The 267,406-nt window shown below is 44.7% G+C and overlaps 19 protein-coding genes and 1 pseudogene across 33 annotated transcripts; 8 read left to right on the top strand and 12 right to left on the bottom strand.

Moving 5' to 3' along the window:
- The first annotated feature begins 19,840 nt into the window (after positions 1 to 19,840).
- Positions 19,841 to 21,421, top strand: LOC133929142 (basic leucine zipper 23-like; annotated as a pseudogene).
- A 3,030-nt stretch (positions 21,422 to 24,451) lies between these two features.
- On the bottom strand, positions 24,452 to 28,493 carry LOC133929141 (protein ABA AND ROS SENSITIVE 1-like). Its single transcript, XM_062375773.1, has 7 exons — positions 28,329 to 28,493; positions 27,842 to 27,941; positions 26,949 to 27,102; positions 25,861 to 26,305; positions 25,218 to 25,293; positions 25,052 to 25,098; positions 24,452 to 24,958 (listed from the first exon to the last, which is right to left on the bottom strand). The coding sequence occupies exons 1-7, from the start codon at positions 28,412 to 28,414 to the stop codon at positions 24,775 to 24,777; spliced, it is 1,092 nt and encodes a 363-aa protein (XP_062231757.1). The 5' UTR covers positions 28,415 to 28,493; the 3' UTR covers positions 24,452 to 24,774.
- An 18,191-nt stretch (positions 28,494 to 46,684) lies between these two features.
- Positions 46,685 to 48,494, top strand: LOC133929850 (probable inactive methyltransferase Os04g0175900). The gene is made up of 4 exons (XM_062376609.1): positions 46,685 to 47,172; positions 47,271 to 47,590; positions 47,710 to 47,774; positions 47,972 to 48,494. The coding sequence occupies exons 1-4, from the start codon at positions 46,757 to 46,759 to the stop codon at positions 48,266 to 48,268; spliced, it is 1,098 nt and encodes a 365-aa protein (XP_062232593.1). The 5' UTR covers positions 46,685 to 46,756; the 3' UTR covers positions 48,269 to 48,494.
- Positions 48,495 to 95,904: 47,410 nt separating this feature from the next.
- On the top strand, positions 95,905 to 97,567 carry LOC133929140 (probable inactive methyltransferase Os04g0175900). Its single transcript, XM_062375771.1, has 4 exons — positions 95,905 to 96,373; positions 96,472 to 96,791; positions 96,911 to 96,975; positions 97,172 to 97,567. The coding sequence occupies exons 1-4, from the start codon at positions 95,958 to 95,960 to the stop codon at positions 97,466 to 97,468; spliced, it is 1,098 nt and encodes a 365-aa protein (XP_062231755.1). The 5' UTR covers positions 95,905 to 95,957; the 3' UTR covers positions 97,469 to 97,567.
- A 7,316-nt stretch (positions 97,568 to 104,883) lies between these two features.
- LOC133929139 (transcription elongation factor SPT6 homolog) lies at positions 104,884 to 113,534 on the bottom strand. 2 transcript variants are annotated; one of them, XM_062375769.1, is made up of 18 exons: positions 113,278 to 113,534; positions 113,059 to 113,112; positions 112,856 to 112,948; positions 112,481 to 112,613; positions 112,320 to 112,404; positions 112,095 to 112,236; positions 111,866 to 112,001; positions 111,489 to 111,750; positions 111,219 to 111,407; positions 111,033 to 111,143; positions 110,559 to 110,945; positions 110,295 to 110,405; positions 109,389 to 110,183; positions 108,320 to 108,461; positions 107,077 to 108,239; positions 106,772 to 106,981; positions 105,762 to 106,218; positions 104,884 to 105,487 (listed from the first exon to the last, which is right to left on the bottom strand). In XM_062375769.1, exons 2-18 carry the CDS (start codon positions 113,090 to 113,092, stop codon positions 105,045 to 105,047), a joined length of 4,893 nt encoding a protein of 1,630 aa, XP_062231753.1. In that variant the 5' UTR covers positions 113,093 to 113,112; positions 113,278 to 113,534; the 3' UTR covers positions 104,884 to 105,044. The 2 variants fall into 2 exon arrangements, with proteins under 2 accessions (XP_062231753.1, XP_062231754.1); XM_062375770.1 differs by having other exon boundaries at positions 112,856 to 112,945.
- Positions 113,535 to 122,306: 8,772 nt separating this feature from the next.
- On the bottom strand, positions 122,307 to 123,701 carry LOC133929849 (uncharacterized). The gene has a single exon (XM_062376608.1). It carries the CDS (start codon positions 123,062 to 123,064, stop codon positions 122,543 to 122,545), a length of 522 nt encoding a protein of 173 aa, XP_062232592.1. The 5' UTR covers positions 123,065 to 123,701; the 3' UTR covers positions 122,307 to 122,542.
- A 3,896-nt stretch (positions 123,702 to 127,597) lies between these two features.
- LOC133929137 (EID1-like F-box protein 3) lies at positions 127,598 to 129,646 on the top strand. Its single transcript, XM_062375768.1, has one exon. The coding sequence runs from the start codon at positions 128,480 to 128,482 to the stop codon at positions 129,359 to 129,361; it is 882 nt and encodes a 293-aa protein (XP_062231752.1). The 5' UTR covers positions 127,598 to 128,479; the 3' UTR covers positions 129,362 to 129,646.
- A 1,824-nt stretch (positions 129,647 to 131,470) lies between these two features.
- On the bottom strand, positions 131,471 to 133,427 carry LOC133929136 (probable sugar phosphate/phosphate translocator At5g25400). Its single transcript, XM_062375767.1, has 2 exons — positions 132,174 to 133,427; positions 131,471 to 131,802 (listed from the first exon to the last, which is right to left on the bottom strand). The coding sequence occupies exon 1, from the start codon at positions 133,264 to 133,266 to the stop codon at positions 132,208 to 132,210; it is 1,059 nt and encodes a 352-aa protein (XP_062231751.1). The 5' UTR covers positions 133,267 to 133,427; the 3' UTR covers positions 131,471 to 131,802; positions 132,174 to 132,207.
- Positions 133,428 to 144,328: 10,901 nt separating this feature from the next.
- On the top strand, positions 144,329 to 219,362 carry LOC133929134 (cysteine proteinase inhibitor-like). Of its 7 annotated transcripts, none has more exons than XM_062375766.1 (3): positions 144,329 to 144,618; positions 144,708 to 144,906; positions 219,352 to 219,362. In XM_062375766.1, the coding sequence occupies exons 1-2, from the start codon at positions 144,346 to 144,348 to the stop codon at positions 144,903 to 144,905; spliced, it is 471 nt and encodes a 156-aa protein (XP_062231750.1). In that variant the 5' UTR covers positions 144,329 to 144,345; the 3' UTR covers position 144,906; positions 219,352 to 219,362. The 7 variants fall into 7 exon arrangements, with proteins under 7 accessions (XP_062231750.1, XP_062231748.1, XP_062231749.1 ...); XM_062375764.1 differs by lacking the exon at positions 219,352 to 219,362 and adding an exon at positions 145,476 to 145,662; XM_062375765.1 differs by lacking the exon at positions 219,352 to 219,362 and adding an exon at positions 153,375 to 153,514 and having other exon boundaries at positions 144,330 to 144,618.
- On the bottom strand, positions 145,841 to 150,984 carry LOC133929133 (uncharacterized). 3 transcript variants are annotated; one of them, XM_062375759.1, is made up of 6 exons: positions 150,576 to 150,984; positions 149,211 to 149,283; positions 147,780 to 147,873; positions 146,956 to 147,069; positions 146,816 to 146,864; positions 145,841 to 146,599 (listed from the first exon to the last, which is right to left on the bottom strand). In XM_062375759.1, exons 2-6 carry the CDS (start codon positions 149,263 to 149,265, stop codon positions 146,108 to 146,110), a joined length of 804 nt encoding a protein of 267 aa, XP_062231743.1. In that variant the 5' UTR covers positions 149,266 to 149,283; positions 150,576 to 150,984; the 3' UTR covers positions 145,841 to 146,107. The 3 variants fall into 3 exon arrangements, with proteins under 3 accessions (XP_062231743.1, XP_062231741.1, XP_062231742.1); XM_062375757.1 differs by having other exon boundaries at positions 150,587 to 150,981; XM_062375758.1 differs by having other exon boundaries at positions 146,959 to 147,069; positions 150,587 to 150,976.
- LOC133929132 (cytochrome P450 98A1) lies at positions 153,274 to 158,178 on the bottom strand. The gene is made up of 3 exons (XM_062375756.1): positions 157,537 to 158,178; positions 154,659 to 155,053; positions 153,274 to 154,087 (listed from the first exon to the last, which is right to left on the bottom strand). The coding sequence occupies exons 1-3, from the start codon at positions 158,030 to 158,032 to the stop codon at positions 153,443 to 153,445; spliced, it is 1,536 nt and encodes a 511-aa protein (XP_062231740.1). The 5' UTR covers positions 158,033 to 158,178; the 3' UTR covers positions 153,274 to 153,442.
- On the bottom strand, positions 167,579 to 169,598 carry LOC133929848 (WAT1-related protein At5g07050-like). Its single transcript, XM_062376607.1, has 5 exons — positions 169,306 to 169,598; positions 169,148 to 169,210; positions 168,894 to 169,010; positions 168,380 to 168,800; positions 167,579 to 168,287 (listed from the first exon to the last, which is right to left on the bottom strand). Exons 1-5 carry the CDS (start codon positions 169,497 to 169,499, stop codon positions 167,883 to 167,885), a joined length of 1,200 nt encoding a protein of 399 aa, XP_062232591.1. The 5' UTR covers positions 169,500 to 169,598; the 3' UTR covers positions 167,579 to 167,882.
- Positions 181,800 to 184,799, bottom strand: LOC133929130 (cyclin-B1-5-like). The gene is made up of 9 exons (XM_062375755.1): positions 184,530 to 184,799; positions 183,780 to 183,888; positions 183,589 to 183,691; positions 183,261 to 183,485; positions 183,044 to 183,169; positions 182,708 to 182,956; positions 182,470 to 182,631; positions 182,191 to 182,369; positions 181,800 to 182,061 (listed from the first exon to the last, which is right to left on the bottom strand). Exons 1-9 carry the CDS (start codon positions 184,579 to 184,581, stop codon positions 181,935 to 181,937), a joined length of 1,332 nt encoding a protein of 443 aa, XP_062231739.1. The 5' UTR covers positions 184,582 to 184,799; the 3' UTR covers positions 181,800 to 181,934.
- Positions 191,546 to 194,281, bottom strand: LOC133929129 (uncharacterized). 4 transcript variants are annotated; one of them, XR_009911561.1, is made up of 3 exons: positions 193,708 to 194,275; positions 192,114 to 192,357; positions 191,546 to 192,017 (listed from the first exon to the last, which is right to left on the bottom strand). XR_009911561.1 is itself a non-coding variant. In XM_062375754.1 (2 exons), the coding sequence occupies exon 1, from the start codon at positions 194,139 to 194,141 to the stop codon at positions 193,704 to 193,706; it is 438 nt and encodes a 145-aa protein (XP_062231738.1). In that variant the 5' UTR covers positions 194,142 to 194,281; the 3' UTR covers positions 192,025 to 192,357; positions 193,682 to 193,703. The 4 variants fall into 4 exon arrangements, 2 of the variants coding, with proteins under 2 accessions (XP_062231738.1, XP_062231737.1); XR_009911562.1 differs by having other exon boundaries at positions 192,136 to 192,357; XM_062375754.1 differs by lacking the exon at positions 191,546 to 192,017 and having other exon boundaries at positions 192,025 to 192,357; positions 193,682 to 194,281.
- Positions 197,309 to 202,067, bottom strand: LOC133929847 (cysteine-rich receptor-like protein kinase 44). Its single transcript, XM_062376606.1, has 7 exons — positions 201,088 to 202,067; positions 198,965 to 199,105; positions 198,752 to 198,873; positions 198,427 to 198,637; positions 198,073 to 198,310; positions 197,851 to 198,001; positions 197,309 to 197,750 (listed from the first exon to the last, which is right to left on the bottom strand). The coding sequence occupies exons 1-7, from the start codon at positions 201,896 to 201,898 to the stop codon at positions 197,409 to 197,411; spliced, it is 2,016 nt and encodes a 671-aa protein (XP_062232590.1). The 5' UTR covers positions 201,899 to 202,067; the 3' UTR covers positions 197,309 to 197,408.
- Positions 207,512 to 213,700, bottom strand: LOC133929128 (cysteine-rich receptor-like protein kinase 44). Its single transcript, XM_062375752.1, has 7 exons — positions 212,614 to 213,700; positions 212,139 to 212,279; positions 211,926 to 212,047; positions 211,601 to 211,811; positions 208,492 to 208,729; positions 208,270 to 208,420; positions 207,512 to 208,169 (listed from the first exon to the last, which is right to left on the bottom strand). Exons 1-7 carry the CDS (start codon positions 213,422 to 213,424, stop codon positions 207,828 to 207,830), a joined length of 2,016 nt encoding a protein of 671 aa, XP_062231736.1. The 5' UTR covers positions 213,425 to 213,700; the 3' UTR covers positions 207,512 to 207,827.
- A 14,807-nt stretch (positions 219,363 to 234,169) lies between the features above and the next one.
- Positions 234,170 to 237,521, top strand: LOC133929127 (cysteine-rich receptor-like protein kinase 44). 2 transcript variants are annotated; one of them, XM_062375750.1, is made up of 7 exons: positions 234,170 to 235,049; positions 235,731 to 235,871; positions 235,963 to 236,084; positions 236,199 to 236,409; positions 236,491 to 236,728; positions 236,800 to 236,950; positions 237,051 to 237,521. In XM_062375750.1, exons 1-7 carry the CDS (start codon positions 234,242 to 234,244, stop codon positions 237,390 to 237,392), a joined length of 2,013 nt encoding a protein of 670 aa, XP_062231734.1. In that variant the 5' UTR covers positions 234,170 to 234,241; the 3' UTR covers positions 237,393 to 237,521. The 2 variants fall into 2 exon arrangements, with proteins under 2 accessions (XP_062231734.1, XP_062231735.1); XM_062375751.1 differs by lacking the exon at positions 235,731 to 235,871.
- Positions 237,522 to 243,466: 5,945 nt separating this feature from the next.
- On the top strand, positions 243,467 to 246,235 carry LOC133929125 (glutamate-1-semialdehyde 2,1-aminomutase, chloroplastic). Its single transcript, XM_062375747.1, has 3 exons — positions 243,467 to 243,731; positions 244,409 to 244,582; positions 244,957 to 246,235. The coding sequence occupies exons 1-3, from the start codon at positions 243,546 to 243,548 to the stop codon at positions 246,022 to 246,024; spliced, it is 1,428 nt and encodes a 475-aa protein (XP_062231731.1). The 5' UTR covers positions 243,467 to 243,545; the 3' UTR covers positions 246,025 to 246,235.
- Positions 246,236 to 247,530: 1,295 nt separating this feature from the next.
- LOC133929126 (transcription factor TGAL1-like) lies at positions 247,531 to 249,467 on the bottom strand. 2 transcript variants are annotated; one of them, XM_062375749.1, is made up of 8 exons: positions 249,372 to 249,467; positions 248,997 to 249,071; positions 248,853 to 248,912; positions 248,661 to 248,738; positions 248,518 to 248,569; positions 248,153 to 248,424; positions 247,803 to 248,051; positions 247,531 to 247,677 (listed from the first exon to the last, which is right to left on the bottom strand). In XM_062375749.1, exons 1-8 carry the CDS (start codon positions 249,435 to 249,437, stop codon positions 247,531 to 247,533), a joined length of 999 nt encoding a protein of 332 aa, XP_062231733.1. In that variant the 5' UTR covers positions 249,438 to 249,467. The 2 variants fall into 2 exon arrangements, with proteins under 2 accessions (XP_062231733.1, XP_062231732.1); XM_062375748.1 differs by having other exon boundaries at positions 248,997 to 249,078; positions 249,382 to 249,437.
- A 14,471-nt stretch (positions 249,468 to 263,938) lies between these two features.
- Positions 263,939 to 266,185, top strand: LOC133929846 (calcium-dependent protein kinase 14). Its single transcript, XM_062376605.1, has 8 exons — positions 263,939 to 264,593; positions 264,696 to 264,839; positions 264,929 to 265,081; positions 265,199 to 265,314; positions 265,389 to 265,556; positions 265,639 to 265,766; positions 265,890 to 265,989; positions 266,090 to 266,185. The coding sequence occupies exons 1-8, from the start codon at positions 263,939 to 263,941 to the stop codon at positions 266,183 to 266,185; spliced, it is 1,560 nt and encodes a 519-aa protein (XP_062232589.1).
- The last annotated feature ends 1,221 nt before the right edge of the window (positions 266,186 to 267,406 follow it).

The following is a 267,406-nucleotide window of genomic DNA, read 5'->3' as shown; positions in this document are numbered from 1 at the left end:
TAGCGAATATTCGACACACCGTGTGCCGAATTCTATAACAAATATTCAGCACACTGTAGCGAATATTAGGCACCGAATATGAACAGTGTCGCATATGAACAGTAATAACAGTGGGTTGAATTTCGTTTTCCCTCTTCTTCAAAACGGCAGTATTGTGTTACTCCAAAAATTTTAAAAATTGTTTTTACGTGTTTCATAATTCACATGCAACCTATAACTTGTAACAATCGTTAGTATCTTAAATAAATTTTCAAAAATCTAAATTTTTTTTTTAATATTCTTCTTATACGATGGATTAATTTCTAAAATTATTCCTAGCCCTAGGTTATATGTTTAAAATATACAAAGGATAGATATATCACCAGCTGATCTTTTCTTTAACTTTAGCACGTCAAATGCCACCAATAAATTGAATAACGGTACCAAAAGAGAACCCACTACGCTCCTTGTAGGTCTGATAGAGATATCAGGCTGCTATCTGCAGCTGGTCAACGGAGATTAGTCTTTAATTCATCCAAATGGGAGGCGGGGGGGGGGGGGGGTGCAGCACCCTCTTGAATAATTGGACCATCCTGCCCAAGGCCAATAATGTCTTTCCATACCGTTCTTCCTACCATACACAAATCATAATTGACACAACCGTGTTCGTTCGATATCTTCTTACAGGAAGTGCGTGGTTAAATATCTAACCTTAACGGTAACAAAGTTATCGCAGCCAACGCCATACAGATAACCTTGATATGCGTTGATCTCTTCATGAGGTCCTGCTGCCAGCGCGCATCATGTCCATCTAGTGGGAGCTCCACCATATGTTGCTTGCCACTAACAAAACCTGCATCATCATACAGCAGCAACAAAATGGATATTATTTAGCTGGTTAAGAGGCTAAGAGCCTACCCAGGAGCAGAATAATGAATTTTGTTAGAAGTGAAAGGGATTCATCAAACACAACGCTAACACTGCAAAAAGATAAGACAAGAACAGGATCAGCTTCAAATTTGTACTTGCCTGTAAGACTGGAAGGACATCCAAAGGAAGTGTAGAAAAACATGCATCGGAACAAAAATTGAGGTAACCAACAACTGTCCCCTCATCAATTTGAAGGGACCAATGATTCGCCTTCGCCATTCTGAAGTTTCCTTCTTCACCGACATCTTCTCCATCACGTTCAGTAGACAGCTCGATCCATCAGGTAAGTTGATGATGAACTTCCAGCCACCACTGGCCCCGTGCTTTCCCTGCAGGCCTCTCAACCGTAAAAGTCCCGCCCTTGTCAGGTTGCTGTCTACTGTATTTGTGGCACTAAACCTCTCCCGGCACCTGGACTCGAATAAAGACTAATCTCAGTTGAGCTGTTGATTTAATGTTCTCGGGACCAAGCTAGATATTCGCAAGACAAAGGAATTCCTTTTTTTTTCTATGTTGAACAGAATTTCAGGACGAGTATGAAAATTAGTGCACTACGGAGCTTTGCTGTTTTTTAGTGTCTTAAACACAACACTCATTCTTCAATGCGAAAAAGTAGAACAACAAGGTTGTGTCATCTAAGAGACTAAGATCAGCATAAGCATAGTTAGGACTTCTAATTTCAACTACAAATATATTAAGTGAAGACGATAAAATAGTCGAATCCAGTTGCTTAATATTATCATTTCCAACCTGATAGTCAGCCAAGTTTCACTCAATAAGGGGCACATACTTTGGCAGACCATCTTCAGTGGATAGACGCAAATCATGTGGCTTTTCCAACTTCCAATAGCCAAAACACGGGATAAGTGGGTCTTATGCTATGCCACATTTCTATAAATGCAACAGAAACTGACTTTCTGAAACTAGAAATGCTATTGGAATAGCCATACATGTCAGATAACACCTAATAATAGCCTGGCAGAGATATTAATCAGGGACGCTTGCCGATATAATACTTGCACTATCTTCATATTGTTTTCTGCTGAATTAGAAGGCCTATCAAGTATCGACATTCAGCCGCACAAGCATACGAATTTTGTGCTCTTTCATCCACCCTCTACTGTCTTACACAAAACTCCTGTCCCACAACAAGAGCTCAAAGTTGCAAAATTGAAGTAAGCTCTGGAGTCAGGAAAAGTTGTTGGAAATGTTGGCTCAATTGATTTCCTTGTATACATGAGACACCAACGAATTGGCGGCGGCAGCAGAAAACTGCACATTATATTTGAAGAACCACAATTCATTTATCTAATATCTCTATAAAAAGTAGCAGACCACAATTTCTTGACTGAATCGTATACAGCGAATACAAATCGCACCATAAGCTGAAATGCCACACTACACCAAGAGCTAAACGCCTGTTAATATTTTCCCTTACCTTATACCCAACTACACAAGAGACAATGCCTCCGTTGTCATGTACTTTTGAAGTGCGCCATACATGTGAGTCAATCCAGCAAGTAGAAACGCAGTAATATCCGAATCCCACCAAAATTCAGCGATCAATGATTTACCTATCTCCGTCTTTTCTAGTAGCACATATATGCCTCCTCCTCCTTTTCCTCGCGGTTGTCGCTCTCGACGGTGCGCAGGACCTCATCCTCCTAGTCCACGGCCCGCACGGCCTACAGGTCCCTGGAGGCGGGCGGCGCGGAAGGGAGGCCGACGGCTGGCGCGGAGCCGTCGATGTAACAGTCCTGGCGAAGACCGTGGACCATGACGAAACCCATTCGTTCCCACCGCGCCCGCGCCGGAGGCGGATAAGAGGGGAGAGCCGGGAGGTGGCGCCGCGGAGGACGGGAGTGCGCGGCGGAGGGTGAGTTGGTTCTTGGGAATTTTTTCGAGCTGGCAGGTCGAGGGATTAATTAAAAAAAAATTGCCACTCTCCCACGTATGACCCCTAGGGATATTAACAGCCCTGATCCTTGTTTCCCACCCCTATTCAGAGATAGAGATTGGCCAATTTTCTTGTGGAGGTTTAATATGAGTAAAGTTCTCTTTTCGTTGGGTACGTCGAGGGTGGGGATCCGTCCCTATTTCCCCACGGGCCATCAAATATATAGACTTTATATGTATTAACTCAATTAGTCCACTTTCAATTTAGAACCTAACCTATATGATAAGTGTCCAGCCCAACTATCCTTACTCATTAACCCTAAGTGCTGATCTTGACTTGAGTCCCTGCCTCCCTGGTCGCACCCACCCCTGACCCTAGTTGCTCGCTACACCTCCCTGGTCGTCGTCGCCGCCGCCACACCGACTACCCCAGCCATCGCACTTCCTTGGTCGTCATCGCAGCCACAAGAAGCTTCACCTCCCTCGGCCTCCCCTTGTTGGCCAAGCCATCGCCTTGGCTCTCCTCGTCGTCGGCAGATCGCAGATGGGGTCATCTCGACTGGAGGTGTAGGGAGGTTAGGAATTGTTGTTTTGATTTGACAGGGAGGACGGGGAATTGGAGATGAAGAACTCCTTCTGGTGTCCCTTGATGTTGGCTCCCTCCATCCCTACTCTATCCCTCATGCACAGCGGCACAGGATGATGCGTCGATCGATCAACGTGTGGTGACGCATCGAGCCGCCCACACACGGTGACATGCCGAGATGCCGACATGCGGTGATCCGCAGGTCCAATGAGCATGGTAAAGACGATGTGCATGGCGAACGACGATAACATGGTCTCGTCTTTCGAGCCTGCGCCCACAATACGCCCTCCGACATCCGTTTGCTTAATTGTTAGCAAGGGCGGGTTCCCCATCGGGTCCCTATTCCCCACACAGGGACTGTGATGGAGAGAAAATAGTCCTTGCGAGCGAGGACAGGAATGGAGAGGGATAATTTTTCTTCGTTTGGGACGGGGAGCACATCCAGTAGTTCCGGGTTCTATTCCTTTCTCCACACGATGCAATAGCTTTGGTTTGGAGAACCATTCCCCGATTGGTGAAATTGTTACACGATCACGCGTCGGTGAAGTGGCGAAGAGGCTCACCGACGCTAGGGAAGAACGCGGGTGCGGAGCTCGATTCAACCAGAAGACAATGGGATTTGCGTGGGAATCGATCGGAGAAGACCTTAGTGACCTTCCTCCGTAATTCTCTTGGATCGGGCCTAGTGAATCTGTGCTCGATGGCATGGTGCTCGACTGAGAGAAGATGTGAGGGAGAAATGAGCGGTAGAGTGGATATTTTTCGTGAGATTCCACATCGGTAAGGATAAAAAATAAAGATATTAGGTGGCGGTTGGAAATAGCTCAAAGTGACAAACAAGAGTGTTTTTTTTTAGCTTAGGTAGTATTTTGGTACATCGTAGATGTGCTTTGGGAAGTTGTTATCGTAAAAAAATTAATTAACCCTAGTCAAGTGGTTGCTGCTGCTCGGCGGCTTGGCCCATGCAAAGGTGGCAGAGCTGGGCTTGAGTGAGGAACGGGACGGGTTGGCTCGTCCTAGGTCAGAAACATAGGCTGGGCTCGAAAATGTGGTAGAAGTCAGGCCAGGATGCTAGCTTTGAGAACTACGTGGGCCTCTTCATGTTCATAAGTACCTACGCGGGCCTTCTACTGACCCAATCGACGGAAGAAAATTTTATGCTTTTCGTAGAAGGAAATTTTATGTTTCTTTGGCTTTTTTTTTTACTGCAATTGGTTCATTAGTAATACTCGCTCAATCTCTTTTCTTAAAGCACTATCATGTATTTTAAGATTCAAATTTCTTGGTTTTTATCAATATTACCCTATCAGTACGTGGATGTAGCAAAAAAAAAAAACGTACCATTGATTGATATTTGAAAACGTTTTCTTATGGTTACGATTTTGTTGTAACGAACAGCGTATTATGTGAGAAATTAATTACCAAAGTTTAGTTCTAAAAATTGTACTGAATCAAATGGCACCTTATGTTTTGAAATGAAGGGACTATAGTGCTTTCTTCAACACTGTCATGAAATCACTATGGAGATTATGAGAATTGAGACATAATTTTGTCATGAGAACCAGTACAACCGATTACGGTGTCCCTAGCAGTCTAAAGATGAGATAAACTCTCCTGTCGTAATTGACTGCTCCGTTTATTTTCGTTAGCGGATTGACACGTCTACTTCACGCATATTTTTTTATAAGTATGATAAGAGAAGACTAAAAAAAATTCATTAATTTTAAACATATAAATATTTATTAATTAATTAATTAATATTTAATATATTCATTTATGAATTTATCAATATTTAACATATTTATTTTATTATGAAAAAATAATAATACTTTCATGTATGTATATAATTTAATATATAGACGATAGTAATACAACCTAACTAAATTTGTTTCATTTTTTTAGTTTTAGATATTTTCTTATGCATTTTAGAGTATTTCAACCGATTTATTAATATAACTATTATTACTTTCACTATTTTTTTTTTAAATTTTGCAAAAAATTAAGTGCACGTACACATACATGTATATATATACATATACATATACATACATATCGTTATATACATACATTCACATACGGAAGATCCACGTGAACAATCGCTACACTTTAATAGATTCTGTGCCGGTTGACTCTGAACTGGAGTCCAAATACAACCGGCACCATTGCTTCAGCATGGAATATATTCCAATGAGATCTAGTCTAATGTAGTTGTGGCTTTGACTCTATTTATTTATAGCATGGTAGTAGTAATTTATTTCTTTTTTATTTTACCATATATAATTTTATTTAGTTTATCATAAATTTATAATGATAAATTATTACGTGTCATACCATAAATTAACTTACATTGCACAGATTATTTCCCCTGCAGTGGTTCCGCACCCGAGATTAGGCCAACGGTCGGCAATGAAGCCCCGCACGTGGGATGTGGCCCGCGAGGCTCCCGAGCAGCCTAGAAATTTCCCGGTCCGCACGCGAATACCTCGGCGTTACCGACCTGCCAGCCACGAACCACCCCAGACCGACCGACCGAGTCCACATCCAACCCGAGTACCAATTCCACCTCCCTCTTTTGCTCTGCCCAGCGGCCAGCCGGCCAACGTCCCCGCGCACGCCAGCGCAGAGCCGTGCCCGGCAAGGATTCCGCTTCGGTTGGCGCCAGCCTGGTCCCTCCACCGCCTCTCCCCGCCTATAAATCACGCCCAAGGGACGGTCTCTTCCCCTTGCGCTCTGGCTTTCTTCCCTTGGTTTGGTGTTCGGCGACTTTTCGTCTCCAGTCGCGAGTCGCGACGCCACGTCGCGTCGCGCTTGCGTTTTTTCTTACTTCTCTCGTTTCGATTTCGAGCTGAGTCGAGTCGGTTTCTTCTCCGCTTGATTTGTGTGGCCGATCTTGCCTTTCCTTGCTCGCAGATGTCTCAGCTCACGGGAGTGATTCGGGATTGATCGAGTTGTTCGGTTTGCGGTCTATTTTTTCTTCGATCTGATTCGTCTCTAGTCTTTGTTTCGATCCTTGTGTTTCGTGTGCGCCTTCTCAGCGTGTGGGTGCAGGGTTGGATCCGTTTGGGAGATGAAGCTCTGGGTGGCAACGTGTGGCGAGGGGATCAGGCCCTGGAGGTCCAGGCAGGTCAGTGTGTCTCGGATCCGTTCGTTTCATTGGTTTCGTCATCTGGATTCGGTGGTTTCAGGCTCAACTGGTTCGCTGTGCGGTGATCTTAACGTCTGACCTCATATATTGTCGAGCGGTCGCCTCCGATGGTTAAATCATGGGTGATTGCCCGGACACCAGGTGGATACGAGGCCCTGGGTAGATTCTTATTGTAACCGCTGATGTCGGTTGTGGTATATGTTTGTCCTCCTGTAGATGAAGACGAATTGAAGGACGGGTGATTTCTGGTTAGGGAGAGATGTGTTGAAGGGTGGAGGTTTGCCTATGATCCATTGGTTGCTTTTTATCTGTTTCACGGTTGTTTGTGATGTGAAGATTGTGATGCGAGTGATCAGGAAGCTTGACAGCCCTTGATGGAAGTTTTGACGATGATTTGACTGGACGGGAGTTCATAGTCACGGAAGAACAGCATCGTTTGGATATTCTCTACCTCTCATTCTGATTTATTGGTCTGCGTGGTTCAATTTCTGTCCACTAAATTCTGATATTTGGATTGTTGGTTTCTCTCCAGCAATGGGATCGTATGGGTTACCGACAAGTTCCTTTCTTGTACAGCAATCGGATCTGTCAGGGTGCCGCGAGTTTTTTAGTCAACAACAATCCTGTTAATCTCCTTTACGTAACTATTTTTCCTCATAGGCTATCATTGGTGCTTTGCTATTAATTCTTAGATCTCGCAGATATCACAGCGGATAGAGCCGCGGCCGGTATTGCTGTCATCGTCTGATCAGGCTTTATCCCTGCCCTTCTTATTTGATGAATGTTTCTGCTGTTTAAGGGCTTCCACTGTCTAAGTCGATACCATAGAATGGTCTGTCATTGCAGGTCCCTAGCTGATACTACCAAGAGCAGTTTGGTACCGGGTGGAATCTCTCTGCAGTTCTTTTTAACTAACACCTTTTCTAATTCATTTGAGACTTATGTCCAAAAATAGATAGTGATTATAGAACGGCCTCTTGCTCATCGCAGGTTACTAGTCGATATTCTTGCAAGGGCAATCCAATGCCGAGTGAAATCTGTTGGCAGTACTTCTAACCTCTCCTAGTTCATCATTACTTCGACAGCATGTTAATATGAAATTATAAAATTGTTAATGAGAATTTTGGATATTCGGATTAATCTGCAGTGGCAGAAGATACCAAGCATGTTTTGGACCTTCAAGCTAAATGGAATCCTAGAAATGCAAAAACTATGCTCTCCCTTCTACGCCTTGACACTCACTTCTATTCTACATGTGTCTCGCGCACAGCTTTAATTTTGGTTCTTGCTTGCCTTTCTGTGTTCGCAGATCTTTTAGCTCATCTGACTGGTATTGTGTTCAATTCGGTTGTGATGTACGGTTTGTGATCCCTAGTTTTAATCTAGTTTGATTTGATTCATCTATTTCCGATATCTATGTTTTGTGCTTGCCTTCTCCCACGTTGTTTGCAGGATTTGATTGTTATTGGAGCTCCTAGTGGCAAAACCAGTCATTGGAAATTGGGGCAGGTTAGAGCTAGCGCACTGTCCTTTAGGTTAATTTGTCTGTCACTTGGATTGGGTGCTTTCAGATCTGAATGGTTCGCTGTGTGATACCTTCATGCTCTTAAGCTTGCTCGTACGATGGATCAGTGAAGTTACATTATCCAGTAATAATGCGAGGTTTGAGACCCTGGACTGATTTTCAGTATTTGTATAAGCTGATCTCGCTTGTGGCTCGTTTATGTCCAAAGATGCAGGAGGACGTTGTGGAGATTGAATTGGGGGGGTAGAGGTTTGGTTATGGTTAAATAGTTTGTGAATTATGGTGATATTACCATCATGAAGTTCCTTGTATTGTTATCAGTAACAAACTTGATTGGAATCATCAGTCCAATGTGCATAGGACAATTTGGAGGTGGATTCAGCTTTGACCGAGGTGGACATCATAGATGGGGAAACACTTTGTTGGATATGCTCTAGCCTCTCACTTCTCATTTATTGATCTGCACAGTTTAATTTCTGTCTCCGTCCTTTCTGATCTGTAGTTCCCTTTTTTCACCAGCAACTGAAAATATATGGTTTCGGGGGTGTTCTTTCGCGCTGCAGAGTTTAAGTTATAAGGGATGCTGCTAGTTCCTTCGTCCGATTAACATCTTCTGGTTATTTTCTTCGATCAGTGACTCGATGCATGCAGACATCTGCATGGAGAGTAAAGTGTATGGCACTCAGAGATGCTGAAATAGAATTTCCAATCAATGCTGGTGTAGTTTGTGTGCATGACCTCTCTTATCCCTCCCCCGCATCATTTGATGCACCTCGATTTCTATGCAGATTCCCCCAAAATGGACGGGAACTATAGAACGGTCTCTTGCTCATTGCAGGTTTATCATTGTCGATTTTGTGCGAGTAATCTGGTGCTGAGAATACACTGTCTACTTATCATTGAAAATCCTTCTCCAATGCGCTAACGAATACCCAATATTAATACATAGTTTTAATATTCGGACTGATCTGCAGGGGTAGGCTATCTTAAGGCTCTGTGCTAGGTTGAAGTTTCTACTTCTGCAACAAACTGTGTGCCTATAGTTTGAACTAATTGCTTTGATTCCTAACCACTTGATTGGCATATTCTTTTCAGTCCGCTTGTCCGATTTTAATCAATTGTATTTTGGTTGGTTTCCGGTAATTGGGTTCAAGTTTGGATGCTGAGACTCTGTCTGGTCATCTTATGGATTGTTCCTTCTGCCCAGAGTTTACACTAACCCTTGCGCCTGCTGCCTTTACTTCTCTCCTTTAATTTTTGATCCGCTTCTGTGAGTTCAGTTAACTGCTTTTTGGTTGGTATCCAGCAATTGGTGGGCTAAGCATGGATGGATTTTGACAATCCGAGTTCTGGACGTTGTTCATCTATGGCTTTCTTCTTCCCTCCGGTCAATAATTTCACATGCTCCTTGATCTATGGTTTAGTAACAGCCCTTACTCCTCAGCCTAGTGTTAATAGTTGCAATTTTGCATGATCCTGCTCTCAGGCTTCATCCATTTGTGCAGGTTTTCACTATTTGTTTTCCAGAAAAAAGAGAGGAATAATTTCTCACTCACTATTGGTACCTAGTTGATTTTGCAAGATCAATCTGAAGCTGAGAAGAATATGTTTGCAGATGCTTTTTATTCTTCTCCTTTTTCAACTTCTGTTAGTTTATTTCGCAAAATGATTTGCATTGGTCCTCCTTATGGTCATAAGAATTGATTTCTTCCATTTCTATTTAATTAATCTATAAGTACTCTTTCAGTAATGTTTAATCCACAAGGAGATTTTCACTAAGCTAAGTAGCTAACAGGAACAGAATAACATCTGGTTGTTGATGTGGATTAATTCATTTGGTCTCTTTTTAGATGTACTGATACGTAGCCTGTCCTTGCGAGTTCTATTTATTTCCCTGGTTCAAGTCCTGATTCAGATGTTTATGCTTCATCTCTTTGGTTGATGCCCTTAGCTTGTTTACTACCACTTCTTTGTAGAAAACCTAACAATTGACTCTTTAAGTAATAGTGAAATTTGAAAAAAAAATGGATTGGCAAATCGATTGTTACCTTGAACTATTTGATAAATTATGATGGAAACTTTTTTTTACTGTTCAAAACCAAGAAAGGATCATTCCTTAATTTGTTTTCTTCAAAAAGGAAAATCTTTTGACTGAAATATTTTCAGTTTTTCTCCTCTCTCTTCATTTCTTCTATTAATCTTGTTATTTAGTTGAAAATTGTCGCCTTCTGCTTGGACAGTCCGTATGTCATCTTAGTATTGTAGTTCCTAGTTCGCACAGCTGGTTGAGAAGAAGGGATATTGTGGCAAGTGACAAGTTTCTCTACGCTTCGGTTGGAACTGGAGTCTTTTTGTTTGCCTTCCTGGTTCCTGCTAGATCATTGTGAAGCTTGATTTGTTCATTTCTATGACAGAACGAGATATTAACTCGAAGTGGAATGTTGGACCTCAGATCTGAAAACACATATTGGATTCTTATTCTGGTTTCTGTGTTTATACACTTGAAAATTTGTGTAGAAGTCATCATGGTGCGGATTATAATTTGCATTGATTTGTAGTGTTTGGGGACATGGAATGGAAGATCTAGGAACAAAAAGTATCTTACTGCGGAGCTTTGGTGCAAGCTTGCAGTGATTAGAACCGAGTATGATGGCTGACTTTTCTGATCAGTGAACTTTCGAAGCATATGCTTTGGTTTCCTTTGTGACAATTCTACAGATTGTTGGTATTTCCTTGACTTGCATGCCTAAGGCAGTCACTGTTTTTTGGTGCAGCTTTGAGCCGTTAACCGTTTTGGTCACTTAATAATTTTGATAGATCATGAAGCATAATGGTTCCACGGCTGATTTGGATGCTTCAACTTGCAATTTTATGTGGTTGCGTTGATTAGTGGTCTTTGAAGCATGCTACTTGGTTAACTCTTGATGGCCGGCTCTCCATCTTCCTTGCACAAGTAGTCCAAGCAATAATCTAGTAGACACCAAAAGTTATGAGGTTGTGACTTGGCGTTTGGCAACTGAAAGAGGATTATGATAATCTAGTAGATCTTCCCAATGGTTTGGGTTGTGCATTCGTCTGCACTGATTATAGCATGAAATGAGGATCCTAGAACGGGAGAGATCATCACTTGAATTGAGCTATTTCTGATTTGGATTAATTAATTTCAGGAAGTTGGGAAGATCTGTGGAATTAGTTTGCTGTATGCTTGTCCTGTCGTCTGCAATTTATCTGCTCATTCAGTTGTGGATTAGATTATTGTTCTGTAGCACATCATTTTTGTTAGATCATCATATCTTGGATTTCTCAACTGTACAAAATTAGATATTGTACCAGTGTCAGCGTCCTTGTGACCTTACTTACTCTGCTAAACTTTAAACCAAGTTGGTGAAATTAATACATTCATTCATTGCATCCTGACATGGAAACAGTTGTATGGTTTTTGGAGATGGAAACAGTTGTATGGTTTTTGGAGTACTACATGCAGTCGAAGACTGGTATTTTAATTGGATGCTCTTGTTGGACACATGCACACTAATTTGTCACTTTGCATAATCTTGGTGGCATAGGATTGCATATTTTATTTGTTTGACAAATTTCATGAGAAGGGCACCACTCTGTGGTTCGTTTGTGTGACCAATCAATTCTTGATACTATATTGTGAGCATAAGTGGCGAAGATGGTTTTGTGGGTTAATTCTTGGTATTTGTTGTTTCTGAGCATAGGTGCCAAAGATGACTATAGATTTGGGGTCTGACCTTGGTTTACTGGTCCCATGCACGATCAGGTTGTAGCTTCTAAATAACAATCAGATAGTATCAACAGTGGTGATGTGACTAAAATGTTGGCAATATGGACATGCTGAGCTTTAGAATTTCTGACTATTTGACTGTACATTCACTGAAGGGAACATCCCAAAATTGGAAGCTTAAACAAATGGTTCGCTTTTGGGTCTTGCCCATTCTGAAACTTCTTTCATGTCCTCTTTTCTGTGTTAAGTTCCGATTTTGATTGTTGGTCGATTTTTCTGAAGCTGGGTTCTTGTGGCGATGGAGCTTCTTTGTTACGGGTTTGGATTGTGGTATCTTCCATTATGTTGGCTGAATTATCTGGGGAACCTATGTTTTTAAGTTCATGAAATAATTGACGATGATCGCATATTTTCCAATCCTCTGGTTGAATAGATTGTTGGACGTTGCTTACTAACATTCTGATCACCGCTTACCTGCCAAAAAGGAGAAAAAAACCCTGAAAGAACAGTGTTAAACATATATCCTTTCAGTCGGAGCCTAGTTTATGCCATACGTTCTTACATGTTATTTGTTTGTGTTTCCAGATCTGTTCTCGTTCATAACCCAGTGTGCAATTGTTCTGTTCTTGTGTGAATGGTGCCGTCGGTTTTATACCTGATCATGTGACTTTTGTGTGGTTCATTGTTTGGTTGTTTGTGTGTTTTTTTTCTTCTGATCTGTGTCGTGTATGTTTGCTGTTTAACACTGCCATTGCCGGTCCCAAGCCCGGATGAGAAAATGTGGAGGGAACTGCAATTAGCTCTTAAGTGCTTTATTCTGAAGCTGAAACTCAAAAGAGAAGACTATATCGCGTGTTATAAGATCGTACACCCAGTATTGTCCTTTCTGGAAGCTATTTTGTGTTCCTTCTAGGCTTCACAGGGTTCCATTTTCAGGAGTTAGCGTTGAAGAGACTCCAGGACTTCTGTTTTATGAGCTGCCCGTTACTTTCCTTTTCGCGTTCTTGAAAGCCATCTAGTCATATGGTGATTCAATTTATTTCAAGGCGTTCCAGACTTCCAGTTGACGGAACACATGACGCAGGCAACAGGGAACCTGCTAGCTGGGCAGCTGTTGTAGCCTCCAGGGAGCTGGTAACAATTGCTTTCGGAATTCTACGCACTGACAAGTTTGGAATACATACATCATATCAGCCGAAGGAATGTATCAGTGCATCCAGAAGAAACTTGTTAAACCGAGCATTTTTAGTCGATCCTATTTCTTCAAGGATTTTGTTTTCGATATATTTTTTCTCCAACAACAGGTATCCCAGCTTAATACATAAATATAAGCCTTACGAGCATAGAAAGGGGAGAAAGGAAGTTAACTGCTGGGTTCTCCAGCTTACAAAAGAACCCAAACAAAAAAGCAACCCCACGCAGGCACGAGAAAATTGGATATTTGCCACTTCAAATAGTGGACTTCGCTACATCCTCAACTGAAAGACACATGCCGATAATTCCTTCCTCCAGCTTGGTACACCATGTCAAAGAATGAAAGATGTGTGCAAGTTCTTGCATGATGTGAAAACTCGTCCGGTACTCATTTCACATAAAAAACTAGTTTCGATGAAATGTTTGAAGGTAAATGACATGAAATCGACATAAATCATTCTCAGAAGCTCATTGCCAGAGAAGTTTGATCGGCAATCATAAGGTTGTGTCAGTTCTTTAATGCAATTGCGCATAAGGTGTTGGATTCCAAAGAACTAATTGCATTGCAAAAGTTCGTATTCGAGACTATCTCAATTTGAGATGGTTTCCGTTGTCTTTTTATATATCATGGTCCATTTCATTGTATGTCTTATGAGATTAAATTTCTAGGCCCCGAGTTCCTATATTACGAAACTGTTATCACAAGAGGGAAGCATTCTAGGGGTTATAGAAGCAAAAAGATCGTTGAGTAGTTTATTGATTACTTGAAGGGAGTCTAAGCTGTTGGGTTACTTGCTATGCAACACCAATAAAGATACGAGTATCAGTATCAGCTCGATACGGATACATGGATATATCATTTTTCCAAAAAATCGATACACGAATATATTTACATTTAAAAATAAATAAATAAGTTACTCATACATTCTACTTAAATTCTATTGCATAATATACTTAAAAGTCTCAATTTAGAAACTGGATCATATTAAAGGACAACACATTAACAACCATGTGGCAGATAACATATTAAAGGATGCAGCTGACGAAATTATCATGCCAGGATGCATGTCGACGCTGACATCGCACTTCACAAACTTAATCTGACGGAAACAAGAAAACCACATAGCATATGAGTAGCCAATGAATTATGATACAGGTTAGGATTACTTCTTGATCCACTCTCTAGGTAACTATCGTCTAGAAACACGGTCTCTAAGTTTATAAGCACTAATCACTCTAATTGTTGTATTTAAATGCTTTGGATGATCACTTTAAGCACTTTGGTGTCTTGGATATCTTCTCAAGTGTGTATGAGCTTCATCTAGACTCCAACAGCATGTCACACCTTTAAAAAACTGAGTGGATGTGTATTTATAGTCTCAAACTCACGCACTAGTCGTTAACCCAACGGCTCAAAAAAGACCGAATAATCCGGTGTTAACAGTAGTATTAACACCGGATCATCCGGTGAGTACATCTTCAGAAACTAACCGTTGGACTTCCACTCAAAGCCTCCGTGAACATCAGACACTCTGGTGTATACATCATCTATCACTAGACCATCCGATGAGGTATTCTTTTATCTTCAACTCTTGAAAACGATTATGTGGGAAATACTCTGGTGTGAAGCATCCGGTGTATACAACACAGGCACTGGACCTTCCGATGAGTTGATCTTTGTTCTTTTGTGCTTGGATTCTTCTCTGCAAGAATTAGTCCGATGTGATTCTCTGCTGATCATCGGACCATCCGTGGTTCGGTGAAGCCATCTGCATTATCCTCTTTGTCAACATTGCTCCACTACTTATGCCTATCTGACACTAGACCATCCGGTGAGGTATAACTGCTTCTGAACACAAAGCTTTAGTGCGTATCCGGTGAGTACATTTTTCTAGGACTTTTCCAATTCAACAAAACTTTATCCCAACTATGGTAGCTTGTTTATGTATTTCATCTATGAGACCTACTAAATTATATACTTGATAAATATATTAGTCCCACTAACTATGTTGTCATTAATTACCAAAATCATAATTATAGCCTAACAGGGTCATTTTCGCTGCAGAGGTCATGTAGTGAAACAACTTACCTGAGAGGTCCCGCTTCAGTGCTTCTACCTTCACCTGGTGGGCGGCCTATGTTATGAGTAGGACTTCTTGGAGCTTAGCCCTATCTGGCTTGACCTAGGCCTTGAACACCTTTAGCTTGCCATTCTCCATCTTGAGATCTTCAATCTGGGTCTCTACCTTTGTTGGAATAGTCGCATATTGGTTGTGAAAGGGCAATGTACCCAACTTAAAAGTGAGGAGTCCCCTCACCTTATTGGCTAGCTTTTGGGTGTAGAAAAACCATTTTGATCCTACAATTGGTATAAGAGCATAGTCTATAATATATGGGTCATAATCTTTGGCTCGATGGACATGAATGTGTGAAGGCCTACTATATAGTGTGTGACGAAATGCCCTTTTGGTCCTACAAAATTTGTTCGAATAGTTGTGTCCATAGTCGTGGACATGCAAAGTTATAACCACACAACGAATATATTTGGGTGTGTGTGTGTATCCCTTGATGTGTGAGTGTGTTGTGTGAGCCTGTGTTTTTGATAATGTCAGCATGGAACCATTGAATTGGTTGGGATTCTATGTTTTCCATCTTAAAAGATGGGAATTGCAGGGGTGGATATGTCTCCCCTAGGGCCAACAACTTTAATCATGACTTAAAACTGGTTTGGTTTGACAACTACTTGAACTACGAGTTACTCCTAATCCATTTTGCATATAAACCTAGCTTTGTGCTCAAACTATAGCACTATGACTTGAATCCTTGTTCACACCCCTTATGAGTCTATCAAAATCCCTTGATGTAGTGTTAGGATTTGTTGAGTACATTTTGTACTCATTCTTTTCGCTTTCAAATGAAGAGTTGGAGTATGACTTCAATCAGGATAGAGATGACAAATAGAAGACTAAGGCTGCACTAGCATCCAAGTTTCCTGTAGGCAACGAGCTATATCGTTGCTTCTGCTATTTTGTTTTCTCTTGTGACCTGTCGACCATAGATGTATTGTATCTCAGGTATAAGACATTTGTGACTTTTATTCTCTACGGAGATATTGCAATCAATGTATGACTTTGATGTTATTATGTTGTATTATATATGTATCAACTACTGATCCAGGGACTGATATAAGAGAGGCATAAGATAACCTAAAAATTAGGGTCTGACACCAAGGAGGCAAAACAGCTCTATGACAAGCATAATATACACATACTAAGAAAAATGGAAGAACCTTACCGCATATTGTGGGTGAATGGTTGATACAATGGTAATGCCAAAGTGTGACTTTAGTTCGCTAAGTCATAGGGTATGTATCTTTGGTGAGAGAGAAGAAAAAGAAAGAAAGAAAAGAGGATGGCTAAAGAAGTTAAGCCCTTCTAGGGCTAACTCTATTTGGAAGATTACAGAAGTGGTGAACATATCGCATGGGTGGTGGGTGGCCCTCATGCAACAGTTATGCAGGCTAATCCTAGTGCATGTCGTGCTAACATCGATCCCAATGTACACACTGATGGCACTAGACCTGCCATATTGGACTATTCGAACCATTGACAAGGTGTATATGGAGTTCCTGTGGAAGGGCAGAGTCAATGTCAATGGGGTCAACTATTCGTTCTCTTGGCCTAGGGTGTGTCAACCACTCGAGCTTGGTGGCCTCATCATAAACGACATAAAGATGCTTGGATAGTCCCTTCAGACACGATGGCTTTGGCTGCAGGAGACATAGCTAGACAAGCCATGGGTAACGTTCCTTCTGCCGGTTTACCAGAACATGCAAGCTCTCTTCTTCATCTCTCTCTGCTCGACGGTGGGGGATGGATGGTCCACCCTCTTCTGGACCGACCACCCAGCGATCAGTGGCTCAGTGGTCAGGAGGTATGTGACCCTGCCTCGTACCTCTTTGGGCTAGTGCAATAGGGGGTGGCCACTAGGTGCACGTTGCAAGAGGTGCTTGAGAATAGGCAATGGATTCAAGACATAAAGGGTGCACCCCTAGTTGTGGCCATGGTGGAATACCTCCAGTTTGGGACTTGGTCGACAACTTCCCCTTGCAGCCAGGCACCAGTGATGAGCATCTCTAGGTCTATGCCGCGTCGGGTGAATACTCAGCGAAGTCAGCTTACTCATTGTTCTTCAACGATAACATCCACTTCAAACCTTTGTGTCGAGTTCGGAAGTCGTGGGCACCGCTGAAGTGCAAGATCTTCATATGGCTGGCTCTCCTCAACCATTGCTAGACAACATACAAACTCACACGACGGGGCATGCAACATCCAGAGTCCTACCCGTTGTGTGATCAAACGATGCCTCACCTGCTACTCTAATGTGTCTTCGCCTAACATATTTGGTTTGCCATCCTTACAGGCTTGGGACTTGCTTCGTTGGCGCCACAAAGTCAAGACACTTTCATGGAGTGGTGGCGCACAACATTCACAAGCCTGAACGATTTAGAGACACCGCAATGACTGTGTGTTCTAAGGTACAAGGTCATCCGTCCTGGCAGTTGTGCACGCGGTCAAGGAGGAGGCCAACGTATGGTGTGATGTGGGGTCCAAAGGACTCATTCGGTTGCTCACTGATTTGGGTCGCCTATTTGATTTATGTGGTGCGATGTAATTGTTCAGGGTGGCTTGTGCGCGCATTGTGTGTTCCAATGCGCAGTGTGTGTTATACCATATCAAAACTTTCTTTTTGCTTAATATGATGACACACAATTCTCTTGCGTATTCTAGAAAGAAAAAGGTCTCACTTGTAGACCCATGATAGTTTTTTGTCAGGTGAAAACCTAGATGAGTGGGCTTAATGGTGATTTTAATTGGTCTTGCCGTATGAGGTGAGTTGGTTATCTAGTATTATACTCCCTCCGGTCTTGGAATTCATGTCGTCGGAGTGATTTAGGAAGTGGATGCAAGTTCATGTCATTTGAGCAATTAATAGAGGTTTTGGGCTCTTTTACCCCTGGTTGCAGTTAATGCCATCATATATTCCAATGCTGCCTCTTCATGTGCGCCGCTTGATGTTGCTTGTGTATTGGTTTTTGACTGCTAACTAGCACTCCAAACCTGTCTCTTCATATACTCCGGCAATATTAATCTCAAATCAACAAAGAAAACAAGAAGCATACCGTATTCTTCAGTGATTCCATGTTCATATCTATCCCATCAAAAGAATCATCCAGTGGCTCCATGTTCAAATTCATCTTAGCCTTGCTTTGATGTGTGACGTACTTAATATGAAGTGTACTGGTATATATATACCTACGGTAGCAGCGAATTGTTTAGCGGCAAAACTCACGCGATAGCGTAACTAAAAAGAAGACAAACGATTAGCATGGCGGGAGTGCAAAAAATCCACGCATGAGTTGCATGGTGACGGTCTACCATGTCCTTCCAAATTTTGACGACAACCACACTGGAGAAAAAAAAAAGAAACCACCCACAAGTAACAGTGGCTCGAACATGGATCTCATAGCTTTTAGTAGTATAGTTATAACCACTTGAACTCTAATAATTTATTGACAAGAGGTCCGAGTTATTTAGCATAGACATAATAGAAAATAAGCACCTAAAGTATCCTAATTAATATATGAGATTATATCTAAAACGCTATATATATACACACACACATATATTCCTTCCTTTTTTTTTTCCATGCTTCTTTTGTGCTATGCAGCTCGTATATGTACTACATATTGTCAACTAGATAACAATATCTTACGGGGCGAAAAAGTCCAATTGAAAGACGATATAACCAGCTCGAAGCAACAAGGGCAAAGATCCAATCATGATGAGCGAGCAAAAGCCTCCCAACAGTTGCAAGAACTAGGATCCTCTTCTCCGCACCCATCCCATCGCGTCGACGTCCATCTTCTCCGCCACACGCCTTTCCAGGATTCTCCTCCCCTCCAATCGCCGATAAAAGGGAAATATACAAAACCCTAAAAGTGAATTTTGACTTTTCCTCTCAAAAATTATTTTGTTGTAAACCCCCCCCCCCCCCCAAAAGTTTGATTTTGTAAAAAAATCCCTAAAAATTCAAAAAAATAAAAAAATTACAAAAAAATTCTAAAACAAACTAGAGATAATTCTAAGAACTTTTGTGAAATTTGTTTTCAAAAATAATATCTTTTACATCATATTTGATGGAGAGGAAGTTTAGAAAAAAAAGAAAAATATATAGCTTATTTATTAACTCATATTATTTTAACTTTTTCATGTCTACCATTATTTTTTCTACAAAAATAATTATTTAATTAAACTAATAAAAATAGTTTCACTAATTTTAGTGTTATGGATTAGTTATGAATTAATCTATCTGCAACATATTTACTCAATTCTGCACGTTACAATAACTATTTCAAGATTTCATGTATTTTTACAAGATAGAGGATCATGTAAGAAGACAAAAAAAAAATTGTTTTATGATTTTTATTAGTAAATAATTAACTATATAGTTAACTTGAATTAATAAATAAGCTGTACGTTTTTCTTTTTTTTTAACTTACTCTCCATAAAATATGATGCAAAAGATATTATTTTTAAAACAAATTTCACAAAAGATCTTAGAATTGTCTCTAGTTTTTTTAAAATTTTTATGATTTTTTTATTTTTTTTAATTTTTAGGGGTGTTTTTGCAACAAAACTAAATATTTGAAGATTTTTTTAAAAAAACGACTTTTAGGAGAAAGTTAAATTTCAAATGATTTTTGAGGGGTTTTTCATTTTTCCCCTATAAAACGGAAAGAAGTGATCAAACATCACCAAAAAGATCGGTGGGGAGTGGAGAAACCGAGAAAGGCGAAAGGGGAAGGCAGAAACTTTCTCCCCGCTAGAGGCAGCTCGGCGGCGAGCGAGCGAGCGAGGCCTATCCGTCGACTCCACATCGTTCCCGCAGCTCAAGATGAGAATTTGATGCCGGAATCCAGCTTTTGAGGCTATTTTACCGCCTGGGTATTTCATCGATTCGGCGTGGTTTCCGGTCTCCACTTGAATTCTGCGGCGACAGCTTGTAATCAAGGCCTCCTGCCATCTTGCTGACTACTTTCTCCCAATTTGGGCGCACGCCTTTTTTTTTTTTTTTGCAGGAGACTGCTGTCCTTTCTCGAATGCTGCCGAGTTTTACTGTCCAGTGGTGAGGCCTACTGCCCCTGCAAGGCTGCAAATTAGTTTAATGTGTGATCCATCAATTTCCTCCTCAATCTATGATAAGTAATCTAGTTGTTACAGCCGCAAACAACATCCTTTGCAGAACCAAGTTCTTGATTCCTTCCTCCTCCTCCTCTTCTTCTTCTTTTTTTTCATCTTTCTTGTGCAACTTGCGCATTGACCACAGAACGAGAAGCTTGTTCTTGGCACATTCTCTGTCACAATGGATGATGGAGTTGACCTCCCCTGCCAATTGCTCTTCTCCCACCGGGAGATGCCCGATAGCTTCGACGAGTTCTTGGACAGCACCACAACGACATGCACCCACACGCACAGCTGCAACCCTCCCGGCTCGTCGGTCGCCATGCACACCCACACGTGCCTGCACACGCACACCCAGGTCTTCACCGGCGGCGGCGAGGATGAAGACGCCCGGGAGGACCGAACGAAGCCACAGAAACCGTTGGGGAACCGGGAGGCTGTGCGCAAGTACCGGGAGAAGAAGAAGGCGCACGCGGCCTTCTTGGAGGAGGAGGTCAAGAAGCTCCGTGCCGCCAACCAGCAGCTCCTGAGGCGGCTGCAGGACCATGCCGCTCTGGAGGCAGAGGTGGTGAGGTTGAGGAGCCTCCTGCTCGATGTCCGGGGCAAGATCGAGGCCTAGGTCGGCGCGTTCCCTTTCCAGAACCAGTGCAGTGTTGGCTCTGTGGTGTGTGCTGATCCAGCTCTGTGCTTCAATGGCAACTTTGAGGTAGGAGGAGCATGGGGGGAGAGCTCTGGACCGGCAGCTGCGGATTGCAGGATCGATGAAGACGGGGGCATGTCGCGAGAGATTGCTGTTCCAGAACTGGTGCATTCCATGGATGTTGCAGGGTTTGTGACTTCTGATTTTCTAGCCGAATGGGTGTGTTGCCAGGTTGGCAATTTTGGGACCTATACCAGCTTCTTGGGCCTTAAGGGATCAAATTTTTTTGCTGATTACAGTACAATATTCATGGAATAAATGGGTGATGAACTGACAAGGACTAGAACCGTCTTGCTGTTTTTCGTTTTGTGTCTTTTGGCGAGTGTTCAGTGTGTACAGAATACTTGTATAGTATCACTGGAAAGATCGAAAATGCAAATACTATATTGTGTTCTGCAAAATTGTACTGCAAGTATGTCAATGAAGTAGTGACTTCTGATTTGGAATTTGTTTGTACTCAGCTAAAACTCTATTTGACTATTATCACTGATAAAATGCACTGCATACAGAAGTGTAGATCATGTTTACTGTATGTTACGCTGCAGAAACAGTTACATCTAAAAGCCCATTTCTGTTACTGCGACTACAACTACAACTACAAAGATGTCAATTTCGTTGTTCATTCTGCATAACATAGTGGGCATTGCCGCCCATTTTTTTTTTCTGAAACGCTGCAGGCCTAATGGTAGTTTGCTAATGCTGTGGGAACAGTACAATTTGCATACAAAGTATTCAATACTTTTTTAGTCAACTTGAATTTAGCAGCTGGAAATATTCTGGTGCCAGAGCAAGATATGATCAAATCCTCAAGTCAAAAAGTTCATTTTTATTCTGCCCTCATTTGCTTTGAAAGAACAACTGTTTCTAATCATGGAACCAAGGAATAAATTGGGTTTTCACGAATAGTATCACACTTCACTGACATTACTGTCACATGCCTGTTTTCAGACAGTCATTTGATTAGTCTGAGATGCATAGTTATCTTCGACCTTGTACCTCTGGATTCACCATGCTCAGTGATATATCATGTATGCAGTCCTGGTTTGAAAAATCTCAGTGGAGCCGTGGAGGTTTCAACAGTCTGAGGAAACAAATTCAGAGACCGAAGATCATGTGATATTCAGTATAAATGAACTCTGAAACTCATGGATGGTAGATTTATTTCACACTACAAGTGTTTGGTTCAGATAACTTTTGCAGGGAGCTAATAAAGTTAAAAATATTTGTAAGAAGAAATTGGTTAAATTTAATCTGAAAGGAACAGGAGAGCTAGCACCTGTACCTTTTTAGCTTGACATGCTATTATGAATTTCTGATGGTGATGCAATGTATTATCTGGGAGAGGCACTATTCTGATTTACTTCAAACAAGTTGGCCATCACAGATTCCTAGTTCCTCCTCTACACCAAACAGAGTAAATATATTTTTATTGGACGTGGTTCCTCAGCGAAAGCCTACTCCCTTACAAAAGCAAGGACAAAGTATGATTTTGCTTGACAACTGGTACTGTTGTAAACCTGAAATGATAGAAACTGGAAAGTCATATCAACTGTTGCTGCAAGATAATCATGGGACCATATCATCAACTTGACACAATATCTGCTCAGGTATTATTGGTCTTTTTGATATGTATCATGCCTGAGAAGCTTTTGTTGTCAGTTGCATATCAAATCCTTTTGTGTTCCTTAGAAGAAAAAAAAGGCCCTTTTGTGTAACAAAAACTTAAATACGCATTGCTGGTATAAAAAAAGAGAAATTAAATATACATTGCTGGAGTCACTGCACGGGATGCACTTTTCAGCAGTATAATTTCTGCAATCGAAATTTTTAGAGGACCATCGAAACATGGTCCATGACTATGTAGTTAAATATAAACACTAACGAGATTAAAACCCCCATCAATAGTCCGGAAATAACAAAACAAAGGCCCTACAAATTAACTCAGTAGTCGTGAGAAAAATAAATTAAAAACTACACTGTTTATTTGCTATGAGACCTGATTATAATGGTGCATATTGATCAAATATCCACAAAAGGTGTTACAGGTTGTGACGAATTTAGATAGAATTATAAAATAAATACAACTCCATCTCTAGATATAAATGCATGTATTGCGGCACCTAACTGCGTGACTAGCTAGATGTAAGTTTAACAATTCCCTGAAAAAAAAAGTCCGAAATGATCGTTGTTCTGTATATCTTGGATTCGTGTGTGCCACAAACATTATTATCGTCGTCTCCATCATTGACAGTTCAAGAAAGTTTAGTTTGATCATTATTGGCTAACCACTCCCCTTTGACTGCAAAAGCACACACTAAAAATAATCAAACATGTCCTGATCTATTACTCTCTATCTTTCAGACCTTTCATTTTCACTTGCAATTGCATGATAAAAGAAAAGGCAGATGCTGTTTCCAGCTCCATTTATAAATTATTTATTTTGCTTTATAACAAGTTCTATGGATTGTTTAGACAGTTTGCACCTTCTGATGTAATTTTACACGAGTGCACGTATCAAATAAATTGACCATTAGGATGTTTATTTACTCCATATGTGGCAGCTAATTGTAGATTGAGTAATGGAACGTGTATATGTGTCCGTCAAACACTGCATACATGATTATACAGCCAACAGCTGTTGGAATACGATAAGCAGATGACAAATCTGACAAGAAACATGAACCGTTTCAACCGAGTTTACCTACGTCATTGAGTTGAAAGTTCCAACGAATATCATTTCGGCAAATGAGCTTTGGAATCTTATCTGTTATCATTTGCCATTTTTCAAATGCCTGAAGGTGAGCGTGAGACGTCAAGAACATCTCCGTGAACAAAGCAAAGCCCAATAACCCATTGTGCCTCTACTGTTTTACATGGCTTACCTGTGGTGCGTCTGTGTGGTAAAACGCAACTCTGCGAGAAAATGTACAGAAGTGGCGGTTCTCCTTGATAAGCTTTTCTTCAGGACAATTTTGAAATGAATCATGAGATTTACTCAAAAAATGAGCTCAACATGAGGATTTTTGGCAGCCCAATGTTTCATATCGAGCCATGATGCATCGATTTTCATATATATCATCTGATGGACCTTCATGTAAGTCGAAGCACATATTTTAAATGCATAACATGGTAGAGCTGACAAAGTTGGCTTCTTGACACTAGGCAGGGCATGTATGCAATGCAATCAACTTGACGCAATTTTTGCAAAGGCAATCAGGCGTCAGCACCCTATCAGACCTTGCTTTGTTGTAAAGAAAAAACACCCGGCGTGAGTGGCACCCCATCAGACCTTAGACCATCAGGCGTTGAAGCATGCACAAGGCAGTCAATCTGCACAGGGAGAGGCGTCCCTTCCAACTTCCAAACTCCAGCCAGCCATGAACCAACAAGGAAGTTCTCGTGTCCACAAGCAACGATATACATGCACAGCCAACCTCTCTGACATGATCGTGGTATAGAGGCAGTTTGCTTAATATGGTGTAAAATTCAGAAGAAAAAAAAACATTTGAAGTTCCAGTCCATTTCGGAACAGGCTTAACCATTGCTCGATATGTGCAATAACCAAAGAGGTTCAATCAGTCATCATAGGCGACTCACAGTAGTCAGGATTCCGGTCTAATATAGAGTCGCCGATGGTGCCTCACACATTGGTTGGAACTGGCTACTACTGAGAGGTAGAGAAGAAGGGAAGATGTAAACCTACAAAAAATCTCTTCAGGCAAATAAAACTGAAGAACTGGTCTACAATTCTCGATTAGGTGCATAATGGTGGATGCTAAAAGTTCTGTGTTTCCACGGTAGGTCGGTACCAATCACAAATCTCTCCATCATTTCAAATGCTGTGCTCTCCAGTCAACAGCAAAATCTGTATTGTCATCCTCTTCATCGCTTGATGAGTCGCTGCTGGACTCCGTGTCCATACCAATAGGTTTGCTATTTGCTTTAGCAGTACGGGCAGCTTTTGACTCTATGAGCTGTTTCTTCAACATATCTACTCGCTGCCTGTACTCCCTGTGTAGAAGGATGACAAAAAATAAAAATCTTCACTTTGCTAAGCATGGATTTTTTTTAAAAAAAATACCAAGACGTGGAAAAGTATCATACTGTTGCTCTAAGGTCAAGTACTCCTGCCTCTCAGCAGCAGCATCAATCTACAGTGTAGATACAAAGTTTGCTCATATTAGCAGTGTAGAACTAATAATTGCACTGGATAGGTAAACATATTCTTTTTTACTGTAAGCAAATAATGTAGAGTGCAAGTTAGCCTAACCTCCTCTTCTTCAAGTCGGTCATCAACTTCCTGCAGGTCCTCCTGAATTTCCTTCTCAAATTCTTTGTACGAGTCGCTGTGGAAGATTTTTCATGTATTCATATGAAAGTTTCAGTGTACCGAACAAGAATCACAAATAAAATAAGCAAAAGAATATGCCAATCTTAGTTAACTACAGTGTAGCAATTTACTAACTTTTTTTTCTCGAACGTGCAGGAGAGTTACGTGTCATTTCATTAAAGAAGAAGAGTAACGAAGTACAACACTTAAACACAATTTACTTTTATCCCTGCAGGTTTTGAACTCAACAGATGCAAATACAAAATGAGCATGGAAGCAACAATAACATGACTCAGCTTACAAGTCATCCTCATTTCTGTTGTTAAATTATGCTGACCAACTTCTGCAAGAGTAGATGGTCTATTTGAAAGAAGAGAGCAAAAATCATGATAATAAAATAACCTCCTACCATTCAAAAAGTGTCACCTGTAATTCCTGATTATGAATGGAATACAAAATTGCTAAAGGAACAGGACATGACCTCAATAACAGTAGGTGTGGTGAAAATAATGTAACTGCAACGCCTATGCATAGATTCTCAGTAGATGCAATGCAATTGCAAGAGGTAGCCATAAAAACGTACTTCATGTCAACCTTTTGAGGTTGGATACCACGTGCACGGAGATCCGCATCTTTGTTATCGAAAAAACCTTCTGGTAATGATCCTTTTACTTGAGCAGTTCCTGCACTCTTTGCTTCTTTGGACAATGAACTGGGCTCACTGGGATGCATGTCATTGCCATTTTTGTTGTTATCAAAGAAGCCATCAGGTACGCCTTTCACCTGCATGTGATTTGAACTAGAAGTGTTTCCAGATGTACTAGTCAGCTCTTTTGGAGCCGGAGCATCATCTTCTTCATGGTCAAAAAAATTCCCTGGAAGAATTCCTTTGACATTGGTATTGGTTTGACTCCCCTTCTTTGCCATTTGGCCCAGCCTAACAGGTGGTCTATTCGTGCTTGCTTCTTTGGTCTTTGGTTGCATAACAAGCACTTCAAGCTGCACAGATCTTCCTTCAGGACCAGCATCTAGTTATCAAAGTCATTATATTAGGCAATGATGTGCAGAAAACCTTGAAGTTTATTAAGAGTGCTAATGAATGGACTTCATCAGTTATTGTAGCATAATACTGCCAATGCGAAGCTCTACAGTACATGGACCTGCGTACATGTCCTCTATGTATGGAAGGGCTTGTGGTATACAGAAAATATTTCCCATAAAAAAAATATACAGAAAAAATTATTCCAGTACATTAACATGCTTCTATTTAATTTCACCGTACATTAAATCCCACACCATGTTTCATATAAATGAGGGCAGAATATGAAATGTTATTCCCCTTTTTTTTAATGAGAAAAAAAAAACTCCTAATGCCTAACACTGTGGAACCATGGTATCTGAGCAAGAGTGCATAGATGGATTTGTACAAACGGCAGAGAAACATCGCAGCAGTGGCAGACGAAAAGGAGATATCAGATGTAAGCTTAAAGACAAGAAGAGACAATTTATTTGCAAAGACAATGATAATCCACCTATAGACATACAAACCACAGAAAGATTACAAGTAACATGATAGAAGCAAATGCATATAGAGTATATAGACCTTTTTTTTTAACATTATGTGTATTCTAATTTTGAGCAAGGGATGACAGGGCCGTTCATTATTCTCACCATCACTTTGCCTTTTAGTTCCCTGATTATCAAAAAAACTGGTAGGTAATGTGGAAGATTTTTCTTTCTGAGGCTCCACTGGTTGTTCCTGCTTAGCATTACTGCCCCGAGATCCTGCACCTGCAGCAGCCTTAGCAGCTGCTGCGGCTTTTGCCTGTACCAGGAATTATCAAAATACAACTTCAGTTTAGAAGCAACGAATACAGGCACATTCAATAGCAAATACACTTCAAATTCAAAAGGCAGCCATAGTACAGAATATATGAACCATCATCTTCTTCTTGGATCAACTAAACTATGACCAATAATCTATCTCAACATAGAAATTATACGCAGGCAGATTACATGGAAATCAGTAAGAAATGAATATTATAAAAAACGAAATAGTAATAAGCAGTAACTGAACTTTAAATTGAAAAGGAGCTGGAAATATAATTGTTATTCATAAACCACAGAAAATATGCTATTGCTAATATAGGCAACACATTTACTACCCAAAAAATGTGAGAAACCAATAACCAGATATTTCCTGTAAGAACGAAAACCACTTCAAAGTAAACCTTAGTATATGCCAGCACACAAAGGGTAAGCCATTGGACTACCATAAACACACAAAAAGAAAAGAATTTTTTTTGTCCATAAACACCGAAACAAAAGGCATAAAACTTTGTCCAGTAATTCTGCTTCTGTCAATATACCACTTTCTCTGTTCTTCTTCTAACTAAAATAATGAACAAAACTTAGTTTCACATAGGATAAGATGGAACAGTAATATATTGTGGGTAACTGCCTTCAAACATCCGTTCAAGTAATCATTTGGACATAACCAGCCAAAAACACACACATGATAGGCCACAGGCGCAAATCAGTCAACATGGACAGGTTTTTTTTACCTCGTGATGTTTCCGTGACACTTGGTGTGCAGGCCAAAGTGCTTCAGACTTCAGCGTAGTATTGCAGACTCTGCAGATGGGCTGATCGTATTCATTATACCTGCACAAATTCATAGAGTCAAAATTCAACTTTGAAGACCGAGACTTAAAAAATACGCCTACTATTACGGAATGGAGGGAGTAATTCATAGAGTCGTACTGTAGTTTGAAACAATTGTCTACTGGTTTAGAGCAAATCACCAGGAAACGGTCCCCAAGCATCTCCCCAATAACAAAAATCCTACTACACTCATCAGTACCCAAATCCTTACGAGTCGCGGTGGCTACTCATCCAACTTCCCTAGGGTTACACCAAACAACGGCGCCAGCCAACCCAAGCATCCCAACCACGGGGCGAACCTAGCGCCACGATCCAAAGGCTAATAATCCAGTACCGAATCGCGAGAATGGACGCCGGACGACAGAGAGAAACGGCCGAGGGGGGCACCTGACGAGCGAGGGGTCGATGCGCTTCTGCTGCTTCTCCTTGGTCTCGCGGAGCTTCGCGCGGAAGATGGCCTTCCTCTGATCCATGAGGGAGTAATTCTAGGGAAAGGAAGCCGTCGTGGCGGGAGGAGGGCAGGGGCAACCGGGCAACGGGGCAAGTCCACAGAAGGGGACTGCCAGAGACGGAGACAGAGACGACTTTTTTTAATTTATATTTCGAAAATAAAAAATTTGTAAAAAGAGTCTCACAGACTCTGTACAATAATTTTTTTTGTCATTGTACGGATTATAATTTTAGTTGATTTTTTAAATCTAAATTATAACATCTTTTGCACTATATATTTTTTCAGAATTTTTTATGACTATTTTGATAGTGTTTAAATTTTGTGTGTATTAGAATGTTTTTTATTTATTTTTAATTTATCGTCCATAGAAAAGGTGACATTTTTTAAAACATGTTATCTATTAGAAGGGCATAATATTTTTAAACAGGCGTCTATTTTACCAATATTTTAAAAAAATTAGATAGAGAGGTGCCTTTTCATTTTCTATTTTAAAATTCAAATTTAACAAAAGTAGGCGCCATTTTTTTATTAATAGCCTTCTATCGTCTGTTGGAAGGGCGACACTTACTTATCATCCATCGAACAGGCGACAGGTGGTGAGGCCCACAGATAATGGCCAAATATTTAATAGGAGCGTTGACGCGGCTGCCACGACGACCTATCGCCCTTCCAACGGATGACAGGAGCGTTTACGCATGTTTGGACCCACTGGAAAAGGTATCACCCTTAGAACGAGTGACACATTTTCCTATATATAGCGCGCCTCGGCCATCCCCAGCGCGTTGTGCTCATTTGCTGTTCCTGCTAGTGCAAACCGAGAGAGAAAGAAGGGAATGAGATGAGAGGAGAGGAGGTGGGAGGGGAGGAGAGGGAGAAGGAAGCGGCAAAGCCCTGCCGAAATTCATCTTCGGTGAAGATAATTTTCTTTTCCTTTGTTTTTTTACAAACCACTTAGGGTAGCCATCGGATCTAGGTTTAGACATAGTTTAGCAATCAAACTTAGGGTAGCCATCGGATCTAGATTTAGACATAGTTTAGCAATCAAATCTAGGCTTAGATATATGTTAGAAAATAAATCTAGTATTTAGATATATGTTCGAATTAGATATAAGATTTAGATATAGTTTAACAATGAGATATAGGTTTAGATATAACTTAGCATTCATATGTAGGATTTAATGATATTAAAAGTAGTGTTGTTAAATCTAATTTCTTTAGCAATATAAGTAAATGTTAGACCTAATTTTTTAAGGATTATTGTATTGTTAAATGTAGGTTTGCAGAACAGCAATGCTTATGTGTTTTTTTTTATGTTATGTTGTTGTAAATGCAGTAAATATAGTTGTTGGTATCCAAAATAGTACTAGAGTTTTTTTTGTCGATAGTGGGTATGTTAGATAAGTGGTAGTTCAATATTTTTTATGGTGAAAGTAATATTTTTTATGAGGATCATTAATAATTCAAAATAGGAAACAATACATCACTGTAGGTTTCACCCACAAATTCTAATATTAACTCGCTAAACGCACAACATCCATAAAGTGACAAATTAACAAATTAGACATCACAAGATCCAATATAAAATGTGAAATATACTTAGATGCTTGTCTTGATATTTTGGTGCTTCGCTCACGTATAGATCCAGTTCGGTGTCAACCTCCTCATTGGAAGAGACATCGATGACCTCCACCACTGAGCTAAATTCTATGGGAGATAATGGAGGAGTGAGGGGTGTGTACTCGAGGGAAGGATGTGAGTTGTCAGGAGAAGAGGCTGTGTATTCAGGAGAAGGAAGGGAATCCATGATCGAACTCAAGTTTGGTGTGACTAAGATCTGGCGCTCAAAGGTTTATATAGACCAATAGGACAGGAGGTGAGACGCCTCACCTGCCGAGCTTTATTTATGGATGCTATTACATTATGAGTCACGGGCTTCCAAGCAACACTTGGTCATCAAAGCTATGCCTTTTTAGTTGACCAACACGGACAAAGAGGTAGGCTTTGGCGCAGTTGTTTACTTGTTAGGTTTTTGATAGTATGGGAGCAGTCGAAAGGATGGAGCAATGGTCCCTTCGCATTCATTGAAAATAATTTATTTTCACCACTATGCAAAATTTCCCTTGCCACGGTCCAACTTTCGAGCCTAGCCAGTGACGAGTCTTATCTCTCTTGTACTTGGAAAGGATGGGATAATTTTTTGGACCAACTAGAAAACCTACCCGGATGGAATACCTTCTTAGTACTCTCTTGAGAACACGGAGGCATTTGAAATCTTGAGAGGTGATCTAAGAACCCAGGAAACCCGGTTAGACATTTCACCCTAATCGGAAGTCCAGGTCTACTCGATGACACGGTCAAGCAAAAAGCTTATCTTTGCTGGATATGTATTTGAACTATTGAAGCCTCATTTCACGTACTGATAGGGAGCTTAATGATGAATAATGGATGGTTACCATATCCGGATACCCTAGGATATCCCATAATTCTCAGAGCATATCTTTATCTCTGGAAAGAGGATCCATAGAGAAAGGAAACTACCGTAGGTGCTCGAGGCAGCCCGTAATCAGGAAGGTTTATCTCTAAGAATAGGAAGAAGGAGTACAGAGGACGTACGACACCCCCATACATATACAGAGCCAAGGGACCCTGTGGAGGAGGGCGAAACAACTCGAACCAGAGCACCCCAAGCCAACAGAAGCAAAGGAAGAAGTTACCGACTAGGTTTAGATCTATCTAAGCTTGCCACATCCCCCTTTTATAACAGGCTCAGATCTATACAAAACAAATTGGGCGTAGAGTTATTATCCTTAGGGAGGCTCGAATCTATCTAAAAAACCTTGCGTGTTCCCCTTGTGATTCGTCTACTCAAAGTATCCCCCTATTCTTCAACAAGTTCGTTAGATCGGCGGTTTACCAATCGTTGACATGGTCCTTCAGGTTCAGCTGCAGATGGGAGACGTTCTCGTGCTCGTCGAACGTCTACTTTGTCCACTCATTGAGTTTGCTTAATGTTGTAATTCGTGGTGTGGTGATTATTTGTGCATCGAACATTGTTATTTTTAATTCTTTTCATGGGACTATTATTATCACTTATGTTGTACTGTGATACGTTGTACGAGACTTTGTTAAGTTGTGTTTGTATTTTTTTTCGAGTATGTTATGTGATGTGGTATGTCTGTATGGGACTATGTTAAGATATGTTCGCATTTCTTCAAACACTTTTACGTAATGACATATGTTGAACTCTAATTTCTTACTTTATATTTGTTTTATTTAACAAAGTCTAATTAAGTTATGTATTTGCAATATGGCTCTAGCACACACGGAGCTTCTTGACCCTCAAGTGGATGTCAGGCACCACTCGTACTTAACCGTCGTGCAGGCTCACGAGCTCTCGGTACTACGATCACATGTTCCGAATGAGCTCATGAGGCTTGACGAGTGTTGAATCCCCAAGTTTGCAATACTTTCCACTGTCATCCTCTAGTTCTTCCTTGGGAAAGACTTCGCTCATTATATTTCTTTTGCATGTTGCATGGTGCTAGGCTTGTCCCGCTGTGCAGGCTGGTGGAGGTGGACGTGGTGCTGGGGGGCGCAGAGTCTGCAAGGTGCTTCAACTTCGACAGGACCATGCTAGTAGCCCTTATCAATAGGTGGCAGCCTGAGACGCACATGTTTCACCTTCCGTGTAGTGTGATGGCGCCCATATTTGATGACGTCTCGCTCCTGCTAGTCCTGCCATGCTCGGGCACTGCTGTTGGCTCGAGAGATGTAGGCACGACCTGGCGCGAGGAGTTCCTAGGACAGTTCGGAGCCATTACCCAAAGGGACAGCCTGACCCCATTGAGGACATTACCCGAGTCAGAGAAGCACGACCCTACGAATGTTTTAGCTTTAGTTTGTGGCACATCATTCGTCTAATACTCCTTCATGTGCTTAATGTTCCTCATCGATGAGCTTATTGTTTGTTGTTTCGTAATTCACAGGCGGAGAACATCTACCCAAAGGCGGGTGACAATGACGTCTCTAGTCACTTAGAGTTGTACCTTTTGTGGTTGTTCGAGTGGATCATGTTTACCGAGACGCATGGCAACTCGGTGTTTCGGAGCATGATCTCATATGCCATGGAGATTGTGGATGTGGGACCATGGGAGGCCCTCAGTACAGTTGAGCTTTAGTTGTTCTTGCCTCCACCTATAGGGGTCTATGTGACGGCTGCATGAAGTCTGATTCTAATGCTATATTCACCGGTTGTCTGCTACTTCTCCAATTGTGGTCGTACAAGCAGTTCGCCATCGCCAGGCTGGTAGTGGACCACACCCATACCCCTTTCCACCAGACAGCATTGACGGACCCACCATGGGGTTTTGTGATACCGACAAAGGGTAAGATCTATTAAGTTGTCACATATTCCACACATCATATTATTACCTTCTATGTCTAACAAATATTTTGTACACAACCTACTTGGTCCAGTTCCAGGCACACCGCACATACCCAAACTTCATAGCACAGTTTGATGAGCTCAGAGCCCATGATGTGAGGTGGATGATGTACATCGACGACGAGGCACACACACGAGCCCGCTTTGGACTGTCTATCATGTACACTCGAGACAGGGAGTACTGGCTGACGAAGAAGGCTCTCATCTTCGACATCTTCATCGAGGACTACTCATCGCATCATGTGATGTGACAGTTTGGTTGGTTCCAGCAGTTCCTGCTTCCACCCATCGGGATTGTGCCTACCAATGTGCACAAGTAACTTTGTAAATATTTCTTAAACTTCTTCATTGTCACACCATATCCCATGTGCTAACTCATATGCAGGATGACGCGTAAGGATTCATCATCGACTAGCACTTGGGCGTCACATGTGCAGCAGTGAGTGGTAAGATGAGACCAGGCGGTGGATGACGTCGTTGATGAGGATCGGCCGCACTCTAACAAGGCTTACAACGAGTACCTAGCTTGGTTTGTGTCTGAAACATGTATCTAGGTCATTACGTGTGCAACGCCTACCTGGTGCACATAGATCATGCATGTTCATTACAAGTATGTTGCTTACAACACAACTTTACTTTTACTCTCGATTTATCTTACAAACAAATTGTCTCATAAAAATATAACATTTGTCTGTTGAAGGACATACTGCTCAATACAAGGGATAAACGCGAGCAGTCAGATAGTGGGATAGACATCCCTAGGAGTGAGTTGAGTGAGGGTTCGATAGGATGTATCTGAAGTCCAAAAGATCCTGAGGATTGCTAGCTGCAGGTCCTCGATGGAAATTTCTACGACACTTCACGTGCCTACGGCTCGGCCACCTCACCCCTCAGCGACATTCACTGCTCCACCTCACCGACCGGTACATCCGATGTACGCTGCTGAGTGCATTTTTCACCAGCGTCGGTGACCTTACTACGGTGGCAACTCCGCAAGATCGTCTTTCACTGGTGCGGGTGACCAGTACTATGGTGGTAGCATATTAAGGCCATCTTTCACTCGCTTAGGTGTGATCTCGGCGACCAACAAGATCATCAGCGGCGCGCGACGCGGGACCTAGGCAACAATCTCACCGATGCGGCGTGGGACGTGGGATCTAAGCGGCGCAAACGCGGGATCCAGGCAGTGCGGGACGCGGTGGGCTTGGGGCGTTCGGCTTCATGCATGCGCGACTAAACTAGCGATCTCAGCAGCGGACGCTCGGCTCACATGCATGCATGAACGCTCGGCTTTGAACACCTACTTTGAGATCAGTTTGCGACGACGTAGCCAGCATCCGGGGCGTGCTACACGAGGAGGGCTGTGCAGCACACCCCCATAATTTTTCCCGAGGACATTTACAGTACACCTAAATGAGTGCATGCCGTCCATTTTCTTCATCCGGTGGTTTAGATTAGCCTAATGATACTCTATCGTCCATCAGTATCATGAGTATCATGGGTATCATAAGGGTAGGATTGAAAAAAAAAAACAATGATAAACTTGTAAATTATATGTTTAATTAGGGAAGATCAAAATGTTAGTTTATTCTTCGGATAAGCTTTCACTTATTCTGTTCATTTCATTTATTAGGGTTTTCACCCTCCGTCGATCGGTCGATGATGGATAGCGAAGGTCCGAAGTTCGGTCAGTCAATGACGTAATTACCCCTAAGGGTATCAAGATAATTACAATAATACCTACTAAAATGGACGGTTAGATCATAACAATGATACTCTCCATCATCTAGTATCATGGTGTACTGTAAATGTTCTCTTGTTAAATACTACTACCAGCTCAACGCTTTGGTAGAGATCAATTTATTCCCCCTCGTGAGCCTGTTCTGGGGTGGGATCACGTGACCTGCCCTGCCCAGGGCTGGCCGGATTCAAGAATCCATTCTCAAGAATCAAGCCTCTCTTTCATGCACATATCGCCTCTCATTTGTGGTAGTAGTATAGGTAACTATCATCATGCAGACATGCAAGAATCAAGATCATTGTGCAAGTAAAACGTGGTTAAGGGTGTGGCGAGACGAGGTGATGTGAGGCTATATGGACCGAGAATCAAGATCATTGTGCAAGTAAAACATGGTTAAGGGTGTGGCGAGAGGAGGTGATGTGAAGCTATATGGATGGTAACACGCACAATACTCATAGATAAAGCTATATAAACTCATACCTACGAGCTAGTTTTTGAATCCACACCTATTACTGGCCACGGGTAAAAACGAATACCCATATCCGCCACCCACAAACATACCCATATACTTATTAATATAATAAATATGCATTGAACGTAAGATCAAATATATAATAATAATATCATCAATTTAAATATACATCTTCTCTAAGATAATAAACCAGCATCTCACATATACATAATATACGTATCATATTAATGTATTATCACATAATTTACACATAATATATTGTTCCACAATTCAACAGTGTTTGTTTGTGCAATACAAGCTAACATTGTTCAACACGACAACCAACCTAATAATAACAACATAGTCTGCAGCTTATATATATATATATATATATATATATATATATATATTAAAAATCCTAACGGGGTATATATATTAAAAATCCTAACGGGGCGTGGCGCCAATTTTTACCCGTGGCCCGTGGCGTGCGACGGGGCGTCGCGCGCGCGCGGTCCGGCTGATCCGCCGGCGAAATGGGCGCCGCGCCAAGCGTCATTGATGGCGTGGCAGGGGAGTGGCTGCGAATTGCGATGCGCGGCACGGAGATTTTTAAGTGTTCATCAGAGATACTGCCTCCGGTAGTGGCAAATCTGCATGGAAGAAGGTCACGTGATAGTGTCGGCGAGAAGAGCATTCAAATTTCAATGCGCTGGCTCATGCAAGTGTCCTCGTGGAGCGAGGATGAACGTCTTGGCTTCATCTCTCCGGGATTCTAGGTAATACTCTGATTTTGTTCCATGGCAATAGAATACTGCCTCTGGTAGCACAAATCTGCATTGAAGAACAACCGTGTGATAGCCTTGGCATGCACGTTTTGACATGTGAGTATGTGATAGTAGTGCCAGCGAGCAGAGTATTCGATGCGCTGGCCCATGCAAGTGTCCTCATCGAGCGGGGATGCACGTTGGGGCTTTGTAAATTATGGGTCATCGTGCAACACGTACTTGATTAAATATGCACCAACGTAGTGGTGCTCGTCCTGTCGTCCAGCACCTGCCCATGCACGTCGAACTTAGTGACCCACAAGTTTTCTTGTTATATTTCTATTTTTTATTTTTACTATTAATTGCTCTCTCCAGTCAAAAGTTACGTTTTTATTTTTTACAATCTTCAATGTGTAATTTTGATCACTGTTTTATATCAAAATATAGTTATAATATATAATAAAATTTAATATTATTACAATAATTTTTAGGACAAATCTACATATATGATTTTTATATTTCCAATCTAAATATTTTGTAAGCAGTTAACGGTCAAAGTTTTAAAAATTTAATAGGATCTTAATCAATGCGTCAAGTATTTATAACAAAAGGAGTAATATAGGAGTTTCTAGCCTTTTATCTCGTGGAACTAACTTGTGATGAAACCTCCTCTACCTTCCTCCAATTCTTCTATCTGTTAGGTCACCATGTTAGGACATTGAATGGATCCCAAGTATAACAAAAAAATTAAGGGTAGATTAAGGATAATTTGGGATCTTGAGTTCCTACTTACTCCACAACAAAAGTACACATAATTGATAGCGTAGCGACATCAAACGTAAACAACTATTAGATAAAAGTAAATCAGTTGAACTTATAAGTTGAATTGGATCAAGAAAGTGTTCATAAATGACGAACCTACGGATGAATTACTGGCTACCTATTATTTGTAAGGTACAAGAAAAGAACATTAGTAATTGAAACCCAATGTATAATTCCACTTAAAGGTGGGAGGTTTCGCTGCTTGGACCACCTGTCAAATTAAATTATGCTGTCAATTCACATAGTGCTTCGTCACATTGTTAGCAACTATGCACTCTATCACTATGCTGTCATCGGTGGAGCAGAGAGGAAACCCTAGCTCCTAACCGGCCTCTTTGTTGCCACCGTCGTCGAGGCCCTACCACTATGCCCTGCTCCCGCTCCCGCGCCGCAAATCCTCGTGTGGCCCACCCCCGCCTCTAGCCCCCCCACCTCACCCATGGGCTGGGACGCTGTTTGGGTGCTCGAGGACCAGCGCCGCCTGCACTAGATTTGAGAGAGGGGTGTAGTGTGGAAGCCTTCCCTGACGGACGACATTGAGGCGGCTCTGGCGGTCTTCCGCCTTGACCACGACATGAAGGTCGACGCCGATGGCAACTACCTCTTCACCGTCACCCGGACGACCACCGTGTCACACCCCTAAAATCCTAATCTAGATTAAACATGCATAATCATCATAGCATCATGTTTTGCATGGTTAATACTAATTTGAGTATTTAAAACACGTTTGAAAATTATATGTCTGGATCGGTGCGTGTTTCCATCACACACACACACACACACATTATATTTATGAGTAGAAATGGCTTAGAGCTCTTAAGGAAAGCCCCAATGACTTTGGAGAAGAAGAAGAAAAGAAAAGGAAAGGCAAAGGGAAAAGAACGAACCTTACAGCACAAGGTCCGTGACCGGGAGTCCCCGTGGTCTGACCGCCAGGGCATAGAGGGTTTTCTACTTAAGACATCGACCAACGTTCACTTTCTCTCTCTCTCACTCTCTCGTTCTTTTCTCTCTCACTCTCTTCCTCACTCAACCCAAGAGAGAGAAGGATAGATCCACCTCGACATCCCCAACGAGCGGAGATCGATGAAGGAAACTTCCTTGACCTCCCCCCCCTCTTCCCCATCACCAGAGATGTTTCCATGCGGGTTCTTCCACCTCGAGCTCAATCACCTCCCCAGAGCCCATTCGCAATTCGGAGCCTTCCTGAAGCGAGCCAATCCAATAAAAAGCTTCCCTACACCGAGTTGAGCGTTCCCCTACCATTTTTTCATTGATTCCAAGCTCTAGCCGATCGCCGTTTCGATTTGAACTGAGAAACCTAAGTTAAACCCAAGTTCTAGATCTCATACATGGAGCTTTTTGAGTTCAGCCCATTGCATATCGTCCAAACCACCCTAGAAACACCCCCTTAGTCTCATAGAGTGTTTTGGTACCCTTCGAGATCGAAGGAAACACCAAAGCCTTCGTTGGCGACCTCGTTGAGGTGGCACCGGTGGGGCCCAATGGTCTGACCGTTGTTAGGGTTGGTTTGACCACTAGTTTAGGCTAAGTCACTTTAAAATATTAGTCAAACTCCACAGTCAGGAGTCAGATCGCCATTAGGGTTGGTCTGACCGCCAGCCGTGGTCTGACTGCCAGACATTCGGTCTAACCGCCAGACTCACTCAGTACTATTTTTCTTCTCTGTAGCCTGATGGTCTAACCACTACCTAGCCCGGTCTGACCGCTAGCTGCTCAACACCCCTTTAAGCTTAGGTCGTCTTATCTGAGGTTAGGACCTTTTCTAACCCAAATTGTTTAGCATTCTTTTGCAAATGTTTTTGAAACCCGGCGCTTGTAACGTTGTTCACGAGCATGCATCATAAGCATACTTTTCTATCGTCTGTTTGTTTATGCGATGCATTCTTGAATTGTTTAGAGAGTGACGCACTGACGATTCAAGTAGTCGAGGTCAACTCCGAACCGAATTCGTTCATGATCGAAGTGCTAGAACAAACTTTTGGTAAACTACTGCATGATATCAGATTGAGGGCACTAGAAGAAAAGAAGAAGCTTCAAAGTTTTAGCCAGGCTGCATCTGAGATCTATGGTAGTGATTCTTCTACTAACTTAAGACCAGACTATTCTTTGTCGGCTCGGTCTGGGCATGATCATAGAGCTTCCAGTGGAAAAACAGAAGATGAGGCGGGTAGGGAGGACATCGTTAATTCCACGACCACAATATGTTCCCCGTGAGATGGAGAGGCAAGGAGCGGGCAATAGACATGACACAAATTTAGCTCCATTGAATATCATGTCTGCTCTGAGCCAGCATGGTCAGAACAAGAAATTGGTGGTTCCTCACAAAAGGAAGGCTAAAGGCCAGGGTAAGTGCAGTGCACCAGACCTCAACATTCTAATGGTAGGAGATCATGCTTTAGTTCCTGCCAGTGTGGTGAGTTCTGTTGTCCAGTAGCTAGGTGAATAGGGTGATGTATGTGATGGTAGTCATATTGACCTACCAAAGAAACAAGAAATTGCAAGATTGACGGTAGCTGCAAGGAGCAGCTCCCGCCGGGCACAATGAAAATCCTAAGCTTGAACTGCCGGGACTTGGGACAGTCCGAGGCAGTTCAAGAGTTGTGCAGCTTGGTGAAGCTACATCGTCCTATGTTAGTCTTCTTCTTGGAAACTCATTTGTATGATGACCGAGTGGACGGCTTGAAGAGAGTGTTGGGTTATCCTAATGGCATTGGTGAGGGTAGTTATGGTAGAGGGGGTTGATGTTGCCTTGCTTTGATCTAGCGAGGTCAGTGTACATGTTCAGTCCCTCGACAAAATGTATATTGATATGTAAGTACAATTTGCTATAGCTACCAACTGAGAATGGAGATTTACTAGGTTCTATGGTGAATTGAAGAAGGAATTGAGATCAAAAGTTGGGATCTTCTGAAGTTATTAGGAACATGATGAAACCTTCCTTGGGTGTGCGTTGGGGATTTTAACGAGGTGCTAGTTGCTAGCGAACAATTTCATAGTGCTGGTCAATCTAAGAGACAGATGGAAGGTTTTCGGTTGGCAATAGATAAGTGTGGTTTTCATGATCTGGGTTTCATTGGCCTCCTGTACACATGGGACAGTAGATGACAGGGAGTTAGAAATATAAAAGTTTGTCTAGATTATGGTTTTGCTAATCCTGTGTTTCTTGACCTGTTTTGCATGGTGAAGGTCTGGTATGTGCAAACATCTGTGTTTGACCACCGTTGTCTTATTCTGGAATGCAACCGCCATGGAGATAAAAGGGAACATGGATGTCGACCATTTAGGTATGAAAACATGTGGCACAGGGATGATTCATACACTGAATTAATTGAAGGAGCTTGGGAATCTGGGGTTACAACCACTGACCTTTCTCAACTGAATGCTACACTCACCCGAGTGAAGGGCTCATTGCAATCTTGGGATCAAGAGTTGTTCGGCTCGATTGCAAATCTTTGACCACAATGAGGAAGTAGATTGAATGCGAGAGAGCTCATACGATCAGTTCTGGGTCGTCTAGATGGGAACACAATCTTATGGTCTAGATTTCTGAATTACTAGCTCGTGAGGAGATAATAGAGAAACAAAGGTCTCGCATCTCATGGCTCACATATGGTGATAGAAACACAGGCTACTTCCAAGCGAAGGCTAGAGAAAGTACAAAGCGTAATAGTGTGCTTTATATGATGAAAATGGCACAGTCTTTACAAAACAGGAGGATTTGGAATTGATGGCAGCCAATTTCTATGGCTCTTTCTTTTCTGCATAAGTTTTGTACGACCCAGAGGTAATTTTGAAGCATGTACCAAGTAAAATTATGACAGATATGAACAAGTCTTTGTGTCATCCATAAATTAGTGAAGAAGTACACAAAACTTTGTTTATGACGCGTCCAAATAAATCACTAGGTCTGGACGAGTTTACGGCTAGTTTCTATCAGGTTCACTAGGATTTAATTGGTCTAACTCTTACTAGAGCTGTTTTGAACTTCTTAAATGGAGGCTCGATGTCAGATGACTTCAACAAAAGGGTGATCATGTTAATTCCTAAGGTTAGGTCCCTATAACAGTTGAAGCAATTCTGGCCTATTTTTCTATACAATGTCATTTACATGTTGTGCTCAAAGGTAATTGCAAATCGGTTGCGGTGTTTTATTGATGAGATTGTAGCTGAGGAACATAGCGCTTTTGTATCGTGTAGGCTTATCACAGATAATGTAATAACTGCTTATGAGTGCTCACATTACCTGAAAAGGAAAAAAGGAAAAAATGGTGTGTGTGATATCAAGTTGGGTGTGGCAAAGGCATATGATAGGGTGGAGTTAAATTATCTTCATGGCATAATGCTGAAACTGAGGTTTCCTTCGTAATTCATTTCCCTAATAATGAGATGTGTTACTTCAGTCTCCCTCTTAGTGTAGGTGAATGGCCAGTTTTCTGATTCTTTCAAACCGACAAGAGGCATCCGGCAAGGTGATCCCATATCCCCCTACCTCTTTATGTTATGTGCAGAAGGTCTTTATTGCATGCTAAAATCAGTTGGTCTAGTATTCGTGTGCAGGGGTGTTCAAGTTAGTGTTCACTCCCCTTGTATTTCACACCTTCTTTTTGCGGATGATTGCATCATTTTTTTTGAAGCATTGCAAAGAGGGGTTGATTGGTTGTAGCATATTTTAGATTCTTATCATAAAGGATCAAGACAACTTGTGAACAAGGATAAATCGATTGTCCTCTTCAGTAATAATTGCAGTGATACTATGAAACAAGAAATCTCTGAGGGCTTGGATATACATAATGAGGCATTGGCTAAGAAGTACTTGGGATTGCCCACAGCTTTAGGGCGGTCCTTGAAGGAGGCTTTTGAGTACTTGCCGAGCCATCTCAGGGGCCTCTTTTATGGGTGGAGCGAGAAGGACCTGAGTTGTGCGGGCAAGGAAGTGCTTCTAAAATCAGTGGTGCAAGCTTACCAACCTATCCCATGAGCTGCTTCAAACTCCTAGTAGAGATATGCAAGATGATGACAAGGATGATCTCCAACTACTAGTGGGCTAGCTTCGTAGCTAGCCGCAAGATTCATTGGCAAAAATGGAGCATCTTACTAATCCAAAATGCAGTGGTGGTATGGGCTTTCGTGATCTCTAGTTGTTCAACATATCAATGTGGGTTTTGAAAGGAAGATACTATCCAAATTCTGATTTCCTTTCGGCTACAAAGAAAAAACATGCAAGTCATACATGGCATGCAATATTGGTGGGTTGTGATGTTCTCCAACAAGGTTTGATTAAGAGAATTGGAAATGGATACACCACGAAAATTTGGCTGGATCGTTGGATTCCGGATCATTTCAATGGTACATCAATTACCCTTGCTGATGGAGAAGAAGGGGAGTTTGTAGCTGACCTATGCATAACCAGTGGCTAATATAATGAATCTCTCATCAGGCAAGTGTTCTTTCCATTTGATGCTAATGCCATTCTGAGAATACCGATTGGTCATGCTAAGGAAGATTTCTAGGCCTAGTCACATGATAGATATGGAGTTTACTTTGTTAAATCGGCATGCAAGTCATGTGGTTCCATAGGTAAACTGCCTATGGAAAAGCATTTTTATAGGCGGTTTTTTAGGTTAACCACCAGAAGAAACGTACCAGTGCTTATTTTTCCCTAAAAACGGTACTGTTGGAAATATTCTTCTATTACATATTAAGCTTCTTAAATTAAAGCATAAAAATTAAAGCATATACATGCCCTAAATATAAATTAAAACATATTATTACTCCATATATACCCTCAATATAAATTAAAGCATATTCTTACATCATGCATACAAATCCTCGATACAAATTAAAGCTTATCCTAAATTTATAAAATGTGTACCCATTAATGTCATACGCTTACCAAGATGTAACTAAAATTGATGGGCCACAAGCCAACATTTTCACATTTTTTTAATCTACAGATTCACCATCTGGAAGGTTTTGGTTCTTGAATCATGTGGTGAAGCGACACTTGTGCTCTTTCAAGATTCAATCAAATGAGCGGCCTTGATTTTCTGTGTAAAGCTCATTTAGGTGTTGCTCGACGTACGACCCCACTATCTGGAGTTGCTGCAAGATGGTAAAATGTGCTTCTTACACTGCTTTGTAATCATGATCGATGAATCTTTTCTTTCCTTTGGTCCCACTCCCAGAAAACCTCCTCTCATGTCGAGATACAGGTACACCAATCGGTTTAGCATCTTTTATGCAATCGATGCAACACTCAACGACTTCCTTGATATTGTAGCCCTCTATCAAGGAACCCTCTGGGTGAGCACAATTGTGTACATAGTCCTTGAGAATGCCCGTGTATCACTTAAACGCATACATCTGATGTAAGAATATGGGGGCCAAATGCAATTATCTAATTCAAGATGTGAACTAAGAGGTGTACCATAATATCGAAAAAGGATGGAGAGAGGCACATCTCAAGTTGGCACAGAGTCTCTACCAAGTAACTATATAGAGCACCTAGTTTTTCAGCATCGATCACTTTCTGAGCAATTGCGTTGAAGAAGTGACACAACCGTGTGATGACCACCTTTATGTATCATGGCTTGATACCCCTGATTGCAATAGGGAGCATCTGTCATCATCTCATGACAATCGTGAGACTTCATGCCGATGAGCTTCAAATATTTCATCGAGACTAGTTTCTTGATGTTGGATGAGTAACCAGTCGGGACTCTCACCCCACGTAAGCACTTGCACAGTGCCTTTTTCTCCTCAGGTGTCAGAGAGTAGCTAGCCAGGGGAAGATAATGTTTCCCATTTGGTTTGTCTTCAGGGTGTAGCTCTGGCTTGATTTTAAAATGCACCAAGTCCTTACGTGACATGATTCTATCCTTTGTCTTGCCCGATATATCCAGTAAGAGGTCAAGGATGCTATCACACAGATTCTTCTCAACGTGCATGACATTGATGTTGTGGAGAACGTCCAAGTCCTTCTATTAGGGCAAGTACTTAAAGAAAATCAGTATCTTCTTCCACAGCATGCCGGTCGGCGTCTCACTTTTCTTCCTCTTTTTACCCTTCGGTAGCTTCCCAAAGACAATCTTGATGCTCGTGACCATTTCAAACACTAGTACCCCGCTGCAAGGTTTTGGGTCAGTACCTTGCTCAACCGTATTGTCAAAATATTTCTTTATCTTGCGGTATCTGTAAGTTTTGAGTAAGAACCGTCGATGTCACATGTACACTACCTTCTGTGAGTACGGAAGGTACACAGACGCAGTTTCATCCAAGCACACTACACATCCTTGCTTCCCTTTAACCTGTCCCGATAGGGAAACAAGGGCGGGATAATCACTGATGGTAATGAAAATCATGGCTTTCAGCGTGAAATACTTTTGTCGGAACTCATCCCACACCCGAACCCCATCGTTCCATAGTTTCACCATATCTTTCATCAATGGTTCCAGAAATACATCTATATCATTGCTAGATTGTTTCGGTCCTTGGATAAGAATAGACAACATAAGATACTTTCGCTTCATGCATAGCCATGGAGGAAGGTTGTAGATGGCTAGGACCACTGGCCAATTACTATGTGAGGTGCTCATGTCACCGAAAGGATTCATTCCATCGGTATTCAACGCGAACCTTACATTCCTTGGTTCTTCAGTAAAATCTAGATACATGGCACCGAACTTTCTCCATTGGCTAGAATCAGTGAGGTGTCGAAGCATAGTTCCATCCTTCTTACGCTTATCGAAATGCTAACGCATCAGTTCAGAGTCCTCAGGGCTCGAGTACAAATGCTGCAAGCGGGATATCACTAGCAGGTATCACATCACCATGGCAGGACTTCTTCTCTTCTTCTTCGCGTTGGAAGAAGTGTCTTCTTCATTACGACCAGCATTACTCTTCTTCTTCTTCGCATTGGCGGAAGCATCTTTGTCCTCACAATCATCATTCCTCTTGTACCGACTCATATTGCACACTGGGCATCTATCTAAGGCTTCGTACTCTTTACGGTAAAGGATATAGTGATTCAGACACGTGTGTATTTTATGCACATCCAATGACAACGGACAGATAAGCTTCTTCACCTGATAAGTGATGGTGGGCAAGGAGTTAGGCTTCGGAAGAATGTTTGCTAAGAGGCTCAACAGATCCAAGAAACTCTTATCGGACCATCTATTACTGGCCTTCAACCTTAGAAGTTCAAGAACCGAATGCAACACCGTAAACTCTTTATCACAACCCTTTGATTCCTTGTACAAAAGTTCTTTCGAAGCCTTTTGTAATACCTCGAAATTATCTAAACCCCTCGTATCCCTTAAAACATGCGGTCCTGTATGGCACAATATTCCTCGAGATCGAAATTGGTATCATCATCCATCATAACATCATTGTCGCCTTCGACTCCCTCATCATCACCATCCACTTGATCAGCAGCGATGTCATCGTTTGGTTCGCATGTAAGTTGTTCGCCGTGATTGGACCAACATGTGTAATCCTCGACAAAACCTCTCAAGATCAAGTGTGATTTGATTATGCTTGATTTGTCCCACAATTTCTGGTTCTTGCAGTCAGAACATGCACAATATATATTTTTTTGTCTTCTTAGTCAAAGCGTACTTCTCGGCGGCTTCAATAAAAGCAGAGAGTCCTTTGATGTATATTTCTCTATATCTTGGCACATCGTACATCCATGATTTGTCCATCTTAAATTTCAACCATAAAATTAGATAAATTAATTAATTAATTAATAAGGAAATCATAATTATTTTTTTAAAATAATATGGCTCAAAACAATGTAGATTCATTACTCTCTCTCCCACTAGATCTAGATCTAGATAAAAAAATCCTCATTCAGGATAAAACATCCTAGGCTAAGAAACATCAAATTGAAGCTACATTTTTTAAATATAATGCTAGAATCATGTGAATCTACAAAATTGAATCAACACTACCACAAATTTTAGCTAATTTGAGTATCTGAATGGCTAGAACCATGAGCATCTCTAGAACCTATTCAAACCCTAATAGACCATAAATCTAAATCTAGACTTAAAAAGATGCTAACTAGGGATGAGATACTCTTATTTTAGATGTCTCCTCCAAGGAATTCAAAAACAAAACATTCCCCTTTATTTTCAAATTTTGCAGCTGCCTTTTGAGTTGTACTATTTGAACAACAGTGAGCTCGCTCTGAATCGAGCTCCCCTCGGATAGGCAGTATTTATGGAGCTATTGCCACAGACGGTTCATATTACTAACCCCTGGGAAAACTAATTTTCACAGGCAGTTAACATAAGAAACCGCCTGTGGAAACGAACTACATTTTCACATGCGGTTTACATAAGGAACCACCTGCAAAAACGAAGCATTCCACAGACGGTTCCTTATGTGAACTGTCTGTGATAATAGAGTCTATTTTCATAGTCAGTTCCTTATGTTAACCACCTATGAAAATGAAGCATTCCATATGCGGTTTCTTATATGAACCGCATGTGATAATAGAGCTATTTACACATACGATTCATATAAGGAACCGCCTGTGAAAATTAGTTTTCATAAACGGTCCACAACCGCACGTGACCCTACCCTACTACTTAGGTGGATTGTCATATGAAATATCTGTAAAAATAAACAGTAGATGTCTCGAAAAATAGCTTTTATAGTAGTGGGCCCATCTCCATGCTAGCTAACAGCCTATTTGTGGATGTAATTAGTTGTTTGACATCCAAGTAAAACAAAGAAACAAAAAAATAAAAAATAAAAGTGTGAAAACCGTATGTAAACAAGCGCATCAAATAGTTTCATTCATCCCTCCCTTGTTATGTTTCATCATTTCATGGGTAATTCAAATGGCCACGAGTTGATGCTGATTCCATTGATAAATCACCTGTTTTTTTTTTTGGGGGTTGGTATGGAGGTGTGCTTTGTTGGTAGCCTAAGCCATGCAACGTTTAGTCGTTGATGTAGGGCGTGGATTGGAGTTATGGCAAGCTGAGAAGTAGGTACGGCCTCCCGCCTCCCTATATATATGCACACTCGGTTACCATATGATGCACACACAAGCAAGCTAGCATCTAGAACAGCATTATTTTTTTCGAATTAGAACAGGATTGTTAGACATGGAGAAAATTGGATTCGTGAACGGTGCCGGCGAGGACGAGGACGCAACATGCTTGCATGCACAGACACTCGTCTACGCCTACAACGTCACCATGACCATCAAGGCGGCCGTTGAGCTCGGCCTCTTCGACGCACTCAGCGCGGCTGACGGCCGCGCGCTGACCCCCGACGAGCTTGCTGTTCGAGTAACCAAGACCGAGGACAAGACCCAGTCGGCTGCCTTGATCGACCGGATGCTCAGGTTCCTCGCGTCTTTCGATGTGGTGAGGTGCTCGACCGAGACAGGTCCCGACGGTACAGCTTTCCGGCGGTACACGCCCGCGCCGGTATGCCGGTGGCTCACCAATAACAACAGCGAGGGATCGCTGGCCCCCATGTCCGCATTCTCCGTCGACGAGGACAACATCTCGTCCTGGTACGTTCTAATTCCATATCATGTTGACATTTATGAAAACAAAGGTTGACAACCAAACAAAACATGTCTCTCTCCATGTATATTACCTTTGCATGAAGGCATCACATAGCGGAGGCGGTGGCCGACGGCGGCAGGCACACGCCGTTCGAGAAGGCTCACGACGGCGTGCCGGCCTACGAGTACTTCGGTAAGAACCGTCGGCTGAGCATGCTGTTCGACCGGGCCATGGCGCATCAGTCATTGCTGGTGGTCAGAAAGCTGGTGGAGCACCCCGAAGTGTTTGACGGCGTCCGCGTGCTCGTGGACGTCGGCGGGGGCACTGGCGAGACCCTGGCGATGATCAGAGACCGGTACAAGCACATCAGGGGCATCAACTTGGAGCTGTCTCATGTCGTCGCCGAGGCTCCGTCTCTTCCAGGTAATTTTGGGCGTCAGCGTGCTCGTGGATTGCTAGAATTAAAGCTCTGAAATCGTGGGTAAGAATATATGCATTGTACTACTATATATAGTGCTGTGCTGAAGTTTTTCATCTCACAGGCGTGGAGCATGTAGCTGGAGATATGTTTGAGAGCATACCCACTGGAGACGCAGTTTTTCTCAAGGTATGCTTGCTAACTATTACTAGTAGATTTTATTTTCCTCTCTGCATTTTAAATATAACAGTGTCAAATGTCTCGTTGCAGTCCAACTACATGGTTCACAATTAATATAAGTGGCAGAGATCCAATCCCACCATGCACATAAACAAATAAAATAAAATATAACGTTTCCCCTGATTAGTGCTTGCATATATGTGTAGTGGATGCTCCATATGTTCAACGACGAGGAGTGCCACAAGATCCTGAAGAACTGCCACCGAGCACTCCCGGAGAACGGGAAGGTGATCGTCATTCAGAGTGTCCTGCCGGAGACCCCAGAGTCGACTCCGGCCGCGCGGGATTCGCACACGATGGATATAATCATACTTGTCAACTTCAAGGGAGGAAAGGAGAGGACGGAGAAGGAGTACGCCAAGCTTGCAACGGATGCAGGCTTCACGGGCTTCCGGTCGACCTACATTTTCTGCAATTTTTACGCTCTCGAGTTTTCCAAGTAGCCATACCTGTTTACCAGTTTGGCCTTGCATAAGAGTTGCTAGCTCGCGTGCGTACGTATGCTACATGTTAATTCCCGAATAAGCCATATATTTGGCGTCTTGTTTGGTGATACGTTTCTAAGGCAATGGTGGAGATGATTATATCACCTATATGTTGATGTACCGTTGAATAATGTCGTATTATATATGTTTCTTGAAAAATTATCATTTATCTTGATATTGTGAATGTCATTGCTCCAATTGGCACATTGTGATATTATCATAAATAGTCATTGGTGGAATACTTCATTAATAAGAAAAATAAAATATTGACCGGGAAGACTAAGAAGAGGGATTTTTTTTTTTTTTTTTACTTTTTGAACCATTGCTTGGATGGGACAACTGAAGACCACTTATGCATAGGGCTCGTTAAAATAAGTCCGTTCAACTATCCACACATCCCATTTAGACACCGCACAATTTTGTGATAAGTCCAATAAAATCTCCGTTGGATTTTGAGTTAGTTTCCTCTTTGGATTTCATTCAGGTAAGAAAATAGAGACAAGCCAGTTGTACATGCTCGACCCGTCCACGCTCTTGTGCGTTGCCGCCTACTGTCACTACCGCACAGAGGCTAATCTCATACGGCTCGAAAATCCTCGTCTCATGCGCACTACAAGAAATTATGATATCAGCCACTATATCTTGATTACCAACGACTATTTGTTGCCATTAGTTATATTCTTAAGAAAGAGCTGCATTGAATAGAGAAACCAACAACAACACCGCTCTTTTCTTAAGAATATGTGGTCGCTAACCCTGCCATTCATGAGCATGCTATCCGGCTCCACAACCTTGTTGACGTGGCAGCCTCCACTCCAACTCCTAACAGCGCGGCGGCGGTGCTTCCTCCCTCAAGCGGCATGATGGTGACGCTATCTCGCACGAGCAGATCAGCAAGGCACACGTCCAGCGGTGTGACCGCGTTCCAACCAGTGGGCTCCCAAGTGTCGTGAACCTCGGCGCCCAACACTCATACATACACCTAGGTGACCATGGCCGGCCATGTCTTCGGCAAGGCCCCGTCAACTAGGATAGGCAACGATGGCAATGGGGCACTTGGCGGTGGCAATAGCTCGGCCAGTGCGCCGCCCAACGCAACTACCTGAGGCACATCCCTTGGTGGCACAGGGAAGGGCCCCGCTGGTGGATTCGGCCTCCAAGGAACCGCACGAGCAAGGTGTAGGAGGATGGGTAGGCTACGTTAGAATGAAAAAAAAAATCTATCACATTCAACTAGGAAACATGCAAGTTGGGGATCACGAAACATTACAACTTAGATGCGCAGCGCAGCGGAAGAAAAGTCAGAGCAGACTGATCTAATGTTGTACGCATTGATGTAGAGGAAGTAGCCGAACTCCGAAGGGTGATCATCCCTTCCACGCAATCTCCTCCTTGGGTAGATATAGACATTTGACTTCCTAATCATGAATGTTTTGATTTCTGAGTCAGGAACGCTTCGACTTTCTAGTCGAAAATGTAACAACTTCTGAGTCAAAAACAATCAAGAGTTGAATCAGCAATACCTTATAGTTCTTCTCGCAAATCTGATTAGTGCCATAGTTGCAACAATGCATCTATGGTATCCACACCTCCTAGGGTGGAATGCTACGCCGGTGTGCTAACATTGCGCGCGACTAGAGTTTTGGGAGGTTAGGTGGAGGGGCGCAACTAGGGTTTGGAGTGGCTAAACCATACGTGCCCTCACCCCACGCCTCCCCTTATATAGATCCCACTAATAAGCTTTCACGTCGGTAGCCCATTAGGACTCTGTCGAGACCGGTTCAAGAAACAAACCAATCTTATCCATGCGCTGAGCACATGAATCAATTTCAACACATAGTAACTTCATCGATAATAATCATTACAATATCCATACTTGATTACTTGATTGAATTAAACATCTTACAAAAGTGACCTTCAACGGTCGAAGAACCAAATAAACTGCAGCGGAACTAAACGAACTACAAAGACTCGAATTTTTTTACGACTCTTCCACATGCATCATCAATATAGAAAGCATCTTAGAACGATCCACCTTCAGCGTACTCCTCGATATGTTCTCCAACTGAGTGTTTGGTGATAGTAAGAGTGAACACTTACTGTACTCAGTAAGTTGTGAAGAAAATAGTATGTATATAAAGGCTTAACAAGAATAAGGCTAATATAGTTCTCTTGCATAAATCAACATTTAAATAAAAGCATTTAAAAGCAATAGTAATTAGGTAAATAACAAACCACCTCAAGATTCCTTCCATCTTGACTTAACCAGCTAACCAACATCTCAACCCAAAGTTCCATCCACTAAAGTTGAACCCTCAATCATAGTTCCTACCATTATGATTGACCATTCTCAACTATGATTCTCACCATTACAGTTGACGCAACTAACTAAAATATCAAATTATAATCATGGTAGATTTTCAGTGCCGCTCGTGACCGTGAGCACAACTGAATATTCAGTTTTAACTCTACAGAGATTGTACTTTATTCACAAGACGTTTCATCCTTTTTTATCAAGCATCTATTGACCAACAAAGAACTCTTCGCACTACAGAAGTGTGTGCTAGGAATCCACTACAAAACCTTTACAATGCCCCCATCTTAGCACATGTCTACCCGCTAAGGTTTTACTGCCGCGTGATTCCACCTCAACAACGGAAGCCCCCTCTTGCACCTTTCGGATCCCAAGACATCGTCCATTCACCACTCTTCTGCCTGATCTACACTATACTAAGAGTAAGCAAATTACTTAGCTAGATCCGTCTCATACTAGGCTTATAGTTGTACTGTAAACACAGAAAGGTCACCATATGAATCGGTCCTTAGATTTAAGCAAAACTACCACTTTCTCAACCATACATCTCATCATACCACCTACTCAAATCTCTATATCATGTTGCTACAAAAAATTATTCCATCATATTTTAACATTGTTGCATAGGACCATTATCAAGTTCATGAAACAATTATCATGTTCACCATCCCAAAGTAAGGCTAAGCATAATCTACCCATCCATAACACAAAACCATACTACGGTGACAAGAATGATAAGAAAAAACTAAGGTAAAACCTAACTCTTGGGATTCCAAATAAATTATTAGCATGAATGTTTATAAAATAAAATATTTGTAAAACTGGAATAAAAATAATCAAGAACACAACTTGCCTTCATTGAACTCAGTTGGGTCTTCAAAATCCTGATCCTGCAGACTTTTTGCTCATCTCGAACGTTGGCGTGTACTCGCAACATACATGGAAAAAACAACAACACATAAACACCAAGATCCAAAAAGAACCAAACATCACACAACAACCATAATTACTCACAAGATTACACTATTTCAGACAATTCGGCGAAAGATCGGGTTAAAACGGAGCTACTGTTGACAAGTTATGATTTTCTAAAGATTAAAACAATACTACAAATATTATCTACATATGAAATTATGTTGATAGGAATTTTTTAAAAAAATTCTAAAGTCATCTATGATTTTCTGGGATCTTTCTGGATCTTTCTAGCATTTATTTGAATTATAAACTATATAACACTATTAAATAGAATTAAATAAAACTATATAACGTTAAAACGGAGCTACTGTTGACAAGTTATGATTTCTTCTCATTGAGTTGGACAAAAGCTTTGGGATATCTGGGGAGGCTCTAGGGTCGCATATTCATAGGCTGGTGGCTCTCCTAATCTCTAATGTGACTCGAATTTGAAAAGGGTGGCGGCAGCGATCCGAACTTGATTTTGAGGTCTCAAACGCGCTCGGGTCTCTATCTTTTGGGCAAAAGCTCACGCATAGCTCTAGGATTCTTCCTCCTTTTGATCCATTGCTCGTCTCTATCTCTATCCCGTGGATTTGATTTGGATTTCGGGTAGCTAGCGGATGAACTCAAGTGCATATCATGTGGTTGGCTCGGGCTCTAGCAAAATTAGCGCAGGCTTGAGCTTCTAGATGTCCTGGCGAGTTTGTTTGGTAATTAGGTGGTCGACCTCCGATTCGGACACAACGATAGCGACGCATGCGGTGGTGGCCGACTACTTGTTGTTGTGATGCGCTGAGCTAAGCGGAGAGGGAGAGAAGAGAAAGAGCGAACTGGGCTGGCTTGGACTGGATCAAAGAGCAGAAAGGATAGGAGAGGTGATGAACTTCAGCCTTTTTCATTCTAAAAGCTTTTCTATTCCTTCTCATTTTATCTTTTCTACTCTCTCATATACATACACATGTATATTTATAAATACAACGTATATACCACCTATATACTTATATTAGCTCATATACAAAAGCAATCAAATATATACATATATATATATATATATATATATATAGACATTCTTTTATAGGAAAAAGCCCTCATTGCATATATGTATTTATACATATAACACACATACTCACATATATGTATATATGTATAAAGCACACATACGTAGTTAGGGAGTTATTTAATTTTGCAAAGCTCTTTTTAATTTCTTTTGAAAAAGTTTTTATTCTCTTGGTTTTAAGAATTTAGGTTGTTACAGACTCTAATCGCTCATGGATCACAATCCAATTAAACCCACTAGCAGATCCAATGCGTATGTATTGTTTTAACCTATTAAGTATGTGACTTACTAGGTCCATATATAAATGATCGTGACATGGAAACCCTTTTTCCACACCAAAATCAATAGCAATTCCTACCATGACATATTGACTCCATTATATATAAAGATCATATAGAATAAACCTTGATATACTCATCCCTTTGCCTCTAGATACCGGTCAAGCTCAATATGAGACACATGCCATCTTTGTGAAGCTCGACCATTCACTCACTCTTGTAGTAGATTATTAAACTCGTGATTAATAATTTAATAACATTGGTATGTCCATGAACTTTCTAAACCCAACAACATGGAGGGGCCCAAAGATATCTCTCTATTTATCTTGGAGGAGCAAATTCTATTTTGATTTCTCACACCTCATGACATGTTTCATGGCAAACCTAAAAGCTACCTTTTTGACTATCTTGTTACAAAGTAGTGTTTGGCAACCCTTAAATGAGCCATTATACATTCTAGTAATCAATGTCGATCTTATGTCTAAGGGTCTTACAGGTACACCATTTGATATTACAATTGATGTCACATCATGTAACAATCCCAGTAGTATCTCGAGGTGGGTCTATCCAACACCATATTCTCTAACATGTATCCACATTATTGATTTGATATCTCCATACCTATAATCCATGAAACATGAACCTCAATCAATACATGTGTTGGTCTATTAATCATCATTGTCCCATATAATGATATGGAACTAGAGATTATTTAGAATAACATCACTATTCAAATAAAAGAGTTTCATGAATAAGTCAAATACTTGCTAATCAATATAAATGATAGTTATATATAGAACAACACATTATTCAAAATTACATAAATATAGACATGATACAATATCTCTATGATTTCCTTTAGGGTATCACCAACAATCTCCCACTTGCACTGGAGTTAATCAAGTAAGTATCTAGCACCCGTAGCTCTCATGTCCACCTCATGCTTGGGCCGCGAGTGTGGCTTCATCAATGGATCGGCAATATTCAAATTCGTATGCACTTTGCATATCTTCACGCCATCTCTATCTACGATCTCTCGAATGAGGTGATAGCGTTGTAGTACGTGCTTAAACTTCTGGTGCGACCTAGGCTCCTTGGCTTGTGCAATAGCTCCATTATCATCACAATAGAGATCCATTAGAATGGATACACTAGAGATCACACCCAACTCTGAAATAAATTTTCTGATCCAAACAGCCTCCTTTGTAGCTTCGAAGCTCTGATGTACTCGGCCTCTGTTGTGGGTAGCAATCATTCCTTGCTTGTAACTCTTCCAATTCACCACTCCTCTGTTGAGGCAAAATAATAAACCAGACTGCGATAAAAAATCATCATTATCGGTTTGAAAGCTAGCATCGGTGTGACCACTTACAACGAGCTCCTCCTAACCTCCATAGACTAAGAACATATCCTTAGTTCTTCTTAAGTTCTTGAGAATATTTTTAACTATTACCCAATGACCTTCACATGGGTTAGATTGATATATGCTCATAACATTTAAAGCATAGGAGATATCTGGGAATGTACGAAGTATGACATGCATGATAGATCCAATAGCGATAGCATATGTGATTGCACTCATTTTGTTTTGCTCATCAGGTGTCGTTGGACACTGACTCTTGGAATCATGCACATTGAACTCTTCGATACCTTTTCAATGTATGTACTTTGGCTTAATCTAATGAGCCTTTTTAATCCATCTTATAAATCTTTCTGCCCAATATGTAAGTTGCCTCTCCTAGACCTTCCATTGAGAAACCCTTTCGCAACAAAAATTTGATAGCATCAAGTATTGAATCATCATTACCAATAAAAAATATGTCATCTACATATAAGACCTGAAACACAAGTGCTCACTCAATAGCCTTCTTGTAAACACAAGGCTCTTTGTTATTCTTGATGAAGCCAAACATTTTGACCACTTCATCAAAACGAAAGTCCAGCTCCAAGATGCTTGCTTCAGTCTATAGATGGACTTTTGAAGCTTTCATATCTTCCTAGTATTTTTTGGATTGACAAAACCTTCATATTGTGTCATGTACATATCCTCACTCTGATGTCCATTAAGAAAAGCCATTTTGACATTCATTTTTTCATATCTCATAGTCATAATATGGGCCAATTGCTATGATGACCCAGAAAGACATTACACTACTACAGAAACAATTTTTCCATGGGATAGGTTATAGTCGGATTTTTGGACCTGATGGTACTAAAGGTATTGCAGTCGGTTCCTTAGCTAAGTGGACTAAAGCTGGCCACCTGGCAAAGAACTGACTGTACTAATAGCCTATTACAGTCAGTTTATAATAATAACTAATTGCAATACATTATGATCGATTAATGCCACAAGTTGACCGAAATAATTGGACTAATACATACGGGTTATAGTTAGAACCAACTAAATATGTTACAGCCAGTTCATGTCACAAACTGACTATAGTAGTTGGCCTGATATTGTGGGTTCCGAACGAGAACCTATCGAAATATGTTGCCAACACGTGGTTGTTGTTGTCATTTCCTTAATTTATGGTGTAATAAGGGGCCTTTAATTGATCGGTTTAAATCATTTCCATGATTACTTTGCATGTTCATTATATGCCCTCTTCTTCTTTCTATTTAATCCTTCTGGCTCTGTCATTTTCTCTCCACTACATTTGAGAGCAGAGATCTCGAGAAGTATGCAAAGAAATGAAACTTTCTTTTTAAACATCTAATTTGATAACAATGAATGGCGACGGACGACACAAACCCTAATGCAAACTGAAATTGGATGACGCAAACCCTGGAGGGAATCACAGCACAACAAACACTAGCAACCTATCGCCCTTCAAACAGGTGACGGGAAAGATGTCACCCTCTGATTGGGCGACAGCTTCTGTCTGTCGCCCATACAACATGCGACAGGTGCTGCGCCACGACAGGTAGCCACCACGCTGGCATGCCACCTTAACATGTCGTCTATTGTATGGGTGATAGGTATATGTCACTCTTTCAATAGACGGCAGAAGACTATTTCTGCAAAAAAAAAATTAAATGGATGTCTAAAATTACAAAATTTAAATTTTGAAAATAAAACAAATAAAAAATCATGTGTACTCTCATACTTGTGGTTCACTAACTCTCATGGCTGCAATGGGGCCATCAGCTCCTCTTCAATGCGTATGGACAGGCTTATTCTCTTCTCTAGCCACGATGAAAATTGTCAAACGGGACATGCAATTGGGAAATTTCAGTATTTAGGACTCAATTCGTGTGCCTCTCCAGCTTTGACACCAGTACGTGAGCCTTTCATCATTTGACATCGTGGCACATCAATTTTTCTATTTTGTAACATTCTGGCATTTCTCGGGATTTTCCATCTCTTTTTGATATTGTGTAGGGATAATAGGCATATAGAATGACCGAAATGCCCTTTGCCTCAGTACATGAAGCGCCCAGGTCCCCATCTAGATCCAGTCGAGCCATCTCCGCCGCGTCGCCCAGTTTCTCTCTGCTGCGCCGCCCCTTCTCTCTCTGCCGCGCTGCCCCTTCTCTCTCCACCACGCCGTCCCTTCTCTCTCCGCTGCGCCGCCCCTGCTGTCCCCACCGCCCCTGCTATCCCCACTTTACCACGTGACCATGTCTTCGTCGGGGACTGGAGTCCGGTCCAGGGAACTGAGGTTGGCGACGCGGTGCCAAGCAACGACCGATCTGCCACTGATCCAATGCCCGGAGTGCGGTGTGGGGAAGGTAGTTGAGCTAACAGCTTGGACTAATGCCAACTATGGTAGGATTTTTTCAAGTGCAGTCGCCACTGGCGTAGCGTACGTATTTGGCTAGTAAATTGTAATTTTTGGTCGATTTTGAGTTGTTAGATTGTTGATGTCTGGAGGAATTCACTATGCATGGGGGTGGCTGCCCTTTTTGGAAGTGGTACAACGAGTATGAAGAACATCTTATGGATGAAGGAATCGTTGGTATGGACTCGAATTTGGTTGGTGCTGCAATTCCTGAGGTCCAGGAGGCTACAGCAGATTGGAAGCAAGAACTGGAGGCCGTTAAGCAAGAGATTGCGGCGATGAAGAAGGCAACATTGAAGGAGAAGAATGGAGATGATAGCAAGATTGGTCAGCTGCATGCAAGGGTGAAAGCACTGTTGTTTCTGGCTTGCCTGAATGTTGTTCTTGCGCTAATGGCCATCTTTGTCAACCTTTTGAAGTAGCTCAGTAGGGATCTATTTCAGTTTACATTAGTTGTAGCCCTGGCATTCTCTGCTCTCTCATCCTCTGTACTAAGACCAAGAAGAACATACATTTGATCTTCCTCCATGACTGGACCATCTGGAACATTGACAATATCAAGCTTAGACCAGTCAATATTGGGTGTGTCCTCAACTTGGACAGGAGGCCCTTCAACAGAGGGATCAACAGCAGGCATAACAATAACTGACTCACAAACATTGGCAGTACTACCATGATGGTTGCATGATGCTCCTCCTGCAATTACCTTAGCAGCCACAATATCTCTCATTTGTGTAACACTTGATGTACTGCCCTGATATCCAACATTGTCAACCACCAGAACATGCAGAAACATATACATTGCACTCCACCTCTCAGAGAATGAACGCAGCAGATCCATGCTACTACAGTACTTGGTTTAATCACCACTGTACCTCCCTGTCCCATAAACCTCAATCTCTTGGCAACTACCCCACATTATCCTTTGAGATATATCATCATGCAACTTTTCAATACTGCAACTACGATAATCCACATACCAATCCTCATCTTTGTGTGGAACTGTAACAACAGTACCATCATCTAGTCTAGCAATATACTCACCAAACTGAACATATAATCTAAAGGTTGCATCGGGGTCAATCCTACCGGTACGGAAAAGAGAAAAGATAAACAAGAATTCAAGTTAAAGACAAACATCATCAATGTTTCATGGCAAAGAAATTTACTCCTCTGGAATCTCAAGTGGATTAATCAACCACTTAGTTCTTCTCAGATTACCACAAATTCATCCAAAACCTACGTGACATTAGTGGAGCGTCAGGCGTTTCTCCTCTCCCCCCGGACCAATACAAGAGCGGGCAGGGGGAAGCAAATCAAGAGTAGGGGGATCCCGTGGGGGGGGGGGGGGAGGGACACGAGAGGGATCCGGAGTTGCTCGTACCTCTGATCTGAAGCCGTGGTCGTCCGTCCCCGCTCAGCCGTCACCGCCACAAGGAACAGGATGAGGAACCCTAGAACTGGGAGTAACGAATGGGGGCAATGGTCTAGTCATAAGCGAGCAACGCCAGGTTACATGGCAATGATTCGAGGGGCACTTCGGTCACAGCAGATCGATCGAAATCGAAAGGAGATGGAAATGGTGAGAAATGCCAGAATGTTACAAAATAGAAAAATTGATGTCAAAACCGGAGAGGCACACGAATTAACTCCTAAATACTGAAATTTCCCCATGCAATTTGAGCAGGGAAGCTTCCTGGGCACACTTCCATATCCTTGGTATACGTGTACCCATTGAAAAAAATATATATGGGGGCGTGCTGCACAGCCCCTCATGCAGCACGCCCCGGATGCCCGCGACGTGCCTGTCTGTGTGCATCTCAAAGCAACTCCGGGCTAGTCTGAGCACTAGCCGAGCCAGCGCAGCTTTCCGAGCCGGAGCACGCGAACGAGCTGGGGAGCAAGCCAACCTCAAGGACCCTCGCGATCTCGAAGTGATTCCCCATCGTCTCCCTGGTCCCGAACATCGCCGGCGGCCTCCATCCCACCCTGCCGACCCGAAACAGGCTTTTTGCTTGCTCCAACCAACTTCCACCGCCGGTCCTGCCTCCCTCTCCCCTCTGGACCCCCACCTGCCACTCCTCTCTGGATCTAGCTGGGGTTGGTTCATCTGGGGCAATTTTTGTGCTTGGTAAGTAAATCTTTTTTTTGTGGGTTCATAATTTTGATGAAGCCATATGGTTCCTTGTTTTGTTGGTAATTAAGGTTAGGTTTGTTTCAGCTCAAGATTATAATAAACGGTTTATAGATAGTAGACTATAATAAATTGGATTATGATAAGTTGGAGGGAAATAAGTTATGAACTGTTTGACAACCTAGATTATTAGAGTATGAATTATTGGTAAAAGTCTGTAATACCCTTAATAGGTGTGGGGGATTCAGTTATAGGGTGAGAGGAGTGGTATTGACGAGTAATTTCTCCTAAATTTGATAGGTAGTATAGTAAAAGACCAAAATAAACTGAAATAAACTTATTTTCACAGCTTATAAGATTATTATAGTCTAAGTTTTAGCTTATAATAATTTGGACAAATAAACTAACTGTTTTTTTAGCTTAAAACAAATAAACTAACTTATTATAATCCTGAGCTGAAACCAACGGTACCTAAATCCTTGTTTTTTGTATAAGTTCCTTTGTTCTGAATCGGACCCAGATTCTTCCTTCTCGTTATCTGTTGATTGTGGATTTGTGTGATGTTGGTGCCTTACCAATCCAATCCATCCATCCATGGTTGGTTTAGGTGTTTTTTCTTCAGAGCGTAGGATCGGAACCTCTTATTGTTATCTGAGAGAAGGAGGAAGGCCCGATGATTGAGGAGTATGCCTGTAAGTTTCACCTTTTGTAATCTGGCTAACTTGTAGCATATTAAGTTGGATTGGGGTTCGTGTGTCACACATTTTCTTATTATGTGTCAATATTTCCCTGCAGTCTCATTTAGCTACCCCAACACTAGTACTGAGGAGGTTGAGATGAGCATGAGCCGCACACGGAGCAAAAAGAGTAGCACTACATTCAAGTCAAATACTGCATAAGTAACACCTGATCAGATGAGGTGCTTCTTTTCCTTGGATGCCAATTTTGTTACATGAAGTTGCAGTCTTCGTTCAATAGTAGTGTTGCATTCAGAATGTTATGGTTGAAAGAAGTTGGCAGCAAAAACTTAGGACTCATAACAACTAAGTACTCTATTTTTCTTTGTGTAAGAACATGATATATACTGGCTGCCAGTTTTACTACACAAATTGTTGGTTGGGTGCTGAAATTAGCGAAGATGGGCCTTCCGACAAGTGATGAAATGCAGAAGAAAGAAATTGCCTGCGAATGCAAAGATGATGGCCTAATTGCGGAAGCACAAACTGTTCGCAAAGACTAAGTTTGGCTACAATACTTTTAGTTAGAATGAATATGCGGAAGCACAAACTGTTTGCAAAGACTCAGTTTGGCTACAATACTTTTAGTTAGAATGAATATGGCTGTAATGTAAAAATTGTAAGTCTGCATTGTAAGGAACTATGTACAATTTCAAGGCTGCTTCAAATTGAATGTGAGATTGCTTTCTGTACAAATAAGAGCATCATGTGAAGGAATACTATTAAAATCAACAGTGTCCTCTGTCCGATGCCAATAAATTAAGCTGTACTGACATGTTCTTTCCTGATTCATATGCTAAGAAGCTTTACAAGTACTCAGTTTTGACCCAGACAAGTTCTTATCAAAGAGCTTATCAAAACTAGGATGGCAGTCAGATCGGTTCGGGTTCTCACGGTTCTGCATCCGATGGTTGTAGGTTCAGGTTTTAAATTATGTTCATAGGTCTGACAAGTCGGGTACTTAATTTATAGTAGGTATGGGTTCGAATTTAGATATCTCCCGTGGGTGATCTATGGACACCTGAATAACTCTCAGCCTAGCCCAAGTCTCAACTGCTATTCTTCCAATCTTCCTTCCCCATCCGCCATTCCTCTTGGACAGCATGGCCAGCTCATACCGTGGTGCCGCCCATCTTCTGCTTCATGCTGCCCCATGCCTGACTCGCCCCACGCTCGGCCACGCCACGCCATGGCGTGCCCTCGGCCGCCTAGCCTCCCAGCCGTGGCGCCATCCCGCCCGGCCTCCCTGTCACCACTCTGTCGGCCTCCCTGTAGATCCGGCCTTCCCACCGCCCGGTGATCGTAGATCTGGTGTCCTCATTCCCTATCGTGGTGCCTCCCCTCCTGGTTGTCGCAGATCCGGCCTCCCCACCATGGTGCCACCTCGCTTGGCCTCCCAACGCGCCACCTGGCCTCCTCGTCGCCCAACAGTCTCATATACGGCCTCCTCGTCGATCGGCAGCCGCGAATCCGGCCGTGTTTATCAGCGAAACTCTGAAACCCAATGGGCACCTCACGGGTGCTAGTTCGGGTGCTATTTTTCACCCGTTTTTTATTTTGGACTCGGATCGAGTTGAGATTGGCAGGTTTCAGGTCGGACGTGGTTTTGTTTCACCTGACCCCGACCCGACCTATTGCCATGTCTAATCAAAACTGAAGGAATGAAGGAATATTGAAGCATGAATTTTAATTTTGGGCTTTAGAATCATAGTAAAATTACTTAAATGATATTGAAGTTTAAATCCTTCAGTACATGACACAACACATGAGTTCTTGCATCTCCATTAAAGAAAACGCATGCAGAAAAGTTTGACAAACTTTATTTTGTTCACACGCTCTCAAAACGATGTGCTACATATCCAGATTTGGGCAGCATGGGGTTGTTGCCGCCACACGCAGCCTCGGCAATCTCGGCGATGACGGCCTGCTTGGCGGGACGAGCATCATCGCATCAACGGCATCAGCCTCGGCGACCTCAGCAGCGCCGGCATTCTCGACGGGGACGTGTGTCATCACATCAACACCGATGGCCCCGGCAATCTCGACCTTGACGAGCGTCATCTCATCAACAACGGCAGCCTCGGTGATCTCGGCGGCCAGCAAGCTCATCGACGACGCTGGGGCGGGATCCAGGAGGTGCAGGACCTAGGCGATCGCTTGGGGCGTTTGGGACATTCGGCTTCATGCATGCGCGACTATACTAGCGATCTCAGCAGCGGACGCTCGGCTCACATGCATGCGCGGACACTCGGCTTCGTACACCTGCTTTGAGATCGCGGTTTGCGACGACGTGGCCGGCATCCAGGGCATGCTGCACGAGGAGGGCTGTGCAGCACGCCCCATAATTTTTTTCCCATACGCATCGGTCGGGATGTACATATATACTAATAATAAATATTACCGTTCAAGTATGTATTGTACGAGGTATACAGTACTACTACCGTAGCAGTATACCGCATTGCTTAGTCCATACTACCAGTGAAGGAGCAGTAACAAGAGAGTGAATACGTACATACGGTGTCCAGGTAATTTATACCTGATGTGCTCCGCCGTGTCGTTGCGTCAAGAAGCTGGGCAGGCTTGGCGATCCATGAATGTAAATTGCGTTGGCGAGAGCATTGGCTAGAGTATTGGGAGAATCGGGAGACATCGTTAGATGGGTTTGACCGAGATCTGCTTTTGTTTACTGCTGACACTAGCATAATCAGTAGAAAGCAAACTTGGCCAACGTTTCGTTAAATATATTCCCCCTCGTGACTGTGGTTTGGGATGGGATCACGTGATTTGCCCCGCCCAGGGCCGGCCGGATTCAAGAATCCGTTCTCAAGAATCAAGCCTCTCTTTCATGCACATGTCGCCCCTCTCATTTGTGGTAGTAGTATAGGTAATCATCATCATGCAGACATGCAAGAATCAAGATCATTGTGCAAGTAAAACATGGTTAAGGGTGTGGCGAGACGAGGTGATGTAAGACTACAGGATGCCAACCTGTACAATACTAACGGATAGAAACTATATAAATCTATACCCACGAGCTAATTTCTAAACCCGTATCTTAGATTAAAGTTGATACCCGCAAGCGTCATCCATAGGCACGCCCTTATACCCACTAATATACTAAATATATATTAAATATAAGATCAAGTATGTAACGATAATATTATCAATTTAAACATACATATCCACTAAAATAATGAATAAGTATCTCACATATATATAACATATATATCACATTAATACATTATCACATAGTTCACACATACAACATATTATTTTATAATTTAACAATACTTAGTGCAACACAAACGAATATTATTCAATAAGATAACAAGTCTAACCCTATAACAAGATAACATAGACTGCAGCTTATATATTAAAAATGAAGTGGGTACTAAGGTGAAACGGGCACAAGTAAACCTATTTCAGACTCGTCTCTTTGTTGAGTTTAACTTCAAACCCGTACTCATATCAATAGATAAAAATTGCACTCTAAACCCACATATATTACGGTTAACTCTGTTCATGGTCCGGGTTGAGACGGGTTTGTGACCCAACCCACGTGTCTACTACATGGGCCAGGTTGGATTGGTTCCAAACGGGTCCAATCAGTTGATAGGTTGGACCGGTTCGGGTGGTTCCAACGGATTTCACACGGGTTGATTTGCTCGAGGAAAGATGGGGAGTGGCCTGCTCGCCTGCTACACGTTCCATTGAGCCTTGGCCTTGGTTACTGTTGTGGACTGTTAGGTACTGTACATGATAGATCTTGACTCACACTAATGAGAGCATCTCTTCTGGTACTGCTCTTTGTATCACTGCCCTTGTCTAGTCTAACAATTGGCAATTCGTATCTAATGAGTTGGTTAATGATGTCTGCTTGATAAGATCAGGATTACAGATATTGGATGATAATACTAAAGCAAGCAAGTCTTAGATGATTATGTCATCCATGCAAATGATACATTCCAGCATGAAAAGTTTGGATGTGAGGATTATATCTTCTGAGATCAGTAGCATTATCCATGCTTTGGAGCAATGCCAAGATGATTGTATTCATGATATCTGCAATGCAGCTTTTTAGGCAGCTCTGACTGCTAAGCTACTTGGGAGGCAAAAAGAATGTGGAGATTAAAAAAAAATTAGTCTATTGACAAACTGTAGCTTAGCAGCAAAAAGTAAGCAAAAATCACTACATATGCATGATTAATCATCAATTATCCGATGATTCATAGTCTAAATATAAGATAACATCATTCAAATTCAGAAAAAGGGAAAAAATAATTCTCATCTAATCAAGAAACTGATCCACCAAGGATTAACTAAGACTCTTTTGTATCTCACTATCACATAGCACAAACCCAAAATTTCTTATCATTGCAAATTTTGTAAGGATTTTTGTAGCATGACAAATACTATGCTTCCAACTCAGTGAGATCTGCAGTAAAAAAGGGAAAAATGGGATTTAGTAACAATATCTCATACTTGGATTTTTTTAAGATTATATGGTTTCAGTTTGCATGGTTCAGTTCCTAAGCAATAAGAAAATGGAGGTTACAACAAGAAAAAGATAGTTTTGGCAGGCAACAACATTATATTGGTGAACATAACATGTTCCTTATGATTTGCAGGGACTCAACCTTACCACAATCACTACTTACTAGCCAACGCACATTGGCCATACATTCATAACTGACATAACAAAATGCAAACGGAACCATTAAAACTATATTGTTTCAGTTTCCAGAATAAATAAAATTATATGGCTTCAGTTAGAAGTGCTCCCAAACAACAACAACATGGTGGTGAGAAATGATTAGTAGATGGAACATACCAATATGACATTGATGTTGGATGTCCATTCGATCCTTTGACATAATCTCTACATATACATGAATGGAATGTCATTAACAACTTCTACACAAAGGAGGAACTTCTTACAACTATAAAAAAATTATATCTCCTCCAACTTCCTCGTATGTTTGAACATCTTCAGCAACCTCTCTTATGTTCTCTTTGCCTGGAAATGAATGCAACTAGCTTTGCGTGCAAATTAAAGCTTCAACCATGTTACACGATAGGCTGCTTCAAAGTCGATTAATAATTCACCCACCTGTGCTAAAAGCAGCTTCAAAAGGAACTGTAGAAGCGGGCACAACAAGAACACCTTTTGCCAATCTAGATAATACATGATACTTATTCGAGTTCACTTTCCAATAATTTAATATGTCAAACTCCTTAGTTCTCTTCTCACAATTATCAGCTAGTTACCTTGATAATTTCGAATCACTTGCCTCACTCTCAATCTCCTCCAGATGCTAACAAGTTCCAAGAGTTCTCCTCATCCTCTTCTTCTACATTGATAGGAATTGATGCTTGATTGGAACCTTTGTTGCTAGAAGAACATGCAGTGGCAGTTTCAACATGGAAACCAAACAATTCATTTAGAGCTAGTTCAATTTTCTCAGCTGGTTCCTTGCCTTCCTCCAATCCATACAACTTTTTTAAGCAAAATCTCAAATGTTTGACCTTGTGAGGGATCGAGATACGACCTAGAGGGGGGATGAATAGGCCCTTTTTCAAATAATTAAAACAGAACAATACAACAAAAAATAATATCGGATATTCTGATCCAGATGATCGGATGTTCCGACTTACACCGGAACTTCCGATATACAATATCAGAACTTCTGATTTGCTTGAATATAGAACAAAGCTAAATCTATGAGCAAAAATGAGTTAAACTATGAAATGCAAGATGCAACAGGATAATATAACTATTTAATTTGGAGAAGAACTACCAAGCACAAAGTATAACTCAAGATATTAACCGAATTGCTCGCAAACATATGAAAGGAGAGAAATAAGGAAAGAGAGGAGACGCCACGAATTTGTTCCCGAAGTTCGGATCCTTGAGGGGATCCTACATCTCCGTTGAGGGGCTCGGTCGCACTTGAGCCGGGTCTCTTTCAACCCTTTTCCTCATGAGATTACACAAAGTACTCCTTGACTCCACTTGGTATTCCTTTCCTTTCGGAGGTGGAATTCGGCCTTCACAAACTCTCGCGGTGCACCACAAGTGATTCGGTGGCTCATGAGTCACTCCCAGCCATCAAGGAGACCTCAATCTCCAAGAGTAACAAATGTGCACAAAGAACGCTTGGAGATGAATCCTAGTGCTCAAAGATGAAATCAATCCACTTTCACTAGATCTCTCACTCAAAACCCTTTCACAAGATGTAGCACAAAGCCAAGGGAGTGGAGAGATAAACTTTGGGGCTCTAGAGAGGTTCTAACTTGTCAAAGTATCAGCAGCCTGAAGAGGTGAGAGAGGGGGAGTATTTATAGGGTACACCCCAAAAACTAGCCATTATGCACTTTTTTAGCCCACATCAAAACTCCCGATTTTATGATCGAAACTTTCGATCAGTGCAAAGTAACAGCATTCATTATCTCTACTAAAAAACAAGAACTGGGGATATACACATATCAGAACTTCCGATCTGAAACATCAGAACTTCCGGTTCAAACGAGAACTTCCCGAGCTCTAGAGATTTAAACACATCGAACACACCGGCTCACATCAAAACTACCAATTAAAATCATCAGAACTTCCGATCAAGCCGAGAACTTCTCGAGCACTAGAAATTTAACTACATCGAACACTCCGGCACACATCGGAACTTCGGACCAACAACATCTGAACTTTCTTATTAATCGAAACCATCCCGAGCGCTGAGATTTTTAAACCACCGGACACTCTGGTTGATATCAAAACTTCCGATATAACCCATTAGAACTTTTGATATCAACAGAACCTTTTTTTAGAAAAAAAAAACAAGTGACGTGAATGTGAAATGTATCTCTCATCTAGGGGTTAACTTTGAGCACTAAGTTCATAACAAAGTCTTCAACGTTGCATCCCTCTTAATAATATGACATTCCTATACTCAATTCAAAATAAACTGCTATAGCTATAGTAATAACCATGCGCTATCTTCTTTCTTTATTTTTGGGGATTGTTAACGTCGTCTAGCTTTCATCATTGGGACTTTTACCTATTGAAAAGCTCATTAAATATATTAATCCCTTAATTGTTTGTCATCAATCATCAAAAGCCACTTAGAGGATCTAGATGCACTTTCACCTTGTATCTTAGATCTAAGATGACAGCAATGAACAATAAGTAACTCAAGTTGCTTCATGTTTCCAGTACTTCTCAAATTTTACTTTCATGAGAAAAGCCATTGTAGCTAAAATTGGATCTTTTCCTTCACTAAGCTCAACTAATTTTGTGTGCATTAACATTATGTCATGAAAGATGATGCTTGATGTCACATGTAAAGAGGCTTATAGACGTGTTGTGGCCTTATAAAATAGCTTTAAGAAACACAATATGTGCCTTGCAGTTTGCCAATCAAACTCATCCGGAGGAAGTTTCTCACCAAAGTATGCTTTGAATGGCTTGTGTTCCTTAGCCAATCTTGCAAAGGCCTTTTCAAACTTTTCTGCACTCTCTAATATAAGATAAGTTGCATTATATCGTGTCTCCATATCTAAGGACAAAAGACTTCTGCTCGAAATCTTCTTCATTTTTGCACATTTCTTGAATAGCTTCAATCTTGATGGTGAAGATCTCACAAATCCAATTGTTGTTATTAGTGCTCGTTTGGATAAGCTATGGCTTCAGAGCTTCTGGCTAGCTAAAGAAGCGAATGTGGCTATTGAATTTTGGATGTTGGCTTTTATAATAAACTTTTAGCTCTCAGCACACTCAAAAGACAAAAATGCCAGTCAGAACCTATTTCTCAGCTTTTAGTTCATTTCAGCCACAGCCGTTTCCTCAGCCAGCCAAAAGCCACCAAAAGCCAGGGCCAGATGCCAGCTATTTGGATAGCTTCTGGCTTTTTTCATGGAAAAGCTGGGGAAAAAAGCCTATCCAAATGGAGGGTTATTTTGTCGATAGAGTCATCATGTTCTTCGAAACCAGCCTTCATAACCAGGTTGACTATGTGGGCACAACACCTCACATGAAGGAATTTGTTTTCTAACACACAATTCCATCACGGTCATTGCTTACTCTCTTCAAATAGTCAATTAACTTGTTATTAGAGCTGGCACTATCAACAGTGATTGTGAATATACAGTCAATACCGTACTCCAACAAACATTCTTCAACTCTTTTTCCAAGAGTTTCTCCCTTGTAGTTAGGAACCAAGCAGAAATTAAGGATCTATTTCTGCAACTTCCATTCATCATCTATCCAATGGGCAATGAGAGTCATATACTTAAGTTCTGATTTGAGGTCCAAGTGTCTATTGTTAGACAAATTCTGTAATTCTTCATAGTTTTCTTCAACTTGGGCTTTTCTCAGATGTAGAGGTGCATGCAATCCCTTGCTACTGTAATTCTAGAAGGGACATCAAATATCAGTTGTAGTGCTTTGGGATATCTCTTGAACCCCACACCATCAACAATTTCAAAAGGCATCTCATCAATTATGATCATAGCTGCAAGTGTTTCACGACACTCTTCAACGCTAAAAATATGCTTTGATGTCCCATGTTCTTTCCTTTGCAATTCTTGGCCCTTGAGAGGATCTTTGGGGCATAAGAACATTAGATGCTTCCATAGAGTGCAAGTCCCATGGATTGATTTGTCACAAGCATATGTCTGCCAACAATGTATGCATGTTGTGATATGCTCTTGACCTCCTACTCCTGTACCAAAATGCTTACAAACATGTGATTTCTTTGAACTGGTTCTTTTACTTTTCTTCTGAGCCAGAGATATCTAAGTAGGAGAGCTAATTAACTGAATGCCCAGCTGTAATAATAACATATGTAATAAGTAGGAGAGCCACTTAACTTAATTGAGCAATACTAAATATGTCATGGAAAAGATAATTCACATGTACATCATTTGATATATTAGGGGTTGAACATCCACTTCTTGCAGCTGATCTCTTTTGCTTCTTTGTTCCAACAACTTTCAGCCTGGGATTGTGACCTTACTTCTTCTAACACCTTCTCTGATTGTAATGTTACCCTATTTGCTGCCAATAATATTTTTGGCATAGCAATAAACCTACTCAATTTCTCGCTACTATATTCTAATAGCATTGAATCCACTATAACAGGGCATAAATAATTGATTGAAGATATATTATGATATGAAAATTGCAACAAGAAAATTATATAACTCTTGCACAAAACAAAATGAGATGCAACAAAACAAGTTAGTGGTCATGATCTAAACCTGCTATTATCTGAATCATACCCTTTAGGAAATTTTCATTTGGCTCTGAATCCAACTCAAAGAACCAAAGAAATAAGTTAGTATGCATGCTGATTTTATCCTAAAGTTATATGCTACAGAACTCTCCTTTTTGGAGAACCAAGTTTTTTTTTTTTTGCAGAGATTAAGAACTAATAAACTCAAGAATAATCAAAACTTCATATATGAATTGGGGTCTTGATAGTTGATATTAGTCTTTGCAGTGCAAGAGTGCATCATTTTTTGTTGTAAGCAACAATTCTTTGTTCCCCGACTGTACCTAATGAAGCAAAAATTAGTGAGAAGTTTATGCAGCATTTAGACTTCTTTCAATGAGATATTTCACAAAATTGTCCAAAGAACACCGCGATGATCCACCTTCCTGAATTGCGCTATGTGAAGCATCACTATGTGAAAAATAGACAAAGGAGATACGATTTAGTGATGGATCCTTCTACGACCCGTCACTTATGTAGTATCGAGTCGGGACCAGATCTTGACTCACCACTGATAACAGATCATCAGTGTTGGATAATAATGTTACCCGTCACTTATTACATTACTGACAGGTCATAACTACACCTGTCACTTATGACTTGTCACACAATTTTGCAGCTCTTCTTCTCATCTCTTGGTTATCACCATTACCCTAATCCATTAGCTCTGTCACAAAAGCAGAGATTGCAGCCCTGCTGACAATTCTATCATCCCTTCTCTACTCCCTAAAGTTAATGTCGGCCTTCCATTCATTAGCTACAAGCCGACCATTCACTAATTGATCCCAATTAATATATAAATGTTGCTAATGGGAAAAAGGGAGGGTTGAATGTGGACTGCCTACTACTACATCATATCTACGTGCAAGTTGGAGGATCATTATTAGTAGTATCAGAGAGTTGAGGATCTGCTCTTATTTTCATGTTGTGCATAATCGATCGATGGATCATCATGGTAGTCTTGTTAATCTCACTCAAAGCACCACATATGCAAACCCCCTCCTATGTAACCACCTCTTTTCTTTGCAACCTAATCATGATCTAAATTAGGGTTTAAAGCTAATCTCGAGCTGAAGATCTAAACTATGAGCAAGATAAAATCAAAACCGGAGAGGAAGGAATAGAAGGTGACCTTGTTGAACTTTGAAAGATGAAGGGTGGAGAGAAGGCCTTGGAGGCGTCGGATGTCAGTGTCGAGCATTATTGTGGGGCACACTAGTGAGTCCTCATCGCAGTCACTGCGTGTGAATAGAGAGACGACAGCCTCCCGCAACTCCCGCGCGGCCTCAGCCACCGCCGTCACCTCCGCCTCAAAGGCGCGAGCATCGGCATGATGAGACTTCGTTGTCGCCAACTCCGGCTTGAAGCCTCATCACTAAATTTTCTTAACGGATCGTTTGGTGTGACTGTTTTCTCTAGGTTTGACGGGTTTCTCATGTTCAACCTATAACCCGACTAACAAACGCATCCGTTACATAGGTTCACAGCTAACCCAACCTAAACCGCCAAGAACTTAACAGCGATGGTACACCTGGGATATGGGTCCGGGTGGGTTTCCGGTTACACGCAACCCATGTTCAGGGCTTATACGGTTTTTACCCGTGGCCCGTGGCGTGCGATGGGGCGTCCCGCGCGCGGTCCCGCTGATCCGCCCGCGGGCGCCGCGCCAAGGGCCCAAGAGTCATTGATGGGCGTGGCAGGGGAGTGGTTGCGATGCGCGGCACGGAAAATTTTTAAGTGCTCATCAGAGATACTGCCTCCGGTAGTGAGTAGTGACAAATCTGCATGGAAGGTCACGTGATAGTGTCGGCGAGCAGAGCATTCAAATTTCATTGCGCTGGCGCATGCAAGTGTCCTCATGGAGGCGAATGCGCTCGAGCGGGTTGGGTGTTTTGCAGGTGGGCGAACGGCCGAACTCCCAGCCTCGCATCGGCACCTGAAAATAGAATTTTTTTTCCGACAGATCAAGCATGTATGAATTATAATATAAGTATGATATGTCTGTTGCTCGTGGAGTCATGTATTTTGTTATTCTGTTTAGTAGGTATATATGTATAGATGCTAGATTTAATGTGTGTATTAGGATGTGTGGTTATTCGTGTGTAAGCTGTTGAGCTAAAAATAGTTTTTATGGAGCGTGGATGTATACTTAGGCTTCATTTATTCTGAATTCTATGTAAGATCATTTTTAATGGTTTCTCTTCGTAAATCATATTCTCTTTGCGAAGTGATTTTTGTTTTTTTAGTGTTTTAATTTTTTTTTACAGTTCTTTTTATGAAGAGATTCTCAAGATCATTCTTTTTATTTAAGATTTTCTTTACTTTTCCTTTACGAATCTTTCAAAGAGAAATTGTTAAAAAAAAATAAGACTGAGAAGAAGAATTAGAACGAAATGAAAGAAAATTAGTTAGAAATAGTCTAATACATTTTGTTCCATGGCAACAGGATACTGCCTCTGGTAGCACAAATCTGCATTATTGAAGAACCATGTGATAGCGTCGGCATGCACGATTTGACATGTGATGGTGCCAGCGAGCAGAGAGTATTCGATGCGCTGACCCATGCAAGTGTCCCCATCGAGCGAGGATCACGTCGGGTAGATTTGTAAATTAAAAATATGGGTCCTCTTTCAACACGTAATTAATTAATAAAGCATGCACCGAGGGAGTGGTCCTCCTCCAGCACACAAACCTGCAGCACCTGCCCATGAACGTGGAGCATATGGTAATGACGAAAATTTAAAATTAGATAATATATATAAATGTATTTATCGAAATAGATAATATATAGTTAATTTATTAATTTAATATTTGTATTCGGTGTATCATGAGTATACCACTGAAAAAACCATATATAAACCGTATTCGGCACACGGTTTGCCGAATATGGTCTTCGCCTGCGTCACATCATGCTTTGGTCGGTCCCCAAAATTTAGTCGCTTCGGTGTCTTGGTGTTTGCACGAATGGCCGACATGCATGCATATTGCTTTCTTTTACGCGTGTTGTTATTTCATGTAATTACCAAATATGGTCGGATCTGGCTACGGTTTGATTTTGTCATTTGATACCGGCATGTTGTCATTTCATGTAATTGACAACTTTCAACAAAATTCGAAATTATTTGCTAATTTAACTGTCATTTGATGCCAGTGTGTTGTCATTTCATGTAATTGGCAACTTTCAAGAAAATTCGAAATTATTTGCTAATTTTACATTCATTTGATGCCGGTGTGTTGTCATTTCATGTAATTGCCAACTGTCAATAAAATTTGAAATTATTTGCTAATTTAATTGTCATTTGATGCCGGTGTGTTGTCATTTCATGTAATTGCCAACTTTCAACAAAATTTGAAATTATTTGCTAATTTAAATGTACATTTCAAAATTCGTAATTCACCAGGCATATGGTCACTAAGGCGGTGGGCAGGCTTAACACTTAGGTATGTTTGAACATGTACAATTTAAAATGTAGTAGTGACCACATTCTCCCTTATATCATTGATCATCTCAAGATAGCGGTGGAAAGTGACGACGTAAATTAGCGGAAGAATGCTAGTTGTGCCAGCAAAGGCTATCAGGGTAAGATGGTTGTCGTCTCCAAGATAGTGGTTGGAAGTTGTGGCAATCAAGGCTATCATCTTCATGGTCATCAGTGTCCTCCGGAGATGGAGGCCTCTGAGGGAGGGGTCGTTGTGATATGAAATCATCATCGTCGTCATCTTGAGCTATGACTGTAGGAGCATGTTCTATTTTGTTGTTCGTTGGACACCATGTCGATGTGGTGTGTGAACGTCCTCTTGCAGTATTCGTTGAACCTTCTCCTGGATGGCTGCTGGAACGTCGAGGCATCGGTGGCATGAAATCATCATCCTCATCGGTCTCGTCATTTTCAAGTAGAATAGTAGAGGGCACCCTTGTACCCCTTAGGTTCGCTGATCTTCATCGTCTTCTATGCGAACCAGCCATCTACCCCCCCCCCCCCCCCCGCCGCCGAAAAGCATATGCATCATCAAGAAATGTGGGATTTCTTTCGAAAATGCCTAACACAGAAGAGTAGCATTCGAATCAATAGAAATAAGATAAGTAGGGTGACCAAATAGAAAATGACATACCTGGATATGGGATGCATACTGATCAGGTAACATCGTTATCCTTCTTTGCCTCATAGAGAAACCTAGCACACAAGGATGGTCGGCTAGTTCGCACACCCTGAGGTACATTTGGCAGCGCTCGTGCAAGAGGGCCCTAAGGTCATTGGTGGTTATATGTAGGAGCAGAGCGGTCAATGCAGAATAAAAGGTTTTTGCATGCAATTTGGACACAGCTTGAATTAGGTTATTCTCCTTGAATGGATCATCCTTCCCTCCATGCACTGTCAGGAATCATTTAGTGCTATATTGATTGTTGTAGGTGTCCATGGATAGCCTGTACTAGAATAATCTGCCATATATGTATTGATCGTTGGCTGCAACGTTCTTGCTCTGCACCAAAGCACGAATCTCTGATTATTTAATAAATATTAGACAAGTATTAAATACTATAATTAATATGTAAAGATGCTTAATAAGTAACTCATAAATTAAGTTATGCGTCATAATTATTTGACAAATATTAAATAAATTAAATATAATTACGTTAACACTACAGTGCATAAGACATAATACAGATGACTATGACAATATAGTGAATAATACATGTGTCATTAATAAGTACAAGTGCACCGAACAACTGCACTGGCTCCTCAACGACGACGACGCCGCACATAATCCACAGGAGTGTAAGCATCTGACGGGTGTGTAGCCCTCATCCCAGCGGCCTACGTTGGCCCCTGCCACGTGTGCCCTTTCTCGTCCTCATCGCCGTGTCCTATTGGACCTCCACCGAACGTGTATCCAGACCCGCTAACTCGGCCTTGCATATACCATGATGTAGGATCCTCATGCGGAAGTGTGGACACATGTACTACATGCTCTGATGGAGTCCGGTGTGCCGAAGTCTCACCATGCTGGTACCGCTGTGAACCCCCAGGCGCATCAGGATATTGGGGATGTTGTCCGCTTAGGAGTTCAGCGAAGCTGTCCGCCTGCAATGCAGTAGCCTAGTCAAAATCTTGTGTGCCGCTCCAGGTAGGTATCTGCTGCGTACAGTCAATGACGTCCTCGTAATGAGTTGATACTATAGGTGGAGGTGTCATCGTAGTCTAAGGAGGTTGTGTCCACTGAGGGGGCTGTGAACCCAGTGTTCACTGCTCGGGATCAGGAGTCTCCATGAACTCCTCGGCTTCAGCACCAGAATGTGACACATGATGCTCCGCAGACGAAGGTGCCTCTCGTGATTGTGCCTCACAGGCACTGGATGAGCATCTGCTGTGGGAGGCACGGGACGGGTCAATGGCTGGTACATCGTACCCCCTCGAACGCGGGACACAACCACCTAGACCACATAACATGGACAACAAGCGAGACCCTCTAATCCTCATGTAGTCCCGGAGAGGGTTCCAATCCCTCCGCGTTGATGACCCTATTACTTCCCGACATGCTTGCTCCACCTGCATATGCATTTCGTACCCCGATTCGGTCTGTATAAAATGAGGGTCATGTCAGTAATACGGATGTGTAACTAATGAAAATCGTTAGAAGTACCGCATCACTTACCACCACATGAAGAAGGCGGACACGATCCTCGGGGAAGGGTCTGGGGCTCGACTATACAAGTCCGCTGAGTAAGGTGGCACGCGTGCGAGAACGGTACCACAAAAGGTACTTCAAGTACATGCTATCATCATACTATCCAGCAAGAACGATGACATCCACTGCAGCTGACTCCGTCCACCTGTTTATGTGCTCAGCATTAATCACACACCAGTCCTGCATGTCTGTGTTTCCCTGTGTGCTCCTCCTGTACGTGACATAAACAGTTATAGTTTATTAATATGGATCAATGTCGGTGTATCAGGAACCAGGGGTCCCTGAGTCCCGAGACCGGGCCGGCCATCCGCCACGCGTCACCATCCCGCGAGGTCCGCCCTGCGAGATAAGAAGAAGCTAAGTCCCGGGAGAAGGTGCTCGGGGCCGCCGCCTCTGGTTCCCGAGCACCCCAGTTCCCCGATGATCCGCGAAGTCCAAGTACCAGGAAGGAAGTGCTCGGGAGAGAGTGCTCGGAGCTGCACGTGGCAGCCCCCGAGGACTCGGTTCCCCGAAGGTTTCCCCCAGTGCTCGGGAGAGAGTGCTCGGGGCTGCACGTGGCAGCCCCCGAGGAATCGGTTCCCCGAAGATTTCCCCCAGTGCTCGGGAGAGAGTGCTCGGGGCTGCACGTGGCAGCCCCCGAGGACTCGGTTCCCCGAAGGTTTGCGCAAGATCGTCCGACGACCCGAAGGGTCCCGTCGTCGGGGTGTCAGCCAGTCAAGGGCCCAATGCCGCATTTAATAGGCACGCACGGCCTGACATCCTGACATCCTGACAATCTTAGCTGCCCACGCCCTAGTGTCAGACCCTGCCATGCTCTGGCAGGGGGGCGTGGTTCCATTAAATGCACGGGTCCCGTTCAGTTTCACCTGGGTGCCTCGGGATAACATTGCCAGAATCGAAGCGCTCCGCCTGCCACCCTGCCCCGGCAGAAGGACAAGACAGGGTGGGCGCACCGGGCACCTCTGCGACTGCCCGGTGGGCCCTCTTAATGGCGCCGGAGGACCTCCGCAGTGGCGGGTGGTCGGATGCACGCCGCAATTTTCCACCGCCCCTGTCACTTCGCCAAGACGGAATGATGACGCCTTTCTCCGTGGCGCCTTGGCATTTGCGCCCCCTCTTTCCCATTCTGGATAGGTCAAGGTCGGCGCGCCTATAAAAGGAAAGGATGGAGAACTCAAGAAGCCCCAGAAGCTCTCGGTAGACAGCCGGGAAAACAAGGTGAACAAGGCAAGGAAGCCCAGATCAAAAGGCGAAGAACATCACAAACAAGCTCAAGCCAAGCTAGAACATGAGAGCCTCAAGCTCTCTGTAGGCAGCTCACCCCTGTAACCAGATACATCCTTAAAGAATTCCCTTCAAGAAGAGATATAACACTCACACAGGAGTAGGGTGTTACGCCCCCGTGCAGCCCGAACCTGTCTAAACCCCGGTGCACCCATCTTTCTTGCACTAGGTCGATCATCTCCCACCACCAGCCACTGCATTTATTTCCGTTCCCATTTATTTCCCCGGCAAGCTCGTTCAGGATCATCCCCCCGGCCGAATCTCTAAAAAGGGGTCTCTCGGGATTCCTGCGACAGGAGTTCATCCTCCGACAGGCGCAGGAGAGGGAGGTAGCAGTCGCAGCTCGAGAGCAGGCGGCGGAGGAGCGGCAAGCCGAGCTGACCCGCCGGGAGGGCGCGGCCGAGAAGACGCGCGCCGACCTCCAGCGCAGGGAAGACGACCTCCGGAAGATCAGGGAAGAAATCCGCCGCTGGGAGGAGGACGTTTCCCTGCGGGAGGTGGACAACGAATTATCGGCGTCGGAGCTCGGTGTTCGGGAGGATTCGGTGGCCCAGCAGGAGGATGTGCTGGCCCGGCGGGAGGGCGAGCTGAATCGCTGAGAAGACGAACTGAGTCGCCGAGAGGGCGAGGCTGCCGCGGCGGCAGCGGCCACTGCTACCAGGGCGGAGGAGAACGCGAAGAACGAGGCGGAACTAACCGCCCGTGAACGCGCCTTATCCGAGATGGTGGCCAAGACGAAGCAGGCTGCCGGCTCCGCAGCAGTCGGCGGTTCTTCCGGTCCGGTCGGGGACCAGGGACTTGAGGCGCAGCTGCGGGCCGCCAAGGAGAAGCTCGACACCGCTTTTGTCTCGCGGGTCAACCTAGAGCATATGCTGGAAGACATACTCCGGCGGATGCGGCGGGCCGTAGAGAAGGGTGGTCTCGGACGGCTCGTTGAAGACAAAAAGGGCGACGGCCCCGCACGACAAGTGTTGGGGCTGCAGCAGGTCTGCGAGCGCCTCGAGGCCCTACCTTGGGCAATTCAGGAACTTGCCGCCCGGGAGGGACGTGGCTTGGCACATGCAGTGGCCGAGCACGTCCTGGCCTGCTACCGAAGCAGGGACCCGAACTTCCCGCTGGAGCCGGCGCGGGAGGGAGTGGTCGAGGCTGAGGGAGAGGCCGCCCGGGTAGCGGTCCGGAGTACCGCCGCCGTGGTGGCGGCCGGCTTCAGGCGAGAGGTGCCGCCGCCGCCAGCCCCCGTGGACGACTCAGAGGATTCAGCCGACGCCTCTGCCGCCGACTAGATCTTTGGTAGCTTTTTTCTTTCTTTTGTTGTCTTGATGAATGTAAATATAGGAGTGAACCCTTGAAAAAATACCTTGTATATGTCTTGTGAATATAGTGGCAGCTTCTCCTTGGGCTCGCAACTCTAATTTCTCTGAGTGCTTGATGTTTCTTCTGATGTTTTGCCTGGAAGTCCCGGGGAGTACTCAGTCGGGCCGTTCCTGACCTTCCTGTCCCCAAGAACGAAGTTGTCCTGATCGCTGTTGCCGGCGTAGTCGGCCTTCGAGCTCTCGCGAGTCCGCATTGCCTAAGTTAAGAAACAAAGACACAGACTTCCTTGCCCGGGAGATAGATCGATCCCGCTCGGAACACGCCATGCCTAGTGAACACTTTTTCACTTTGCGACCACTCAGTTAGTAGAAGGGAGACGCGTGCGGGCGAGAATGTGACCAAGAGTCCTCGTGGTCCGGTGGTGCCCGGGCTTAAAACGGGTCGGACCGAGCACTGACAGCCCGCCCTCGAGGCCTGAGCTCCGAACTACTCGAGCAGCTCGAGCGATAGGATTACCAAGGGCACCCGAGGAGTCGGTAGTGCTCGGGGTCCTTAAAAGCGGACCGAACACCACGACCACCACGAAGGGCTTCGGTCAGACATTACCGCACGCGCGGTACTCCTTTCTACAAACCGCTCTGTCGTTCTGGGAAAAAGTAGACACGCGGCAGGGTTTTTGCGTGCGAGGAGACCACCTCGCCGAACAGATTAAAGCGCGAGAGCCCCCGAGAATGACTCGGGAACATAAATTTACTGAAAGTAGACTTGTCTGAATATAACCACTCACCGGACAGCTATCGGCCTTCCGGCCAACCGATCCAAGAGGGGTGTGCTTCCGAGCTCGGGTGCCCGGGGACTTGATTCTTTCAACGGAGCGCCCGAGTGCCCAGAGGCATACGAGGCTCCTGGGGTCGGGTGATCTCGACCACCCATGCCTAAGTGGTAGGACCACCCGAGGACCCTTGGGGCCGACCAGAGACCGGGGCAGTGAAGCCCTCGCGGCCGAACTGCTCGTGATTGCCAGCCTGTGACTTAAGAGAGAATATAGAATTTCTTTGTCTGGTGCGCTCTGTTAGTGCGGTACTTGCTATAGACTACTCTCGTTTTCGACCCGAGACCTCTTGAATACCCGAACCGGCGGACAAGAGCGGACAGAGGCATAACCCAGAGGTCCTATGGTTCGGTGGCGCCCGGGTATGACAGACCAGACCGAGCACCGACAGCCCGCTCCGGGGGCCCGAGCTCCGGACTACTCGAGCAGCTCGAGCGATGGGATTACCCAGAGCACCCCGAAACTTGGTAGTGCCCGGGAGCCTGTCACGACACCGAAAACCACAGCCTACCATGCCGGACGTAAGTCAGCGGCGACTGCTCGCATGCATACCGATTGGGATTCTTTTATCAGCAGGGAAAAAGAGAGAGTGAACTTTTTCTCGCACAACCGAGCACCTCACCAGACAGATTAAACACACAGAATCCAGAAAAAATATTTCGACATAGCGATTGTTTATTGAAATACAAATGTAGAACATTTACAAGGTGGGGCGACAGCGACTTACCCAGGGGGCAGAGCCCTCGGACTGCTTGGGCGGGGAGAAGCCCCCGGCCTTGCTGACCTGGGCCGCGAGCACGACCATCTACGGGTAGAAGCGTCGGAGATGCTCGATGTTCCACGGATTCGGGAGTGGCTGTCCTTCCTCCGTCGCCAACCTGAAAGAACCTGCCCGCGGGACCGCGATCACGGTGAAGGGACCTTCCCACACAGGGGACAGCTTATTCATTCCTTCGCACGACTCGACGCGTCGGAGAACTAGGTCCCCCACCTCGAGAGACCGGGCCCGGACATGGCGCAGATGATAACGCCGCAGACTCTGCTGGTATCAAGCCGCCCGGACGGCGGCACGTCACCGGCGCTCTTCCAGGTAGTCCACGTCGTCGCGCCTTTGTTGCTCCTGCTCACCCTCAGAATACGCATGCACTCGAGGGGAGCCCAGAGTGAGCTCGGAGGGGAGGACTGCCTCGGCGCCATAGACGAGGAAGAACGGAGTCTCCCCGGTGGCGCGGCTTGGCTTAGTCCGATTAGCCCACAGCACGGCTGGCAGCTCGTCCACCCATCCCTTCCCGTGCTTAGCGAGCACGTTATAGGTCCGGGTTTTGAGGCCCTTCAGTATCTCCGCGTTGGCGCGCTCGACCTGCCCGTTACTCCGAGGATGAGCGACGAAAGCGAAGCAGAGCTTGATGCCGAGGTCTTCGCAATAGTCCCCGAACAAGGCACTTGTGAACTGGGTGCCGTTGTCGGTGATGATCCGGTTCGGGACGCCAAAGCGGCTGGTGATGCCGCGGATAAACTGGAGCGCCGTGTTTTTGGTCACCTTGATGACTGGGACCGCCTCCGGCCACTTGGTAAACTTGTCGATGGAGACATATAGGTATGCATAGCCCCCGATTGCTCGGGGGAATGGACCCAGAATGTCCAAACCCCAGACCGCGAAAGGCCATGACAGGGGAATGGTATGAAGAGCCTGAGCTGGCTGGTGAATCTGCCTTGCGTGGAACTGGCATGCCCTGCAGCGCCGAACCAGCTCGGAAGCATCCTGGAGAGCTGTAGGCCAGTAGAAACCTTGCCGGAAGGCCTTCCCGACCAGCGTGCGGAACGATGAATGGCCACCGCACTCGCCCTCGTGGACCTCAGTGAGAAGGTCACCGCCTTCTGCCCGGGAGATGCATTTCAGGAGTACACCTCCTGCGCTACGCCGGTAGAGATCCCCATCTACTATGGCATAGCGTCTAGACTGCCGAGCAACTCTTTTGGCAGACGCCTCATCCCCGGGTAGGAACTTTTCTTTCAAGTACCCTCGGATGTCAGACATCCACGAGGCATCTTGAGAACATTCGGCGAGCACAGCGCACTCGCCGGACGGCGGCGCCCTGACGGGGCTTCCCACTGAGGGCACCGCCAGGGTCCCCTGAATTGAGTTTGAGGTTTCCCCTTCATCCTGTTCGGCAGGCAGGACGGAAGGCCGTGCGAGTCTTTCTTCAAAGGCTCCGGCAGGGACGCGCGCACGTGAGGAGGCCAGGCGGGAGAGCTCGTCGGCCAGAGTGTTGTCAAGGCGAGGAATGTGCCGCAACTCCAGGCCATCGAAGCGCCTCTCGAGCTTCCTGACCGTAGCCACGTACGCCGCCATTTGAGGATCCGTGCACTGGTACTCCTTAGACACCTGGTTGACGACCAGTTGGGAGTCCCCTTTGACCAGGAGGCGACAAATCCCGAGCCCCACCGCAGCCCGGAGGCCGACGATGAGACCTTCATACTCCGCCATGTTGTTGGATGCGCGGAACTACAACTGGACGACGTACCGGAGCTCTTCACCTGTTGGGGAGGTGAGAACCACTCCGGCCCCTGCGCCTTTCAGCGAGAGGGAGCCGTCGAAGTGCATGACCCAGTACCCGGGCGCGTCGTGCCCGGGATAGGCAGAGATCTCTTCTGGGACGATGCAGGGGACGGGCCTCCACTCTGCCAAGAAGTCGGAGAGCGCCTGGCTTTTGATTGCCTGGCGACTGACGAAGTGTAGGTCGAACTCTGCCAGCTCTACTGCCCATTTGACAACGCGCCCGGTGCCCTCCCGGTTCCGGAGAATGGGCCCCAGTGGATACGTGGTAACCACCGAGACCTTGTGCGCCTGGAAGTAGTGGCGCAGCTTTCGTGAAGCAACGAGCACGGCATAAAGCAGCTTCTGAGCCTGGGGATATCTTGTCTTGGCTTCCCGGAGGACTTCGCTGACGAAGTACACCGGTCGCTGCACCCGGCGAGCCCGGACGGCGGCTCCACCCGGGGGGTTGTCGCAGCCCCCAGGCTTGGCGGCACGGTCGGGACTGGCCGGGCACTCGAGCTCGACTCCCTGGTTGGGAGGAGTTGCGAGGATAGGTGAGTGGTCGGGGGCCTCTGGGAGCTGGGACCCAGCATCTGGCCCTGAACACTTGTCGCACTCCACCACCAGCACTATGCTCACGACCTGAGGTGTGGCCGAAACGTAGAGCAGTAGGGGCTCACCTTGAGAGGGAGCCACCAGCACGGTTGGCGAAGTGAGGTACTTCTTTAGATCGCGGAAGGCCTGCTCGGCCTCCGGCGTCCAGTCGAAACGACCGGATTTCTTCAGAAGCTTGAAGAGGGGGAGCCCTCGCTCCCCGAGCTTGGAGATAAAGCGCCCGAGGGCTGCCATGCAGCCGGCGAGACGCTGGACCTCCTTGAGTCGAGCCGGGGGTCGCATTTGCTCGATGGCCCGAATCTTCTCTGGATTGACCTCGATTCCTCGGCCAGAAACCAAGAACACAAGGAGCTTGCCCGCCGGCACCCCGAAGACACACTTCTCCGGGTTGAGCTTGAGGCGGGTAGAGCGGAGACTGTTGAAAGTCTCGGCAAGGTCCTCGAGCAGGGTGGCGCTGTCTCGGGTCTTGACCACGAGATCGTCGATGTAAGCTTCGACGTTGCGGCCAACCTGCGAGTCAAGAGTAATACGAATAGCGCGCTGGAAGGAGGATTCAGCGTTACGCAGGCCGAAAGGCATTGACATGTAGCAATAAGTCCCCACCGGAGTGGTAAAAGCAGTTTTTTCCTCGTCCCCTACGGTCATGCGAATCTGGTGATACCCAGAGTTTGCATCCAAAAAGCATAAAAGATCGCATCCCGCAGTTGAATCTATAATTTGATCAATGCGAGGTAAGGGGAAGGGATCTTTAGGGCAAGCCTTATTTAGGTCGGTGTAGTCCACGCACATGCGGAGCTTGCCGTTGGCCTTCGGGACGATGACTGGGTTTGCTAGCCAGTCGGGGTGGAGGACTTCTCGAATAAATCCGGCGTCGAGGAACTTGCTGACCTGCTCGCGGATAAACTCCTGGCGCTCAGGCGCCTGCCGCCGGACCTTCTGCTTCACCGGGCGGGCGTCCGGACGCACCGCCAAGTGATGCTCGATCACCTCCCTAGGGATCCCGAGCATGTCGGACGGTTGCCAGGCAAACACGTCTGCGTTAGCCCGGAGGAAGGCAACGAGCGCGCTTTCCTATTTGCTGCCCAGGTCACCGCCGATCCGGACGACCTGGGTAACGCCTTCGCCCACCACGACTTCCTTCGTCGGAACAGAGGCGTCGGCGGCGAGTCGGGGTTTGGATGAAGAGGGTCCCGGGCCCCCTGGAGAGCCATCGACCTTGGCCTGCGCTGAGACCAGAGTCATGTTTGACTGCTCAGCGCAGGAGACGGCGCCGCCGAAGTCGGCGATCACGGAGATGGGGCCCGTGGGGCCCGGCATCTTAACCGTGAGGTATGCGTAGTGCACGGCCATCATAAACTTGGCGAGCGCCGGATGCCCGAGGATGGCATTGTAGGGGAGAGGGAGCTCCGCGACGTCGAAGAGGACGCACTCCGTGCGGAAGTTGTCCCGGCTCCCGAAGGTTACAGGCAACTCGACCTGCCCGAGGGGCAGGGAGTGCCCGGGGGTCACTCCACAGAAGGGGAGCGGCGGCTTTAGGCACCTGGAGGATACCTACAGCTTCTCAAAAGCCTCCTTGGAGGGGAGGTTGAGGCCGGCACCACCGTCGATCAGTACTCTGCCGACCTTAACATTGCAGACAGTGGGGGACACTACTAGAGGTAGTCACCCCACGGCTGCAGTACTGGTGGGGTGATCAGTTATGTTGAATGTGATCGGAGCATCCGACCACCTCATGGGCCTCGCGGCCTCATCACTCGGGGTTGCCGAGCACACCTCGCGTCGCATGACCTTGATGCCACGGCGCGAGGAAGGCGTGTACGCGCCTCCATCGATGAAGGCGACGGTGTGCTCGGGCTCCTGGAAACCGAGCTCGGCGTTGTCGGGGACGACCTCAGCATCGCCTCCTCCGCGGGACTCATCGCGCTCCCTCTGGCGCTGCTCCACGAGTCCTTTGACCGTACGACACTCCGTGAGGTCGTGCCATCTGGTCTGGTGTATGGGACACCATTTACCTGGCTCGGGCCCCGCGGGAGCGGGGGCCCTTGCTGGAGCAGGAGCTCGGCCGGGGGCCGGGGCTCTTGCGGGAGCCGGTGCCCTAGCTGGTGCCCTAGCTGGTGCCGGGGTCCTCGTGGGCACGGAGGCCCGAGGAGGAGCCCTAGCAGGGGTCCTTGAGGGGCGTCGGTCGACGCCCGGCCGGCGCTCTTGCCGGCGGTCGGGCGCTTGCGGCGCCATATGGGTGGAGCCTTGGGTCGGCTCGATGGGAGCGGCCTCGCGCTTCCTTCTTCTCTTCTTTTCCCGCTTGTCGGAGCGGGAAGAACTTGGCTGGTCGGAGGCGGGGCGAGGAGCATGCCACTCCCTGGCCTCCGCAGCTTTAGCGCACTTATCGGCCAATGCAAAGAGCTCCGCAGTGGTCTCGATCTCGTGCGTACCTAGCTTTTCGAGCATCCGCTCGTCGCGGACGCCCTGTCGGAAAGCGACAATAACAGCATGGGGGGCCACTCGCGGAATAGTGTTACGGACCTGGCTGAAGCGCTGTATAAAGCGTCGTAGCGTCTCCCCTTCCTACTGTTGGATGGCATGGAGGTCGCACTCCAAACCGGGGCGCGTAAACGTGCCCTGAAAGTTGGCCTCAAACTGGTGGCACAGGTCATCCCAAGAGCTAATAGACCCTGGGGGTAAGTTCATAAGCCAAGAGCGGGCGGAGCCCCTCAAGGCAACATGAAAATAGTTTGCCATCACCTTTTCGCTGCCTCCGGCCGCTTGGACGGCCGTCGTGTAGATCTGGAGGAACTCAACGGGGTCGATGGACCCGTCGTACTTCTCCGGTAGCTCGGGGCGGAACTTGGAAGGCCACCTGACCCGGCGGAGCTCGGCGGTGAAGGCACGGCAGCCGGTGCCGTACCCCGTAGCGCGAGCGGGGGCCCTCGGTGGTGAGTGGCGGCGAGCCAGGGATTCCCGGTGGCCTTGGGCCGGGAGAGAGGAAGCCTGGTCCTCTGCCCCGACCCCCTGCCGGGTCTCCCGCTGGCGCTCGAGAGTAACTCGGGCGTCCTCGTGGCCCCTCCGCTCGTCAAGGCGCAAGCGGAGGTCCCGGGCTTCGAACACGACCAGGGGGACGGCACTTCGCCTGGAGGCCCCTCGGCCCGTGCGGGCGTTGCCCGTTGAGGAGCCGGCTCTGGCGGCACCACGCTGAGAGGTGGTGCGAGGACTCCCGGCCTGCACCTGGTGACAGGCAGTGCCAACCAAAGCGACGACATCTTGGATCCACCGGCCTTCCGGAGTGTTCGGCGTGGCCTGAACGGGCGAGTGCCTGAGGAGAGCATGTGCTGCAAGCAGCGCGCTCCCCGGGCCGGCCTCGCTGAATGCAAGCCTGCGCCGGGATGGCACCCGACGTGGTCCAGAGGCGGACCTGGCGGTCGGGGTCCCGACCTCTCGCTGGGGGTCGGAAAGTGTATCAGCAGCGGCGGCGGCGGCCCTGCTGGGCCCAGCTCCTTGATCCCCTTGAGCGGGAAAAACCGCGCACGTGGATAGCGGCTGCTGATGGAACGCAGCAGCGACTGGGCTCTCCCGAGCGTCGGGCAGCACTCCGTCACTGGAAGTGGAGCCGGAACGCTGGAGACGGTGCCCACCAGCCATCTTTTCCTGTGGAAAAAAGCGAAAAAAACAAATCCAGGGATATTCCCCCCTACCTGGCGCGCCAGCTGTCGGAGGATGAACTCCTGTCGCAGGGATCCCGAGAGACCCCTTTTTAGAGATTCGGCCGGGGGGATGATCCTGAACGAGCTTGCCAGGGAAATAAATGGGAACGAAAATAAATGCAGTGGCTGGTGGTGGGAGATGATCGACCTAGTGCAAGAAAGATGGGTGCACCGGGGTTTAGACAGGTTCGGGCCGCACGGGGGCGTAACACCCTACTCCTGTGTGAGTGTTATATCTCTTCTTGAAGGGAATTCTTTAAGGATGTATCTGGTTACAGGGGTGAGCTGCCTACAGAGAGCTTGAGGCTCTCGTGTTCTAGCTTGGCTTGAGCTTGTTTGTGATGTTCTTCGCCTTTTGATCTGGGCTTCCTTGCCTTGTTCACCTTGTTTTCCCGGCTGTCTACCGAGAGCTTCTGGGGCTTCTTGAGTTCTCCATCCTTTCCTTTTATAGGCGCGCCGACCTCGACCTATCCAGAATGGGACAGAGGGGGCGCAAATACCAAGGCGCCACGGAGAAAGGCGTCATCATTTCGTCTTGGCGAAGTGACAGGGGCGGTGGAAAATTGCGGCGTGTATCCGACCACCCGCCACTGCGGAGGTCCTCCGGCGCCATTAAGAGGGCCTACCGGGCAGCCGCAGAGGTGCCCGGTGCGCCCACCCTGTCTTGTCCTTCTGCCGGGGCAGGGTGGCAGGCGGAGCGCTTCGATTCTGGCAATGTTATCCTGAGGCACCCGGGTGAAACTGGACGGGACCCGTGCATTTAATGGACCCACGCCCCCCTGCCAGAGCATGGCAGGGTCTGACACTAGGGCGTGGGCAGCTGAGATTGTCAGGATGTCAGGATGTCAGGCCGCGCGTGCCTATTAAATGCGGCATTGGGCCCTTGACTAGCTGACACCCCGACGACGGGACCCTTCGGGTCGTCGGACGATCTTGCGCGAACCTTCGGGGAACCGAGTCCTCGGGGGCTGCCACGTGCAGCCTCGAGCACTCTCTCCCGAGCACTGGGGGAAACCTTCGGGGAACCGATTCCTCGGGGGCTGCCACATGCAGCCCCGAGCACTCTCTCCCGAGCACTGGGGGAAACCTTCGGGGAACCGAGTCCTCGGGGGCTGCCACGTGCAGCTCCGAGCACTCTTTCCCGAGCACTGGGGGAAACCTTCGGGGAACCGAGTCCTCGGGGGCTGCCACGTGCAACCCCGAGCACTCTCTCCCGAGCACTGGGGGAAACCTTCGGGGAACCGAGTCCTCGGGGGCTGCCACGTGCAGCCCCGAGCACTCTCTCCCGAGCACTGGGGGAAACCTTCAGGGAACCGAGTCCTCGGGGGCTGCCACGTGCAGCCCCGAGCACTCTCTCCCGAGCACTTCCTTCCCGGTACTTGGACTCCGCGGATCATCGGGGAACTGGGGTGCTCGGGAACCAGAGGCGGCGGCCTCGAGCACCTTCTCCCGGGACTTAGCTTCTTCTTATCTCGCAGGGCGGACCTCACGGGATGGTGACGCGTGGCGGATGGCCGGCCCGGTCTCGGGACTCAGGGACCCCTGGTTCCTGATACACCGACAATCACCTACATAACAATGGTATGTACAATAACACACTTACTCATGCGCCGAACCAGCGTCTCGTGGGGAAGGTACTGGCACCAGCTGTCAGTGTTTGAACTGCCTCTATACACGCTCAGGAAAATATACTTACACATTGTTCATGTACAACAAGAAGCATCTGGTCATCCATAAGTTTGAGTCACGCAAACAAGAGGATGTGATGAGGCCTCCAGTCGTAATTTCGGCTACTCGTGCCATACGCCATGGATACCACTCCATGAGATCGGAGCTGAGGACGTCCAGATCACTGATCACCCGGGAGTAGTTACCATGGTCTTACTGGTGAGTCCATCTTAGTCTGGCATGAAACCACCAATACCCCATCGTAGGCCACATGTTATTTGCAACGCCATCGAAGATAAGGACTGGATAGTAGCTCTTACTCACCCACGGTCGACAAACCGGGAGGTACTCCCAGCTCTATAGCTGTAAAAGGTGTAGGCAGCCTGAAATAGATCCCGTCTTCTTTGACCGCTGGGTTGCAACACACAATCCTTTGTACGTAGCAGCCAACACACCAGATCCCCAACTTTAAGATGTCGGTTCATAAGGACGTAACACGAGCTGACCCGCTAAATACAATATGAGGGAGTACATAATCTCCAGTCGTGTTACAGAACATGATGTCTCCTAGCATGATGTACAAGTACACCTCATAATGCTGCATAATTGTAGCCTCGTCCGCATCCGGTGGACATGGACCGAACTGTGATAGCCCATGAATCCAGGATATGGAGAGACCAACATCCTTCATGTCATATTACACACCAAACCTACAAGATGCAGACACTCAATAAAGCATGAATAATACTAAAACATATGAAGTGCATTACATAACAAATAATATGAGAGTTTCTAGCATGAGTAGCGAGTAGAAGTAGATGTATACAAGTTTTCTTGTTCATTTTGATTTTTTAATTCTTTACTATTAACTAATATGGGAGTTCCTAGCATTTTATCTCTTGGAACTAACTTGTGCTGACAGCTCCTCTACATTCCTCCAATTCTTCGATTTGTTTGGTTGCCATGTTAGCACATTGAATGGATCCCAAATAGAACAGAAAAAAATTGGGGATAGAATTAAGGATAATTTGGGATCCTGAGTTACTACTTACTCCACTCCTAAAGAACACAAAAACGGTAGTGAAGTGACTTCAAACATAAATAACTCATAGATAAAAGCAAATCAGTTGAACTTATAAGTTTAAGTAAGTCAAGAAAGTGTTCAATAATGACAAACTTATGGATGAATTACTAGCTACCTACTAGTTGGAAGGTACTTGAGAAATCAAGTTAAAATATATCTTATTATTATAGGTAGGTAGCAGGCGAAAGTGAGCAAGTGGTTTATCGACTCCAGGATGTAGCTTTGGTGGAACACCTGCGATATAATTTGTTTTCTATATCTCAGTTGATAGATGAGGACTTAGAAGTACGCTTCAAGCGCAATGTTTCTCGAGTTCTTGATTCCTTCGACACTTTGATTTGTCAGATTTCTATAGTTGGGAGAGTTTTTGGAGCTAATTTTTCTGAGTCTTTTGATTCTTCTCGATGTTTGATTGCTCAACCCTCTTATGAGCTTTGGATGTGGTATATGAGACTAGGGCACATGAGTTTTTGCTCACTCGTTTGAGTTCCCTAGGCTTGATCCGAGGATTGTCCAAACTCAAGTTTGAAAAGAACCTTGTTTGTGCTCCTTGTCGGCATGACAAGATAGTTGTCGTCTCTCACCCACTAGTCAATCTAATGATGACTGAACAACCGAGAGAACTCCTTCATATGGACACTGCTGGTCCTTCCCGGGTTTGTTCGACCGTTGAGAAGTGGTATGTACTTGTCATTGTTGATGATTACTCTCGCTACTTTTAGGTGTTATTTCTTTTGAGCAAGGATGAAGTGTTATCTCACTTTTGGATCTTAGTTTTGAGATTGTTCAAGAAACTCACCAATGCATTGAAAGCAAATTCACGGTGATAATGACATCGAGTTCAAGAACTATCTCTTTAGTGCTTTCTGTCTTGAACATTGCATTGAGCATCTATTTTCTTCCCCACACGTTCCTCAGCAGAATGACGTGGTTGAAAGAAAGAATCGGACTTTCTGAGATGGCTAGGGCAATGCTTGATGAGCATATGACTTCTAGGAAGTTTTGGGCAGATGCTATTAACATTGCTTGCTATATTTACAAATCGGGTATTCTTGCGCTTGATTTTGAATGTGACTTCTTATGAGTTGCGCTTTGGGAGGAAGCTGAAAGTTTCTTATTTGAGAGTTTTTGGCTGTTGTTGCTTCATCCTAAAGCGTGGAAATCTTGACAAATTCGAATCGCATTCTTGACAGTAACACCATCATGAAATCTTGTGATGTGACATTTGATGAATCTACCCCTTGTGCTAGCCCTATTCCTGAGTGTGCATGTGATCAAGAGATGAGCAAAGACATCTTTGTAGATGATGACCTTCCAACTCTTAGTGATGATGAGGATGATCCACTACTTCCGTTTATCATATATACTTTCGAGCTGGCTCCTGCTTCTTCGACATTGGCAGAATGTCTTGTAGCCTATACTTTCACTTCAACTGCTTTCGAGCCTGCACCAGCAGTCCTTGAGGGGGATGTTGTCTCACAATGTGAGGCTCCTCGGCACATTCGGTGGAGATATCCTCCACATCTGATGATCGGCGACCTTGAAGAAAGGGTAATGAAATCCAAATATGTTCAACATGCTCATTTCACTGGTTCTGTATTTGTTTCTTCTTTTGAGCCCCATGATGTTGGATACACTCTTTCTGATTCAAATTGGGTCAATGTCGTACATAAAGAACTAGAAAAATTTGAGAGAAAATTAGTTTGGGTCCTTATAGAGTCACCCCTTAACATTCATATCATAGGCACCAAATGGATTTTTAAGAACAAACAGGGGGAGGATGGGTTGGTTTAGAAACAAAGCTAGACTTGTGGTTTAGGGTTCCACTCAAATGGAGGAGATAGACTTTGGAGAGACCTTTGCACCAGTAAGCAGACTAGAAGTCATTAGGATTCTCCTTGCATTTGTGGCATTCCAAAGATTCAAGTTGTATCAAATAGATGTCAAGAGTGCATTCCTAAATGATTTTGTAGAAGAAGATGTTTATGTCAATCAACTCCTAGGTTTCGAGCACCCCAAATACCTACATAGAGTATACAAGTTTTAGAAGGTTTTGTATGGGCTTAAGCAGGCGCATAGGGCTTGATATGATAGACTTAAGTAATTTTTGTTAGAGCATGTGTATGACAATGATTTCATGCTTATTCAGATATACTTAGATGATATCATTTTTGGTGGCTCTACTTATGCTCTTGTGGCCAAGTTTGAAGAAACTATGAGTAGGAAATTTTAGATGCTTATAATGGGCAAGCTCAACTTCTTCCTTGGGCTTCAAAATCAAGCAATTCAAGTAAGGTGCATTCGTCTACCAGAAGAAGTACACCAAGGATTTATTTAAGAAGTTTGAAATGAACGATACAAATCCCTTGGCGACACTGATGGCTATCTTGATCGTGCTTGATCTAGATAAAGATAGCAAGGAGGTAGACCAGCGGAAGTACATGAGCATGATTGGCTCGCTCCTGTACCTAACGGTGACAAGACCTGACATCCAATTTTTCTTTTTTCTTTGTGCCTGCTTCCAAGCATCACCAAGGGTATCTCAAACACACCTTTGAGTATGGTCTTTAGTTTTCTGCATCTACTTCTCTCTTTATTTAAGGTTTTTTTAATACGGATTTTGCTGGTTGTAGAATTAATGGGAAGAGTACTTCCGATACTTGTTATTTTTTGGGTATCTCTTGTTTGTTGGTCTTCTCGTAAATAGTCTAGTGTTGTGCAGTCAACTGTTGAAACTAAATATGTTATTGTCGCTAGCTGTTGTTCTCGGAGTTTTTGGATGGTTGCTATATTGAGAAATTATGGGTTAGACTTCAAGAGTGTGCCACTCTTATGTGACAACACCAAAGCCATAAGCTTAGCCAATAATCCAGTCCAACACTTTAGAACTAAACACATAGATGTGAGATTTCACTTTTTGCGAGACCACAATGAGAAGAGAGACATTGACTTGAGATAAATAGATACCCAACACTAGCTTGCCGATATCTTTACCAAGCCTCTAGATGCAACAAGGTTTGCTTTTCTGAGGTGAGAGCTTGGTGTGTCTCATACATATGACATTGTGTGGGGGGGGGGGGTTGCAATTATACATATTCTATCTTATTTTTATTGTATTTGTATTGCATAGCATCATGTAATATAATTATAGTAATTGAGCTTTGAATTGCATGTCTTTGGCATTTTCTGTTGCTAGACTTGAATTTAGACTAAGTTGAGTAGTTGTGTGGAGCAAACTTTTAATCTTAGGCTTCTCTTGATGCTTTGACATGAAACATTTCAAGCAAACAATCTTTACTAAAGATGAAATTTGGCAATTTTAGAAATCATGTAGACTATGAAATGCTACATTCTTGATCACCATGTTTGTAATTGATTTGGCTTAGTCAATGCTTGTGTTAAGGCTAGTTTGATGAATATTTTGCTCTAAGTTTCTTGGTTCACGATAGTGAATTGGGGAACATTGCACTATATTTTTTGTCTTTGTCAAATATTTAACTCATTATAAAACCTTGGGGGAACATGTGTTCCTTGTGCCGTAAAGACACTACTTGACTTGATCTTGTGAAAAACTTAATAAATTGTTCAAATTGAATAATCTTGAACAATTAAGTTTCTTGTGCTAAGATGTGATCCAATACGGTTATCTTGAATCCTTGAGGTGTTTGCTGTACCCAGTCGTGCGACACTTCGCTTGGATAAGAGACAACTTGAGGATAAAACTACAAAGAAATTTGCCTAAATATTCTATTTTTAATCACTAATCTAACTAAGTCTTGGTTTTCATATGTGAGCATTTGTAAAGCCTACTGTCATGAATAATTGTATGCCTTGTTCGAGATTGAAGTTTGCTAGTTCTTAATACTTGTATTGCCTCGGCATGAGCGGATGCTTATATGGTGGTCCCTTTTAATATGATTCGGCTATGTGAATTTAAATACACCAACAATTCTTCCAGCTTAGCTTGCGTAGCTTCATGTTTTTGTGACACTGTATCTTTTTTTATCCTTTATGCGATTGTGAGCTCCACATTCTACTCTCCATAGCCCTTTGATGTTTCTAGCTCCTGCAAATGCTTTGTGGTATACTTGTGGAAGCTCATTAGGATTGCATGTTCATGCATTGCATGGTCTCTTGTCCTTGATGTTTGCATTGCAAAAGGGGGAGAAAATATGCGCTAAGCTTTTGGAAGAAAATATGCATAATCCACAAAGAAGAAACTTGCATGATGAAAAATGTGCACTCATCAAGGAGGAATTTCTGCATCTTTGGCTTGTCTTTGCTTCCCTTCAGGCTTATGCAATCTTACTTATGTCAAGTGATCATTGTTGCTTCTTTCTTAGTTTTTGGTCACTTGGATGAGGTTCTCTGTTTGAGTTCTTCAAACCTAAATCTTTGCGTGTTGAGGGTTATCAATACACTCATCAAGGGGGAGAGTGAGAAATCAAGTTAAAATGTGCTATGGTTTATTTGTGATGAGTGATTGACAAGATTTTTGAGTTGGTTTGATGATTCTTGAGATTGCATAAGCATGCTTATGTATCGCAATGATGATCTTGACTAACAAAAGTTGCAGAGAAAATAGAGTTGGTGTTTTTATATTTGAGGCCAAGAAAATTGCACACGTCGGATGATTCAAAGCTGGATATTTTGTACACGTCAGATGGTCCGGCGTTCATGATGACTTCACGCCAGAGCATTTAAACTCAGAAGCAGAATTTGAAGTGCACACCGGATGGTCCGGCGATGAAGTGAAGTGAACGCAGGACTATCCAAACTAATTTTTCTAGAGAGGATGCAAATGAGTAGTCTAGTGAGAGTGTATACACCGAATGGTCCGGTGGTGAGGTCTATGAACGCCAAAGAGTTCATCGGAGCATTTCTTGTAGAGAGGTTGTGAAATGGTCGGTTCGATGCATTGAACACACCGAATGGTCCGGCACTCAAGAGGAGTATACACCGGACCATATGACATTCACAATTTATCTAGGATGAGTTTTTCAATAGAAAATTTTAATTTTGACTAATCTCTATAATGGTGTTGGAGATGCGTGTTTGCTTGTCTAGTGTTGCGCAGCTGATAGATGCAACTTGGCGGTCTACGGCGAGATGGTTAGGACTAAGTGGGGTGCTTGGTGCCGGATGGTCGAAGAGGCCATGAGGGGTCAAGGGTGATCCTAAATGTGCACATGGAGGTCAAGCAAAGCATGCAAAGATGGATGAAGACAACGTGTTGATAAAGTCAAGCGAATGGGATGCCAGTGCAAGTGACAAGGCGGTCTGAGGGATCAGGAATGGGAGAGACTTGTCGACGGTTAAGATCGCAAGTTGGAGTTCACGTGTCGATATTGGGATGCTTGCTTAAGGCGTAAGCAAGTAGCAGTGAGTCACGCTTTGAGAAGCGTGCAAGGCTGTTTCGCGGTTTGACTTCAAAACTATAAAAGGATGGGGTGCATGTGGTATTATCCTTAAGCTTGTGTTGAGGCGAAGCTAAGTGATGAAGAAGCATTGGCCGTTCAATGAACGGAGAAAAAATCGACCAAAATACCAGGGTGGTAAGTAGGAAACTATTGAAAGGGAGAAGTATTTTGAGAATAAAGAAACTTAAAGGCTAAGCTACCTCCCTATGCCTATAAATAGAGAAGTATGACTATGCGGGAGGCTTGAGCCAACCACTTGATTTTGCATGCTAGGGTTTTAGAAGAAAGGAGAGATCAGAGCTTAGTCTTTGTAATATGTGAGAGCCTTTTGTGAGAAAAAAAAACGTGTAACCTGCTCAAAAGAGTGCTAACCTTTGCAAGAATTGAAGTGCATGTTTCCTGCAATACTTATGTTCATCTCCTTCTACTTTTCTCCTATTAGCTCCCTAGCTTTGATGTGAGTTTTTTCTTTTTGGTTGCATTTTTTATTTTGGTTGATGAGCTGAAATTTCCCACCTTGGAAAGTTGTTCTTTCTATTGCTAGAGGCATAAAATTCATATTCAGAATTGGTCTTAAATTCCTTGACTTTAGGCTATCAACTTAGAGAATTTCTTCTGATGATGATCTTTCTGTTGGTTCAAAGTATTCTTCCTTCTAGTTGCTATATTTTATGGGGATGACCCGTGGGATGAGTCTCAATGAAACCTAGAGTTCATACATATATATGAGAGCCATGTCTTTCCTTAAAAATTTCCATAGCAACTTGTCTCTCTCTGATTTTTGCTTCCGCTCTGAGTTTTGAGGTGCGTTGGGTGACCAAAATAGGAGAACACCATCAAAGAAATTTATAACACGTCTTTTCACCCTTTTAGTCGTCTTTCTCAGTGCTATAGTACAAGAAAATAACATTAATGATTGAAAACCCAATTTGTAATTCCACTTAAAGGTGGGACGTTTCACCGCCTTGGCCACCTATCAAATTAAATTATGTTGTCAATTCACGTAATGCTTCGTCACATTATTAGCAATTATGCACTCTGCCACTATGCTGCCATCTTATTCTCTCTCTCTCTCTCTCTCTCTCTCTCTCTCTCTCTCTCTCTCTCTCTCTCTCTCTCTCTCTCTCTGTTTCCTAGACATGGGGGGACACATAAGACTCTAATAATTGGGCCACCTTGTAATTTTTAAGATGGTACACCAAGAAAGAGATAGCTCGCATACACTCATTCGGAGGAAGAGGATATCATTGACTAGGGAACACTTAGGAGCAACAACAGGTCAGCTCGGGGTCAGGTGGAGCAAGAATACACTCGACCCAAAACCCAAAACATAAAACTCGACCAGGACCCAAAAACCAAAATGGGTACAAATCCACCCTCGCCCTGGCCTCAACGGGGACCTGAGACCTGACGAGGGATTTGAAACCCGACAGGGGAGATCTCAGACCTGAGAGACAAAGAGAGACGTGCCCTTCCTCCTATTTCGGCATCCTCACTGAACTAGCATCCGCCATCACCAGCTCTCATGCCCGCTCCGCCTCGCCGCATGCCATCACAGAGGCACCGCGCACAGGCCAGCTCCATGCCTCCACCAAGCAGCAGGCCAGGACCGAGGGGGCGGATGAGGGATGCCGACACCGAACACCCACAATTGTTCACTACGCATCCACGAGGCCTGAGGCCGAGAACCCAGGTGGGGCAGAGGGTGAGGAGTCGCATGACGCCACCCATCGAGGAGTCGCTGAGGGTTTTGCTGGGAGCTGCAGTGCCACACACTCGCACAGAAGCCATCACCCGTGAAGAATAGGATCATGGTCCGTGGGCTACTGGGTTGGGTTTTCCTTAATTTGGGGCCCAAGGGGCACCCATAGAGGAAAATGAAGCCCTAGCCCCGAACCCGATTCGGGTCGGGGCCCCGACCCAATCGCTCCACAAGTCGAATTCTACACTCGAACCTGTCTCTACTAGATCTGAAACCCACGGGGCCCTGACCCGACCTACCCCGTTGACACCCTTAGGAGCACTTACTCATAAGTTGTCACCAGGGTTTGAAACATTGTTGAACCCTTCAGGAGTTATATTGACATGTTTCATAACTGTTGAAGCAGATTCAAAATTTGTTACTAGTTTATAAATAATTGAATTATATATGTTTTAGAAATAGTAGAACTAGGTTAAAAAATTGGCCAAGTTTTCATAAATTATTAAACTAGGTTTCAAAAATTATTGTCAGCTTTTAAAAAATGTTGAGGGTTGTTCACCAGGGATCTGTGTACGTATTCCCTCCCTTTTGTGGCAACGACAAAGTCCATCTCCAAACTAGATTTCCAGCGCGGTGTGGCTTAACTACTACAAAAGGCCCATCTCTATGCTAGATAAAAGCCTATTTGTGGATGTAATTAGTTGTTTGGCATCCAATTAGTGAAACAAAGAAACAAAATAATCAAAAACAAAAGTGTGAAAACCCGTAAGTAAACAAGTGCACCAAATAGTTTCATTCATCCCTCCCTTGTTACTTTTGTTTCATCATGTCATGGGCAACTCAAATGACCACGAGCATAAGCGGACCAACTAATAGGGCGAGGTATGACGATCGTCTTACCTTTTCAGCGGTAAGATCTCTACACCGATCACTATGTATCGTATTTTTTTATTTCCGTCGGCACTAATTTATAGTTGAGCGGCTGACTCTGCCCTACCTATATTTTTAGATTGGGTCCACTTCTGCCCGCGAGTTGATGCTGATTCCATTGATAAATCACCTGTTGTTTTTGTTGGTCTGGAGGTGAGCTTTGTTGGTAGCCTAAGCCATGCAACGTTTAGTCGTTGATGTAGGGCGTGGATTGGCGTTATGGCAAGCTGAGAAGTAGGTACGGCCTCCCTATATATATGCACACTCGGTTACCATATGATGCACACACAAGCAAGCTAGCATCTAGAACAGCATTATATTTTTCGAATTAGAACAGGATTGTTAGCTATGGAGAAAATTGGATTCGTGAACGGTGCCGGCGAGGACGAGGATGCAACATGCTTGCATGCACAGACACTCGTCTACGCCTACAACGTCACCATGACCATCAAGGCGGCCGTTGAGCTCGGCCTCTTCGACGCACTCAGCGCGGCTGACGGCCGCGCGCTGACCCCCGACGAGCTTGCTGTTCGAGTAACCAAGGCCGAGGACAAGACCCAGTCGGCTGCCTTGATCGACCGGATGCTCAGGTTCCTCGCGTCTTTCGATGTGGTGAGGTGCTCGACCGAGACAGGTCCCGACGGTACGGCTTTCCGGCGGTACACGCCCGCGCCGGTATGCCGGTGGCTCACCAATAACAACAGCGAGGGATCGCTGGCCCCCATGTCCGCATTCTCCGTCGACGAGGACAACATCTCGTCCTGGTACGTTCTAATTCCATATCATGTTGACATTGATGAAAACAAAGGTTGACAACCAAACAAAACATGTCTCTCTCCATGTATATTACCTTTGCATGAAGGCATCACATAGCGGAGGCGGTGGCCGACGGCGGCAGGCACACGCCGTTCGAGAAGGCTCACGACGGCGTGCCGGCCTACGAGTACTTCGGTAAGAACCGTCGGCTGAGCATGCTGTTCGACCGGGCCATGGCGCATCAGTCATTGCTGGTGGTCAGAAAGCTGGTGGAGCACCCCGAAGTGTTTGACGGCGTCCGCGTGCTCGTGGACGTCGGCGGGGGCACTGGCGAGACCCTGGCGATGATCAGAGACCGGTACAAGCACATCAGGGGCATCAACTTGGAGCTGTCTCATGTCGTCGCCGAGGCTCCGTCTCTTCCAGGTAATTTTGGGCGTCAGCGTGCTGGTGGATTGCTAGAATTAAAGCTCTGAAATTGTGGGTAAGAATATATGCATTGTACTACTATATATAGTGCTGTGCTGAAGTTTTTCATCTCACAGGCGTGGAGCATGTAGCTGGAGATATGTTTGAGAGCATACCCACTGGAGACGCAGTTTTTCTCAAGGTATGCTTGCTAACTATTACTAGTAGATTTTATTTTCCTCTCTGCAGTTTAAATCTAACAGTGTCAAATGTCTCGTTGCAGTCCAACTACATGGTTCACAATTAATATAGTGGCAGAGATCCAATCCCACCATACACATAAACAAATAAAATAAAATAAAACGTTTCCCCTGATTAGTGCTTGCATATATGTGTAGTGGATGCTCCATATGTTCAACGACGAGGAGTGCCACAAGATCCTGAAGAACTGCCACCGAGCACTCCCGGAGAACGGGAAGGTGATCGTCATTCAGAGTGTCCTGCCGGAGACCCCAGAGTCGACTCCGGCCGCGCGGGATTCGCACACGATGGATATAATCATACTTGTCAACTTCAAGGGAGGAAAGGAGAGGACGGAGAAGGAGTACGCCAAGCTTGCAACGGATGCAGGCTTCACGGGCTTCCGGTCGACCTACATTTTCTGCAATTTTTACGCTCTCGAGTTTGCCAAGTAGCCACACTTGTCTACCAGCTTGGCCTTGAATAAGAGCTGCTAGCTCGCGTGCGTACGTATGCTATATGTTAATTCCCAAATAAGCCATATATTTGGCATCTTGTTGGTGATATCACTTTTATGATGATGTACCGTTGAATAATATGATATTTTGTTTCTTGAATAATTATCATTTATCTTGATAATGTGAAGGTCATTGTTCACATTGTGATATTATCATAAATCATCATTGGTGTAATACTCCATTGTTTAAGAAAAAAAAATGTTGACAGGGAAAACTAAGAAGAGGGATTTTTTTTTTTTTGACTTTTTGAACCATTGCTTGGATCGGACAACTGAAGATCACTTATTCTTAGGGCTCGTTAAAATAAGTACGTTCAACTATTCCAACATCCTATTTAGACACCAGCCACCGGGAGCTGCGGGTTCCACCTCCTGATGGCATCGTGGACTTCTATATCGAGGTGAGTCCCAAGTCGTTATGGTCGGGTTGGAGGGAGGATTGGTTCTACCTCGTGACCGATGATTCATTGGACAACCTTCGCATTCCGAGCGTGGCGATGTAGGTGATGAGAACTGGGGGAATTTGCCTACAACCACCTCTGAGCTATTAACCCTGGTCAAACGAGTTAGATAACTTTGAAAAGCCGAGCAGACTGGGTTGGACATCGCCCACGACTACATCAAGCGTTGGTTGTGTCCCTGTGGAGGCGAGCACACCCAGCGTTCATGTACTCCGGGCCGAATGATGAGACCTGGTCGAGTTTCACTGGTTACCCTACTGTCGACTCCCAGGTACCGCCCTTTCTTCCAAAAAGTGTGCAACCACTCACACCCATTTTGTTATTCATATCTTACCGACGATGATGTTGACTTGTGGATTCGAATCCTAATGTCGGGCTCACCGAGGAAGGACGGTCCTCTTGTCGGCGCCCTTCTGCTATGTGATCTCACCCCTTCAGAGAGAGCACAACGCAGTAGGGTAAGTTCGACATTTCCAAACTCCGCTTCCCAGAGCCTTCTTACGACCTGGATTTTCACAATTGACGCTCTTTGTAGGGTCTCCCTGAAGTCGACGTACTATGCCCAGTCATCGATGAGGTCATGGAGGCCGTTGGCCAAGCCACTCCAAGGAGTGGAGTTGATCGTGACCTCCACCCGGGCGCCCAACAGGGCGCAACCTCACCTCCTCCCGATCAATTTGGTCGTGTCTCCGACACACTTGGTCACGGAGGCAGCCAGACCGCTCTGGGTCGGACGTCGACTACAAGTGGAGATCTTGCGCACAACGCTGGTCAACAGAGCAGTGACTTGCCTCACCGTAAGCAAGCCAGGGACCAGACTGCTTGCAGTCAAAAGTCGACCCTAGGTGGAGGTACGGCGAGTGGTGTTGGCCACCAGAGGAGCGATCAATCACTCCCAGAGCCAACTGGGTTCGACCAGTCTATTTGTCGAGTCCCCGTTCACAGGAAAAAAAAAGGTCGGTGGAGGATTCGGCTTCCACGGAAGCATCCAAACGCGCCCGTGGGATGTCGTCTGCCCATGGCACGACGGCGAATGAGGCCTCCCTATCGGGTCAACTCAGTGGTTTTGCGAGGTTGAGAGTTGTGTTCACCCCTCTGACCACATTATAAGTCCCCCAGTTAGGTGTAGATGTTTCGAGTTCTTTTCTTGTCCCTGCAACTTGTTGTCGCTTCAGGTCCTCCACCCCGTCAATGAATCCAGGAGAAACTCCTCCTCATGTGCCTCAGCTAGACATTCTAGCCCTTGAGCCAACTACGGTCCAAACATCGCCTGAAGTGCTCGCCATGACCCTTGTGCCTCCTCTAGTGCCTGCTCCGGCCTCCGACTTGCTCTCCCTAGTCACCAGCCTCCCTGCCTGCACCAGCCAGCTGATCGTTGAGAAGGAGGAGGCAGTCTGCAGATGCGCCAAGTTAGAGAGGCTGGTGGCCAAGGAAAATGAGACGAGGCACGCGCTTCAGCGGGAGAATGCTACAATTTAATAAGAGAAGAATGCCTTTCGGGCGGAGAGGGTTGTGCTCATCGCTCAACACTCCAAGCTGATGGAGGATGAGCGGACAACTCACGGCTTTCTTCGGACTGCCTTTATGGTGATGCGGGGGCTATTGAGGAGCATCAGGTTGGAAACCAACGAGCCAAAGGAAGAATCCGTGTAGGGCTAGGCCTACTCCAATAACGTCTTGGCTACGTTAGAATGAAACAAAAAAATCCACCACGTTCAACGAGGAAACATGCGAGTTGGGGATCATGAATCATTACCACTTACATGCGTAGCATAGCGGAAGAAAAGTCGGAGCAGACCAGTCTAATTTCATATGCATTGATGTAGAGGAAGTAGCCGAACTCCGCAGGGTGATCATCCCTTCCACGCGATATCCTCCTCGAGTAGATATAGACGTTCGACTTCCTAGTCAAGAATGTTCTTGACTTTCCTATCAGGAACACTTCGACTTCCTAGTCCAAAATGTAACAACTTCTGAGTCGATCGAGAGTTGAATCAGCAATACCTTTGAGTTCTTCTTGCAAAGCCAATTAGTGCCATAGTTGCAACAATGCATCTGCAGTATCCACACTTCCTAGGGTGGAACGTCATGCGCCGGTGTGCTAGCACCACGCGTGACTAGAGTTTTGGGAGGTTGGGTGGAGCGGTGCGGCTAGGATTTGGAGTGGCTAAACCGTACGTTCCGTCACCCCCACACCTCCCCTTATATAGAGCCCACTAATAGGCTTTCATGTTGGTATCTCATTAGGACTCTAATTGCTCATGGATCACAATCCAATTAAACCCACTAATAGATCCAATGTGTATGTATTGTTCTAAATCATTAAGTATGTGACCTGTTAGCTTCATGTATAAACAATCGTGACTTGGAAACCCTTTTTCAGAACCAAAATCAATAGTGGTTCCTACCAGGACATAAATACTAGAATATGCATAAAGATCATATCAACTAAATCTTGATATACTCATGCACCGATCCCTTAGCCTCAAGATACCGGTCAAGCTCAAGGCGAGACACATGCCATCCTTGTGAAGCTTGACCGTTCACTCGATCTTGTAGTGGATTATTAAATTCATGATTAACTCTTTAATCACATTGGTATGGCTATGAACTCTTTAATCAAACCACATGGAGGGGTCCAAAGATATCTCTCATGTTATTTAGGAGGGAAAAATTCCATCTTGATCGCTCACACCCCCACAACATATTTCATGGCAAACCTGAAAGCTACCTTATGACTATCTTGTTACATAGTAGCATTTGGCCACACCTAAATGTGCCATTACACATTCTAGGAATAATGGCGATCTCAGGTCTAGTGATCTTGCAAGTATACCTTTTAATATTACAACTGATGGTACATTAAATAATAATCTCAATAGTATCTCGAGGTGGGTCTATCCAATATCATGTTCTATAACATGTGTTTACATTATTGATTTGATATCTCCATACCTATGATCCATGAAACATGACCATGAAGTAGTATGTGTGCTGGTCTATTGTTCATCATTGTCCCATATAATGATATGAAACTAATGATTATTTAGAATAACATCACTATTCAAACAAATAGCTTTATGAACAAGTTACATACTTGCTAATCAATGTAAATGATAGTTATATATATAGAATAATACATTACTCAAAATTACATAAATATAGACATGATACAATCATCTCTACGATTTTCTCTAGGGCATATCACCAACAATCTCTCACTTGCACTAGAGTCAATCATGTAAGTATCTAATACTTATAGCTCTCATGTGCACCTCATGCTTGGACCGTGAGAGTGGCTTCATCAATGGATCAGCAATATTCAAATTTGTATGCACATTGTATATATTCACATCACCTCTATCTACGATCTCTCGGATGAGGTGATAGTGTTGTAGTATGTGCTTGGACTTCTGGTGTGAGGCGGGAAGAACTACTACAAAGGTGTGAAGCACTTCTACATCGACAGGAAGTAGCTGAGCGCGAAGTGACATCCCCGGTCCACCTAGTAGAATCCATTATCAATCATCAACATTGCAATATTACCATGAACTTGTGCTAATCGTAGACGTCCAACCTTGCTAATAAATTGCTAGCTTATACTATACTCGTCCTATTAATACACTTGTACCCATTTTAGACGTAGCCTTTTTAAGCCTGGCCTTTTCAAAAGTAGTTATTTCAGACGTAGCCTTTTCAGTTAACATGATCACTCCATATAGAGGAATCAATTGCATTTCCTAGTAGAATTTTCATGGACTTAGTCCATGAACTAGTAGAAAAATATAGTATAAATAGAAGAGTTGTTAGCCACTGATAAAATGAAACAAATCACCTTAACCTCTTGAACTCCTTCTAAAATGGCATTCGATCCTCTCCCCAAGAAATATATGTTAGCTACTACACTTGCTAGGGTCAAAGGGCCAATATGCTGGTGTGAAGACCTTTGTAGGCTCAAGAAGTCTAACGACTTCTCCAACACCTATGGAAGGAGGTTTTTCATATGTCCGAACTACGAGTACGATCCACACGAGGGCAACATCTATGGTGGCTACCATCAAGTAAACATTTGTGGTGAAACTAGTTCACATCTATATGTCATTTATCACTAATCATTTTGGTCTTCGTTGTAGTCTCCACCACCACTCTGTGAGTTTGTGTAGTAGTTGTATACTGAGCAGCTGCAAGTAGATGTGTTCCTCCTACATGAGGAGCACCTAGCGGCATGGAGACGATTTCATCAAATAGAAGCGGACAAGATAAGGGAGGCTGAGCAAACGCATGCAAGAGAAGCAACAAAAGCTAAGGAAGGAGTGGATCCACAAGAACGAGGAGGCCCGTGAAGCGGAGAGAGAGAGAGGAAGAGGGAGAGGGAACGTCAGGCGTGTGAGGCAAGACTGGATACTTCGACAAAGGGAAAATACCCATGTTACAGTAGAGTTGAGGTTGTAATCAGGTTATTTACATTACTTATGGCATGTTAAGTTTAGAGGCGATACATGGCTAGGTTAGTAGGAAAGTGTACCTTACATGCCATCGTGTATGATGGTTGTGCGCCATCGTGTCTGATGGTTGTGCGAATAAAATTGTCATCTTAAACTCACCTTATCCGACGATTCCGCATATAAAATTATCTCAAAAACAATACATTTTTAAATAAACTAATTTGGAAACAACGAATGGCAACAAACGACGCAAACCCTGGCGCAAACCAAAATCGGATGACACAAACCCCAAAGAGAATCACAACACAGTAAATCCTAGCAACATGTTGCTTGTTGGTTGGACGACATGGACATGTCGCCCTTCCAACTATCGCCACGTCAGACGGCTACCATGCTGGCATGCCACCTCAACCTATCGTCTGTTGGATGGGCGACAGGTAGATGTAGCCCCTCCAACAGGCGACAAAAGACAATTTTTGCAATTTTTAAAAATGTGCTCCTAAAATTGCTAAATTTGAATTTTAAAAATAAAAATCTTTGCTCACTGGGGTGGTTGATGGGCCAACCGGATTGGGCGGGCCGTGTGGAGGGGCTAGGAATCTAGGATCCGTTGGGTCCATGCAGATGGGCCAAGTTGCAAGAGAACACTGGCCTAGGAAGGTGGACAGATGAAGGACACACTCGGTTTGGGTTGAATTATACTGGGTTGTAGTGACCCGTGGAGGAAACAACATAGAACCATTTCGTCTCGTGGTTTGGGTGAATTTTAAATATATGTGTCCATTTTAAAATATTGTAGATATAGTTGCAATAGGTTTAAAAATCTAAAAAATATTGTGTTACAATACTCTTAAAATTCAAAACATTATATAAATAGTCATAAAAAAATTCTGAAAAAAATTATGTGGTGTAGGAGATGCTATCATCTAGCTCTATAAAAAAATTTCAACTCAAATAAATACTAGTGCAATGAAAAACAAAAAAGATAAATTTTAGGACCTTGAAATTTGTCCTTTTTTCTCATTGCACAAGTCATATTTTTTGAGAGCTAGATGATAAGGTGCGGGGGGTCCATGAATCTGGGATCAGTTGGGTCCGTGCGGATGGGCTGAGTTGCAAGAGAACGCGGGCCTCGGAAGGTGGACAGATGAACGGCACGCTCGGCAAGGGCTGGGCCGTAATGACCCGTGGAGGAAACGGCAGAGAACCACTTCTGTGGTTTGGGCGGATTTGTCGGCCCAGTACAGAAGCTCAGGGAGGATCTTTGGATGAAAAAATAATATTTGTTGGGTCTTTTCTATGCACCCAGTTGTGGTGATTGGCTGATTGCGCCTCATTTGATAGCTTCGGACGGATATGACATGTTTCATATTCTGGTAATCACCTTAAATTTGCATCACAATTTGTGAAGAGAGTCAGGAGGACATACGACGAACGACCGGAAGTAGAGCCAAAAAAAATCGCTAGCAGCCAGAGTAGGGCGCCTCCCACATCTCAATTTGTGTACGTTGACAAGAAGCATTATGCATGTTTTTTATTGCACCAAAATCGGGTTCCACAAGACGAAATCCGTTACTTTGGCCGATTTGGAGGAGGAGAGTGGACCAGAATTTGAACTAAACCCCCCAATCCAGAGCGAGGTCCCATTTTCTCTTCAGAAAGAAAGGAATCGAAGAATAATGGAGAACGTACGTCTCATGGCAGCAGGAACTCTCATCGACCGGCCCATCATCACAGTTCATAACAGAACCACGCGCCGGTGTTGAGGTGCTACTTCCGTGTGCCGTCGGCCAGTTGAGATCCACGGGCGAGATGTCAGCTGTCTTCCGCCCCAGCTGCAAGCCAGACATCACTAACGACGGATACAATGCACGAGCTCCGTCACGGGACATCGGACGGCAGCACCGGGCGACGATTGCGATTTCCACGACCAAGGCGACGTGCCCGCGCACGCAAGCCGCTTCGGAGGAGATGCCATGCCTGGTCCGAGCGCGTGGGATATGTCGTGCAGCCACCTGTAGCGTCTGCCGGCGCGGGATCAGGTGTTGCCGTGGAACTTCTTGCCACGGGCCGGGTCGCACCAACACGAGTGGGCTAGTGACACCCACGACTGTATCAGAAAACCCTGATCGGCTAAGTTATCCTTCATGGCATTACTGCAAGGAGGTGTTACTGTGCTGGGCTTTTTAGATTTTTTTGTGCGGGCTGCTTCGGGTACAACGTGATGGACAGACAAGGAATTCGACTGTCAGACATGTCTAGCGGCAATTTGCCCTGAACTGTATCCAGCCAGAAGTGTGGATACCCTCCACGACTTAACAGTACTACCAGTCCTCATCCAGAGTTTCAGACTAGTAAATAAAAATGACGCTATAATAAAGATGAAGCTAAGCTTAGAATGATGGGAATACGAGGATCAGATTCGCAAGCGACAAGGCACCGTGACATACTAGAACTGTACATGCATTGAAATATAAGGCCGTCCCAAATACAACATCGTCACCAGCTAGCACTAGCAGGCTAGCAAGTCCAGACCAAATGGCAGTTTTCTTCCATCGACAGCAGTTAGCATAAATAGGACAAATGCAAAAAAGGAGGGGCACACCCATCACCAGCCACCGCCCCCGCCGGAGGACCCACGCCCGCTTCCACCATCCTGTGCTGGGACCAACTTTTTGGCGCTGCCCCAACCAGAGTCGTTAGAGCCACCACCAGCTGCTCCCCAGCCGCCAACACTTCCACCACCGGCACCGTCAGCACCAGCACCAGCTGCTACCCAGCCTCCACTGCCACCACTACCACGGTTGCTGTCACCGCCAGCTCCACCCCATCCAGCATCGCTGCCTCCAGATCCTCCACCAGTTGCACCACCACTGCCACCTGTGCCCCATCCGCCTCCACCACTGCCAATGTTATCAGTCCATCCCCCACTGCTGCCGCCACCATTACCACTCCAACCTCCATCACTGTCGTCATTACCAAAGTTACCTCGACCGCGACCACGCCCTCGTCCTCGACCACCAGAACTGTTCCTTGAATCAAACCTCCCTCCTGTTTCAGAGGAGATAAAGAGTGCTCAAATGTTTCGCAGAATATATTAACATTTTAATAAATGTATCAAGCTGGCACATGCAACTGTCAATAACCAGTGGTAAAAATCTGGTTAAAAGATATATCAATGAACACTAGCAAATCATTAAGAAACGAACAATAACACTCGAGTACTTTAAAGTATTCATCTATGCAAAGCATCTTCAGATTAAGATTGCTAAAAAAACGTATGCAAATAAACTTGAAGAACATTGTAAGCACATTAATCACTGACCTGATCTTCCAGAGAAAGGTCTGTCCCTATCATTATTACCATCTCCCCTCCATCCATCATTTCCACCACCAGAACCCCAAGCTGAATTTTTCATAGGCACCATTGCAGCAACATTTCGCATTGATGGTCCAGCATCAGGCGGGGGTTTGTCAATATTCTTCTGGAAATATGACACAAGGCGGTCAATGTTGTCGAAGTCTCTCTTTCGAAATCTGAAGCCCTTTGGGTACAATCCGACATACTCGTGGTGTGGATTTGTACTCCTAATATATGACAATATAAAGGTGCCTGCATGTTCGTGAGATATTCCAAAACAATATACTATTCTCATAGGATTCTCTGCCTTCTCTGCCCTTAACATTTCATCAACCTCATTTTTTAACCCCTTCCTGAATTTGCGATAAGAGAGCATGCTTTTCAAGTGTCCTACCAATGGATCCACATATCTGTCTATAACCTGTGTATTATACATAAGTTAGGCTTGTAAGAGGAAATATCCATCAACTGGCTCGAACAATGAAAGAATACCAATCTAACTACAGCAAAATGTTGTCACAAAAGTAATAAATATGAATGCAAAGAACTACAAGTTGACAAAGACACAGGCAGACACACACACACACACGAGAGAGAGAGAGAGAGAGAGAGAGAGAGAGAGAGAGAGAGAGATGCTGCATGTTTTTTAATCCTGAGCAGTTAGTATTTTTCAGTTTCTGTTTGCATGCAATTAGTGGTCATGCATTTCAGTTTTTCAGCTGTTAATGCAGTTTTTATTTAGCAGTTAATGCATAGCTGTTAGTGCAGTTTTTATTTAGCCGTTAATGTATGACTGTTAGATGCATGTCTGTTTGGCTTATAAATAAAGGAGAAAACAGAAAAGCTGCAAGAAGTTCGTGCAACACAAAAAAATCTGCTCATGTTCGTGTGTGTTCGGCTTGGGATTTCCAACGAGAGAGAGAGCTAATATGATCTAAAGCAAAGTCGCCATCAAATGTATCAGGTCCACTAACCTCATCAAGGTCTTCAAAAGCTTCATTGTCAATTGTCAGTGTTTTCCCCAGGCGAAGCAAACTTGTGATATCTTTGTGATCTTTTCCACCTTCAGTTATCTCCTTGTGTGCATATACGCCATCAAAAATTTTCAGGGTAAGAGTCAGAAATGACGGTCCCCTAGAACTTGGCCGAATGACCTTCTCACCTGGCTCTTTATCTGATAAGAACTGTTTCAAGCAAAGGGTTCAGATAAAATTGTCATAGCATACTAGAAAAGAAGCACGGAGTGCATAACAGATACGTCTTAAAACAAGGTAACAACCTGCATGGCTTCTTCAGCGGTCAGGTTCTGAAAGTGAGGATGAACAATCATCCGGGGCTTGAAATGTTTCTTTGCAAGTTCCTTTTGTTTCCGAGCCTTATGTTCAGTCTGTGAGGTCATGTCTTGTTCATGATAGTAAGGATCCCGGTCACCTCTGGAGAATGGTCTTCTCCTCATTTCACTTGCCTTGCATGTAAGGTAAACCATGAACCTGTTTTTATTAACATTCCTAATTTTTCCAGTTAATACATCACCTTCATGTAACTGTGATGATTCTGGATCAAAACCATCATCAGAATAATTGTCTGCCATAACTATGGCTTTCAAACCAGAATCAAAAGTGCAAATAATTTTATTCTCTTGTATATTACGAACAGTTACTTGAACAATCCTTCCTTCAGATATGGTATCCTCAGTTTCACCAGAAAGCATCCAGAATTCCTCATCTGGGCTTGGCTCGGTATAGGGGGTCCTCCAATCAGAAAACCCGCACAGCAGTTCCATCTGTATATCCCGCAGTGTTTCCTTTTTACGGAATTCTTCTGAAATACTCTTTATATATTCATCAATGTCAAGACTTTTAAGCATATCTGACCTTGCTCTTACATGCTCAATTGCCATCTCTTGCTCGTCATCGTCCATTTCATTCGCTTCATGCGGTGCAACCTCAGCATAGACATCCTTAGCCAAATTCTTTGCCAATACATATGATTCAGGATGGATCCTAGTATCCTCAAGCAGATCGATGATTTGAGCACTGGCTGCAGCTGCACCGCTCCGTCGGACACGTAAAAACCCAGAAGCATTCATGAATACTTTCCTGCCTAGAGGTTTTACAAGCTCCTTGCGACTAAAAATGGATCCCTCTCTTACCAGATCTTTCTGCAAAGCTGAAGCTTTGCGCGGGCCAAGACCAGCAACAAATTGCAAAGTTGAAAAATGCCACTCATGGCTAGCAGCAAGATTAACATCAAAACCTATCTGATTTGTTGCATCAACCATTACTTGCTCAACAACCTCATACTTTTCATCGGGAGTAAGAAACTGTTCATGCGCATGCAGTTTCCACGAAAGTATCTCTTTTCCAGGTCCACACAGTGTTGCAATCATCGCCAGTGGATTCTGAAGGTAACGTCCAAGTGCCACAGCCCGCTTCACAATACCTATACAGCAATAGATAGAACAGCTGTTTAGAAAGTACTGATCAGAAGAGAGAACAGTAAATCAGCATTTTCTACTGTACCTGACTGGCCAGGAAGTTGATCTGAAGATACTCGAGAGTTCTCATACAAGCGAGGCACAGACTCATCACCATAGACAATGCTAAAATTTTCCATTTGTGGGTTCACATCTCTTGGATGATCTTCTACAATTTTAAAAATAACCTAACACAAGGATAGATGTCAGCTTAAAATAAAGCAATGAGACCATAACACTTAACTTCCAAAAAGTCCTATTGCATGACAGCTTTTTAAACAGCATAAATGAAAATTGGACCGACCAGCTACATACACACAAGCATTGGAAATATGCCACCATGCTGCAGCAACTGCGTTCCGCGTTATGAATGCATAGCCACATAGCCATGGTGGCAGTCACAAACAGCCATACTAGTTTTTATTATGTCATCTGGCAATGTTAGTTACATAATATAAAGCTAGGGATACAGGCAAATAAACAGTAACAATCATGTCAGTAAATATGCAAATGAGAATTTTTCTGCTGCTGTGTGCATAGTATGCAATAAATTGAATAAAGGACGGATTACCACTATTACGAGCCAAAAAAAAAAAACCGCAAGAATGCAAACGGAAAGAAAAAAGAAAGAAAGAAATCCAGCCTAAAATAAACTTCCAACGAATAGAATGTTCAAGTCAACCCAAGGATCCAGCCAAGCCCAATACAGTTCATCAGACCTAATGGGGTGGCATGCTGCATCCCCTAATCAAAAAAGGAACAAGATTAGGCCAGCCTACAAGGTGAACCCCAGGAGACAGTGACTTCAAAACCAGAAGGGGGAAAAACACTGTGTGCGACAATAGTTAAACTTATGAGGTGTTCTCCAACAGAAAGGTGAACTCAGGAGATAGTGACTACAAAAACCAACTGCAACAAAACCTCTGCAAATGCTAATGATAAAACCATGGTCATATAATGGCCAGATTGTATAACAGTATGATAATTTATTTGACTGGAGCCAACTTAAATATTCGTGTGCAGGTGCAACCGTATAATTCTGAAAAGAAACATAATACTTGTTCTAGTGTGACTAAAAAGTGATTCACTTATAAACAAATAAGATCGTATAATACCTCATAAATATCATCTTTGAGTTGTCTGCAATTGTAGTTTGATGCTCCCACACACACAACATGTGGCTGATGATCAGTCATAAACTTTAAAACTCGCTGCTGGTCATTCTTCTTACGCTGCTGCTCAGCAACACCTTGAGACCTGATACTGATAGAACCCGCATATAGAACATCAACCAATTCTCCTGATGAGTCTAACATTACAAAGGTGGTTGCTGGCTTCCCAGGACCCCAGCAGCAGGCCATAACTCTCAACTCCGATTCATCATCCAGATCAATGTCAGCATCCTTCTTGTCTGCATCCTTCTTCTTCCAAGGAGCAACAGTAACCTTGTTCCATACCTGTTTCCCATATTCCATATGTAGCCAATTTTTGGCTTTTGCTGTCAACAGTGATCGAGCTTCCTTTTCCATTGATGGAAGAAGGAAATTGAAGAAGGCATCATCCAGTATCATCTTTCGTTGCTCATCCCACAATTGTGCAGACTTGCTCACACAGTCACTGAGATAATTCTCACGTGCCTCAGACATGAGTTCCTTCTTTGCATCTTCTGGCAATTTTATGGTAACTTTGAGGAGCTTGTCTTCCTCCGCTTTCTGAATAAGAAGCCACTGTGCATCTACAAACTTGTTCAGTGGTTTCTCTCTCAGCCACTTAACACCTGATACTTGATGATATGGATCTATGATGGTATTGCCCTCTGGTGTGGGGCTTGTTGACACAACTGCTTTATTCATGAAGATGCTTCGAATATGCTTTCTTACAATGGGCTCACAACCGATCTCAACTGCTGCCTGATAAGAAAAAAAGGGGGGATGGAACATTTTAGTCAGATGAATGAACAGAACTCAAATAAGATGTGTGCCCTATAAAGAATGGTCAAAATTGTGAGATCTATTGAATACCATGTGTCTCGCGCCCCGAAGAACATCTTGTGGTGTTTCAAACATTGCACATGTGAAATTTGCAGCAACCTCTTCAGGAGAATCTTTACCACTATCCAGCTCACCTGCTTCCTGAAAGATGCATATGCACATAAGGTGTCTTCTATTCTTTTTTTAGTACAGTACTATTTTCCCGGGCACAAAAATATGTGCAAACAATGGATTGGTTGCACATGCATATTGTTCTGAAGAAAAAATAATGTTAAATGTGCTTAGATTGCATACAGGTATCTTTGTCAATGTCAGATGGTGACCTAATTGCTCAGCACTGCGACCAAATTGGTTGGCAACCTCCCATAACCCTGCCTTGTGACAAATACTGTACAAGGATTTCCTTTTTGGCCGTTTAAATTGGCCTTCTTCTTCAACTTCACCAGGAGGAAAATGTAAATTGAATTTTGCATCAACATCCTCCACCTCTTTCTCAGATTTAGCATCCTTTAGTGCTTCAATGATAGAATTATAAAGTTGCCTGTTTAGAGCCTGCCTTGTGACATCATCTATCCTCCGATTCTCATCATCAAATCTTTTATCATAATACAGCTCCAAAGCAACCTTGCGCTTCTGAAGAAGTAGCCATTTTTTGTCTAAGGTCTGAACCGCCCAGAGCAGCTACATAAAACACAAGAATTGTGTCAGTAACTACAAATAGTCTGAGAATTCAGGGAGAGAAACCAATGTCCAGTGAAGAATAGTTACCTTATGCCACCTCATCGTAGGCATATCATCTTCATTACCCTGTTTATTTAAATCAATGTCTTTTAACAGGCTTGGGCAATTCTCCTTTCTATACATTGCAATGAACGGAATCTGACAGGTAACAAAAACAAAGTCAGAAGACAAAGTATAACAAATTGTGAAGCGAACTTGTATAATTTTCCGTACTTCAAATTTGTTGACATGTAACATGGTCAAGACGTTAGCAATGTCCTTTTGGTCAATATCCTTGTTCACGTGCTCATTGCCAAAAAAGGAAAGAAACCCATCGCCAGTTAGTTGGTTTTGTATCCATACACTTTCTTCCTCTATCATCGTGCTATCCGCTGGAGGATAGCCAGTCAATTCTTCAGACAACTGCCAAAAGAGCAATAAAATTATATGTGTATTTTAAACTAAATCAAGTTATAGTCTAGAATCAAATTAGCTGGTACATACCTGCATCCTCTCAGGTACATCAATTTCTTTTATTTGCTCATCTTTTGTTGTCATATACTTCTCTGCAAGAATAAATGGCTCAAACTCGTCTTCAAGCCTCTTCCCTCTCAACTCACCAGAATTGGCAGCTTCCCTCTCAAGCTCTTGCTTTCTTAGTGCTAACAACTCATCAACATCACCAAATATGTCATGGGCCTCTTGCAGAGCAGATGACGATACACCTGCTGCTTGTCGTGGCAGCTTCTTTTTAATCTTCTTCTTTCTACAAAAGATAACAATATATGCATACAACTTGGAGTGAACAGGGTCATATAATTTCACAAAGAGCCTGAGTCACAGAACACGTTGGTACAAGATAGGAACACAAAGAATCACACCTTACAACTTGGCCATTCCCATCAATTTCATCTTCTTCGACAATGAAATCTGCCATTTCATCATCTTCATCTTCACCAACCTCAACTTCCTCTGCCTGCTGATCCTCCTCAATGAAGTCCTCCTCGAATGGTGCATCTAAAGACATAAAATTGCAATAAATAAGAAAATTAGATCAGCTACTTCCTGGAATCAAACAAAAGAGAAGGGGGTGGATTCTGATGCAGCTACCTTGATGGTCACCAAATAAGCTGTACTCAACTCTCTCCTCGCCAGTACGCTTTTTCCCTGTTCCATCATCATCTGAGTAACCAGAGCGCTCATCCATTTCAGATTCCCTTCCAGCCTTCTTCAAGCGCTTAAACTTGTTTCCCTAAAATAAGACAAAAGATAATTCTTCAGAAACAAACAAAAAACTTGGACAGGAAAGCTCAAACTTTAACTACAAAAACATACAGGCTTTGGCCGACTGATGCCAGTGATGTTATTATCCTGGAGCAACATGTAGTCATCCTCATCAAGCGTGAAGTCCTCTGATTCCCTGGGCACATCTCTTGTTTCAAGACAATGTACACAATAGACCACATTCTATCTCAAGTGGAATCAAAAGCATGTACCTTTTCTTTTTCTTTTTCTTCTTACGCCTCTCATCATCACTCTTCTGTTCCTCTTCCTCTCCTTCCCCATCTTCCTCCTCATCTTCGTCATCCACTATGAAGCCATCCTTCTCAAACTCATCCTGGCCGTCCTCTGCACATGAACAATTTCATCCAGTTGTTACTTTACTAGCCCAAACAAAATCATAACTGACACTGATAGAAAAATGCGACACCTTCAATTTCAATTCAATAGCAAAGCATCATAACAAACATAATGAAAATTTCAATCAAGTAAAAAATAAACAGAACTACTCCCAATCGGAGAAAAAACTACAACGCGCACATCACCCAAGCAAGCCAACATAACGAAGAAATCACGAGAAAAATTCTGACCTTCCTCGTCCTCCTCGTCATCATCGTCGTCGCGATCGTCCCTGCCCCTCCGCGACGGACGCGGATCTGCCTCGTCGACCTCGATTTCATCTTCTAGGGTTCGAACAAGGCACCAATTTTTGTCCGTCAGGAAACGCACATAAAGCACAACGAAAAGCCTCAAACCACCGGAAACCGCAGAAATCAGCGGCGAAATCGCGTACCTTCCTCGTCGGAGAGCACCGTGCGCCCAGCCATTGCTCTCGAGGGGATTCAACCTAACCGAAGCACGGATGGATGGATTAGGTTAGATTAGCAAACAAAATCCGCAACGGAATGGAGAAAAAATTGGACTTGGTTACTCAATCACAACGAAGAAAAGATTCCCCAAGAACAAAACGAGCGCCTAGAACAATCCTCCCGATCAAGCTAGGCTTACTCACCAACGAACGAAGAAACAGATCCAAGTGCGGATGGATCTCCACTCCACGCCGGTCAGGTACCAGTGAATGGCGGGGAAGAGGAGGAGGGCGACGCCTTGCGAGAGAAGACCTCGGCGGAAGGGGGCCCAGCTTGCTGCGTCCCGCCGCCGGCGGCGATGAGGCACAACAGATTGTTGCGGCGGAACCGCGGTAGAACAGGGGTAGACAGGAGAAGAGAAACCCTCGAGTCCTCACGACTTTGGAGGTTTCCGGTTTTGCCCCTGATCCACGGAGGACGGAACCGCCTTCTCCGGTTTCCGCCGGTTCAGTGGGTTTTGTGCGAATGCAACCGAGCCACCCACGAGCCGGAATTACAGCTTTCAAGTTTCAATTTGTTGCCCGGTCGAGTTTTTTTTATTAAGGATTCACTAAGAAAGGGGTATACATCTCAAATAAATTATGACCCAGATTAAGAATAGGGATAGTAAAAGGACCCGTCACAAGTAATTTGTAGAGAATTCCTCTACTAGAAATGAGGATGGGACGAAAATACTCCCCGCTGTATCCTAGTATGTACACATATATATGTATAATGCATTATCATTGTGCAGAGAACTCTCATGTTTTTTATAATTTGTAATAGTTAACCCACCTAATATCAGTTTATCCTTTTATGTAGCAATAAATCATTTATTTATACTACAAAGACATGATAAATATGTAGAAAGAACTAACTATAATTTGATTTTACGTCCCTGTTGGGACCCTGATCCATAAAATCATCTATAGGGATTGAGATGGGAGAAAATTTCTTCTTGATAGCTAAATGGGGATGAATACAAAAATGTTGACAGGTATGACTAGTTGCTATTCCTAGTTAAGAGGGTACTCGAATTTTAGAGTGAGAACCGGAGAGCAAGTAGTGGCAAGAGGTTGCTAAGTGAAGGTTTCCGATCCACGGGAGATATTACGGTCTTCGTTGGTTTCTATAAAACTAGGGAGTTTAACATTTTTATGATTTTAATGCAGTTAGGCCACCCTTCTAGCAAAAGGTACATTTTTCAACCAATGTCCACTCCAACTTGTCTTTTTCTACCGAGAATTCACTAGGGTAGCTAACACGTCTTGAATATAGAAAGAAAGCATGGTCAAGGTTAAGCGAGTCATGGAACTTGAAGTTTAAAGGGGGGGGGGGGGGCATGTGATATCAAGTCGGCGGTGGGGTGGCACGATGGATGTCCATGCAAGTTAGGCCATACGCATGTGCTAGCAACGGGCCTCAGTCCAACGGTGAGGAAATCTTGAAAGTTGTGGTTGGTGTGGCGCGGTGGTGATCAGATTTCTCCTTGTGGTGGTCGGTCTTGCATGGCATGGCCGATTTGGTGTGGGGGTGGCCTGGCCTTGTTTCTAGTTGGTGGCCTATGTTGTTTGGCAACCGGTCGTATTCTTTTCGTTGTCGTTACTTTGTTGTACTAGTTATTTTTTCTTTTCTTGACTATTACCTTCTAGGTTATATTCTTGTATTTGTTCCTACTTTATTAATAGAAATGGGAATTGTCTTGTGCCGTTTCGTTCAAAAAAGGAGGTGAGACATTCTACTATCTCTGTTCGTGAGGATGCTGTGATGTAGTGATTATGTGGTATTTTAAATTGGAGATCTTTGGTTGTTCCTCATCTGTCATTGCACTTTTTATCTGATGCTTTATGCTTGGTTGCAGCCTGTAGGTTCTAGTTAAGCTTAGGCTATGTTTGTTTGGGCTTCTGCTAGTTTTTTCTTCTTAGAAGCTAGAAGCCCAACCAAATGGCTAGCTGTGAACTGGCTTTTAAAAAGCTGAAAGGCTGATTTTTGAGAAAATGAATAAAAGTTAAGAAGTAAGCTGAGATGAGCTTTTCTAGTTTTTTGTGTGATGAGAAACTAAAAATTTATTACAAAATCTAATAACAAAAGGCTATCAGCCAGAAGCCGAAAGCTAGAAGTCAGAAGCCCGCTTTTCAGTCCAAAAGCCAAAAGCATCAGCCCAACCAAATAGGCCCTTAGGAGGGTCCTGTTAGTTGTGATCTGCGAGTGCGCATATGTTGTTCAACTAAATGTTGGATGGATAATTATACATAATTATGTGTACTTTTGCATTTCCTTCTTCTTTTGAGTGTAGATGTTTATTGAGAATAGGTTAGCTTAGTTATCCGGAGATATAAATATGGATCATTTAAGGTTGTGAATAATAGGATGATAGGAATTAATAAAAATTATAATATCCCTAGTCCATGGAGCATATATCAGGTGGATGTGCTTCGTGCGAAGCCCCAATGGAATTCTTACTAATGTTCGTTGTGGAGACTTCATTCCATCAACCTATTGAACAACTGATGTTTAAGTAATTGTGCAGTATGCCTCTTGTTTTTTTGATTGAATTAACCTTTTTTTTGACATCAGCTATTTTTTGTCGTAGGAGCAGCTAGATCAAAAGGTCAGGTCTCTTATAATTTCTATTTTCTAGTATTGTCAAATATAAGCAAGACATGGCGACATCTTTTCTTTACGAACATTTCTTTATTGCCAAAGAATTAATATGATAGGTATTTTTTTTATAATCACACATAACAAACTGGTATTAGAAGAGTCCAACTTGATAGAATAAACAAAAAAAAGACTATCATAACTAAGAAAATAATTGATGTAACTAAGAAAATAATTGTTAAGGACGTATGAGTGTCCAGCTCTGTAGTATGACTACTCTTTTCAGCCTTGTGGTTGCATGTTTGAGAATGATATGCATTAAACCTGAAGAAATCAGTGCCCTCATATTTACATCTGGGCTTATAATAAGTCTAGTAATTTCTTGTTCAATGCTCCTCTATAGTTGACTAAACTTAGTATATAGTTTCACTTATTGCTACCAAGTTGAATATTATTGTCCGGTGATATATACTATTGTCTTGGTACTAATTCAACATCCTGATCACAGTTGTTACTAGCAAATGCTACATAGCCAATAAAAATGTGATTGGTTGCTCATATGGATCTTACTCGTATAGATCGTACATGTAGACTGAACGAAATTATATTAGTTGAAAAGAAGAGTATTTGGTTTGTTGTATATGTCTGGACAGACTGAATCGAGTTTCTATTTAGTTGATCGAATATGAGACCATATGAGTGGATACGAGATTTGAGACAGTGATTGTTTACTCATATGAAGATGATTTTGTGACACTAACAAGTAAGGCTGGCTCTGACATTTCGGTGGCCTGGGGTGAGATTAAAAATGGGGCCCTATTAAATATAAATTTTAAAATATTTATATAGCACAGTGGCTCAAAGCAATAGCGTTATATTTTTTATATCAAACAAATAGCAGTTACATGTATCATATAGAAAAAAATAGCATATCCCAGTACATAGTAACATAAATAGAGAAAATAAGATACAAACGAGACATATGACTATATGAGAAGGTAAAATAAAGACATACTTCTCAGTCAAGTCTTTGTATTTGTCAGTACCAGATTAGCAATCACAACTCCATCACCCAACTTGAAAACAGAAACCAACTTATCATAAATCTAAAACAAATATAAGAATATGATTATACATGTTAGAGACAATAAATGTAGCTAAGCTTACAAACTAAAATAACATATGAATGTAACTTTACATGTGAAGATCATCTGAAACAATTTCTTCTAACATTTACAGAAGCGAAGTCACTAATGATGGTACCAATATCAATCTCATCTAGCAAATTCCTCTCAATGCATAAGGTTGCCAATCCATTAGCCTTTCTTGAGATATTACTAACCTTAAATAGTTCTTCAATAACTTCAACGTTGAAAATCTTCTTTCAGCAGATACCACAGTCACAGGTACATTAAATAAAATTTGATAAGCAATAGAAATATTAGGATAGCAGTCCACTTCTCTAACAAATTCAAAAACCTTCATAGCAGATATTGTTCTATCCGGTAAAGTCAATTGTATAATCCTTAATTAAGATATTATATCATTTAACTCCACATCAGATGAACCATGTAGATAGAAAGTTTTTGCAAATTTAGTGCAGTAATCTGTTAGTTCAATATTATTCAGTGACTTCAAGGCGTTTGAACTTAGTAAAAATTCGAATATACCTTGAAACACTTGGAGTTCTTCAAATCTATTTTTTAATGAAGTTGTTGCCATATCAACCATGATCAAAAAGTAATTAACTTCAAAGGCCTTCTCAGCTTGCAGTATTTCTTCATTGCAATCAATTTCATCAAATTATTTCTTCCTAAGAGCCCGACATTTTATTGGAAACGATGGCTCAACACCCATTGCGGATGCAAGGTCTTTGGCAATGTTCAAACTAGATGCATACCCTTCATTTCTATACTTCTCAAAGTATTGAATCATACCTTCAATTTGGTGCAAGGCAGAGTCGATGCATATGGATGATGATTGCAACTTCTTGCTCACAGTATTTACAGCAAATAAAATGTCATACCAAATAATTATACCAAGTATAAACTCAAAGCTACCAAGAACATTGAATAATTTTTTTGCATCACTCTTGTCCTTATGTTCGGTATCACAAGCTTGATGTAAATCAGACAAATGTGACCTTTGATGAGAAGCTTGATATCTAATTGCTTTAACACTATTGATTCAACTCTCCCAACGGCTATTGCTCAATGATTTCACAGTTAAACTTAGAACATGGTCAAGTAAACATCTTTCCATCTTTTGGTAGAACCAGAAAATAATACATATATTCGTTGCATAATACTGAAAAATGAAATAGCTTTAACACATGATTTTGCCATGTCATAAAGAGTGAGATTAAGACTATGGCAAGCACATGGCATATAGAAAGCTCTTGGATTGATATCAAGTAACCTTTTTTTACCCCCTAGTGTTTTCCTTTCATATTTGAACCATTGTTGTAATATTGACCCCTTATATCACCAATATTAAGACTAAATGACTTCATAGACTCAAGCAATACATTAAAAAGCCCCAAACCAGATGTGTCATCCACCTTCAAGAACCCCAAAAAGTATTCTCAATTTTTGTTTTTCTCTTAGACATATTAACACATCGAACTATCAAAGTCATTTGTTCTTCATGACTCATATCAGGGGTACAGTCAAGAATAATGGAGAAATATTTGGCCTCTTTGATAATCTTTAAGATAGTATTTGTAACATTGGAATCCAAAACAGAAATCAACTCATTCTGAATTTTGTGACTGAGATAATGATAATGAATTTCATTATTTTGAATACACCTAATGTGGTCTTGCATTACCAAATCAAATTCTGCAATCATCTTAACACAAGCTAAGATATTACTACTGTAATCATTGTAAAGCTGCTCAATGGATCCTCTAAAAGTCAAATTTCGTTTGCCAAGATATTTCACAATGGCAACTATTCGAAACAAAACTTGCTTCAACCGTTCTTTTCTCCTTTGTGATTTCCTGTTGAAAATCTTTGTCAATTGTTTCATTTTTGCTCAATCTAGTACTTAATTCATTCCAAGAGTTCATGCTAGTAATATGCTCGACTAGTTTCATGTTCTTTGAGCCTTTCGCTGAGATGCCTCCAATCTCTAAATCCATTATCTCCTAATGAACTCTCGCTATTGTTAGATTTGAAACTTACAACAGAAGCAAACCACTTTGTCAACATGCTTAGAATAAACCAACCATTTTCTATCATGTACCTCTCCATTGCTCATTATCGGAAAATGTCTTGAGTTACCATCTAAAGGGAACTTAAGATTTTCTTCTCTTATAGGTCCCTTCTCAACTAATATGTCTCTTGTTTTGTTATCAAAATTACCCAAATTTCTTGGATCATAGATATCCATAGAAAAAATCGGTGTTCATCAACACTAGCAGATGAATTAAATATATGCTCATGATCACTCACATTGTTATCATCCCCATTAGTATCAATATTTTCTTCTGTAGGGCATTGGTCTTCTGAATTCCCATTAGGTTGTTCATGCACAACAACTATTGCCAACTCATTCGGGTTCCTTGAACTGCTCGTATTACTCTTAAAAAATTTATCAATGGCTCCCTTTTGTGATTCCACCAACTCATCTACTCGTTTCCTTTTTTTTTTCCTTTTTTCGCTGCCAAATGCATACTTTCTAAAAGATATGATTCAAGAACATACTAAAAATTAAAAAAGAAAATATATTAGCGGTTGAAATACTAAAAGGATCACCAATTAGACAACTAAGACGAGTTGTTGTCTCACTAATTAGACCAAGTCGCCGTCTCACTGTTGTCACCAATCACCAATTTGTCGACTAAGACGAGCCACCGTCTCCCCACTAAAAATTGAAACAAACTAACAATTGATATGCATACTTTAGGAATTGATCACGGACAGACGGACTGTCAGACTCATCAGTCACCACTCACCACCACGGTCCATGTTTTCTGCAAGGATGCCGTGGAATCCGCTGGTGAGCACAAACACGGGATGGATGCGGCGCTGGTCGCTGAGGAGGGAGGCGGGTGCTGAGGCCTGAGTGCTGACGCCTGAGGCTTGAGCCTGAGCCCTAACGGACCGATCACCGACGCTCGACAGACAATGTCGGCACGAGTCGAACGACAGCACACCGCAGATGGCAGACTAGACCACGTGTCCACCGTCCACACCGTCAAACCGTCACATCGTCACTCCGGCAGCGCGTTTGCGCGTGCGACATTCACGTCCCGGATGGCGATTGGCGTTGGCGAATTGACGATGGTCGATGGAACACATGAACTCTGGCAGTCTGGGCGTCTGGGTCTGGCACGGGATGTCGGGTCAGCCGGGAATATGGGATTCACGAATCACACTGACGCTGACACGCTGTACGCACGCCGCGTGCGGATGGATGAATTGGTGATGGATTAGGACAACTTGGGGATGGGCATGCACCGAATACCGATGTCCGACATCGGTAGAGCACAGAGCAATCGAAGACCTAATTTTTTGGTTTGTTTTTTGGCTGGTATACATAGACCACAATATACTATATACATATACATATAGGCCCGTGGGTTTTGGGTGCCCGGGGCAGCTGCCTCGCTTGCCCCCCCCCCCCAAGGTCGGCCCTGGCTGGGCATGCACCAAGTACCAACGTCCGATGCCGGTAGAGCACAGAGCAGTCGAAGACCTAATTTTTTTAGTTCATTTTTGAGCCGGTATACACAGCCTACAGTATATTGTATATATACATATGGGCCCCTGGGTTTTGGGGGCCTGGGGCGGCTGCCCCGCTCGCCCCCCTTTGGGCCGGCCTTGTTGTATACATATACATATTGGCCCCTGAATTTTGGGGGCCTGGGGTGGTTGCCCCGCTCGCCTGCCAGGGCCAACCCTGCTAACAAGTGACTCGTCTGCATAAGCGGATGCAAGGGTTTACATACGTTGGACCAGACTAAAGTAATACATATAGATAATTAAATATTTTTCTCTTTAAAATTATACGCATCCATCAGATTTATTGTCTTTGTACGAATAACCGATTAGACCTTATGTAAGTTAATAAGGAGCCACATGCAATTCGCCCTCCGCATCATTCTGGTGAGTCTGATACTCCAATGACTGAGGTGCAAAGAATAATTAGTGTCTCTGCATTTGGCTTTTACTATGTTTCTTCCGTGTACATAAAGCCTCATTTGAGCTCTGTTATAATCAGTATTTTATTTTCATGTGTTCTTGAGAAGGGTGTAAGATATGGCTGGTGACGTCAATATCAGCAAGTTCACCGCACTAGTCCAGCATGCGGGGCCATCCACTGTGAACGCAGCTAATGACAGTACCGAGGGTGTATTTGGTTGCTGGCATTAGAACCATCCTAGTCTATCTTGCGTATATTCTCGTACAGAAAGTCATTTGATTATCTATATTGTTTTTTATATCTATAGATACAATTATATAGTTAAAGTCAGTACCATGGACCTGTTCTAATCGAGTTTCGCTATAGAGTATGACCTGTTAGATGTATTATATCTGTTACAATACTGTAACAAATTCACTCGTTAGTCTCAAGTGCAGGATCATTATATCCATCCATACATACAATAAAACACATTCACATGGTCATTACATTCGCAAGTGCAAGATCATTACATCCGCCTATACAAATAATTAAATACTCTTCTTTTCCAAATTACTACATCCGCTCATCATGTTTTCATTTATCCAAAATATACACTGTAGTTCACGAAAATACATGCGGGTAACTTAGACACATCCCAATAGAAGGATAGCATGATCCCGGAGATTGTCTCGTTGGAATTTGAGGTCTTGATGTGATTTTCCTCCCGATTTTTCATATTTTGAAAATGTCATTAAAAGTTATGTGATGTCTTTGTACAAGATCAGTGAATTGAAAGTTTCGTATAATCTTTGTATCAGGTAACTGAACTCTAAACGGTTGCACATGCTTATTCGTGATCGAATTCAGTTAAGTATACTGTGGTAGCGCCATTCTTTTTTATTGTTGGCAAATTAATTTGATTGATGACAACCGATAAAAATACTTTTGAGGTAGGACATATTGATCGAGATGAATACATAAATTGCACATGTGTGATGCCGTAACATATCGATAACTATAAATTTGAACGGAGTGATTTTGAATGAATTGATTCTGACCATCAAAAAATGAATTGATTATTTGATAGCCTCGCATGAATCTCCTCTGCATTCATGATTGTTATTCCGTTACAAAGCACGAGTATTTAGTTAGGACAGAAAAAAGAAGGGCACAAATCAAGTACGGGGGCACAAGCATTTAGGTATGGTGCTGACGAGCTTGCCATGGACAACCTGGATACAAACATAAGATATAAAAAAAAAATCTTATTCTTTTATCATTATAGATATTTAATCGTACAGCATGAACACCGACACACGCACGCACACAAAAAAAGGAAAAAGAGAACCGTTCCCGTGTGCTTCAAACAGGCTACAGACATGGCAGCTCGATAATAGGATGCCAAAGAGAGCTGGATTGCTATCGCCATTCGCCATCCGGATATAGACATGAACACGAGTGCTCCATCACTCAAATGAACAAGATATCACTTTCATTTCCTAATTTTATCATTACAAATCACTAATTTGTCTAACAAGACCACCGTCGCCAGTAGATTACATCACATTACACACGTACACAGCAGAGAAGAAGATGAAGAAATGAACACAAGTTACAATTGCTAGAGGGCAGTTCCTCGCCCAAAAGTCAAAACAAAGTCATTCACGCGTCAAACAGTCCACTTGACTACCTCCCGAGCTAGCGTGAATCCCCATCGCAGCCTTCGGCTGCCGCCTCCTCGTCGCCGCCGGCGACCGCCCCGTCCTCCGCCTCTCCTGCCGCTGCCGCGTCCGCGGGGCGCCGCGGGGCCTTCAAGTGGAAGGCCAAGAGGTCGGCGGCGGCTGCGGGGTTGAAGGACCCGAACTTGGGCGTCGTCTGCGCGCCGGAGAAGCTCCGCGCGTGGAACGAGAACGACCCTCCTCCGTCGCAGCCGTCCGCGGACCCGGGCTCGTCCTCTCTGCTCGCCCTCACCGCCTCAGCCGCCGCGGCCGCGACCTCCGCCGCGCGGGGCACGCTCTCGAGCGCCGCGACGCGCGCGCGCCGCCGCTTAGGCTCCGGCCGCGGCTCCTCCCCCTTCTCCTCCTCCTCGCGTTCCGCCGGCGCGCTGCGCTTCTCGGGCGTCGCAGGAGGCTCGGTCGCCTCCGCCGCCGCCGCCGCCTCGCCGGTCCGCGGCGGCGGGGGAGCGGACCCCTCCGCCTGCACCTCCGCTGCGGCCGCCATTCGCGAGGACACGACCAGCTCCGGATCGGGGATTCTCGGGAGCCGGTGCCCGGTAGACGGAACGATGCGAGATTAGGAACGGTTGCTCCGGATTCCGATCTGCGTGCGCGGCCCGGCCTCGGCCTCGTTCGCTCGCTTGCGTAGGTGGCGAGTGGGGGCCCGTCAGATGGGTGACACACTCACATGGCCCCTCGATCGGGCGGGGGCCGGCTGGCGTCACGCGCACAAGCGAGCGAGCGAGCGCGCGCGTCAGGACGCCCTGACGCGCCGTGCGCTTGTCCACCGCGCGTTGCGTGCGCGCGCGCCGTCCAAATCGCACGGCCGCGCCGAAAAGGATGCGTCGCGAGAGCTAGCACGAGCAAGAATGCAAGACCACTCCATTTCTGTCCTGCTACTGCAGTGCAGTGGTGACTGGTGGATCAATTTGATAGCGCCTCAGAAGTCACAACTCACAAGTGACATATTGAAGGTCGCATAGTTGCATTACATATGAGCGAAGCACGCAATCTGATGGAGAAGGCCTTCTACAGTTCTACTGAAACTGGAGTTAGGTACAGAGTTGGCCACCGAACAAGCTCATTAAGGACCTGTTTGCTATAATTAGGTTGTTACAGGTTTCAAAAAAAGGGATCCATGAACATGACTCCATGGGGAGTTTTTTTATTCTTACATTTTCTAACTTAAAAAATTAAATAAATAGCTTCCGGATGAAAAAATTTACTGGAATAAACGTCTACCGCTCTCTCAAATTGCTACAGCCCTTTCAGAGGGCGGTAAGGATGCCACGGTGGCAGGCACATGTCTTACCGCCCTCTCAAATGCGGTTAGCCCTTGCAACCAACTGAGAGTGCGGTTGGGTACTATTCCGGCGGTGAATATTACTCAGCGCTCAATTTTCTCTTTCCATCTCCTCTGTTCAAAATAGTGGTCTTCTGTTCCTCCAAAAATCTTAAATATTTTTTTACATGTTCCATAATCCATGTGCAACCCATTTTAATTGGATTCACTTAAAAATTATGTGTATAATTTAAACTAAAATTCTCTAAAAAAATGTACTTTTATAACTTTTAGAAATTGTTAGGGTATCAAATAAATTCCCAAAAATCTTGAAAAATTCACTAATATTCTTCTTATATGATGGACTAATTTATAAAATTATTTTCAGCCCTAGTTTTTTTATATGTTTGAATTCAAATAGAGTTAAAAGAAGAATATCACATGAAATTATAAAAATACATATAAATGGAGCATTACAAAGGAACTCACTTTTTCACCATATAACCTAGGTTTGAAAATAATTTTAGAAATTATTCCATCATATAAGAAGAATATTAGTGAATTTTTCTAGATTTTTGAGAATTTATTTGATGCCCCTAATAATTTCTAGAAGTTATAAAAGTACCTTTTTTTTAGAGAATTTTAGTTTAAATTATACACATGATTTTTAAGTGAATCCAATTAAAATGGGTTGCACATGGATTATGGAACATGTACAAAAAATTTTAAAACTTTTGGAGCAACCGAAGACCACTATTTTAAACAGATGAGATATAAAAAAAATTGAGCGCTGAGTACTGTTCACCACGGATAACGGCTGCAAGGGCTAACAGCCAAAGGTTGGTAAGGTCTGTGCTGGTTACTGTAGTATCTTTATCGTCTTCTGAAAATGCTATAGTCTTTTGAGAGGGCGGTAGACGTCTATTACTGTAAATTTTTTTATTCGAGAGCTATTTATTTAATTTTTTAAGTTAAAAAATGTAAAAAAAAAAACTCACTCCATGGGCACACGAGAAGCATTCCCGAATCCATGGATTGGCATCGGCCCAGGAAGAACTCGGCGCTGCGACTTCACTGAGCCAGACTTCCATACTGCAAGCTTGCAAAAGGCCTTTTCGGGCCAGTTCATTTTCCCTCAAGACTAGGCTGGATTTGGGCCAATTTATTAATCGTCCCAACACCCCCAACAAAGATTTGGTAGTTGGGACACCTGCATTTGCGTCTTTCCCTAAAAAAAAGCAACTTTTTTTTTTGCGTCTCTCCTTTTTTCGATGCTCTGCCTCTGCACGAGCATACGCTTGCGACTGCTTGCTTCAGTTTTCGGCTTTTCGCTGCACAACCATCGTTTACGCTTCCTGCTGTTGCTGTAGTCCTCCAAACAGCTCTGCTGACGTTGGCGCACATCTCTCAACCTGCGTCTCTTTTCTCTCCTAAACCAATCTAGGCATCGAGCCGTCCAAAACCCGAGGGCTCGTTTGATTAATGACTAATTTTGTTATATATTAATGTTTAAGGTTAGTCCTATCATATTTTTGGCAATAAAATTGACTAATTAATTTTAGTAAATTTTAGCAAAATATTATGTCTATGACAAGTGCATCATAAGATTAAAAAATTAACCAAACTAGAATGATAACAGTAACCAAACACTGTCTTATAAAACTAAGGCTAACTAAACTTACACATGACAAATAGAGTTGTAATCCAAATAGATCCTAAATCCACTCCACGCTAACTTGTAGCTAATCATTTTGGCAACGCAAAATGTTACAAGTACCAAGGAAATCGTCGTATCACTAATTCACTGCATCAATATTGCTCTCGCTCGTAAGCTTCAGCACACCTTTGCTTATTGTGCTCCAAAAATAATCCTTTGAGATCTAGTCTTATGTATTTGGAGTGTGGACTTAACTTGTAGTATCACACCTGATAATTTATTTCATTCTTTATTTCATCACATATAATTTATTTTGCTTTCACCTTATATTTTATAATAATTTTTATCACATGTTTAGATCCTAAAAGTATATAGGGAAAAATGCAAACCCCCCAAAAGTCACTTGGATTTTGACTTCCCCCAAAAGTTGGTTTGTTGCAAAAAAACACCCTAAAGGTTTGATTTTATTGAAAAAATACCCCAAAAATTCAAAAAAAATCACAAAAAATTATAAAAAACTAGAGACAATTCTAAGACCTTTTGTGAAATTTGTTTAAAAAATAATATCCTTTGCATCATATTTCATGGAGAGGAAGTTTAAAAAAAAAGAAACACGTGCAGCTCATTTATTAATTCGAGTTAAATGCATAGTTAATTATTTATTAATCAAAAATCATGAAACAAAATTTTTTAGTCTTCTTACATGATCCTCTATCTTCTAAAAATACAAAAAAAATCTTGAAATAGTTATTGTAACGTGCATGATTAAGTAAATATGTTGCAGATAAATTAATTCATAACTAATCTATAACACTCCCAAAATTAGTGAAGCCACTTTTATTAGTTGACTTAAATAATTATTTGTGTAGGAAAAATAATGGTAGACATGACAAAGTTAAAATAACATGAGTTGATAAATGAGCTGCATATTTTTCTTTTTTTTCCCAAACTTCATCTCTATAAAGTATTATGCAAAGGATATTATTTTTGAAAAAAAATTCACAGAAGGTTTTAGAATTGTCTCTATTTTTTTAAGATTTTTTTTATGTTTTTTGAATTTTTGAGGGTTTTTTCCAACAAAATCAAAGTTTTAGGGTTTTTTTTAACAAAATAACTTTTGAGAAGTCAAAATCTAAATCACTTTTGGAGGATTTTTGCATTTTCCCCTAGTATATAAGATCATATCTCGTATGATTATGTAGGCCACGCTTACGCTTTCATGCAAGAATTATGTTCGCTATTCCGACGTGGACGTACTGGCAGATGCTGATAGAAACGATGTGATCAATCGCTAGATAGCCTAGATGCTTCCTGCTCTTGCTTGCCGGCTGTAGCTTCCGGCGCTTTCGAATCCTCTGCATTTACCTTGTACGGACGGAACCACCGGACAAGCCTGACCAGACGTCTGGCACCAACATTACCGGTTGCAACTTGCGAGGATCATCAATTTTCAAAATGTCAGTATGTATGCACTGTTGAGTGAAGAGAGCGGAAACATGCTTTCCATTATATAAAAAATAAATTTTCAAAATGTTAAAATTCTTTCTTCTCAACACTATCGTAGAATGATTGCAAAAAGAAAATTAAATAGGGGGACATCAGCTAAAAAGAAGACGAGCAAGTGCTCTAATCCTCTTAACTGCCTTACGTGTGCGGCACAGACCATTCAAGGAGAAGTTAAGTTTTTACCATCCTTAAAAATGACAAATCTTCAAATACCATAACTTCGTCATCCTTAAGAGCGATATTCTTAAACGTATGCCATTTTCGGAATCCTATGCGTTTCGAATCCTCTGCGTTTACCTTGTACGGACGGAAACACCGGACAAGCCTGACCAGACGTCTGACACCAACATCACCAGTAAAATGATTGCAAAAGGAAAATTAAAAAGGGGGGCATCAGCTGAAAATAAAAAAGACGAACCAGTGCTCCAATCCTCGTAGCTGCCTACGTGTGCGGCGCAGATCATTCCATGTTTCAATCCCCCGGCTCATGGAGCCCCACAAAATCCTTATCAACTCAACGGTCGCGACACTTGTCGGCAGCCCAATCGCAGCGCGGCACGTACCCCCCAGATATTTCCGGCCCGCGAACCCACGGCCGCTCGACGGAGCTACACGTGTCGGTTCCTGACGCAACCGGCCACTCTGCGGGCCTGCGGGCAGCAACCCGAAGCCGGACCCAAAAGATGCCGCCGGTAATAATTGGGTGCGGGCGGCCCCGCGGACCCAAGGCAAGCGCCGGGATGCGCGACACGTGTCGTCCCCAAGCGCCGCGCGGCACGTGGCGAGCGCACAGGCCGCGGGCGCCGGGGCACCTGCCGGGCCCCCCGTCGTCCGCGACGGCTCGGCAACAGCTCCGTTTTGACGGGGTGGGTTCGAGCGTCATGTGACGCGAGAGTGATCGATGCACGCATGGATGGAGATATCTGTGGCGTGCACTGTACCGCGTCAGTTTTCGACGCAACAATGGCTGCGCCTACCAGGGTAGGGCGGTTGAGTAGAGTTGGTTAAGGATCGAGACGCGGCCGCGGGACCGTTCCCGAGTGTTGTTGTGCTTTTGTTTCCTCTTGTTCTGGGAGCACGAGAGGCAGGCAGTCACGGTCGTGGCGGCGCACAGGGATTAGCGCGTGACAACTGAGATATTTAGCGGGAGAAAGTGCGGCGAGAATGGCTTGGGACCGCACCGAAACGCGCACTTGGTTGCTTGCCCAGCGTTTGACGCCGGGGAGCGGTCCACTTGTCGCGCGGGCGCGACGGCACGGAACGACGGCACGCCCCGGAATCGGGTCCGTCCCGCGCACCTGACACCGGAAACGGGACAGGCGTATATAACCGGCTCGGCCCTGGGGAATTGCGGCACGCTATAATTGGCTACCGGCCGGCACCGACCCAGCGAGTGGCCAGTTAGGCAAGTAGGCAACTCACTAGTCACTCGCAAGCTCGCGCCGCGTGAGGTTGATGGGCGCGGGGGCGGTGGGATGAGCGAGAGGGGCCCGAGCGTGGCGCGGCTGTGCGGCGCGTCGAACTGGGGCAGCGCCGGCGCCGGCGCCGGCAATGCGGGAGGGAATGCTGGTGCCGCTGGGCAGTGGGACAGCGGCGGCAATGCGGCGCGAATCCGGGGCGTGAACGCGGGGATCATGGACGAGCAGGTGCTGGCACTGGTGTTCCGGGCGCTGAACTGGGACCCGCAGTCGCTGTGCGTGGTGGCGCGGGTGAGCCGGCGGCTGCGGGCCGTGGCGGAGCGCGTGCTGTGGCGGGAGCTCTGCGTGTCGCGGGCGCCGCGGATGGTAGCGGCGCTGACCGGCGGGGCCCCCGCATCCGCGCCGGCGGCCGGGCGCATCGGCGGCGGGTGGCCGGCGCTGGCGAAGCTGCTCCTCTTCTGCTGCGGGGCGGCGGGGGCCGCGGTCCCGGGCCACTTCGCCCCCGTGTCGCGCTTCTCGAAGACGTCTGGGCGGAGCTTCCTCTCGCGGTGGTGCGCGGGGGACCTGCTGTACGTGTCGGACCCGTGCGAGCACGCGGTGGCGGTGGCCGCCGACGACGTGGGCGCGTACCGGGGCGTGTTCCGCGGGTTCATGCGCTCCCGGACGCGGGCCTGGCTGGTGGGCCACCGCGCCCCGCTGGATCCCCGCGTCCGGTGCCCCTACTGCGGCGCGCGCGTCTGGAGCATGACCGCCGCGGGGCTCGCCCCGCGCAGCGCGTCCCGACGGCTCGGCGCCAACGAGGGCCGCCTCGAGTACTTCGTCTGCGTCAGCGGGCACCTCCACGGCAGCTGCTGGCTCGCGCGCCTCTCCGACAGCGAGGGCGCCGGTTCCGACGCGTCGTCCGCCGGCGCCAGCGATGAGGACGACGTCGAGCTGTGACTCCACCAGGCGCTGGCCAGTGGAATTGTCAACTGCAAAGAGTTTAGTTAGCTTCAGGCCCTCAGCGTAGCATATGTCCTCGTCTCTTTGTACTGTTGCATTGCGTGGCTGTTTGCCTGTTTCCACCAGCTCAGCTCAGACCAGACGCGCGAGGCAGCCTTGCAGTCGCAGGACGCAGTGTGCTTTTGAGCCCTCGCGAATCTTTGAACCGGTAGTGCGCTTGGTGTGCACTTCGATGTCACCCCTTTGTTTGTTTGAGACGGTCTGACTTTTCCGTGGTGCTTCGATGTGTTTCTGCCTTTCTGTGCTGGCGCCGCAGCGTTCCAGGGATGGTCCTGCCCCAGCTTACCAGCGTGTCCATCCTCTTCGGCCCCTATCACCGACCGGGTCACGGGGGGGAGCCGCCGGGGTTGCACTCCTGGTCTCTTGTGTTCACGAGAAAGATTACAGTTAACGGCTGCTGATCCTCTCTCTGGTTTTCACGAGGGTTTTGCGACTGCGATGCGGGGACATGAATATGTAGGGCTTTGTGCCTTCGTCCCTGAACCCTGTAACAAATCTTCCTCTGTCAATTCGAGGTGCTGTATGGTTTCTCTGAGAAATAGGTCAACAGAACAGATTGCTACCGTGATGCGGAGTGGTAGACATCTTGGTACGCAGAATTACGAAGAGACGGTGCAAGTAATTGCTAGACCAGACCATTCTGAAATTGTATAAACTCAAGTAACGTTACGATCTAAAATGGCATTCTCTAGGTGGGTGGTGCTAGCGAGTACTCTGATTGTGATTGAGTGGACACGAAATGAATAAATTCTAGTGCTGAGCACTCACTGCGTTGAACCATTCGGGTGCTATAACCTATAAGTATCAACAAGAATTTGGCTCGCTTAACGCTTCAACCAAACACCCAGTTCGGTCGAAAGGAGTATAGCATGTTGGTCGTTGCCTTATGTTCGAATGGATTGTGCTTAGAATAGCCCGTTAGTTGCACATGCTCCTGTCCCATGTGCATATCAACGAGGACGACAGAAATCTCAAGACTAGCGTAGTGTCGCAACTCCAGAGCAAGCAATTTTATTTGCTCTTAAAATAGTAGTAGTAAAAAGAAGCATAAGCGCATCTTGTTACAGCCAAATGATGCATCCCCATGGCTTCAATGTTTCTGGTCCAACAAAACTACCACTGACCAAATAATGCAGATCACAATCCCAATAAACAACTTAAAAACTCGAGGTCAATGTATGGACAAACAACATAACATTACCCTTCTAAAGGGATTACCATTTTCAGCTGCCTGTCAAGCAGCACAACACAGCTGACAAAAACTCAACAAACCATAGCACAAACCAATAAGAATATACTACAAGTCTGATCCGGCAGCCTGGTCATGCAAACTCAGATTCAGTTAACTAAACAGAAACTCAGCTTATATTATCTAGACAGATACAACCAATCAATTTTTTAAAAAAAAACAAACATAACTTTGCTCAACCTATGTATACAGTCCATACAGATAACAGTGCATACTGGTAACCAATCACACATAATAAGTCACCTGAGTTTCAACATGTTCACCAACCTCGTTCTATCATCAGTGGACCAAACAAGTGAACTGAATAATGTTCTCTAACAAGCAAGCAGGATTAATGCGCATGACCCCCAACCCCATGACATGATTCTGAATGGCAAACTGCAGCAAAGTTGGTCAGGCTAACTATTGGCATGTCGAAAGCAAACATTCTTATAGCTGCCAGCATAGCTCAGCTATGATAGCTGAAAGCTTAGTAAGATGCAACATGTATGTAAACATCTGCCTGACAGACAGATGTGAAGACTGTATAATGCACCGTTAACCTGAAAAAAGCGTCCTAACAATACTTACAGTCAGCTATGATAGCTGAAAGCTTAGTAAGATGCAACATGTATGTAAACATCTTCCTGACAGACAGATGTGAAGACTGTATAATGCACCGTTAACCTGAAAAAAGCGTCCTAACAATACTTACAGTCAGTAAAAAATGAACAAAATGATTCATTCATCCATGCCATGCGCCAACAAGTCTAAGCATAAATCACAAAATTTCAACAGGGAAAGATGCAGCTTGTAGATTACAGTAAGCTCATTATATATAGAAAATAACCACCAAATACCAATCTGCAGCACTGCAGCAGTACATCTTTAGTCCCTAGGCTACTGAATAAATAAATTTAAGGCAATGGGCAAGAGAGAGGTAGCAAGGCTGCCTTTCTGTGGAACAAAAACAGCTAAATAAATAACAGGGTAAAGCTCTCCAGGAAGTAGGTGCATATTTCCTATGCCAAAAAATAATACTGATTTGCTCTTCAGGTCCAACTAAAGTTAAAGAAGTGAAAGAAACTGGCATACACCTCCTTGAGAGCAACCGTCGACCAACTAGTCTTTGCACCTTGCACCAGATCCCCTGTATAACATCCCAACGTAATTAGAAACACAAGATACATACTTAGTGAACGAACACAATTGGAGTTTTACTGGTTTCTCTATATCACTTTCAAACTAGACAATACATATTCAATCAACAATTTATCATCTAGACTATTGTTGTAGTATTCAATTTCATTAATGTCATCAAAATAGACATGTTTGATTGTCCATGGTCGACAATGGGAGATTGAAGTTTGGTTGCAACAAAAAGATCCCACATTTATCATCTGTTCAATGGCAATATCACATCTTTCCCCAAATTGACTCTTCAACCACAAATCAAGCTAACAACAAACTTTTTCTTTGCATGCAACTGACAAAGATCACATGAATGGATTAAGAACCAACCAATATGGGTATGCCAGGGTCAGATCTGGTACTCTTAAGCCTGGTTGTCGTTCTTGCGATCACCGTGCCCATCGCGCTCCTGCAACAGCGAACCAGCCTCCTCGTCAGCCTGTGCGGCCTTCTTTTGCGCCTCCTTGGCCTTGAGGGCCTGCAGCTTGACATGGTTGTAGTAGGCCACCCCCAAGAACGCGATCCCGTAGCCGAACAGGTTGATCGGGGTGACCGTGTCCCGAATCACGGACCACGAGAAGGCAATCAGCAGCCAGTCCTTGACAACTCCGGCGACGTTCATGGTCAGCGCGGAGGTCTTTCCGACGAGAAGGAAGACGGCGAGGTTCAGCGCAAAGGCGCAGAGCGAGTTGGTCCCGAAGACGAAGAAGTCTGGCTGGAACGTGCCGACGGCGCGCAGCCTGGGCAGCTCGACGAAGACCCAGGGCACGACCAGGAAGCATAGGCAGCAGGGCGCGACGTAGTATAACGAGGTGATGGGGTTGAGCGAGATACCCTTGGAGGTGAGCAGGATCTGGATGAGCACGAGCCGCGTGGCCTCAAAGGCGACGGCGGCGAGCTGCAGCGCGACCCCGCGGATGTCGAATCGCGCCTCGCCGTAGGCGGCGATGGCGACGCCGAATGAAATGGAGAGCATGTTGAGCATGGAGGACGACCTGAAGGTCTCCTTCTTGAAGAGCACGCCGATGGAGTAGACAGCGACGGGCATGAGCGCCTTAAGCATCTGGATGAAGGACACGGAGAGGTAGATGTAGGCCGAGTTGGAGAACCAGAGCGACATGGCGTAGAGCGCGCCGATGGGGACGACGGAGGAGGTGTAGAGCTGCGGCGTCATGGCGGGGGAGGAGGGGGGCTCGACGACGCGGAGGACGCGGACGAGCCCCACGGCGAGGGAGGAGCAGAAGGTCATGTGCACCATTGTGAGCGAGATGGGAAAGGGCCAGTTGTACATCTTGGGGTCGAGGATGTACTTGTTGTAGACGATGACGGCGAAGGAGAGGAAGATCCAGACGGCGACGTAGCAGTAGGAGAGGAGCACCTTCCGGAGCACCGACTCCGACATGCCGCCGACGTCCCGCCCCATGCCGCCGCCGCCCTGCTGGTCCTCGCGGTGGTGGAGGAGGTAGTGGTGGCGGTGGATCTGGATCCGGGGTGGGGTGTGGTCGTGTGGAGGCGCGGCGCGATGGTGAAGAGGAGGAGGAGGAGGCGGATCTGAGGATTTAGGGAGGAGGTGGGGATGGGCCGGGGGGTTTAGGTGGAGGAGCTTGGACTGGGCGAGCGGCCACGTGGAAAATCGCTTCGTGTTCGCATTTTCGGTGGGGTATATTTATTTATTTTGTTTTTAAAATAGAGTTAGGACTTGGTTTACGTTTAAATTTTAATCAACGCTTTGACTTGTCTATCGTTCCGTAAAATTCTGGAGGATTTTTTTAAAGGAAAGGTGGATTGGGTTGATACGGTGCAACGTGAGCTACTGAAGTTAATGGTAGATCTAAGAGTCCTAAAAAATGGTAGATCAAGCAAAATTCAGGCCAGTTTAGGTTTTTGCGAAAAATTAGAGGTGCAAATTAATTAATCTATAGGTACTTAACAACACTTTTTAATTCAATCAATAACACTATTTTAAAAATTGATCAATTTTTTAGAAAACTAATATTATTAGTTGAACTAAATAGACATAATGGGTACTTTTAGATCAATTAATTTGTATAAAAAACTCCTGTTTGTTACAGGGATGACGGCATTGTCTAGACTCGGCCAGTATTTTTATGTTTGTGCCAATTTCACCTTGCTGATTTCATGAAAATAATTGTCAGTGGGTGAATGACCTGCCAATTTTGCTAAACGCTACCAAATGTCGTAGTTTGTTCTGAAACACCACTTAATACTTTCGTAATCATTTGTGAGTATTTTCCAGCGCAAGATCGAGTGCATTTTTGCATGGATTAGATTAGCTAGGATTCCCAGGGGGGCAAAACTTTTTGATAAGGGGGTTTAAATTTCTGTCAAATTGGGTGCTGTAATCAGAGTAACAAAATATGCAAGCGCCTTTTTTTGTTGCAGGGCTGTAGGTTTTTCTTTTCTAGTGCATGCACACGGTCGTAACTTGTGCGTCTCTATTCTCCAGAGATCGTGACAGGCCAAGTCTCGAAAGGCACCCACACGACCACATGCGTCCACCCACTCCCACCATATATCATTTCGCGGAATTTTTTATTTTTATATTTTTAAATTAACAATTGTTTATATATATATGACTGTTTATAAAAAATTACAATATAGAACAGGAGCATGTTAAAAAAAATAAAAAACAGTATTTCAATGCTTTAAAATTCAAAACACAATAGAAATTATCATAAAAACTTTGAAAATCATTTAGCTATCTAAAAAATTTTTAGACAAAAATATTACTTGTATAATGATAAACAAAAAAGATAATTTTCAAGCATTATAGAATATTTTCATAATTTTTTGTAATTATTTCAACAATATTTAAATTTTAAAAGTATTGAAACATATTTTTTTAATTTTAAACCTGTAGTCTGTTGCAATGGTAATATTTGTAATTTTTAAGATAAATGTATATATTTAATTTTTTAATTTAAAAAAATTCTCATGTCGCCTGCACACGGGCTAGAATTGGTCTCGTCCGCTGACTCGGTCATGTTTTGCAATGGAAGTTCTGACAGCGTTTCCTATTTAACTGCCCTCACAGACACAGTCACAGGGTCGCTGGGCCAGAAGGCATCGACGCGTCGGCAGTCGGTTGATCGCTTCCTATTCTGGTGCAATTTGGCTTTGATTAGCATCGAATATGAACTGCGCAGGATTGGACGTATTAGACGACTTGTATGCATCAACAGCAACTAGCCGTGCCATCAATAATTGGAGAGAAGAAAGCTAATAAGTAGCTAAATGACCTAACCAAGAAATAAAATACCGGTGTACTAGTAAACCGTGTTAAGCCTCGGCGAGTCCTTTTCTTGCGATCGGAATCCTGTCAACTGCAGAGGAGCTATATTAAAATGCATTAGGGACACTTCACAACCGCTGATTTGAAAATCAACTGATATAGTATTATTACAGTACAGGGGTTAACACAGCAGAATCAAACACTGTTGCTACAGTAATCCGCACTACACAGTGGTCAGTTAATGCTGAGAACTATAGGAACAGGCTCATATTACTGTACAAACAGTAATCCTCTCCATTAATAACAATTAATGCAGAGGATCCGTGCTAGCTCCCTGTCATGGGAGTACAAATAAGTAAGTACACGTACGCTTGCTCAAATACAGTACACTGCAATCCCCAAATTGTACTCGTACGGAGCTTAATCTCTTGCTACGACATCGGCAATCATCATGTATTCAAGTTGTCCAAAGAAAAGGGCGAAATTAATCCCGAATGAGATGCACGTCCAGGACACCAGAAACAAGCCAATGCTTCGTTCGTCCTCAGCAGCGGCGGCCTGGATTCCTTCCTTGGAGCCGTCGCGTTGCGCGGCACCGCCCGGGCATCCTGGCAAAGCGCAACTCTTTGACGAGACGTTCACAGGACAAAAAAATAAAGCATAGAGAAGCTTTACATCGTGCAGCAAGCATACGATCGAGCATCCGGATTGTCTGGGTGGTGGTGGACGTCGACCTGCCACCGCTCGGCCGTTCAGCTAAGAGACACGGCGAGTGAGCTCATCCGCCGCCGGCCAGCCGGCCGCGGGCTGTTGCTAGACCGTGATCTCTGCGCGTCGCAGCCGCGACCCGCACCGCAACCCGAACGGTCCTTTGGCGGGATGGCGGCGGGCTCGCCGTAATAGCTGCTGCTGCCATGGATTTTAATTTCGTTTTATTTTTTCTTCACCGGCGAAAAGATTGGAATTCTCGAAATGGGTTTTACATTCTCATAAAAATTTTAAAATTAGATATTTTATTTTTTTCTCTAATATTTTCAAAATTTTATCGAAATTGCGGCCAAACTTTAGTTCGTGATGGAAACCCAAGACTGTCCACTCACTGACCAAATGCCCTTGATCACAACGTGTGCGCGTACGCTTAACGAGTCAAAAACGGTTTGGTTCTGCCGTGCCGAACCCAGCGCGGGCGGTCGAGGAGGTTGACCGGTGCGTGGGCGGGCGGGAAGCGTGTACGGATGATCGCGGGAGACGTGCCGCGTCGGCCGGCACGCGCGGAGAGCTATCGGAGGGTTTTGTTCGTCCGGTGCGGTTAGGTGGCCTGGCCCGGTCATGGGAGAGGGACGGGCGGACTTCCCGTCGCTCTCGACGGCTACGTCGTTCGCTTCACGCCGGAGAGAGAGAGTTGGTGGCCGTGGTCCGTGGAGGTGAAGCTTGGCAGAGTAGGCAGGTCTGGACCGGCGCTCGGCCTCGATGGAGACGTTGCGGTTTGATTGTGAGTGGGATTCTGCCCGAATTGGGCGCTAGCACCAAGTTCAGTAAGATGCTTGATTAAACTTGGGCAATTTGCAACCACAAACTACTCCGATGATAGCAGCACAAACTACTCCGATGATGGCAGCACAAACTACTCCGATGTTAGCAGTGTTGGGAAGATGGAGGTGATCTCCCCTTAGGTTGTAGGTTTGATACGGCTTCAGCTTGCCGTGGCTAGAGAAGTGGATTTTCAGTTAGATGAAGCTCAAGAAGCAAGACTGGTAAGGTGTGATTGTTTATCCGTATAGATTTTATTTGTATTACTGTATATACAATCTAATAGAAAGCAAGTTGAGTGAGTTATGCTTATTAAATAGAAGAGTATTTGGTTGGTTGTATCTGTCTGAACAGGTTGAGCTGAATTTCTATTTGTTTGATCAAATCGGAAATCACATGAGCGAATGCAAGAGTTTATACTGTGATTGATTGCTCGTATAAAAATAATTTTATGATACTAATAAATAGATCTGTCTACATAAATGGATGCAAGAGCCTGAATCTATCAAGCCAAACTGCGGCGAGCTTCCCTCCCGAGCTAGGCTACAAGCGTACATTTGCATCCACAACTCGAACAATACATACGAACAATCAAACACGTTTCTCTCTACGAACCACCAAACATACTTCTCTACGAGATTATACGCATATATCAAGCGTTACTCCATACAAGTTAACCAATCGCACTCTTAATTATCCACAGCCTAAAGAGAACTTTTAGCTACGCTGCCTCGGCCTTGTCGCTATGGAGAAAACAAGAATGCCGCAGAGAGCTTAGACAAACAGACATACAGGAGAGAGACGCCAATACAAAGTTTGTTCACCTAAAGGCGAACGGGAGAAGAAAAATGAACTATATTCAACAGCTTTCCACAGAAACAGGTTCGGCCATAACTCATGAAGAAAAAGCACAATGGCTTCAAAGTCATTTCTTGGCACACATGGGGAAGAAAGTATAGAGAGTTAGCTCTGAATTGGACAGCTTTGGGTGTGCAACCGGCCGATCCCTCCAACCTGGAAATGCCTTTCGAAGAAGATGACATTAGAGACACCATAGCGGACATGCCATTCGAGAAAGCTTCAGGTCCGAATGGATCTATTGGTCTCTTTTTCAAGCTATGCTGGGACACGGTTAAACAAGATCTGGTGATGGCCATGCATCAAATCTACAACCTGAGAGATCACCTCCATCTTCTCAACACTACTAACATATCGCTCCTACCAAAAAAGACAGTTGCTTCACAGGTCAAGGACTACAGGCCAATCAGCTTAATAAACATTACAGCGAAGATGTTCACTAAGATGTTGGCGAACAGACTTCCCTCGTCTAAATGAGTTGGCCTTCGTGAACCAGAGCGCTTTTGTCAAGAAGAGGTGTATCCAAGATAACTTTATATACGCAAAAAAATTAATTTGATCAAATGCTTTCACAGAAAGAAAGATCCGGCACTATTCCTCAAACTGGATATTGCAAAAGTTTTGTCACGGTGAGCTGGAAGCATCTTCTTGAATTGTTACAGAAACTGGGCTTCCATCAAAGATAGTGTGATTATCGCCTTGATTTTCTCCACCTCAAGCTCCCGGGTTCTGTTAAATGGCAATCTGAACAAACGTTTCTTCCGCAAGAGAGATCTTCGGCAAGATGACCCTCTCTCTTCAATGTTATTCATCTTGTCTATTGACCCCTTGCAAAGATTGCTCAATCTAAGTAGCGGCTAGAGGCTTGCTGAAACCAATCCGAAACCGAGCAGGAAGGTTACATATCTCCCTCTACGTCGATGCTGCTGCTATTTTCATCTCCTAACGAGAGAAGATTTGAGGACAGTTAAATACATTCTTGAGATCTTTAGAAAAGCCTCGGGTTTGGTGGTCACAAACCTTGACAAGAGTGAGATTTATCCCATAAGATCTGAGGGCTTTAATATGAATGACTTTTTGGACGTATTCCCAGCCCAACTCAAGGAGTTTCCCTGTTAATGTTTAGGACTGTCGTTAACCATGAAGTGATTGAGAAAATTGGACATACAACCCTGATCGACAAGATTGTAGGGAAGCTACCAGGGTGGAAAGGCAAACTCCTTACTAAGGCAAAAGGTTGATCCTCCCGAACTCGGTTCTTTCATCGCAACCCATCTACCATCTCTCAATTTTTTAACTAAACAAAGACCCAACTTATGCACGGTCGTGCATGATGTAGTTGGTCTGCATGCACACTCTGATTAGGAAAGCACCCAATTAAGACCACCATTTCTAGCTAATATGCCTGCCTGTTCACGACAAAATCAAACCAAAAAAAAAAAGGAAAAATCAATATGTTCTTTCCCTATTCACACAGCTAGATAAGCATTTTTGTTAAAAGTGGTAAGCGAATAAGAATGAACTCAAAAGCAAGTTGGAATAACTATGCAAGCAAATTGGGATGAAATTAGAGATCATAAAAGTAAATCAAATAAAAGATTTATTTCGGTTAAAACAATAGATCTTAAGTTTAAGATTGAAAAAAGCCAAAATCAATGCAAGATTTGCACATAGATAGTTGATTATGAGAAGCACAATTAGGATAGCTCCAAACAAAATGGAAAGCAATTTGATGTATTTCGCGTAGCAAATTTGTAGCAATGTATGGGTAGTTTGGTAGAATTGCAAACAAAGCTAAAAGGTAATTTGATGTAATTTAGTTGGCAAATATGAAGCAATATATAGGCAAATTGGTACAAAATGCAAAAAGCAAATCGCAGGACAAGCTCCTCATCACCCAAATCGAAGCAATCCTATTGAAACGAGATCCCCAGTGCCCAAATCGAAGCTCTACCACCAAGATCGAGCTTCTCATCATCGGTGTGGGCTGAGGAGAGGAGAGGAGGGAGGGAATCGAGGCAATGGAGAATGCGGCGACGTAGGGGTCTAGGAAGGAGAGGCTGGAGCGAAGGGAGGAGAGGAGGAGCGGGTCGAGGGGGTCGGGGGTAGCGGGAGCGTGTAGAGGAGGTCGACGGTGAGGCGCTTGCATACGGTGGAGGAGGGCACCAATAGGATCTCGGCAGCCACGGTACGAGCGAGCGTGGAGACGTTGTGACCAACAGTGCACTGCTGCAGGGCCTGCAATAGCGCGGATGACTTCCGGAGTGCATCCAAGGAGCGGAGTTCGATGGTGATCTGTGCGATGAGGGGGTCCATTGCGCCACCGTGGCGTAGGGGCTCCGACGATCGCCGGAGTTGGGGGAGAGGGGTGGTGGCCTAGATCTATTGAGGTGTATGGTGTGCTGATGCCATCGCCCTCGACTTCGCTATGAGATGGGAGAGCATCGGTGCGAACTGCTGTGTCGAGAGTGGGTGGATCAGGTGGCTACGCATGAGAGGGGTTGCATCATGTGGCTAGCACGGCATATGGATGGAACAATCAACACCCGCACGCTCAAAAGTTAGTCTTTACGACTAAACAAATGGGCTATAAGAAGCATGGATCGAATTAGATGTGTTTTTCTTTGAAAAGATTTGGACAAGTTAGTGGGGGCATTATTTGGAAAACTAGAAGCGAGTGTGCCAGACAGCTTGAAGGCCATGACTTGAAGAACTTAGTAATGTTTGGGAGGGCCTTACGACTGCGATGGCTTTGGTATGAATGGCAGTAGCTGGATAGACCATGGCTTGGTGCTACGATCGGTGGCTTATGAGCTCCAAGATAACAATTGGATTCGCACGGTGAGGAATATCACAAATGAATGTTCAGCTACATGAGTTCATTGATCTTTGGACGAAATTACAAGGAGTTGTTTGTAGCGTAAATGTCCAGGACTGCATTACTTGGAGGTGGATAGCAAACGGCGCCTATAGTGCAAAATTTGCCTATTAGGTCCAATTTCATAGCTCCTTTAGCCGTTTCAAAGTGAACCTTCTTGGAAAGCAACGTAAGTTCTTCACATAGTTGCTCATTCAACAAAAGTTGAACACCTCGAACAATCTCGTGAGGAAAAACTGGCCACATAGCAACTCATGCCCCCTTTATGATCAAGCTCTTGAATCTGCAGTGCATCTCAGCCTACATTGTGTATATTCAAGAGAAGTATGGGAGCATGTTGCAAACTGGTTGGACAAGCCAGAATTTAGAACAATGCTTCTTAAACATCATGATTTGGCTCGAGATTGGTGGGAGGAGATAATGATGACGATCGCCAAGCCTGATCAGAGAGCAGCAAACTCTATTTTTGTTTATGTGTGCTAGAACATATGGAAGGAAAAAAAACCGTAGAATTTTTCAGCACAAAAGTCTACATTATTCTAGGTATCATCATTTGCGAGAGAAGAAGTGATAGCTAAACCAGGAGGTAACACGGGTTGGAGCTAGATAGCCCCTCATGGAGCTCCTGCATATGTGCTCATGGGCATTATCAGTCTATTTTGTAATTGCGTTCTTTTGATCACCTAGTCGCTGCTCTCGACATATTATGTATCTGAACCTGTGAAACTTCTCCTCTATAATGGATGGCAGTATGATAGAAGCAAGTCTACTGAACATTATGGCCATCAAATATCAAACCGGGGTATAATACTAGGGACAACTCATGGAGAACCCTTTATTGGTCCACACTTCATAATAATCAGGCGTCTGAAATCGAGCTAGATCAGATCTAGACGACAGCGATTTTATAGGGGTTAGCAGTGGGGGTTTCAGAGGTTGTCGGCATGCTTCCCAGACTTAGAGGGATGCCTGGTGAAGTAGTTCGGCCCGACGGAGGAGATAGGCGTGAGGGCAAGGTGGCAGGGACGCCACCAACCGTAGATGGAGGAGGATGGCTGGTGGATGGTGTCGGCGATGGGAGAGGCAAGGATGTGACCTGGTGAATCCTGAGTTAGTGCGATGGGGCAACGAGCACGAATTTGATGCTGGGAGCGCTACTAGAGATAATCAGAGGTGAGCGGTAGGCAGGGGTGAGCATAGAGCAACGGGAGCAGACAACATCGGAAGGGTTGAGTGGGCAGGGTGGAATGGAGGTTGAAGAAAAGAAGACAATCATTGAATGTAGATCATTTGGCTGATAATCATCGACTGAGATAGCTTCCAAAATCAGTGCCGGAAAATAGCATCATCCTAATCCGTCGATCAGTGTTTGGGTCAGGAGCCTTGGCATTCTGAATTATTCAGGCTGGATATTCTAAACAACACGGAAAGAATGCCCGTACTTGCGCTGCATGGGCGGTCCCCGCCCGGCCGGGATGGAGGTAGAGAGCGCAGCGCCAGCGGGAGACTGGAGGGCACTACGCGTCGTGGACGTACACGGGTCTCCGCGAGAGCAGCCGTGCGGGGAGCGCGAGTCCCCAACTACGGGGGACGTGAATGAATAACGCGCCGTGCGGGTTAGCGAACGCGTCGATGCAGTCGGCCAGGGGATTTATGGGCTGCACACGCTGGCTCCCGCGGGAGTTTGGGCCTTGAGCCGTGCCGCTGCGGCGTGCCCGTGGGAGGAAGGGTACTGACTGCACGCGGCGCGCAGGGAGGCGGTGCTACCTGCCTGCTAGGGCACAACATGCACCGGTTTGGGCTGCATGCTGGCGCTGGATCTGTTTGGGCTGCACTCGTTGATCGTTGGTTCTCGTCCTTCTCCTCGTCCCGCGTCTTCGCCTTGCCAATCAACCTCCAGATCCACCACGGTTGGCGTTCGACGGCGCCGCCGATGGCCGTCGTCCCCCGCCTTGTCTACTCGAAAATAAAAAATTCTTCACCATGGCTTCGGTTGGTGGTAGTTGATAGGAGGTGAAGGGAAGAGAAGAATCAATATAGAAATAATATTTTATCGCTTAAGGCTTGACCTCAAACTTAAAAATCGGACATAGCAATACGAACATTAAGAATTCCTCTCGTAATGTATAAGACTAGTTCTTAAAACTATCTTTTTAGCATACAACCTTTTTACACAATATGGGTGCACTCAGGCGTGGTAAAATCAGTCTTTGGATACAAGTTTCTTGATTGATCTATGGTCAGTGCTCACCAAGATCGATGATTACCTTATTGGAACTAGGGATGATAATTTATTCTGATTATCCGTTTACCTGCGAGTAAATATTTGAATAGGGTAAAATATGAGTAGCATTTGGTATCAACAGGTACGTTTTTAGGTAAAAAATATTACCTAACGGGTAAGCGGGTATGGGTATGGATAAGACATACCCATACCCGCGAAACCTATATACCTATATAGATCGATGACAAGTGGGCCATTCCACCAAACCTTAACATTCTACATCATATAAATACCCTACTCTCTCCTCTTCAACCCCTCGCCACCCCCAATAGCCCAGCAGCAACGCTGGCGCGCTACTCTACCTAATGCCCCTAAGCCCCCGACTACCCCCTCGGTCGCGTCGCCCCGCCGCCCTGCCCTAGCCCGCCCCACCGCCATGTCGCGCCGCCACCCCCGCCCCGCCCGTGGCCAAGGCCTTTGCGGTGCACTTCCCGGGCTACCCCTCCTCACCCGCCTGCGCGCCCTCCCCGCCATCGCCAAGGTATTGCTCCCTGAAACCCTAGCCCCTCTCTCACTCCCACATGTGGTGATTCCGAGCAAACCAAGCTGAGTGATTGCGCTTCCTCCTCCTCTCTCACGCAAGTGCGGAGCTCCGACCCCGGCGCCGCCTGCCTCGAGCTCTGCTTCCCCCCAGAGGACCCTACTGCCACTCAGCCTTCGACGAGTCCTGTGCCTCCACTGGCCTCGTCCTTCGCCTCTCCAGGTGCAAGGGGGATGCAGCAACGGCGCCACGCGCTGAGGTGGTCGCGCATGTCCTGACTGCCTACCACCTCAAAGGTAAGCAACATGTTCGGTGAAATGCCTCTTCTTGTACAGCGCATGTTGGGTTGTGGGTCCCCATGTTTCATAAATTTGCGTAGCTAAATCCCATGGGATGAGTTTAGTTCATGTAAGAGAGAAACAAGCTTCCTTGTTGGATGTTTTCATGTAAGAGAGAAACAAGCTTCCTCACCCTGTCGCATCGCCTCACCTCGGTCCGCCCCACTGCCCCCTAGGTAAATGGGTATACCCGCGGACGATGAGTACACGTGATCGACGGATTTAGAGCCAACCCTTCGCCCACAGGTGTTTATAGATATACCCACCAGTAGATAAAAAATCGGTAGATATAGATATAGATAAGTACTATCCGTACTTATTGTATCTGATTGTCATCCCTAATTAGAACCATTGAAACTTCATTGGGTGAGCACCGTGCTTCTCCATGTTATTCGTGTCTAGATGGCCGCAGGGCGCTGTGCTGGTGCTAGGCCGCGGCACACAGCGGCTGGATCATTTTTTGGGCTGCATCCTGGCGTCACGCTCGCCCACTTTGCTTCTTCGCAAAGCATCGCCGACGCATCGCCGTCAACAGCACAGTGCCGGTACCGCAGCGCCCCGCGTCCCGCGTCCCGCGTCCTAACGCCCAAGTTGTCCGCTCGTGCAGGTCCCCATCATCGAATTCGCATCGTTCCACGAACAGCGCGAAAAGAAAATTGCATCGAGATTTGTGCTATATATATATATATATATATATATATATATATATATATATATGATAGATAACATGTGCACTATATATATACAATATACAAATCTCAATACAAAATAAGTGATAGGATAAGTCACCATTTGAAGAAATTCATGTTGAAAAGAAAACACGCTTTGCTTTGTTCCCGTCGCTATAAAACCCGCCCCTCCTCCACTCCACTCGAGATACATGCGCATCTCAACTCGCGGAGTCCAGCAGATGATATTCCGTGGTGGTGGTGCTGCTGCTGCTGCTAGTGTCCGTCTCCCTCCGTCTCGTCGCGCCGCTGTTTTCTCGTCCCGCCGCTCAGCTGCTCACCCAACGGCCGCGATGGCCGAGGCGCGGGACGACCGCCCCGTGAGGCTGGTGGGCGACGTCCGAGACGCGCCCGGCGGGCGCGAGAACGACCTTGAGGCCATCGAGCTGGCCCGCTTCGCCGTCGCCGAGCACAATAGCAAGGCCGTAAGACCCCCCTTCGCCCAGTGATCGTCGGAGTTGCCAGTGATGTATGCCTGTACCGATCATATCCATATGTGTGCGCGTGCGTGCAGAACGCGATGCTGGAGTTCGAGAGGCTGGTGAAGGTGAGGCAGCAGGTGGTGGCCGGGATCATGCACTACTTCACCGTCGAGGTGAGGGAGGCAGGCGGCGCCAAGAAGCTGTACGAGGCCAAGGTGTGGGTGAAGGCGTGGGAGAACTTGAAGCAGCTCCAGAGCTTCGAGCCCGCCGGCGAGACCATGGCCGCCTAAGGTAAGATCCGCACAGACCCGTCTAGTAGAAGAAATAGTAGGAAGCCGCCTGCACCGAAACAGTTCATGTGTCAAAAAAAAAAATCCCTGTAGTATTAACACATGGAGATCACTGCTCAGGCTTTCCTTGATGAATGTAACTGAGCCAGTGGGTGTCCATGTTTCTGTGTAGTGCGCAATCTTTCAGGTTAGTTTGGTGCTTTGGTGAGTTGAAAATCGCAGTACATGGTAAACAATAGCTGGAGAATTAACACATTGATGAAATCACTGCTCAGCCTTTCCTTGATGGTTGCAACTGGGCCAGTGGATATCCATGTGTCTGTAGTAAGCAGTCTTTCAGGTTAGTTTAGTGCTTTGGTGAGGTAAAAAACGTAAAATTATAGAACAAGGTGTGGTATGCGTACCACCGCACAGGTTTCTTGATTGGTCGGTGGTTACTATTCACCAGGATGATCTCCTCAGTTGAACCATTTATAATTTCTTCAGTCACCACCGTGCTTCTCCATGTTCTTCGGTGCCAGATGACTTCGTGAGAATCACGGCATTCTTAATCTTTTCACGGCATTCCAGTGTGATGTGTTGTTCCAAGACTGAAGCTAGCTTGTGGCAGGAGGCTGAGCAGAACAATGAAAGGATAAAGCCCTCGGCATGGATGAGCCCCGCTGGATAAGTATACTATGGTGAATAAACCAGCTTCTTACCAGATGTATCATATATTAGCTCCCGTGATGGAATATTACAAAGCATTGTGCTACAAGTAATTTCAAAGTCTCCTTGTTTTTGCTTGCCATCATTGCTTCAACTTTCACCGCCTGTAGATCTCATTGTCTTCATCCAAACCAGTAGCAGAGAGATCAGTTAGTTCATTTTCACATTCAGCGGTAGATAGGAGAAATTTCCACCAAGAGCACTGGACGTGCTCAACAGCTAACCAATGAAGCATAAACATAATTAGCATTAAACTGGAGAGCAGCCGGAATGTACAACTGGCGAACCTATCTGAAAAAAACACTAGCTGTTGAGCGAATCTAACTTCGGAACATTATAGTTGAGCGAATCTAACCTCCGGAACATTCTATACTACATCTGCAGCTTCAGCGGCTATTATACACATGATACAAGAGAACTGCTACGGAGTTAAGATGAAGCTACGATTGCCCTGTCTACTTATCCACTACTGGAGCTAAAAGCGGAACTAGTCATCAGTCTTCATTGTCATAATCTTCATCCTCCTCCAATCTATGGTTTGATGACAAAGCAAATTGAACAGGGTCCATGGCCATCTTGTTCATATCAGGCAGTTGCCAACCCAGAAAATCCTTGAGCTTTGCTCCTCCATTTGACCACGGAACAGATGGTCCTGCAGTGGCTAAAGCCGAACTAGTTGCTGGAGCTGACGACTGGGTTTGCGGTGGCACTGTAACCTTATCGTCTTCGTCATCAGGATCTAAGTTTAAGTCAATGTTCCTTAAGGAAGCCCTGGCACTGCTCACTGGGGTAGCCTCCTTAACTTCGGTTGCATCTGAGACCTCATCTGCTACCTCCACCTTTAGGCCGGCTGGTTTGCTAGATTGGCTCTCCTCGATTTTTTCATGAGTTGTGAAAACCTCCCTCCCAGCTCCGCGTCCACCGCGGCGGCCTCTCCCACGACCCCTCCCGCGACCTCTGCCATTGCTTGTATGGCTTTCTGCCTCCTGCACATGAGCAGTTTGTTCAGCAAAAAGAGCTTAAAAGTCTAATGCCCAATAGAAAATAGAATAATCATATTTAGTAATCTATGAAGTGAAATATGAAAGGCACATATCAGAGGAAATTAAGTTCTGACATAAATACTTAAACTATTATAGAAGACACATGAGAATTGTGAAATATGCAACATCCACATGGAGTTATGGATCATAGAGACTAACATTTCTTGTCTTCTTTAATTCCTCCTCGCTTCCATCTTCAGCAGCTTTCCTGATGACATTTTAGCATTTATTATTTTTTCTTGAAAAAAAGTTGATTTACACATATAAGAATCTAATAAACTACAAGATAGATGATTTACCACCTTTTACCAAGCTTATCATCGGCATTAGCATCAGATGTACCAGTGTCTGGAACTTTGCTGACTACCTCACTCAAGAAATCATAGACATTGTATGTTTGTATGCACTCCTTCCTGAACACATTAAGCAAAACACTTAATGAGATAAAGGAAATTCGTCAAACAATAACACAAGTTGTAAAAAATGATACTATTATACAGAAATAACTTAAGTTCTTGCATATAATGACATAATGCAACCTGTACCCAACCCCATGATTTCACCAGCACTTACTTTTTTTTCAACAGACACAAGACTAGGAGCATTACATATCTCTGCATTAAGAAAGAATTTAAAGAATTCATACAGCACTACGTTTGACCCTGCACAACAGTTGGTACACGGGATCACCAGATAATAACTCCCAACAGTTTAGCCTGGTGGAAAGGGATGCCTGTCCAGACTTGCTACTCCTGCTGAAGCCCCACCCTGTTGTAATAGCATGCTTCACCAATACCAGTATGGCAGTACATACTAGAGTTTACTAACATTTGTATCATAGCCTACATGAACTACATGAATACTAGATTGTGGGCTCCCGGGGAAGAAAAACCTAGATTGTGATAGTTAATATGCAACTTGCAAAATCAATGACAAAGAACACCTAAATGGAAAGTGGATAAATGCTACTAAGCTTTCTTTGATCCTAATCAAGTAGCCACAAGCCAGGTATGAACTCATAAATTATCTATAACTTGACCTTTCTTCCCTCTACTGTAGATCAGACAAAAGCATTGTGCCCATACTCAATATGACAAAAAGATAAAAGGTCAAGTGAACTTACAAATGGGAAGAACTCACAGTCTTGACCCCTTTTCGAATTGTAATGTCATATGTCCTATCACACAACTCTTGCAGAAATAGCTCCAATGCTTTGGCTGCAAATCATGGACATTGGAGACATATATGTTAGATGAACTTGAAACAAAATGTGGAAAAATGCCAGAAGAAATTGTATTGATATAGAAGAACCGACAGCAAGAAAAATAAGCTTGTTGAAATGGCAAGACAAACTAGAAGTTACGTTGCTACAGTAACTGGAACTATTATCTCGCCATTTGCAAGCCAATTCCAATTAACAAAAGCGCATGTAGTAGTACCAGAGGAGGATAAATTAAGAAATTAGAGTATATATTAGGACGTTAGATTAAGGTATGAGTCACAACTGATATAATATCTATACTATTTATGACAATATGACTCCTATTTAATTTTTTCTATATCCTTGCTTTATTATGAACCAGATTTAAGCGTGCCTTGCTTTATTATTTGACTTCATCTAAACAATTTGTCGTTATGCTTTGCAGACTGTCATAATTATAGTCTACTGTATTCATCTAAACAATTCCAAGATATAGTAGAGTGTCGAAAGTTGTGCGCTCATAAATTAGATATATTCTATGTAAACTTCATTTAAGTATTTTCATTGTGATATTTTGATGACAGTAATAATTAGTTTACCAAAAGTTTCCAAAGAGGGGGGACGAGATTATACTATCACAAATTCTAGTTTTGAGAAAAAAAAGAAAATATTAAAAAAAGATTTTGAAGTCCTTGTTCTTGCAACATCTTTGGTGTAATTATTTTGACTGAAACTTGCACTGCACATGCACAATTACTAGTTACTTGCACATTGCACATGCCCATTTTGTTAGATCACCACCTTCATTAGGATATACTTGCTTCAATGTGCAATAAATGTGCAAACAACAAAACATTCTTGTTTATAAGCATACAAATCACTACTACTCTCCCGCCAAGTTTCCAAAAGGACCAAGTAGTCCGGGTTCTAGAAAAAATATTGCAATATCATTTCCTGTAAAATTATTCAAGTTCCTTCAGTTTTTGTTCCGGCCAAGAAAGAACTACAGAAACTAAGTGTTGAGGAGGAATGTTAAATTTTGGTTTGTACAAGCAGAACATTTTAGGGTAACAGCAAAAATATATTTGAAGTTCCTGGTTCAGGAACGGGAAATCTAGATTACATGAAAATATTTTGCCACCAACATTGCATAAGAACAGTATATAAATATTCCACTTCAGATGAAGCAATACATCAATGCATAACATGGAAATAATAATAATAACATGGTGGGGTAAAAGCAGCATTCCATAGTGATCAGTGAAAGAACTACGTGACTGACACTGAAAATGTTACAGAACGATAACCAGCTATAAAGGTAAATGCTTCTAAGAAACTACAGGAAGAACTTACACACTAGGACAGGTACAGGTAAAGCAATCTTGCCAACATCTTCATCTGCTTGCATGATCTTCTTAATCCGAGTCTGTGTATCACAACACAATAAGCGAGATTAGATCAGCTCAAGGGTATCATCAAACAAAAGTTACTTGATGTTCATAATTATTACTGCCTCGTACTAAAGCCCCCACCCATTCTAACCTTGGGAAAATATGAAATATAATTTGTCTACTACATGAGGGTATAAACCTTGGTCCTAGCATATGGGAAAATATATCTATTTCAATTTATGAGCAAACGCTAGTGAAGAATGCATCACAGATGCAGTGATGTATGCATCACATGTGGAATTCCATGTACAGAAACTTATGCCACCTAAATGTTTCAATCTACAAATTCATACGCAGTTTATCTCAAATAGATATCACAACAGGTGATTTTACCATGATTGGAATCAGGTGATATCACAATAATGCGGCATTCTACATGACTTCCATGTTTGAATCTTGGACTTACAACTTCGAATGCATTTGTACACAGCTTTAGTTACCACATGTTGTGTTACTCACTTCGTTTACCATTTTTAATAATAAAAAAGGATGAATAGTATAATTTCATTCTGACTGTGCGGAATAAAGCTGCATCACCTTAAGAAAAAGGGTGGGAACAAAGGAAACACCTTGTTCCATCACAGATCTAGAACTAAGCTACTAATCCATGATACCAACCACCGGCACCATAGGTCAAGAACAAAGGAATGCATGATTGACTGCATGTTATTGGTAAAGGATACAATGTCATATGATGATTAAATCGACAACAGTGTAACTTAATGAACATCCTAAGAGAATATTTGGTAAACTCTCAATGAATCTGGGCGCAAACAAAATTTTGTTCTCCATTCCTTAAATCATAACAAAACAGAGAATTATGATCTGGTAACTAAGCATTCAAGTATGCACCTCGTGACCTCAACCCCAAATCTTCTCAAACTAGACCTCCGAAACCGAATAATGGAATGTTGACAGCACACAGCAAGACCTAAACATTCCAGGATTTCTACAAACCGACTGCTTAGATCTACAGCATATTCACCAATCAGACCCGAAAATTCCCGATGTGTGTACAGAACAAACCCTAAAAAAGTTCTTAAAAACACAACCATGCATACCACAACCTCATTGCATGTCGATTCAGTAAAATCATAAGCAAACCTTTTCTTTTGAAGGAACAAAATCATAAGCAAACCTCACCATCAGAAATTCAAACATCAATATGCATAATACATACACACATGTCACGCTCGAATAATCCATAGCCCGCACGCACGAATCCGCACCTACGTACATACAGAATCTAAAACGATCGCACGATTACACGAATCTTACAGCGGGGAAGCGGGTGTCCAGCTTCTTCCTCATGGCGCCGACCCAGCGCCGGAAATCTCCTCCCCGGCAGAGCGCGCCGCGACCCGGGGTTCGATCGCTGCGGGGAGCGCGGCGGAGGACATCGAATCGGCAGGGGAGAACAGGAACATAAATAGCGAATCGGGAGGGATTGGGGATTTGGGGCTTAGGGTTTCCGTTACTGGTTATTTTTTCGCCTCTTCCGCGAAAACAAACACCTTTTCCCCCAAATCGCTCGATCCGTGGCCGGGCCGCGCGAATCGGGCCAAAGGCTCGCTTCCCTCCGGCCTGCGGGGATCCTTCCCCTGGACCCGGTGCGTAGGCCTAACCACACGCGGAGTGCTAAAACAGTCGGGGTTCTACGGAGCGTACGCTCACGGACCGGGTCTACGGAAGTGCTTTGACGCGGGGCACGGTGACGAGCTCACCAGAGCGAGCGGCTCGGAGGCGGGAGGGCGGTGTGGGGCCCACGTCCGTGGACCCCCGCGCGTCGCGTGGCAGGGTTCTATAAGGGGCTGGGCCCACCTGCCAGAGCGGCGTGGGGTGCGCGGAGGCGGAGGCGTGACGATGTTGGGCTCCCGTATGCGCCGTCCGTTGGGTGCGTGGAGCGGATCCGGCGGCTGCCGTGCGGCGCGGACGCTCCTGGCTCGTGTTCTGGGTTTGGGCCCTCCCATTTTTGGCGACTGGTTTAACCGGGTTTAGGTGCAGCAACCACGGCTTCCGTTTTGGAGTTTGCTGTGAGATAAGGCTCCACGCGATCCCACGTCATGTCATTAACTCTATCGCTTATCTTTCCAGCAGAAAAGGAAAACATCCCTATCGCTTATTGCTTGTTTTTAGCATGAATTAGAAAAGGCGCACCTCACATTTTGTTGTGTTAGTTGTCGCCTGTTTTCTTTAAAGAAAATTATTAAGATTTACTAAAGTGAGAACACATCGTCCTGGTTCCAGAAGTCTCCATGAGTTAAATAGCATAACAACTTGTTATCCGTTTATTATGCATAGATATGTTGCTTTGGCTACGACGACTTGACCATCTCATGACGATGACTCTCTATCCATCATATTTAGTACGCATGTCGTCTCTTTATTGTTGATCCCTAACTAGTTGTTATTCTTACTGACAAACAAACTGTATAGTCAGTATATCCATAGGTGCCTAGCTTATATAGTCACGGTTGTTGCATTCTTCATTGTCATCGATGGGTATTTTGTTGTTACTATTTTATTACATGTGTGATGAATAATGAGATCGCTCAATTCTTAACCCCCACCCCATGCCATCACGCATGTATGTGCATACACCTTTATATTAAATAGAGTCTTCTTAGGTAATTAAATGGCTGACACGAGTAGTCTTATCATACGATAGTGGATTGTCTCTGTGAAGGATAATGATACTTAGTATCATCCATAATGTTTAAGTATATTTAAGTTGCTCGTAAGGAGGTGGGGACATGATCAAACACAAAGTATTCATAGAGCGCGTTTAGCAAAGAGATAAATCACTATGACTTGTTGCTTCCTAGGACTTCTTCCGTCGCCTCCTCTTGGGCTCCTCTCCTTCTCCCCTCTAGCGTCCTCACTAGCGGCGAGAAGGAGTGGGGAGCCCCTCCTGGTAGATCTAGCAATCTTTATAATGTTTAGCGCCGGCTCCGGATCCAGCGTGTCTCAGACTGTTTGTTGAGGTATGTTTATTCTTGGTTGAGATCTTTTAGGTTGCTTGTCATGTTTGCGAATAGGAGAGAGATTTTGTTGTCCCCTTTTGAGGGTTTCGTTTCTGAGTTATCATCCTCATCGGCGGTGGTGGTGGAAAGTATTTTCGGGTTACCATCTACGGTGTATCCAAGAATAGTGGTGTTGGATGTTTTCTTCCTTAACCACATCTGATGGTGCAGCTGTCGATACTCCTTTCATAGCTTTAGATGCATCTCGACTTTGGATCTAAGACATTGAATCTTGTGGCCATTCCAACCCTGCCTTCTTGCTCAAAGGCTGTAAGTGCGCTTTTTTTTTTCAGCGATTGTGAACATGAATCACATAAGATGGTTACCAACTCAATTTTATCCAAAGGGCATCTCCAATTTGTTGTAATGTAGATAGTAATTGAGAGAGACAATAGAGTAGTAAATGAACTCTTGTATTTATTGATCATGGTGTTTACATATTTATATATAGTGAAAATACATGATGAGAGGATATGTCTATTGGGAAGACATCTCTTCTCAATAGACACAACTCTTGATAATTGATCACATGATTATATCTAAAAGTGTCAATTCATAACACAATTCAACCACTGTATATCGTGTTTCACGTTATCTATAAAAAACTCTACCACCCACCAATGACATCGATCATGTGGCTTGGAGTTTGTGCTAAAGTCGTTTATAAGCTATCTAATCTTTATTAGTAGATGGCCTACAGTCTCTCATATAAGTACAATTTTGATGCGGCAATCCCAACCCATTCACTTCGATCCAAGCATGCGTTGGGTCTCCCAAACAAAGCCTAAAAGACAGAACTTAGGGTCTATTTGTGTTCCCGTCTTAATTTGCCACGTCTAAGTAAGATGCTGCATTTCAGTTCTAAGTAAGGAACTGTGCTAACATGTTAAACAAAGATACATTTTGTAAAATGATCTGTTCACTTTAACTAGACCATACAAATATGTGAAAAGAGAATCAGTATATAATCATCATTTGAACGATTTGCGTATGACAACTTTACGAGATTCAAAAGGCAATTAACACCTCACATTTTACAACAGGAACAACTCTATCCAGCACCTAGCTGAAAGCAGCAGCAGTATAACCAGCAGCAGCAAGAAAGGACCGCTCACATCTCAACTGGGACCCTCTTGTACAGCTCCTCCTCCAGGCGTGGCTTGGCGACGGCCTGCAGCGGCGTGCCCATGAACGTGACGAGCCCGGGGGACTCCATCATGTCGACGTCCTCCGGCTTGGTGCCGTCCGGCAGGGACCACTCGAAGTGGTGCAGCAGGTGCCCGATCATGGAGGTCACGAGGTTGATGCCTAGCTGCGCGCCGGGGCACACCCGCCGGCCCGCACCAAACGGCAGCACCCTGAAGTCGCTGCCCTTGATGTCAATGCTCTCCTCCAGGAAGCGCTCCGGCCTGAATTCCAGCGGGTTGCTCCAGACCTTGGGGTCGCGCGCCACCGCCCACACGTTCACCATCACGTTGGCACCCTTGGGAATGTTGTAGCCGCCGACCTTGACGCCGGTGCTGGCCTTGTGGGGGAGCATGAGGGGCGTCGGCGGGTGCAGCCGGAGCGACTCCTTGACGACGGCTTGTAGATAGGGAAGGTTCTGGAAGTCGGTCTCCAACATGACGCGGTCACGGCCGACAACACGGTCGAGCTCCTCTTGCACTTTCTTCTGCACTCTGGGATTCCTGACCAGCTCTGCCATCGCCCACTCGACTGAGATGACTGTTGTGTCCATTCCAGCAGTGATCATGTCCTGAACACGAGGAACAAATCGAGGAAGATTAGTACTTGCAGCGCCAGCAAGAATCACCAGGATTGGTAGTTCATAAATCACAGATTGTATTATCATATGGTTTTCATTTCCAAATCTGAAAAAACTTTACATAAAAAAAATCGGCAAGCGTAACATAGGAATATGCAGAGTCACCCAGTGACATAGTAGCTAAATGCCTAACCTTTGCACAATTTCTCGCATTGTTAGTAGTTGAATGATTGAACCATAAAGCACAACAACCATTTCCAACTAGAAAGTGAACATAGACATTTTCCAGATCCCGCCATCTTACACCAACCTTGAGACTGTGACGTCTCATTCTCACCCAAACTACATACTGGACCTGACTAGACTAGACTAAAGAAATTTCCAGTGACCTTGATAAATAATCAATTTAATCAAGGGTATGTAACAAGTGTGCAATAATAGAAGAATTAGGGGTGCATTGGCATGTTATCTAATATAAAAATTCAGCAGGGCCATCTCGTCTGAATTAAAGAAAAAAAACTCCAGGATGCATATACAAATGAGTGAAAGGGATCCAACATACCCATAGAAGTCCAATAACTGTGTCTTCACTAAGGTCATACTGTTCTTTGAGGGTGAACAGTGCATCCACAAAGTGCTGCTTGGCACCACTCTCCTTGAGAGCCTTAGCATGCTCATCAATGATCTTCATTGTCAGTTGATCCCTTTTCTCATTGTGAGTTTTATAAAGCTCCTCGTTAAGTGGACACAACCATCTCAAATACCAAATAAACTCAGCAACAGAGAGAGATGCACCAATCTTGATTCCGTTGTTGACAATAGTCTTGAACTCACGCCCTTGTTCGTCAATCTCACCGTTTGCATTCATGAACCGCTTCCCAAACGCCAGCCTTGTTATATTGTTGAAGGCCACCATAGAAAGGTGGTTCCTCACTAGCATTGGCTTTCCTTCATTACCTAAAAACAGCATATGATTAATTAATAAACTAATTTGAAACTAGATCTTACTCTGAAAAATGCTGAGCTGATTTATAGTTTCGATTTATTAGGTAGCAAACTGTTTCACCATAGTAATCCATCCCAGTATGTCTGTATTTTCTTTTTGTGAGACTGTTTCAAGAATTACACCAATGCCCAATAATGGAACAATAATGTTTTGCTAAATTATATCAAAATGTTATCAGTGAGCGGTTATCTTTGCAACAAACATAATAAATAGGAAGGTGCACAGAACAACAGATAGTTCCTACGAACACCAGAGAAACTGTAACACTGGCACAAATATCCCATTCAGTTGCACACCTTGACACCAAACAGGCCCCATATAACAAGCAAAGACACCATTGGTGCAATAATGGAACATAAATGTGTTGCTAAATTATATCGCAGATTCCATTCGGTGGCACACCTTAACTAGATGATTTTCTTCTTAGTATGTATCCTAGCTTATGTTGCCAAGAGTATCGAGTATCGACACATGAGAGTAAAGGCTATGATGAGGACTACATTCACATGACTTGCCAAATTGAAGCTACAACACAAGTTGAATAAGAAACAGAATACAATAACAGATACAAGTTGAACAAAAAGCTCATCAGTAAGTTGAACTAACGCTGTTGAGTAAACAAGGAAGAACAGAATGGCATTAAATTAGCTAACGTATTCCTACTGAGCCATTAATTTGCATTTATAGAGTAATGCACAGTAAAATAAATTAATGTAATCTGCACTTATGCAGCTTGCAATTCGTGTCTGCGTGACCAGATAAAAAGAATTATGTGTTACCACTGATTCTGATATGGCTGGTGCACATCAGCATTCCACCTTGCATAGTGAACAAAGGTCAGTTGCTATTTTCATTGTTTTATTGAACTTGGTAATGCATTTCACATACTAGAACTCACACTTTTTTAGTAATACCGCAGCAATTATTTCAGAACCTCTCACTAATTGCTCAAAAACCACACCATAGATTGATTGTTCTAAATACAATACCAGAACTGTAGTAAGGTCTGCCTAATGACTAAAAGCCTATCTTGATTGCGCTCAAAGTCACATTTGAACTTATTATCACTCTGGTCAGCAAGTTTTAATTTTTAACTAAAACTCCATTGGTATTAACATTTGTCAAGTCTCACACAAATCAAGCTAAGGTTTCGGACAGATTAAACCAGGTTCTTGTTGCAAACATTACAGGGTAAGTTGCTCCTAAATCCTCATTATAGATATTGCTCTCAAATTGCGCAAATGACTACATAATTCTGTATTAAAGTGAGTCTAAATCCGTTGCTCTGTAAGTTGTCACCACATTAATAGTTATGCGCATACGATTTGCATGGCCCATGACGATCAAGTCAAGGTTGCTGGTTTGGTTAAGGCTTAAATAGCATAGTGTCCTTTCGACTAGTAAGTTTGGCTCGTTACCACAAGGAGAATGCTTGTCATACAACCAAGAGGCTAAAATTCCATGCTGTTCTCTCAATCACAGGATCTCCCTATCCCTCTAGGTCTAGGATCCCCTGGTACATAATAGAAAAACTGTTTACAAGCATTAGAATCGCACATCTTTCTAGTCCTCTGACCTCTGGTAGCACGAATAGTTCCTTAACATAAGAAAGCACCAAATTCGCCTCACCAAAACCTTCAATAGCATCAGATCGATGACCAACCTGACAACCTCAAGTCCCCATGAATACTACTAATTCATGTGAAGCCCACTGTACTTGCATAACTTAATAAGTAACCATAAAGATCTGGTTGACAACAAGCATGCCTAATAAAATAAAGCCAAGGTCCTCTTCAACACCTATTTGGGCGCCTATTTCTTCTTAAGGAAAAGTCACCTAGTTCTTCCTAGGTTGGTCTAGTTTTTTTTTTTAAAATAAAATAAAATAAAGCCAAGGTCCCTCAGCTCAGTGCAGCTGACCAATGATGAGTAGGTGCCTACATACTGGTAATTTTGCAAAATCCTGGCCCTATACCTCCCTAACAGCGTGCTTACCATGTGGCCACTTCCACAGAAAAGAGGCATTTCAATAACCATATTTGTTAACTATTCCACCACATTGGCTGATAGTTGACATTTCCCCTGCGATATATGACCAAATCGACACAAAACCATCAAGAAGCCTACGAAATTTCAGACCGAGACTTGGCATTTTCCTCGAGGATCGGTGCAAACTTGGCACCAAGAGGCCCACAAAACAACTACGCATTGCAAATTCCAGCACCGTTTAGCTGAGTCAACGAGACAGCAGTTCGTCACCAAACCCACCGAGTCACTGACACAAGGACACCCCAGCAACGACCCCACCCAACGACTCTTCGAACCAAAGATACCCCTCCTTTTTTGCACCAAACACCCTCGATTTCTCCAAATTGCGTACACCGAACATTGCCCGGGATCGAAACGAAAGAAGAGCAGCGAGATCTTTGCTCACCCGAGGCGGTGGCGGCGCGGTGGACGGACTCGACCATGGCGGTGACCTCGTCCTCGCGGATGGGGCGCAGCGCCTCGAGCCGCTTGGGCGTGAAGAGCTCGAGGTTGCAGAGCTTGCGGACCTTGATGTAGTGCGGGCCGTAGTCGGCCCAGATCAGGTCCTGCCCGTTGCGGCTGAACCGCTGCGTGGACCGGTTCCGGGGCCGGTCGGCGAGCTGCTGGTCGTGCTCCTTGAGCACCTCCTTCGCCAGCTCCGAGGTGGAGACGACCACGGTGAGCCCGGACCCGAACCAGACGGAGATGATGGGCCCGTACCGCGCCGCCCACTCCTGGAAGCAGCGGCACCGCACGGGCTTGATCTGCCGCAGGTTGCCCACCACGGGCCAGGGGCGCGGGCCCGGCGGGAGGCGGCCGAGGCGGAGCCGGCTCAGCAGCGCCAGCGAGAGCGGGATCGCGACCACCACGATGGAGACGGAGAGGAGGAGGGAGACGTCCATGGCGGCCTCTCGCTTGCTCGGCTGTGGGTTTGGTGGGAAATGGTGGTGCGGTGTTCGGTGGATTTATACGGCGGGAGAGTGGACAACGGAGAGGAGATGGGGGAGGTTGGCGGTAGGTGAATGGGGCCCACAGCGCTTCCCTTTCCTTTTCCCGTTTTCCACATTCTTCCAGCTCCCTGTTTTTTTTTTTCACGCCTCCTAAGCTTGAAATTTAGCAAGCACAATGTTAGAGCTTTGAAGTTGGTGGCAGTGGTTTCTCGACCCGACGGAGTAGGTATGTGTAGGAGCGGAGTGACGGGGACGTGGTTAAGTCATAAGTGACGGATGATGATGAGTGGGTAATACCAAGACGGGGTGAGTGAAGATAGATCGGTAAGTCAGGTTAACGCGGTAGCGGACGACATATCCGATGACAGGAGCACCATCGGAGACGGGCGAGAGACGAGGAAGCGAGTACACGAGCCATCGAAGACACGTGCAGACAGGCATGCGGGTGAGCTTTCATATCAGCAAACGGGAGAAGAAATAGAAGAGAGGAGGAGCACACAATGCAGATCTAATGATTGTCTTTTGGTGGCTAAAAAACCCTAAATTTTGTGGCATGTGAACCATAGCATCTAGAAAAATCCAAAAATAATTAAAGAAGTATAAGACTAATTGTGTGATTTAAGAAAAGAAGCATGCGACTAATATGAGATCTATCAGTATTTTAGTATTTTTTATTTGTTTTACAGTACTGATACTAGTTGATTGGTTAGTGCTTAATTGCGTGCCGTGCTGAATTTTTGGTGTATGGGAGTGGCGATCTAAACACTTGTTGTTTGTTGACACTTTTTGAGGGCCTGATTCCAGCTCACCAACCGCTGCTGGGATGATACCAGCTGCTGCTTCTGATTTCAAGTCTTGTTGAGAACTTTGGAGTGGACTCGAATACTGGGTGAATATGGTTGACTCACCGATACCCTTTTCTCAACTAGTATTTTCCAAACTTGTCAGAAGTACACGACTATGGTATGAACGATACGACCATGGTATGAACGATGCTTCATTTGAAATGCCGATAATTCATCCCATTTCTGCGGGAATATTTCCATAAATTTTTAACTAATCGTATAACTGCCACTACATACTTGGTTGTACGTAGCCCATAATTGTTATAAAGTTTGAGCCATTGGCTCGACAATGTAAATATAATAAATAGTGAGTGCTCACCACGAAACTTTTATATTCGAAGCAAGGCTTCATTCTTCTACATAACTTAACATGACAATTCATCTCGAGTCTTCGTGCACGTCCACGTGCGCGCTCGTCGATTTTTTTTTTCAATTTATATATTACAAATATATCTATCCGTTTTGAAAATTTACAATTCTAGAGTTACAAATTTTTAAAACATACATATATTTTCAATTTTTAGATTTAAAAATATTTAAAGAAAAAGGTTTGCGCTCGTGTCAACAACCTAGCGCGGAGTATTACTCTTGTGTAAGTAAGGCCTATACGCTCCACAATGTAACGTTGTTTAGGCCAGCCCAATCCAATATGCGTTGTGGTTCTAGTCCCTGTGGCCCTAGACATAGCCGCATAAAGGCTCATAAACTTTAGACCTAATTTCTTCTGCAGTGGTGGACTTCGAGTGCTGCTTGATATTTCAACTATGGGCCTTTTTCTACGGTACAAGTGTGGGTCTCGGTTGTAAAAACACACGTCCATTACAAAATTATAGAAGTAATATACAGTCGCTGCTGGATAGATGACACACAGTGTTCTAACGGGTAACACGTTGGATGGATATCATCTTACTATGTTCCTTCTGCAAAAAAATTAGACAGACTAGCATTTTGCCCGTACGTTGTAACGGGAGGCAAAAATTCGTACAAACTATTGAACCATGAATCTGATATAAAGCTTTCTCAAAGGACAAAGTTAGTGCCAACACAAATACTGTTATGCAAAAGTAGAGGACCGACTAAGCCATATCCATAACTAAAAGTTTAAATATAATGCTCCATCTTTAAAGGAGTTACTACTATTATATATAAGGTTTTGTGAATGTTGGTTAACAAACTAAGATAGGGGTACATATTTAAAGAATTGTTACCTCGACAGTTTTATGATGAAGAAGCAAAGTCGTAGCGATGATGGTGCTATGTGTATTGATCAATCAAGATGATATTTTGGCTCTGCAATACATGAGAATAAGTCAATTGAAGATATGAACAATAAATGATTGAATATCATAGCCAGTCATCTTTAATGCTCCTTTTACAGCTGGCGCTTCATAGCCCATGTCCAGTAATATTGATATAGCTTCATCTGGTACTTGAAGTAAATTTTATATGCATTTAGCAAAATACAAGAGTGGCATTGGTTGGCCGAACATGCAATATGATAAAGCACTAAGAAGCATCAATATTTGTTAACTTTAGTTAAAAAAATAAAAAAAGGATCATTGCAGTGAAGTTTGAACAGTTCCCCTGTTGCTGCAACCACAAATTGCACATACTCTTTGATGACACGACCGGAACAGAAAATGTCACGACGGAAGAAAAATGCAAGATAGCTATTGCAACAAAAACGACTGGATACCTGTGATGCAAGATCATCAATAGTTAGTCGAGACAACTGTTTTTGCCCCACTCTTCTCACATTTATCAATCTAATTTGCATAAAATGTTTAGCATGCGAAAGCCTGTAGTCTAGGAATGGGAAAAAAATTCCATAGAAAGCATGAAAGATAGAAAGAACTAATGGCAAATCGCTGGGCTTAACGATTGAAAAAGAGTGAAAGGGTCTTACATCAAGGCTTTCCCAGCAGTCCTAGCAGACTGTCTAACTGAAGGTGCTTCACTCATAGTTTGTGTGCTATTCTCATCAATATGATCTGAATCTTCAGAAGCATCACCATCACCATCAGATTCAAACTTCGGTGAAGGGGTTTCTGCAATTTCCTTTCCAGATTTGTTGCAAGTTGCTTCATCAATGGTGGCACCTGCTCCACCTCTAAAATCACAATCTGCTGCGTCCTATCAGTTGAAAATGAAGAAGCATATATGATGCACACAAAGAGAACAGGAAATAGAAGAAACGAATTTGGATGCAAGGAAAGCAAACATTTTGGAATTCTTTTGGAAACTCAAGTTTAAATTCTTCTGATTTTCTTCTTTTGTCCCAACCCACCAGGCTTCAGAAAATACAGTATGCCAAGAGACAATTTCAGAATCACTACTCTGCATATCTTGCCATTTCTGAACATGAATAGTAAGTAGCAAATGTATAGCTGATGAATTTTGTGGTGTACAACAAATTTGAGTTTGTAATTGCAGTATTAGACAATCATGTGTGTACATGTAATCAATAAAAATGTGAGCTGTTTATTTTTTTTTACGAAGCAACAGAGGGTAAAAATGTGAGCTTTGCACAACTGCAAAATGCAACAACAATTCTACCTGACCGATGCACCTAATTGAGAGCTAATACTCACACACTCACCAGGCTCTTAAAGATGTTCTCACAGACCACGCCCTTGGTCGAGCTCGTCATCTGCAGCGTCAGGTACTTGTTCTTAGGGTAAACGTGCATCCTGAACAGCTCCATCCTTCCTTGCCCACCACAAATCCGCACACCACCTACGACGATGGCCTTGAGCACCTCGTTGCTGAAGGAGGGGAGCACCTTGTCGTCATACTCGAGGCCGAGGGAGGTGAAGATGGTTGACCATCTGCAGGTCCTTGGTCCTTGAATTGGAGGAGAAGTTGTGCGGCCTCATGGGGATATCGAAGATGAAGGGGTTCTGGAGTCACGGCACGAGAAAGTGGGTTCCCTCGCCGAAGGTCCCCGGGAGCGCCCCAGGAAGCGGTCGAAGATGATAGCATGCGCGCTGCCATTGACGGTGTAGAGGGATGCAAAGAGGAGGGAGGTTGCGGCACCGAGTCCCGCTGTTGCCTTCGTGATGTTGGTCAGGAACGACACCACCGTGGGACTGCAAGCCATAGTGTCTTGTGCCGGTGGTGAGCGGCAGGCTCAATGTGCTGCAGACCTGAGCAGATCGAGCTCATGGACATTGTCTTGAGGGCCAGAGGACACGGGGAAGGCTGTCATGGCGATGCGGAGGGTACGCGATGGGTGCCGAGGACGACATGGCCCACGCGGCGGGCGTGGAGGATGGCGTCGCGCACGGGCCTTGGCCCCATGGATCCCCGCCGCACGCGCCCGGTCCAACCACCAATGACGCTCCACGCATGGATCCGCTGCTGGAGGATGCTCTGGCCACGCGTAGGAGGAGGTGCGAGGGGAGGGGCGACGCGGGGGTTAGAGAGGGAGGAGCAAAGGAGGAGAGGGGATGGCGCGGCGATTTCGGGAGCCGGAGCGGGGAATCGGGGAGAGAAGGGTGCAACGATCGCGCGGGTGGGGAATCGGGGAACGAACAACGCTTGCATGGCGGGGAACGATGGTAGGGCCATCCAAGAACATCGGCCGGAGTCGACGCTCGGCAGAGGAATCGCGAGGGGAGGTAGAGGAATATATCACAGCGGACAGATCACGCCTTATTCCTTTTTTAAGTAGGAGAAATATGTATTTTTATAAATATTGGAAAAGAATATATAAAAAAATCTAGGTCTCACGCCTAAAACTCAAGTAGAAGCCCAAGCCCAACAACCCCATCCAAGTAGTATTGTGTTAGAAGTGGCAGCAGTGCTTAAAAACGCCATCCGTGGAAAGTGACTGTCACAGTGATTTTGTATGGGTGTGGATAGGTCGACGCGTGCGCCCAGACAACCAAACGCCGTTTCCATGCACGCACGGGCCCAGGCCCAAGCAATATAAGAGGAGCATGGCCGGAAGGCGGAAATTGCCCGCCCGGTTTCTGTTCCTCGCGTTTGCCAGCTTCCCGTCACCCCTGCACGCTATTTGTCCACTAGATATTAATTTGAAAATTCTCAGATGCTATGTATGGTTGAGAAGAATTTTTTTATATTTCTTTCGGGGATAGAACCTTTGGATGTTTTCAAACCACTTATGTTTTTTCTACCTTTTGCTATTGCTGTTTAGTTGAAATCATTTTTTTAGCCATAGTAAAGAACCACCTCTTGGTGTGGCTAAACCATTTCTAGATGTGGTGATGGAGATGTGAGTGTATGATTCATCTAGCAAATTCAAATCTTGGTGCTCACTATTCACACCTACGCGAGTATCTTCATTAGTATTATCTGTATACATGTGATAGAGGTGTACTCATGGGTGCTTGTGTAGTGGTGCGCATGCGTGTCATCTTGTAATAGAAAAAACTTTATCTAGTTGAAACAAGGAAAAAACAAACTTTTATCGTTGTTAATAAAAATTATCTTAACTAGCTAGTTGCAGAGTAACCGCAAACTGGACCAAAATCATCTTGTGCCCGAAGCCCACTCTGATTGCTGTCAGCACAAGTTTAAGCCTTATGGATGCCACTAATTAATACTCATGTAGTTTGTAGCGCTATGCACACTGGCGGAGCTTAATGGAGACCAAGGGGGGCCTTGGCCCCTTCTTATCTTTAAAAAAATACTTAGTAATGCACAGTAAACATGTATTTATCAAGTAATAAATTAGTTTTTTACATAAGTTTGTTGATGAATCTTTTGAACTGGCCCCCCCTTAATTTTTGTTGAAGCTCCGCCACTGGCTATGCATGAATGCAGCTGGGGTAATCTAGCATTATTTGAGTGCCAAAGGTAGCATTTTATCAAGAAGTTGTGATGAAAATCGAATATGATTACCGAACTCTCTGGCCTATTCTAACCTTCACCATTGGCTGAACCAAACCTCTTTCTGAGTTTCGGTGATGTACAAGAACAAAAAGTCCCATGTTTTCAGAACGACACCAACTTGTGCTGTCTGAATTGATCAGATCTGGGAGCATGGACAAATCAGATCTTGGTAGTTAGACGTTTGGAGACGCAACCATGCATGAATGCAACAGCAAGACTTCCAACTTTGCTTCCCAAATCAACACTTCGTCGTCTTCTTTGCCCAACCCAAGCCCCAGAATAACATCACCAACCATTTGAAGGTTCCATGGACGATACCAATTATCAAGCTCCATCTCGGTCATCTCCACAATCTCTCAGACTCTCACCGCCATTGGCCAGCCTTCTTGCTGCCCTAGCTTTGCCTTTTCCCATTCCTGCATTGCAAGACGTCAGTGCCAAAGTTGCAATGCTCTCACTTATCAGCCAAAGCAGAAACGAATCAATCTGGCGCCTTGTTGCATTGGCATCTCATTCTCACCACACTTCTTTTTAGTTTTAGGCAGAAAGGCAGGCTCGCCTCGTGTCGCCGCCTCAGTGCTGTCTGAGTAGGGAGACCTGAATAAGCAGCAACTTGCCGCCGTCGTTGAGCAACGCATGGTGCCCTGTTGCACAAGAGAGAGCACACGAAACGAAAGCGCCTGCGCTTCTTTTCCAGAACACGGTTGGTCGGTAATGGGGTTCATTACTCGCTCGCGGCGCACCGCGTGCGAGAGCGACGTTCTTCACGTCTCTGGTCTCAGATTGCAGCTGAGTTCAGGGATCCATCTCGTAGCTGCAGATTGGTTAGGCTGCCCGGGTAAAGCCCTTGTGCAAATTTCTGCAAGTGTTAGCTTGTGGATTCGTGGTGTAAAGAAGGTTCAAGTTCTGTGAAAAGATGCTTCTGGCAATTTGACAGGCGGATGCACGCGGCATTGCTGCGATCTCCATTTGGACGACGTTTATGCAGTGTTACCTGCAACACTGTATCTGAATCTGACTCAGATTCAGATGTTCGATTTAACAAAAAAATTAGACACGTGAAATACAATTTAGAATCTGACACGGGAATCCGATTCAAATTTAGGGTGTTCGATTCAAGAAAAAAAAAAGACATAGGTGTCCACATAACACTGCATTTATGTAGAGAAATGCTTGCGCGCCGCGCATGAATCTTGCAGGTTTCCTCTTGATTCAGCTACGGCGATTAGTGGACACAAGTGGTTTCCATGCAAGTTCCCATTGGTTTGTTGATCAGCAGGTTGTGATAATTAATCTGCAGCTCTATGTGGTGCTTATGATCTCTAGTCCACATGATTTAGCTGGTGAGCAACTTTATGATGATCTCCTTCTCATGAAAGAGTCGGTGTGCATTTTAGCTCTGCACTTGAAAGGAACATCCAAGAGTAGTACAAGGTTTTGCTATTTGCCTAGTGTGAACTAAAGCCAATGCATGTACATGAGTGCTGAAAATTTTAGTGCACCATATCACTTTAATTTATATGTGGATCAGGATCTCTAATTATCTACCAACAAGTGGATCACTGGAAAGAGGAATTCTGATGATGCATCTATAACTAAAAGAAGATCAGACACTAGTATTGTTGTTAAGAGAAGTAATCAAGGGATAACGGTATGAAAAGTTCATATCTTGAAGCTGCTCAACAAATGGCATTGCATAAAGTATGTCTATATCTCGAGGGCTTTTTTTTTTGTTCTAAAAAAACTAAGTTTATGTGCTATCTTCAAAATTTATTTGCACATCGTCATCGTTTAGTTTATCAGATGAACTTAAGCTCTTTGATTGACTAGTGAACACCAATGGAAACTATGATGGCACGATGAGCACTGAGAGTTTTAAATTTTATCAGTCTAGTTCCAACAAACAAAGAGTTGTGGCCGCATGCAAATCTGCCCTTTCGTTCTGTTTGTAGTACTCGTGTCAACAAGAGATGTTTTAGGACGTTTGTAGTAAAGATATTTGAATATTGACATCTTCATATTTTTGATCGGACGTGGATACGAAAACAAATAAATGGTACGATTTGACCTTTCTCAAAAATATATATTTTATAGCACTATTTATTATGTTTTACGAACGTTTCACCTAAAATTTGGTGGTCAATTTTATATTTTAAAGACTACACCAATATTTAAAATGACATTTATTTGTGATTAAATGAACATACACTACGTAAGAAGTTAGCAAAGCACACATTGCATTAGTGACGACTGCTCAACACGTGTCACTAATGTTTTATTAGTGATGGATCCAATAAAAACGCGTCACTAATGTGTCTTCTGATCGGGACCAGATATAGACCCATCACTAATGACTAGTTCATCAGTGACGGGTCATCCTAAGTCAGTCATTAGCGACGAGCCATGTTGTGACCTGTCACTAATGATAATATCATCAATGACGAGTTGTCCTATACCAGTCATTAGTGACAGGTTAAGTTGTGACCTGTCACTAATTATAAGGTCACCAGTGACGGGTCAAATTGTGATCCGTCACTATTGATAAGGTCATTAGTGACGGGTCGTCCTAGTCCAGTTATTAGTGACGGTCAAGCTGTGACTCATCACTCATGACTAGGTCATCAGTGACGGATCGTCCTAGACCAATCATTAGTGACGAGTCAACTTGTAATCCATCACTAATGATCAACTCCAGTCACTAATAGCGGTATTCACAAATATTTTGTATTTATATTTTATTTTTCTCTTATTTTTTTCTCACTTCAGCAGCACTAGAATACGAAATTTGAATTAGACATTAGCGACGAGTCATGGTTATGATGCGTTACTAATGACATTTGGTAAAGAAAGTTAAAAGGATAAAATATCCGATTTGTATTATAATTATGTGATAGAAGAGGTAGTAAGGTGGCTACACGTACGAGGAGTAGGTCGCGGGTTCGATTCCTATGGAACGTAAACATTGAAAACAATGTAAAAAAAATGTTGTGAGGTATATGGGATGAGCCTGCGTTGAGATGACTCGGTGAAAAAAATATTTCTTTTGAATTTTCTTTGTCCAAAAATTATGAAAAATATTTATCGGTCATTAGTGACAAGTCAAGATTACAAACTGTCACTAATATTTACTAATGACTGAACATTAGTGACGGGTCACGTCACTAATAACCTCAATAGTGATGGGTCATCACTCGTCACTAATGATCTATCGTTAGTGACGCGATAAGAGTGACTGATATAGAACCCATCAATAATTATTATCTATCATTAATGATTTTTTTTTTCACGTAGTGATAGTACAACCCCACGATTATTGTTAGTTGCTTTAAGCTGTAAAGGGATTGATACAGTGACCAGAAGGCAGCAATGGCACCATAATTCTTAGTGGAGTCTGGACCAAAGTCCACGGGACAAATTTCTAGGTGATGGCATGCATGCATTTGTACTACTAATAATAGTGATATATGATGTTCATATATGAGAGTAACTTTTTGTGAATAAATCTTTTGGCAGTGTGCCGCAACACTTGGTGTGATTCATGCCTATCCAGTTGGTTGCAACAGGGAGACTTACCTGGGTGTGTGTGGGCGAGCTTGAGGTGTGTGTTCTATTTGTTCTCTTTAAAGAAAAAAGAAAACCATGGATTCACGTACAACTCATTCCAGGCACACGATTTATCTAAAAAAAGTTAGGACGACCAGAAAATCACGTTTTTTTTCTTCCAAATTATTAGTTAGTATTCTCAAACTTGATAGTATGATGTAAGAGGGAAAGGTAGGTAGATATACTAGTACAGTGTAGCGTACTAGCTCGATCAATGATAAGAAAAACAAAATTGCCACGGTTTTGGTGATTGTTTTAGATTCACCCGTGCTTTTGGTGATGAAACAAAACGCAGGAATTTCACAGTAACAGTATAATTCCTGCCAGAACCTAAAATTCCAATCTCCACACAGCTGCTAGCTTGCTCGATCGTGCCGTTTTCCTAGTGCGTGCGTCGTAGAAGAACAGTTCAGAGTTCACGAAATCATCAGCAGACAGTTAGCACTTGGATGACGCTGCCGCCTGCCGGAGCCAAGTTATTGGGGAGTCTGTGGCCATCAAACGGCACCAGTAGCAGTGGCTGCGCGTCCGTTGGAGGATGACCTCACGCCGCCGTTGGCCGTGTTGCACTCCACATCATCACTCGCACCACTGGCGATCTCCGCGGCGGTCACCCCACCACTGGCTCCGTCTCCCTTGGAAGCCATCGGCAGCGCCATCTTGGCGTCCGCATCCTTCTCCTGCGCCTCCTTGTGGTTGCCCCAGAGGACAGAGTAGAGCCCGAACACGATCAGCACGGCGCCGATGACGCCCCCGAGGTAGATCTTCTCGGCGAGGATGAAGGAACCCATGGCGGCGACGATGATCATCATCAGCGGGCTGAACGCCGACGCGAAGACCGGCCCGGTCTTCTGGATCACCAGGCCCTGCACGTAGTACGCGATGCTCGACGTCACGATGCCCTGGAACAAACATGTCGAGAACTCGTCGTTAGCGATGAGATCACGGCGAGGATGGGCTGTATTAGAGAGGGAGATCGGGTTCGGGCGCTGACGGCGTAGGCGGCGGCGAGGAGGTTCATGTCGAAGCCGATGGTCCAGACGGAGGCGCGGCGCTCCATGACGAAGGTGACCACGATGGCCTGCAGCGTGCCGACGAAGCAGATGAGCGTGGTCAGCGACAGATGCGCCGAGTACTGCTTGATGGTGTGCGTTTGCAGGATGAACAAGGAGGCCCAGGCGAGGGTGGCGATGACGACGAACAGCGAGCCGAGGAACCAGTCACTGCTGCTGAGGTCGGCGGCGGCGGCGGGGCCCTCCGCGCCGCCGTGGACGCCGGCCGGCGCGTGCCTGGTCCACGCCAGCTCCATGAGCGGGCCCTTGTAGAGCGTCATCAGCATCGCGCCGGCCACCGTCACTAGCGTGCCGGCGATCTTGGCCTGGCACCTCACCTTCTTCACGTCTAGCTTCTCCATCCTGCACCGTCAAAACAGCATGCACCGTTCAGATGGCCGTTTGCATGTTGGCATGCACATGCAAATAACAGATCATTTCGTCACAGAACTGCACCTGAAGATCACTGCCATCACGAAGGTCATGGCCGGCAGGATGTTGCTCATTGCGCAGGCGAACGTCGGGCCGGTGAACTTCAGCCCGGCGTAGTAGAAGTTCTGGTCGATCACCGGTCTGCAGCAACAGCAGGTGAAACCAACGTGTCACTCACGGGAAGATAATCTATTAGCTACGTGGCATGTCGCCGTCTAGGCGTCTAGCAAATATGCAGAGGCGCCAACAGGCAACAAGCAGAGCAGAGCACCACTAACCCGAGCAGAGCAAGGACGAAGATTTGCCAGAAGATGGACCACGTCATCTTGGGCCTCATCTTCCTGCCATTTCCCGGAGTTGCATCGCGATCAGCGTCAATGCATGATCAACTACGATCAAGTGCACATAAAGGAGAGCACGGCTGCAAGGTAGGTACCTCTCGAGGACGAGGGCGAACGGGGCGATGGAGAGCGTGGCGAAGGCGTGGCGGTAGACGACGAGCACGTAGTGGCTCATGCCCTGGTTGAGGGAGACCTTGGTGAGCACGTTCATGCCGGCGTAGCCGAACTGCAGGGAGATCATGGCGGCGTAAGGCTTCGCCTTCTCCAAGAACCCGCCGTACCGCGCCATGGCGATCCAACTAACAGTGTCTTCTGTATGCAGCAAGCTAAAGACGGCTGGATCAGAGCTTCGCAGGGCAGGAGGACGGCAATGGCAGGCGTTCGTTGAGCTCAGAGAGCATGGGACTTCGAGCTGGAATGGGGAGAGCTGATCACTCTACTTATAGGGTCGTGTCTGAGTGACCATGTGAGTAAGGTGGGCCCGTGCATTGCTGGATTCGTATATTCCGAAAATGTAGGCCTGTCTGATTAGTGGCTTCCGAGTAGAATTCCGGCAGGGCCCAGTTTTAGAGAAAGGAGAAGAGACCAATGTATTCTGCTAGTGGGTTTCTACGTGGAGCAGAGCAACTCGTCGGAGCTAACTGATGACAATTCACATGCTTATTCTCCTTGATGAAATGCGTGCAAAGTTTTTGCGTGTTCTCGAAAAATAATTCACCTGGTTACTTTGGTGGAGATCTGGATGTCTGTGTAAATCACATCTTCTGATCTTCTCCTAACAGAACTATGCAGAGATGATATTACCTTACAGTTAAAAAAAAAGTATGTGCAGATGTGAACAAAATGGACTGTTTATGCCTGCCGTCTTCCTTTCCAAAAGAACAACAATGGTCAGGAGTCCGGCAAATTCATGGGTTCCAGGTATAGATACAGTCATGCAAACCTTGCCTTTACCATGGTGAGCGCGGCTGCGGATAGCTGCATCTCAAAACAGCAACGGAAAGGAAAGGAGAAGCTTTTGAGTTCTGTCCATGGCAATTGGCACATCATGAAGAATAGTGCTCGTTGCCTACCGACTTATCAGGCGCTAACAACCGAACAAATTCATCTCGGCTACTTTTTCGAAAGAGTTTTGAAAGTAATTAATCGCAGCAAAAGAACAACAAATACATGCACGGCCTCTTCGTATGGAAGGCGTTCAGGTCCACAATGCTTCAGGTGCAGAACTCCGAGCATTTTCTCTTGCGCTCTTTTGCTGTCCGCGTCAGTCACGCACTCACGCCCGTATCTGCTCTGCCTCAGCTCAGACACTCCCCAAGTGAAACCATACTTGGCTTGATCATCCATCCATGCATACAATAATAGAACACCACAACCAATTCGCACTCAACTTTCTAACAGTACCAACCTCTCTATGCAAAGTCATATTGCTCCTTTTCTTTCTGTTTTTCATTGAAAGATATTACAGTAATCGAAAGACTCAAAAGGTATCATAGCACCAAGAACGTATAAAACTTTACTCCCTCCAATCACAAATATTTGAGGTAGGTTTGATCATGATTTTATTTTAGAATGCATTTGTGAAATCCAATAAAGTTACAATGTTATGAAATTGCATTTCAAAAGAATTCAACACAGATAATTTCCATGTTCTCAATTTATATATTTTAAATGATACTAATAGCCAAAGCTCAATAAGTTTGACCAAACGCTTATTCAGTGTCGTGTGATTGTGACTGAACGGAGTAACTAAGATAGACTTCTGCATCGGAGTGTCATTTGCCGGAGACGATGAAGAATAAGTTGTGGAGAAAGATGACATTGGGTTGAGGGAGGCCCGTGGGAGGGGGATGTGGTCGCGGTCAGACTTTGATGGTGCCGGTGCAGTGCCGACGAGGCACCTGGGCGGCAGCACGTGGGGAGGGGCGGGCGGAAGCGGCACCGCGGGGAAGAATTGGGGTTGATGGCGGTTTCAACTGACTCGATCTAGAAAAGGGGAAGGTGGGGACGGAGATATGGAGGGATACATGTCAGCCATCTAGACTACCGTTGTTTACATCCAATGGTCTAGAAATCGACTGAAACAACTCTTAATATATAGACTCGTCCTAAAATATATTAATAGCCAAAGCTTTATAAGTTTAACTGAAATCTTATCTAAAATGTCATGTAATTGTGACTGGACGAAGTAACTAAGATGTCATGAGCCGTGGCATGTTAGACAGCAAACAGCTGTTGGGCATCATCAGGTATGCAGAGCACTTAGAGCACTCTGGAAAAGAGGAGCATTATTTTGCATGCGTCACGTAAGTCGAATCCAGCGAATCCGGCTGCCTTTCGATTTAACTACTGATTCGCCGCTGACCAACCCCGGGATTGCAGGTAGGCACGCACAACGGCAGTGGCGAGTGACTGGCTCTCTGATTCGGATTTTAGGTGGGGGAGAATGATGCGCAACGGTTTAATTTGGCAACTTTTATGGCCAAATGTTGCTACTTTTTAAGTAGTGCATGGCATGAAACATTCGAGTATGCCAGCTCACTGTTGGAGTTCCATCGTCAGTAGAAATGATGTCCAGTTGCTTACTAGCGGTGTGGTCAGAGCGATGCGGATAAATATCACTTATCATGTATGCTATTATATTTTTTTTTCTCAGAGTCGGTGTCAAACATATATAATATTGGATAATCAATTTCTCCATCCCACATTTGTTCTAAAAACTTCCGATCGGACAGAAATTAACCATTTTATTTGCATCTTACCATAGGTCATTGGATAATAAGGGTGCACTCAGAGTGAGCACGGAGATATTTATAGCTAAGATACGAAAACAAGAGTGCTCGGTATTCTGTATCTACTAATATGTGATAATGTATGAATCTATGGTGTTTTTAAGTGAAATCACAAAAGGCTTCCCCGTAATACTGAAAGAACAATGACTCTATTATTGGATCAATGTGATTTTGGTGATTAATATAAGCATAGTCAATGAAGCTAACATTATTTACTAGTATGCAAGGTTTAGTCACATGAATGATATGTGATGAACTTAGGGTTCCAGACACCTCAAAGCGATAATCATTAAGGTCAAAGATGAGCTTCATGAAGATATAAAGATATATTATTTAGACAAGTGATCATGATGTTAACAGTATCATTATGTAGATAAGTTTATTTTTTAGTCGTACTATAAAGAGGGATTTAAGTTTAGTAGTTTGATTTAGTATCTTTATGTTAGTTACTTAGTAGGTGATGCACACTAGATTTAGCTAGTTTTATTAGACCAAAGGAAGACCCAAAGTATAAGGAAGAGAAGCTGTGGAAGACAGGACTTGAGTTAGTTTGAATTGGACAAGTCCCCTTGGAAGTTTCGCATGATAAGGTCATATCACCATATGATACGGTGACTTTGGGACTGAGCCAACAGAAGACCATCCAGGGTTTGAGAGCAATCACCACATGGCGCAATGTCACCGCATGTTATACCTAGTGATACAACACACCGTAACTCAGTTGCAGAGAGGTTGCGGGTCAAGTCCTCAAGCACTTCCAGTCACTGCATGATGCGGTGGGCTCTGACAAGGCTTCAACAGTCAAATTTTAGACTGTTGGAAAGGGGGTCACCACATGTTACGGTGACTAGGGATTTCATAGATTCCTTCTCAACGACTAGTTTTGGGGATTGGCTCTATATATACCTCATCCACCAGGCATTTGAGATTGCTCACTCTTGCCATAAGGCATACACATATATTGGAGAGGGTTTGAGTCACCTTGAAGTTGAAGATCAAGGCAATTAGCATAAGATTAAAGACTTGATTAGTGCTAGTTTAGGCCTAGTGTACATCTAGCTAGGTGATTAGCTTAGAGTTGGATCAAGTGAGTGATACTTGATTAGTGTTAATTTAGGCCTAGTGTGGATCTAGTTAAGTGATTAGCTTAGAGTTAGATTAAGTGAGTGATCTACACTTATCACTCTTACTTTTTTTCATGCACCTAGATGGTTTGGCGGTGGTGAGTCTTGCAAGACCCTCCAACCAGATTTGTAGAGCGACTGCAAGTGTTGTGAGTGGGAGGAGTGACTCATGCTGGAGTGACAAAGCACTACCATAGTGAAGACGATAGTGAGCATCCGAGTGCGTCTAATAGAAGAACCACCGGTGTGTGGGAAGCTCTAACGACAAGAGCCACAGAGGTATCCGATCGGAAAGCTTGATCCTTGCTAGGGGCTCCAACGTGGACTAGTGGTAAGAGACAACTCACCAATACGATGAGAAAAAGTCGTTATACCGAGTTTGCATTCTGCATCTTATTTACTTTCCGTACCTACTTATTGTACCATTTTGTCTTCTACGTCTACCTTTCCTAGAATTGCAAGTGTAGTTATTAGGATTGGAACTTAGGATGCAAAACTTTATTACGATAAAGTAGCTATATTAAATAAATTTAGAGGACATTTAGATAGAAATTGATTTAATTTCATCCTATTATTTTGAGCCGATTAGTTTTTAGAAATCCTAATTCACCCCACCCCTCTTAAAGTGTCATCGATCACCTCTGAACAGATAGCACTCATCATGTATCCTACCCTACAATTTTTTTCATGGACATCTAGTTTTACAATTTTATATTTTTAAAATATAAAAATAAAAATGCTCGCTAGTTGTTGCCTGTGACTTGCCACACCGGTTCATTTCGGACCAATAGTTACTGCCCAGGACCAAGCCCAGTGTAGCCTTGACGTTCCGGTCTAGGCCGGGTTTTCCAAACATTCCTGGAATTTTTTTTATATATTTTATTTCTTTAATATTTTTAAGAATATATGACCGTTTCAAAAAATCGTAGGTCTAACCTATAGTCATCCGTCCAATGGATGAGAACAAGGTCTCGCTCGTTGAACGGGTGAGATCTTGTGGGTCCCAGCAATCAGAGAAATAAATAACCGGAGAGAGGAAGATCTCGTCCGTTTAGCGGGCGAGACCTTGTTCTCGCCCGTTGAACTGGCGAGACCTTTATGTCGCTCGTTCAGCGGGCGAGAACTTGATATCGCTCGCTCTAGCGAATTAAATTATCCAAAGGTGTGCGCTCATGAGCCCATGCTAAAGTCTCGGGTCTGGGAGCTAGAGCAGGAGTAGGGTTCGGGGTAGGAAGCTAGAAAATTTTTATTTTTTAATTTAACTTCTTTGTATACGGTAATTTGAAAATTAGTGCATATTCATTCAACGAGAAATGTTAGTTATGCATATAGTTTAGATAGTGGTTATTGTTTTAAAATTTTTGGGTCAGCTCATATGATGGCCGTTTCCCCAGCACCAGATCCACAGTTCCCTCCGCAATACCTGCCTCCACCTCTGGCATACTACTGGCCTATGCCCCAGCTTCCTGCACAACATGTCCCGTTCCAGTTGCCTGCACCCCCTACTACTCCACCCCCACAGCAGGTCGGGGAAGGTGCTACTTCTTTGACTCCTGCCGAAATCTACACCATGCCTACCACCTCTTCTCTTGGTCGCCCAGACGTGGTCTCAGGTATCATTCCTGTTGATTCATATGATGCCTTTTTGTTCGATTCCGGGGCTACCTTTTCGTTCGTTTCCACCGATTTCGTTAGAAGGGCTAATATATCCAGTCGAGAAATATCCCAGTCTGTTCAAGTGAGTTCTCCGGGAGATATGGTATTTAGCTCGGTGGTATGTTCAGGTTGTGTGGTATCCATAGAAGGCAATGACTTTGTAGTCAACCTGATGGTAATTCCCTTACCAGTGTTTGATGTCATTCTTGGCATGGACTGCTTGCAACGGTACCAGGCCGTGATATCTTATTTCTAGAAGACCGTACCTTGGAAGCACCATCAGGCGGGACGATAATTTTTCAGGCAAGTACACCCTCGGATTTCTTATATGTATTGTCAAGCTTATTTCCAGGTCAGTGTTATGTGAAGTCCAGATTTCTTTAGGCTTTAACTGAGAAGCTAGATTTACCCTTAGAGATTGAAGAAATTCCTGCGGTTCGAGATTATCCTGATGTCTTTCCTGCTGAGCTACCAGGAATGCCGCCCAAGCGCGAAGTGATGTTCCGTATTGATCTCATGCCTGGTACTCGCCCTATTTCAATTGCACCCTACCAATTGGCTCGTCTATTTCAGGAAGAGTTGAGGAAACAATTGGATGATTTGTTGGCTAAGAAGCTAATTCGGCGGAGTGTGTCGCCTTGGTGAGCTCCCGTTCTATTTACCAAGAAGAAGGATGGAAGTTGGCGTATGTGTGTGGACTATCATGGCTTGAACATGGTAACTATCAAGAATAAGTATCCCTTGCCCTACATTGATGAGTTGTTTGACCGGCTGAAAGGAGCCAGCGTGTTCTCCAAGATTGATTTACAATCGAGGTACAACCAGATTCCAGTGCGGGAAGAGGATATTGAGAAAATGGCATTTGCCACGATGTATGGACACTATGAGTTTAGAGTTATGTCCTTCGGACTCACTAATGCACCTGCTTATTTCATGGAGACGATGAACGACATGCTACATCAATTTGAGGATTTCATGGTGGTATTCATTGATGACATTCTCATTTTCTCCAAGACCGAAGAAGAGCATGAACAACACCTGAGGAAAGTGCTCAAGACCCTGCGAGATGAGATGTTCTATGCTAAGTTGAAGAAGTGTGAGTTCTGGCTTTCTGAGGTCAGTTTCTTGGGACATGTTATTAATCAACAAGGTATCTTAGTTGATCCAAGCAAGATTTTCATAGTGGTAGAATGGGGAAGGCTGACTAATGTCCGGGAGGTGAGGAGTTTCCTGGGCATGGCAGGTTACTACCGACATTTTGTGAATGATTTCTCGATCATTGCCAAGCCTATTACCACGCTCACTAAAAAGAATGTGAAGTTCAAGTGGACTGAGGACTTTGAGCGTAGTTTTCAAGTATTGAAGGAGAGGTTAGTGACCGCTCCTATCCTTACCCTTCCAGAGCCTGGCAGATGTTTCACTGTTTATTCTGATGCCTCCCGAGTAGGATTTGGATGCGTCCTTATGCAAGATGGGAAGGCAATTTCCTATGCTTCAAGACAATTGAAAGGGCATGAAGAAGACTATCCCACACATGACCTAGAACTTGCTGTTGTAGTGTTTGCCTTGAAAATATGGAGGTATTATCTATACAGGGAATCTTGTGACATCTTCACTAACCATAAGAGTTTGAAGTACATCTTCACTCAGAAGGATCTCAATTTAAGGCAAAGAAGATGGTTAGAGTTGATCAAGAACTATGACCTCAATATCCAGTATACGCCAGGCAAGGATAATGTGGTGGTCGATGCTTTGAGCCGCAATAATGTTCCTCCAACCTTGAGTTGTTCGATAACGGAGATTGAACGGATGGGTATTTCATATTGTTGTGCTGGAGTGACAGAATATGAGATGCATGCCATTGTTGAGTCTGTCATACCGGAGCATGTGATGCATGCACAACAACATGTTCGTTTATTACAAGAGGTAAAAACACGTATTAGAGAAGGGAAAGTGGGAAATTTTGCTTTGGATGCTTTCGAAGTGATACGATTTCGTGGTCGCTTTTGTGTGCCATAGAAATCCCAGGTCAAAGAAGATATACTTAGAGAGGCTCATCGCACGTCGTACACAGTACACCCTAGCAAGAATAAGATGTACCATGACCTAAAGAAAAGCTTTTGGTGGAAGAGGATGAAGGTAGATGTGGTGAAATACGTGGCTTCATGTGGGGTTTGCCAGTGAGTTAAGGCTGAGCACAAGCGTCCTCCTGGGAAATTGCAACCAATAGAGGTTCCTCTGTGGCCTGGGATGACATCGCTATAGATTTCGTGGTTGGACTACCTCGTACCCCACGAGGAAAAGATGCTATATGGGTCGTAGTGGACCGTCTTAGTAAAGTGGTGCACTTCATCCCTATCCGATCCACTAATTCATCCAATGATTTGGTCTCATTCTATATGCGCGAGATAGTGCGGTTGCATGGAGTTCCACGCTCCATTATTTCCGACCGAGATGCTAAGTTTTTCTCTAAGCTATGGGGAGGCTTGCAAAGTGCCTTGGGTACTAAGTTGAGACTTAGAACTACCTTTCACCCTCAGACGGATGGACAATCCAAATGTACCATCCAGACCCTTGAAGACATGTTACGATCTTATGTTCTATCCTGGAAAGGCAGTTGGGAAGGACATTTGCCACTAGTGGAGTTTGCCTACAATAATAGTTATCATTCAAGCATCCGTACCGCACCTTTTGAGTCTCTTTATGGACGGAAGTGTAGATCACCACTTTGTTGGGATGAAGTAGGTGAGAGAGTAGTATTAGGACCATATTGGGTTTAGCAGTCAACGCAACACGTCGCTGAAATATGGCAACACATGTTAACTGCCCAGAGCAGGCAGAAGAGCTATGTGGATGTTAGGAAACGGGATTTGGAATTTCAGGTGGGCGATGAGGTACTCCTCAAGGTATCCCCTACCAAGGGTATTGTGAGATTCGGTACCAAAGGGAAGCTCAGTCCAATGTACGTTGCATGAGTTAGGAAGCTAGCTTATCAACTGAAGCTACCCGAGCGATGAGAGGCGTGCATGACGTCTTCCATGTATCCATGTTGCGAAAGTATTTGAGAGATCTTGAACATCATATAACCTTAGAATCAGTGAGTATTGAGCAGAACCTGACATTTGAATCCTGGCCTGTGAGGATTCTGGAAAAGTTTGAAAGAGTATTGACGCGTAAGACGCTCAAGTTTTTCAACATTCTCTGGACAAATCAGACTGAACATGAAGCAACATGGGTGCCTGAGTCACACATGCGTGAGAAATATCCAGAGTTGTTCATGTCCAACGTCTAGAAGTATTCTTATTCATATCAAGTTGTTCCCTCTCCGTGAGTACTGTAAATGATGAATTCGAGGTCGAATTCTATTGAAGGGGGAGGGGGGATATAATACCCAAGTTTTGGGAGATGTAGTGTGCAAAATGTAATACGAAAATTATGAAAGAAACGGTGTTTACCGTGCGAATTTCAAATGGGTGAAAAGTGGTTTTTTCGATTCGTAGCTCGGATGAACGATCAGAGATTGCGGTTGCGTAGATCTCGTTGAGGCGAATCCATTTTGCTATTCAAACATCCGTTTTGGACATCCGGTGAATCGTAGCGAGTCCAATAAATTTAGATTATTGGTTTAATAGAAAAAAAAAGGGCAGACGACTGACTTAGTCGGCCGACCGCCACATAAAAAGGGCCGAGCCCAATCCCGTTCGGACCCATGCGCACACGCACCCAAGCCCAAACCCTAACCCTAACCCTAGTGCATTCGCCATCGGCCACCGCCGCCCCTCGCCCTTCGTCACCACGCCGTCGTGTCGTCTCGGCTCAGCCGCCGCGCTGTGGCTCCGCTTTGCCATGTCGTGCCGCCTCTCGTCGATTGTCACTCTCGTGCTCGCGTCATGCCACCTTTCAGCCGTCCGACCGCGCCACCATCCGCTGCACTGGCCACTGACGCCGCCGTCTCCGGTCATCGCTTGCGTCAGGCACCGCACCTCGCCCTTCGTGGCTCACGGTTGCCGTCCCATGCTCGGTGTCTCTGCTGCGCTGTGCTGCTGCTATGAGAGGGAGGCAAGCAACCGAGATGAAAAGAAGAAAAAGGAAAGAAAGAAATAGAAAAGATAAAGAAGAAAAAGGAAAGAAAGAAAAAGAAAAGAGAAAGAAGAAAAAGGAGGAAGAAGGAAGAAGGGGTTTTTTCTGGGGATTCCGTTGGATCTGTCGTCGGTTTGTGTTTTACATAACAAGGGTAACATCTTCGTAATCCCTAGCTACTCGTTGATAAACTTAGAGATCAATTTTGTCATTGGTCGCATGATTGGAGGCTTAACCGTCTAGCAACGAGAGTAAATTCGAAGGGTGGCAATGAGTGGAGCTAGTTCCGGCTTTGTGTTTAAAGTGACGGTCATAGGTCTCGTCGATATCATTCTAGTGGCGTGATCTTGTTCAATTTGGAGAAACGATTTAGGAGAAACATTCAAAGCAGTGTGCTATGTAGTAGGTTTTTCTCGACGCAGTAACTCAATTATCAGTTTTTGACCTACTTAGGGTAAGATGTCACCTAAGTCGTAAACGCAAAGTTGTAGGAAATTCCCTGAAGATGCTTCAGTTGTAATGCCTTACTATCGTTGGTTAAGCGGAACGACTGTTACAGCTCGGTCAGCAAGCAACCCCGTGTGTTAGTCGAATTCCCGAGAAAAAGGTAGAATCGGGATTTTGGGGTTCGGCTAGAGAGAGAAGTTCTGACATCTAACGTTTAGTCACGTGCTCATTTGGGACGACTTCTGAGTACGATCTTGTTCCTCAGGTTTTGGAAGTGTAGGTGATAGCGGTGTGAGACTGACTTCTCGCTACGGTTAAGGCAAGTGCATGATGAACCCATGATTAGCTTGCTTTGCTTGACAAATATTTTACTGATTCCGTTCAATTGTGTTTATTTAATATTTGAATTTTCCCATATTCACATGACAGGAAGTTCAAGAATGAGTTATGTCAGTATTTCAGTTTTAAGTTATTCCAATTTTATCTATCATTCATGGTCCAATGTTACCGGAAAATTTGATTCTTATGTTCATGATCCTATGAGTGAGTGCTGGATCCACTTGCTCGGCTTTACCGGTAAATGTAAAGGAAATTCAAGACGGTCTGTATCGACGGAAACTATTATCTTCTTGCTGTTTCAAGAAAAAAAGAAGGAAAAACTCAGTGTTTTTCGTTCTTCTTTGACGCTGTTGATGTGTCCGTTCTTCCAGTTTCGTAACTGAGCTTGCCGAGTGTTTTTACTCATACTTGTGTTTTATTTGGTTTTTACGTACCTCTGCTCGTGACATGTTCAGAATGGGAAATAGCATCACATAATGGTAAGTGATCATACTTAAATCACTTTATAGTTGTATTTATAACTATTTAGCACCGTACTTAGTTATCTTGGTCAGTTTGCAGCTTGTGGCTGCTTCTGGTATAGTGTAATGAGTCTTTGAGTGTTTTGGGTATTAGTTTTAGACTGTTATGTTTACTTTCCGTTTATATATATTTTGTCTGTGATTAATGCGTTTTTTCTGTTTGGAAGTAGTCAGAAAAGTAGTAAAGATAAAGAAAACTCTGCCGAAATTTTTTATAACTTTTGAACATGTTAGGTTTAGATGAGAGTCGGTAGTAATCCAGATTTATCGAAATCCTAGGGTTACAACATCCCCTTCATGGCACTCCAAGAACACCATGCCGATCCGAACGGAGAAGGCTACATGGGATGGCTGGACGCACAGCCAGCGGGCTCCGTGCTGTACGTCTCGCTCGGCAGCTTCCTCTCGGTGTCATCCGCCCAGCTCGACGAGATCGCCGTCGGCCTGGCCGAGAGCAAGGCCAGGTTCCTGTGGGTGCTCCGTGACTTCAACGCGCGCTCCCGCGTGGGCGGCCTGATCCGTGGACGCGACGCCGGCCTCGTCGTGCCGTGGACCGATCAGCTGAGAGTCCTGTGCCACCCTTCGGTCGGGGGTTTCTTCACCCACTGCGGCATGAACTCGACTCTCGAGGCGGTGTACGCTGGCGTGTCGATGCTAACCCTGCCCGTAGCGTTCGACCAGCCGACCAACAGCCGGCTTGTCGTCGAGGTGTGGAAGACTGGGTTCGGCCTCAAGGGGAAGGCCCGGGCCGACGTCGTCATCGGAAGAGAGGAGATCACCGCGGCCGTGGCGAGGCTGATGCGCCGTGACGTGGCGGAGGCCGACGGCATGAGGAGGAGAGCTGCGCTTCTGAAGAGGTTGGAAGGATATCACGTCTTTCATCAACTTCATTTCGCAGTGAGATCTCCGAATGTTAATCGGAGTCACTTCAGCAGTAGAAAGACGCAATCTATTGGTGCAATTGAAGTGTTGTGATTGATTCTCAGTGAGTCATGTGATCTCTGAATGTTACCAGAATCTTCTGTCATGCAAGAATAAAATTGCTGCTTCATCCAGTTGGCAGCAGCTGCTTTAATTGTTCAAATCAACCTTTGAGTCCAGCAGATTTGAAACCCTTCAAAGTAGCGTTGTAAAATTCAGAAGCATTTTCTGAAATCAATCCAAAAAAGTGTGAAACATTTCAGTCAATCACTAAAGTGTGAAAAATTAGAAGAATGCCATTTTAAAATTCACAAGCAATTTGTGAAAATCAATCACAAAATTGTAGTACTTTCAGTCAACCACAAAAGTGTGAAATTTCAGAAGAGTGGTCAACCTGAGAGTTCAGTTGGTAGCATAATTGTTCAAAACAACCTGAGAGATAAGCAGATTTGAAACCCTTGAAAGCATTGTAAAATTCAGAAGCATTATGTGATCAATCCAAACAAGTGTGAAACTTTCAGTTAATCACGAAAGTGTGAAATTTCAGGACCACTGAAATTTCAAGTTTTGCTTTTCACACTTTTGGAACAACACAGACAACACTGAAACAGCAAGTATTGATAGTGTACTTGCTATAATTATGAATACTATCAATTCGATTCATATAATTATGAATAGTTGTTACACCAAGATGCAAACATAACCAGATTACCAGACACAGTATAATACTCCTGAAAACAGAGTATCTAAAATGGAAAAAAATAGCGCTCTCAAACTTTCTTGATTCCAAGTAGCCTACGCAAACCAATCGTCTTCTAATCATAGAAGAAACACAGTAGAAGTCCTAAACAGCTGCCGGTGGGTGCAGAGCAGCACACCCAAACTGCTCAGCCGCGTACTTTTTGTAGATCGCCTTCAGCTTCCCATCAGGAGCTGCAGCATGGGAACCGACCAGGATCTTTACGTACTCCCTGAGATCATCACACAAAACTCATTATGAGCTCACACATTCCATATAAATTATGTAACCAAGTTCTTCAGATGAATAAAACAGTTAAGTTCAGAACATCAGATTCCATAGAGTGCAGAAGGAAACTTACATTAGTTGCGGCTCGTCGAGACCAGTATGGTGCTTCAGGGTTTCTGTCCAGAGAGGATTCTTCTTCAAAGTCAGGCAAGCGGCGTACACGGCGGAAGCGGCGACCATCGACGGACAGATTGTTGCCATGCGGTACTCCATCAGCGCCAGCTCTGCGAAAAAGAAGACCATATTCTCGAGCTGCAACCACAAGAATAGAACAGAACTTTCAGCACTAAACAATTCCATGGCACACCTGATCTGAAACTACAGTGCAAAAAACAGAGTATTCTATCTTTACCTTCTTATCACCGCTTCCGGCAGCCTTCACAAACCGCACCAGGAAGACGTACGGCGTGGGAACAGTGAGGTTCCACTCCATCTTGTTCAGGATTGCCTTCTCCATGTCCAGAATATGTTGCCGAGTGTAGGTATTCTCACATATGTGTAAGAATTCGCTGACCTGCAACACAAGATTTCAGCTTCGGAGAATCCAAAAGAAAGGTTAAGTTTGAACGGTGACACAAAGGCCGCCTTACCTCTGGCGCCCATATCTCCTCATACTTGCAGGCTATGAGCATGGCCGCGATGCCGACGAGCTGCAGCTCCCTCCTCGGCACGGGCTGCAGCGAAAGGTACCGATCCACGATGTACATGATGAGATACAGCGTTTCTGGCATAAGCTCAAATCTACTGTGAACCTCAATGATCCAGTCCGTGAGGATTGCTCGCATTTTGGTATTGACCTCGGGCTGACTGCCCATGTAGTCAGTGGGACGGCTCTCATGCTGCAACCACAAACACGGTGATGAACATTCAAGAACAAGCTCACTTGCCACTTGGAACAGATTTGCTAAAGATGAAGCTGTAATTACCTGGGCGGTCTTGTAGAACGTGTAGATGTCCTCAACGTAGTCAACAACAGCGAGCTGGTTGTCGCCATCGAGCCTGTCGATGTCTTCAATGATTTCTTTGGGCTTCTCGGTAAGACCAGACGCGAACTGAAATTGACAAGAACAAGACAGAGGTTTATGGCACTGAACTGCTAAGCAACGATGCAAGAACAGCAGAACTGTTGGTTGTATCACTAACCTTGGAACGTGCAGTAAGGACGGTTGTAAGCGTGCTGACGACCTTCTTCCTCGAATTGTGGGCAGAGCTGCTGCCAGCGGCACCCTCTGACGGCTTCCTGTTCTCTTCGGAGCCGGTGGTGATCTTGATTGCCTGCTCAGGACGAGGGACGGGCTTGGTAGGGGCCTTCCTGGTAGGCTTCGGGGCGGCACGCGCCGGTACAGGATGAGCAGGAGCTACGGCGTTCTGCAAACGACCGGATCAATTGGTAATTTGGGATCAAATCGAATGCTCATAGGCAAGAATCTCAGGATTGGAAAAAGGGGGTAGAAGTGGCTCATCTGCACACCTTGGTCAAAACAGCGGCGTTTGCCTGAGCTTTCTTTAAGAGCTGGGCGCCGAAGCTCCGGGTGATGGGGCGATTGATCCCCTCGGGCAGCTGGATCTTCTTCCTGTTGCAGTCAACAAGATAAGTTTCAGAGGAAAAAAATGGAAGAAAGAAAATGGTGCGAAACGCTGTGACGGTTTCTAGTTTCTCACCCGTCGATGATATGGGTGTTCGCGAGGTTGCCAATATCACCAAGGGCTCGCCGATCAGGTCGGCCAGCGACGGCGGCGGCCTTCTGTTTCCCCGCCAGGACTGCGGCACCTGACCATTGCCGAAGACAAAATTAAGAACACGAGCGAACACAAAGATTCAATCTTTTTTTTTAGAAAACCAAATATTCAATCTTTTCAACCTGCAACTTCGTTAGATCAGGAGCAGATAGATCAAGAAATCAAATCAAACTGGCCGGGACACGTCGAAACCCAATCTTGATGCATGAATCGGACAATGGAACTAGGAAAGATCGAGAATTCGTATCAAACGTCCCCTGGCAATATTAAAAAAAAATCGTTCTTGGTGGAGGATCCAAACGAAGCAGGCTTTGTCAAGGACTAGAACTAAGCAACGTAGGCTACCCCAAAGCGCAATCTTTCCTCAAGAATCGTTCTTGGTGGAGGATCCAAACGAAGCAGGCCTGGTCAAGGACTTGAACTAAACAAAACCTGGTCAAGGACTAGAACTAAGCAACGTAGGCTACCCCCAAAGCGCAATCTTTCCTCAAGAATCGTATAGACAAAACCTATAACAGATCAGTAGAAGCTCGAAACCTAACAATTCGATCCGCATCGGCCCCCAAAATCTCGCTCCCAGAAGGCATGAAACCCCACGATACAAACCAGGAGAAGAACTACCACGCGATCCACCACGCAATGGAGAAACAACCCAAGATTCCGATTGCTCACCTCTGTTCCCCGGCTGCGGAGCAGCAGCCGCGCGGTGGTTCCTTGTCGCCATTGTTGAATCGCCTCCCCGAGAACGCCGAGGGGCCAGGAACGGCTGCAGGTGCGACCCGGCGACCTCTTGAACAACGCGAAGCAAGGAGAAGCTCTCGACCCTCTCCTCCTCCTCCTCTCTGCTACAACTACGAGTCTACGACTTCTTGGTTCTTGCCTGGATTGGAGAGAGGCGTCTGCCTTTCGGTGTTGCGGTGAAGAGGGCGGCGCGGTGGGTCTGAAGCTTTATTTGGATCGGGGCGGCTCCAACGGTCGGGAAGGCGGTGGGCGAAGAGGAAGAAGGCAACGGTCCGGACAGACGTGAGCAGATCCGACGGCTTGGATCAACGCAGCGGGAGGGTTTCGGGGAACTAGCCGTTGATGCCTATTCCGAGAAAGTATTCGTGTTCGGGCCTAGTTTTTGCTCGTCATGCGGGTAGAGCACTTACCCTTCTGTGATTACACTTGCGCGACACAGTGTGAAATCACTGCACCGTTACGCCGTCCGGGCATGTTTTGCAGACCTAGTTAGAATTCTTAATTTTAGAAATTTGTAGAGCTAAAGCTATAAGTAGATTGAGAGTATTTAGATGAGTTATCTTATTTTTATTTTATACTAAAAATAATAGTTTAAATTAGTTTATTATAGTCTGCAATCTCAAAATCTAACGTGAAGTTGGAAGTTAAAGTTTTGTCAAACGAGATCTTAGTGTAAGAAAAGGCTCCTTTTGCTACCAGATGATGACACTTTAAATCTTCTTTTCTCCCTCCCTTGTCGATTTTCCAATTGTTGCATGCCTACGTGGCATACATGAAACAAGAACAATGGCAAATAGGATGTTGCACACAACAAATATATCAGGCGCCTAGTACTGCTTTTATTGCTGGACGGCGCACAACAACGAGTCCGTTGAGATTACAAGTTACAATGCCGTTTCAATCTCCAACTAATTTAGTTGGGATACAATCTTGGTAATGGATGTACTAGTTACATATAAGGACGCACAAGAGATATACAACTCAAATATGTATTCTTAACACCCTCTCGCAATTTCAAAATGATGAAGCAAGGTTTAGATTGTGCCTAAGAGTTGCAAACACTGATCCTGGCAGCGACTTCGTCAGTATATCTACAATGTGATCTTGGGAATAGACTAATCGAACCTCGAGAGCCTTTTGCGCTACTTGTTCACAAACAAAAAGGAAAAACTATTTCGACATGCTTTGTTCGGGCATGAAATAATAGATTTGCTGATAAGTATATTGCTCATAGATTATCGTACCAAAGCACGGGAGGTCTCGACTGAAAATTCTTCAGTTTGTCCAACAATGATTGTACCCAAATGGTTTTAGCTATAGCATTAGCCAAAGCCTTATACTCTGCTACAGTGCTAGATCTTGACGCCGTTGGTTATTTTCACGAACTCCAAGAAATAAGGTTAGACCAAAGAAGACTGTAAAACCAATGGTTGATCTTCGGTTATCAAGCACCCTGCCCAATCCGTATTAGAGAAGGTACTAATGAGGTTAGAGTTAGAACGCAAGACCAAATTGCGATACCAATTTAATATTGTAGGACTGATTACTTACTAAATAGGTAATCAGAGGGAGCAAATGATTGCAGAAGCTAAAATCAAAATCTAATTTACCCAAATAAAAATCTAAAATTATTTTTTATTCTTTTCTAGACGCATTGGTATCATGTCACTAAAGATAATGTAAAAAAGATATACAGGTCCGATTGCCTTCAAATTTTAATAGTAAAAACTACATAATGTTACGAAACTAACCTAATAAGGATTGGATCAATCGGATTCTTAGATCAAGAGTTATGGCAAAAAAATATAATAGATGATGACGAAAATTGATTAAACCATAATTTTACTATTATACAAGAATTACGAAAGTTCAAATAACCGAACTTTTCATAACTTTGCCTAGATGATTAGGATGATTTTGGATAGATAAAATCAAGACAGATTACGCGTAGTCATCGAAGTCACCAAGGAGTCGTAGTCAGGAGTCGAGGCATCGTGGCCGACGGAGGCGAGCGTATCGGCGAGCATCTTCATCTTGTTGAACGACGGTGGAATCCTTCTTGTGCATGGTGGCCATCTGAACCTGGATTTGCATGATACGAGCCCTAGAGCATGTGGGAAACATCTGCTCGAGGGTGATCCACGCTTCTCGTGTCGTCGTGAGAAACAACACTTGTGCGAGAACTTTTTCATAGAGGGAAGACAACAAGGTGATGAGTACCGGGTGATCGTGTTGCATCCACGTTAGGTACTCAGGATTAGGCACCTGCTCAGTTTTGCTGTCGGACATCTTGGCAATCATCCTTGATGGCGCTACCATGGAGTCATCGATGTAGCCGACACTACTACAAAATAGCACTTCAATGCTGTTTCTAAGCTGGTTTTTATTACTGATTTTAAAACCGGCAGTATGCAGCGGATAGTGATAGTCAGATTACTATCACTGTCGGCTGTTATCCAACGACAGTGGTTGATATTTTGGACAAAAAAGAAAAAAATAAATTGCAAAAGAATATCCACATCAGCAAAGAATCTCATCACTTCAGAAATTGCACAAGCAATCGATCATAAACAAGCAGTCGACTGATTTTGTACTAATTCTTTAAGCACGTACTACATCAATTCAGAAACTGCACAAGCAAGAATCTCATCCACATCTGACTTTACACTAATTCTTTGAGGACGAACTACATCAATCCACAAACTGCTTGAGGTCCGAGATCTCCAAATGGGCGAAAAATGGTTTTGTCGAATCGTAGCTTGTATGAACTATCGAAGACTGTGGTTACATAGATCTTGTCGAGATAAATCCATTTTGCTATTCAAACGTCCATTTCGGACACCCCGTGACCCGTGGTGAGTCAAAGAAATCTAGATCGTTAGTTTAATAAAAAGAAAAAAAGAATTGGCAATCGACCGTATAAAAAGGGCATTGGGCCCGAGCCGCCCAACGCCTGAGCCTAGACCACCCTAACTCTAACCCTCGAGCTCCCATTCTTTCGACCGTCGTCGCACCGCCTGTGCCGTGCCACCCGCCCGTTGGTGCCGTCCACGTCGCTGCCGCCCTGCTGTGCCGCACTGTGCTTGCCGTCGTCGAGCTATCCCAGCCACGTCCTGAGTTGTTGCGGCTGGAGCTCGCCGTCGCTGGAACTACTGAGTCCGTGAGCTGCTGCCTCAGTGCAGAGAGGAAGCAAGTAGCGGGAGGAAGAAAGGAAGAAAAGAAAAGGGAAAGAAGAAAAAGGAAAGAAAAGGAAAAACGAGAAAAGAGAAGGGGGATTTTGCGATTTCATCGGATTTGTTTAAATTCGTGATTCACGCTACAAGGTTAACCTCTAATTAGTCTCTATAGTGTTGCGGATTAATTTGTAAGGAGGATTTACCGTCGAAATTTGTAACCGGTAGATTGCCAATTTATTCATTGAAATTCAGGAATTAAATAGTATAGAATATCAATATGGCGCCAAAACAAAAGTTGTAGGTCTCGTCGATATATTTCCAATGGCGCTGGTTTCATTCAATTTGGATAAGCGGTTTGAAACTTATCGCCAAAACTGTGTCGTTGTCCGGATCCGAAACCTGCGCAACAGTTCTTCTTTTTAATTCCGGGCACGATAGAGAAAGAATTAGAGTTTTTACGCAACATGAAAATTGTAGATAATTTCCTCTAGATGTTCCAGATGTATTTATTTGCCATGTTTGGTATAGTGGTTTGGAAATATGTCCAAAACCATGTAAAGCAGTCATCAAACCTTCCTGTGTTCACACGGTCGAACCGCGAGCGAGGCGGTCAGACTGTCAATCGTGCAGAGAATTTTGGGCGTCCTGAAGGATTTTTGTGGTCGGACCGCCCAGGGTTATGGTCGGATCGCGAGACGGGACAGTTGGACTGCATGCGGACAGAGACCCTTTTGGGTACTGCATGTTTTGACCGTCAAATCGCCAGGGGGTGGTTGGACTGCCATGAGAGGTGTTTTCTGGCTGAAAAGAGGTTTTTTAAGCGTGTCCCTTCGGAGTTGATTCAAGTGCGTAGTTCAAGCATGCAATATATATATATATATATATATTCATGTGGATATTATGGAATAGATTTTGAGTGCGATCTTGTTCCTCGGGTTTTGGCAGTGTCAGTGCTAGCAGTGTGATATGACTTCTCGCCACGGTTAAGGCAAGTGCATGACGAACCCGTGCTTCAGCACAAATTTGCTCGTTGGTTCTTTGTATTGATTCTTTTCAATTGTGTTCATTCAGTATTTGAATTTTCTTATGATCATGTGATTCGAGTTTGAGAACGTGTTTAAGTCAAGATTTCTGTTCCAAGTGGCTAGAGTAGTTTGTTAGGATTAGTTATAGGTTGCAAACCTTTTTGAACGGTAGAGTAGATATACTAGATGAACTTAGAGTACATTTAGATATAAATTAATATAGATTTATCTTGTAAAGTTTTTGTAGCTGATTAGTTTTAGGTGTCTTAATTCATCCCTCTCTCTTAGGACATTAGCGATCCCTTCAAGAAGAACGATAGCAAATAGGATGTTGTGCAATGTGTTGGGCGCATGATATTGCTTATATTGCGAGACGACGCACAGTGCCGAGTCTGTTGAGATTACAACTAGGAGAAAAATCCAAATTACACTCCTAAACTATTTCTAATGTCTGGATAACCCCTAACTTTAAAACAGTTTATTTGATCTCTGAACTTTAAATACCAGATCATATAACCCCCTAGAGTGGTTGGTTTTGATGACGTGGCTGTCATGTCACCTGTTTTCACCACGTGGCTACCACGTAATCTCTCTCGCACGTTTTGGAACCGAGTTAGCTTGGACACTGGTGGAGCTCGTCGCATATGGGCTGAGTCGTTCGGCCAAAGAGAGAGAGGTGATGGGAGGGAGGGAGAGAGAGAGAGGCATGTGGGAGGGAGAGAAAGGCAGAGAGAGACCGATCAGAGGGAGGAGAGGTAGAGAGAGGCCGACTGGAGGGAGAGAGAGAGAGGCCGGTAGGAGAAGGGTGAGTGAAAAAAATATGACATATGAGCTTGCTTGCCATGTTAACGAAAATAACATCGTGGGCTGCCACGTCAGTGAAATCGTCGCTATGTCAGTAAAACTACCGAGAAAAACCACTTCAGGGGTTATGTGATATGTTATTTAAAGTTTGGAGGTTAAATAAATGGTTTAGGGAGTTTTTCCAAACAACTAATTTACAAAGCCGATTCAATCTCCAACCAATTTAATTGAGATACAATCTGAATTATGAATATACTAATTACATATAAGGATGTACAAGAGATATATATAACTCAAATATGTATTCTTAACAATACACAGCAACATGCTGGTGACAACGTGAGCCGTGCAACACGCCAACACTGCGGGGCCCACGGCACAGCCCGTGAGACACGTGCGGGGCCGGGCTGACCCATGCATGGCGATAGGATAGGGTGAAGGCTAGGCGGGGCAGCGGCAAGGCAGCTCCCTTCTTCTTGTAGTAATCGATGTCGATCGAACAACGCTTGTCGCGGATCTCACCAGCCAACCACCCCAGGCTAGGCACAATGGACGAGATCACCACCACTCGCCGCACTCCCTGGGCCTCCTTGGCTGCACGTAGTACATCCAGCGTCCCCTCCACCGCCGGCACCATCAGTTGCTTCTGCAACCACACACGGAGCAGGTCAGCTTGTGGGGGAGGGAGAGGTTCAATTCGAGGCCGTGCCGTACCGACTTAGCTGTGTCAAGGTCTCGACACAGGCACAACCTAACTTATCGTGCTGTGCCATGCTCGAATCGAGCCAAAACTCCCGTGTCTCATTCGAATCCATTTGACCCGACCCACTTAGCCAACTTTAATATCCCTCTAAACAAATAGACCCTAAGTTACCGACCCGTACATGTAGGTGGTGGTGAATGAGATGACCAATGGCCGAGCGGGTACGCACGTTGCACGAGCGACAAGCTATGTGCGAGCGACTTGGCGGGGCTAGCAGCTTTCGCACTCCCATAGCAACATACTATTTTGTGCAGTAGCAGGCTAAGGACATCTCCAACAGATCCCTTATTCAGTGCTACAGTACCCCCCGCAAAGTACTGTAGCACTAAAAATTCATCTCCAACAGACCCTATCCAGTGTTACAGTGATGCTACAGTGTTGCGGAGAGAGAATCTAGTACTCTAAATTTGCTGGGCTACTGTAGCAACTGTAATACTATACCAGTACTTTTCACAGAGGCTAACAGTGTGTCCGGAGGGAGGAGAAGAGTAGTAAAAGGTAAGAAATAAGATAGCTGTTGGAGATGAAAAAAATAAGGGATACTATAATAATATTAGAGGATGTTATAATAATATTATAGAAAATAAAATTTTAAAGTATCTATTGAAAATGGTGTAAGTCCGCGAGGTGAGCACTGAGTCACCGGCTCCGAGCTCATAATTCTCCTAGTGGGCTCCGCAATAACTGGGCTCAGAACCAGCGGTCCTCGGCTTGAACTAACGTTTTGGGGTTGGGTAGAGCAGAGCCTCCGTTTCTGTAACAAAAAGAAAAGGGAATGCTCTTGTATCAGCACTGTACGTGTGTTGAGAGTTCCTGCGCCTTGCGGTGGATTCGAGATTTAGAACCGCGAGAGTATGCGTGCTCGTGTATTGTACGGTACCGGCGCCGTTTTGGTTCGTGTTTGTGAAGCGCCCTCGGCAAATTTTCAACAGCGTCGTGCTGGACGTGGCTCTCTCCGGATCGGCTCCCAGGCCCCCCAGCTCTTGGAGATTGTTAGTAGAATCGGGCGCGCCTCTCTCCGGAAACGGAAAAAAAAAATCTATATAGCGCTGGGGCAAACATCTTCTCCTGTAACACCGTCTGGATCGTTATCTGTCCACGAAAAATATCAAAAACGGTGGATCTTGTTTAAATAAAAAAAATTCGGCATACTCATTAATTAACAAATATAATTAGCATTTAATAAATCTCACCTATCATTTCGAAATCTATATTGAAACATGGCCCTCCAGCGGTACCGCACATCATATGATTTTTTCCCCCGGAAACCAGCCACATCTCCGGGCAGCAAGCCACTCAACGCAGCGTACGGCACGTTACAGCGAACGCTCACTCCGTCACTTGCGTATCAGATTCAGTTCCATCGCATCGCCGATCAACCGTTGTCACTTTCGAGTGACGCATCGAGGCTCCTGCGTTTTCTCGTCTCCACAGCTTGGAAAACATAAGAACGCGACTGGCGAACAAGTCACACGAGCTCTCGTCTTTTCTGATGGCCTGGCTGCATCTTTTACTTGCCAACAGCAGCGGGTACACTTCAAGGGGGTCTGATTTTTTTGCCTTTTTCTAAACTTTTGCATCACTTGTGCGATACGCCATGGGAAACGTCAAGTCTGGCCCAAAAGCAGCACCCCGATTGCACAATCAAAATCTGACAAAGTAAGGCTTTCAGGCGTCAAAGGTTTTGTTTTCTTTCGAGGGAAATTAATAAGACGTCTAAGTTGCGAGAAAGATAGCGATGTCACACCAGAAAGGAAGGCATTATTTACAGGTGCAAGGAGCAGTGTCTCGAGTTAGCTGCGAGAAATTAAGCTTATGAAGCAACCGCATGCAGTTTGGTGCCGCTAGTGGTATCCGTCGTGCGATCGTCGTATCTCATGCTGGCACTCTGATATCCCGTCTCTCAGCTGCTGGCCTTGGCAGGCCTGCGGCGATCGCGGCCGCGGCCCCACAACGCCGGCCAGCATCCGATGGCCAGAGGAGCTTGTGTCCTGAAAGATCAGATATCAGTTTGATCGTTAGCTTGGTGTAAATCATGTTCCAAAGGCATCTGAAGCAACAAATCGAAAGTGCAATAATCGTGAACATGTCAACACTCTTTTGCAATCAAGCGGTTTTTGAGAAAGTGTTGGAAACTATGTATGCTTTGGTCAGATTATTTTCTTTGCTTTCCTGGTCATGAGATGTTGTTTTTTTGACTCCAGAAAGATAGCTAGGTCAAAAGGATGGAAGAATCATTTGGTCTAAAGGAGAGGATCACTAGTAACTGGTCCTGAAAGACACTGATCCTAAGAAAAATGCATGTACCTGATTACACCTTTCAGCGCCGTTTGGTTGAGAAAGAATGTTTCAGAAACAGACCATGCAGGCATGCACACTGGTAAAAAGAAAAGTCTTTGTGTATGATGTGTTGGGAAGAATGCAACTACTAATGACAACTTATAACATCATCAAATAATGTAATGATTTTCTAATAATAATAACTAGTAAGTGCCACATATTAATAGCGTGGTTAGCCTCGTTGCAATATTTTATTACAATAGCATTTGATTAATTGTATTTTACATAGACTCTTTATTTAGACATTTGATTTCTATAATAATTTATTTTTTCTAGGACAATATTTGATATAGATCCTTCTTTTTCTATTTTAACCTCAATTTTAATTATTATTTATTTTATTTTATTTGGACTCTTTATTTAGATATTTTGCTTCTCAAATCGTATGAAAATCGAACTGCTAATTTTTCATAATTATTAGTTCCGAATTTAGCTATTTATTAATTGTATTTGATATAGATTCATTGGTTTAATCTATACCATTAGATGTTCATAACAATAAGTGATCTATATCATTTTTTCGATTAACATGATAATTTCGTGGTTTTAAAAGCAAATATTGTGGCTCCTTTATCTCCTTAATATTAAGATAATAGATAAGATGGTCATGTGCATTTGCACCAGTACAAAGCATAGATACTCCTTTGAAACACCTCGATTTTTTCCCCAGTCTCTACATAGAGGAATCGGACCATCTTCTGAGACAAATCTTGCAAACTCCTTATGAAATTCATGCTTTTATCAACAGTCCGTGACGCTGTACGAGATATGCTCCATCCAGATTTTTAACTCCTTGTAATCTAAGTCTGCAACGATTCAACTACAAACTAACAAACAGTCTCTTATTTACAGATGTTGATATGGGTGTGTACGGTGGCATGATAAATTCTGTTAATTCAGGGAGGCACGAAATGTAAATGTTTTACTCCTACCATGCAACCTGAAGGCTTTCAAGACAAGCAAAACAATTCTAACCACATGATCTTCGGTTTGCTGGTCACCTGGATTTTCCGGCGGCGGCTTTCGCCGCGGCCCCGGGCGGCAGCGCCCCGCGGCCGGGCCGCGGCGCGGTCATGCTCCGTGTGAGCAGCCCCGGCACGTAGACGTTGAGCAGCACGCCGTCCCCGCCACCCCCGCTGCTCCCCCTGCCACCGCCGATCCGCTGCCTCCTCTGCCTCGCCACCTGCCCCCGCTGCTGCTTCAACGCCGACTCATGCCGCTCGGGCGACAGCGCCGCCGCGCTCCTGCGATCCTCCCGCGGTGCCGCGGCGCACTGGTCCGCGCCGCTCGTCCTGGCCCCGGCCTCGACGACGAGGTCGGAGAAGGACATCTCGCTGTCGGAGCCGTACTCGCCGCCGTCGGGGAAGCTGGCGAGGAGGCCGAGCAGCTCCTCCTCCCGGGCGGACAGCGGCCTGCCGCCCGTGAGCGCTTCCATTGCCTCTCCCTCTCTGTACCTCGTGCGGCACTGGGCGTGGTGCGTATGTTATGCGTGCGCGCGCGCGCGCGTTTTTGCTTTCTTAGACCATGGTGCGCCGCCGTTGCTTTTGTAGAGCGAAGACGTGTGGTTTGGGTTGGGTTGTCCCTAACTCGCCGGGTTAAGCAGAAACACGGTCTACAACAACCGAGGGTAAGTCCTACACCCTGAGCGCGCTTGGGAGTTTTTTTTTTACAGCTAGGTTCTCTCCCTGATAAAGGTCTTAAATGAGGATGCACGTTTAGGGTTAAATTTCGGACCGGTAAGATCGCGCTCATACGCTTAGAAGCTCCTCGAGCTCTTCTTTAATTTTTTGCATGAAAGAGAAAGAATAAAAAGAGAAACAAAAAGAGAAAAGAAGGAGGTGGAAAAAAGAGAGAGGAGAGCTCTAGTTTTTTTTCTCTAAATCTTTTTGGTAAGGTTGAATCGAGCTATTGTAATTTCCAGTGGCAAAGCGCAAGATTGTCAAAAATTGGTGGGTGGGATCACGAGCTCAAGCCCCCTGCACTACGAAATTGCGACAGAGACAACGCTAGCTCGGACTTCAACAGATCAGCTACCCAAGATTTCACGAACGCACTGTGTACTGGGAAAACGGCACATCACGTCAGAGCCGAGAGCGTGCACGGGTTCCAGGGAACGTGAACACAAAGCGTCGCGATCTACTGAGTGGTAGCTAGTAGAAGGCTCATCCAACCTATCTACTCTGCACGGCCTGCATGCTTCTGAAGAACTAAGAGCGTGTTTGGTTACTCGGCTCCGCTCATCCAAGCATAGATGCATGCAATCGCAGTCGTGGAAGGGATGTTTGGTTGCGTGGATCGCTTGCTTACGTTTGCATCCGCCCGTGCAAGAGCATCGCACCAGCCTGGTTTCACACATACGCAGGATTTGGCCGTATCCGCTCGGCCGGCTCGGAACGGTGCAAAATTACTGTATATATGAATTTTTTTATTTAACCCTCGATTTTATTTAAGGGTACGAGAGTGGTCCAAAAATTCTAAACATTTTCATGAGCGAACTAAAGCTCACTAGCAACCCATTTTAATTAGTTTGATCTAAAAAGTCTAAGTTAATATTTAATTAAAATTCTCAAAAATCATAAAAAAAAATCAATAATATTCTTATCATGTGATGTATTAATTTATAAAAAAATTTTCAATCCAAGGTTATTTGGTAAAAAAGTGAGTTCCTTTATATTGTAACATATACTCATGTGGGCAACCAAACGCAATCTCTTCTCAGTCAGACTGAGCACGTGCAGCCAACCAAACAGACCCTACTGCATCTCAACAGCCTATCTCAACTCAGCCTGCATGACTCATACGAGTCACGCTGAGGACATGCGGGTAACCAAACAGGCCCTAAGCCTCAGTTGCGGCTTCTCGGAAATCTGTTCCCGGAGAAAACATGTCGAAATTGGCTTCTAGCTTATCAAGCTTATAGGACTCTCTCTGTTCAAAAATAATATACATATTCTTTTTAAAAAATTAATTATTATGTATTTTATAAAAACTATATAACTATATTCATAATTTAAAATAATTTCATACTGTATAGATTTTATAGCTATAAATGATATAATTTATAAAAAATTTAAAATCTAACTCCGAAGATCGTACTTAAAACAAATAGGTATACTATTTTTAAATGAAAAGAATAGTAAAGACGATTTTGTTTCTTAGAAATCACAGTAGAAAAACAACAGAAAAACCAAAAAAAACAGGGCCCGTGAAGAGTGCTGAGCGTAAGGCAGGGCTGTTGGGTTCTGAAACGTGTTCTAAGGTCGACGGGATAGACTCGTCGACGACGACTCTGACTGTTCATTCACTAACGCTGACGGAGCATGGAGTGGAAAACATCTGGTACTTCAGTTTATAGAAGAAGGCTACACGTGTGATACGTTTGAAATTCTGAAGGTTGAAGCTGTCTTCACAGAGCCCATGAGAGCAAGTTCGCGCGCGGAGTTGGAGCCGCAACGCGTGGACGTCGAGAGCACGGGACGGGTTGCGTAACTATGGGCCGAGTCTGTTTAGTTCACTACCATATATTACTATATTTTTAATAAAAATCGTATTTAAAGTGTGATGAACAAATTTCTTATTATATTTTAGACAAAGTTTGATAAAAAAATTAGTCTATAATAGATGAGATCAAAGGCTAAAAACTATGACACATTAAAATTATGGTAGTAAACCAAACAACCGTCAGAGAAAATTTGGTAAAGTGTGCCAGTGAACCAAACATGCGCTAACTCTTGAAGGCTGATCTTTTAAAAAAAAATTAGAAATTACAAATGTGTGCGTCCGTCTCAAAAATTAAAAGTTTGGACTCTTGGGATCTGTCGCACTAATGCTCTTAAAATTTAAAATACTATTAAAATAATTATAAAAAATTTAAAAAATATATGTTAGGTAGATAGTGCTATCATTTAACTCTAAAAAAGTTCCAACTTAAAAACAAATTTCAGATCCCTGAAATTCATCTTTTTTATTTCTCATTGTATAAATCATATTTTTACCTAAAAATTAGCACATAGTTTTTTATTTTTAACACATGTTGCCCGTTACTTAACGCCCTTTCAATGGGTGACAGGATTCTAGATTTGCAATTTTTTTTAAAACAGACTAATATAGTTACAATTTATTATTTAAAAAATAAAAAATAAAAAAATTCCGGGAAGGTCCATATTTGCGACTCGGACCAGCTCGGCTGTGATCTCTCGACCGTGGATTGGATAGCCTAGGCGGGCCGGCCCATACTGCAATAGAGCTCGATTAGTTCCGTGATCTCGAACGCCATTCTGCATTTCTTAGGCCACTTCCATGCCAACACAATAACATTGCCTATAAAAAAACACAACATTGCAACAAAATTCCCTCATTTAAAAAAAAAACATTGCAACAAAATCAAGTCAATCAGAAAACTGTATTCCCAAAGAAAAGAGTATTGGATGCACACTTGCTGAGCTTACACTTGCCACTGTTTTATTTGGAAGAAACCAGGTCAACTTGAACCACAAGGCATTTTATTGTTCATTTTCCTTTCATCCGATCCAAGATTTCCAACAAAACAACTAATCATTTTTTTTAAAAACAACAACCAATCACTTTGGATAGTAGTATAAATTTGAATGTAAATGCTACTCCTTCAATTCAGAACGAGAAGAAAATTCGAACACAAGGCATCGTTGATGGACTGATCAACGCCGTCCGTGCTACTGACAGATCAACGCGGCTCCAAGTCCGAGACGGAGACATCGTTGATTGACGGCTCTGGAGCTGCCACCCTCGGGCCCTCGCCATCCGCTTCTCTCCCGCGCGCGTCCACGACCGCAGTGAGCGGACGGTCGGGAAGCGCGAAGGCCGGAGCGGTGGGCGCCGGCAGCGTGATGGAGCGGCTGTTGAGCATGACGACGACGGACGCCATCCCGGGCCGGAGCTTCTGGTCCTCCTGGACGCAGAGCAGCCCCATGTGGACGCACCTCAGAATCTCCTGCGGCCGCCGCCCGTCGGCGGGGCATCCCTCGAGCAGCTGCTGCACGCTCCCGCTGCTCCAGTGCCTCCAAACCTGCCCGTTTTTGAAGATGCGATGCAAGAATTAATTCTCTCTCAATTGCGATGCGTACGTGTTGCTAGTCAGAGGGATTCGTTCGAAGGTTACAACTTACAAAGGTAAGCAGATCTTCAGAAGATCCTGAAGCATGCGTATAGGTGTTGCGCCGGCCGGTGACGATCTCGAGGACAAGGACGCCGTAGCTAAAAACATCCGATTTGGCCGAGAAGATGCCGTGCAGAGCGTACTCCGGCGCCATGTATCCGCTGCATTTCGAATACACGGCATGTCAGGTAAACACAAATGGAGGGTGCCCGGAGGCCAGCAGCGAACTCACTATGTTCCGGCGATACGGCTTGTGTTACACACGCTCGCGTCCATGTTAAACAGCTTCGCCAAGCCAAAGTCCGAGATCTTGGGGTTCATGTCTGCGTCCAGCAAGATATTGCTCGCCTTGAGATCGCGGTGGATGATCGTCAGCCTCGAGTCCTCGTGAAGGTAGAGGAGCCCTCGGCCGATCCCCTCGATAATCTTGTGCCTCTGCCCCCAGCTTAGCTCCTGTTGCCGTGCAGGATCTGCGAGTTCGGTTCAGTTTACTCCACTTGTTAGCAAACAAAATGGCCGAGTGAGGAGTGATCTGAAACGAAATGACTGTAGAACTGTAGGATCATGGTCATCTGAATGTAAGTACTGAAGAGGATCTTGTCGAGGCTGTTGTTGCGGAGGAACTCGTACACGAGGAGCCTCTCGTGTTCTTCGATGCAGCAGCCCAGCAGGCGCACCAAGTTCTTGTGCTGCAGCTTTGCGAGCAGGACGACCTCGTTCTTCATCTCCACTTGTCCTTGATGCGAAGTTGCTGACAATCTCTTCACTGCAATGTCCTGCCCGTTTTGCAGTGTACCCTGAAGAACATTTAGATCAGATTATCAATCTGTACTTATGCCAAATATTATGGTCAGGTATGTAAACCAGGTTAGTCAGATTAATTTCCAGGTTCAAGTCTTAAGCCTAGTTACTTTGTAAACTGATCCAAACCCGCCTTCGCCGAGCTTGTTTTCTTCTGAAAAGTTGTCAGTGGCTGCTCGTAGGGTGCTCAAATCATACAGCAGAGACTCTGAACTTCTCATTTCTTCTTCATCTACAACATATACAACAGTCAGTCCTGAATTTTGCCCCACAATTTCCTAACAGTTCTTCGTCAGATAGATTAGGCTTATTTCTGAACTTACCGGGGCTTGCAATTTGGACACGCTTGTGTAGCTTTCTGTTCCTCTTGCGGAGATATAGTATAACAACTAGCAGCAAAACCAACAGCGTGACAGAAACAGGAATTGACACGAACAGAGCTGTCATGACTTTGTGATTACTTCCTGCACAGACGGCGTCGTCGAAAATTCAGAACAGAAGCTATTTCAGCCTTTTGCTACGACCAGGCATCGTCCTAACGCTGAAATTGAACTGTAATAGTAAAAAAAACATCGCCTTTTTTCAACAGACTTTCTAAAGAACATCACGACTCTGTGAAAGGCACATCTCATGTGGTCATGTTTGCAAAAAGGATGGAGACAGTTCCGGCGCCATTTTTGTCCAGCCAAGACGCAAGGTTGAAACGAACAGTCCAAAAGAAGAGAGGAAGAAACGGTGTTCATGGCACCGGCTCTGGACACGTTAACGCAGTGACACTAGCAGAATGCACAGCTACAACCCACAACTAGTGTCAACTAGAAAATGTGTTATGAGAAATTAAGCTGAAATATAGTTTAATTTATTTGTGATGGTTGATTAATATTGGTATTTATTTGGTTTAATGATCTTCGGTTTTGCATGAGCTTTGATATGATTTGAATTGATTTGGAATTTCATTTGAGCATATTGATTTTGGACTAACTGGAATTAGAGTTAGAGATATGTGTTTGCTTGTCTCATAGTGTGCAAGTGATGGATGCAACTTAGCGGTCGATGGCGGGATGATCAGGGCTAAGCTGAGTGTTTAGTGCCGGATGATCAAAGAGGCCAAACAGAGTCAAATGTGATCCTAATTGAACACGTGGAGGTCAAGCAAAGTATGGAAGATGGATGGAGACGACGTGTTGATAAAGCAAAACAAAGGGGATGTCGATGCAAGTGACAAGACAGCCGAGGGATCGGGAGAGGGAGAGACTTGCCAACGGTCAGAATTGCATGATGGAGTATACACGTCGATATCGAAGCGCTTGCTTAAGGTGTAAGCTTACAGAAGGTTTCGCGGTTTGGCCTCAAAACCATGTGAGGATCGGAGGAGTATGTGACACTATAGTGAAGTTTGCGTCGAGACGAAGCTAAGTCGTGAAGGCACTGCGACCGTCCGATGAATGGAGAAGAAAATTGATCAAAATGCCTTTAGTGATAAATAAGAGTGTACTACAAGATAGGAGTATTTTGAGAAAAAGCTAGAAAATTTAAGGATTAAATTTTTTAGTCTATAAATAGATAGGTAGGACTATGAGAAAGTTTGAACTAGCCAGTTGAACCCTCTTATACCACCTATTTGAGAGCATAGAGCTAGAGTTTTAAAGAAAAGAAGGATGGATGTTTAGCCTATATAATAGGTGAGAGTTTTGAGAGATAAATCTTTGTAATCCGTCTAAAATAAAGCTGATCTCTGCTGCAATGAAGTTTAATTTTCTTCGTATTATTGTTCTCACCTATTTCTAGTTTCACTCTATTGGTTCCCTTGTAAATTTGCAAGTTTTTCGGTTTTCAGATTTGATTTTCGTTTTGGTTTTTGGGTTAAAATTTTAGCACCTTGTGAGGTCATTCTTCTTGTTGCTAGAGATATAAAATTTGTATACACATGCTTATGTGACGTGATCTTGAATTTCCTCGTCTATAAACAATCAACTTGGAGTATTTTGTTGCTCGGTGTTCATTTTTTTTTTTGCAAGTTGTGATCTTTCGAGTGTTAGGACACGTGTATTGATCTTAAATAGAATCTATGGTTCATATAACATCCGTGAAGTTATGTTACCTCAATTTTCTTTTATTAATTTTTTTTTCTATTTTTATTTTCGTTAGAGTTTTGAAGTGCGTTGGGTGATCCAAATAGTAGAAAACTATCAATTTCATAAAAAATTTGTTAAGACGCCTGATCACTCTCTGTAGTCATCAATCTCGTTTCTACACGTTACAAAAGGGACAGGAGTACGGACAGGAGACCGGAGACTCACCGTCGCTTCCTGGCACGGAGTGGTCGCTGCCGTTGATTGGCCGGCCTCCCGGGGCTGGCGCTGATGATATACCCTTTGTAGTCGTCAATCTCGTTTCTACACGTTACAAAAGGGACAGGAGTACGGACAGGAGACCGGAGACTCACCGTTGCTTCCTGGCACGGAGTGGTCGGTGCCGTTGACTGGCCGGCCTCCCGGGGCTGGCGCTGACGACATTGCCGCCTCGGCGGCTTGGACGTTGTAGAACGGGTACACCTCGAACCGGACGGTGCAGCTCGGGTAGACGATGCGGCCACCCTGCCTCCCGTCGCAGCAGTACGGGATGAACGCAATGGTGTTGATGAGGCACATGTTGCAGTTGTCCGCGGTGAGGTCCCGCGTGCACTGCACCATGCCGTAGATGTTCACAAGGGGCATGACTGCGTCCGAGCCGGCCGCGAACATCTGCGGGGAAGCGTACGCGGCTCTCGCCGTGAGGTTCCTCATCAGCAAGTCGAGCCGCGATCTGAACTGTTCCGGCTGCGTCGCGTTATAACTGTTACAAATGTAGGACCGCACCGACACGTCGATGACGCCGAAGAAGCTCGCGTTGGAGTGCCGGAGTAGGCAGGTGTCGTAGATGAGCATGGCGCGCTTCTGGCCGGGGCACTTGCTGGCCATGTCGTGCGCCGAGCCGTTGAGGCATTTGAGGCAGTCCGAGGTGTTGACGTCGGCGCGGCATTGCGCGAGGCCGTACGCCTGGTCGGGCGCGGCGCCCGTGGTGCTCTTGGCGAACCCGGAGGACGCGGCCGCGGCGGAGGGGATGGAGGAGAGGAGCTCGTCGAGGTTGGCCTGGAACGCGCTGCCGCGCGTGTAGTTCGTGTTGCTCGGGCAGTTGGTCAATTCTGGATTGTCGGCGTTGGTCGGTGCGATGAGGAGGGACGAACAGATGAGGAGGAGGGGTAGAAGATTGGGCATGGCTCCCGGGGAGGCGGCTGCCGTGTTGCTGCAGCCGGAGCTCAACTCACGCTATCATCGGGACACACTCACACCAACATCTTGACACGGGAAGAGATGAAATCTTAGAGACTGAAGCTACAGTAGACTGAAGAACGCTTTGAGCTCGACTCTGTTTTGGTGCTGCCGAACTAACTTGCATCGTTTTCTGATTCTTGTTAAGTAGCCAAACGGAAACATGCACATGCATTACATGGCTGATTGCCCGACTCTTTAGCCCGTCGTGGCCTAACTGGCCTTGTCGTGAAGACTCAGCCTAACGGATTAACTAACGTGCAGATGCACAACTAGCTAACTACATAAACCCGCAAACTAACTAACATGCAGATGCACAACTAGCTAGCTAACTATCTAGTGACATGATTAGATAATCTAACAAATCACACCCTCTAATCATGGCACTTCAGTCTTCTTCACCTTCATCACGCCAAGCCTCTGTCACAGATGAACTTCATGCGCCGGATTGACTTTGTTAGAATATCCACAAGCTGGTCTTCGGTTCGAACATTATCAACATCTACCTTCTCGAACAAGCGACGTCACGTGCCCGATTGACTTTGTTAGAATATCGGCAAGCTGGCCTTCGGTTCGAACATTATCAATATGCACCTTCTCGAACATGAGACGTCACGCGTGCTGGCCTTGGTGTCGTGCGCGGCGTCGGCTTGCCGCCATGCCGCTGCCCGCAGCCTGACCTGGAGCCGCCGGACGATTCCTTACCGCCATGACGTTGCTTTTGACGCGCTAGCCACTCCTCCTCAGTTAGCAATAGCTTGCCACTGGAGTTATTGGAGCCAGCCGCACTATCAAGATTGTGGCATTCCTCCCCCGCCTTGAGCCATTCTGCCAGCCCCTCCACAGATAATGTTTTGTCACATCACAAAATTTCTATTTTGGGTTGTGAGTATTTTAAAACAATAAAATAATATTTTTTTTTAAAATTCGAAAGCTTTTACAAAATTTTGTTTAGAGTTTAAAAAAAGATTATTTTGTGTGATAAAAATGTATTTATAAAATATTAGAATAGGTTAAGGAATTTCAAAGTTGTATAAATCCTTGTTCTATTTTCTCCACATTATCTAAAAATCCACCGTGGATAATCTCATCTCGCATCATTTTGATCTAACCCAGTGTGCACTGTTTTTCCTTAATATTTTTCTTTCTAGCCTGTGACTCCAAACCAGTATCAAGCTATCAATCTTGCATCACATTGGATTGATAGCATGACGGCACACATGTATGCTAAAGCTAGCTCAAACCAGCTCTTTTGCATGTGCATGTACCTGATCGTTTCATCCACTTCCAAACGATGTCGTCCTTTCGCCTGGCAGCCAAGGCCGGCCAAAAAAGCTCGAGTTAGTGCTCAATCAAGATGCATTGACATCTATTTATCCTCTTTCAATTCATAGCAATTCATAGTGGAAATCGCCTTAAATGGCCATAATGGCAATTGAAGCCGGCTACAAGTTACTCCTAGTCGTCAATCTCATCTTCTCACGCAGTTTCGGAGTTCAATACGGCCTCAAATGCAAATCTTGTAATACCAAAGTTGTAGGTCTCATCGAGAGCTTTGATTTAAACCTATGGAAGTCCCTTTTGGACAATGGACCTAGGAGTTATGGCCTTCAAAATCAGTGTTGCGTAGATAAGTCTGAGTTCAAATAGTTTATCTTGTGATATATTTTTGAAAATCAAGATGGCGTTTTCAGAAGTTTCAATGAATACCAAATTTGTGGATCTTTTCGAGTACTGCAATTTCGAGTCTAGAAATGTCAAATTTGGAGTCCGGACGATGGAGATATCATCCTCGGAATAGAGAGTTACGAAAAAGGAAACTATAACCGACTCGAACTTGAATCCGATTCGAGTTCGGCTTGGACTCCATCTCAACCAGCCACCCTTAGCCCTATAAATAGGAGTTGCATATCCTCTCATATCCCTATTCCACGCCCTTATGTCCTAGACGTTGCTGCTGCCCTGTCCGTGCGCCGCCGTTCGATGAAGTCGCCACCGCCGCCGCCCGTGATGCGCTACCTCATTGTCGTCTCTGCAAATCCTTCTTCCTCGATCATCGCAGCTATTTGATGAATATTTTTACTCATGTCCAGTGAGATGAGAACATTTGTGCTACTCGAGAAGCAAGGAAGAGGAAGAGAAAATTGTTTCATACATGTGACGTGCAATACTTAGCAAGTTGAGCTAGTTGGAGTCCTGCTCACCAAATACTCATTACAACGGACTGTCTACGAAGAAAACGAATACGCGGCCAACCTCCACGTCGTCTGGATCGTGTACGTCGACTAAAACGAACACGCGGCCAACTCCCAAAAGATAAGAAGGCTTGTATACACCGGGGACTTCAAAATGTACATGCATGTGGCCAAACAACAGGACCATGCATACGTATCCAGGCACTTAAACAAATGCATGTTGTTAACAGCTTGGTTACTAGAGATAAGGATCACGTTGTTGGAGATAAACTCGGATCGGTTTAAATGAACCTTCACGTACGTGTCTATCTGAACCAGGTGGAGTTGCTTGGCCTATATAAAGGACCGAACACGCCAGAAGAAGGGGAGGATCCGAGCCACCGGAGGCACTGCTGCCTTTCTCATGCACACACAAACGCAAACGCCGACGCCCATCCGCCGGAGGCTCTGCTGCTCTTCCCATCTACACGTGCACACGCACATCCTCTCCCTCACGACATACACACATGACCATCCATCCATCTGAGAGAAGCACATCCATATTGAAAGGAAGATCCTGCACAAGTTCATCGACTGCAAATCATCGTTTCCAGGAGGAACACCATCGGCGGCACCAACTTAGCTTTGTCAAGCCACCGTCGCCAACGATGGTGTCCTCCGTGAAAACCATGATTTATGGTGAGTAGAAATCATCGAGATAAAAAAAACAACGGTACTTTCATGCGCGGTGGTGGGATCTATGGATTACCTGAGCCATTTAATAACTGCAAGGATGAGATCCCACTGCCATCCATCACATACCACCCAGTATTTTTGTTGGCATGAAGATACAATTTGGCCTCGTGCATGCGCACGGGAGTGATATTTCCTATAAAGCAAGCATCATCTATGTGAGAGTGCTAGCCGCAAGGCTGAGGCATGCAGATTCAAAATATATGTATCGACATCGTGGCCGGGTGTCGAGGTGATCGAGTAGGCCTAAAACACTATGGCTAAATGCCGATGAGGCTACAACCACTCTCATTGATTCACACGTCTATGACCAATGAGGCTAGATGAAATTATGGCCAAGTGCCAACGAGGCAAGGTCACTATACTATCAACACGTTCAAAACGGACGGGAACAGATGCACCATTGCTGGGCACCGACGAGGCAAAAGCAACCATACATCCATGTCCGATGATGGAGGCATACATGACTGGGAACCGATAAGGCGAAAGTCAACCCCTTCATCGCGGCACTCGCTCCATATAGCAAACGTGATGGTTGTATACCGTGACTGGGTTTCGGCAAAACAAAAGCCACCCGTGCCACATCCGCAAACACCGGTTATTGAATTTGCATCAACCTCTATGTCTATGGCGAGTGATACAAATTCAAAGATGATAACCCCAGCGCAGCTTAATCGGAGGTGTTCTGCAGCTTGCCCTACATATGTAATTAACCGGATGCGCCTAACCAGGCCCCGGGAATCGGCGACTACATAATCTCTCCAATCAGATAATCTCCATAAGCATCGACGCGGAAGACAGAATAGACAAACTGTCGCGGACTCATGTACTCTGTATATTAAAAAAGAATTAATGAAATACATGTTCCATGCATATGTATGTTCCTTGTCTATACACTTTTTTTTGTTTTCACAAACAAAATGGCACGCCCAGTGGGATCCAATTTTCCTCCCATCTTTGCTGTGCTCCAATGGTCGTTATAAAATTTTCCAATGTCCGCTCATGCATTGGACGATGCTTGCTACACAAACATAAAGTTTTCACCCTAACAGATTAATTGTGGCAGAAAACAAAGAGGATCAAGAAAGTGCCCGACTTGCATGTGCGTGGCTGAAATTAAAATCAGCATGTTATGTCTTATTATTTTGAAGGCAAGTGTGCCTGCTGTGACATACTAACCATGGCGGAAAACAAAGGGGCTTTGCCCAACCTGCATGCTACGTTGCTATAAAGTTAGCACGTAATGCATTTGTTAAAGCATACGGGGAGATTTTAATACGTGTATACACAAAACTTTGATTACATGGTGTGCTAATTGAAGGATTCCCTCTTGTAGGTGAGTCCTTCCCTGCCATCACCGTTGAAGAAGCCATGAGGTTTTCTCCTGATCCACGCCTGATCCAGTTCAACACGCATCCGCCTATGGTGATCCTCGAGTATGGAGATAAGATATACTTCCACCAGACACAAGATTTTGCTCAAGTCCATGCTACGGAGTCGAAGAAACACTACTACAAAACCTATTTTTCGAGACACTTAGGATTGATTTGTACAGACGGTTCATAGGAAAAACCGCTTGAGAAAGTGGCTGCGACCCCGTGTGGCCGAGGACCGCCTGTGAAAATGGAGCATTTACACAGGCGGTTACTTACGTGGACCGCCTGTGAAAATTGTGGAAATTACTTTTCACTTTCTAGAAGAAGGCAACACGTGTGATAGGTTTGGAATTCTGAAGGTTGAAGCTGTCTTCACAGAGGCCATGAGAGCAAGTTCGCGCGCGGAGTTGGAGCCGCAACGCGTGGACGTCGAGAGCACGGGACGGGTTGCTTAACTATGAGCCAGTCTGTTTGGTTCGCTACCGTATATTACTATATTTAAGATGTGACGGATAAATGGTTTATTATATCTTAGACAAATTTTGATTAAAAAAATTAGTCTATAACAGGTAAGATCGAAGGCTAAAAAACTATGACATGTCAAAATTATGGTAGCGAACCAAACTACTGTTAGAGAAAATTTGGTAAAGTATGACAGTAAATCAAACAGACTCTAACTCTTGAAGGATGATTTTTTAAAAAATTTAAAAATTATTTGTGTGCGTCCGTTTCAAAAAATTAAAAATTTGGACTCTTGGGATCTATCGCACTAATGCTCTCAAATTTAAAATATTATTAAAATAGTTATAAAAAATTCTAAAAAAATATGTTCCGTAGAGAATGCTATCATTTATCTCTTAAAAAAAATTCAGATCCTGAAATTCATCTTTTTATTTTTTATTGTATAAATCATATTTTTATTAGAAAATTAGAACATAATTTTTTATTTTTAAATATATCCCCCGTTGTCTGATGCTCAAACAGATGACAGGAGTCTTAGATTTGCAAGTTTTTAAAACAGACTAATACAGTTACAATTCATTATTTAAAAAAACATAAAATAAAAATTTCCGGGAAGGTCGATATTTGCGACTCGGACCAGCTCGGCTGTGATCTCTCGACCGTGATCTCGAACGCCATTCTGCATTTCTTAGGCCACTTCCTTGCCAACACAACAACATTGCCTGTAAAAAAACACAACAACATTGCAACAAAATGCCCTCATTTTTTTAAAAAAACATTGCAACAAAATCACCAGTCAATCAGCAAACTGTATTCCCAAAGAAAAGAGTATTGGATGCACACTTGCTGAGCTTACACTTGCCACTGTTTTATTTGGAAGAAACCAGGTCAACTTGAACCACAAGGCATTTTATTGTTCATTTTCCTTTCATCCGATCCAAGATTTCCAACAAAACAACTAATCATTGTTTAAAAAAACAACAACCAATCACTTTGGATAGTAGTATAAATTTGAATGTAAATGCTACTCCTTCAATTCAGAACGAGAAGAAAATTCGAACACAAGGCCTCGTTGATGGACTGATCAACGTCGTCCGTGCTACTGACAGATCAACGCGGCTCCAAGTCCGAGACGGAGACATCGTTGATTGACGGCTCTGGAGCTGCCACCATCGGGCCCTGGCCATCCGCTCCCCTCCCGCGCGCGTCCACGACCGCAGTGAGCGGACGGTCGGGAAGCGCGAAGGCCGGAGCGGTGGGCGCCGGCAGCGTGATGGAGCGGCTGTTGAGCATGACGACGACGGACGCCATCCCGGGCCGGAGGTGCTGGTCCTCCTGGACGCAGAGCAGCCCCATGTGGACGCACCTCAGAATCTCCTGCGGCCGCCGCCCGTCGGCGGGGCATCCCTCGAGCAGCTGCTGCACGCTCCCGCTGCTCCAGTGCCTCCAAACCTGCCCGTTTTTGAAGATGCGATGCAAGAATTAATTCTCTCTCAATTGCGATGCGTACGTGTTGCTAGTCAGAGGGATTCGTTCGAAGGTTACAACTTACAAAGGTAAGCAGATCTTCAGAAGATCCTGAAGCATGCGTATAGGTGTTGCGCCGGCCGGTGACGATCTCGAGGACAAGGACGCCGTAGCTAAAAACATCCGATTTGGCCGAGAAGATGCCGTGCAGAGCGTACTCCGGCGCCATGTATCCGCTGCATTTCGAATACACGGCATGTCAGGTAAACACAAATGGAGGGTGCCCGGAGGCCAGCAGCGAACTCACTATGTTCCGGCGATACGGCTTGTGTTACACACGCTCGCGTCCATGTTAAACAGCTTCGCCAAGCCAAAGTCCGAGATCTTGGGGTTCATGTCTGCGTCCAGCAAGATATTGCTCGCCTTGAGATCGCGGTGGATGATCGTCAGCCTCGAGTCCTCGTGAAGGTAGAGGAGCCCTCGGCCGATCCCCTCGATAATCTTGTGCCTCTGCCCCCAGCTTAGCTCCTGTTGTCGTGCAGGATCTGCGAGTTCGGTTCAGTTTACTCCACTTTTTAGCAAACAAAATGTCAAATCCCTAATTTACTTCCCCATCTTCCTCTTTCTCTCTCTTCTCTCTCTCTTCCACCTCTCCCGTCCCTCCCTGTGACCCGCTTGCCCCACCGCTTGCCCCGCCGCTTGCCGCGCCGCGTCGCGCCGCACTGTCGCGTCGCCGACCGGCAGTCCTCGCACCCCGTGCCGCCTCGCGCCCCGCGCCGCGCAGCCCCTCGCCCCGCGCGCCCGCCGGTCGCCAGCCTATATAAAGGGGTGAACAGTATCACCCTTCCCCCACCTCACACACTCTCTCTCTCTCCCCGAGCCCCTCCGCCGCCTCGCCACCTCACTCCGAGCGCCGCCGCCGATGAGCCCCGCCTCAGCCCCCTTTCTCTCTCTCCCTCTCCCTCCTTCCCCCTTTGGGCGTACCTGGACCTCTGTCGCCGCTCCCGTCGCCCTCCCGCTATCGGTGCGCCGCCGCTTTCTCGTCGCCGAGCCGCCGCCGCTCCTCCGCGCCGGGCCGAAGCCACTTCCCCACCGCCGGCTGCCCGCCGGCCAGATCCGACCGGCGAGGCCCGCCGCCGCCCGCGCCCCCCCTTCTCTCTCGCCCGCTCACGCTCTCAACTGCCCGAGCCGGCCCCCTCCTCTCTCTGCTCTCTCTTATATCTCCCTCTCTCTCTATGTGTAGCTGACAGGTGGGCCTCATTTTAGCCGAGTCGAGCCGCCCACTGAGCCCACCGACAAAATCGAGCTGAGCTTGAGCCGTGAGCCGCTGAGTCGAGCCGAGAGCTGAACCGGGCCGTGAGCCGATCCCAGAGCCGAGCCATGAGCCGTAAGCCGATTCCGAGTTGAGCCACGAGCCGACTCAGCAGAATATTCTGGGAATATTCTGCCCTTTTCTTTTTTCTGAATTTCTCTCCCGACAAAACTTTCGAAGCCCGTTTTTCCTCCGTCCTAACTCCGTTTTCAACGATTCTTCCAACGATATTCATCTAAATTCGAGATCTACCCAATCATGTCAATTTCATAATTTTTTGTAAATTATTTGGTTATTGTTTTAATCGTTTGATTGATTGTGTGCCTCTGTCGTTGTTGCGATTATTAGAGGAAGAAGCATTCGAGGAAGACCCCGAGGACCCGGAGTTTGAAGAAGGAGCAGACGAGGACTTCAACGAAGGCAAGTCCTACAACCGTTGATCATGTTGATCCTATATTTTTAAACACAATCCGTAGAGCCGTTGTTTCAAATAATAGGAGTATGCATGATTAGATTAATAGTTGTGATTTTTTAAGAAATGCTAGAATAGTTATGACCTAGTTTGTTCATCCCATGCCTTGTTATTGTTACCTTTATTCCGTTGAAACCCTAGAAGGATCCCAACATCAACTATAATGATTATTTGGATGAATGCTTGTTTACTAATATGCTTAGGATTGCTTTGCTCAAAAGAAAGAGCTAGATTATTTACATATGATAATCATGCTTTACAATGTGAAGTGATGTGTGCTTGGTGCGTGTGTGTGTAAAACTCGTGTTCTTGGAAAAACTCTAGAGTAGTGTTGACGAGGGTGAGTAAGGTGTCCCACAAAGGTGGGAGCTACCTTTGAGCAAGGTTCGTCTTTGTGGTGTTCTTGCTGGGAGACTCTTGCCTCGGTCGTATAAGGACTGGTTCGCTGTGACATCTCACATAGTATCCACTCGTACAACCACATGGCCTGTATGGGCAGGACTTGACCTAACCCCTCTGACTTAGTGCGGTACCCACCCGGATGCCGGTAGTGGCAATGAGAACCAGGAGAAGACTTGGGTAGTGTGTAGCCCAAGGTCCGGCTGGTGATATTGTTGAGGCTATATCAAAACCTTGGGATTGCTAAGTGGTCATTCCCGTGAATCTTTTAAGGCCCCTGGTATCTTAGTGCCCCATGGGTGGATATTGTGACTTCATTGTGAGGTTGTTGCGTCTCGTTATAACAGCTTCACCAGTTGCTAAAGTGGGAGCCTGTGCATATCTTATGGGTAAAGTGTACAACCTCTGCAGAGTGTTAAATCTATCCAGATAGCCGTGTTCTCGGTCAAGGACATGCTATGGTTTGGTCACAATAATTAGCTTTTTGGCGTGAGTATCTCCTTGGTATGTGAGTGGGCTGTGTGCCCGTGTTTTCGAAAAGAAATGTTTTAGCTTTGTGCCCTAAGCCTCCTAGACTGTGTGTCCGCTGGCAAAAGACTTGTGGGGACTGGCGAGATGGATGTATCTCCCCCAGGGCCGTCAACCCCCATAAGCTCAACTTATGTATTTCTCTTCAAAAATGTTTTTATTGAAGTTAGTCTTTGCAAAATGAACCTTGCATCAACAAAACTAGCTTTCCGTAAAACCTAAAAGACTCTACAGCCTTACCCTTGATCTACCTTTAAGCATCTAATTTTTCCTCCTTAGGTAGGACTTGTTAAGTATCTTATGTACTCACACTTGCTAATTGTGGATCTAGATGATCCAGAGACTGACTTCGTCGAAAGAGAAGATGAAGATTAGTGAAGCCGGTTTCGTCTGCACTCAAGCTGCCTGTAGGGTATGGGTCACTTTTATGTGTTTCCGCTGTGCTTTGGGGGTTTGTTAATTTATACCTACGGGCTTCTGTTGTTATGAACTCTGTGTTGTACTCTATTATCGTATTTATTCGATGTATGTCTGTGATGTCTATTTCTGTTGAAGTTCGTGCATACTAGCTACTGATCTAAAGACTGATATGAGCTACACGAGATAACTTAAAAGGAGAGGTCGACACAAAATGGCCGAGTGAGGAGTGATCTGAAACGAAATGACTGTAAAACTGTAGGATCATGGTCATCTGAATGAAAGTACCGAAGAGGATCTTGTCGAGGCTGTTGTTGAGGAGGAACTCGTACACGAGGAGCCTCTCGTGTTCTTCGATGCAGCAGCCCAGCAGGCGCACCAAGTTCTTGTGCTGCAGCTTTGCGAGCAGGACGACCTCGTTCTTCATCTCCACTTGTCCTTGCTGCGAAGTTGCTGACAATCTCTTCACTGCAATGTCCTGCCCGTTTTGCAGTGTACCCTGAAGAACATTTAGATCAGATTATCAATCTGTACTTATGCCAAATATTATGGTCAGGTATGTAAACCAGGTTAGTCAGATTAATTTCCAGGTTCAAGTCTTAAGCCTAGTTACTTTGTAAACTGATCCAAACCCGCCTTCGCCGAGCTTGTTTTCTTCTGAAAAGTTGTCAGTGGCTGCTCGTAGGGTGCTCAAATCATACAGCAGAGACTCTGAACTTCTCATTTCTTCTTCATCTACAACATATACAACAGTCAGTCCTGAATTTTGCACCACAATTTCCTAACAGTTCTTCGTCAGATAACTTAGGCTTGTTTCTGAACTTACCGGGGCTTGCAATTTGGACACGCTTGTGGGGCTTTCCGTTCCTCTTGCAGAGATAGAGTGCAGCAACTAGCAGCAAAACCAACAGCGTGACAGAAACAGGAATTGACACGAGCAGAGCTGTCCTGACTCTTTGATTACTTCCTGCAGTAATAGTAAAACAAACATCAAGTTTTTTCAACGGACTTTCTAAAGAACATCACGACTCTGTGAAAGGCACATATCATGCTGTCATGTTTGCAAAAAAGGATGGAGACAGCTCCGGCGCCATTTTTGTCCAGGCAAGACGCAAGGTTGAAACTAAAAGTCCAAAAGAAGAGAGGAAGAAACGGTGTTCATGGCACCGGCGCTGGACACGTTAACGCAGTGGCACTAGCATAATGCACAGCTACAAGCCACAACAAGTGTCAACTAGAAAATGCGTTACGAAAGGGACAGGAGTAGGGACAGGAGTACAGACAGGAGACCGGAGACTCACCGTTGCTTCCTGGCACGGAGTGATCGTTGACGTTGACTGGCCCGCCTCCCGGGGCTGGCGCTGGCGACATCGCCGCCTCGGCTGCCTGGACGTTGTAAAACGGGTACACCTCGAACCGGATGGAGCAGCTCTGGTAGAAGAGGCGGCCACCCTGCTTCCCGTCGCAGTGGTTCGGGATGGAAGCCACGGCGTTGGAGAGGCAGAGGTTGCAGTCGTCCGCGGCGAGGTCCCGCGTGCACTGCACCATGCCGTAGGTGTTCACGAAGGGCGTGAGTGCGGCCGAGCCGGCCGCGAACATCCGCGAGGACGCGTACGCAGCCCTCGCTGTGAGGTTTCTCATCAGCGCGCCGAGCTGCGACCTGAACTGCTCCGGCTGCGTCGCGTTCTTCGGGTTGCACACGTAGTACCACTTCGACGTGTCGACGGCGCCGAAGAAGCTCGCGTTGGAATGCCGGAGCACGCAAGTATTGTAGAAGACCATGGCGTTCTTCTGGCCGGGGCACCTGCTGGCCATGTCCCGCGCCGAGTCGTCGAGGCATGTGAGGCAGTTCGAGGCGTTGACGTCGGCGCGGCACTGCGCGAGGCCGTACGCCTGGTCGGGCGCGGCGCCCGTGGTGCTCTTGGAGAACCCGGAAGACGCGGCCGCGGCGCTGGGGAGGGAGGAGAGGAGTGCGTCGAGGTTGGCCTGGAACGCGCTGCCGGGCGTGTAGCCCGTGTTGTTTGGGCAGTAGGTGTAGACTGGATCGCCGGCGTTGGTCGGTGCGGTGAGGAGGGACGAGCAGAGGAGGAGGAGGGGGAGAAGATTGGACATGGCTCCCGGGGAAGGCGGCTGCTGTTTTGCTGCAGCCGGAGCTCAACTCACGCTATCACCTGGACACACTCAAACCAACATCTGGTTAGAGACAGAAGCTACAGTAGACTGAAGAACGCTCTGAGCTCGACTCTGTTTTGGTGCTGCCGAACTAACTTGCATCGTTTTCTGATTCTTGTTAAATAGCCAAACGGAAACATGCACATGCATTACATGGGCTGATTGCCCGACTCTTTAGCCCCTCGTGGCCTAACTGGCCTTGTCGTGAACATGCGCAAGACCCAGCCTAACGGATTAACTTGTTGTATTAAAGTATATTTTAGCAACATTATGATTAAATTGATTCTGAATTTAAATGTATATATAAAAGCATAACTGCCAACATATATCATATAGGTAAACATGAGCATTTCAAAAGCATATATGAAAGAACATAAGCTACTCATAGATACAAATGAATCAAGAATGATAGTTGACAATGAGAGGCAATATAACACATAAACAATTGTTAAAACAAAGTTATAGCTCTCAGTGTGAGTTACCGAATTAACGGCCATCCAACGCATACTAAGATGTTACCGATCAGTGTATCAAATCACCTCTAGAGCTAGGCCGAGCTACCCTAGTTTATGATTAAGTGTACAGCTCTGAAAAAACTAAAGCACAATACCAGTCGGCCTCCACAGACAACAGAGAGAGAGCCGAACAAAGAGAACAGCAGGGCACCCAAACCTACCAGGACTAGGCACCAACAAAGACAGCCGAAGGCAACAGACCAACACCAAGCGCCACAAAAAGGCACCAGATCAACAGACAAGTCCAAGGGTGCCCTTGCCAACAAGAACAGAGAGCAGCAAGTGCTCTCTAAAGTCACTGAGCCAAGACAGAGCCACTGAACAGAGGGTGCCAAAAGGCACACCACAGTGGACACAAAACTGATTAACAGAGATACAACTAGATCAACAACTGGCGACTACGGCCTAGCTTAAGAGCACAATTGAAACACTAATCATACTTAGCCCGCAATCATCACAGAGCAGATTATTGCCTCTTCTAGCATGCATATACATTAACTTCTAGCATGCATATACATTAAAATTGACTGAGAATCAAAATGCACGCTAGAATGTAAAGGAGGGATTCGAACGAGCTTATTATCCAACAAGATGAAGATGGCAAGGCACACGAATGTGCTGTCCCAGAAAACAGAGACTCCCCCTCTATGCCGAGGACAACTGGGAGTTGTTTTCAGAGATACAATGCCACAGAGCCGGCTGCGAGGCACACCACAGCCGGCACCTGAGAAGCAGAGAAAACCACAACAGCAAGAGTCCAACACCGGGCCAAGGCGAAGTAGCCGAACACCATCCACGACAATCAGCATCGAGCGCGATCACCACTGGACAATAAACGCAAGGCAACACGACACAGAAAGCACCGAGAACTGAGCAACCATCCTGCGCCCAAAATCAGCACGGGACCAGAACCTGCAAGCAATGGTGTGCACGAAGGCACAGCCCAGAGACCACCACGCCGATGACACCACAGACCCGCACGCGCACACGCGCAGCCGGCGACTGAGCCGCCAAGCACCGCACAAGCGGAAGGCGCCACGCCAAATCCCGCACGAGGCCGGCGAGAGAGAGCCGACGGGAACTCGACCGGAGACGAGCTCTACTGCGTCGGTCGTCACCCCACCGGAAGGAGCCGGCACAGCCTCACGCGCGCGCGAGAGAGAGAGAGAGAGAGAGAGAGAGAGAGAGAGAGAGAGAGAGAGAGAGAGAGAGAGAGCCGCGGTGGCGAGCGCAAGTGAAGAGCAGGGAGTAGAAGATGGGGAGAAGCTCAGGTGAGTGAACCTATTTTTCAAGGGAGAAGGAGAGACCCGGCTTTAACCCCACGACGCCACAACGGCGCACCGAATCTGCCGGACGGCAAACTGGCGACCGGGAAGGGCGGAGCCCCCCCCCCCACGCGTCTCTGTGGCGTCGGCCGCCAGCTCCAGGAGCTCGGGCACCCTTTAGGTTAGGAAGCCGGCCGGGTGGGCTGCTCGGCCTTCGGGCCTTGAAGCGACCCACTTGGTCTGGCCTCTTCCTTTCTCTTTTTTTTTTCTTTTAAGGAATTTGCTCAATTCAAATTTGACTTCAACTCAAATTCGAATTTTAAAGGGAAAACCCCCTCAAATTCCAACAATCGCCACCTTTTACCTTTCAAAATTCGACTGACTCATATGGACATCATTACTGTTTTAATATACTAATTTTTTCCGATGAAGGTGCGATTAAGCTTGAACCTTGCCTAGCCAAAGAAACTACGACCCCGCACAGACAGTTTGGAGGACTAGACCTTGATCCAGTGCCTTGGTGTGGGGGCTTTCACTTCAAAGACATATAGCACAGGGCAGTTGAACTGCTCCTCAAACGGGGCAGGGCTTTACGGTCATGCCCTTGTATCTTTTCATGAACTCACTAGAGAGTATCCCTTTTTCTCTCCCGGATCACGACCTCATGATCAGTTCACATAGGTGAGCTCTTCAAGAAATCCTGTAGGACGATTTCCCGCCATCTGGCGTAGAGCTCATTAAGAGCGTATGCTCAGCCTACCATACAGATGAAGCACTGCAGCTGATGGGACCCAGGAAGAGGTGCTTCTAGTGTCAACTAGCTTCATTTCCTACAACCTGAATCACGGGATCTCCAATCACTCAGGATAGGTATCCACTATTGAAACCTAACAGGGTAAGAGCCCCATTCCCTCAGACGCTGCCTGGATTGGCCTCCTCGCCAAACGCTTAGTGAAAGGATCAGCCAAGTTCTTTTCAGACTTGATGTATTCCACTGCAATTACACCAGTCTCTCTGGCATGCCTACATGACTTTAACCGTCTCCGAATATGTTGGGAGGTTTTCAAGTTGTCCTTTCTACTCTGAACTTTGATAATCACAGCCTGATTATCACAGTATACTAGGACTGTTGGAATTGGTTTTTCCAGCACAGGAAGGTCTGATATAAGGTCTTTCAACCACTCTGCCTCCATCGTTGCTGAATCTAGGGCAATTAGTTTAGCCTCCATGGTAGATCGTGTTATCAATGTCTGCTTAGACGATCTCCATGACACGACCCCACCAGCTAGAGTGAAAGCATAGCCACTTGTAGCTCTCATTTCATCCGAGTCACTGATCCAGTTAGCATCACTGAATCCTTCTAAGACTGTTGGATGACCGGTATATTTAATACCGAGGTTCATTGTTCCTTTTAAGTACCTGAGTACCCTTATCAGCGCTTCCCAATGATCATCTCCTAGGTTGGACGTATAATGACTCAACCTACATACTGCATATGAGATGTCTGGTCTCGTCGCATTGCTCAAGTACATAAGAGATCCAATGACCTGTGAATACTTCAGCTGGTCTATGGGTTCACCAGAGTGTTTATGCAATTTGAGATTTGGATTATAGGGTGTGGAGACTGGCTTAGCGTCCATCTGCCCGAATCGGGTTAGGACCTTCTCCACATAATGAGACTGAGATAAAGTAATCTCATTCTCCCCCTTTAACAGCTTGATGTTTAATATGACATCAGCTTCACCCATGTCCTTCATGTCAAAGTTCTTGGAGAGGAATTCTTTTGCCTCCTTGATAGTTTCCATGTCGGTCCCAAAAAGTAATATGTCATCTACGTATAAACACAGAATGACACCTTTGCTCCCAACAAATTGATAGTACACACACTTGTCAGCTTCGTTTACACAAAACCCGGCAGTGATCAACGTGCTATTGAATTTCTCATGCCATTGCTTAGGAGCTTGCTTTAGACCATACAGGGATTTAACCAAACGACACACTTTCTTTTTCTGGCCTTTTACTATGAATCCATTAGGCTGCTGCATGTATATCTTCTCATCCAGCTCTCCATTTAGGAAAGCGGTCTTCACATCCATTTGATGAACATGGAGTTTGCATGTAGTGGCAAGTGCTAATAGTACCCGGATCGTAGGTAAACGGGCCACAGGAGAATACATATCAAAGTAATCCTCCCCTTCCTTCTGAGTAAAACCCTTATCCACTAAGCGGGCCTTGTACTTTTCTATAGTACCATCGGGTCTCCTCTTCCTCTTAAAGATCCACTTACACCCTACCGGTTTGCACCCAGCTCGAAGCTCTGCTATTTCCCACGTTCCGTTAGCCATGATGGAATCCATCTCGCTACGGACTGCTTCCCTCCAGTACTCCGCATCTGGAGATGCGTATGCCTCTATGAGGGATCATAGTTCCTCATCCACTAAATAAGTGACATAGTTATTGCCCAGTGACTTTTCAGTCCTCTGTCTCTTACTCCTTCTCAACTTCAGATCTGAAGCGGGATCATACACACTCGAAGGAATAGAGTACGGCTCACTAGACCCATCTGGAGCGACTATCTCATTTCCTCTCATCAGAAAGATGTCTTCAAAGAATGTCGCATCTCGAGACTCCATAATGACATTAGTAGCGACTTCGCTCGTCTTGGATTTGACCACTAGAAATCTATAGGCTGCACTGTTTGTAGTGTAACCAAGGAAGACGCAATCTACGGTCTTTGGTCCTAGCTTTCTCTTCTTCGGTAAAGGCAGACTAACTTTAGCAAGACAGCCCCAAGTCCGAAGGTGAGAAAGGTTTGGCTTTCTCCCTCTAAATCCTTCATACGACATCTCCTCGCGGTTGCGTGGAGGCACCCTGTTTAGGACATAGCATACTGTGAGAACTGCCTCGCCCCACCATACATCCGACATACCTGAACTCTGCAACAAGGAATTAACCAAGTCGCAGATAGTTCGGTTCTTTCGTTCGTCAACCCCGTTTGACTGGGGTGAGTATGGGGCAGTGGTTTCATGAATGATTCCACTTTCTGCACAGTATTTAGAGAATAGGTTGGAGAGATACTCTCCTCCTCTATCAGACCTTAAGCGTTTAATCTTCCTTTCTAATTGGTTTTCTACTTCAGCTTTATAGATTTTGAAATGTTCTAGTACTTCATCTTTCGTTCTCATTAGATAGATATAGCAATATCTAGTTGCGTCATCTATTAAGGTGAGGAAATAGCGTTTACTACCTTTAGAAATTATGCCATTCATTTCACATACATCAGAGTGGACAAGGTCTAGAGGAGAATTGCCTTTCTCTTCTACGGTCTTGAAAGGTAGACGAGGTTGCTTTGCTTGCACACAAATCTCACATCTAGAAGCATCAAGTTTATATTCAGGAATCAAATTCATGTTGCTCAAACGTTTAATGGCCCTTGAATTAATGTGACACAATCGGGAATGCCACACATCATGGTTCTTATTACAAGACTTATGAATAGCAGAAAATGAATAATTATTCATTACAGACATACGGAACAGACCGCCAGACTCATACGCCTTCCTTATGAAATTTCCAAACTTAGTCAGAATGACTTTATTGGACTCGAACACTAACTTAAAACCCTGGCGAAGCAGCTGTGACACTGAGATGAGGTTCCGGTTCATGGTCGGCATGAACAGTACATCCTTCAAGATGATCGTCTTGCCTGAAGTCCTCTTTAGACAGACCTGTCCAATCCCACGTACTGTTGTCGGTACACCGTTACCCATCAAGACAGGGCCACTTGCTGCACCTTGAAAAGAAGAGAACGCAGAGCGATCAGCACATATGTGTACAGTAGCACCATAATCAATCCACCAATTATTAGATGGACTTGCCATAAAGGCCTGTGGTACATACCCCTTGGAGCTGGACGGACCCAGCACCACATTTGCTTCCTTGCACTGCTTAGGAGCCGGACATTTTCCCTTCTTGTCCCAGCACCTGCAAGCAGTATGCCCGGCCGTGCCGCAGACATAGGAAATGAAGTCCTCTCTCTTCCTCTTCATCTTCTTGCCTTTGGGCTTGTTCTGATTCTGATTCTAAGGAGGCTGAGCATTGTTCTTCTTCTGCTTCTGGTTTTGGAATCTCGACGACGACCCCTTCTCCACTAGGTGAGCCTGGACCTGTGGTGATGGCTTGTTGCTGGCCCTTGCACATTCCTCGACATTGATAGCAGCAGACAGCTCAAAGAGCGTCATTTGTTTCTTCATGTGCCGGCGAGCGGTCACGAAGTCATGCCATGAGGACGGCTGCTTTTCCAGAATGGCATTCACCATAAAATTATCTGTAAGGATGCAGTTGTACTGGAGTAAGTCCCTGACTATGAGCTGAAGCTCCTGTAACTGCTCCATCACAGACCTTTCCTCAGACATTTTAAAGTTGAGGAAATTTTCTGTAGTGAATGAGTCATTGCCATTATCCACCTCAGAGAACTTGTTCTCTAGCTCTTCCTAGAGATCCTTGGCCGAAGTGAATCCCGAATACACATCAAACAGACGGTTTGACAGAACGTTCAGCAGACGAGACATGCAGGCTTGATTTGCGTCTTCCCATTTAGCCTTTTCCGCATCAGCGATGGCCTTCACTGTCGCATCAGCATCTGCTGGCGTAGCCTCAGGGAGAGCACTCGTCACGACCCAAACCAACTTCAGGTCGGTCAGCCACATCCTAGTCTTAATCTGCCAGCGTTTAAAGCATGCGCCGTCGAACGCGTCAGGTTTAATGACGTCAGAGTGAGCGGCCATTAATCTCTGTTTTTTGGATTGTTGTATTAAAGTACATTTTAGCAACATTCCGATTAAATTGATTTCGAATTTAAACGTATATATAAAAGCATAACTGCCAACATATATCATATAAGTAAACATGAGCTGGCACAGCCTCGCGCGCGCGCACGCGCGCCCGAGAGAGAGAGAGAGAGAGAGAGAGAGAGAGAGAGAGAGAGAGAGAGAGAGAGAGAGAGAGAGAGAGAGAGAGAGAGAGCCGCGGCGGCGAGCGCAAGTGGAGAGCAGGGAGTAGAAGATGGGGAGAAGCTCAGGTGAGTGAACCTGTTTTTCAAGGGAGAAGGAGAGACCCGGCTTTAACCCCACGGTGCCACAACAACGCACCGAATCCGCCGGATGGCGAACGGGCGACCAGGAAAGGCGGAGCCCCCCCCCCCACGCGCCTCTGTGGCGGCGGCCGCCAGCTCCAGGAGCTCGGGCACCCTTTAGGTTAGGCAGCCGGCCGGGTGGGCTGCTCGGCCTTCGGGCCTTGAAGCGACCCACTCGGTTTGGCCTCTTCCTTTCTTTTTTTTTTCTTTTAAGGAATTTGCTCAATTCAAATTTGACTTCAACTCAAATTCGAATTTTAAAGGAACCCCCCCCCCCCTCAAATTCCAACATAACTAACATGCAGATGCACAACTAGCTAACTACATAAACCCGCTAGCTAACTAACTAACATGCAGATGCACAACTAACTAGCTAACTATCTAGTGACATGATTAGATAATCTAACAAATCACACCCCCTAATCATGGCACTTCAGTCTTATTCACCTCCACCACGCCAAGCCTGTCACAGCTCGATGAACTTCACGCGCACGATTGACTTTGTTAGAATATCTGCAAGCTGATCTTCGGTTTGAACATTATCGATATCTACCTTCTCTAGCATGAGACGTCACACGCGCGATTGACTTTGTTAGAATATCAGCAAGCTGATCTTCGGTTCGAACATTATCAATATCTATGTAACACCTCAAGAATCACAACAAGTCCGGAATATTACTCAGACAACCTATAGGAGTCCCAAAGCTTAAAGGAAATTTCGGTAGCATTTCCCTGAAATTAGAGATAATTGGCCACACACATAAAGATAACAGTTTAAAGATTATCACACTAGCACCATATAAGTCCTAGCAATGGATAAACAAACCTCGATCACATCCAAACCACCACAGTTAAAAAAAACAAGAGGAAACCTGTTCAGAAGCAGACCACATAAATAGATGATGTTCCTTGAACCCACTGGGGCAACTCTCCTTGGCCTTTGCCTGGGGCAGCAATGGAGGACAGGGCTTGTCAAGGACGAGCATGCCATGCTTGATTCTACCCTCGTTCATGTACCCATTCCCAATCCTGAGCCCCACTTTCAGGTTGTGAATTTGTGCAAATATATGTAAGTTTACATCTTCTGCAACCATTTAACATGTTGTGAAGGAGACAAAGCAGCTTCTAGCACTTCTACCAGTATATCCGTTTGCCTAGGTACGAAAAGAAATACTAAAAGGTAATTAGCAGAAAAAAGGTACTGCATAATCATTTAACTCATTTCCTAGAGTTTGAACACTTTCATCATTAGAACAGCTGCAAATTCGTTCTGATATTGGTAGGACGACATAAAAACATAGATATGTTTCTGGAACCGTCTCTTGAGAGGAAAATGTGCACATAGATAGCCACAAATCACACTAATGAGCCTATCCAACATGTGAAATTTTAATTTGCATTATTCCAACCTACAGATTCAAATTGCAATATATTTACATGATATTGCTACTGGCCATGGTACCAAGGTAACAGGTTGAACATTTGGTGGGTATCCATACTTGATAGTAAGGATGCTCTTTCTGTAAACCACGGAGGTGGCGGCGATGGAGGCGAGCTGCAATGTGCAATAAATAGGCCTCAAGTGGAGCTCAACAGCAGTGGCCACCTCGTGGCTACGGAGTACACTCAGACACAAGCTTTTCAATTGATAGCTTCTCAACTGAACTGTCGTATAAGGTGATACAGCATAACTGAAATGGGGAGGCTGGAGCACTGCAACTTGATCGAAACATAAGTAAATTAGGTAGTCTTCACACTATAAAATGAAATCAAGTGAAAATGTATCAATTGATATTACGACGATCGATCAATTATAAGCAATCCACAGCAAACATAGCAATGAAATATGGCCATCTCCAGGCCGTCATCCAATACGGTTGTGGATCTATGACAAAGATCGCGATCCGATGGCCGTCGTATTTTTGATGACGTGGAGCGACGTAGTTCGAGAGAATGAATGGGTTTTACTAGTATACTAGACCGATAGGCGCGCGTTGCGCGCCTGGGTGCGGCAGGTGTAAGCTTTGTGAGCTGGAGCGAGGAGTCGGCGGATGGCTGTTAGAACTTGTAATCGGAATTAATGAAGCATGTAATCCGAAGGCGTTTGGAAAATGCAGATTGATGTGATTGTAATTACAGGATTGGTGAAGCCTGGCTTAGAAAATAGTGGGAAAATGGAAGTAAATAAAATGATAACACATCATTTAGTTAAAAACACAGATGTTACTGCAGGTAAAGTGGCGACGTTTGGTGAGCACAATATAAGAGGTTATGACATGATACACGTGCAGACTATATTAGCAAAAAGTATGAGAAGCTAACAGTCCCGAAATGCATAACAGAAAGAGTAGTTGATTAGCAGTGATTTATACTGGGTTGGTATCCGAAAGCACCACAGCTGAAGGTTAAGCGAAACACAGTATGGGAAGCCTAGTTTTGAATCGCTAGGGTCGGCCATGTTAAAACAAGCAGATGTAACAACATATTGAGATGGAAGACTGTGTCTGGGAGTGGAAAATGCAGAGGTGGGAACCCAAGCAACATCTGCTGCGGCATCCGGGAAGTAAGAAGGTAAAAGCACACGTGATGGGAGCTAATCTATAGTGTAAGAGGCTAAGGCAAGTGGTTTTTTTTGACGGTATGTCTGAACATATGTAGGTACATATATTATCTGGATAATATAGGGAAGCATGGCTGTCTGGATAGATTTTGTAGGGAGTTGGCTGTACATAAGATAAAGGTTGGTGTTTTTGTAGACGATGAGTGGTGATGCTGGAGCCGATGGTCAGTTGGCACCATGGGTAGGCAACCTGCATACAGCAGATGTGTATGTTAGAATTTCAGGTTTTTTTTTTTGGTTCTGAAAGCAGTAACGTATTCACTATGGTAGAATGGGTGCCCCCCCCTCTCCCGAGGAGCAGGTACTTAACAATAGTCTGCATATTAGGCAAAGAGGAATGGTACATTACCTAGTTGTCATCATTGGAGACGGAGAAGCGGAGTTTCCTAGCAGCACGATGTGGCTCTGCATCGGTGGAAGGGCTGCAAAGGGTTGATATTGTTTATGACCAAAGACTGTACTGTATGGTGGGGAGGGGTTAATGAAAGGAGCTCAGGAACAGCAAGGGCAGGCAATAAGTACCTTCTGGCGGTAGGGATGGTGGTGTCGAGGTTTTCAATGCTTGGAAGGGACTGTTTGTGGGATGCAGAGCTGCTGCTGTTGGGCTATTTGGCAAAGGAACATTATAAAAGGCATGGAGTTAGAGTTAGGTTGTACTGAAAATTCTGGCAGATGTACGAAAGGTAAGTATATAAATGTGGATATGTATATCAGTGTGTTACCATGGATGCAGCCTGGCAAATAGGTGTGGCCTGTGGTGGTGGTGGTGGTGTTGATGATGGTACAAGCTGCTGCACAGGCAGAAAAGCATAAATAATATCGTAAGTTTTTACCGAATTGGGATGTAGAATGTGAAATAGGTAGTTTAGTGTGGGAGGAACCTTTTCAGGAGACGTAGGAGAGGATTGTGTATTCAAAGCTAAAGTAGTACTGGATTGGTGGGCAAATGTGGTGCTGCTGCGGAGCTGAGCGACAGTTGCAATGTCTTGTGATGAAGGTACTGGAGTGGCTATTATAGGATTGAGGAGCCTGCCTGATAATCCTGCATGAACAGCAAGGGACTAGACTTGGAACGTTGGGTCAATGCTTTGGAGGGAGCCTGTTGTCATTTGTACAGTGATGGTGTAAGTTTTTCCAATATGGCCTGATATTTCAGGCGGGACATAGGCTGGGTCAACTTTTGATGCTGCAATGAGGACTGTGGGAGGTTTCCCAATTAGCTGGTGGCCCATCTTTCCCGAAGAATATGAAGCGCGCAAGTCGTGGGTTAGTTTCTTGGGTTGTAGATGGGTCGGTGCCATAGTATGTAATCCTGTATCTGTAACATAAATTGCGGAGCAATATATGTAAGCAGAAGCTATGAGTGAATGAGGATAGTGAAGGCAGGTAAAGTAGCATGCAAATGGGATGTACCGTGGCTCTGCTTGTGTGCTGGAACACCGAGGACATTTATAAGAATCACCATCAGGATCAGTTTTTTTCCAGCAGGTTCCACAGGACATATACCACCAGGAACCAGGTCTTTGAGGAGGATAGTCACAGTATAGGTCTAGCCCTGCAATATTGATATTATGGATCAGGTGTAATAGGGTTGAACAGGGAAAAAAGAAGCAAACATGGTAAGCAAGGGTTGCGATACCAGAGCATCATTGGGAATAAGATTGGTGAGGTCATCGACTGTTGTAGGCACTGGGTTGTTCAGAGCAGGGTTTCCTTCGAACCATTCAATTTGGTGTGGTTGGTTTGCTAGGTTGTGTAATGAGCATTACGCAATTAGATTGGTAATGGATGCTGTAGTGTTAATGTAGGTGTATACAGGATGGAAGTGCAGCTGAGATGAAAGTAGGTATAAAAGTTGGTGTAACCTAGTTCGTAGTGCTGTGATTTCAGGGATTGGTATATCCATATACCATTTTGTGGCGGAGATTCCTTGGAGGGCAATAGATCCTGCCAAAAAATGGCATCATATATACAACATTGGCTGAGCAGTAGTGAGTGTGTTTGGAGGGATAGTGTGTGGTAGGTAAGGTAACATGCATGATAACATAATATTGCACCTGAAAAAGTACCCACAGTCATACCAACGAAGAGCACATAAACTGCTGTGGTAGCTGATGCATCATGCAAGCGCTCGGCATCAAAGGACTGAGCTTGCTCTTTCCATAAAGTGACAATCACTTTGTGGCTGAAATGTGATAGTATTTTTAGTAAGTGAAATTAGCAAAAACGAAGGACATAGTGACTATGCAGTATGAATAACAAGAGTGCATGAATTAGGACCTGCCATCAGTTATATGGATGTTTCTTTTTAGTCTTGGGTCATTCTTAGTGTTCACTGTGACGACGCCAGCAATAGCAATAATTTTTGCAACAAAATCTGCGCAGGAAAAATAGTTCTATGAAGATTGTACGTAGGAAACCACTCATAGAAGGTAAGCGTAAACGTAGAGGGGTATGCTGTGGTGGGCTAGGGTATATACCTGATAAAAGAACAGGTTTATTGACTCGCTGTGTTAGAACAGAATACAGAGCAGGCTCATATGCATAGATTGGGAACTCTTGAGGCTGCGGTATAACTTCGCTAACCTTTGTAGTCTTGGTAAACCTTGCCATAATGTAATGGTCAATTCACTTGTAGGTCTTCTTGGATGGAGCAACTTCGAAGTAGTTGATATCATAGATATTGCCTTCTTGAAGCAGAGGTTTAAATTGCTGGAGCCAGCGTTTTGGGATACAGCCCTCCATTTTGGTACCCTAGGAAGGAATATGAATGTTGATAAAGTACTAATGGAATGGATAAAACTATATAAACTAAAACACAGGAGCACCAAATCTGAGGACTACATGGCGCTGTAGCAGAAGTGTGCAATGATAGGAACTAAGGCAACATCAAGGATATTTTAGAATGAAAATAATGGAAGGATCATAGTACCTAAGCTAGAGGAGGCATATGGCAGGAAAATAGACTTGCTGCTACAGGGACTTATACATTATTATTGAATGTGAATGTATGATCCTTCCTGTGTGAGCATAATTAGCACCACCTCAAAACTTGTGCCTATTTTCTATATATTATATTCGGTTAAATTTAAGATTGAATAGTTAATATTGTTTCCAATAATTGGTAGAACGCTGTAATACTATATCGTAGGCTTTCTTATAGAAGAGGTAAATATATTCACAGTATTGTAATCTGATTTCAGTAATGTGGCAATTCTATTGGAAGCAATAGAAGTTCTACCAATTATTGGATCAGTGCTGAGCAGCGGTAAATTTCTACGGTTACAGTGGGGTAACATGGTGTTAACTCAGGGAATGGTGCAGCTATGTATGACAGGGTTTAGTTAACAGGCAGAGTTATATGTCATCTGTGTAGGTAATAGTATGTCCTATAGAGCGATCTGGATGGGCGGTGCATATGGCTGGCCATAGATCAGTTCTTAATATGTATGGGAAAAAGAAGGCTATTTATGACAATGAACAGGGAAAAGAAAAGGGAGGCTATGATTTCTAAATATTATTATTATTGAAGCAAAGGCTGGAAAACATGATGGCAAGGTACACTGTTAAACATATGGAACCGAAAGAGCAGAAGTGCGATGTGTCTGGAAACTCGGGATCGTAAATGGATTCGGGTACCATTCTGATCGCCTCTGTAGGTGTTGTATGGGCAAGGGATTACATACCTTGTTATCAATCATTACGAAATCAACATGATACACCTTGAATGGTTCAGCCTGTTCCTGGCAGTCCCACAAACGCGCTATTCTGACTCGTATGTCCCATCTGTGGTGGCGCTGGCTGATCTCCCTGAGAGGAGTAGGCACCATCTGCATTGTAGCAAAAGGGAATGGTAAGAGGATCGTAACAGTAGGCGGCATATAAGATGGTACTAATATACACGTACAGAGAGGGAAAACAGGGAGCGCACAACAAAGAGGGAAAAGGTATGCAGGGAAGAGTGCACCAGCGTGGGCAGTAGGTAATGCAAAGGAAGCTGGGTATAAGGAAAAATAATATACACTTATCTCTATATATAGGGGGCAGGGAGGATAAATAGTACATCACATAATTACAGGTCCAAAAGTGATAAAAAACGAGCAGAAACGTATGTAACATAGTTGTACAGGTTAGACACGTTCAAGGACTTCTTTGTAAACAATATTTCTGGTTTGTTTTGCGGGGGAATCAGCATTGTCATCAATAAGGATCTTGAGACCTTCTCGTGAGGTAACCCTTGATATGGCCACATAGAGCTACCCATGTGAGAAAACAGGAGCTCGGAGATAGACGCCGACTTTAGAGAGGGTCTGGCCTTGGCTCTTGTTGATGGTCATAGCATATGAGAGCTGGATAGGATACCGGTGTCGTTGCAGCGTGAAAGGCCACCTGGGGCTAGCTGAGTTGAGGACAATTCTTGGGATACAGACTGTTTGGCCAACGTTTGTGCCGGTAAGTATGTGGGCTTCTAGCACACGATCACCAAGCCTGGTTACTATGAGTCTGGTACCATTGCAGAGACCAATAGATTGGTAATGTTGCAAAGCAGAATAATGGGCACCCCTACTTTTAAGCACAGACAATGGTGTGGGAAATTGTTAACTGTTATGGAGTATAGAAATTTTGGTGGATAAAGAATATCAACATCTGCGATGTGGTCAGCTGTTTTAGAAATAGTGTCATAGCTTAGGTATTCTCTGGCTTCACCTGGTACTTGATTAAATACAACATCATTGATTTCATCGACTGTGGTATTGGTTGGGCATACAATTGCACGAGCAGTAAGGTATGATGTATCTGAATACATGGTGTCAAAGGAATCATAGGTGGAGTCTATAATTGTCTGTATATTATTATCGGAAGGCATGAGCAACAGGTCACCGGGTATTTGCAGCCAGCTGGGATGTGCTTCACTAGGTTTTGTTGCCATGGGGACATCAACGTTACCAACATCTAGGACCCATTGAGCAAAAACAGCAAGGTTGTGTCTTTGGGAAGCTCCTAAAGCAGGATTTGTGAGCCTCATATTTGTGTGAAGCTTGAGCACCGTGATATGCTGCCAAATAGGTGACATAACAAGTGATGCACTCACAACATCAGACCTAGTACCCCCTGCAATAACTGGAAGGACCTGCCTAAAATCACCGACTAGGACAATCAACTTTCCACCGAAAGGAACAACAACAAGTGAAGGCTCATCGGCTGATAGGATGTCACGCATTGTGCGGCCCAGTGCTTCGAAACAACATCTATGAGTCATGGGTGCTTCATCCCATAGCACCAAAGATGCCTTACTGATGAGGTCCACAAGTATAGTCCCACGGCTAATACTACATATACTATGCTCATTTATATCAAGAGGTATTCTGAACCTAGAATGTGCAGTTCTACCACTTGGCAGTAGAAGAGAGGCAACCCTAGAAGAAGCAACTGCTAGCACTATCTCACCTTCGGCTCGAAGTTTTGCTATAATGGCATTCCAGAGATAGGTTTTCCCAGTGCCACCATGACCGGAGATAAAGAAGGTGCCAGGTTTTTTTTGAAATAACAGAAGCAATAACAGTGTCATAAACAGAACGTTGTTCATGATTTAGTGTAGAGGCTAGGGTATTGGACTATTCTGCTAGAAGGGCTCTGTCATATGTTAATTCTTCAGCAATCAGCCTATTGCTATATGCATAGGGCCCAGGAGTTTCTTCAGAAAAGAGGTTGTATGAAGACAAGTTGACACCAGACTTTGAAAATAGAACAATTAGTTCACCGAGCAGCTGTGCCTGTAGATGACAATCTGGGATAAAATATCTAGGATTGCCTAGGCACAAGCGGATTCGATATGCTATATCATCAGCAAGATGCCTCCAGTACTTGGCAAACAACATTTTTGCATTAACAACATCACAGAAAACCAGAATAATGAGGAACATGTGTCTTAGCTGGTATGGAGACGCCCATATAATAGATTCATCAAACAACATATACCATTCGTTGTCGTCACCGACTAAACCTCTAGCTTGGCATGCCTCTCTGAAGGTATCATATATAATACCGTTGTATGTCCTAAGGCTAGCAAAGCTGGTGGCACCGGCTACAACCATAATAAGCATTCTCAGATGAAATAGTTCACCTGTGCTCGGGTGCATGTTATAGATGCAGCCAACCTTTGGTGACCTCTGTCTTCTAATCCAGGATTTCCCATCAAGATCCCACCTATAATAGGTTGGGAATTCACAGTAAGTGGAAGGCATTGCAGATGGATGGGTTCAATTGGTTGTAAACCATTCAGTTAATGTAGTCTTATATCTGTGGGGGTTTTCAACAATATCTTCAAGATCAGCTGACTCATGGAATATTACAATGTTCATACCAGGCATGTGGACAGCTAGCCGTTCAACTGCAGGCATGCCACATGGCTTCACAGGCTGACAAATACCTGCATCTTATATGGTCTGCGATCTCATCTTTGTCTTCAGGCTGAGGCGCAACATCTGCAGCAGCATTGACAAAGGCAAATGTAGCCTTGTCATGTCCTTTTGTGACATATTTGAAGAGGTACTTGACCAAATTAGTCTTGTTGCACCATTCGACATTGATATATGCTTGATATTTCTTCAAGATGGCCATATTGTATGGCACAACCCATCTGTTATCAAGGTCGTAATGGCCTTTCCTAATAGTTAGGCCATTGTTTGCGCGATGGTACAGAGGAAATCCTGCCTCATCAATAGAAGTCTCAGAATTGAAAGATTTTGGGAACCTCTTGGAACAAACACTCTCTTTCATACATGAGCAACGAAAATTCATAGATCCACATGGCCCATGTACCATAAATTCCTGTACTAGGCTGTAGCCAAGGGGATCAGATTGTGGATGTGGAAGCTCAGCAGATATCAGCGTGTCAATGAAAGATGGGGATGGATCTGAAGAATGGGCAGCTAGCCACACAAGTATGTGGACATGTGGCAATCCCCTTTTCTAGAACCCAGTAGTGTACATATATGCACATGAAGTAACCAAGATAAGGCACCAAGGAAATAAGCAGGTAGAATTTAGATGGTAAGGAGCATGTATGAAAAGAGGGAAGAGTGTTACATGCTCGAATAGGACCGAAGGTTGTGCCGCCTCTAATATCAGCAATGTACTCATGTAACTTCATATGGAAAACACGTGTAATCACATCTGACCGATCTGTGTGCTGCTGGCCTGGTTCATATCTGAGATCCTCAGCGATTTCTGACCATTTGGGGTTACAGGTGAAAGTGGTGAATATATTAGGAGCTCCATACTAACGGCAAACAGCCATTGCATCTTGGTAGTTCATAGCTAGGTAACGGGGGCTGCCCACATGGCTAGACAGAAGCATCCACTTGACCCCTATGCTCTTGCCACCTAAAGCACCCTGTCCTAAAGCATCAGTAATGCCTTGATATGTATCAGAATGTAGAAGGTCCTGGTTGAAATAGAAGAACTGCAATCTGCTAGCCTCAATGCATGAATAACAATTGACTATAGCTTGGTCAGAGAGACGGCCATAGCATGTGTATGGATTAGTTTCTCTTTGGCGGTAATGAACCTGATAGCAGTAGAATTCTCTCATTGTAACATCCTCATGGCCACCAGTAGGTGAATCAGTAGTTGGGCAATATTTAATACCTAGATGGAAGCTCCTCTCACTGTACGGGAACAAAAGCGGATATTGCAGGGACATGAGTGATGGATTCAGAAGGCTAACCTTCTGTAAGTAACCAGGTTGTGCGTGGACAACGAGATCAAAGTCACAAGCTTCTATAGTAAGGTTAGCAACAATGAGAGCAGCCAACTCAGGAACGGATGGGAAAGAATCACGATTTTCATGTTCACCAGCAGCGGCAAGGAGGTGGATGTGCACATCTGGAGATTCAGGAGAAAAAATCCGATCACGTGCCATCCTGAATTTCTTCACTAAAGGATTATACTGGTCAAGCATATGGATAAGATCTTGGACAATAGCTGGATCAGGTTCATCACGGTCAGGTCCATCACGCTCAAAAATATCCAGATGATTTTGAACCTCATTGGAAGTATCATACACATAGAGCTGAGCAAATTGAGGACGTTGTCCTGCAGGGGGTGGCAAAGAACCTATTCTATGATGTACAACACCATTTATCCTGAAGACATATGTGCCATCACCAGTATTGATCAATTTGTCAACGGCTACACCAAGAGAAGTGAAAGCAAAAAGAACATTATACTGCCTAATCATCCGCATAAATTTATTAGAGCGTGGGCCACGGTTAAATCCTATGAGTTCAGCAAGTGGCATGGGCCAACCAGTATGCTAAGGCAAAGAAACCCGACCATGATGACAGCAAAGATTGTAGACTATCTTGTGCTGCCTCAGAGAGCTAACTCTTTGACACTGCTCCTAATACCAGAAAGCTGCACCACATGCAGAACATTCATAATCTGGACCACCATAATAAGAACGGCCAGAATATGTCTCTGTACAAACCAACAAGGGAAGAAAGCAAAATCTGTCAAAGGACATACACGCAGCGAATATCATGGATACGGGGAAAAAAGAGTCAAGGATAGACCTCTCAGCATAGCCAAATACTCGGGTGGTATAGCAACCATGACCAAGGCAACCGCTATGGAGGAAAGGGAGGCTGAGAAACAATAGAACCCGTAAGAGAACATAGCATGGAAGACAAAAGCTGTTGACCAAGGTACAATAACTCTCTCAGGCAAACACATGAACCTCGTTTAGCGGCAGTCTGCCGCTCTCTGGACAGTTTACGTTTGCGCCTGTTTTGCGTAGTTTGATGAGAGGGTAGCAAAGGACAGAATTGGTTGCCTAGGGAGGAAAGCAAAAAAATGAATCCTAAAAAAATAATCATATACAGGTATAAAAAGGCTAAACACATGGAGTAAATTTTGGTACTGGATACACGAACATAAGGTGGGGGAGGCAGCTATGAGAAGATGGTATTGGCACCTAAGAACAGGAAATACATAAGAGCACGGATTTAATAAAGTAAGATAGGGATAGCACCCAGGAAGGGATTGGATTAATATCAAAGAAGAAAGGAGCAGTACTGGGCACAGATGTTGGAGAAATAGCAGTTCTGGAAAGGATAGAGGAAGCTGGTTCCTCAGTAGGTGCCATAGCGTGGGCTGATGCATATGATACCGAGACCGAGACATCAATAGCTGAGCATAGGTACTAAGGAATGAGTATAGTAGGTTAAGACATAAGGATAGGCTATATCACAAAACAAAGCCAGGAGCACACATGTCCGTGACGAAGGGCCAGGTCTAGGCTCTGCAAAGAAAGAAGCAGAAACTGCAGCTACACCAGAGGGCTCAGCAGCAGGGCGTTTACCACGCCGTACCTCCTGGCACCTCAGCCTGGCCTGGCGACGGTCGCTCATAGGCGGCACAGCACTACACCGAATCATCGGGAAAACAATAACAGACAATGCAAAACAAAGTAGACCAGGCAAAGGAAAACGGGAAGGCAACATATATAGAACCGTAACAGGGGTGTAAGCAACAACATAGAATAGAAAAAACATGTTTGATCGAAAAAGGTAAGCCAACCTATAGCAACAGCAATCAAGACAACTGAGATGAAATACAAAAAACATGGACAACAGCATTATAATCATCAAGGTAAGCACCAGGAAATAGACCCGAGACAATCTAAAGGTGTGGACTACAGCATACAGGAGGTTAAGCAGGTAAAGGTACGAAGATGAGCAATAGAAAGTTCAATTGAAAGCGCATCAGCGGCAAAGGTACCAGGGATGATAGCGAAAAATGTATAGCTGGGTACGGAGAGACTTACAATATCACGGATTTGGAGGCACAGGACCGGCAACAACACCTCGTTGGCGAGAGGAGGAGAGGGCCAGCTGAGCTGAAGGAGAAGGCGCTGGCGAGTTTGATTGGGCGGGGAGACGATGAGGAAAGGCCGGAGAAGCGTGGGACGGCTTCTCTCCTCACTCTTCACAGCTTGTAGTTGTGTGAGGGGAAATGCGAGTAGGACAACGGGACGACGTTCCTCCTTACCTTCAACGGCGCTGGTACACCGGATGTGGGCGAGAGGTTGGCATACGCCGTCGGATTTGGCCAGAGGTGCTGGGTGGATCTCACTGGAGTGGCGACGGGGGAAAAGAGGTAAGCAGTGGTGTGAGGGGAAAAGAGAGAAGGAGAGGCCATGGCACGCGGCAGAGCGTCCATGGCATGCGCACGGAACTGGCACCAGGCGGGCACGACGGCGTGACAGCGGGCAGCGACCGGGACCGTAGAGGCAGAAGGAGGGTGCATAGCCGGTCATCCAGTGCAATGAGATCCATCCGGCGGTCGCTGGAACGACGTAACGGCGAAACGGGAACACGCGCCGGCGCGAGAAGACGCTCCCACCGGCTGAGAGGCCCTGGGAGCGCTCAGAATCCACAGGGGTTTATATATCTACTGTAGATGTCTTTCACAGTAAGACAATTAAAAAAGGTCCCACTACAATTCAGTCGATTGAATTTCCGGTCATCGACTCTTCTACAACCTCCCGATCGAACCGATTCAATCGCGTTCTCTCTCGCTGCTCGCTCTCATCTCCCGCCCTCCTCCGGTCATCTCCGACAGCGTCCTCGTCACTGGGTCCGCCTCCACCGCCCTCACACGCTAACCTATCGGTTGAGACGCCCCCGCCCCGTCCTAGCCTACCGGGCGTCCGTCGTTCGTATGCGGCTGACGGCGTCCCCGCCGCCTCACCGTGCTGCCCCCACGCTTGCCTCCTCTGCCTAGCCGGTCACCCTCCCTCAAACCCATTTCTATGCCCGCGAGCCATTAGAGCCCACCAAAAAACCCCTCCCTTAACCTAGCAACCCTAACCCGGCAGTAGTGCGAGTGTTCACATGGTCGAGTGAAGACTTGTGCGATTTCAGTTGAGTGCACAGTAGTAAATACAATTAAAAACGTGATTTTTAAGTAATATAGTTACATTTCAGTGGATGATCTATTATATTATTATTTAAATGTTAAAAAGAGACATCATTTTTGGTCTTAAAGTCATAAATTTATCATGTTAATAAAAAATGTCTAAACCATTCGTTGTTACCGACATATAACAAGATCGTCTAGATTAAACCAGCACAGAAACAACCCTCTGCCTTTTCTCCCTCAAAACAGCACAGAAACAGAATCAGCACCGCGGTTCAGCAGCCGCCATCCTCGGGAGCCATGTCGAGTCTTCTCCCCCTCCTCCTCCTCTGCTCGTCCCTCCTCACCGCACCGACCAACGCCGGCGATCCAGTCTACACCTACTGCCCGAACAACACGAACTACACGCGCGGCAGCGCGTTCCAGGCCAACCTCGACGCGCTCCTCTCCTCCCTCCCCAGCGCCGCGGCCGCGTCCTCCGGGTTTGCCAAGAGCACCACGGGCGCCGCACCCGACCAGGCGTACGGCTTCGCGCAGTGCCGTGCCGACGTCAACGCCACGAGCTGCCTCACATGCCTCGATGGTTCGGCGCAGGACATGGCCAGCAAGTGCCCCGGCCAGAAGAGCGCCATGCTCATCTACGACGCCTGCCTGCTGCGGCACTCCAACGAGAGCTTCTTCGGCGTCGTCGACACGTCGGTGGTGGTCTGCTTGTTGAACACGCAGAACGCGACGCAGCCGGAGTTCACGTCGAGGCTCGGCGCGCTGATGAGCAACCTCACCGGAAAGGCGGCGTACGGGTCCCCGCGGATGTTCGCGGCCGGCTCGACCACACTAACGCCCTTCCTGAACATATACGGCATGGCGCAGTGCACGCGGGACCTCGCCGCGGACGACTGCAACCTCTGCCTCTCCGGGGCCGTCGCATTCATACCGACCTGCTGCGACAGGAAGCAGGGTGCCCGCATCGTCTGCGGGAGCTGCTCCATCCGGTTCGAGCTGTACCCGTTCTACAACGTCCAGGCCGCCGAGGCGGCGATGTCACCGGTGCCAGCCCCGGGAGGCGGACCAGTCAACGGTAGCGACCACTCCGGCGCAGGAAGCAACGGTGAGTCTCCGGTCTCCTGTCCTGTACTCCTGTCCCTTTCGTAACACGTTTTCTAGTTGACACTTGTTGTGGGTTGTGGCTGTGCATTATGCTAATGTCACTGCGTTGACGTACGTATCCAGCGCCGGTGCCATGCACACCGTTTCTTCCTCTCTTCTTTTGAACTTTTCGTTTCAACCTTGCGTCTTGACTGGGCAAAAATGGCGCCGGAACTGTCTCCATCCTTTTTGCAAACATGACTACATGAGATGTGCCTTCCACAGAGTCGTGATGTTCTTTAGAAAGTCTGTTAAAAAAACGTGATGTTTTTTTATTATTACAGTTCAATTTCAGAGTTAGGACGATGCCTGATCGTAGCAAAAAGCTGAATAGCTTATGTTCTGAATTTTCGTCGTTTCTTCTTTTTTGAACGGGTTCTTCGTTTCTTCTTTTGAACTTTTCGTCTCAACCTTGCGTCTTGACTGGATAAAAATGTCAACGTATTGGCGCCATCGTCGACTTCTTTTCCAGAAGAGATATGTCTTTCACAGAAAGGCGAGTAAAAAACGTGATTTTTCAGTAGTACCGTTGAATTTCAGTGTTCGGATTTCTAAAAAACAAAAAGTGTTGGGACAATGACTGATCTTAGTAAAAGGCTGAAATAGCTTCTGTTCTTAATTTTCGACGACGCCGTCTGTGCAGGAAGTAATCACAGAGTCAGGACAGCTCTGCTCGTGTCAATTCCTGTTTCTGTCGCGCTGTTGCTTTTGTTGCTAGTTGCTGTACTCTATCTCTGCAAGAGGAACAGAAAGCCACACAAGCATGTCCAAATTGCAAGGGCCGGTAAGTTCAGAAACAAGCCTAATTTATCTGGTGAAGAACTGTTAGGAAATTGTAGTTCAAAATTCAGGGCTGACTGTTGTATATGTTGTAGATGAAGAAGAAATGAGAAGTTCAGAGTCTCTGCTGTATGATTTGAGCACCCTACGAGCAGCCACTGACAACTTTTCAGAAGAAAACAAGCTCGGCGAAGGCGGGTTTGGGCCAGTTTACAAAGTAACTAGGCTTAAGACTGGAACCTGGAAATTAATCTGACTAACCTGGTTTAAATACCTGACCACAATATTTCGCATAAGTACGGATTGATGGTCTGATCTAAATGTTCTTCAGGGTACCCTACAAAACGGGCAGGACATTGCAGTGAAGAGATTGTCAGCAACTTCGCAGCAAGGACAAGTGGAGATGAAGAACGAGGTCGTCCTGCTCGCAAAGCTCCAGCACAAGAACTTGGTGCGCCTGCTCGGCTGCTGCATCGAAGAACACGAGAAGCTCCTCGTCTACGAGTTCCTCCGCAACAACAGCCTCGACAAGATCCTCTTCGGTAATTTCATTCAGATGACCATGACCATACTGTCATTTCCTTTCAGATCACTCCTCACTTGGCCATTTTGTTTGCACGCAGATCCTGCACGGCAACAGGAGCTGAGCTGGGGGCAGAGGCACAAGATCATAGAGGGGATCGGTCGAGGGCTCCTCTACCTTCACGAGGACTCGAGGCTGACGATCATCCACCGCGATCTCAAGGCGAGCAACATCTTGCTGGACGCAGACATGAACCCCAAGATCTCGGACTTCGGCTTGGCGAAGCTGTTTAACATGGACTCGAGCGTGGGTAACACAAGCCGTATCGCCGGAACATAGTGAGTTCGCCGCTGGCCTCCGGGTACCCTCCGTTTGCGTTTACCTGACATGCCGTGTATTCGAAATGCAGCGGATACATGGCGCCGGAGTACGCTCTGCACGGCATCTTCTCGGCCAAATCGGATGTTTTTAGCTACGGCGTCCTTGTCCTCGAGATCGTCACCGGCCGGCGCAACATTTATACGCATGCTTCAGGATCTTCTGAAGATCTGCTTACCTTTGTAAGTTGTAACCTTCGAACGAATCCCTCTGACTAGCAACACGTACGCATCGCAATTGAGAGAGAATTAATTCTTGCATCGCATCTTTTAAAACGGGCAGGTTTGGAGGCACTGGAGCCGCGGGAGCGTGCAGCAGCTGCTCGAGGGATGCCCCGCCGACGGGCGGCGGCCGCAGGAGATTCTGAGGTGCGTCCACGTGGGGCTGCTCTGCGTCCAGGAGGACCAGCACCTCCGGCCCGGGATGGCGTCGGTCGTCGTCATTCTCAACAGCCGCTCCATCACGCTGCCGGCGCCCACCGCTCCGGCCTTCGTGCTTCCCTGCCGTCCGCTCACTGCGGCCGTGGACGCGCGCGGGAGGGGAGCGGATGGCGAGGGCCTGAGGGTGGCAGCTCCAGAGGCGTCGATCAACGATGTCTCCGTCTCGGACTTGGAGCCGCGTTGATGCATATGGGTCAGCAAAACAGCAATCTGCATGGACGTTGTCGATCAATCAACGAGCAATGATGCTTTCTGTTCAATTTTGAACTGGGCGAGTACTATTTGCATTTAAATCTATCTATCTATTACTTAATATTTGAGTGAAAAAGAATCACCGTTTATTCTTTAAGACTACAAAATTACCACGTTAAACGAAAAAAAAAGAACAGATCAAAACCACTCATTGTTATAAACATCTAATGATCTAGGTTTAACTAAAGAGTTCATATCAAATATGAGTTACTCCATAGATTTTAGTGGGTCCTAATTATAATGATTAAGATCCATCATGGTATAAACTGATTTTAGAAGACAACCGAACAAAAGAGTCCAGATGTAAAACGTATACAAAAACCTATATATACACAAAAGTTCCATCTCCAATAGTCTAACATCTCCTCTCGAAAAGAAAACAGAAGTTCGAAGAGTTCCACCTGCAATAATTTAGCGTCTCCTTCAAAAAGAAAAAGAAAAATCTAGCATCGACCATAGAGGAGGAACTAGAAAGAAAGACGTCGCTTATTTAGTCGTTGGCTGCTATCCACCTCCATCCCGAGCCACTCTGTTGGATGTTGAATCGGACAGCTGCAAGAACAAGGCTGGATGCATACGCCACACCCGACGAGCGATGCGCTAAGTAGATGAGCGATCCGCCAGTTTCCAATCTCAGTTTGGCCGCGCCTCGTCGTCCAAACCCTTGCAGCCCTCCGAGATGAGGGGAGGATTCTAGGGGCTTGGAGCCTTGCTTTTCGTTGCCGTGGGTCTCCATCATCATCATAGCCTGTGGTCACGTCATCCTCAACTTAGAGTCGAGCAATGGTCATCTCAAAGGATTTGGAGCTCCATGGAGCAGCGCTTTCCATGGTGCGGATGGGAGCTCCGATCGATGGAGCATGGCTTCACTACTATAGGTTTGATATGGCGGTCCATCACTATCAGATCGCTAAAAACCGGTAGTGATAACATTATCACTGTCGGTTCAAAAAAAATGGGTATCACTGCCAGTTCTAAAAACCAGCCGGCAGTAAAAATAACTTATCACCGCTGGATCGTATTAAAAACCGGTAATGGTAGTATCATTGTCAGTTTTTAACTTGAACCGACAATAATAAGGAATCCAGATCTGAAATTTTCATTGAATCCGGTTTTGGCTCACTCGGCCTTGCGTCTGCGAGCGGCTCAGCCTCGATCCTCTCTCCACCTTATCTCTCTCCCTTCTCTCAGCTCGGCCTCCTCTCTTCACCTTATCTCTTCGATCGATCTGATCGATCCCCCCTCTCTCTCCCTCTCTCTCTCTCTCTCGATCTCAAACTGGATCTCGAGATGAGGCGCGTCGATGGTTGACTGCCATTGTCTTCCTCTCTCCCCCTCATCCACAGGCGAATAGGGAGGAGATGAGGTGAAGACGGGGTCAGATTGATGATCAATTTTTTTTTTGAAAACATTATAATTCATTTCCTGAGGTTTATTCCAATAATTACTTTTATTAATATGTTCCTCAAGGGAAGGAGCAATCAAATTTCTTAGTACAACCAAACAATGATTCTTAAGTAAGAATGACGAACGAATTAGGCTCTTTGCCTGTCTGCTAGGTGCTAGCAAGCTTGAAACAGGCAAGAAGACATTGTTGCCAAATTGTGTCTCATTCTTAGAGACATATGGCTAATAGTTGAATACCTATGTCATATCACTCTTAACCTTAGTGATAGAGGACAATATTATGATCTTTCATCATTCTTACTTTTGTCAATTACCGTATGGCCCTCTGTTGCAAATGCATCACATGGTCAGGAACGAGACAACGACGTGGTTCCATGTCAAGTATACGGGTGTCATCCTCAAGAAGGCTCAAGCAAACGCCTCTTTTTTTAAACATTCATGCAGCAAGAAGATCAAATGCCATATATTTATGTTTTCATACAAAAACTTTGATCATCAATCTTATCATTGAGATAAGTGTACATTTTACTATTTTAAGCATCACATAACTAATTGGATGTATATGCTATATAATTAATTTGTCACAATCAATCTACTAAGAAGTTGTGTCAAACAAATTCTATGATGCTTGATCAAGTTGCCTCTATTAGGAGTTAAAAGAATATGCCATGCTTGCTCAATTGGATTGAAATTACCACATCAATCATAGAAAATGGAGAAATACCTACATATTTTGTTGATCTTGATATTTTCATTGTAGATAATTTGTATTTGTATTTAATATAGTACATTGTTCTATGTTCCACCAAAAGCCAGCGCAATTGTCTGGCTAGACTTAGTATGTGGCAGTTTTGTTATAAAATTCCAAAACTTATAATTAAAAGTGCAATTACAATTACTAGATAATAGACTTAATATATATGGTTAGATATATAGTTGGACGTTATGCAACTTTAACTAACTCTATAACTAGAGATATAGATTGAAAGTAACTATAGATTGTATTAATATACAATTATAATGCCATAACATGGCCGGTGTAAGGAGACTATGTTGGATGGCTAACTTGGTGAGCCAAAATACAACTAAACACTTGATGTTCACGTACAAGTCCAACGCCCATATCGATGGCTTGGCAATGCCCTACGAATCCGAAAGAAGCTTTGCCACAGGCAGTAGGCGATGCACAGGCATGAGGACGGTGGCTCGAAGCAGGACAACGTGACTAGACAAGGGTGACAAGCGCGAGGATAAACCTTGACTCACCGGTCGGCTTTAATCGGTACTCCATAAATCTGGATAGCCTCCATGCAGGTTTGCACGCCAGACTTTGGCGAGATTGATCCGGCTACTGGCGAGCCTGATTAGGGCATTCTCGGCTAAAACAAATAGCCCTCATATTAATCAACTGATGTAACACCTCGGCTTTCAACAAAACTCGGATCGCTACTTACTCTCAACAAAAACCTAACAAGTCCGAAAATTATAAGAAATTTTGGTAGAGTTTCCCCTGTATATACTGCTTTCCAGGACAAGCAAAACAAATTCATCACATGCAGAGTATATATAAATGGAAAGTAAACATAACGGTCTAAAACTAGTACCTGAAACATCTCATGGGCTCGTTACATTACACCAAAAGAAACCACGAGCGGCAAATTGACCAAGATAACCAATTACGACGCTAAAAGGTTATGAATACAACTATATAGTGATTTAAGTGTGATTACTTGCCACTACGTGATGCTATTTCCCCTTCAAAACGTGTCACAAGTAGAGGTACCTAAAAACCAAATGAAACACAAGTGTGAGTAAAAACACTCAGCAAGTACAGTTATGAAACCGGAAGAACGGACACATCAAGAACGTCAAAGAACAACGGGAAACACTGAGTTTTTCCTTTTTCTTGAAAACAGCAAGAAGACAATAGTTTCCGTTGAGATGGACCATCCTGAATTTCCTTTGCATTTATCCATAAAGACGAGCAAGCGGAGAAGCACTCACTCATAGGATCATGAATATAAGAATCAAATTGTCTGGTAACACCGTACCATGAATGATAGATAAACTGGAACAAATTGAAATTGGAACAACTTGAAACTGGAATACTGACATGAACTCATTCTTGAACTTGAATCATATGAATAAAGGAAAATTCAAAAATTGAATAAACACAATTGAAAGGGATCAGCAAAACATTTGTCAAGCAAATCAAGCTAATTATGGGGTTCGTCATGCACTTGCCTTAACCGTGGTGAGAAGTCAGTCTCACACTGCTAGCACCGACGCTTCCAAAATCTTAGGAACAAGATCGTACTCAGAAGTTGTCCCAAACGACCATGTGACTAAATGTTGGATGTCGGAACTTCTCTCTCTAGCCGAACCCCAAAATCCTTATTCTACCTTTTTCTCGGGAATTCAACTAACACACAGGGTTGCTTGCTGACCGAGCCGTAACACTCGTTCCGCTTAACCAACGATAGCAAGGGATTACAACTAAAGCATCTTTAGGGAATTTCCTACAACTTTGCGTTTACGACTTAGGCAACATCTTACTCTAAGTAGGTCGAAAACGGATAATTGAGTTACTGCGTCGAGGAAAACCTACTAGATAGCACAATGCTTTGAATGTTTCTCCCAAATCGTTTCTCCAAATCGAACAAGATCACGCCACTAGAACAATATCGACGAGACCTAGGACCATTGCTTTAAACACAAAGCCGGAACTGGCTCCACTTATTGCTAGCCTTCGAATTTACTCTCGTGGCTAGATGGTCAAGCTTCCACTCTCGCGTCCAATGACAAAAATTTTCGCCAAGCTATCGATAAGCATCTAGGGATTACAAAGACATTACCCTCGCTGTGTGAATCATGACCTGACGACAGATCTAACGAAATCCCCAGAAAATCCCCATCTCCCTCCTTTTTCTTCTTTCTCTTTTTCTTTCTTTCTTTCTTTTCTTCTTTCTCTTTTTTTGTTCTACTCCTCCTACTCGGCAGCACGGCTCGGCACTGGCGGCGCGGTTCGAATGGCGTCGAGTGGCAGTGACGGCAGCGCGGGGGGAGGGGGAAGGCGGCCAGGCGCGACAGGAATGGCGCCGGGTCGGTGACGATGCAGCAGGGCGACCGAGCGGTGGTACGAAACGGCGCAGGTGGGGTTGTGATCGGCGGTTGGCAGAGCAGTGGTGGTCGGCTGACGCAATAGGAGGCAGCGCGGCGGAGCCAAGCCGCGGCAAGAACGGTGGCGGCCTGTTGCACGACTGGTTGGGCAAAGCACAACGCGATGACGACGGCATAGACAACGGCGATGACGTCATGGTGACGGGAAGCAGTACAGCATACACGCAGACAGCGCGATCGGCACCGGCGACAAGCATGGAGGGCCGAGGACAGCGGTGGCCGGTGCAAAGGACGGCGGTGGGGGGATACGGTTAGGGTTTGGGGTGTGGCCGATCTGGGCTCGGGGCGATGGACGGGTCAGCCCGAGGCCCTTTTATGTGGCGGGCGACCACTCGGTCGGTTGCATTTTTTTTTATAGTACAACTGATTAATTCAAACATGATCAAATTAGACTAAAATGACTAAAACTCAAACTTCATTTGCAAATAAAGAATTTGGGAAGCAAAATATCTAAATAAAGAGTCCAAATAAATAATAATAATAATTAAAATTAGGGTTAGAATAGAAAAAAATAGGATCCATATCAAATATAGTCTTAGAAAAAAAAAATCAAATTATTATAAAAATCAAATACATAAATAAAGAGTTCATGTAAAATATAATTAATCAATAGCTAAATTCATAATAAAAAATAAAATAAAGTTTCAAAATTCTTACTAAGATAATAGATTAAGAAGCAGAATGTAGTTCACGGTCGTTGCATCAAGCAGGCAGTAGGTAAGGCACAACATGCAAGTAAGACAAACCTATGTTGATTTTGGTTGGATTGCCTACACCTGATACATGATTTTAGCAGTTGATCAAAATGTATAAGACACGATCTAATACATATATACGTTTTGAATACAAGTTTAAAGCATAAATAATTTTCTCTTCCACAAACATAATTTTTTATCTCTTCTTCTAATTTTATGTGTTTTATAACTAAATGACACTAACCTCATTAAAAAAAAGCTAAAAGACTAATTTTCAATCAAATGTTACCGTGATAAAATATTGTAACGAGACGAGCTACACTATTAGCGTCCTGGCAAGTTATTCAAAGAGAAGAGAAATGAAGCTTATTTCTTATGGAAGAAGCTAGCTCTTTAAACAATTCTAAGGATTATGAGCCAATAAATTACTTCAAGATCTTAACAAATAAACAATATATATGTGTATTGAAAATTTATTTTTTAACCTCTATCTCTTTTTGAGATATCATAAAAAATAAAGCATTGAGAGTGGGCTAAGCGCACCGCTCCGCCCTCGCCAAGCGATGCGGGACAAAAGTTTCGGCCCAGGCCAAACATAAACACGAACCATTTTCTTTCGAGAGGGAAAAAAAGCAGAAGAAAAAAACAGAGACGAGGTCGTGCTTTGGTGGGCCCGGGCGAGCTTTTAAGACCCAATCGCACCGAACCCCTACGAAATTTCCTTATCCCCCCCCCCCCCTCATCTGCTCCACCCCCACGCCTCCGAGCTCGCGAGAGAGGAGAGGAGAGAGCCCAGCACAAGCATGGCCGGAGCAGCAGCAGCAGCAGCCGCCGCCGTGGCGTCTGGGATCTCGGCCAGGCCGGCCGCGCCGAGGAGTTCCTTGGCCGGGCGCCGCGCCCGGTCCGTGGTGCGGGCCACGGTCTCCGTCGAGAGGGGCGGGAAGGCGTACACGGTGCAGAAGTCCGAGGAGATCTTCAACGCCGCCAAGGTGACATGCCCTCTTCTTCCTCCGCTCTGAAGGTCCTTAATGCCGTGCGCGAGGGTCCCCTTTCGTTCGGGGTAGTTTTTGGTGCGAATTCTGAAGAAGAGACGTGCGGCGGGGGCGAGCTGGAGAATTGTTCCCTTGTGGAAATTGTGGCCGATTGGTGTGTTTTCATTTCCTTTCTGCCAATGGAATGCGTTGTTGGGAACGCGATTAGAGGTGGATTGTCAAAGATGGGTTGGAACTTTGAAACCGGGGGACTGGGAGAGGTCTGGATGGGGCCGAAAATGTGAGCTTTTAGTTAGGTCAACGTCAACTACGTTCTTGAACCAAATTGCCACATAAGACAGCCATACCGATGGAATGATAGCTATAAGCAATTGTACTGAGATAGAAATGCCTAGGTACAGCACGCATTACATTTAATGTGTCAAAGCTGTCAAGATACTATAGTTTTATGCAGTTATAAGCCATTTCTTTGTGAGTCGTGCTTTAGATCTTGGATCTGTAGTTGGTAAACTACACCGACAGATGTGAGTGCAACCCTGATTCTGATTGGATATAAAATTATCACAAGACCAGTTTTAGGATCTTTTACCATTTGAGATCCCAGTCAGTTTTAGTTGTCAATTTTTTTTCTTGGTTTTGAATGTTTTATTAATTGGTGTTTCACTGTTTCTCAGGAGTTGATGCCTGGAGGTGTTAATTCGCCAGTCCGTGCCTTCAAATCTGTTGGTGGGCAGCCTATTGTTTTTGATTCTGTAAAGGGTTCTCGTATGTGGGATGTAGATGGAAATGAATATATCGATTATGTTGGTTCCTGGGGTCCTGCAATCATCGGTCATGCGGATGATAAGGTACGCCATTGTTTTATATGTGTTTTTCTTTATGTGAATGAGATCGAATATTCCAACGTATTATTTTGCAATTGATCAATGGATGGTCCGAGTGTTCTCTATATCAGAATGAATAATTTGATGATTGAAGGCTTGTTTCAATATTTATATTACTTAATAAGATTATTTCGACAAATTGCTATCTTTTTTCTTTCAAAAGAGAGAGACCGCTTGTGTTGAAACATTTTCATGGTCAGATTGTTCAAATGGGTGAAATCTGTGATTATTGTACTTCATGCATCTCATTCAAATATATGTCAATTAAAAGTGTGAATTGTGAGCCATTATTCTTGAGAGTCGAGAATGCTGAATCAATATCTTCTTGTTGAATTCAGGTAAATGCTGCATTGATTGAAACTCTGAAGAAAGGAACTAGCTTCGGTGCGCCATGTGTGTTGGAAAATGTGTTGGCTGAGATGGTCATCTCTGCTGTGCCAAGTATCGAAATGGTCCGCTTTGTCAATTCAGGGACAGAAGCCTGCATGGGAGCACTCCGGCTTGTGCGTGCATTCACTGGGCGGGAAAAGATTCTCAAGTTCGAAGGCTGCTACCACGGCCATGCCGATTCGTTCCTTGTCAAAGCTGGCAGTGGTGTTGCCACCCTTGGCCTCCCAGACTCCCCTGGAGTCCCCAAGGGAGCCACTTACGAGACTCTAACCGCACCGTATAATGATGTCGAGGCAGTAAAAAAAGTGTTTGAGGACAACAAAGGGGAGATTGCTGCAGTCTTCCTTGAGCCAGTTGTTGGCAATGCTGGCTTCATTCCTCCACAGCCTGGTTTCCTCAATGCCCTCCGTGACTTGACCAAACAAGATGGTACACTCCTGGTCTTTGATGAAGTGATGACTGGTTTCCGTTTGGCTTATGGTGGGGCTCAAGAGTACTTCGGGATCACCCCTGATGTGACAACCTTGGGGAAGATTATCGGTGGTGGTCTCCCAGTTGGTGCTTATGGTGGAAGGAGGGACATCATGGAGATGGTGGCTCCTGCAGGGCCAATGTACCAGGCAGGAACTCTCAGTGGAAACCCTCTAGCCATGACTGCTGGAATTCACACGCTCAAGCGTTTGACAGAGCCCGGCACCTATGAATACTTGGACAAGATCACTGGTGATCTTGTTCGCGGGGTACTGGATGTGGGTGCGAAAACAGGGCATGAGATGTGCGGAGGACACATCAGAGGGATGTTTGGTTTCTTCTTCACAGGTGGACCAGTTCATAACTTTGGGGATGCCAAAAAGAGTGACACCGAGAAGTTTGGGAGGTTCTACCGGGGTATGCTAGAAGAGGGCGTGTACCTGGCACCCTCCCAGTTCGAGGCGGGTTTCACCAGCTTGGCTCACACACCTCAGGATATCGAGAAGACCATCGTGGCCGCTGAGAAAGTTCTTAAACGGATATAGGGTCAGCTACGAGATTTTGAAGTATTTGCTATTTCCTTGTGTTGTACGCTTAGTTGTATGCCACTGAAGTCTTGAATTGTGCAGCAGCAGACAGCAGTCCACCGTCTGTACTCTGTAGCTCCTCTTCTTTCTTGAATTAGCGTGTCGTGTTTTTGCAGTGGTAATAAAGTTCTGGTCGACGATTACTGGATGTTATACTGATGTTCAGATATACCATTGTCTCAACCCTCTTGCTCCTCTTTTATGTTTGATGGATATCTGCAATAAAGAAACCGGCAAACACATTTACACAGTGCTGATCGACATCGAATCACACTTGCACCATTCCTGGGCTGCTTGAGTTTCGGCAGGAGTTGGAATTTCCAGTCCCGTCTCAGCCCACGCGGCTCAGATCCACCATACCATTACTTAGCCTGTTTCCATCAGCAGTAACGGCAACGTGAGAGGCTGAGGGCCCTCCCATTCCCCCGGCGGATTTGCACAACCGGTATGTCAGGTACTGGACCCCCTGGAGAAGCCAACGGGTACAAAGGGGAGACTACACCATCACACGGCATCATCCAAAAGATAGACCCGGATACGGCTCCTTCTTCCTCCGTTCTCTTCCTCCTCTGATTCCTTCCCTTCCTCCTCTGATTCCTTCCCTTCCTCCTCTAGACCCCGTCTTCTAGCTCTTCACCAGTGGGTTTCTAACACGGCGGCCTAGCTCCCGTGCCGCCGGGTGAACACGGCCTGCGTTGCGAGCCCAGCACCGTGCCCGCGCGGTGCGGCGCATGCCGTCCGCGGCTCACGGCTCCATTCTCCCCGTCTCCCACCCCTGTGGTTTACGCACGCGGCTAGCCCGCGGATCGGGGAAGAAGGCGCGCCCGCTCCTTCGCGGCGCGGCGCGTTGCGGCAAAAGCCGCCATGATTGCCGTCGTCAGAGTCGGAGCCGTAGGAGCACGCATGCTTTGCTCTTCCTGCGCTCAGCAACAGGGAGGGCATGCTTGACGTTGATGGTCGTCGGATCACAGTTGACAGAACCCACGCTCAAATACAAGCGGAAGAACCGAGCCCCGGCCGATGAGGCGATGATCCATGCAGTAGTAAACTGTAAACATCTCAGGTAGACCTAGACCAGCCAACAGAGCAAACTGATAACTGTACCAGAGGGTGAGCTGCTGAGTTTTTTTCAGCTTTCCTCCACTGTGATTTCTAGGCCAACATTCAGTTTCCAGCATATCACCGTAGCAAGATCGGCAACCATGCACATCAAGACGCCACCATTTTATCTGTTAACTTTTAAAAAGTGGCAGATAAGAATAAATTGCAATGAAATGTCACCTATCATACATGCTGACCGAACCAACGCATGGTCTTATATAGGTTTACATTTTACATTGTTGGTACACGAGAGGCAAGGAACGACAAGTCCTGTGCAAAAACAAAAAAATATTAAAGATGTAGAATATCATAGTACCAAGTCTTTTTTTTCCCAGTAACAACCAATTGATGAGTCAACTCAATTCATTCCCGTGGACGGGCGATCCAGAGAGAACTCAAAGCGCGTAGTCGGGAGAAATAGTCACTGATTGCAAGCAGCGCTCGTGCAGACTGGCGGGTGGTGAGTATGCACTGCATTTGTTGAAGAGTCTGGAGTCGCAAATTGTCAGCCTGCAAAAGAGGGGATTGTTAAATTGTTCAAAAAAAGAGGAGATGCTGCTGCAAATATATCACGCATTAAGCAACAAGAAACAACGTGTCAATAAGCAACAGGCTCCATGGTTTGCAGAAGGTACCTCGCGTAGGAAGTTCTCTAGAGTGCCAAGCTTTCCCATTGCCACTTCCATCTGGCCCGTGCAATCTGCAACTTTGCTAGAAGAACCTGCAGCACACAGGGGTCCGGATGCAAGAGTTTCTGTGACCGACTGTTGTAGCGCTTTCACTCCCTGTGAAAGATCTTCTTCAGCTTGTTGGGAGGACTGTTGCAGGTTGCATATACTGGCAAGCTGCTGCTCAGTAAGGGGTTCTAGATGACTTGCAAGTAGCTGTGGTAAATAAGCATCAGTGTAAGAAAGAAACCTGAAAGTCTTTAAGCTTTGATAGAAGTAAATCAATACAAAAAGAACAAGCGAGAGAGATCGGAAACCTTTAGAAGCTCCGACGATCGAAATCCACCTAACCACAGAAAACACCTCTCGACGGGGGTCTTCCACATTCCTGACAGCACATGAAAAGCATCTGCCCTGGCTGCTACACCCTTAAGCCTGAAAGCTTCGCAGTAGTGTGCCATGATGGTATCAACGGTGAGCCGAAGATCATCATCACCGGCATGTGCATTGACTGCAGCCCTCAATTCATTTATCAGCTTGTTGTGCTCCTCTAGCCACCGAGCATACTCCATGTCAAATGGCAATGCTCCTACAAATAGGAGTAACAGCTTAACTCAAACAAGAATTTCTTTAAGGTACTGTACATTGTGTCCTATATTTGAGACAAAAACTAGTAAATTACCGCTTCCACCAGGTGAATGAGGCTGGTCTCCCAGAGTAGCAATAAAAATGCCCTGAATACGTAGGAAAATGTCAAAGAATCAGAATGTTCAACAAGAGTTGCAAATTTTGCCGAATCCAAAAATCAAAACAAGATGAACATACCTGTTGACGAGCACGCTGAAGCTCCTGCTCCAACTGAGTAAGTTTCAGCCTGCTATTCTCAAGTTGTTCGACATATGCCTGAGGGAGAAATGGGTCTTATTTAGTTTCAGAGCAGTCCTTGCAAGCATGTGTGAAGGAACAGATGCACAAGGGAAATACTAATGAGATCCACCACTAGGTACATAAAAATACCTTCTTTCTTAGACGGCTTTTCCTAGCAGCTTCACGGTTTTGGGCCAGACGACGGAGTGCCTACCATGAACTCAGTAAAAAGAGAAGTCTATAACAACAGAATCATCAGATGATCCATGCAGTGAAGGTGTAGAAATTAAATACCTTTTGACCTAGCTTGTCCTTTGATTTGTCACCAGAATCAGAAGCTGAAAGAGAAGCAAGACGTCCTAGTTCAAACTGATAAGTGGACAAGCTCAGTATATATCAAGAATACAAATAACATCACTTGAATGCAAACTGCTTGTTACTGTTGACGCGAAAAGAACATCAAAACAGAGAAACAACCATCAAGTGCCATTTTTAATAATGATGCATTAAAATTTCAAAAAACATTATTATCATAAAATAAGAAACTTTTAAGTTCTTCTCATGTTGAACTTATGGTATGCCTCATAAGAAAAATTAAGCATCCATATTAGCAAGGTACAGACAATCTACATAACTGTAAGAAACATTTTAATTGAAAATGGTGAGTACCATTTGAATCTTCTCGTCGATATCTAGGTCTGTTGATGTATCAGTCCCAGGGCTTGCATAAGCCATGTTAGACTCTTCCCAGTTCTCAGTGTGTCTTGTGCTCTCCTTAGCTGTACTTCTGACTGAAGTCCAACTTCAGCCGCTGCAGGTTGCAGCACTTCCAACAGTTCAAAGAATAGACTGAAAGGAAGACAAATCTATGAAATTTAACCATATGAAAGCTTAAGGAAGCCATTTGATCATATTTTCAAAACCGGAAAACAGATACTGGATCAGTCACCCCACCTCACCAGGCACGATCAGAGTATATCAGGCATACCTTACTCTAACTACCAAACTGAAGAGGATCAGTTGGCTGGATTGAACAAGGATTCTGGAGAGAACAGAACGCCAACCAAGCTGCACATTCAGGCTTCAGCAAAAAAAAAAAAAAAAAAAGCTAAATAATAATCCAAAATGCTGTAGCATGGAAAGATATGATACCCCTCGACAACCATCATAGGCCAAAAAAAAAGGTAAACGAGACTATGCATGTATCAAGTAGATCGAATCAAAGCATCCTAAAATTTCCTTAAAACTACAAATGCACACTGTCACAATTGAAGCTATTTGGCCAGTAAAAAAGTTCAGACTAGATTGCATGGGCAAATTGAGAATTTAGCAGCATACTTGTGGTCAGGTTGGCAAAGTCTTCCCCGCTCCTGCAGACTTCTCGATGCCAGAAACCCGAGAGGGTTGGATGCTCTTAGCATATATGCAGCTGAAAAGAGTAGTAACTTCTGAAATATCTGTACATATGTACATTGTAGCACATATACCCCCCCCCCCCCCCCCTTCAAAATAACGAGTATGGTATCTATGCGCTTGCCATACCACACTACAGCCAATGTGCATTCAGTAACCACCATGAATGCACTCTATCACAAAAATGTCTAGACAGTGGCAAAACTTCTTTTCCCTCCACAACAAGCGTGTTGCAGTGTCTTCAGCGAACAATTATGTCGATACCATAGCATAGTGGCATAGCAACATGTGCCTCTGAACTTTTACCATAATCATTAATGGGGCAAAAGGGGACTATGTGGATTAGGCTGCCTAACCTAAGTTTGCTGAACCTGATGTTAACTGAGAATCTTGAGAAATCTCGCTAGAAAAGTTGGCAAAAGATGCAACCTTACTTAGAAAGTGTCCACGCTTGCAAAGTCCATGTCTACTTCACACGCCCAACTCACGCTATCATGCACCAGCCAATGGCAAAGGATCAGATGGAGCAAGCACGAGAGCACGGACTCCCCTCACCATTTTCCTAGATTAACCGGCTGGTCATTTAACCGCCCTGCTATCGGTTCGTCTGGTCTGATCGAGTTGAACCGCGGTATGTTACGGAAATCAATTTTTCTTTGAAAAATAATTATTTTATTAATATTTCAAATTTAAGTCTCTGTTTAAATTTATTATAAAAATAGATCTATATCGTCCAACCAACGGGCGACAAGCCCTAACACCGGAATATTGCAAAAAATCGTCCATTTGTTGGGCGACATTTGCAAAAATCACAAAAAATATTGTGATCCTTTGCTCTCAATCTTCATAACACAATCCAAATATTCATCAAAAATTCTGAAAATATTTAGTGGTGTAGATGATGTTACCTTTGAGTTCTTCACAAAATTTTAACCTAAATAATGTCTTGTACTATGAGAAGAAAAGAAGACAAATTTTTGTTTCCCTAAAATTTGTCTTTTTTGTTTCTCATTGTAAAATTCATTGTTTGAGTTGAAATTTTGTGGAGCACTTGAAGGGAGCATACTCTACAATATTATTTTTTTTAGAAATTTTATGACTATTTATATGATGTTACGAAGCTCTGAGCAAAAGACACACAATTTTTAATTTTTGAAAAAAAAATCGCATAATCAAAGGACGAGTTCTCCCTTGTCACCCTATCGTTGTGAGACAGGGGTCTATTTATGTGAAATTTGCAAATAGCAGTCTAATTTTATATATTAATAAAAATAAATATATTTTAAAAAATAATTCTTATGTAAAGCGTATGTTCCTTTTCTCACAGAACCAACGAACTGGCTGGTCTTCGGAAGCAAACCCTCACCCTGGAAACCAAGGTTGATTTCCATCCGCTGCCCTTTCTCTGCATATCTGAACCGGAAACCAAGGCTGATTTCCATCCGCTGCCCTTTCTACGATGGTCTTTGGCCGGCCTCCAGGCCCCTATCTACAACAGATTTCTCTTAGAACATTGCTCGTGCGATTGTGCCCAGTATTATTCTTAAAAGCTGTCGATTTTGGTTTTATTTGTTTACCCAATGGTTCTATTTGATTTTGTACTATGCTATAGGCACCACCATGACTCGTACACACAGTAACGAATATATGACTAAAATCTATCTATAGCGAACACGCTCTCAACAACCACTGCGTTGACTTCGGCTTTGTCCTGTGATGCCGTGGTAGCGGGTGTCACCGATGACTAGGTATGGTGACTGCCATATATTTTTATATAGATGGATCTATCACTGCACACATAACATACACATCTGTATGTTTTTAGTATACGTACCGATAACTACGGAGAAGAATGATAAATCATGTAGGAAGCATACTCATTCAGACATATGTACAACAGTAGATAACAGTATTTAAACTGTGTATACCACCAAAAAGTTTAATTGTTGCCTCTTACTATTGGAGAGGTTTGGAGTATGCTAATCTCTCTTGCCGGATGAACCAATGTGCCTCTTTTGCTTTTAGTACACGGTTACAAGTGTATGCTTTTTCCACTAATTAGCACATTTCCCTTTAAACAATTGTATCTTTCCCTTTACCTGATGACATAATAAGCGCCTAGCAATGTCGAGGATTAGTTCTTAATTATACAGTGCAGGAGAGTCTCTGACTGTGCAAAATATTAAAACAAAAGGGAAGTATATGTACAAGCAAAAATAGAGAATGTACACCTCACACAACTGGGAAAAACTCAACTAAGGACATTTACAATGGTCCACACCAGACATCTTATAGGTCGACTCATAGCATTGCCACATAAGATTTTATGTGATATGGATGAGAGAAAGATATGGTTATCTCATGAAATAACTATTTCATAAGAAAAATTTAGAACCGCAAGAGACAACGCACACATCATTATACCGTATGTCATTGTGATGGAGGCATTTTCTTTTTTGTTAAACCGATCCACAAATTAAGTGCTTTGTGAAGTGACTACAAGATAAGAAGAAACAAATAATTGTATGGATTGTATATTAAGCCGTCTTAAAGTTACATGGAAGCTTACAAACGACATATGAGGCTCTAAGGGATATAACAAAAATGGTGGCCAGTTCTAAACTATAAGTATTATTAAGCACGTTGAAAACTAGCAATGCATGCTTTAAAATTGAACAGCGAACTTAGAAGAACTGTGAATGTATGTGCATGAATTTCCAAGGAATTCTCTAGAACAAAATGTTTAGGAATGATTCATCGCAAAGGAAAGAAACATAGGAATAAATATGACTAGGGAGTTGAGTTTCTAGAGTTGAGATATATGTATAGTAGAATAGTTAGGGTGGTGAAAATGCCATTCGCACGATAACTATATGGTCCAATGAAGAGGGGATCTCCCGACTTCATTGCACTGACAAAGAAGTGTTCACGATTTCGCCAATATTTTTAAGTTTACCGGCCTTACCAGCGGGCGTTGATAAAATTTGAAATGGATTAAAAGAGTTCTAGATCACCACTAAAAGCACACGATATAGCTCTTGGCTCTCATGCACTAGTTTCTGAGTTCAAATCTTTTATGGGTTCTCGAATACCGCATATAAAACAATTATCAGGTTCTGGGTTCAATTGCACTCATGTTGATCCTTGCTATGTATTGTTATGCATAACAAGCACAAAAAGCATAGAATTTTTTGCAGTTCCATGGGGGATACACCTTGTAACGGTTAGTTTCTATGCATGTTCATAATATTCTATCTAAACTGGTTAGTCTACCTTGGAGCCATTAAAATTTTTAGATATATACCATTATAAATATCACGGTTTTGAAATATACCATTATAAATCCAATATTTAGAAACATGCCATTACAAATCTCTGAAATTGAATTCATACCATTAAGAAATCTGCCTGATTTGTAATAGTAATGGCACAGGGGATTTGTAAGGGTATGCATCAAATTTCAAGAGATTTGTAATGATATGATTCAATTTTAGAAGATTTATAATGTCGTGTTTTCAAATACCGAATTTATAATAGTATATTTCAAAATCTTAATATTTATAATGACGTATATCTAAATTTTCCTTAAAATTAAGAGCAATGTACTACTATCTTGAAGTACTAATTAGTCTCTTCATTTCTAAGTGCCAACCGGATGGCAGGCAGTCAAAGCATCTAAAATCTGGAAAGGAAGACAATGCATCTCAAAAAAAAAGTACAAAAAGTAAAGGTAGCCGAAGCCAAGGACAAGGCCAAGCACCAGTTTTCGCATCTAGTAGCGTTCGCCTCCTCTGTTTCTTGTCCTGTTTGTGTGAGAATTACAGTCACCTCAAGGTTCAGAGTTCAGAAGCGTGTGTGCAATGCACTGTACAGTGTCGAGCTGAAGCCTGAAGTGCAGAGCAGAGGAGGAAGGACCAAGGAAGAGAGCAAAGCATGGGTCACGAAGCAGAGGAATATTTCCTGCAGGTCTCTGCACTCCCATCTACGAGTATTTGATTCTCTGAAAGAAACCTCGCAACAGTGGTCTATCCATGGAGATTACTGATTCTGTCATGTGCACTGTTTTTCCGTGGTAGTCATGTGAACAGACAGAAATTCGCAAAATTTCGCTGAATTTTGTCCTCGGCTTTGTGAGTCTCACATATCAATAAAAAAATTAGATTTTTTCATTCACTTCCAAAATTCCTGAACAATAATTTTTTTTTTACCTTGTCCCGAACAGTAGTTGGTTGAACTGGGCTCCATTGCTGAATCAACCCCCCACCAAAAAAAAAAAAAATCTTGCCGGTACAAGTATGATTGGAATGGTTGGACAGCAGCAGCAGCAGCAAGAACGATTAATCCTAATTGAAAGCTTCATTTCTCGGTCTCACTCTGCCCCCACAAAACAATCGCTCCTGTTAATGGATGCAGGTTTAGCCTCACGACGTCAAGCATTCAGAAGCGCAGTGCTCTGGCTGACTTCTGGTAGGATTTAGGAACACTGCGATAGCTCTGAAAGCCGTTTTAGATGCAGCGGGTTCGTTGCAATAGCCAGGAGCGTATCAAGTGGTCAAGGAGTCTGACTTGGGCGGCGCAGGTTCTTCAAAAGAGGCTGAAGACGCGCATTCACCTGAGGAGGAGGCAAGGCTTTGGAAGGAGTTCAAGAGCGGGCCTACAAACTAGGAGTCAGCACCGCGCAAGAGGAAGTCCAACCCAAGAGTCATCAGCTTAGAGTGGGTGTGATATTTGCGGCCCATGTGGCTTGTAATTTTCGGACTGCAACAGTATAAGATATGTATACTTCTTCTTGGAGAAGGGGGCGAAGGAGATAGAAGTTGGTGGCGAGTTAGACTCGAGTTGGTCGGAACTTCCCCGGAGTTGTAGAACATATATGCATTGAGTGAATAGAGTTCGTAACAAATTAGCATTAGAGCCTACATCCTGGAGCCGCTGGATTACATCAAGCATCTGCTGTACTTGACAAGAGAACAGAAGAAGACCGTGGAGATGGAGAAGGAACTCGGAGAGATCACCAAGCTTCTTGCGGTGATTCAGACCACCATGGATTGCAACACACTACGTGAAAAATAGATATGGGTGACGGATCATACCCGAGTCATCTCGAACGCATCACCGATGACTAGTCATTGGTGACGGATAAGAACCCGTCACCGATTTTTATAACCTCGACACATTATCTTTGAGCGTCTCGCATGTGCTTTGGTGGCAGATATAAGTCATGGATAAACTCTTCATCCGTCCCTTATATCCCAATATAAGTAACGGGACGACATAGACTACTCTTTTCCAACTAAGCACTCTTGAGCATCAAGCAATTATATGGTCTCTTCTCACCATCCCCATAGTGTATGAGATAAATGTATGCATTTCGATTAGGGTCATATTCTCCGCTTTCAATGCAGGTCGAAGCATATGGTTGCCCGGATGGTTGAATGATGTTAATAAGAATAGAGATTCGAATAACTTCAAAATAACTGACATAATTTTTTATTTTTCCTAATTAGAAAAATACATGAAAAAGAAAGCTTTATGTTCGATGCAGTACTCATACTGGACTAGATTACCCGTCACTTATGTCTGTCATCCATGTGCTGGGGAATACATAAGTTACTCATCACTTATATTTAACCTAAGTGACGGGTAAATATGTTATCCGTCACTTATGTTTATATTGTCTTGTTGGATTGGCCTGCTTCCTGGCTGCATCCTGGAGCGTAATCAGGATTTGGCAGCCATTTTCTCCTTGCAAACAACAGCAACGAATCCAAATTCATAGCGACAAACACACTTATATAAGAACTCACTTCACCACAAAATCGCAAAGGTTATCAAGTTCCAAACTATTCATTACAAAATCATAAATATTACAAAGTTCTGATCAACTCATATTACACAAGACATCACAACCTAGGGATTCTACAGTGGAACTCGCCGTGTGGGCTGATGACTTCAGACACCATGAACTCAGCGATCCGTTGTCCAATCTCCGGGAGTGCATCTGTCGGAGGGTGAACTCCTATCGCAGGGATCCCGAGAGACCCCTTTTTAGAGATTCGGCCGGGGGGATGATCTTGAATGAGTTCGTCGGAGAAATAAATGGAAGTGGAAATAAATGCAACGGCCGGTGGTGGGGGACAATCGACCTAGTGCAGGGGAAGTAAATGCACAGGAGTTTAGACAGGTTCGGGCCGCGCGGGGGCGTAATACCCTACTCCTGTGTGGATGCAATATCCTTTCCTGAAGGGGATCCCTCAGGGATATGCCTGGTTACAAGAATGTATTGTCTAATTGAGAGCTTGAGGCTCCCTTGTTCTAGCTCTGCTCAAGCTTGCTTGCTTGCGATGTTCTTCGTCTAAGTGTGGCCCGGTCAATTGCCTCAAGTCAATCCAGTCTCTTTCGATGTCTTCTGATCCCTCCTCTTCTTTCTGTATCTCCATCCTTTTATGCACTCGCCGGCCACGACATACCCCAAACGGGAAAGAAGGGGCACATGTTCCAAGACGCCACGACTGGGAAAGGCGTCATCATTTCCTCTGGGCGAAGTGACAGGGGCGGTGGAAAAACGCGACGCGCGTCCGACCACCCGTCGCTGTGGACACCCTGGCGCCGGGCGCCGTCGAGAGGGCCCACCGGGCAGCCGCAGAGGCACCCGGCGTGCCCACCCTGTCTTGTTCCTCTGCCAAGGCAGGGTGGCAGGCGGGATGCTTTGATCCTGTCAATGTTATCCCGAGATACACCGGATGATACGGGACGAGACTCATGCAATTAATGGCCCCACGCCCCCCTATCAAAGCATGGCAGGGACTGACACTGCGGCGGGAGCAGTTGGGGATGTCCGGATGTCAGGCCGCGCATGCCCATTAAATGTGGCCTTGGACCTCTGACTGGTTGACACCTCGTTGGCGGGCCCCTCGGGGGCCCTTCTGGGTCGTCGGGATCATCAGGTGCTCTCGTGCGAACCTTCGGGGAACCGAGTGCTCGGGGGCCGCCACGTGCAGCCCCGAGCACTCTCTCCCGAGCACTTCTGTAGATCCTTCGGGGAACCGAGCGCTCGGGGGCTGCCACGTGCAGCCCCGAGCACTCTCTCCCGAGCACTTCTGTAGAACCTTCGGGGAACCGAGTGCTCGGGGGCCGCCACGTGCAGCCCCGAGCACTTCTGTAGAACCTTCGGGGAACTGAGTGCTCGGGGGCCGCCACGTGCAGCCCCGAACACTCTCTCCCGAGCACTTGTGACCATCGGGGGACTAGGGTACTTAGGGGGTGAGCGGGCACCTCCCCGAGCACTTTCTTCCCGGTACTTGGACTCTGCGGGTCATCGAAGAACTGGGGTGCTCGGGGACCAGAGGCTGCGGCCCCGAGCACCTTCTTCCCGAAACTTTAGATTTTCCTCATCCCGCAGGAGGGACCTCGCGGGATGGTGACACGTGGCGGACGGCTGGCCTGGCCTCGGGACTCAGGGACCCCCGGTTCCTGATACACCGACAGCATCATTGTCGAAAAAAAGAGCACATAAACAATGTCATGTTACCATAGAATTAAACTAATTACTGAAATTAGTTACGAATCATCTCGTATTGAACCTACATCAAGGGATATGAGATCCTTCATGCAGAGCGTAAGGAGCATGTTCCACATAACATAGAATCCGCATGCGTTGCCCGGTGCTTATTGGTGGCACCGCTGAACAAAAAATTTAGTGTTAGATCAAAAGAAAAAAAAACAGCAACAGGGATCATTTACTAATCTGTTAGGTAGCACTTATTGTGAACAAAAAATTTAGTGTTAGATCAAAAGAAAAAAAACAGCTCCGAGCACTCTCTCCCGGAACTTAGCTCTTCTGATCGTCGGGGGACTAGGGTGCTCGGGAGGACCGGGCACCTCCCCGAGCACTTTCTTCCCGGCACTTGGTCTCCGTGGATCATCGAGGAACTGGGGTACTCGGGGGCCACCGACCGTGGCCCCGAGCACCTTCTCCCAGGACTTGATCTTTCCCCATCTCATAAGAGAGACTTCGCGGGATGGTGCCATGTGGCGGATGGCCAGCCTGGCCTCGGGATTTGGGGACCCCTGGTTCCTGATACACCGATAGCCACGCTCTCGAATCCCAACCCAAGAGTCAAACCCACCTTGTTAGCACACATCTTGGTCTTGGCCAAGATCAAATTCATTTTTCCCTTGCCTTCTGAGCACTTCTCCACTAGAGAAAGAAGGTACTCATTCTCAATCAAGAGCTTCTGAACTTTCCCTCTAACCCAGCTGAGTTTGTCCTGAAAGATGGTGCAGGTAGAACAATTTAGCTGCACATCCTTAGAACTCTCAGCACTCTCCAATCTAGATTCTAGCTCTCTAATGCGCTATCTTTCAACTCAACATCATTTGCAAGCAAAGGGCAATTCTTACCAACTTAAGCATCTAAGCCAGTATCTAATACTAATGGAAGTGATCTGAGGGCTTCAACTTCATCTACTAAGACTTTGCCCCCCCCCCTCTTTTATGCTTCTTACGGTATGGAATGCCTATAATGAGTTGACAACATGCACAATGGCACATGAGTCAATGAAATAAGAGAGAAATTAGCATAAGAAGATTCATTAATAAATGTTATTTTATTATTACCCTTTCTTGCAGGCCACTTTAGGAAATCAGGACAGTTTTTCTGGTAATGTCCTTTCTTGTTGCAGAAGTGGCAGCCATCATCCTCAGATTCTTTAGTGTTAGGGATAGAAGGAGCAAGTGCTTGGGACGCCCTCCGCGCTGCCTTGTTGTGCTTATCGATGAAAAGCATTTTCTTCTTAGATTTATAATCTGCTTGAAATTTCCTTTTGTTCCTGGGGCTGCTTACTTGGTTAACAAAATCTTTATTTTTAGCCATCAACCTCTCTTCCTCTTGGACACACATCATGATCAAGTTACTCATAGTCCACTTCTCTTTCTGAGTATTGTAGTTGATCTTTAAGGGAGAAAACTAAGGAGGGAGAGATGTCATAATGAAGTGTACAAGATAACTATCAGAAATTTCTATGTCCATGTCCTTGAGTTTGGCAGCCACGTCAGTCATCATCATAATATGTTCTCTTATGCTGCCGAACCCATTATACTTAGTGTTGAGGAGTTTTTGAATAAGTGTATTGGTATACACCTTGGAGGTGCCTTTGATTTGCTCCTTCACGGATGCCAAGTATGTTTTAGCTTTCTCTGAGCTAGGGATTGCTCCCATTATAGCATCTGAGATCAAGTTCCTCATTATCATAAATGACATGCGGTTGGACCACTCCCACTTCTCAGAAAGTGCATCATAATTCTCCACGCCAATAGCGGGAGTAATAGGAGCATCAACCCTGAGTGCATAGTCAAGATCCAAAACGCCAAGGACAATCGTCACTTTAGCTTTCCAGGCGAGAAAGTTGTTCCCTGTATTGATCTATGCCGTCAATTGTGGTGATAGAGGAAGCATTAAGAGCTGAGGAAAGGTTTGACAAGATTAGAGAATCATCATGAAATAATATTTGCATGAAATTAACCCTACATTGGTATGATTAAAAAATATGCAAAACTTGATTCCACTCAGTATCACCGTTGGGCAGAAAACGAAAAAGAATTACATAAATTGAACATAATCACAATCAACGTTGGTTAGAGAGTAATTATGGACCTTTGTAAAATTAATTGTAAAATTTCAGCGGATGACTGCAAACAACGTTGGTCATTATGCAACCACAGCCAAAAAGACATCAAAATTCTCTAAATAAATTTTTCCCGTTGGTTCTAATTTATCCAGAGAAAAGTTCATAAAATTTTGGTGCATAAAATGCCATTATTTGGGAAACATTAGTTCAAATAAACTAGTGCATAAAAGAAAACATTATTAATCACTAGGAAAAAACATTAAAAAATAAAGAAGCCCAAAAATAAACGGCCTTTCAACCCAAAATGTGTGACGGCCCATGACCTAGTAGCTCCACAAGCTCCCTGGACCGACGTGGCCCAATCTTCGCGCCAGCCCATTACGCCGGTCGATTTCCTTCACCTGTGAGCTTGGCCCAGCCAACGTTCACAGCCCATGAACTTACGCTGGCCTGGCCAACAGGCTTGACGCTTCTTGGCCGCCCGATTGTCATCAACCGCACAAAAACGCAAGCATCCAAAAACCCTAACCCTAGTCCATTCGCTTTCTCCCCCCTCTGAAAAACACGTGCAGTTGGGAGAGAAAGCGACAGCGGTGGCAGCACATATGAGAGCTCTGGTGAGGCAACCCTGCCGGCAAAAAAGAGAGAAGAGAGAGAGAGCGAGAGAAGGATAGAGCGGCGCTGCTATGGGCCTACCCGTCGGAGCACATGCACGATGATGATTGCGTGTGACTCTATCGGTTAGGTCTGCGGTGGTGCCCATGACGACAATGCACGTGGCGACAAGAGATGCACAATGACAGAGCTCCAGCACACTCGTGCAAGGAGGTGCCGACGACTGAGGGGACCTACATGCAATTGCGGCAGAGGAGGAGGATCCATCAGAAAGGGGTACGGGAACTAGCTCTAGTGGCATCAGCGATAATAAGAACACGTAAGCTTTGCCTCCCCTTTATATTAGGGTTTTATTTGGGGATGTGGTTCGGATTTGGGCTTGGAATTTGGGGAATTTCCCTTTTGGGTTTCGGTTTAGGACAAGAAAATAGGGATTTTAGGTTTCAAATTGGAGAATTGGGAACTTTCTTTAGGATTTGCATTAGGGTTTCTCAGGTTTCCCCAATTCCCCTCCTTAATTCTACCAGAGGCTAATTCTTGCCCTAAAGCCCTCAATCCGATCCCAAAACCACATAAACACATAAACATACATGAATAGATTCTAATACATGATCTAACAACTCTGATCCAAGCCAAAACTGACAAAAACACATATATAAACATAAGATGAAAGCCTAATTCATGAATACATAAGCATAAGGGCCGCCTAATTGTATTGTTCTGAGGTCAATGAGGGCTAATTGGGGTTAATTGATCCTAATTTAACATTAATCAACACCAATTTGATATACCTGAGACCAAATAACCCTAGTTGATGAATAATTGCACATAATTGTGATCTAGTTTCACTAATATGAGCCTAAACATTAGTTAATCATCATAAATTGTATAATACAGAGGCATAAAACCCATCAACAAATTAAGATTAATCATCAATAATTCACATTAAACATGAACTAATTGATCATAAGATGGCATCAACCGAGTATAATTGAACTTGATTAACACTAATTCATACTCAATTGGATTCAATCTAGAGCTAGACCAGCTCAGGTGCCAAATGTTAGACCTTAATCTTTATCTATTCATAAATATCACTAGCTCTAGTAATTGAACACCACTAAACATGTGGAAGCGTGAACATATCGGAGTTTGGCGATGCCATTAGGTGTTGATGATTTAGGGTAGATGGTGATGTGGTGGCGTAGTTTATGCCGTGTAGCCTGTCGGTGAAGTTATCGCCGGTGTGATGCAGGGCTTGGTGAAGATATGGCCAGCGTGGGTGCTAGTAGGGCGGCGATTTTCACCCCGTTGGCGATACCCTTAAGGATCTGTTTGGGTTATAGAGGGAGGCTAAGGCTTACGTGACTTGGGCGACTTAGTGTCAGGCCACCCAGTTCTATTTTATAGGCGTCGTACAGGACGGGACTGCAACCAAGCTGAGGTTGGTTGCACCCCTGATTAGGGTGCATGGGGAAGTGGGGCTCCCTCATTTTCTCGGTTTTCTTAGGGTACACATTCTTAATGAGAATGAATTGGTCGCAGTGCGGTGATCTAATTATAGTCTAATGTGTTGGTATTGACTTTGGCTTCCTAACATCCATGATGATATCCTAACTAAACCGAGATAAAAGGGGAGCATGGACTCCACCCATGTGCCATGATCGGGTGCCAACTGATAATGGTTATGGTCCCAGGTCGATCAGCGCGACATATAAAGGGGGACTCCGGCTCCTCACAGGTTAAGTTTTCTCGTGAGGCTAAAGCCACCCTGACACATCTAAACCCTAACACATGATCATCAAGGGTGTTGGATTGACACGAAGGCCGTCGCCGGCAACTACACCAAGCTCTTCACTGCACCGGCGACCACGATGATAACTACACCGACATGTCCTACATCATGGCTCTACACCCACCGACGGAGCTACAATGTCATCCTCCTTATCGGGTATGTTGACCACGCTTCCGCATTGGGATGTTCAAGTGCTAGGACTGGTGTTTTATGTTGATTAGATCAAGATTTATGCTCACACAATGACAGCGCCATGGACGCCGGCGCAAGTATGCATGTCAGGGTAAGGCCACAACTGGACATGCTTGCCATGTGGATCCGTCGAGGCTGTTGATGGTCACAGCATGGATAGCTTCGCCAGCTTGACGTCGACTATCAACTGCGGCGATATTCCCTCAATGCAAGCAGTCAGCTCTGCTTCTTCAGCTGAGGCACAACGCCAAATCAGACGCCATAGGGATACGAGCACCTCTCCCTTTTCATCATCCACAACAAACTTTGCGATCCCCATACCAGTGCTTGTAAGAAATCCATCGTCCACGTTACACTGATTTTAACACAAACCGGAGTGAGTTTACTCTACTTACTCGCAGGACCTTTTAAGGATGGTATTAGCTAGTGATCTTTAACTCATTAAAGATAAACCTGTTTGCGGTACCAATCACTTATTTGAGAGTCGTTAAGTAAAAGTTCTATGAAAAAGACTACAAATTCAAATCATCAAAACAGCAACATTACTCCTTCGCACCACAATCAGAGCAACCGAATGCAGGCAGATCCACTAAGAGATTTCCTACGTACTCGGCTTAAGGGATTCATACATTTTGGATAAAATTAAATCTCTGACGTGTAGTACACCTGCAGTACCTGTGTCCCTCATTTTAGCCGCTCTCATGCCAGTCCTCACTATGGATAAGACATGGTTTTTAATATATAGTTTTGATCACTATTTTTTATTAAAATATATTTATAAAATTTATTGAATTTGTGATATTATGAAAATATTTCTCAAGACAAATTTACACATATGATTTTAAGATTTTCAAACTAAATATTTTGAAAGCTATTATTAATTAAAATTTTAAAAGTTTGATCGAATCTTTCTCAAAATAACATGCATTTCTGATTGGAGGGAATACTATTATGTACACAAAACGTAGGAAAAAAAAACATAAATGCTCCATGCATGAGTCACATGGATTAAATCTACATTTTCCATAGGAATATGAACTTTTGCCAGAGTTGCGGGATCAATTTTTTAAAAACATCCCAAAATAAACAAGTGCGCCAAAAACAGGCAAAAGCAAAATTTCATCACTTATTAATGGCAAAACAAAAAATTACTAAGAAAAAACATATTGCTGAGGTAAGCCACTAGTAAGAGATCATTTGACGTAACTACACCGTAACATGATCGCTGATATATGGACTAATTTTCAATAAACCTTACTTGTCAGTGATAAAATTACTTATAGAGTTAAATCAGAGGAACCGTTTCTGTTGTCGAGGTGTCATCCTATGACGATAATGCATGGGCACACGGAAGCTTCTGTTATTTTTCTCTGTTGAGCAAAAAGAGGTAACCGAAGCCAAAACAAACAGCCGTTACCTTCCCGCCATTCCCTCCCCGCCTTCCCTTTAACGGCCACCCCTTCCGCGCCACGAAAAAAATTCCTCCGCGCACCCCATCGCCCACCCGGAAATCTCCCCGCTTCGCTGCGCGTCCGCGTCCCCGGCGCGCGAGGTCCCCAGTGCCGCCGTCCCCTTCGCCGCCGGCGCCGGCCATGGGTAATTGCTGCCCGGGGTCAGCAGAGCCCGCACCGCCGGCAGCCTCCGGCTCCACCCGCCCCGTTGGCAGCGCCACCGTACCCCCGCCCACCTCGGTCTCGCCCTCCGCGGCGCCGGTGCCCGCCAAGCCCCCCGCCCCCATCGGCCCCGTGCTCGGCCGGCCGATGGAGGACGTCAAGAGCATCTACACCGTTGGCAAGGAGCTCGGCCGCGGGCAGTTCGGCGTGACGTCTCTGTGCACGCACAAGGCCACGGGGCAGAAGTTCGCGTGCAAGACCATCAGCAAGCGGAAGCTATCCACCAAGGAGGACATCGAGGACGTGCGCCGGGAGGTGCAGATCATGTACCACCTCTCCGGCCAGCCCGGCGTGGTGGAGCTCAAGGGCGCCTACGAGGACAAGAACTCGGTGCACCTCGTCATGGAACTGTGCGCCGGCGGGGAGCTCTTCGACCGGATCATCGCCAAGGGACACTACACCGAGCGCGCCGCCGCGTCCCTGCTCCGTACAATCGTCGAGATCGTGCACACCTGCCACTCCATGGGCGTCATCCACCGCGACCTCAAGCCGGAGAACTTCCTCCTCCTCAACAAGGACGAGCACGCACCGCTCAAGGCCACCGACTTCGGCCTCTCCGTCTTCTTCAAAGAAGGTTGCGTTCTACTCTCAACGAATTCTTCCTTTGAAGCTCCAACTAGCCAAGTCAACAATGGCTGCATTGCACTGCTTCAAGAATTGTGCACGGTTTCTGCAGGGGAGGTGTTCAGGGATATCGTCGGCAGCGCGTACTACATTGCGCCGGAGGTGCTGAAGAGAAGCTACGGGCCCGAGGCCGACATCTGGAGCGTCGGCGTCATAGTCTATATCCTGCTATGCGGTGCTCCTCCCTTCTGGGCGGGCAAGCTCTCTTACTTGACCTTTCTAAGCTGATGAATCATGATTTCACTTCCATTGCCTGAGCATGATGTTCAAGATTCACCGATACAGAATCGGAGCACGGTATCTTCAATTCCATCCTGAGAGGGCAGATCGACTTCACCAGTGACCCGTGGCCGCGCATTTCGCATGGCGCAAAAGACCTTGTCAGGAAGATGCTCAATTCTGACCCCAAGCAGCGGATTTCTGCATATGACGTCCTGAGTAAGTGTTCCACTTCCACTGAACATTGCAAATGTTAGCTTCATTTTGAGCTGTACAGATGTCCGATGTTATTTTGGCACATGTGAAATACTGAAATGGTATCTGCTTGATGTTCAGATCATCCGTGGATCAAAGAAGACGGCGAGGCGCCTGACACACCACTGGACAACGCTGTTCTCGGCCGGATCAAGCAGTTCAGAGCTATGAACCAGTTCAAGAAGGCTGCTCTAAGGGTGTGTCTGTGTTTTTCAGTCAGTCTGAATTCTGGGATGCTCAACGTTCATGATGAACTCAATTTTGCCCCCAGGTTATTGCCGGATGCCTGTCGGAGGAGGAGATCAAGGGGCTCAAGGAGATGTTCAAGAGCATGGACTCCGACAACAGCGGCACGATAACCGTCGACGAATTGAGGAAAGGGCTGGCCAAGAAGGGCACCAAGCTCAGCGAAGCTGAAGTCGAGCAGCTAATGGAAGCTGTAAGATCAAAGCAGCCAGAAACCCACTTCACCATAAAATTCAGTATCTCTCGTGTTACGCAACACACGCATCTAATCGCAGGCCGACGCGGACGGGAACGGGACGATCGACTACGAGGAGTTCATCACCGCGACGATGCACATGAACAGAATGGACAGGGACGAGCATCTCTACACCGCGTTCCAGTACTTCGACAAGGACAACAGCGGGTAACATTTCTGGTGCTGAATTATGAATTTGTGATGCAACGCCGTTGCAGCGATCAGTAGCAGCGTGCAGTGCTAATGTTCAGCATCCGGTGGCCTCATGTTCAAGCTGCAATGTTGCCGCAGGTACATCTCGATGGAAGAGCTGGAGCAAGCCCTTAGGGAGAAAGGGTTGCTTGATGGCCGGGACATCAAGGAAATCATAGCAGAAGTCGACGCGGACAACGTAAGCCGCGGCATTTTCGCTGGTCATCCTGTTCTTTTGCACCCTCGTAAAGCCCAGATGGCATTGCGCTAAGCTGAATCGTCTCAAAACTGTCATGTAGGACGGGAGGATCAACTACACGGAGTTCGTGGCGATGATGAGGAAAGGCGACCCGGAGGTGGCCAACCCCAAGAAGCGGCGCGACGTCGTACTATAGAGGCCGGCGTGAGCCGACGACGGTGGCGATAGGGCTCGTGAACAGATTGCACTGCCGGCCAGGAGGAAGAAACCTACGTATATGCCACGCACTTTGTACACACGGCACGACAGCGCCATGGGGAGGGGGAAGTGAACCTTGTGAAATGACAAATGGGCGTGGGTTCATCCTGTAACCTTGTGTTACTCAGCTGTATAATAGAACTGTTCGTATCGTTTACTTGCTGTTGTGATCTAATTCTAGAACAATAGTATCTTGTTTTTGAGATCGCGGTTGCAAGTTGCCTGCTTTAAAAAGGCACGCATAAAATAAGAGGGCACAGTGGCGGAACCAGAAATTACACGTAGGGCGGGCCGGGGCCGGGCAAACACGATCATCGATCGACATTACTTATGCATGCATCCTGTGAAGAAGTTTCGAAACAAACTGTATATATCATCGACTTTTTTCACTATTTATGCATGCATTAAGAGTTCATAACATAATAATTCACAATTTTGAGATTCACAAAAGCAGTCAATATGCCAAAAAGACCCATATCACTTCGCAGCCAATGGAGCCCTTTCCAATATTATTTTACTACGGACAAGGGAGAGAAAGAAGAAAAGAGAGAGGGAGAAGAGGAGGAAGAAAAAGGAAAAGAGAGGTGGGTGAGCATCTGCCATTGAAAAAAGTGAAATGTTAGTGGAACCAAAAAAAATTCTTTTAGTCGCACTCTGCATGACTTCATTGCATCGAAGTCATCAGTAATTAATTGTATAGATAGTGAACTCTATTGCTATCTCTATTTTCTTTCTTCTTGTAAGAAGAATTGCATGTCTTCCTTTTAGGCTTAACCATGATTTCCTTGAAAGATTAACACACGATATTTAGTTTTATACTACGTTACACAGATTCAATATTTGCGTAAAGAAGACAAAACAAACAGAAACTAAGATTTGGGAATAAGAGTGCTTGCTGTGACGAACAGAAATGCGAGCAAAGTGTTAGCCGAACAGATGCAAAGTTGGGAGCGAGCATGCCCAAATCTGAATCGAAATGCCCGGTTGTACAGCCAAACAAATCAACATCCACATGTCCTCAACCATGACTATCCACGCACTGTCCCTAGAGATGGCAACACGCATAATACTCGTGGGTCGAAATTATACAAACCTATATCTGTCAACTAATTTTTAAATCCGTGTCCACACCCATTATCCATCACGGGTAAGAATTGTC

The sequence above is a fragment of the Phragmites australis genome, chromosome 9, assembly GCF_958298935.1.
Source record: "Phragmites australis chromosome 9, lpPhrAust1.1, whole genome shotgun sequence".
In the NCBI taxonomy this organism is placed as follows: domain Eukaryota; kingdom Viridiplantae; phylum Streptophyta; class Magnoliopsida; order Poales; family Poaceae; genus Phragmites; species Phragmites australis.
This window is presented reverse-complemented; position numbering and strand designations above follow the sequence as displayed.

Bases quoted from the DNA above. Each gene is read 5' to 3' on its own strand.
- LOC133929130 (XM_062375755.1), bottom strand. From the start codon at position 184,581: ATGGCGACAAGGAACCACCGCGCGGCTGCTGCTCCGCAGCCGGGGAAC. The intron at 183,170-183,260 runs GTTAGTGATACA...TGTCAATTTCAG, and splicing joins TCCTTACTGCACGTTCCAAG to TTCGCGTCTGGTCTTACCGA. The intron at 182,632-182,707 runs GTAAGGCGGCCT...CTTGTGTTGCAG, and splicing joins AGGAGATATGGGCGCCAGAG to GTCAGCGAATTCTTACACAT.
- LOC133929125 (XM_062375747.1), top strand. From the start codon at position 243,546: ATGGCCGGAGCAGCAGCAGCAGCAGCCGCCGCCGTGGCGTCTGGGATC. The intron at 243,732-244,408 runs GTGACATGCCCT...ACTGTTTCTCAG, and splicing joins AGATCTTCAACGCCGCCAAG to GAGTTGATGCCTGGAGGTGT. The intron at 244,583-244,956 runs GTACGCCATTGT...TGTTGAATTCAG, and splicing joins TCGGTCATGCGGATGATAAG to GTAAATGCTGCATTGATTGA.
- LOC133929133 (XM_062375757.1), bottom strand. From the start codon at position 150,619: ATGAGGAAGAAGCTGGACACCCGCTTCCCCGCT. The intron at 147,874-149,210 runs GTAAGTTCTTCC...CATGATTTGCAG, and splicing joins ACCTGTACCTGTCCTAGTGT to CCAAAGCATTGGAGCTATTT. The intron at 146,600-146,815 runs GTTAGTCTCTAT...GCTCATGTGCAG, and splicing joins AATTAAAGAAGACAAGAAAT to GAGGCAGAAAGCCATACAAG.
- LOC133929848 (XM_062376607.1), bottom strand. From the start codon at position 169,499: ATGGCGCGGTACGGCGGGTTCTTGGAGAAGGCGAAGCCTTACGCCGCC. The intron at 168,801-168,893 runs GTGCAGTTCTGT...TTGACGGTGCAG, and splicing joins GTGATGGCAGTGATCTTCAG to GATGGAGAAGCTAGACGTGA. The intron at 168,288-168,379 runs GTCAGCGCCCGA...TGTTTGTTCCAG, and splicing joins TCCTCGCCGCCGCCTACGCC to GGCATCGTGACGTCGAGCAT.
- LOC133929127 (XM_062375750.1), top strand. From the start codon at position 234,242: ATGTCGAGTCTTCTCCCCCTCCTCCTCCTCTGCTCGTCCCTCCTCACC. The intron at 235,050-235,730 runs GTGAGTCTCCGG...CCGTCTGTGCAG, and splicing joins CTCCGGCGCAGGAAGCAACG to GAAGTAATCACAGAGTCAGG. The intron at 236,085-236,198 runs GTAACTAGGCTT...AATGTTCTTCAG, and splicing joins GGTTTGGGCCAGTTTACAAA to GGTACCCTACAAAACGGGCA.
- LOC133929141 (XM_062375773.1), bottom strand. From the start codon at position 28,414: ATGGATCAGAGGAAGGCCATCTTCCGCGCGAAGCTCCGCGAGACCAAG. The intron at 26,306-26,948 runs GTGAGAATAATG...TTTGATAACTAG, and splicing joins AACTAAAAGGCAAAGTGATG to ATGCTGGTCCTGAAGGAAGA. The intron at 24,959-25,051 runs GTATGATACTTT...CCTTCTACACAG, and splicing joins TACTTGACCTTAGAGCAACA to GGAGTACAGGCAGCGAGTAG.
- LOC133929129 (XM_062375753.1), bottom strand. From the start codon at position 194,141: ATGGAAGCGCTCACGGGCGGCAGGCCGCTGTCCGCCCGGGAGGAGGAG. The intron at 192,358-193,707 runs GTGACCAGCAAA...CTGATCTTTCAG, and splicing joins GCCGCCGCCGGAAAATCCAG to GACACAAGCTCCTCTGGCCA.
- LOC133929126 (XM_062375749.1), bottom strand. From the start codon at position 249,437: ATGGCTTATGCAAGCCCTGGGACTGATACATCAACAGACCTAGATATC. The intron at 248,570-248,660 runs GTATGTTCATCT...CTACGTATTCAG, and splicing joins TTCAGCGTGCTCGTCAACAG to GGCATTTTTATTGCTACTCT. The intron at 248,425-248,517 runs GTAATTTACTAG...TCCTATTTGTAG, and splicing joins TCATTCACCTGGTGGAAGCG to GAGCATTGCCATTTGACATG.
- LOC133929132 (XM_062375756.1), bottom strand. From the start codon at position 158,032: ATGGACGTCTCCCTCCTCCTCTCCGTCTCCATCGTGGTGGTCGCGATC. The intron at 155,054-157,536 runs GTGAGCAAAGAT...TGCTGTTTTTAG, and splicing joins CCGCGCCGCCACCGCCTCGG to GTAATGAAGGAAAGCCAATG. The intron at 154,088-154,658 runs GTATGTTGGATC...CCTCGTGTTCAG, and splicing joins CAGTTATTGGACTTCTATGG to GACATGATCACTGCTGGAAT.
- LOC133929136 (XM_062375767.1), bottom strand. From the start codon at position 133,266: ATGGGGCGGGACGTCGGCGGCATGTCGGAGTCGGTGCTCCGGAAGGTG.
- LOC133929137 (XM_062375768.1), top strand. From the start codon at position 128,480: ATGAGCGAGAGGGGCCCGAGCGTGGCGCGGCTGTGCGGCGCGTCGAAC.
- LOC133929850 (XM_062376609.1), top strand. From the start codon at position 46,757: ATGGAGAAAATTGGATTCGTGAACGGTGCCGGCGAGGACGAGGACGCA. The intron at 47,173-47,270 runs GTACGTTCTAAT...CTTTGCATGAAG, and splicing joins GAGGACAACATCTCGTCCTG to GCATCACATAGCGGAGGCGG. The intron at 47,591-47,709 runs GTAATTTTGGGC...TTCATCTCACAG, and splicing joins CGAGGCTCCGTCTCTTCCAG to GCGTGGAGCATGTAGCTGGA.
- LOC133929846 (XM_062376605.1), top strand. From the start codon at position 263,939: ATGGGTAATTGCTGCCCGGGGTCAGCAGAGCCCGCACCGCCGGCAGCC. The intron at 264,594-264,695 runs GTTGCGTTCTAC...CGGTTTCTGCAG, and splicing joins CTCCGTCTTCTTCAAAGAAG to GGGAGGTGTTCAGGGATATC. The intron at 265,082-265,198 runs GTAAGTGTTCCA...CTTGATGTTCAG, and splicing joins TTCTGCATATGACGTCCTGA to ATCATCCGTGGATCAAAGAA.
- LOC133929134 (XM_062375766.1), top strand. From the start codon at position 144,346: ATGCGCATCTCAACTCGCGGAGTCCAGCAGATGATATTCCGTGGTGGT. The intron at 144,619-144,707 runs GTAAGACCCCCC...GCGTGCGTGCAG, and splicing joins CCGAGCACAATAGCAAGGCC to AACGCGATGCTGGAGTTCGA.
- LOC133929128 (XM_062375752.1), bottom strand. From the start codon at position 213,424: ATGTCCAATCTTCTCCCCCTCCTCCTCCTCTGCTCGTCCCTCCTCACC. The intron at 211,812-211,925 runs GTAACTAGGCTT...AATGTTCTTCAG, and splicing joins GGTTTGGATCAGTTTACAAA to GGTACACTGCAAAACGGGCA. The intron at 208,170-208,269 runs GTAAGTTGTAAC...AAAAACGGGCAG, and splicing joins CTGAAGATCTGCTTACCTTT to GTTTGGAGGCACTGGAGCAG.
- LOC133929849 (XM_062376608.1), bottom strand. From the start codon at position 123,064: ATGGCGGCCGCAGCGGAGGTGCAGGCGGAGGGGTCCGCTCCCCCGCCG.
- LOC133929139 (XM_062375769.1), bottom strand. From the start codon at position 113,092: ATGGCTGGGCGCACGGTGCTCTCCGACGAGGAAG. The intron at 112,405-112,480 runs GTACATGCTTTT...AGATGTGCCCAG, and splicing joins AAGAAAAAGAAAAAGAAAAG to GGAATCAGAGGACTTCACGC. The intron at 106,982-107,076 runs GTTGTTACCTTG...TGCTTGAAACAG, and splicing joins CCGCTGAAGAAGCCATGCAG to TTCTTATCAGATAAAGAGCC.
- LOC133929140 (XM_062375771.1), top strand. From the start codon at position 95,958: ATGGAGAAAATTGGATTCGTGAACGGTGCCGGCGAGGACGAGGATGCA. The intron at 96,792-96,910 runs GTAATTTTGGGC...TTCATCTCACAG, and splicing joins CGAGGCTCCGTCTCTTCCAG to GCGTGGAGCATGTAGCTGGA. The intron at 96,976-97,171 runs GTATGCTTGCTA...ATATATGTGTAG, and splicing joins GAGACGCAGTTTTTCTCAAG to TGGATGCTCCATATGTTCAA.
- LOC133929847 (XM_062376606.1), bottom strand. From the start codon at position 201,898: ATGCCCAATCTTCTACCCCTCCTCCTCATCTGTTCGTCCCTCCTCATC. The intron at 199,106-201,087 runs GTGAGTCTCCGG...CCGTCTGTGCAG, and splicing joins CTCCGTGCCAGGAAGCAACG to GAAGTAATCACAAAGTCATG. The intron at 197,751-197,850 runs GTAAGTTGTAAC...AAAAACGGGCAG, and splicing joins CTGAAGATCTGCTTACCTTT to GTTTGGAGGCACTGGAGCAG.